Below are 283,448 nucleotides of genomic sequence, written 5' to 3'. Positions count from 1 at the left end.
ATCCAGTTGTCCATCAAAAAATCATATAAGAAGCAATGGGTTTCGCAAAAAAAAATTAGGAGGTCCTGGCTGTACCAACATTGTAGCACAACTGCTTAGTAAAGGGCACCATGAGCCACGGGAGAGGTTATAACCAGTAATTCAAGATAGCTGCTGTCTCTCTAGAACATGTGTGCGTTTATTGCCTTCTGAAAACTGTCATCCATTGCCAGCATGCTGTTGCACAGTGTGTCCTCTGCATGTATGTACAGCCTCAGTTTGCATTCAGTGTAGACTCCATTCTTTCCCTCACCAAAAGGAACCTAGTGCGGTCCTTTGAAGTGCCACCTCCAGAAGCACAAGACATGCATTCATTGGGAAATAATGTTTTTTGTTTGTCATAAAAATCTATTCTAAATATTTATATATTTTTTAACAGATTTAATTATTCACTATTATTTATTCTTAGGTGGCCATGGCTATATCCTATAGCCATGGTTAATGACATCTCGAGTAAATCCACATTTGACTGAAAAAAGATTCAGTTCAGTACAAAAAATGAAGTGTAGTAAAACAAACATTTGGAATTTGAAAGCCAAGATTTATTTATTTGATTCAATCAGGGGGATTACGGCTATACTTCTCTGAAATTGATGCAAACCCTCTAAGGCCAACTCCATACTATGAAAGCCCTGACTCCCTTTTGGCTAACAGAGATCTCCATCTTCTCACTCTTAAGCAATAGTAGTCACCATCTTTCCCGATTTATGCAGAATCAGTGTCATGTCTACCATTAGATGCAGATGTTTTATTACCTTATATTTCTAAGAACGAGGACTTCTCTGTTGATAAAGAGAGCCTTTGCTGCCAACAAGGTATGCAGTGCATTTCTTCTCCCTAAAAAAAACTTGCTGTGCCTTCCAAACTCTCTTAGTGTATGGCATAGAAGTAGGCATTAGGGTGTTAGATTTTAGATGACATCTTAAAACATGCTGGAAATGTTTATTTTGTTCTTGTAGTTTATAACGTGCCTTCTTGCTGTTTTTATAATACTATGTGTAGTTGTTTTAGATGCACGGAGAAATAGATTGTTCCTGTAGTAATAAATACTTTTTACTTTAAGTATTCATTCTTCTTAGCACAGTGTGTGTGATACTGTGGCTAACATAATACAGTTTGTTGCTGTCTATTATGAGCACTGATCGTATTGTGATTTGTCAGCAAATGCTGTGTCATGGTATGTGCAGCATGACCTCATTGACATTTAGAGCACAACCTGTTATTCTAAATATAGTATGCTATGGTTGTCTGAAATGTTCCTAGACAATTCGATTCCTTTGGAGAATTTAGAGGTTGGTGAGTCTGCTCCAATAAAAAGGATGGATAATATTTATTCTCAAAAGAGATTAACAAGACGGTTTTTCTCAACCTACTGCCTATTGAATTCGGAAAACACAGATTATGCATACCTCATGAGATTGTGTAGGGAGAAGGGCTACAGTATAAAACATGCAAGTTACACGTCCACCTCAGTAATGGTTAAGGAGATTGTATTGAATCATAATCACTCACTCTTTAATAAAGATTATCTTTATGTTGAGAGTTTCTATGCAAGAGTTCAGCTGTTTAGCCATGTGTGCAGCATTGGCAATGTTGCTTGTGGTCCTATTCTAAAACACTACGCTAAATAACAAACATATCATGAAGTTCCTGATATTACACAAAATTAAGCCAGTGAAACAGAAATTTCACCCAGGCCTAATTCTCTCTACAATTCATGATGAAAGGACTTCTCCTGACATGGTTTGGTATCATATTGCAAAAATGCCCAAGCCCATATATATACTTGATTATGACCATTATATGTGGACTTATTAAACTGTAGCAGCTATTTCAACCATATGATGCAATTCGGTGTACTTGAAAATGCTACAGGATGTGTTATGTTGACCTGATGCAATTGCCAATTTAAAATGCACATACTTTCTGTTGACAAAGTAACGCAGGAAGACTGTATTTCCTTGACTTTAAAGCTGGCCATTAATAATAGCATTATTGCTGCAGAAGTAGAAGCCTCAACAACCTCTGTTGTGAAGGACATTACCAGGCTGCTGATTGACATTTTAAGTCCATATTCCTACAACATAGTTGAAATGTTAGCCATACTACATATGCAGAGAGAATATTCTCCATGAAATGATATGAAATTGAAGTGGAGCAGTCAGTTTAAGAATTAGTATGTGACTGGAAAGGCCCTTCGCTTGATTTTTATTCAAAGTCTTTCAAATTTCCTAATTGAAGTTAAACATTGATTTTAATTCTTTATTCACAAATAGGTAGCTTAATCTACTATGTCTTCAATGACTCCAGCACATATGTATACATTTGTTATATTTGTGGCGTGCTTGCCACCTTCAGCTATGTGTATGTAATATACATATATATAGATATATGTTCGATGGCATGTGTAGATGCAGATACACATGCTGTGCACTGTTCCTGCCATCTAGTGTTGGGCTTGGAGTGTTACAAGTTGTTTTTCCTCGAAGAAGTCTTTTCGAGTCACAGGACAGAGTGACTCCTCCCTTTCGGCTCTATTGCGCATGGGCATCAACTCCATCTTAGATTGTTTTATTTCCACCATCGGGTTCCGACGTGTTCCTCTTCGCTCCGTGATTCGAATCGGGAACGTTTAAGAAATCATCAAAAATACATCGGTATTGTTGCGTTCGGGACCTGTTTTCTAAAGATACATCAGCACTGACGAGACAACCGCTTCGGCTGCCCTTCGGGGCTTCCGCACCCAACCGAGGCCTGGTCGGCCCGACCACACCCGTCGTCGAAGACTCATGGACCGGACCCCCTTCCGTTTCTGTCCGACGTGCCACGCCAAGTATCCTTCTACAGACCAGCATCGGGCCTGTAATCTGTATTTGTCACCGGAACACAGGGAGGATACCTGTGAGGCCTGCAAGGCTTTTCGGTTGAAGAAGACCTTGAGAGATCGACGAGCAAGGCGCTTGCCAATGGCGTTGAAATCGACACAACACTTCGACGTCAAGGAGGAAGAGATGGCCATCTCGATCCAGGGTTCGGAATCGGACGACTCCGACGGAGACCGACCACCGACGGCAGGACAAAAAGTGAGTACGCCTGCCCCGACCCAGCCCCAAAGTCAGTCAAAAAAACACAAGGCCTCGGGGATGCCACTGCCAGAGGGCCATGGCTCGACGCATAAGAAAAGCGGTGACCAAATAACATCTTCGGCACCGAAAAAGGCCAAGATCGTGCTGAAGTCTTCCGACTCGGGTCGAGAAACCGGCATCGAAAAGAGTCGACATCGATTGGTCGAATCGAGTAAGCCTCGAAAGAGCCTCTCGGAGCCGAGACCAACTGTAACCATGGGTGTTTCGGTACCGAAAAAAACGGCTTCGGAGCCGAAAAAGACTTCTTATACAGAAGAACATGAGCTCTCCCAACAACCTAAAGAGAGGCACAGGTTTGAGCAGGAGCTGAATATGGAGAAGCTTGACCAAACTCAACCAAGGTTACAAATCCAGAAAGACACTGGAAAAATTCAAACCATCCCTCCGCTCAAGTTTAAAAGGAAATTGGCTTTTCACGCAGAGAATGAAACTGAGCAGCCAAGAGCAAAGGTGGTTAGAGAAAGGTCACCAATTCCACATTTCACACCAGAGATGTCACCACCACACTCGCCACAAGGGACAAGGTCACCAGTCGGCACACCAACTGCACAGTCACCCACACATACTGTGCAGACGCAGGACGATGCAGATCCCTGGGACCTCTACGACCCACCAGTTTCAGACAACAGTCCTGAGTGTTATCCTTCAAAGCCATCTCCTCCAGAGGATAGCAAATCCTACACGCATGTACTAGCCAGGGCTGCGACATTCCATAATGTCACTATGCACTCAGAACCAATGGAGGATGACTTTCTTTTCAATGCACTGGCGTCCACGCATGCGTCATATAAAAGCCTGCCAATGTTACCAGGCATGCTTAAGCAAGCACAACAGGTCTTCCAAGAACCGGTCAAGGGAAGGGCCATTACACTGCGGGTGGAGAAAAATATAAACCTCCCCCATCTGACCCTGTGTTCATTACACAGCAGCTACCTCTGGACTCTGTTGTAGTAGGAGCTGCAAGAAAGTGGGCAAATTCACAATCATCAGGAGATGTGCCACCCCCTGATAAAGAAAGCCGTAAATTTGAATAGGCGGGGAAAAGAGTGGCGTCACAAGCGGCCAACCAGTGGCGTATCGCCAATTCACAGGCCCTCCTCGCCCGTTACGACCGAGCCCATTGGGACGAAATGCATGATATTATTCAGCATTTACCAAAAGAACATCAAAAACTGGCTCAAGAGATGGTGGAGGAGGGACAGGCCATCTCCAACAACCAAATCCGTTCTGCACTGGACTCTTCTGATACAGCAGCAAGAACTGTAAACACAGCAGTTACCATCAGGAGGCATGCATGGCTACGCAGTTCTGGTTTTTAAACCAGAAATACAGCAAGAGGTGTTCAACATGCCGTTCAATCAGCAGCAACTATTTGGGCTGGAGGTGGACACTGCAATAGAAAAAATGAAGAAGGACACAGACACGGCCAAAGCCATGGGCGCGCTCTATTCTTCCCAATATAGGGGAACATTTAGGAAGCCACAGTTTAGGGGAGGGTTTAGACAGCAACCCTCAGAGCCATCTACCTCCCAAATAAAAACCACCTACCAGTCACAATACCAGAGAGGGGGGTTTTGTGGGTCATTCAGGGGACAATACCCAAGAGCAAGGGGAAAATTTCAGTCTGCCAAGCAGACCCCCAGTAACAAGCAGTGACTCCAATGTCACACTTCCCCAACACACATCACCAGTGGGGGGAAGATTAACAAAATACCACAAACATTGGTCAGACCTAACCACGGACACATGGGTTCTATCAATTATCCAACATGGTTACTGCATAGAGTTCACACATTTCCCTCCAGATGTTCCCCCAAGGACGCACAAACTGTCAGCACAGCATCTAGACCTACTACAAATAGAGGTGCAAGCACTATTGAAAAAACAAGCCATAGAACTAGTATCACACCATCAAAAAGGAACAGGGATTTACTCCCTATATTTCCTTATTCCCAAAAAAAGACAAAACACTAAGACCAATTTTAGATCTCAGGACGTTAAACCTCTTCATCAAATCAGATCATTTCCACATGGTCACACTACAAGACGTAGTTCCCTTGCTAAAACAGGAAGAATACATGGCAACACTGGATTTAAAGGATGCGTATTTCCACATACCCATCCATCCATCTCACAGGAAATACCTCAGATTCGTCATACAGGGCAAACATTACCAATTCAAAGTATTGCCCTTCGGGATAACAACAGTGCCCAGAGTATTTACAAAATGCCTCGCTGTAGTAGCAGCTCATATAAGGAGACATCACATGCACGTATTCCCATATCTCGACGATTGGCTAATAAAAGCCAACACTCAACACCGGTGTCAAAGTCACACGCAATATGTAATAGATACTCTACACAAACTAGTGTTTTCTATAAATTACCAAAATCTCACTTGCAACCATCCCAAATGCAACAATACTTGGGAGCCACACTCAACACGCAAAGAGCAATTGCCACTCCAAGCCCACAATTGTTTCAAAATATAGTGTCAAACATACAACCAAACCAACAGTACACCGTCAGGTTTGTAATGAAACTACTAGGCATGATGTCCTCATGCATCGCTATTGTCCCAAACGCACGGCTACACATGCGTCCCTTACAACAGTGCCTAGCAAAACAATGGACGCAGGCACAGGGTCAACTTCAAGATCTAGGGGGTCATTTTAACCCTGGCGGTCCAAGACCGCCAGGGCTAAAATGATGGGGGCACCGCCAACAGGCTGGCGGTGCCCCGCTGGGCATTCTGACCGCAGCGGTTTGACCGCGGTCAGAAGTGGAAAACCGGCGGTCTCCCACCGGTTTTCCGCTGCCCATTTGAATCCTCCAGCCGCCATGGGGATTCTGACAGCCCATACCGCCATCCTGTTCCTGGCGGTTCGCCCGCCAGGAACAGGATGGCGGTATGGGTTGTCGTGGGGCCCCTGGGGGCCCCTGCAGTGCCCATGCCAATGGCATGGGCACTGCAGGGCCCCCCGTAAGAGGGCCCCACAAAGAATTTCACTGTCTGCATTGCAGACAGTGAAATTCGCGACGGGTGCCACTGCGTCCTCGTGGGAAGGTAGTTTTGCACTGGGCTGGCGGGCGGCCTTTTGGCGGTCGCCCGCCAGCCCAGTGCAAAACCCAAAATACCCTCAGCGGTCTTTCGACCGTGGAGCGGTATTTTGGAGGGGGAAGTCTGGCGGGCGGCCTCTGCCGCCCGCCAGACTTAGAATCACCCCCTTAGTGTTGATAGACCGCCAAAACCACTCTTTGCTTCAATGGTGGAACCCTGTAAATTTAAACAAAGGGCGGCCATTTCAAGACCCAGTGCCTCACGCCATTATTACAACAGTCGCTTCCATGATTGGGTGGGGAGCACACCTCAACAATCACAACATACAAGGTCAATGGGACAATCAACAAAAACAACTTCACATAAATCACTTAGAACTACTAGCGGTCTCCCTAGCACTAAAAGCTTTTCAACTCCTTCTAGTCCACAAGCACATTCTTGTCAAAACAGACAATATGACAACAATGTACTATCTAAACAAACAGGGGGGACACACTCGTCACAACTATGCCTCCTAGCACAAAAAATGTGGAATTGGGCAATTCACAACAACATTCACCTCATAGCGCAATATATACCAGGCATTCACAATCAGTTAGCCGACAATCTCAGTCGAGATTACCAACAAACTCACGAGTGGGAAATACATCCCCAGATTCTACAAGATTACTTCTACCGCTGGGGGACACCAGACATAGATCTGTTTGCATCAAAACAAAACGCAAAATGCCAAAACTTCGCATCCAGGTACCCACAAGCTCAGTCCAAGGGCAATGCTCTATGGATCAGTTGGTCAGGGAAATTTGCTTACGCTTTTCCCCCTCTCCCACTCATTCCTTTCCTAGTCAACAAACTGAGTTAAAACAAACTCAAACTAATACTCATAGCACCAACGTGGGCTCGCCAACCGTGGTACACCACACTGTTGGACTTCTCAGTAGTACCTCACATCAAACTCCCAAACAGACCAGATCTGTTAACACAACACAAACAACAGATCAGACCCCCCCACTCCAGCATCGCTCAACCTAGCAATCTGGCTCCTGAAGTCTTAGAATTTGGCTATCTAAACCTTTCAAATGAGCGTATGGAAGTCATTAAACAGGCAAGAAAACCGACAACAAGGCATTGTTATGCTAATAAATGGAAAAGGTTTGTTTTCTACTGCCATGCAAACCAAATCCACCGTTAGATGCCTCCATACAAAACATTGTGCGTTACTTACTACACCTACAAAAAGCAAATCTCGCTTTTTCTTCCATCAAAATTCATCTCATTGCGATCTCTGCTTACCTGCAGATTAAACATACAAAGTCACTTTTTAGAATCCAAGTTATTAAAGTCTTTATGGAAGAACTAAAAAGGATCATACCTCCAAGAACCCCACCAGTACCCTCGTGGAATCTTAATATTGTACTTACACGACTCATGGGCCCACCTTTTGAACCCATGCATTCTTGCCAAATCCAATTCTTAACTTGGATGGTAGCTTTTCTAATAGCCATCACTTCACTATGAAGAGTTAGCGAAATACACGCGTTTACTATCGAAGAACCCTTTATACAAATACAAAGTGGTTTTCCGTACAAATCCAAATTTTTTACCAAAAGTCATTTCACTGTTTCATCTAAACCAAACAGTAGAGCTCCCGGTCTTCTTCCCACAACCAGACTCGGTAGCAGAAAGAGCACTGCACACATACATATATAAAAAGAGCGCTAATGTATTACATAGACAGAACAAAATCATTTTGTAAAACTAAGCAAATGTTTGTTGCTTTCCGAAAACCCCATGCTGGAAACCCTATATCCAAACAGGACATAGCCAGATGGATAGTCAAATGCATTCAGACCTGTTACCTCAAAGCTAAAAGAGACTTACCCATTACACCAAAGGCACACTCCACTAGAAAAAAAAGGAGCAACAATGGCCTTTCTAGGTAATATACCAATGACAGAGATTTGTAAGGCAGCCACTTGGTCTACACCTCATACCTTTACCAAACATTACTGTGTAGATGTGTCAGCAACACAACAAGCCACAGTAGGACAGGCTGCAATAAGAACATTATTTCAAACAACTTCAACTCCTACAGGCTGACCACCACTTTCAGGAGGATTACTGCTTTGTAGTCTATGCACAGCAGGTGCATCTGCAGCTACACATGCCATCGAACGGAAAATGTCACTTAACCAGTGTACATGTGTTTGTGGCACGTTGCGCTGCAGATTCACATGCGCCCTCCCACCTCCCCGGGAGCCTGTAGCCGTTTAAGTTGCATTTAAATTGTATATATGTAAATAAATATTCCTTTACCACAAACTATGTACATACATATCTATTCCATTGCATGGACATCTTTAGTATCCTCATTCTACCACTCCTACCTCACCTTATGCGGGGAAAACAATCTAAGATGGATTCTATGCCCATGCGCAATGGAGCCGAAAGGGAGGAGTCACTCGGTCCCGTGACTCGAAAAGACTTCTTTGAAGAAAAACAACTTGTAACACTCCGAGCCCAACACTAGATGGCAGGAACAGTGCACAGCATGTGAATCTGCAGCGCAACATGTCACGAACATATGTACACTGGGTAAGTGACATTTTCCATATATATATATATGTGTGTGTATATATATATATATATATATATATATATATATATATATATATATATATATATATATATATATATATATACACACATATGTACACTGGTGGTCGCAAGTAGGTAGCTATATTTAGGACTTGGGGCCCGATTACGACCCTGGTGGAGGTGTTTACTCCATCACAAACGTGGCCAATATCCCGTCCACCGTATTATGATCTCCAATAAATAGAATGGGATCATAATACAGCGGATGGGATATCCGTCACATTTGTGATGGAGTAAACACCTCTGCCAGGGTCACAATCAGGCCCTCAGTTTCCATAGACTGAGCATTTTTTTGTTTTGCTAATAACTTTGGACTTGTTTGATGACTCTTCATGGAATTTTCAAAACTAGTACGCCAATCAGTTCAGCTCTCTGGAAGGTTTCAGGGTGATTTGTCAAGCGGGGGCTGAGAAAAAGGGGGTCCCAGAATGCTTAGCTCCCATGAAATTTCCTGTAGGGATGTTGGACACCACTTCAGCCTCAACCACTGAATGGAATTACAGCAAATTTGGCAGAACGTTAGCTCTTGGTCCAGAAATAGCTTTTTGGTTAATTTGTTGTAAATCTGTTAAACCATCTTGGGACTTAGGCTCACTTGAGTCCCAAGGAAAAAGGAAAAAACCCCGAAATTGGGCTTCTTTCCAAAAGTAGAAGGAAGGGTTAACAGACGCTAACCATTCAGATGTAGGATAAGAAAAAAAATATGAAACACAGTTTGTGATTTGCTAACTAAGACCGCATCACTGAGAGCAAAGTTGAATAGGTTGCCATTAATGGTTTCTTGGTTTAAGAGTGGTGTGCCATTCTTATTCTGAGATTTCATGCTTCTACAAAGAAAAGAATTAAAGTGATATTGTGACAGTATTTGACCTATCAACGAAAGACCTTTAACAGGTATGGCATTTATAGTGTATGTTTACAAAAAAATATGTATTCACAGGTGTCTCTGTAGATAAGAAGGGTGAAAGTGCATACAACATAGAGAAAAGTATAGTGTCTCAGATACATCCAAAGAGGTATTGATGAATGTGTAGTAAGGTATTTATTATTCGAGAAAATAGTTAACACTAGTAGATTGTAAACCATGACTTTTATTACAGCAGACTGTATATACAGATTTTCAGTTTCAAGTTGATCTGGCATTTATAACCACTTTACAAAAATAAGAGTTACGTTTGACTAGATATAAAATATGTCTAACATAGGCTATATGTAGGTTATAGGGACGTGGTATGTGCTTTTAAGGTAAGAGAAATACTTTGAAGTTGTAGTTTATCAGTTCTGTACTTTCAATTCCATATGGTGTATTACAAGTCACGTGTCTCACTCATACTGTGTCACAAGCCAGTTCTCAAAAGCATAATTGTAGTCAAAAAGATATTTAGAAAATCATATATTTGAAAACATAAAGAGAACACCTAGGCACACAGTTGTGAATACACTAAGAGAGCAAGGCATGCATACACTCGCATGCCCAGGCACACGCTGAAACACCCAGAGACATACTGATTCATACATGTATACAATTAGACACACTCAAACCTACACTAACACACTGAGGTACACACTGATACATACAGTGACACAGCCAGTCACATAATTATGAATACAGTAGCACATAATGGCAATGTGTCTTACATATGCTGACATACCCAAACACACACTGATACATACACTGAGAGACACAGATATGCTCTCATACATACACTGAAACACACAGGCACACACTGACACATACACTCACATCCCTAGGCACACTCTGGTGCATGTCCTGGCACACCTTTCCAGATACTTATACATGCACTGTCATACCCAGGAAGACACTGACACACATCCTAACACATCCAGGCACACATTGTTCTGTACACTGAGACACTCATTAACTCAATGATACATACTTTAAGATACTTAGACATACACTCATATATACCCTGAGACACCCAGTCACATAATCATTTATACACTAACACATCCATGTAGACACTTATGCATACACTGACACACAGGAATTGACTCATGCATATGCTGACACACCCAGGTTCACATTCATGTATAAAGTAGCCTATCCAGAAACATAGTGATGCATGTGATAAGATACCTAGGTAACACTGAGCCATACAGTGACACAGCCAAGTACACACTGATGCATACACTGAAACACTTAGTCAGTGCCACACCCAGACACATACTGATGCATACACTGACAAAGCTGGGCACACAGTGATGAACACATACTTCACAACACAGAAGTACACACTGATATGTTCCATAATACACACAAGTAGACACTCATTAGATAAACTGCCCCCCCAAGGACACACTCATGTATGCCCTAGCAAACATAATGACACACTTATGCACACACTGATACACCCAGTCATACACTAATCCATACAGTAACTCACCCAGACATACACTTATGCCTACACTTACACACTCAGGCCTTATGAATCAAGCCTTATACAATCTGTACATCTATTTCAAGAAATTATACGATTGGAACCAAAAACAGGTAAATTACATGCAACAGAGTTGCAGAAAGGCCTTAAAATAAGGGTAGTGTATTGGCCATTAGACTTTAAACAAAAAGATAGACGAACCACTTAATATTGTAGTGAATAGTGTGCCAACTAAGAATGAAAGGAATGGGCAAGAGTTAGTTTATGTTAATAAAGTAAAACCAGCAACATAATATAGCAAATGTTAAAGATGACATTTGTCAGCAACTGGAAAATAGAAAAAGTGGATCGATCCAGATCAGAAGAAATTTCTGAGTACTTCAGCATCCATCTGTTACATTCTAAAGAAGTCACTGGTGATGCTACTGAGCTCTTTCAAATGAAACAAACACCCATGAGTGTGGGGGGAAAAAAGTTTAGAAGATCACTGTTTTCCCCAGTTGCTTCCCACTGGAGTAGGCGGTCGCTAGGAACACCAGCACATACAAATACCAGCAGCTGAATACCAATCCACACAATTATATTCAGAGATTCCATGATTCCTTCAGTGTATTCCATATATATTTCAGCTTCTATTTGAGAGTGGCTTGTCTGGACTTTCATATGCATGCAGTAAATCACATTCTAAATATAGGAGTTAATATTCACAATCTGTCTGCAAGAAATTTGATTTACAAAGTTCATGGAGAAGACAAAAATATAGAATACAACTTGATTAATTGAATGGCGTGCCAATATGGCACTAATGACTATTGGTACCATCATCATGGAGAACTGACATGTATGCTAAGAAGCCTGGGTGCACTAGCCTAGTTTGTGACACTGAGTTGCACTGAGTATGCCTGGGATTACCTGCTTCAATTTTTGAGAGAGGCAAATTCAAACCTAAAGGGCATCAATGCAAAGACAGCGGGAGAACTTTGCTCATTAGATCCTGCTAATGTTTGTAGATATTTTAACCACAGGTTCCAAGCTATGCTGGCTTTCATCTGTAATAAAAGTAATCCTCCTTTTGGAGAAGTAACTGGTTTCTTTTGGCAGAAAAAGTACCAGGTGTTCCTCATATCCACATGCTGCTATGGATAAAAGATGCACCCAAATTTGGAGCAAACACCGAAGAGTCTGTACTGTCTTTTATAAAACAGTATTTGACATGCACCATTCCAAAATACACCGGTGAACGAGGTCGCAGTCAACAAGGTTTGCATTTCCAAACACATAGATGTGGGAAATACTGCTGTCATAAATACAGATCCAAAGGAAGATTTTACACAAGATGTTGATTTGGATTTCCATGACCTTTCATTTCAAAAGTAAGAGTGAATAGCTTTTTGTCTTCATTCAGACATACACTGACACGAAAATCGCCAAAGAACACTTATAACCTACGAAGAACAGTGGGTTCCAAGTATATTAATGGCTATAAAACTGTAATTTTAAAAATGTGAAATGCTAATATGTACTTAAAATGTGTTGCAGACAACTCCATTGCTGTGGCTTAGTATGTCACATCATATATTAAAAAATCTGAAAAGACCAAGATGAAGGCGATATGGAGGGAGGTTTCTACTGAGAAGACACTTAGCAAGGATTTTTTCTCCTTTAGCTTGAAAATGCCTTCCCACAGGGAAATGGGATCCTGTGAAGCCTGTGACAGTTTGAGCTCAGCACGTCTGTTCTCAAAATCAAAGGGAATTGTTTGGATAAGTGTTGTTCTAGCTAGTTACTTAAACAGATTGTTAAAGTCTTTCCCAGAAATTTAGTACCTAGCAGAGTTTGAACCACAAAGTACACACACTGTGAAATGAAATATGTTGGATAGGTACTATCCTAGAAGAAGTCCACATCTAGAAGAAAAATGCCTTTATGAAATTCTTCAACACTACAGCTATAGAAGCAATGTAAGTGAAAACATAGAAGAAGGGAAATATGCAGTAGTTGGATGTGACGATTATTGAGTCAGACATGCAAAAGAAAAAATCTAATTAACAACTGAAAACCTAGTTGCCAAACTCTTGACAAAAGAAAGTTTTTCTATTTAGCTTTTCTTCAACTGTTCAAGCCCCAGCGTAATGAATTGGAATTACTTGGAGACTGGGCCTCATTATGACCCTGGTGTGTCACGGTGTGGTCGGACCACCGCCAATGTGGGCGTCCGACAGCCATATTACGACCGTGGCGGTAGCGACACTGTTGGACCACCAGCGCTGCAAGTTTTACTGCACAGGAGGGTCTGGCGGTTCTAATCCGCCAGGGCAGAGCTGCATGCAATGCTGCCCTGGTGATTACAAGTCCCTTCTCTGCCAGCAGTTACATGGCAGTAGCACCGCCATGTAACTGCTGGGGGAGAAGGGGTGCAGGGTGCCTCAGGAGGCTCCCGCACTGCCCATGCACTTGGTATGGGCAGTGCAGGGGCCGCACTGACCAGCCCAATTACAAAGTTCATTGTCTGCTTTTCAGACAGTGAACTTTGCAACAGGTGCTGGTGTACGCTACGCAGTAGATCATTGCCGCCGGCTTGTAATTGAACCGGCATCAATGTTTTAGGCCGTTTCCCGCTGGGCCAGTGGGAAACTCTTAATGAGGCCCACGGGAAGGCGCCCGCATGTGCGTCAACCTGAGTGCGTGACTTCAGCGGATGGGCTTTTCTGTCCGTCTAAGTCATAATACCCCCTATGACTTCTATGAAGAGTCTTTTAATGCTGTGTAAGTTACTATTCAGTGTTCTGTTTTCACAAACTATTTATAAATGTTAAATGATAAGATACAACAAGAAGAAATGATTGCTGCTGAGGTAGCTAAGGATAGTTCTCACAGCAGCCTAAGTTCAGTACAACTGAGTCAGGATCCTCTTGGACAGCTGTTATTGAAAACAAAGCTGCAATAGATATGAATAAAGTGAAAACTGTAATGGAGCAAGCAAGACAGGAATCTATAGGTCTCGAACAGTTAGTTACGCAGCTCAACAATGAACAGAAAGGCATTTATATTGAAGTAAAAGACAAAACAGAACATGGATTTCTTCATGAGAAGAAAGAATGCAATTGCTCATCATTCAAGCCAATACTATTAGATATTAGTGGTCAGGCTGGTACTGGAAAACGCTTTTTAATTAAAGTTCTCTTTACTAGTGTAATAACAGCAGCTACTGGATTAGCTGTGCAGTAACATCACCTATTGCATTAGTTGCACACACAGTCAAAGGAATAACTTTACATAGACTGCTTATGCTACCATTTGAACATGACAATAAACTGTCATGGGGTGGCAAGAATTTTGAAGAAATTGAAGCCTTTAATTATAATTAGGTAAGCATGGTTTCAAATGTATTGCTTGCATTTGTTCACTTCTAGAATGCAACAGATTTTAAAAACAGAATACGACCTCTTATTTGAAGGAAAGCATTTCATTGTTTTTTTTGATCTACTACAATTTACCCCTGTGAAATGACAGCCTGTTTTCAAGGCCCTTTTACATGAAGAAACTGAGAACTCATTGGGAAGTATTGGCAATGTAAACATATGGCAATATTTCAAATATAAGGAACTTGTGAAGAGTGTCAAGCCTCTGACATGGGATATGGAAACATTCTAAAAAACATTAGAGTCCAAGTTCTGACAAGTGAGGGAAAACATACCTTGGAATGCAACTTATTAACAAACTGTTTTTCTCTAACAACAAAGCAGCAGAGCTAATGTTTAATTTTTGTAAAGAAGTTAAATCCATAGTTTCTTTAGTGTCTACACTTCAAGAGTGTGCTGAGTTTCATGAACAATTACTAAAACTAGAGAATTAAGACATTTTGGAGATTACTGCTATTGACAAAATGAAACACCAAGGAGTAACTGTGATACTGACTGGCAAACTACAATAACAATTGAACTATTTCGAGAAATCTGTATCCAGGACTGCTGGACTAGAGAAGTGCATATGTGTTTGCAAAAGACTTAATTTAAATTTTGGGGAAGCATTAGTAAATGTAGCACTGGGTAAAGGTATTGATTTCATGAAATTCCCCAACGGTTATGAGGTAGGATTATTAGCTCTAAAGTTTGTTCAGATTGATGGTGTGAAGCCATTTGGGTGTTGTGTTGTATGTATTTTGTTGTAAATGACTTATTTGTTCGGCAGAAGCAGTTCCCAGTCTGTCTTGTGTATGCTGTAACTATCCACAAGTCTCAAGGTATAAGTGTCAATTCTGCATTTATTATTATCAGAAGTACAGTATTTGAAGAAGGAAGGTCAAATGTAGAATTGTCACTAGTTCAAACATTGTCAGGTTTGTTTCTGGTTGATTTTGATGAGAAGAAGCTTAGTGCAGATGCAAACTGTGCGAGAGAGTACAACAGATTAAGAAGTAAATATGCTGCTCATTTAGGACAGTATCTTATTTCTAAAAACTGGTATTATGTCCTAAGCGCAAACTGACAAAAGAAGAAATGAATGTCACAGAAAATACAGAAGGCAAAGATAAAGAAAAAGGTGTTTAGAAAAGAAAATTGGAAAGTGATCGATATATTGTAGGTTACCAGTTGGATAGCACTAATTGTCCATACTGCTATGTTAATGTTGTTCTCAGTGTTCTCTACCATTTACAGCATGTTGTAAATGAAATTCATGAAAAGCCATGGAACACATTGTTGCCTTCAATGTTTATCTTGTGATAGATGTGCAATACATTCTGCTTCAGGCATTCAAGAGTTAGTAGACAAATATAGTGGATCTGTAGTATTTACTCTAAATGCTCAACAGGATGCACAGGCATTTATTATGGTGATCCTTGGAGTTTTAGAATAAGAAGATGTAAATATTGATGACTTATTTGGACTGAGTTATACATGGAACCATGAGCGTGAAGACTACTTTTTCTCATCTACCACTGAAATCCTATCTAAGTGATGTCTCTCCTAGCTCTGCTGGATTCCAAAAGTGTGTCTTTTGATGAACTAATAAAGAGTGACCAAAATATGACCTGTCCAAGTTGTAAATCAAATGCATTGTTTACTGTGCTTATACAGAGAAGTAGTAAATACATTATAGCAATGTTTCAATGATGTAGAGTAGATGGATCAAACTTGGACACCCAAATTACAATCTCTAAAGCCATACAAATATCAGTTTCAGGGAGAACATACTTTGGCTATCACCTTCCATAAAGGCCTTAATATTACATCTGGACATCATACTGTATATTTAAAGACCCAAACTGGATAAACAGAATGCAAAGACAGCAGTCTGCAACTGTAACAAAAACTACATTTTATACTTCCTAATACTTTCTTATTGATTCTTCAGCCAAGGTTCTAAGGAGGATATACGCAAACATATTGAATTCAGTCTTCTCCCTATGTGGGTTGTTACTGCTTACAACATCATTTGAAGGGTGATGTTTTGAAAAAGATGTAAAAAAATAATGTGTTTGAATGGATGTCGAAAAACTAAATGGGTATACAGTCTTGTCTCTACGTTGATCATCACTATTTAAGACACCATTCGGCCTATCAGGGGTGATGGCAATATAAGGATATCCAAAGATTAAGTGTGGATAAATATGCTTAAGATTTCTAGAAGAAAATGACTACATAGTCTTCTGTCTACATGATTCATCACTGTTTAAGACATCATTTGGCCTATCGGGTGATGTCTACAACAGCATGTGCAAAATTCAAAAGTAGATTGTATCTGTTTGTAATTTTGTACCAGATATAATACTGACCAGAATGTTTTTAACATAGGATCTTTTGATTAGTGTAGTAACTGTGGCTTGGTTAAATAATTTTCAAATTGTAGTGAGTACAATTCTCAGTATTACTTATTTGTAGTGAAATACTGTGGAGTTATAGGTTTTGCTCTACAATCAATATGATTGTTGTTCCCACTGTTCAATGATGATTATACAGTTCTCTGCATGTGCTAGTATAAAGACTGAGAACAGGAAAGAGGGAAAATAAAATGGTTTACTTAAATGGCATATTCTATTACAGCATACGTAATGTAAACTGGTTTGTTTCAGAGCTCTTCTAAACTTAATACTTACTTTTATTTATATTCTTTTCATTCAACAGTGTTTGGAGACATATACTATCAAATTTGTCAAGATACTGCCAGTGGTACATAAATATTTCTTTCAGATACTTATGGAGATAGTCTTTTTCAAATGACCATATTTCATATGCATGGCAACAGGTTTGTTTTCTTTCTACTTACCTATGGAGCTACTCACCGACCCAGACAGCCACTCATACAGCATAATACTTACCCACACATTCAGTCCCTTACAGCCACTAATGCACCCACTTACTCACTCATAAATCCACCCATACATGCTCTCACTCACTTATACAGGCAGTCATGCACCCACTCACTCATGCACACAATCACTCAAGCATGCTATCACTTACACATAGAGCCACTGATACACCAGGTCACTCACCCATATAGCTAGTCACACACTCTCTCATTCACTCATGCACACACTCTCCCCAATATACCCACTCACTCACCCACACAGCTACTCACACAACCAGTCACTCACCTATACAGCTACTCATGCACTTAACCATATACCCACTCATTTACTGACTCACTCACCCATTGAAACACTCACCACTCATACACCCATTCACTCTGCTATACAGCTACGCATGTACTCTGACTCACTCACACAACCACTCACTGATAATAACACGCAGGTGCTCATTTTGACTTCGGCGGCATTTTGCCAAGATCGCCTTTGAAGTGGGTGACAAAATGCCGTCAGTGTTGGCGGTCCGACACTGCATTAAGCGTCACCAACAGATTTCTCCCCATAAACAGGCAGAAATTTGTGGGAGAGAGGTGGTTCCACCCCCACGCCGCAAGGACTCTACCCACCATATTATGAGAAGTAATTTAGCAAGACGGTCCTATCACAGTGGTGCAGCATTGGAGGTGGAACTGCCAACATCCACCCCCTCCCGGATAACCACCTCAACGCAGGCTGCAGTACGGCCCACACAGGTAGGTGGACCGACCGAAAGGGGGAGGGGTGTGTGGTAGGTGTGTGTGTGTGGAGTGTGAACGTATGTGTGCGAGCGTGTGTGTGTGTCAGAATCGGTGTGCACGTGGGTGTGTCTGTATGCAGGAGGCATGTGCATGTATGTGAAGGGAGGTGGGTGTGTGTATCTATGCCAAGGGGTTTGTGTGTGCATGTATGTGAAGGTGGGTGTGTGTGTCTGAATGCGGAGGGAGTGTTTGTATGTATGCTTGCAGTCAGATGATGGTGTTTGTACATATGAGTGCAGTCAGGTGGGGGTGTTTGTACATATGAGTGCCGTCAGGTGGGGGTGTTTCCACACATGTGTGCGGTCAGGGGGTGTGTGGGGGTGTTTGTATCTATGCGTGCGGTCAGGTGGGGATGTCTGTATGTATGCTTGCGGTCAGGTGGGGGTGTTTGTATGTATGCATGCGGTCAGGTGGGGGTGCTTGTATGCATGCAGTCGGTGGGGGTGTTTGTATGTATGCGTGCAATTGAGAGTGGGATGCTTGTATGTATGCGTGCAGTCATGTGGGGGTGTGTGTCAGGAAGTGTGTGGGCAAGTGGGGAATGTGTTGGGAAGTGTGTGGGCAAGTGGGGAATGTGTTGGGAAGTGCGTGGGCGAGTGGGGGTGTGTGTCTGCAAGTGTGTGGATATGGGGGGTGTCTGTGCCAGTGACAGAAATGGGGATTCCTGTCACCAGGTGGGTCACCGCAAGGGTTTTAATGGCAGGGTAACTACCGTGAAAAGCCTGGTGGTTTGCTGCCTCATAATACAGCCGACTGTCTTCAGTATGCCGCCAGCCCGGAGATGCTCACTGCCGGCTGCGGCAGTCCGACCGCACCAGTGGGACTGGCGGCATTGTGGTGGTTCAGCTTTGGCCAAACTCATAATGCAGCAGCCTTTACAGACGGGTCCACGGCGGTAAGACCACCACCACGAGTGTGGCGGTAAGACCGCCACTGCGAGTGTGGCGGTCTGAAGACTGTCCCACTTGAAATAAGGGCCTCAGTAATTCATCTACTCGTGTACTGACTCACTCACCCATACAATCACTCATATATCCTCTCACTCACCTATAGACCTACTCACCCACCCACTCACTCTCTTATACAACCACTCATGCACTCTTTCACTCGCCCATATGCCCACTAATATACCCAGTCACTCAAACATATAGCCAGTCCATCACCCATACAGAAACTCATGCACCCACTCAATAACCTATTCAACAACACATGCAACCCCTCACTCACACATACAGTCACTCATGCACCTACTCAATGACTTATATGCCCACTCATCCACACAATCACTCACCTGTACAGAAACGCATTCACCCACTCATTAACCCATTCAACAACTCATGCAACCCCTCACTCAAACAGCCACCGATGCACCCACTCATTCATGCTTAAAACCACTTATCCACCCTCTCATTCACAAACCCGCTCATGCAGCCATTCATCCACCAGTACACCAAATGACACACTCCCTCACACAGTCACTTATGTGCTTACACACCCAAACACCCACTCACTCACACATATAACCACTCATGCACCCTCTCATTCACCCATACAGCCACTGATGGGCCTACTCACTCACCCACATACCAATTCATCCTCTCACTCACTAATGCAGCCACTCATCTACCAACCCAATCATAAAACAATTGATGCACCCTTTTACTCACACATACAACTGCTTATGCACAATCTCACTCATCCATAAAGCCACTGATGTACCCTCTTACCCCCTCATAAAACCACCCAGGCATGCTCTCACTCATTTGTACAGCCACTCATGCACACAATCACTCAAGCATCCCATCCCTTACACATAGAACGACTAACACACCTAGTCACTCAACCAAATAGCCAGTTTATGCACCCTCTCACTCATACAACCACTCATGCACCCTCTCACTCACACATATAGCCACTAATGCACCCAGTTACACATTCATAAACCCACCCATGCATTCTCTCACTCACTTATGCAGCCACTCATCCACCCACTCACTGTCTCATACAATCACTCATGCAGCCGTTTATACACCCAGTCACTCAAACATATAGCTCATCACAACCCTTCTCACTCAATCATATGGCCACTCATGCAGCCACTCACTCACATAATCACTCAGGTGACTCATCACTGACTTATACATTCACTCATCCACCCATACACAAACTCATGCACACATTCAGTAACCCATTCACCAACTCATGCAACCCCTCACTCATGCAAACAGCCACTCATGCAACCATTCACACACTCACTCATAGAGTCAGTCATGCACTAACTCATCCATACACCCACTCATACACCCTCTCACTCACTCACATGGCCACCCATGCAGTCAGTCACTCAACCATACAACCACTGACACAGCATCTCGCTCACTCCTACAACCACTTATACAACGCCTCATCCACACACTCACTGATGCACTCAAACACCTATACACCACTTATACATTTATTCAGTCACCTATATATTACTCATGCACTCATTCAGTCACCTACACACCACTGATACGCTCAATCACTGAGTCACTCACACAGTACTGATGTAATTACTCACCCATACTGTTGGAAAATGGGTTATTGGTAGGGCAGGTAGGTACCTACACCTAGCAACAAGCCACAAACCTCCACAAAAGTACAGTTAGGTCTCAGTAAATTAATCCCAGCTCTACCCTTGGTAGCTTGGCATCGAGCGTCAAGGCTTAACTTAGGAGACAAAGCGTAAAGCATTCAAATATCACAAAACAGTAATTAAATAAAACACAGGAAACAGTTTAAAAATCCAAAACCAATTTATAAAAATAGCTTATATTTTTATCTTTAAAATGACACAAAAACGATTAAAATCGGTTCAGGGGAACCGGAGATATGAATTTTTAAAGTATTATTATTTTCTAGCGCTTAGAAACAAAAAGCGCCAATCGGGTCATCTGGTTGCACCAGGACCGGGACAAAGTCAAACTTTCAGGCCGACCGCGATGGAGCCCTGCTCGGCTACAGGTCGCGGGAGGCCTCGGTTAAAAAGTTACCTTCTGACTTAGTCTTTATTTTGAAGTTTTTCTTCACCGGGACGAACCTGCCAGTTGGATCCGACCTCCTGGAGCCCTTGTCCGGATACGCGAAGTCGGTTTCCTCGGTGGTGATTTCTACCTTCGGACTTAGTCGTTTTTTCGAGATGAAAATCCTTCGACCGGGGTAAACCTGGATCTTGATCCGACGTCCGTGGAGCCCTTCTCGGATACGATGGCTGGAAGGTCCCGGTCAACTTTTTACGTTCGGACTTAGTCTCTTTTTCGGATGTTTTTCTTGACCGGGACGAACCACGAAGTCAGGCCGGGTCGCGGTTGAGGCAAGCCGGCTAGAATTTCCGCGTCGAGTCGGTCACTTTATGGAGCTTTTTTCTAAAATTTCTCCAATCTTTTCCAAACTTCTGGGGCTTCACCCAGATGTTCTTTTAAGGTTCTTTTGGGGTCCACAGCTCACCCCAAGGGTCCAGAAGTTCTGTGATGGTCCTTGGGAAGTGCGGACTTCAACTCCCAGAGTGCACCTGGCGCAAACTCCTTTTTGGCCACTGGGCAGTGGTCAGCTGGTCACTTTTTCAGGAGTTGGTGCAGGGGACTCTGGTTAGCAATTTTTCACCTGTAGCAAACAGGGAGTCCCTCCTTGAACCAGTGGAAGCCAGGCAAAGTCCTTCTTGTGGTGAAGCCCAAGTGTGCAGCTGGTGCAGTCTTTCTGAGTGCAGGGTCCAGGTGCAGGCCAGGGGTCCAGCAGGGCAGTCCTTCTTCTCCTTGTAGTTCTTTCTTCTTGAAATTTGGTGGGGATCTGAGGCGTGGGTGCAGGTCTGCCAGTTTTATCCTTGCTCCTGGGTGAAAAGCAGGGGGGCCCTGGTCCTCCAATCAGGGACAGGGTCGTCCCCCTGTGATGACCACTTCCTGGGAAGTGTGGCAAAAATCCATCCCAGAAGGCAACAGTCTCTAAAAATCCAAAATGGATGAATCTGATTTTTGGAGGAGAGATCTGGCTGAGCCCACCCACTGGTGTGGCTAAAAATCATAAACACACCCCTCTCCTGCCCTCTCCTAATCTAATCAAGGGGGCACCTAGCTGTCTGGGGTTGCAGGATGTGGGGGTGTTGCTGGGTGCTCCAGATGTCCTTCTCTGCCTTTGAAGACCAGTTTGGCAGCCCTCCCCCTTCCTGCCTCACCATCTGCTGAGGGGAGATTCTCTCCCCCAAGCACATTCCTTTGTGTGAAGTCAGGCCACTTCACACCTCATTAAAGTAGCCTGGCAGAAGCTGCTGCAGGCTGGCCAATCAGAGCACAGGAGCAAAAACAATGCAGAGCTGAAATTGGCAACTTTTTAGGTAAAGTCTAAACTTTTTACCTGCACTAGTTATATTAAATCCAACAACTGGAAGTTGTGGGATTTATTATAACAATCAATTTGATACCAAATTCTTGGTATGTAACATTTAAGGAGACTTTAAAATTTAAAATAAAGTCTGCCCATTCTAGCCTATGAAGGCCATTTACTTCAATGAGGGAAAAACGAATTTGGCTGTTTTTACCTCACCAGGGCTTATAAATCTATTTTTATAAAGTCCCTGCTTATAGTTACATGGCACCCAGCCCTAGGGGCACATAGGGCACACCTTAGGGGTGACTTATATGTAAAAATAAGGTAGTTTAAGACTTTGGAAGTACCTTTAATTCCAAAGTCGAATTTGCATATAACTTTAATTTAAAAGCAGCCAGCAAGGCAGGCTTGCTTTTAAAATGACACTGGGCACCTCAGCAATGCACCTAGGTGTGCACCACCTATGCTGTGGTCCCTAAACCTACATGCCCTACCATATACTAGGGACTTATAGGTAGGCTAACTTAGCCAATTATAATTAGCCTAATTTGCATATCCATTTTACACAGAGCACAGGCCCTGGGACTGGTTAGCAGTACCCAGGGCACCATCAGAGTTAGGAAAACACCAGCATAAAGTGGAAAATGGGGGCAAAAAGTTATGGGGCCTCTGCAATCAGCCCCAGTTTCTCACACAACCCCCCCCCAGCCCACACGCCCAGGAGACTCAGCCCAACCCTGGGAGAGTCTTCCTGGCTTGTTAGGCGAGGAAGACAGTGAAGAAAACTGGCTGTCCCTTTGCAGGGCCTACTCTGCCTTATATCCTCCTGTCAGGGTCACTCCCTCTGGGTAGTGAAGCCATCCCAACAGTAAAAGGACCCAACTCAAACTGAAACTTCCCTCTAGGGGGGTCTTCCTCCTCTCTCTCTGCCAACTTGGGTAGTGAGGTGCCCACCTCCCCTACTCCTAACTTTGCTAGGGCAACACCTAGCTTACCCAAAGAGGTCACCCAACACTTGAGCAACCCCACCATGACCAACAGGGTCAGGGGGCCTACTTTGCTATTAGCCCTGGGGTCTGCCTCCCAGGCCAAGTACAGTGCTGCCTGGAAGGCTAGCACCCAGCAGAGGCTACTGACAGCTGTCAGTACCCAGAACCACACCCTAAGCTCTCCACTGACAGGTGGCTGAGCTGCTTTAGGGGCATCTTTGGGGTCCTGGCACCCCTCTTGCTGTCTAGAGTGGGGGGCTACCACCTCCTGTGGCAGACACCCTCCTTCCACTCTCCCTTCTGTCAGTGCAGGGGCAACACCTTGCATCTGGACAGCTGCCTGACTACTCAGGACTTCCTTGGGGTCAGGTGAGGCCTCACCAGTGCCAACTCTGGGCTTCCCCCCTACTGGGGCAGAAGGCCTTTGGCTCCCTGGAACTCTCTTTAAGAGTGGCCTACCCTTCCTTTTCTTCTTTCCTTTTTTTTGGGGACCCCTGTCTCCTAACTGTAGGGACTGACTCCCCAGGACTTTGGGTTGGGGGGGCGCCCTGGGCGACCACCCCATCTGTGACCAGACTCACCTCTGGGAGGTCATTGCCCAGGATACAATCTAGGGGAAGGTCAGCACTGACTACCACCCTAATCCAGTCAAGGATACCCTCCCTCTCTAGGGGCACTATAGCTACAGGTTTGGAGGTGACCTCCCCTGTGGCTATCCTGACTTTCTTTGTCTTTCCTGGGACATACATGTCTGGGGTCACTAACCGGTCACTCACTACAGTGTGACTGGCACAGGTGTCTCTCAGGCCAGTGGTAGGGATCCCATTCACTTGAATGTGGTGGAAGTGCCTACTCCCACCCTCAGGGATCACCAGCTTACCATCTGGTCCTGTCTCCCAGCACAATGCTAGGAGGACTTCATCGTCTGAGGAATCCTCCTCTATGGCTACACTGGACAGCCCAGTGCTAACCACCTTCTTTGGACAGGCTGCATCTCCTCTGAAGTGACCTGTCTGCTGACAGTCAAAGCAAGCCCTACTGTCCAAGAGCTTTTTTAACCCTGGGTCTCCCTGTCTCTGCATGTCAGAGTGGGAGTGGGATTTACTCTCCTCCTTCTTAGGGTTCTGGGGTACAGAGGGAGTCTCTGTGGTGGGCTTACCACCTCCCTCCTTAGGTTTTTGGGGACCTGACCCCCCCTTCTTGGAGTCTCCCCCCTGGGACTTGACAACCACCCTGGTTCTCAACCACTCATCAGCTGCCTCCCCTAGCTCTCTAGGGTTGGTCTGCTTAGAGTCCACTAGATGCTGGCGTAACCTTTCTTGGATACAATTGGTCAAGATGTGCTCTCTCATGATCAGATTGTATAACCCCTCATAAGTATTTACTTTGTTGCCAATAATCCAGCCCTCTAGTGCCTTTAGTGAGGTGTCCACAAAGTCAACCCAAGACTGGGTACTGACCTTCTGGGTGTCCCTGAACTTCATTCTATATTGCTCTGGGGTCAGACCAAACTTCTTGACTAAGCACCTCTTCATACTAGGGTATGAATCTGCCTCCTCCCCCCTTAAGGTCAGAAGCCTATCCCTCCCTGAGTTGGGGACCAACTCCCACAAAAGGGAACCCCAGTATTGAGGCCTAACCCTTCTCATTTGGAGTGCCCTCTCAAAGGCCCCTAGCCACTTATCTATGTCATCCCCCTCTACATAAGCAGGAACCACCCCCTTGGGTAATCTGGGGCAAACTCCCCCACCCATGGACACCTCAGCTTCTTTATCGCTGCTTCCATCTCTTTTTTCTTTGTATGCCCACTTTTGCTTTTCTAGGGCCAGCTTATCTGCTTCCAAAGCTATGTAGGCTAGCTGGGCTTCCAGCTCTCTTTCCCTGATGGATGGGTTCTCTCCTCCTGAAAGGACCCTCTTCCTACCACTAGCTTTGGGTCTGCCCCTAGTGACTGTATCCAGTGAGGACCGTTCCTCCTCTTCCTCACTTGGGGTCTGATGCCTTCCCTCCCCTGAGTGGTTAGAGTTAGCATCTTCCTCTTTTTCTTCCCCCTCTGGAGCTTCCTCTGTCTCTACCTCTTGGGCCTCAGCCCATGCTGTCAGGGATTTAATCAGGATTTCCTTCCTGAGATTAGTGGTTGCAGGCAACCCCCTCTCAATACACAACCCCCTAAGCTGGACTACTGTCAGTGTGGGTAGGCTAGCCAGATCAAGCTCCATGGTTCCCTAGTTTTGTGTCAACAAAAACTTTTTGCAAAAATTGGAAACAAGAATTTAGAAAAATTACAAAAATTCAATAATTGAAATTAATCCAAATTAATTTTTAAAAAAAATTTTTAAATTAAAAATTAAAAACAATTTTTGCACTAGGACAATTTAAAGGATTTTTAATTTGTTTTATCTAAAACTGTAACGTGATATTGAACACAAGTACAGGATCCCGTCGCTGCTTCCAATTATGTTGGAAAATGGGTTATTGGTAGGGCAGGTAGGTACCTACACCTAGCAACAAGCCACAAACCTCCACAAAAGTACAGTTAGGTCTCAGTAAATTAATCCCAGCTCTACCCTTGGTAGCTTGGCATCGAGCGTCAAGGCTTAACTTAGGAGACAAAGCGTAAAGCATTCAAATATCACAAAACAGTAATTAAATAAAACACAGGAAACAGTTTAAAAATCCAAAACCAATTTATAAAAATAGCTTATATTTTTATCTTTAAAATGACACAAAAACGATTAAAATCGGTTCAGGGGAACCGGAGATATGAATTTTTAAAGTATTATTATTTTCTAGCGCTTAGAAACAAAAAGCGCCAATCGGATCATCTGGTTGCACCAGGACCGGGACAAAGTCAAACTTTCAGGCCGACCGCGATGGAGCCCTGCTCGGCTACAGGTCGCGGGAGGCCTCGGTTAAAAAGTTACCTTCTGACTTAGTCTTTATTTTGAAGTTTTTCTTCACCGGGACGAACCTGCCAGTTGGATCCGACCTCCTGGAGCCCTTGTCCGGATACGCGAAGTCGGTTTCCTCGGTGGTGATTTCTACCTTCGGACTTAGTCGTTTTTTCGAGATGAAAATCCTTCGACCGGGGTAAACCTGGATCTTGATCCGACGTCCGTGGAGCCCTTCTCGGATACGATGGCTGGAAGGTCCCGGTCAACTTTTTACGTTCGGACTTAGTCTCTTTTTCGGATGTTTTTCTTGACCGGGACGAACCACGAAGTCAGGCCGGGTCGCGGTTGAGGCAAGCCGGCTAGAATTTCCGCGTCGGGTCGGTCACTTTATGGAGCTTTTTTCTAAAATTTCTCCAATCTTTTCCAAACTTCTGGGGCTTCACCCAGATGTTCTTTTAAGGTTCTTTTGGGGGTCCACAGCTCACCCCAAGGGTCCAGAAGTTCTGTGATGGTCCTTGGGAAGTGCGGACTTCAACTCCCAGAGTGCACCTGGCGCAATCTCCTTTTTGCCCACTGGGCAGTTGTCAGCTGGTCACTTTTTCAGGAGTTGGTGCAGGGGACTCTGGTTAGCAATTTTTCACCTGTAGCAAACAGGGAGTCCCTCCTTGAACCAGTGGAAGCCAGGCAAAGTCCTTCTTGTGGTGAAGCCCAAGTGTGCAGCTGGTGCAGTCTTTCTGAGTGCAGGGTCCAGGTGCAGGCCAGGGGTCCAGCAGGGCAGTCCTTCTTCTCCTTGTAGTTCTTTCTTCTTGAAATTTGGTGGGGATCTGAGGCGTGGGTGCAGGTCTGCCAGTTTTATCCTTGCTCCTGGGTGAAAAGCAGGGGGGCCCTGGTCCTCCAATCAGGGACAGGGTCGTCCCCCTGTGATGACCACTTCCTGGGAAGTGTGGCAAAAATCCATCCCAGAAGGCAACAGTCTCTAAAAATCCAAAATGGATGAATCTGATTTTTGGAGGAGAGATCTGGCTGAGCCCACCCACTGGTGTGGCTAAAAATCATAAACACACCCCTCTCCTGCCCTCTCCTAATCTAATCAAGGGGGCACCTAGCTGTCTGGGGTTGCAGGATGTGGGGGTGTTGCTGGGTGCTCCAGATGTCCTTCTCTGCCTTTGAAGACCAGTTTGGCAGCCCTCCCCCTTCCTGCCTCACCATCTGCTGAGGGGAGATTCTCTCCCCCAAGCACATTCCTTTGTGTGAAGTCAGGCCACTTCACACCTCATTAAAGTAGCCTGGCAGAAGCTGCTGCAGGCTGGCCAATCAGAGCACAGGAGCAAAAACAATGCAGAGCTGAAATTGGCAACTTTTTAGGTAAAGTCTAAACTTTTTACCTGCACTAGTTATATTAAATCCAACAACTGGAAGTTGTGGGATTTATTATAACAATCAATTTGATACCAAATTCTTGGTATGTAACATTTAAGGAGACTTTAAAATTTAAAATAAAGTCTGCCCATTCTAGCCTATGAAGGCCATTTACTTCAATGAGGGAAAAACGAATTTGGCTGTTTTTACCTCACCAGGGCTTATAAATCTATTTTTATAAAGTCCCTGCTTATAGTTACATGGCACCCAGCCCTAGGGGCACATAGGGCACACCTTAGGGGTGACTTATATGTAAAAATAAGGTAGTTTAAGACTTTGGAAGTACCTTTAATTCCAAAGTCGAATTTGCATATAACTTTAATTTAAAAGCAGCCAGCAAGGCAGGCTTGCTTTTAAAATGACACTGGGCACCTCAGCAATGCACCTAGGTGTGCACCACCTATGCTGTGGTCCCTAAACCTACATGCCCTACCATATACTAGGGACTTATAGGTAGGCTAACTTAGCCAATTATAATTAGCCTAATTTGCATATCCATTTTACACAGAGCACAGGCCCTGGGACTGGTTAGCAGTACCCATGGCACCATCAGAGTTAGGAAAACACCAGCATAAAGTGGAAAATGGGGGCAAAAAGTTATGGGGCCTCTGCAATCAGCCCCAGTTTCTCACACATACACCACACATACACTTAATTAATCACCCATTCCCTAAATTGACACTGTTACAAACATACATTAAACATGTAACATTTCTTTCTTAAACTAGAGTAAGTGTTTTTTAACAGTTTATGATTTTATGGTTTTCTTTTATTTTTCTATTTTGAATTTTAAACAAGCTGCAAAAAGCAGAAACTGTGCTTCAACGCAAAAAAAAAAGACATTCAATGCATTAATAATTTGCACCAGTGTAAAGACAGCATGCTCCCCTACACTGAGAATAGCAGTGCGCTTAGAACAAAAAATCCCAACTTTTAAAAACTCTGGAATTACAGTAGGGTCATGTGAAACTCATGCAGTAGCAGAAGATGTTCCTTGTTAATTATCTTCAGATGACTTTCTTTGTTGCACCTTTTCAAGCCTCTTCATTACAGCTTGTCTCAAATGTGTGGCATGGATGGTGCTTAAGTGCTTGTACAAGCTAGATGTACTGCATGAGTACTTTTTGTCACTCCCACATGAGAGGAATTTTTGGCTCAAAGTGCATGTAACCTTTCGAGCATTTACCTTTTTTTTCAACCTCCGGAATGCTGAAGAACTCTCAGACAATGCTCTCTTTTTTATCTTTGAGGGATCTTTATATTCCTCCAGAATGTTGAATGTTATCCTGTTCTTCCTCTACATGCTCTGGTGCAGATGCCATATTGAAAAAGAAGAAAGCACCATAAAAACACCAAAAACAAATTTAAGATGGGGCTCCCTAAAACAAGATGTGAAAATTCACAGCCACACCCAAAATGATAGGGAAAAGAGGTGGGACCTTCCTCTATTTATGATAGAAAGGTGTTCCACCTATCAGATCCATTTGTTTGTGTGTCACATGGGATGCGCGAACCCAGCGCGGTTACATCACACATGGGTCGCGACTTGGTAAATATTATTAAAACAGCCTAAAAATATTTGTTCTCTCTATGTATAGTATTTTATTTTTACTGTTAGTCACTTTTAAAGGAACGAGGTTTACTATCAATGTATTTTTTAATATTGTAAAAAAAAAAAAAAAAAGCCGGAGTCAACTACCCAGCTCAATTCCTTCATGACTCTCCAAAATCTACTAAAACGATCATAAAAATACTTTTAATTTGTTATTACACCATTTTCTTTACCTTATTACTAAACCTCTTACAAAAAAGTAAACCTTTGAACTCTCTGTATATGTATTTTCCTACTACAGAAAATGTGCCGGACGTGTACCCTGCATAAAGGGTTGCGACGGGTTTGTGACTCCTAAAAACATACATTTAACTACAATATCAGTATATAATGCTCAGAATCGGAGCTGTAAGTGGCCTCGGTCCTGCCAGTGCTCACTACCAGCAATTCGTAAAAGGAGATGCTCAAATAACTCATTCTCAGGCTCTCCATTTTTGCCCTCACACTGAGGGAGAAAATAAAATCTTAAATCAGCAGTAGTACCACCCTCTGCTGCCTTAAATATAATTTCAAAGACGCTCATTATAGTGACTTCAGTCTCATTTCATTACTGAAGCATTTTCAATATTTTATAGAACAAAACCACCTTACTTATTTATTACACACTACTAACAAGCACTGATAAAGCCAATAGCCCTGGCTTGTTCTGTGTCTAATTATGCTTGATGTTTTATATATATATATGGATAAAATCATAGAAAAATAACAGAAAATAAAACAGTCAGTTGGCACACTATGCTAGAAAACAATTTCAGTGAAAAAAACAAGGTTACAGAGACGTTATAGTTAGGAAAATAGAGTAAAAAAAAAACTTAGAAATTGAGCCAAATGAAAGCGTCCCTGTAACCTTTGCTTTTTATCAGTGAATATATATATATATATATATATATATATATAAATTTAAATACACGCAGCATATATATTAATAGTGTTGTGTAGTCATTTTAGTTATAGCTCCATGCACGTTATTCTAACACACTAGGCCGCTGTGCACCTTAACCTAGATACATTTTATTCAGCTTCATCTTATTGTTGTTACAATAACCATTTTTACGGTCTTGTTTTATTTTCCATTTATCTAACTGTTTTTGCCTTTGCCTAGGCCAGTGCTCAAACAAGACATTCTTGATCACTCTGTGCTTCTTCCAAGGCTACAGCTGGGTACATTGCCGGTGAACGTGGTAGAAGTTTAGTTTCTAACATTCGTAGAAAACACACATCCCTACGTAGGGACATTTTCTCAGAACATCAGCTGTGTTATTATAAAAGCACTTCCTTGTCCCTTACACGTTAGAGGGAGATTCCAGCCAGTGAACTACGACTGTATGCAGATTGCTGAATGCTTTGCTACAGATGCTAACACAGACCGAAGGCCTTTGCTCAGGTATGGGGGTTGATGTCTTCCCAGGGGAACCTGAAGGGCAGAATTAGAGCTTAATATGCTGTGCTCTATCATAGCCTAGGTAGGAATTAGTCCATTGATTATAGTGACAATATGATAGTGTTGTTTTTATGCTTCACTCTTCTCGTCACCATTTTAATACTGTCATGCTCTGTCGTCCTGGTTATTGCAGTTCACACTGTGCTATCTAAGATGCAGTTGTTTTAATAAGTTCATTATTGAAACATATACTGCCTCGCTTTGTCATTTATATATGAGACCGCATTGTTATTGAGAGAAACAGATGAGACCTGAGTGACCACGACTTCCCTGAGAAGCCAAGTATGTTATGCGCTCGGCTGCCCAGTCATCCCTATCCTTGGGTAGAGATTAGGCACTGCTAGTTAGCCAGAGCAAAACCCGGTTTGGAGCGACAGGTGTCACCTGCAGTGGATTAGACTTAGGTGGTCATTCTGACCCTGGCGGTCTTTGACCGCCAGGGCGGAGGACCGCGGGAGCACCGCCGACAGGCCGGCGGTGCTCCAATGGGGATTCCGACCGCGGCGGTAAAGCCGCGGTCGGACCGGCACCACTGGCGGGGTCCCGCCAGTGTACCGCCGCCCCATTGAATCCTCCGCGGCGGCGCAGCTTGCTGCACCGCCGCGGGGATTCCGACCCCCCCTACCGCCATCCAGATCCCGGCGGTCGGACCGCCGGGATCCGGATGGCGGTAGGGGGGGTCGCGGGGCCCCTGGGGGCCCCTGCAGTGCCCATGCCACTGGCATGGGCATTGCAGGGGCCCCCGTAAGAGGGCCCCTACATGTATTTCACTGTCTGCTGCGCAGACAGTGAAATACGCGACGGGTGCAACTGCACCCGTCGCACAGCTTCCACTCCGCCGGCTCGATTCCGAGCCGGCTTCATCGTGGAAGCCTCTTTCCCGCTGGGCTGGCTGGCGGTCTGAAGGCGACCGCCCGCCAGCCCAGCGGGAAAGTCAGAATTACCGCCGCGGTCTTTCGACCGCGGAACGGTAACCTGACGGCGGGACTTTGGCGGGCGGCCTCCGCCGCCCGCCAAGGTCAGAATGAGGGCCATAGTCTCCCACACCGCTGGCAAATCTGCCGCTCAAAATCCAGTAGTCTCATTAGAATAATGAGAGCCTATGCGACAGTGCAATACAGTCAATATGCTTCATGTAACAGGGGATTTGGTGCCTACTACATTTTGAGTAATTACTCTCCCCTCCTAGAATGTGTATAAAAGCATCTTACGGAAAATACGAAAGTCTGGCTAAAATCTTTACACTACTCCACTAATGTACATATGATCACAGTGTCTCATGAGTAGTTCAATAAGTCACCCCATTTGCACAGTCTCCAAATTAATGTCAGGCAGTTGTAAGAGGTACATTTATTATAGCGACATTGTTAAATGTGCCAGAAAAATTAGTCCTTTTGAGCCTAAGAAAGCTACTAGGGGGATGTGTTAAGGTTGATCTTGAACCCTCACTGTGTTATTCAGTATTCTGAGGCAGAGAAATGAAGAGAAGTTATATGGTTAGCTTAATGTGGTTTAAATAGGGATGTGTTAGGAGGAAGACGCGGTTAAAGTAGGAGCAACATACAGATCACTACACTGAACACTGCTCGCATAGGTCATAGTAGAGTGACACTCCTCTGTAACCACACATACAGTTCTGCCTGTAAAATAATTAATAAATATATACAAATGCCAAACACAAAAGGAAATTCACAGGGGGTGATGGGAGGTTTTGGTGATGAAGCATGCAACACTGTTTTTAATGAGGATCTATCTTGCTTCACAAGTTTTTGATGTATGGTAATTTGAATTAAGCAACCACCAACAGTGAAGTCTATGGCTTAAATTATTAAAACACTAGTTGCATTTGTAAATGTGTGATGTCCATTTTGGAATGATGATTGTTAAACTATTTATACAACAAACATTGTTTTTCAAAATACAATTATTCTGTAAACATTCTTAACATTTGCAAAAAAGAAAAGGTTTTAAATGCACACAAAAACAGTAACATGCTGATCTCATATATAGTCTTACTGGATTACTTATATGAAGACAGGTAGGTAATTACAAGAGGTGCAGCATTCTGTGTGGGTCCAAATATTCTTTCTTACCCACTTTACCCTGCAAATGTCATATGTAGAAAAAATCTATAGATTTTACTTTCACTTATGTGAAGTAAAATTCTGAAAACTGTATTGGTTCAATATATTCCTATCACCTAGCATTTGTAAACCTCTCATTTTAAAAACGGTAAGCCACTGACGTGTTGGTGCCTATTATGTCCAATAGAAGCAAATTAAAACTTTGACTATTTGAAATCAAAGTACTATCAATTTTTACATTAAATTTTGACTTTAAAAGGTTGCTGGTTTTGTTTGTTAGACCTGTCTGCCTTAGGGTGGTCTTAACCCTAACTTTTTGCCTACTCCACTCTGGTGCTATAAATGCTTGTTATCAGCTTGTTATCACTTCCTAAAGCATTGTACAATTGGGGTATTCCTGATTGGCATAATTATTAACTTCTAAGTCCCTAGTAAAGTGGAATACTATTTTCCTGAGTCATGTAAATTAAATGTTACCAGTGGCCTGCAGCACTTATTGTGCCACCCACTTAAGTAGCCCCCTAAAATGTATCCCAGGCCTGGCATTGTCACCAGTGGGCAGTGCAAAACATGCTGATTCAACTTTGCAAACTAACCCGTTTGTCAAATTTTAATGCCTATAGGTAACCCTTAGGGTGGGCTCTAAACAGCCCATAGGGCAGGGTGCATTGTATTTGAAAAGTTGGACATGTACTTTACATGTTCTGGTAGTGAAAAACTCACAAATTTGTTTTTCACTACTGCAAGGCCTACCTCTGCCATAAGATAACATCGGGTTACCTTATTAGATTTAAAGAATGTGGTAAATATTGCTTAGTAACAGTTAGAAATATCATGTTTGGTGTCTAAAGAATTTTAATATAAAATCCTCTTGAATGATAAAGTCAGATTTTAAGTCACAATTCAGAAAATGCCACTTTTAGAAAGTTGCCATTTTCTTGTTCTAACCATTTGGTACCTTCGGCCTTTTTCCTGGGTCACATGACTAGGTGTGAGTGGCAGTTGGTCCTTGTGTTTTCGTCCCAGCAACCATACAATAGGGGTCTTGGTGTTGACAGGGTGGGCCATCTTAGCAGGACGGGGGGAGTGAAGCTGTGCACAGCCCCACTTACACTTTAAAGACACTGCTCTGCACACACACAAAGAATTTCACAATAGCCTTTTGTGACTTCAGGCAGCCTGGGACCAGGGCAGGAAGGCAGGACATTCCAGACACCTCTTTGGAGAGAGAGGCTCAAGAAGTTTTCTTCACTTCAAAGATGGGACAAGGTATACAAAAATAGGATCCTTAGACTCATTCTTCACTACACTGCTGTACCTATAGATACTAGAGAAGAAAAAATACCCTAAAGCCAGAGAACTGCCTGCTGTCTGAGAAGGAAGACAGGACATCCTCAGTTAATTCCAGACTCCCTGAAGTAACTCCAAGGGTAAGCTGACTGATTTCCTGTTCAGAGCTACAGGAACAGAACAAGCTCCGGAGGCCTCCCTTTAACTTGCCAGTTGCTTGCTGCACTGGACCTGCAACTGGATCTGCCTGAGCCCTGTTGGCCTCTGCAAGAGTGAAGGCCTTATACCCAAGAGGTGCTTCCCCAAGCCCTGTGCCCTTGGTTTGCATCAAAGCACACTCCTCTGACTACTTAGGAGAAATCCTAAAGTTATGGTTGCTTCGCAAAAAGGCCAGTTTGTGCCAAGCTCTTGCTGCCCACACCAGCCACCATCGCAAAGTTCTGGTGAACCTTACTTTGCGCTAGTGCAACCACCTGTGACGATCAGCAGAGCGAGCTCTGCATTTTGTGCTACAGCATCAACAGCATGTGATGACCACCAATGTGACGCTCCAGCATTGACCGTCCATGACGGCTGACTGAATTTGTGCAGTACAGCAACAATTGTCTGTGATGCCTGGCCTGCTCTTCACACTACAGCAAGGACATCCGCACTGCTTGCCTCGTCCTCTACCGCAAACTTGGCTCTTCAGACCGGACTTTGAGAAGGTAACTTTTTCTGCAGGAATAGCTTGGACCCTGCATCTAGTTTGCACTTCATCGCACTTGTGACTTTTGGTTGGCCTAGCGCAACAAGATGACTTAGAGTGCTTTTAGGCACTATACTTACTTAAATCTTTAACATTGTATAGCTCTAGTTCTACTGGTTGGATTTTTGTCACTTTGATTTCAAATTAATTATTAAATTCTACTCTATTGTTCTAAATTGGTGTGGGTTTCTTTGTGTTGTAGTTTTACTTTATTTGAGTTTGTGTGCTGCATACATACTTAACTGAGTGCCTCGAAATTAAGCCTGACTGCTTTTGTGCACAGGCTACCAGGGGGTTGAGCACAGGGTAGTTTAGTACTTTTTGTGCTTGACCCTGGCAAGTATTGTGGTTGTGGCTTGAGAAGGGCTCACACCCCCTTCAGCCAACAACCGAATTCCTCACATGTCCATTTGTCTATCAGATAAAGGACCCAGTTACACAATAGGGGTACCATTATTATTTTGAGAAAACTGGCAACACATAATGACTAATGAAGTAGGTTTAAGACTGTATGTGTCAGTAAATATGTTTCTTTCTGCTGTCACTATACTTGTGAGACAAGTTGCAGACTTTTTGACAACATCTGTTTATTCATAAGACATTCATTGTTTTAGGTCTGAATTTGTATGAGTTTTGGAATGCATGCTGTAAGGTACTGGTACCCTCTTTTAACATACAATCTAACAAAGTAAGCAAAGAGAGAAACTGGATAACATTTGTAATAAAAAACTATATTTGAGTTTTTTCAATTTAACAAAAAATAAAAGATTAGAAGTGTACTTATTTTCAGAAAGTACATGAAAGCTTAAGTTTACAAATTTTATGTGATGTATAATATAAATAACATTGTAAACATCAAGCAAAATATAAAAATATTGAACTTCCAATAGTTATGAATTTTTAAAGAGAAAAATAGAGCCAAAAAGAACAAAGCAGCAACCACAGAAATCTTGTTGCATGGGACTGGGTCAAAGTTGAAAGTTAGGGCCAACCGCATTGGAACTCTGTCCGGTCACTGTCAGTGCTTACCGTCTGACTTGGAAGAGTTTTAAGGAAAAATATTATGAGAAGGTGAAGTTCAGAGGGTCAGGCTGAAAGTGGTATCCAAGGAAGAATCGTTTACAGGGAGTCGCTGGACAAAGTTATGGTGAAGTTTTCTATGTTCAGACATTGTAACTTTTTGGGAAGTTGAAAATGTCCAGCTGGATGAAGCTGCAGTCTATAGCCAATGAAGGTTCCATGAGGCAGGATACCCCTTTGATAAAGGACTGCTGAACAGGATTTGCTGCTGTTAAATGTAGTGGGAGTTACAACAAAGTAAGGCTGACAGATGATGTGCCTTTTGGTGGGTTGGTCCCGGTCTTACCTTCGGCTACAAAATGCTCTGAGAACAAACTTTCAACTCCCCAAGATTTGGATTTCAGCTATCTGGTCACCTTTAACACCACCACTAAAAAGATCCTGGACTGGAGGGGCACCACTTTGCGTGGGTTGGAGGATTCACTCAGGCTGGGTTTAGGAGTGGGAGTAGGATCAAGATGGTCATATTTCTCTGTGGCTTTGAACAAGAGACCAGCAAAATAGTCTTGGAGTCACTATGGTAATCCTGGATTCAGGTGGAGATGCAGGGCTCTGAGAGTTCAAGGCATGCAGACAGCAAAGCAGTCCTTCCAGGAGCACCAAACCAATCATGTGGAGTATACAGCAGACTACAGCAGCAGTCCTCTGAGAGCTCTTCCTGCAGGTCTAGAATGTGAACAGAAGAGTGGGTCTGCAGGCCCTATTGTCATACCAGGTGTATTTTTGATGTGGGAGAAACTTCTAGATGTTTCACTTTGAATAGCTTAGAATTTCGAGACTGCCCCTGCCCTGGGTCAAACTGACTGCATAGACATGCAGTGGTAACAAGCCCTATGTGCAAAGGAAGAACAGCCTTTTCAGTTGCAGTTGAGACTGTGCCCAGCTCTGCTCCCTCCCCACACTGCCAGCAGCAGGCCCATTCAGGCACACCTAATCCCTTTATTGTGTGACTGCTGGGAGGAATTTACAAAGTCCTAACTACAAACTACACTCAGTCAGTCATGTGACCTAGGGACCGCTACAGGCACCAAATAGCAGAGGACAAAATAATTCTAAACTTCTAAAAGTGGAATTTTCTAAATTCCAATTTTAATTCTGGCTTAATTACAATTTCATTGATACCAAACATAAAATGCCTATCTGTCCCCACCAAAAGTTAGCACCAATTAACCGTAAAACTCAACTCAGTATTATCCTATGGGACAGGCGGGCCCCACAGCAGTGAAAAATGAACTTTGGGGTTTTTTACTAAGAGGACATTTAAAACCTAAAATACATGTCCGGCCTTTTGTTCCAACCCTATGGGCTATCTAGGGCCTACCTTAAGGGTGACTTATATGTAATAAAGGAGCGTTTAAAGCAAGGGGGTTATATTGCCAAGCCAAATTGGCAGTTTCAAACTACATTCAGGCTGCTATGGCAGGATTAGGACATGCTTTAAGGGGCTACTTAAGTGGGTAGCACAATTAGTGCTGTGGGTCACTAGTAGCATTTAATTCAAAGGTAAAGGGTTTATGGTATACCATTTTACAAGGGACTGATAAGTAAATTTAGTATGTGAAAAAATGTGCAAACCAATTTTACCATGTTTATCGGAGTGCTTTAGCAGTGGTTAGTAGTTCTAAGGGAAACAAAAACAAATTTCAGAAAACAGGCAAAAGGTTTGGGGGAAGACCACCCTTAAGCTGATGGGTGTAACACATTCCATTTTTAAAGTCTCAGTGTGAGTGTGCTCTAACACCTAAAACATGTCAAAATTGGCTACACTCCTTAATGGCATATTTGGCTTACCTATAATTCCCTTTCATATGGTACAAAAGTGAACCCTGGGCCTGTAAGTTAAATGTCAGTAGAGGATTGCAACATATACTGTGCCACCACTAATTGTCAAAGAAAAGCATATCGTCTGGCCTTCCTCTGCAGTCTAGGTGTGCAGTTTTGAAACTGATGTTTCACCGTGTCAAAATGCCCCTTTTGCCAGGCTTAAACCTTCTTCTTAATATTTATAAGTCACCCCTAAATTAGACTCTACATTGCCATAGGGCAGGGTGCATCGGATTTAAAGGTAGTATTTGGGTACTGATATTTTATATGTCCTGGCAGTACCAAAATCTCCAAAGTCGTTGTTCACTGTATGGAAGCTGGCCGTCCCTTAGGAAGACAGTGGCTTACATTATAACACCTTATAATGCTTAACTTTGGGAGTAGCTTGAAAAATGATTCAATGACTCATTTTCACAGTAATTTAAAATCCAGCTTAATGATTAAGTCAGACTTTATGTCACTGTTTTCAAATTTACACTTTGGAACTTTTTATTTTTCCTGTGTCAGCCAAAAGTGACTTTTGTACCAGTTTTCAGTGTTACCTGACTGTTGGTTCCTCTCCTGTCGTGAATATGTATTGCTCTGACAGTGGACAAAGGGCTTGGGTACGAGGAGATGGCTTTCCCCCTAACAGGATATCCATAACTTACTTAAAAGGAGACCTACACTCACAGATCACACCTGGGCCTGCCCTTGCACTGTTCTGTAAGCCACTCTGGCACCAATGCCATTGAAAGAAGGGCTACCCCCAGAACAGGTTTGGATTCCAGAAGGGCAAGCCTAAACTTGTATCCAACAAAGTTCAATCAAAATCACTCACCTTTGAGTGGTCCTACTGAAGTTCCAGAGGTCTTGGAAGTTCAAAACATTTTCAAAATGTTCTGGAGCAGTTCCCCTTAGTTACTTTTGATGCTCCAAGGATCTCAGGAGCAGTGCTTAGGTTCCAGAACATACTCTAGCTGAGGCCACCTCAAGGTCCAGTCTAGGCCCAGTTGTTTAATTTACTTGCCAGTGGACACTCCCTAGCTAATGGACAGAAGGTTCACAAGGGAAAACCTTTCCACCTTTGCAGCACATCCTATTTGCCTCACTGCAAATTATTCTACAGTGCACCATTCTTAATAAAATTCAGCAAGGCTGAATCCTTCTGCACCCATTCCTTATCTCAAAGAGTGCTGAGAACATTTGAACTATGCAGACTCATCGGCAGTACCACTGATACAGTTTTTAACTATGTAGGAAGGCGTCCACAATACCTTAGTGCAATGCTTGCCGATTGATAATACAGTAATTCGTTTTTAATAACCGATTTGTCAGTCTTTTTTATCAGACTACTCTGATGAGTGAAACTTGTCTTTGGCTATGTCTTTAGATACCAAAGAATGCACTGAGACAACTCACACATCTGATCTGCCTGTCTCACTAAAGTGAAATCATGTTTCAGTATCACATGTTCATAGCCAGAGACAGATTTGATATAATCCTCATAAATACACAAGTATGCCTTTTTACATAATCTGATTTTTATCACCCTAACAATTTAATAGGGAAGATACTTATTCATTATGTTATAGTAACATATTTGTAGCGCTCTCTGCTTCACAACAAAAGGTGTATTGGCGCTGTAGGTGAAAGAAACATACTTTGCCAGAGGGTTAGGGCTGCTGAAAGAGCTAAGTTTTAAATGTAAGTTTCTTTCCAAATAAAGCAGGGGTGAAAATAGGCATCATCTCTACGGGTTACTAACATTTGACTTATTGGAACGAAAATGAACGGCCATCTAATCTACTTCTTTGGAGGAAGCAAGGAAACGATGAAGCGAGCACAGGTGCACAGGAGCGGGTGTGCAGAGGGTGCGCAGGCAGGTGTACGGCTCCATTTGGAGTTGCTTTTTGGAGTTGCCCAGAGGGCCATTGAGTCTGTGCTGTGTGCCTCGCAGAGACTGAGGTGCGGAGACTGAGGTCGAGATCGCTGAGTCTCTATCCCGATTGTGCCATATATACTGCCCCCATGATCCAGCCCCTTCTATCCCATTGTCCTGCTGGCCGCTGACTTCTGCCACTAGAGGAGGTGGGCCAGAGCTCATCTCAGCCGGCCTGTCCGCACCCGAAAGCTGCCGGAGCCGGTGGGGCTGCAACAGCTGCAGCGCGCTGAGAGCAGGAGAAGGGCAGAGAAAGCGCGAGAGGGGAGTCAGTGTCAGCTTCTTGTTACATTCATCCGGCGATATGCTGTTGTCTGCTCTCCAATGCCTTTTTGATGAGCCGAGGCCGCCAGTTGCTGCGGATGTGGCCCAGTTTAGGTCCTGTGGCTTGCCTCACTTCCTGATTACCTAATGGTGCACTATTGCCAGTTTTTTCATCTCGACTTTGAAGTGAGTGTTGAACATTGAAGTATTTAAGTAGTTGGCATGAATGTGATTATTGGCATTTCAGCAGATCCACTGAATGTGAACATTGCACTTCACGAATACTGCGAGAACTGGCTACTAAAGACAAAACCTTGAGTGGGATATTGAATACTGTGACCTGAATATTGAATACTGATTGCTGAGTATTGAACGTTGGACTCTGAGCTTTGAGCATAGAACAATGAACACCTCGTCTCATTAAATGCCTCAATATTTGCCCTTTTTAGTTGCCTAAAGCATCATTAATGGATGACCCTGGTTATGACTTGGATTATGCGCTACATGGGGGTAAAAGTATTGTAGACTACCTAAAACCAGAAAGTGTCTAAGACACTTTGTGACCACTAGAAACATCACTGATAAAAGCGCATCTGAATATTGCTGATTTTTTTAAATTTTCTGAAAATACAGAGGGCCATATTTATACTTTTTGGCGCAAAACTGCGATAACGCAGTTTTGCGTCAAAAAAGTTAACGCCGGCTAACGCCATTCTGAAGCACCATGCGGGCGCCGTATTTATTCAATGACGTTAGCCGGCGTTAGCCGGCGCTGCGGAGTGGTGTGCGCCAAAAAAAATGGCACACACCAGGCAGCGCCAGCGTAGGGGAAAATGGAGTTTGGTCGTCAAAAAATGGGGCAAGTCAGGCTGAGGCAAAATTATCGCCTCAACCCGATTTGCGCCATTTTTTTTTGCCGCCCAGACGCCATAAACATGACTCCTGTCTTAGCAAAGACAGGAGTCATGCCCCCTTGCCCAATGGCCATGCCCAGGGGACTTATGTCCTCTGGGCATGGTCATTGGGCATAGTGGCATATAGGGGGGCACAAATCAGGCCCCCCTATGCCACAAAAAAAAAAATAAATACTTACCTGAACTTACCTTAATGTCCCTGGGGTGGGTCCCTCCATCCTTGGGCGTCCTCCTGGGGTGGGCAAGGGTGGCAGGGGGGGTGTCCCTGGGGGCAGGGGAGGGCACCTCTGGGCTCCTTTCGAGCCCACAGGTCCCTTAACGCCTGCCCTGAGCAGGCGTTAAAAAATGACGCTAAATCGGCTTAACGTCATTTTTTAAGGCCCGCCCACTCCCGCGCGTCATTTTTGCACGGGAGTGTAAATAAGGCGCACTTGCCTTAGAGTCATTTTTTAGACGGGAACGCCTACCTTGCATATAATTAACGCAAGGTAGGTGTCCACGCTAAAAAATGACGCTAACTCCAAGATCTTTGGCGCTAGACGGGTCTAACGCCAAAGTATAAATATGGAGTTAGCTTTGCGTCGGATTTGCGTAAAAAAACCAACGCAAATCCGGCGCAAACCGAGTATAAATATGCCCCAGAGTACTTTTGAACATTTTTCTAGTACAGCACAGCGCAGCATTTAGAGATGTTACCCTGCAAGTTTGTGAGGTGAGGTGACCCTTTCGCCAACTGTATTGCCAACCCTATTGGCAAGCCTGTATGTTTGCGCCTACTATTGCCCACCATCATCAAGTTATGCCAATAATCTAAATATCCCACAAGCGTCTGAGAATGAGATCGGGCAGAACAAGAGGCAAGGCCCCAATCTGCAATAAGAGGAAAAGGGATCGGGCATTAAATGAAGTGGCATCAAAAAGAAGGGCAAACAGTGCAGCCCGGACTCCAGGTTACTTAGCGCAACCAGTAGAAATAGCATTACCAGCAGGAGCTCACCATTACATAATAACAGTTTAGATACAGAGAATGTAATAGGTGTGGGTCAGGATGAAGCTGATAATTCTCAGAACAAACCTAAGAATAAGGAGGAGGTGGAAAAGATATCACATCAACAATCTGAGTGTCATAAGAAAACAGACTCCTCTCTCTCCAACAAATGTGGCCACAAAAAAATCAACTTTTGTATAGTAAGTCCACTGTAGCTGGCCCCTTGGAGGTGAATCAAGAGGCAGAATCAACATAGGGCGGGGGGCATATTAACATCAGTACCAGGAGGACAGGAAGCCATTGAGCCATGGACTGCCATGACAGAAAATCGCACACAGCAGCACAATCTATATAATCCGTACAACCGATATAAATTAGACGTCGACTTGGATGTCAGTGGTGAAAACAATAATTTGTTAAAGAGTCTGAGGACTAAGCTTTATACCTTTCTTGCTTTTAAAGCGAGCAATAATGTGCCAGATCTGGTCCACGCAAGACTGCCAGACAAGGTAGGGGGCCTGGTGCAGGGGATGTAGCCCAGTCAGAAAAAGGCGACTGGGAAACTCCAGCAGGAGATCAAATAACTTATTCTACAAAAAAGCTAGATTACCCACATACGGACCAGCAAATAGCTTGACCAACATGTGGGTTGCAATCTTGAAAACAATGCAAGAGATGGTAACAGCTACAAGGCACCACTCAAATAAAATGGATATTAAGGTGGATTCGCTAAATACTCTGGCTGTGTTCATCTCCAGAATCAATAGCAAACTTGAAAACTTAAACTCCTTGATAACAAGGGTCTAAACAAATCAGCTCAATGACTTCACTATCTGTTCATGTAAGGAGGTAGTGGACAGATTGATTTAACTGCCAGCAAATCCTGGAAGGAATTCTGAGGGAGGTTCAAATCACCCCCGCAAGGGAGGGCACACAGGCCAATTTTCCATCAGTAATTCCATCAGCAGCGCCATCCTTGGGGCAAACAGAGTGTAGTCATCACACTGGACAAAGAGGTTTGGGTAGAACAATAAATTCCACAGAGGAAATGGATACAAGGATAGTTTTAAAAGAAAAGCAAGAGAGGGCCACTGGTGTACATGAGGCTCCAGCTGTCCTACCAAGTTTGACAGAAATAGAAATGCACTCTCCTCTGCTCGAGAATAGAGAGCAGAAGTGTTAGAAATGGGGTTTCTGGTTGGCTAGGGTATGCACCTAAGCTAAGCGGAACCCACCCACTCTAGTCAGGGCAAGGGAGTTACACGTCCAAGATAACCCCTGCTAACCCCCTTGGTAGCTTGTCACAAGCAGTCAGGCTTATCCCAGAGGCAATGTGTAAAGCATTTGCACAACACACACAAGACATGTGACCCACTTTCCCCACCACAAAGGAAACACAACACCAAGTTATATAAAAATAAAGGGCCGTATTTATACTTTTTTTAGCGCCACATTTGCGCCGCTTTTTGATGCAAAACGGCGCAAACCTACAAAATACAATGGTATTTTGCAAGTTTGCGCCGTTTTTGCGTCAAAAAATTACGCAAATGCGGCGCTAAAAAAAGTATAAATACGGGCCAAAACGTATTTTTCACATCATGAGACCAAACACAACATGATAGTAAGACTCAGCTACCCAAGCAGTTGTCAGAACTCTACACAATAATGTTACTCTGCAGAAATCAGCAGTAGTTACACATAACACACAGGTTACTTATTATTCTGCAACATAAGCAGTAGTCAGGAAAACATTACTATAGAAATGCACTTGTCATGAAAGTATCATAAATGCCCATACCAGGGACATTAGAGAACATTAGGCAAGTCATGAAAACATATCAGCATAGTATGCCCATAAAAAGAACATTAGCAAATATATAGCACATCATAAAAGAACCAGGGTAACATACAATGCAGATAATGCCCATAAAAGAAACATCAGGAAAATACAGGCAAGGCCTGGGCAGCAAACATCCCCGTTTAACTGTCACCAAAAGAACCTGTTTTGAATGATGAAAGGCACCTCAAGTGCCATGATTTGAAGGATGAAAGGCACCTCGAGTGCCATGAAGTAGAAAACGGGGCCCTCAGTGGTCCTCCGTGCCAAACGGGGGCTGCTTTGGTGATTCAGGGGGCGGCATGCACCCCCTCCATCTCTTATATTGCGGCACCTCCATGGGCCCAAGCCCTAACTGGGTGCCCGCAATCTCTGTGGCCCCTCTGTGGGGCAGTAAAGCCAAAACCCCGATAAGGGGCAAAAGGAAGGGTCCCAGCAGTACGGGAGGCCTCTGATGAGGCTTCCACCCACCTGCGGCTCCTAGACCCATGCGGGGGCCTTGGTGGAGCAAGGTGGCCTCCGGTGAGGCCTCCTCCTCGCTCTGACGGCACCTGACGGGGTGCGAGAGCTACAGAGCAGCCCGCCCAGGCCACAGCGGTGAGCCAGCTAAAGTGGATGCTGGCTGGTCCCCCGGGGGCGCTCCTCGGAGCGTTCTTCACCCTGGGGGTACCATTAGGAGCGCAATCACTCCATTCTTCACTTTAAGGTGCCCTGGGGGCACTTCAAGAAGCGCCCTTTCGAAAAGCTTAGATTTCTAAAAACGCTCGGGACTTCTTTCACTTGGCAATGCCGAAAAATGCACTTCCCAAAGCACGAAGTTTCTGAAAATAAGGCAGCCCTCTCCTAGCGCCACGGGGAGGAGTGATCTCAAGCGCTTTAGTAATCAAGAAACAGGGCGCTTTTAAGGCACTTTAGCAATAAAAATGAAGCACTCCTCACACTTACCACTGAAGTCCAAAGGTTGCAGAGGGCAGGCGCCACAGCACCCAGCCTCTGGGGAAACAAGGATGGAGCACAGGGCGGTAGGGACCAGCAGCAGGCCAGCACAAAGGGGTGCAGGAAGTGTCAGTTCCTCTCAGTCACCTAGCAGGTCACAGGTCAGCACAGCAGCAGCAGGCCAAGGTGGTTTCTGGGGAGTCTCTCCAGCAGCATTCTGTGTACAGTTCCAAGTATGTTTCTTGTCCAAAGTGTCTACATGTTGTGTGTAAAAATCCCCGGTACTTATACTCGGTTTTGCAAAGGTTTAACAAAGAGGGGGAGAGGAGTTTCCAACTAGTTACAACTGGTTCTGAGAGTGCCCCCTCTCTCCTCCAGCACAGGCTCAAAACATCAGTTGGGGGTAAATGAGCCCTTTGTGTGAGGCCAGGGCACAGCCTCTAAAGATGCAAGTGTGCCCCACCCCCCTTCTCTCAGCCCATGATGGCCATTCAAAATGTAGACGCACCTCTGTGACACATCCACCCTCTATTTGTATAGGCTGTCTGAAAAGTATGCACAAAGCCCAACTGTCACTCTGCCAAGACCTGGATTGGAGTCAATCTGCAAAACACCAAAGTCATAAGCACAGAGAAATGCTCACTTTCTAGGAGTGGCATTTTGGATAATAAAAAATCCACCTACACCAGTAAACAGCATTTCTCACTACCATTAAAACCATACCACACATGCCTACGCTACCCCTCATAAATCAGACAATACCCCGTAGACATAATGCAGGGCATTTCCAATGCAATCCTATGAGAAGTCAGCACTTACATCAGTGAGAAACCAAATAAGCTGTTTGTCACTACCAGGAAAGGCCTCGCTACTAGGCACATGTCCTGCCTTCTACATACATAGCACCCTGCCCATAAGGTTATATAGAGCTTACCTTAGGGATGACTTACATGTAGTAAAAGGGGAGTTCTGGGCCTAGCAAGTAGATTTAGATGCCAGGTCCCTGTGGCAGCAAACTGTGCATGCAGGCTCTGTGCTAGCAGGCCTGAGACAGGTTTGAAAGGCTACTTCTGTGGGTGGTGCAAGTAGCACTGCAGGCCCACTAGTAGCATATAATTTACAGGCCCTGGGTATAGGGATACCACTGTACTAGGGACTTACAGGTAAATTAAATGTGCCAATTAGGTATAAGCCAAACATACCAACTTTAGAAGGGAGAGCACCTGCACTTTAGCACTGATCAGCAGTGATAAATTGCTCAGAGTCCTAGATCCAACAGCAAGAGGTCAGAAAAAATAGGAGGAAGGAGGCAAAAGGATGAACCTGCAAAAAGGGCCAGGTTCAATAAGGTGCATGCAAGAAAGGGCAGGAAGAATGCCCACCTTAGCCATGTAGGTGCTGCGAAAGCAACTGCGGCAGCAACAGAGGAAGGAAATGAGGAAGACAAGGCGCCAAAGTTACTGCAAAAGTCAGATGGCATTTTTAGGCAACCCATCCCAGCACCTGTGATCAATGTGCTTGTGTCTGAATTTGTGCCCATGACAGCTCAGACCCCACAAGCACCCAGGCCACGGTCACCTGCAAAAGTGTCCCCAGAGACAAGCAGAGGCCCTGTTAGGGGGCAATCGGGCCTCACACCTGGGACTCTAATTGTAGGAAGGGACTGCCCTACAACTCAGGGTAGCCACACAGAATTAAGAGGAGTCCATACCCGAGATCATGGAACAGAAAAACCTTCTGAAGGCATTGAGGTAACAGCTTACTAAGGAGACCGATATCCATACATACTATTACAGGATCACAACCCCAAAAAGAAAACAGATGTACCATGATCTGTTCTGTGAGGGACAAATGGGAGACCTAACTCCGGAGAAGCCAATTAAGGAGTTGTATGTCAGTCTAATGTGAGAGTCCAAATCTTGAGAGAAGAGGAGCCTAGGAAAATATTAAAAGTATATTTGGAGCTGTTTGCCTACAGTTCTATCACATGGAATGACCTATAAGAATTGAATAACAACACAGCAGACCACTTTCACACGGTGGGGACTGAGTATTTGCTCGTGGAACATACGGAGCCTACAGGCAAAAATGGAAGACCTAGCAATTACTCAATTTCTAGGCCCATTTGATATAATAATGATCCAAGAGTTATGGGCGCAAGCGAGTATACCCCTCATTGGTATGAAGAATTTAACAAGCCGGAAGAGAAAAACTGTATTTTTAGAAGAGAAAAGATGGTCTGGATATTTATATTAATATTAATCTCCCCGTTAAGACCTCAGAACTTCACATGGATGAACAGCCCCTCCTGTGGGTCCACCTGGATGACGGGGCAAAGAACATACATGAACCACTCATTCTCATAAATGTATACATCAATCCAAAAATAAAGGCCGTAGCAGCAGATAATCTTGCTGCACACTTGCTTCATTTAAATAATTCAATCTGCCCAGCATATTGGCTAGTCTCAGGTGATTTCAATCTTAACATATTCCATTGCCTGAGTGAGGAGCACAAGAAATAGCTAGATCTGTGCCAAGTCAAAGCATGCCACCTTATGTTAGGAAAGATAAGATCGGACAGAAGTTAATGAAGACGTGAGCTATCTGGCCTGTTCTTCCTGAACGGTCGGAATCCAGCTGATATTCCACCAGCATGGACAAGAGCCTCAGGCAAATCGGTCTTGTATCTGAACTATACGCTGGTTATCTTTCCATTGTAATATATAAATGTCTATCTTGTACTTCTTTGGATCTCATGGACTTGCATCCATTTATCACTGGCTGATCTGAGGGATCTAATGGGTTGATTCAGAAGAGCTTTATGCTTTAAAAAGACAGGTCCTGTATTATAAAATTCTCTGTACATGATTCACATACCTTTGAACATGGGCCGCTTTGGAATGGGATGCCAATGTAGGTCCTTGAGGCAGGAAGTGACATATAGACCATTTGTGAAATGATGAGAGTCTGCATAGTGGATTTGCAAGCATGGTTGGATGAAACTGGAACCATTTTCCCAAGCATTTTAAGAATCACAAAGCAGGATTCGGCAATGTGATTAAACACAATATTAGAGGAGATGTTTCACTTGAAAACAGTTCAAAGGTTTTTGCCCGAGGTCGTGGGAGAAGGGGTAGTACCATGTTCTGAGGGTCACCAAGCACTAGACCAGGCAGAAAGATGGCAGGCAAAGAAGAGCACTTCCGTTTTGTTAGACAGATGGTTAAGTTTGAGACAGATGGTCTTCATCTCGGAAGCAACTGCAGACAACCAAGAACATTACTACAAATTTCAGTAAAATAAGTAAAAAGTACAAAGCAAATATTAACACAAAGTAAAACACACACACACATTTTCCACAAGGGAAGTATACTTTTCCAAGATATAAATACCTTGTTTGAATAAATATTGATTTTCATTCTGACACCCAGAGGGGGCATGACTCTGCTGTGCAGGTTCACCCTTAGCTCCAGCATTCCCTTAAACAAGTCTTTAAACCGGAAATTTGAAATCACCGTTTGCCTACACAATACTCCTTCCTTTGCATGACAGCAACACATTCCTCAGGTATTTTTTAAGCAGCAAAGCCAAGCAACAGCAATAACCTGGACATGGGTGAGTTTAAAGTAAAATGGCAGACCATCTACAGGAGCAGAGTGAAACAAAGTACGGGTGAGAGTAACTCCCATAATGAGCCATATCGTGATTATGCAGAATTACTGCAAACCAATGCTAAAAACTGCGTAATCACGAAAGTTGAGTAATCTGGCAATGATACTGTAGGCGGCTGACCTGGCTTATAGTGGGTACCTTGGGGTACTTACACCTTGTGCCAGGTCCATTTATCCCTTATTAGTAGATTAGAGGTGTTCTAGCAGCTTAGGCTGATAGAGGTAGCTATAGCAGAGCAGCTTAGGCTGAACTAGGAGACATGTAAAGCCCCTACTATACCACTTATATCACTTAGCACTATATCATAAGAAACACAATACTCAGAGTTACTAAAAATAAAGGTACTTTATTTTAGTGACAATATGCCAAAAGTATCTCAGAGGATATACTCCCTTAGGAGGTAAGTAATATACACAAAATATACACACAAACCAAAATCAGGTAAGTAAACAGTTATAAAAGTAGTGCAAACACTGTAGAACACAATAGAATGCAAAAGGAGACAATACGTCTAGGGGCAACACAAACCATATACTTCAAAAGTGGAATGCGAACCACAAATGGACCCCAGGCCTAGTGTAGTGTGTAGACGGTCGCTGGAAATGTAATAAAGCACTAAGGGTGTCCAAGATACCCCGTCCCAAGACCCTGAAAAGTAGGAGTAAATTTACCCTACTACCCCAGAAAGACAGTAAAGTCGAGATAGGGGATTCTGCAAAGACAACAACTGGCTGCAAGGCACTGAAGACGGATTCCTGGACCTGAGGACCTGTAAAGGAAGGGGACCAAGTCCAAGAGTCACACAAGTGTCCGGGGGGGCAGGAGCGCACTAAACCCCGGATGAAGGTGCAAAAGGGCTGCCTCCGGGTGGAAGAAGCCAAAGATTCTGCAACAACGGAAGGTACCAGGAACTTCTCCTTTGGTCAGAAGATGTCCCACGGTGTGCTATAGGATGCAGAGTTATTTCCACGCAGAAAGACCACAAACAAGCCTTGCTGGCTGCAAGAGTCGCATTTGAAGGTTTTGGGTGCTGCCAGGGCCCAGGAAGGACCAGAAGGCTCCCCTTTGGAGGAGGAGACAGAGGGTGCGCTTGGCAACACAGGGAGCCCACGCAGAAGCAGGCAGCAACTGCAGAAGCACCTGAGCAGGCGTTAAGAAGATCTGAGCACGGCGGTCGTCTCAGCACAACAAAAGTGAGTCCCACGAAGTCGGAGTCCAACTCAGCGAGTTGGGCAATGCAGAGCGGAGTGCTGGGGACCTGGGCTAGGCTGTGCAGAAAGGAAGTCTTGCAAAAGTGCACAAAAGCCCTAGCAGCTGCAGTTCATGCAGTACACATGATTACTGTCTGGCGTGGGGAGGCAAGGACTTACCTCCACCAAATTTGAACAGCAGGGCCACTGGACTGTCGGGGACGCTTGGATCCAGCTCCTGTGTTCCAGGGACCACGCTCGTCAAGATGAGAGGGGACCCAGAGGACGGGTGATGCAGACGTTTGGTGCCTGCATTGGCAGGGGGAAGATTCCGTCGACCCACGGAGATTTCTTCTTGGCTTCCAGTGCAGGGTGAAAGCAGACAGCCCTCAGAGCATGCACCACCAGGAAACAGTGTTGCTGGTAGTCTTCTTGCTACTTTGTTGTGGTTTTGCGGGCATCCTGGAGCAGTCAGTGGTCGATCCTTGGCAGAAGTCGAAGAGGGAAGTGCAGAGGAACTCTGGTGGGCTCTTGCAACCGTTATCTGGTGAGATACCCACAGGAGAGACCCTAAATAGCCCTCAGAGGAGGATTGGCTACAGAGAAAGGTAAGCACCTATCAGGAGGGGTCTCTGACGTCACACTGGAGGAGATCTGGGCACCTCCCCTTGGGAGGTGCTGGTCAGGGGAGTGGTCACTCCCCTTTCCTTTGTCCAGTTTCATGCCAGAGCAGGGTGGGGGATCCCTGAACCGGTGTAGACTGGCTTATGCATGGAGGGCACCATCTGTGCCCTTCAAAGCATTTCCAGAGGCCAGGAGAGGCCACTCCTCTCAGGCCCTTCACACCTATTTCCAAAGGGAGAGGGTGTAAAACCCTCTCTCAGAGGAAATCCTTTGTTCTGCCTTCCTGGGACTGGGCTGCCCAGGCCCCAGGGGGACAAAAACCTGTCTGAGGGTTGGCAGCAGCGGTAGCTGCAGAGAAAACCCCGGAAGTTAGTTTGGCAGTACCCGGGCTCTATGCTGGAGCCCCGGGGATGCATGGAATTATCCCCCCAATACCAGAATGGTATTGGGGTGACAATTCCATGATCCTAGACATGTTACATGGCCATGTTTGGAGTTCCCATTGTGACGCCACATATAGGTATTGACCTATATGTAGTGCACGCGTGTAATGGTGTCCCCGCACTCACAAAGTACGGGGAAATTGCCCTGAACAATGTGGGAGCACCTTGGCTAGTGCCAGGGTTCCCTCACACTAAGTAACTTTGCACCTAACCTTCACTAAGTGAGGGTTAGACATATAGGTGACTTATAAGTTACTTAAGTGCAGTGTAAAATGGCTGTGAAATGCCTTTCTGGGAGAGGAGGTGTGACACCTCCGCCCAGGATAGGATTTGTCTTCTGGTCCCACAGAGCAGAAGCTCTCTCTCCAGGGATGCAGAATCGTGTCTGGTGGTGGCAGATTGGTTAGGACAGCCAACAACCATGCCAGGGCTGTTTAGATTTGTAGGGAGCACCTCTAATGTGCACTTTGGGTACATTTTAGAATCCAACAGTGGTACCAGTGAGGATTTATTATTCTGAGTTGTTTGATACCAAACAACCCAGAGTTCAGAGAAGCTATCATGTAGCTGGGGAAGTCATACTGATCAGCACATGTACTTAAAATGGCTCCTCTGCACACTTACCATGTTCATGAATTGAAAAAACACAGTAGGGACATATTGCTCATGCACCCATGCTGACACATGCATTATGGAGGACCCTGCCTTAGGGCTGTAAGGCCTGCTAGAGGGGTCACCTACCTATATTGTCTGCAGTGTTAGGGGACTGGGCACACAGGCTGTGTGCCATGTCATGTTTTCATTTTGGTTCTGCACCAAGACACACAGCTTGCAATGGCAGTCGCAATGTGCACTTGGTAACAGGGTCCCTTAGGGTGGCACAATCTTCCTTCAGTACCTCATGCCTTAGGTACCAGGGTACCATTTACTAGGAACGTCTAATGGTAGCCAAATGTGTTGTCAACTGTACCAACATCTTAGCAGTTTCAGGGGAAGAGGTATGGCCTTGTGAACCTATTTAGCAGGGGACCAAGGCACTACAATTTCGAAACCGTATAATTTTCCAGGCAAAAAGTAGGGGGCTAACCATGTCAAAAGAGGCACTTTCTCACACAGTGCTTGCTAATTCATTCTCCCACTCCCAATGTTGCCCAACCTTCACCTCCTAGCCGTCCTTCAGTCAGTCTGAGCCCCAGTCCCTCAGATTTCTGGATTTCCAGGATACCACCTACTCCCCATGCAACACAGTCCATCCTTCTGCGTGCACATTCTAACTTAAATGAAAGCATATTTGCCTGACTCCTCTGCATGTGTTCTTTCTCTCTGCCTTGCAGCAGAAGTCCAGCCCCAGAGACATTGCACTTGCTGTACTCTAGTCAATCTCCATGACTGCCTTACTGTACCGCTTGACTTTGTACACTGCCAGATTGTGCCCATATAGGGCTCTTCACACAGTACCAGTGCTTTAAATGGCCAGGTACTATCCGGTACTGAGTACCTGCACTTCTTTAATTTGGAAGAGAGAGTACCTGCACTTCTCAACACTGCTGCAATACATTGAATGGGAGAGTACCAGCACTTCTCAGGAGCAAACAGATACTTTAAGCAGTGAGTACCTTCACTTCTATACTTCCATTTAAAGCACTGCACACTACCGAGCAATAAACACAATAAATTGCACATCATGTATCTCAAAATGCATCCAATTAATTTGCAACATTGAACTTACAAGCATTCAGACTGGATGCACTTTTGCAAAGAAATTACTTGCATTTTAACTTTAAATAGATGCAATTTAGTTTTGCTAGAACAGTCACCTACTCACCATCCCAGGAATGAGGTGTGCCTCGGGACCCCTAAAACAAAATCAAAGCTAGTTGCTATTTCTCATGCTTTTGTTGCCTTTGTCTTGGTTCACAGAGGGTCCCCAGCCAAGGAGAGCCTTGCAACACTGATTGAGGGTTGCTGCTGGGCCACAGTTCCTGTTTACTTACCCAAGTCTTCAAGTGAGTTGCTGTCTTCCGTGTTCTAGACAGTCTGCCTCACCGGTCTCCAGGCTCCATCCCTTCTTTTTGGTGGACTATTTTCGAGGGGAAGGCGTGCAAAAGCTTAGCGGGCTCCTTGGAGGCATGCTTAAGGCAAGCACGTCTGATCCCAGATGCGCCCAGCGCCAGGAGCCCTGATTCAACATAGACCCAGTTATTCTATTTTGCCAACTCTCTTATGCACTTGCTCCCTTTTCACCAGAAAACGCTTGTTCAGCAAGCCTTCCCAGCCTGCCACAAGACTACTGTACTTGTTCTAAGTGTAGCTTTTCCTGCTCTTCTGACCTCGTAGACAGGGGCGGCTGGTGTTCAAGGGCTAAGGGGCTGCGCCCATAGCCTTTTCTGGCCTCTCTAGTGAAGCATATATTTAATTACATGATGAAAGTAAAACATTTTCTGCACAACATTTTCAGAGTGAAAGTTGTGCACTTTGAAAAGCCCCACTGTGCCTGCGTGTGTATGTGGCTGAAAGCTGCACAGTAGGGCTGACAGGGCTTGCCCACGCAAAGCCCTTACGTTTTCTCAGAACGCAGTGACGTCCCTGGCTTATCTCCTCCTCCACCAGAAGCCCTGATAGTAAACAGCCTGGAGCGTTTTTTGTTCAGCCCGGGTTTCTGAAAACTTCACGTCACTCCAATATTATTATCCACCCTTTCCTATTTACTCAAATGGTGGGGTGTGATCAGAAGGGTCTACTATCAGAGGTCACATTTTATTAATAGAATGCGGCATTGCACAAAGAAAATCCCCTTTTCCTGCATTACAAGCAGTCTGTGGCAGAGAAATTGAATACATACAATAAATAACTCCATCCAGGGCTCTCTGGGAGACAGGAGTGTGACCTGAAGACCTCAAGTCATAAATATGCCAAAGACAACCCTGCACACAAGTAAGTTGGAGCTCTATCTTTTTTACAGACAATAAGAAATAAATCTGTTCTCTCAGCTTTCCTCTCCCTTCACTGCCTCTGTAGGTGATTTCATCTCTCAAAGGCAGTAATGGTTTCAGTAATTTATCATGGCTAGTTATGCTAATTTTATTTCTTCTGCAGCCTAATGACGTGATATGTCATATTAAACATGTAATCTGCAGCTCAAATAAACATGTACCTTTTATCACTGAAACTGCTGGATACTGGATGGGTGAGGCAATGTGTTTTTGTTTGAATAAGTGTTTGCAGGGCTTGACTGAGTGGCTGAGAAAATGTGGGTGTCTGTGTATAAGAGTTGTGTGAATGGCAGTGGATGACAATGTGGATGAGTAAATGGGTAGGTGACCAAAGGCAGTAGGTGAGTAGGTGAATGGAAATACGTGGGTAGTGAGGCTCACCCACAAGGTGCAATTACGTCGTGTATTTGTGCCCCACCACTGCTTTCAGTCACCAGCCACCACTGCTCGTAGGCCAGGCTTTGACTGCTGACCCACCAACTCCTTCCAATTCCTCTGGTCGCATCTAACTCGATAATTAATTATCTGACCTTGAACGCTTCCTCTCTTCTTCGAGATGTTTAGACAGTGGACTACAAGCTTGATGACCTCTTCCTCTCTGTAACGTGGTTGAAAGACTTCTGAGGGCCTGACATGTCCTTTGCCATCCCACCCTAAAACACCATTTCAAAATGCCATCATCCCCTGAGGGTGCAACTGTAATTATCCACCACCAGGCCTGGAAAGTCTCCAAGTTAGCTGCATCAAACTCATGGAAATGATGCTGTTCAGATTCATTTATCCCTCCACAGCAATTTTTGGGACCCTTATTTATTTGCTCCGCCCCAGGGCCTGCCTCCCAATTAGGCTCTGTTTGTTCTTCGGCCCTCTAGTTTCTGGGCTACCTTAATACTCACCTGCACGATCCCACTTTTCCTAAGATGACAGCTCTTATTTAGGTCCTTCTCACTAATTCACTCAAACAAAAACCTACACACCCATGCAGGTGGTCATATTCTTGCCTTGACCCTATATTTAGCAAGGGCCCAGTGTTGGGAGTAGATCTTGCTTTTCCTCTTAACAAGTCCAATCATTAAGTCATACCTTTCACTTCCAGGTCACCCGTGCCCCCTCGGAATTCAAGAGGAAGCCCCCGCCTTTTACAGGTCTTGGTTCAAATGTAGTCACACTAATTAGGTGAAGCCCTGGTCCATTTGTATCTACAGAGTCATGCTTCTGATGCCTGCGTCTCCTAGGCAGTGGCTGACATTGCCCCCATTATGCTATCACACACACTGTGGACCACTTTAACCCCATCGTTCTCTGGCGGTCTTATGTCTAAAAACACTATAAAACGGTTGAAGGAGCCTGGAGGAACGAATTATCGTAATACCAAATCCAGACTAGACAGTGTCACTGCATTGCAGAAGTATAAACAGAAAATTAAAGCTGCAAATTAAAACTTTCTTTGCTTATATGATCCTTAGTACCAACAACTCGTCTCGTGAAGCCTTTACTATCCTTAAATGGCTATCCAAACCTGCAGCCAATGAAAACTCCCTTCCTGCAGGGTCGGAACTCTGCTCTGCTCTGGCCACTTTCTTTCAGTACAAAATTGGCATCTTTTATGAATCTTTTGGTTCTTCAGCTGCTAACTCACATTTGTTTCATGACTTCTTGTCTTCCACTCCATCTAAACTCTGTGGTTCTATGCCCTACTTTATCACTCTCTGGGGCTTATTTACAACCCCTTTGGCACAGGGCGGTGCGTCAAGTGTCTTGCTGCACCGCCCTGCGCAGCCTGGAATAGGCAGAAATGGACCGCATCTTCAAGATACAGTGCATTTCTGTCCTCTCCCCCTGTGCTGGTGCACAATGGGCTGCCATGCACCAACGCAGGCACCTTTGCAAGGGACACCTTCCTGCACAAAAACAAACAAGAGAGGTGTTTCCTCTTTTAAAGTGTGCTGCACATAAAAAGAAGGAAAATGGAGCGAAATAAAGATATTTCACTTTCCACTTTCTACTCCACATCTGATGTGGTGTAGGAATCTGACGCTTTCCCAGACTTGTAAATCTGGGAATGTGTCAGATTGCTTAGCGTTCCATGGGTGATGTGTGGGAACACCCCAAGCAACACCCATGGAACACCCCTTTCATGCAGTTTTATGCGTGAAAAGTGCTCATATTTACAAGCCCATGAAAAGCCATATGTGGCCTTGTAAATATGGGCAGGCACACTGTGCCACCAAAGCGTGAAAAAAAATAACACTTCGATGGCACAGTGTGCCGCAAGGGCCTCGTAAATGAGGCCCTGACTATGAATGCAGCCCTTCACTTTACAGTCCAAGATGCTCCACTATCGGCCATGGACCTCCACGCATCCTCTCCCTCCTACCTGACATTGTGACCTTCACTATTTAACTCTTCTCTCACCATCAGTTTTGTTCCATGTGGGTGTGAACACACGAGTAATTTCTTTCCTAAAAAACACACTGCCTACTCACCATTTTCAGCAACTAGAGTTCCATATGTATTTTGCCTTTTCTATCCAAAATTAGTGAAAAAGAATCGTCAAATATCTTTCATGATAGAGAATTGCTTCTTGCTTGACACTTCCCAAACTGGCTTCATGTTCTTTCAGGGTCCAGAAGCTGCTGCCCCTGGTGACTTACTCATGATTCTGCAGCAGGGAGATTCAGCAGCCTTTATCCACTTAGACCTAGGGAACTTATCTGAGTCCCACCATATTTGCCACATTCATTTTTCCTATTACTCTTCTCATTGAATCATAAGGCTTCCTTACTCCTTATGCTGACGATACTCAGACATTATCAGAATTGACAATATCTCTCATGTTGCTTGATAAATGCAATGCATGCAATGCAATGCAAAGAACAATTTTTCTTGATAAATGGATGCAAGAAAATTGACTCAAGCTAAACGAGACAAAACTTAAGACCTTATTTTAGGAGCTCAGCTTTCCATCTGGTCATTTGCATGGTGGTTTTCTGAGTTCAATTCCACCTCTTTCCTAGTCACTTTTTCTAAGAATTTAGGCCCGTATTTATACTCCGTTTGCGCCGAATTAGCGTCGTTTTTTTCGACGCAAATTCGGCGCAAAACTAACGCCATATTTATACTTTGGCGTTAGACGCGTCTAGCGCCAAAGTATGGGCAAATAGCGTCATTTTTTTGCGTGAACACCTTCCTTGCGTTAATGAGATGCAAGGAAGGCGTTCCCGTCTAAAAAAATGACGGCGACGCAAATGCGTCGTATTTATACTCCCGGGCAAAAGTCACGCCCGGGAGGTGGCGGGTCAAAAAACCCCGCATTTGCGCCACTATTTAACGCCTGGGTCAGGGTAGGCGTTAAGGGGCCTGTGGGCTCAAAATGAGCCCACAGGTGCCCTCCCCTGCCCCCAGGGACCCCCCCTGCCACCCCTGCCCACCCCAGGAGGACACCCAAGGATGGAGGGACCCACCCCAGGGACATTCAGGTAAGTTCAGGTAAGTATAATTTTTTATATTTTTTAATTTTTTTTGGGTGGCATAGGGGGGCCTTATTTGTGCCCCCCTACATGCCACTATGCCCAATGACCATGCCCAGGGGACATAAGTCCCCTGGGCATGGCCATTGGGCAAGGGGGCATGACTCCTGTCTTTACTAAGACAGGAGTCATTTAAATGGCGTCTGGGCGGCGAAAATAATGGCGCAAATCGGGTTGAGGCGATTTTTTTGCCTCAACCTGACTTGCCCCATTTTAAGACGCCCTAACGCCATTTTCCCCCTACGCCGGCGCTGCCTGGTCTACGTGGTTTACGTGGTTTTTTTCCACGCACACCAGGCAGCGCCGGTCTGCTAGCGCCGGCTAACGCCATTCCATAAATACGGCGCCCGCATGGCGCTTCAGAATGGCGTTAGACGGCGCTAAATTTTTTGACGCTAAACTGCGTTAGCGCAGTTTAGCGTCAAAAAGTATAAATATGGGCCTTAGGCTTTAACGTCAACACTTCTCTCTCCTTTGCCAAATCAAGTGGTCGAGTGGTCTCTTCTTCGGTCTTCTTTCTATGCATTCTTCATAAAACTATTCTACTACCGTCCTCTGCTCGAAAATATGTAGTTGTTGGTGCTATTTTATCTTTGCTTCATTATGCACTTCTCTGTGTCTTGGTCCATTCAGCTACTTCATTTGCCATCTTCAGTTGGTACTGCCCAGATGGTACTTTACTTTCCTACACATGACTACATCTTTGGGCACCATAAAACATTTCATTAGCTTCAAAAGCTATTTTCAAAGCTTCTCTCTGTTTTAAGGTCATTCACAATGTGGACCCTCTTGGCAATAGGAATACATTTCAACCATACCATCAGCACTGCTATGTTCTTCCTCAACCATCCTTTCCTAGACCCTCACTTTCATCATAGCTTGCTTGGGGGAGGTGCTCAATCTCTTATTGCAGCTAAATACTGGAACTCTCTTGCCTGATGTCCACCACCTGAATTCTCTTATTTGTTTCAGGAAACATCTTAAGTTCTAGCTTTCACTGATCCCTTACCCTCCTTTTGTCTCTCTGCAGTTCAGATTCCCTTTCAGCACAAGGTTTCCTCTAAGGGTAACAGTTCATGCTTGTCATCAAGTGATATACTCAGGGCAAGGACAGTAGTCCTATGTCCAGCATGAGGGGATGCTTGGTGCACCACACAGGCTTTGGACCTGGTATTACCAGGGACAGGCCTAGGCTTCTGCTTATACAGTAGAGTAGTGTGACACAAGGGCTATAATAAAAGTCAGGATACTTGTTGCACACGCAGTCCGGTACTCCTCCAACTACACTGCACTTGAGGGTTCACCACACTGCACAACAAACAAATGTGTGATAATCAGGATCATTACAGAAAAGCACAGAAAAACACTGGCATGGTGTGACATTCCATCTAACAATATTTGTGAAAAAAGATTGAAACTAGGGACAGGTAAGAGCGATACATAGCAAATCTATCCTGAAAGGACACGTGAGGTGAATATCAAAGCCAAACAAATAAGAGGAACCTAAGATGTGTGGGTCAGGAGAGAAGGTAGGGCAACAATCAACACTGGACTGAAGGATAGTTCACAGAAGACATAGGGTAGGACCAAGTGAATTTTGATGATCATTGGTGACTTGGAAATTCTGATCTTCACTGGAAAGGAGCTCCTGAAGGTAGCTTGAGAAATAGATTGAATGTTTTTTCTCCCCAACGTATAGTTCTAGATGCGCCTGAGATTCCTAATAGTCTCTGATAAGCTGTTGCAGAAAGAAATGTATTCCGGAGTCTGCAGATAACGTTATTCCGGTTTTTAAGGAGAGCCAATGTCCTACACAGGGGATGTATGGCAACGTTTTTTTTTTGCTGGAGGTAAGTCTAACAGCAGATCAGCTATCACCTTGATGGCGGAGGATGACGATGGAGGGATCCCCCACAAGGATGGACTTTCCATAGTCAGTCTTCAAGATGACCAGGGTCTGTACAATGCATTATAAGTCATTTGGCTGCCCTACCACAGCTTGATCTATACGTTCTGAATATTTCCTAACACACCGATTTAGACCCATTCACCACAATATGGACACTCCAGGAAGGAAGGGATAAGGGAAGAACAGGTGGGGGTATAAAGTTGTGTTGACCTCTGGGTTGGGGTCTCATGTACAAAGATTTTGGGTAGGGCAGAACCAAGAGTCGTTTTGCTGCACTGCCTTACATCAAATCGAAAGGGCAAGAATGAACTATATCTGTCAGATAGGGTGCATTCCTGTTCTTTCAGCCAGTGTCGCCACACACTTGGATGCCTATCGCCAGTGCAGGCACCCTTGCATCATGGTGCAAGGTTGTCTGTGTTGTTAGCACCAATGTTTTTCTACAGTAAAGGACACCTTCCTGCACAAAACCAATCCATGGAGTCATTGTCCTTGTTCTATGCGCGCTGCAGAAGTGAAAACGTTTCTCTTTATTACGCCTGCTCTGGGAAGATGTAAGGTTTTGGCACTGACCCAGTTTCACGTGGTTTTGTAAATCTTAGGAAATAAAGTTATTTCTCCTCATTATGCCTCAACGGGGAGGTGTAGGCTTTCGATGCACTAGCAGGTTTAAAAAACTTATTAAATTAGGGAATGTGTCAAAATGCATCAGTGATGCCTGGGAACACTCAACGCAACACCCAAGGAACGCCTCTTTGATGCAGAGCAAGACAACACAGTGACTTGCGCTGCGTTGCCTTACTCCATGTCTACAAGGCCATGCAGGCAGCACCGCTGGTGCATCAAAAAAGTGATGCACCAACGGCGCAAGCCGTTTATAAATGTGCCTCTTGGTTTTTAAGATTTACCCTTGTGATGATCTCCACCCACCATGACCTTATGGGCTTGGGGTGGAGATACCTACTGTAAACGTAATGGATGTGTCAATAAAATGATGGCAACCACAAACCCAATAAAACCTGTTGACAAAAAAAAAGGAATTTGGTTGGAGGAAAGTATTTAGGGCCAGATGTAGGTAGGAAAAAATTAGCGAGTCGGAAATTGCGAGTCGTTGCGACTCGCAATTTCCGACTCGCTAAATGATATCCAAGAAGAAAAAGCAACTTCAATTTGCGACTCGCAAATGAAGTCGCACCACAGATTGCGAGTCCGCTGTTTGCGAGGTCGCTTTTTGCGACCGCGTTAAAAATTAACACACAAATTGCGAGTGGGTGTCGCAAATTGTGACTGTGCTGCAAATTGAATGCAGGTGCAGCTGAACACTCTGGAAAACACTTCCTGGCTCCTGATGATGACATCACAGCCAGGAAGTTTACAAATACACCTGGGAGGAGGGAGGACCACACCCATTTTAAACTGCTGAACTGCAAACAGGAGGAACAGCAGCTACCATGGCAGAGACACCTAGAAAGCGCAAATTGAAATTTGCAGAAAAAGAGCTGGAGGTGCTGACTGAGGAATGCTGCCAGCACCATGAACAACGTTTTGGGAGGGCAGCCCTCAGTGTGCCAGAGGTGGAGAAGAAAAGAATCTGGACCGAAATACAGGACAAGGTGAACTCCATGGGTGTCAGCCACCGGAGTATAGAAGAGTTGAAGAAACGGTGGTATGACCTGCGCTCCCGGACCAAGGAGAGGGTGGCAGAGAGGCTCCGGGAGATGAGGGGCACTGGAGGGGGACCATCCACTATACCACCACCCACACCCCTGGAGGAAAGAGTGGAGGAGACCTTGGAGCCAGAGGCAGTGTGCGGGATGGGAGAGCTGGACACTTCAGAGCCAGGACCATCAACCGGTGAGTACCATGAGACATGCATGTACACCCATATATGCCATACCCCCACCCACCTTGTACACAGCAGCATGCACAACCAAAATAGCTCCATTTCAGAGTAGCAACCACCTGCATGGTCCATTATGGGCAATGTAGTCAAGTAGGCAGTTGATAGGCAACAGTTTATTAGGAAGCAGATAACAGATGGTAGATACTGACAGTGTGTTCCCTATGTCCCACAGGTCTCCCACACAACACCAGCTCCAGCCAATGCATCCAGGGGCCACAGGTCAGCCACCAGCCTGCAGAGGACTCAGGACCAGCCACCACAGGGACCTGCACTACCCAAACACAGTCCCCTCATGATGCACCAGTTGCCATACTGGTGAGTGAGCCAGCCCCCAGTCCCAGCCACAGTGCCGGTGTAGAGGACACGGAGCCTCCACTGCATCGCAGGCGACGTCTAAATGTCCATCCAGTGCCGCAGGCTGAGTCAGGGGACGCCTCCATGTTGGCCACCGAGGCTGCACTCCTACGTGGTCAGCGCCTGCAGACACGGGAGATAAGGAAAATATCTGGGGCCATGCGGCGCATGGAACAAAAACAGAACAGTGGGCTGCAACTGGTACACACAGAGCTGCAACAACTTAATACCCATGTAGGCAACCTTGCACTCTCAATGAGAGAACTGGTGGCAGAACTCATCACTGAGAGAGAGGGTGCAAGGCGCCGTGACAGGCAGCTAATGCACCGGCTGGACCGCATGTCTGCCTCCATCGTCAGGCTGGCAGTGAACACCACTGGCCTGTCACAGCGCACGGTCAGCCTCCAGGTAGACATGGGCCACTTTGCCAGTGATGTGGCACGTGGACTGGGCCGTCTCAGCCACGCCGTAGATCTCATGGAGGCACAACAGGTGGCTAGGGGCGCGGCAGACACGCCGCAGGACAGCGAGGAGGGCTCCACGGTTAGCAGTGTCTCTGCCAGTGACACCAGGGTGTTGCGCAGTGGTAGCGCAAGGCAGGGCACTGCTGACACACCAGGGACCAGCCATGCTGGGCGACGCCGGCGTAGAGTGTGAGCTCCCCACTGTCCTGGAGCAGAGGCACATGAGGTTAATGTGTCCTCATGCCAGGTGGACTATTACATCCCCTGAACTGTAGTTTATGTATATATTTTTTTGGGTGCACATTATTAAATTCCTTGTTTGTTACACTTCATACCTGGACTCTTTGTGTGTGACATTAGTGAGTGTGGTGACAGTTAGCACGTACCTTCCAAAGTATTGGTTTGCAATGTGGTCCCGTCTCAGTCTGCCTTGATTTGCAATGCTTCTATCCCCATGATGACGATGTGGTAGCTCTTGCTCGTCATCCTCCGAATCTGGGTCTTCTGGGGTGAGAGGTAGCCCACGTCCGGTGGCAATGTTGTGCAGGATAGCGCATGCGCCAACGATCTTGAAAGCTGTTATTGGGGTATACTGGAGGGCACCTCCACTTCTGTGGAGGCATCTGAATCTTGCCTTCAGCAGTCCAAAGGTCCTCTCTATGATATTTCAGGTCCTCCTATGGGCATTGTTGTATCGCCTCTCTGTCTCATTGCTGGGTGTTAAGTACGGGGTAAGTATCCATGGTCGTAGCGCATATGCACTGTCACCTGTTTGGCACAAAATGTACAATGTTAGCTGGGCATACGTGGGTTCCACATTGACCTGTGTGAATGTCTTCAAGGTGTATTCAGCTATACCTAGGAGGTATCTGTCTCCAAACTCCCCACGTTCTAGGCGTTGGTGTATCCCACTGTGCCTGAAAATGTAGGAGTCATGTGTGCTCCCTGGAAATTTGGCAACCATATCAGTGATGACATATAGTGCGTCACATACCACCTGGATGTTCAGTGAGTGGGTACACTTCCTGTTTCAGAACAGATATTCCAGATTTGCAGGAGGGCATATTTGTATATGTGTACCGTCTACACACCCTATGACATGGGGGAAGTTGGCAATCCTGTAGAATTCCAACTTGGTGCTGTTGATTTCTGCCTCATTCCTGGGTAGGTATATGTATCTGGACATGTGTGTGAGTAAGGCATCTAGGAATGCTCTGAAGAAACGTGAGAGTGCACTTTGGGATACCCCACCCGCCACGGCAATGACCCCCTGATAGCTACCCAAGGCCAAGAGGTGCAGTGAGAATAGCACTTGCACATGTGTAGGGATGGCGCAGCCGCGCACAGTCTGGCGTTGAAGCTGAGGATTGAGTAACTCTATTAAATCTTGTATTGCTGCACTTCTAAGTCTGTATGTATCATAAATCTCCTCCTCAGTTTGTTGGAAAAGTGTCTGTCTGGTTCTGTATATCTTCTCCTGTCTCTGGCTCCTCCTCCGCCTCTGCTGTGCGGCGTGGGCTTCCCTCCTCATTGCTATCACATATATCTCCGCCATCTTGAGTAACCCAGGTGCCTTCTGGGTCTCCTTTTATACTTTGGTTCTGGTTACCACCTGCTCCGAGTTAGTGGTAAATTGGAAGTTTAAAATTGGCTTTTTGCGACTAGTCGCAATTTGCGAGTGGCTATTGCATTTGGTTTGCGACTCGCAAATTGCGACTTCCTATTTGCGGGTCGCAAAATGGGGTCACTATTTCTGCGAGTCGGTAATGGCTTGCGTTGCATTTTGCGAGTCGGAAATGGGATTTTTGCATCCCGTTTCCGATTTTGCGGGGTCGCAAATTGCGATTCGGGCCATTTGCGACTCGCAAAATTTTGCTACATCTGGCCCTTAGTCCTTGGGCTGCATGAAGAGTGGCTCTGGTTGTTTTATTCTAGCTTGATAGGTTTTAATTAAAGTAGTAAACACTTTTTTTAGAGGAGCATCTCAGGAACATCATATAATAATGCACACACTCGTTGTAAAGAATTTGTAAATACAGATTATTTTTCAGTGTGAAGTGTGAAAGAGAAAAAAAGAAAAGGGGGAACCAATAGATTTGGAGTGTAACTTGCACAATGTGGGACTCATAAATAGGATACATTGCTATTCGACACTGACAACATTGACTTGCTGATCGAATGAGGTTTGTAAGTTTCAGAAAACAAATATCAGAGCAATAGGCGTATGATATTCTATCCTATTTAAAACTAATACCTTGATGTTTCATGAGGAATCTTCAATACCTCCCGTTCCTACCTGCCCCAGTGCTGACGGGGGCATTGCCTGTAGCTCATGTTATTGTTGGAAGAGGCTCACAGAAATTCCCTTACAAGTCAGCAGATAGCCATCTGGCATGCTACTAATTTCAGTAATCTTCCAGAAAAAATGCTCACAATACAAGACATTTATGACTTATCTTGTTCTTTGGCACCAGCCGTTCTCCCACTACAAAAGTCATAAATCCAAAGTTTTTTTTCTCTTAAAGTTTTGTTTCTCTTAAGAACTAAGACTTCCACATCAGAGGCAGGCTAGAGCACTGTGCATTAGGTAATGTCTCACAGAATGAACCTATGTTAGTGACCTAGTATGAATGTTGAGTTTATTTCTAAATATTTATCTGGAAATACTGTCATCTTAAAATTATCCCAGGTGCTATATTGAAACACCTGTATTCTTCCAAATATCAAGAATGTGCCTGATTGAGATATTGTTGTACTTAAGAGCAACTGTTGGTGTGGTTAATTACTGGTGTCTAGTTTGGGCCGGTGCAAGGCGGGGTGGCACATCTTGTTCTCACCCCCACATTTCCTGTATCCCCTCCCCATTCTGTCCATAATGCTGTTCAACTTGAGTCATACCTCTCACGGTTAGGTCAGGAGTCACTGGGGCGTGGACAAGCAACAGCAACATTGTTAGCCATAAGGCTGGAGGGAGAGGCAGCGCTTCTAACAAAGGCAGGGCCGGCTTGAACCAAGACCATCTTCTTTTGGTGTGATACAAGCTTTTTGCTTCCAAGACGACAACCATCGCTGCTACAACAGTGCCAGGACAGGCTGTGGGTAAGTGAGCTTGAAAGAGTAGAATGCCACAGCAGACTGGCACGGTAGATGCTTAAGCAGAGGAACCCAGTGCCCACCCTGATTCCTGGAGATCTAGCAGCTGCCATCATTGTATGCGATGCAAGGTGGGGAGGATGCACACTATTTTATCTACAGAAGTCGTCGATTAGGACCCAGTAGCCATGGCCCGGGTCCAAGTGCCAGGGCTACGAGGCCAACTCTCCAGGAACCCAACACTGGTGCACTCACACTGAATACCCAAGCACTACGTTTTACCTCCACAGTGAGGTGGAGCAGTCAAGGCTTATTCTAGGATGTGGGATGGAGTCAGAAACTGAGAAATGATGTGAAAAAGCAATAATAGGAAGTAATTTTATTGTACAGACAGTTCCTAACTTTCTAAAAAATGACTTTATTTGCAAGTAAGTACAATTTCTGTACTCCAAATACAGATAGGTATCGAAAACTAGAAGAGCTGTACAACAGCTTAACATTAGGATACATGGCCAAGGTTATACTATGTGGAACTGCTGTGCTGAGCTTAGCACCCGGCATGATCTGAAGGGGGAAAGTAGCTGTGCTCATCTGAACTGCGATCTTCTTAAGGAAGAGTGTTTTTGGTTGACTTTTAACTCAATGGTGGTCATTACAACCTCAGCGGTCTTTTAACAAGACCGCCGAGGGACCGCCGTGCGGAAGACCGCCAGTAGTGGCGGTTTGCCGCTCGGCGTATTATGACCGTTGGCTGCCCTCCGTCGTTTTTCCGACGGAGAGCGGCCAACAGCCATACTTGTGGGCGGCGGGGAAGTGGAGGTTGCTCCACCGCCACACCAACAGAACACCGCCCAGCTAATCACGTCCTGTGATTCTGTGCGGCGGTGTTCTGTTGGCGGTGTGGTGTCGGCGGAGCTGCCCCCATGGCTCCCGTCCCCTCCCGGCGGATCGACGGAACAGGTAAGTCGATCGTCCGTTAGGGGAGGGGGGGGTTGTGTGTTGTGTGGGTGCATGGGGGTGTGTGTCTGTGTATGTGGGGGGTGTGAGTGCGTGTATGCTTGCGGGGGTGTTGCGTGTTTTGGGAATGAGTTTGTGTATGTCTGTAGGTATGTCTGTGTGGATGTGTGCGTGAATGTGTGAATGTGGGTGTACGTGTCTGACTGTGTGTGTGGATGTTGGCATGTATGTCGGCGTATGTGCGTGTGAGTGTGTAGGTGGTGTCTGCATGCATGTCGTGTGGGTATGGGTGATGTGATGGTGGGGGTCGGGGTGGGGAAAGGGGCCCTGCCACCTTTGGTGGGTTGCAGGGGGGGTGTAGGGGAGGAAGTCAGGGTGGGGGTTGGGGGTGGGGGAGACCCCTATCAGTGCCAGGAAAGGAATTCCCTGACACTGATAGTTCTTACCGCCATGGATTTCATGGCGGTTCCTACCGCTGGAAATCCACGGCGGTAAGCCGAGTCAAAATACCGGCGGCGGTATTGTGATGGCCGCCGGGCTGGAGACCCAGGTCTCCAGCCCAGCGGTCATCTCCGCGCTGGCGGACGGAACAGAGAAGTGGCGGATGACCATGGCGGTAACCGCCATGGTCATAATCCTCAAAAAAAGACCGCCAGCCTGTTGGCGGTCTTACCGACGCTTTAACACCGTCCGCCAGGGTTGTAATGACCCCCAATTTGTCCAAATGCAGAGCAGACAGGCAAACGTAGTCTTTCTTGGTATTTATATGCATTGTGCAATGTGTTGTTAACCGGCACAACCCTCTGCCACATACAATAGCTCGGCTAAATGTAAAACATAAAGCTAAAGTGTAAATATTCTAAAATGAATAAAAAAGCTCAATGTGTGGTTATTCAAATACATAACTGGTCTCAAAGTGAGTGTATACTGACCTTAATGCATCTTACGTCCTTTGGGATAGAACATTGCACCTGCCAGAGGATACATAGCATCTCTGGGACTTTGATTTCGTGTGGTTTGCTTTAAGTGTTTTTACAACCGGACAAAGAAAACGTTGCAATGCATTTCTTCTTGTGGTTGAACACACGGAGTTGTATTTATTTATTTTAGTATATCTAATCAGTGACCTTAGAAATACACAGGCAAACCTAAATGACACGGGCAGAAGTCAAAGAAACCAATGGAGCTTAAATAACAGCTATATTTCATTGATCTGATACAAATATGCCTTCAACTCATTCACATGACAGAGAATGGTGGGTGTTAGACCTGACAGCCTTAGGGTGGTCACCCCTAACTTTTTGCCTGCCTCCCTTCACTTTTTGGACACTGCTTTTGCTGGTTTTAAGACTGTGTACTTTACCACTGCTAACCAGAGCTAAAGTGCAAATGCTCGCTCCCTTTAAACATGGTAACATTGGATCATACCCAAATGGACTATTTAATTTACTTATAAGTCCCTAGTAGTGTGCACTATATGTGCCCAGGGCGTGTAGATTACATGCTACTAGTGGGCCTGCAGCACTGATTGTTCCACCCACTTAAGTAGCCCCTTAGTCTTGTCTCAGGCCTGCCATTGCAAGGCCTCTATGTTCAGTTTCATTGCCAATTCAACTTGGCATTTAAAAGTACTTGCCAAGCCTAAACCTCCCCATTTTCTACATATAAGACACCCCTAAAGTATGCCCTAGGTAACCCATAGGGCAAGGTGCTGTGCAGGCAAAAGGCAGGACATGTACCTATGTAGTTTACATGTCCTGGTAGTGTAAAACTCCCAAATTCGTTTTTACACTGCTGTGAGGCCTGCTGCCTTCATAGGCTAACATTGGGGCTGCCCTCATACATTGTTTGAGTGGTAGCGGCTGAGTAGGGAGGTCATATTTAGCAAGACCATAATGGTGATATAAAATCCTGCTGTCTGGTGAAGTTGGATTTAATATTACTATTTTAGAAATGGCACTTTTAGAAAGTGAGCATTTCTCTGCACTTAAATCTTTCTGTGCCTTACAATCCACATCTGGCTGGGTTTAGTTGACAGTTCCGGGTGCATTCACTCAGACACACCCCAAACACAGGATACTCAACCTCACTTGAATACATCTGCATTTTGAATGAGTCTTCCTGAACTGGGAGGGCGGCGGGCCTGCTCTCACACAAAGGACTGCCACACCCCCTATTGGGACCCTGGCAGACAGGATTGAACTGAAAGGGAACCTGGAGCACTTCAAAGCCACTCTTTGAAGTCTCCCCCACTTCAAAGGCACATTTGGGTATATAAACAGGGCCTCTGCCCCTTCCAACTCAGACACTTCCTGGAGAAGAAAACTGGAACCAGAACCTGCCACCTGCCAAGAAGAACTGCCTGGCTGCCCAAAGGACTCACCTGACTGCTTTCTGTGAAGGACTGCTGCCTTACTGTTGCCCTGCTGCCTTGTTGCTCTCTGGCTGTGGTGAAGAAGTGCTCTCCAAGGGCTTGGATAGAGCTTGCCTCCTGTTCCCTGAAGTCTCAGGAGCAAAAAGACTTCTCTCTTGCAACTGGACTCCTTGTGCGGTGAGTATTTGATGCACAGCTTGCTAAGACCGACGCACAGCCTGAGCCGCAGTGGGAAATTCACCGCATGGCGAACCGGAACGACGCAGCGTGACTTCGCAAGGAGAAGTTTGGAGTGGCGCCTGCATTGCGAAGGGAACTTCGACGCACGGCCCACCGGATCGACGCACAGCCGACCTGGGACAACACAGCCCGACTTCCAGAGGGGAATGGACACAGCACCTGCTGTGCGGGAGAAAAGTCCATGCAACGCCTGCTGGATCGACGCAGCGCATATGACTTCGCTCTGCAAGCCCAGGATTCCACGCACAGACCCGGGGGCGTTTGAAAACTCCGCAACCCGAAGAGGATCCACGACCGAGCGCCGGAAATCGATGCACAGCTGTCCCTGTGTGGAAACTAAATGACGCATCACTGTGTGCAGCCCGAGAAATCAACACACACCCCTTTGCTTCCACGCTTCTCCTCCTCTGCGGCCCTTTGCGGAAACTATTCACGCGAACCAGGTACTTTGTGCTTGAAAGAGTCTTTGTTTGCTTTAAAAAGACTTAAGACACTTTATATCACTTTTCAGTGATATCTCTACATTTACTTATTGCATCTTTGATCGTTTTGACCTGCAAATATCCAGATAAATATTATATATTTTTCTAAACACTGTGTGGTGTATTTTTGTGGTGCTATATGGTGTTACTGTATGATTTATTGCACAGATACTTTACACATTGCCTTCAAGTTTAAGCCTGACTGCTCAGTGCCAAGCTACCAGAGGGTTGGCACAGGATAATTTGGATCGCGTGTGACTTACCCTGACTTGAGTGAGGGTCCTTGCTTGGACAGGGGGTAACCTGACTGCCAACCAAAGACCCATTTCTAACAGTGGGAAAATGGCAACAACGTTTTTTTTCACAGAATATTGGAATGGCAAAGCAATGTGCATACATTAAAAACACAGATCACACATACAAGAGCTGCAAGCTACGCAAACCCGGATTGAATATGATGAGTTTGTAATGTATCTGTAAATGCAAAAACATATTACAGGTTCCTCAGTATATTATTCTATGAACTATTTCTGCACTAAATCATACAGTAACACAGTGGAAACACCACAAAAAATACGCCACACAGGTTTAGTAAAATATAAGATATTTATCTGGTTAAATTAAGGTAAAAATGATAAAGATTCAATTAGCACAAGTTGAGATATCACTTTTGCAAGATTAAATAGAGCCTTAAATCTTAGAAATCAACAGTTGTCTCTTGTTTGCACGAAATACCTAGTTTACGTCGAAATAACACGCATGGAGACCGCAGAGGAGGAGATAAGTGTAAAAGTAGGGTGTGCGTCTGAATTTGCGGCGTGGCACAGACGATGTGCTGTTTCTTTCCATGCTGCAAGGGGCTTTTCGATGATTTACGGTGTGCAGTCTTGGATCCTCACTGGGATGCAGGGATCTGTTTGACGCTCAGGAACGATGTGTGGAAATCCTAGGTGTTTGGGACAAAGTCACAGGTGTTGTGTCGATCCGGTAGTCGATGCAGCAAATTTTCTGTTGCACGGCAGGCACTGCATCGATTCTTCACTCGGAAAGTCGGGCTGTGTCATTCCAGTTCAGCTGTGCGTCAATCTGATAGGGCTGTGCATCGAATTTCTACCTGCAAGACAGGCACTGCGTTGATTCTTCACTTGGGAAGTCGGGCTGCGTCGTTCCGGTGTGTGTGGCGATTTCTCGGTCGCACCACAACTGTGAGTTGTTTCTGGCGAGCTGTTCGTGGATTTTCGGCGCACAAGGAGTTCCTTAAAGAGATGCATTATTTTTGGCCCTGAGACTTCAGAAAACAGGAGGCAAGATCAATCTAAGCCCTTGGAGAGCACTTCTCAGCAACGCCAGAGGGCAGCAGAGCAACAGCAGGGCAGCAGTCCTTCTCAGCAAAGCAGCCCAGATGAGTCATTTAGGCAGCCAAGCAGTTCCTCTTGACAGGTTGCAGGTTCAGGTCCAGAAGTGTCTGAGTTGGTGGGGTTCAAGACCCAGTTTATATACCCAAAAATGCCTTTGAAGTGGGGGAGTCTCAAAGAGTAGTTTTGAAGTGCACAAGTCTGTGCAGTGTAGTGTACAGTGCAGGTCTGTCTGCCTGGGTCCCAGTAGGGGGTTTGGCAATCCATTGTGTGAGGGCAGGCCACAAGACTTTGAAATGTAAGCGTCAGACCTCCACCCTCCCAGGAAGACCCATTCAGTATGCAGATGAGTGCAGGTGTGATCGAGTATCCTGTGTTTGCAGTTGTCTGGGTGAAATGCACAAGGAAGCTGTCAACCAGCCCAGGCGTGAATTGGAGACAGGCTGTAAGGCACAGATGGACTTTAAGTGCAGAGAAATGCTCACTTTCTAAAAGTGGCGTTTCTAAAATAGTAATATAAAATCCAACCTCACCAATAAGCAGGATTTCTATTACCATTCTGGCCATACAAAAAATGACCTGGTTACCCCTTTCTGATCAGAATCTACCACTCAAATAGTATGTGAGGGTAGCCCTAATGTTAGCCTATGAAAAGAGCAGGCCTCACAGCAGTGGAAAACAAATTTAGGAGTTTTCCATTACCAGGACAGATAAAACACACATGTACCTGTCCTGCCTTTTACCTACATAGCACCCTGCCCTATGGGTTACCTAGGGCCTACCTTAGGGGTAACATATATGCAGAAAAAAGGAAGTTTAAAGCTTGGCAAGTACTTTTAAATGCCAAGTCCAAGTGTCAGTGAAACTGCACACACAGGCCTTGCAAGGGCAGGCCTGAGAAGTGTTTAAGGGGCTACTTCTTTGGGTGTCACAACCAGTGCTGCAGGCCACTAGCAACATTCAAAGTATAGCACCTGGTCACATGTAGTGCACTTTACTAGGGACGTACAAGTAAATCAAATATGCCAATTGGGAATGAACCAATGTTACCATGTTTTTACGGAGAGAGCACATGCACTTTAGCACTGGTTAGCAGCTGTAAAGTGTCCAGAATCCTAAAGCCAGTAAAAATGAGGTCAGAAAAAGGAGAGGAGGAAGGCAAAAGGTTTGGGGGTGACCCTGCAGAGAGGCCGTTGCCAACATATCCCCCTTCTAGCCTAAAGCCAGGGTAGGCTAATCAATACTACAGATGCACTTGCCAGTTCTAAGCCTTTCTGAACTCAGGTTACTCTGGGGCCACTCAACTGACCCATAGGGAACCCTTCTCCTCATCTGTGGACCCCATCTATGAAGCTCCTATTTTTTATTTGCTCACAGATGCATCCCAGTAGGCAGACAGTACCACCATGGCCAACAAAGTGATGTGGCCCATTCCACTCGTTGGGTCTGACTTCTGTCCCCAACCCAGGAAAAACTCTGTCCATAAGGACAGTAACCAACAGAGGCCACTGACAGCTGTCAGTGTCAAGAGCCAGGCCATCCACTTCTAAGTGAATTTCCTTAGTGGGGCCATTGGGTAAGTGTAAGGAAATGCCTCCTTGGCATGGTACCCCCTGACCTTTTGTTGATGCCAGTTATGATTGAAAGTGTGCTGGGACCGTGTTAACCAGGCCCCAGCACCAGTGTTCTTTCCCTAAACTGTACCTTTGTTCCCACAATTGGCACAGGCCTGGCACACAGATAAGTCCCTTGTAAATGGTACGTCTGGTACCAAGGGCCCTGATGCCAGGCAAGGTCTCTAAGGGCTGCAGTATGTCTTATGCCACCCTGGGGACCCCTCACGCAGCACATGCACATTGCCTCACAGCTTGTGAGTGCTGGTGGGGAGAAAAATGACTACGTCGACATGGCACTCACCTCAGAGTGCCATGCCCACCTCACACTGCCTGTGGCATAGGTAAGTCATCCCTCTAGCAGGCCTTACAGCCTTAAGGCCAGGGGCACTATACCACAGGTGAGGGCATATGTGCATGAGCACTTTGCCCCTACAGTGTCTAAGCAAAACCTTAGACATTGTAAGTGCAGGGTAGCCAGAAAGAGTATATGGTCTGGGAGTTTGTCAAACACGAACTCCACAGTTCCATAATGGGTACACTGAAATTTGTACAGTGTGGGATTTATTGTAAAATACACCCAGAGGGCATCTTAGAAATGCCCCCTGAATACCAGTCCGACTCATAGTGCTAGGCTGACCAGTTTCTGCCAGCCTGCCACAAGCAGATGATTTTCTGGCCACATGGGAAGAGTGCCTTTGTCACTCTGTGGTGAGGAACAAAGCCTGTACTGGTTGGAGGTGCTTCTCACCTCTCCCTGCAGAAACTGTAACACCTGGCGGTGAGCCTCAAAGGCTCATACCTTTTGTTACAGCACCCCAGGGCATCCCAGCTAGTGGAGATGCCCGCCCCTCTGGCCACTGCTCCCACTTTTGGTGGCAAGGCTGGAGAAGATAATGAGTAAAACAAGGAGGAGTCACCCACCAGTCATGACAGCCCCTAAGGTGTCCTGAGCTGAGGTGACCCCTGCCTTTAGAAATCCTCCATCTTGAGATTGAAGGATTCCCCCAATAGGATTAGGGATGTGCCCCCCTCCCCTCAGGGAGGAGGCACAAAGAGGTTGTAGCCACCCTCCAGGACAGTAGCCATTGGCTACTGCCCTCCTGACCTAAACACACCCCTAAATTCAGTATTTAGGGGCGACCCAGAACCCAGGAAATCAGATTCCTGCAACCTACACAAAGAAGGACTGCTGACCTGAAAGCCCTGCAGAGACGGCGAAGACGACAACTGACTTGGCCCCAGCCCTCCCGGCCTGTCTCCAGACTCAAAGAACCTGCACAGTGACGCATTCGACAGGGACCAGCGACCTCTGAGGACTCATAGGACTGCCCTGAACCCGAAGGACCAAGAAACTCCAGAGAACAGTGTTCCCTCCAGTGCTCTACAAAACCCCCCAGTCTGCCCTCCGAACACGCAGGTACTTACCTGTTGGCAGACTGGAACCGGAGCACCCCTGTTCTCCTTAGGCGCCTATGTGTTTTGGGCACTCCTTTGACCTCTGCACCTGACCGGCCCTGTGTTGCTGGTGCGGTGACTTTGGGGTTGCCTTGAACCCCCAACGATGGGCTGCCTATGCCCAGGAAACTGAACTTGTAAGTGCTTTACTTACCTCAGAAACTTAACGTTACTTACCTCCTCCAAGAACTGTTGATTTATTTAAGTGTCCACTTTTAAAATAGCTTATTGCCATTTTAACTAAAACTGTGTATGTTACTGCTGTAATTCAAAGTTCCTTACTTACCTGTGTGGAGTGCCTTGCATTTTATGAATTTACTTCAAATCTTGAATCTTGTGGTTCTAAAATAAATTAAGAAAATATATTTTTCTATATAAAAACAATTGGCCTGGAGTGTGTGTACAACAAATGCTTAACACTGCCCTCTTATAAGCCTACTGCTCGCCCACACTACCACAAATTGGAGCATTAGTATTATCTAATTTTGCCACTATCAACCTCTAAGGGGAACCCTTGGACTCTCTGCACACTATCTCTCACTTTGAGATAGTATATACAGAGCCATCTTCCTACAGTAAGGTTCTCCCCCAGCCTTGGAACTGGCAGGGAGTTCACTATGGGCTCCTGAGGGTTCCCTGACCTCTAAGGCATTTCAGTATGGGGAGCAATAGCCCCAGGGGTCTTGTACCCCTTCTCCAATCTACCTCCCACCAGTTCAGGGGTGGTATCCTGACACTGATCAATTAACCTAGGGTCTGTACCCTGAGGCTGAACAGGGGACAGGGGTGAGTCCTCTCTCACCTTGCCCCTACATTTGGGGACTGGTACGGCCAGACAACTGAAACTGTCAGGGCGCCCTTAGGGGTCACCCCTATCAGTTATCCTTCCACTAGGGGTAACTCATTCCCCAGAATGCAGTCAATGGGCACCTGAGGACTAACTATGACTCTTCTCTGGGTCACCTCCCCACTCCATTCTAGGGCTACCAGGGCCATGGGGGGAATACATTCTCCCCATGGGCTGGGGTCACCCTACACACCTGGCCAGTGTACTGCTCTGGGGAAACTAGTCTCTCCACCATCATGGTATGTCTAGCCCCTGTGTCCCTCAGAGCAGTGATTGGGACCCCATTCACTCTCACCTGGTGGAAGTGATGACTCCCACCCGCAGGGATCACCAGCTCACACTCTGAGTTTATCTCCCAACTGAGGGAGATTAGGGCATGGTCAATGACCTGCCTCTGGGGTCTACTTTCCCCTAAGGCCACATTGGCCACCTCTGTAGAGGTCCCACCAGTGGGTAGTTTCTTTGGGCAGACAGAGTCCCCCTGCTTGTGTCCTAGCTGGGAGCAATCAACGCAGCGGGGTTGGAAATGGGGTTCCGTCACCACCGCCCACCAGAACCACCACCCTGTTTCTCAGATGGGGCATGGGAACCCTTTCATCCCCCCCTTACTCTGGGGCTTGTCTGGGTCATCTTTAATCTCCCCCTCACTCTATTGGTGTGAACGGGAACCACCCATCTTGGGGTCACTCCAAGGTACCTTTTTGGACACTCTGGTGCTAGCCCAGAGGTCTGCCTCCTCAGCAAGCTTCCTGGGACCAATGAGCTTACTGTCAATCAGGTGCTGGGGCAACTCGGTAAAGCAAATACTGAGCATAAGCTCTCCCAGGATCAAATCATATAACCCCATATAACCATCTACTTTACTGCCCCACACCCATCCATTCTGTGTCTTGCTAGAAACATCAAAAAGGTCTACTAAAGTTTTTGTAGAGAGTTTGGTACTGGCCCTGAATTTCTGGCAATACTTTTCAGGGGTCAGTCATAAGCCAGAAGTAGTTTCTTTTCAGCCAAGGCCCTTTCAGCCTCAGCTTGCTTGGCTTCTCTCTCAGCTTGTTTGGCTGCTCTCTCAGCATCTCTTTCTAGTCTTCTCTCCTCTGCCTCCATGTTTAACCTTGCCAATTGCAGTTGAAACTCTCTCTCTTCCCCCCTTTCCTATGTGGTCAGGCCATGACTTGAGACACTGCTCCCTGGTTTAGCGGGGGCACAAATCCAGGGATGTTACCCTCCCCACTGCTATTGGCAAATCCTCTGAGAAGCCATCCTCTAGCTGCTCCACCTCAACATTCTCTTGTGAACAGGCTTCTGCCCAGGCCCTCAGCGCCTTTTGGTACTCCCCCTTCCTGGAGGCACCCTCGGCAGGCACTCCCATCCCCTTGCAGAACCCTTTGAGCTAGCTGACAGTGTACGTATCCAGCTTAGCTAGGTCAAACTCTCCAGCTCCTCCTTGAGACCCAGCCAGAGACATGTTGTATAGGATTAGGTAAAAAGATCAAGCAGGAAAAATGTTGCAGCAAAAAGAGAACAATCAAATTGACCTTTAACTGTGGATAGGTAGTGTACACGTAGCTATTGTATGTCACTGCACAAATATAAGTCCTATCCTCACCACTGATCACCAATGTTAGAAAGGGGTCTCTAGTCTAGTTGGCAGAGATATTCACCTTTGTCCAAATAGGGGCTGTTAGAAATGGGGTCGTTGGTTGGCAGTCAGGTTACCCCATGTCCAAGCAATGATCCTCACTCTAGTCAGGGTAAAAGAGAATCACCCTCAGCTAACCCCTGCTTACCCCCTTGGTAGCTTGGTACGAGCAGTAGGCTTAACTTCAGAGTGTTAGGTGTAAACACACACAGTAACTTAATGAAAACACTACAACTTAACACAAAACAGGTTTAGAAAAATAGAGAATATTTATCTAAACAAAACAAGACCAAAACGACAAAAATCCACAATACACAAGTCAAGTTATCAATTAAAAAGCAAAAAGAGTCTTTATGTAGTTGTAAACACACACTAATGCTGTTAGCATGAAAATGTACCTTGGGCGTGTCAAAAATAACCCCGCATGGGTAAGTGTGTGTCAAAAAGGGCTTGAGATTCGTCAATATCACTCACGAGTGAGACCTTGTGTTGCTTCTCCTTTAGTCAGGTTGGTGTGCATCGTTTCTTCTCTCCGCAGGAGACCGATGCATCGATCCGGTTAGCACTCTCGGTTCTGGGCAGGCCTTGCGTTGTTTTTACACACCCAGCAATGTTTGTGTCGGAAATCCAGCCGCACGATGATCCGAAAACCACGCAGCGTGGGTTGCGAACTCACCAGCCTCTGTCTGCAATGCTGTGTGTCATTTCTCCAGCCACGTGCCTCGATCTTCGAGTCGCGCTGTAGGCGAGCATCAATTTTTAGCAGCGAAGCTGGCAGCACATAGATTTTCAGCTGCGGATCGGAGTTGCGTCTATCTTTTCCCCGCACTGCGATCTGTGCATGGATTTCTTCCTCATAGGCTGCCAGCTTCTCTTTTCAGGGTCCCTGGATGGGCACCACAAGGCAGAGTAGGAGTCTTTCCAGAGACTCCAGGTGCTGGCAGAGAGAAGTCTTTGCTGTCCCTGAGACTTCAAACAACAGGAGGCAAGCTCTAAATCAAGCACTTGGCGATCTTCACAAGATGGAAGGCACACAAAATCCTGTCTTTGCCCTCTTACTCTGGCAGAAGCAGCAACTGCAGGATAGCTCCACAAAGCACAGTCACAGGCAGGGCAGCTGTTCTTCCTCAGCTCTTCAGCTCTTCTCCAGGCAGAGATTCTTATTGGTTTCCAGAAGTGTTCTAAAGTCTGTGGTTTTGGGTTCCCTTGTTATACCCATTTTCTCCTTCTCCTAGGCCTACTTCAAAGTAAAGTCTCTCTTGATTGTGAAATCCTGCCTTGCCCAGGCCAGGCCCCAGACACTCACCAGAAGGGTTGGAGACTGCATTGTGTGAGGGCAGGCACAACCCTTTTAGGTGTGAGTGACCACTCCTCCACTCCCTCCTAGCACAGATGGCTTATCAGGAAATGCAGACTACACCCCAGCTCCCTTTGTGTCACTGTCTAGTGAGAGGTGCAACCAGCCCAACTGTCAAACTCACCCAGACAGGGAATCCACAAACAGGCAGAGTCACAGAATTGGTATAGGCAAGAAAATGCTCACTTTCTAAAAGTGGCATTTTCAAACACACAATCTTAAAATCAACTTTACTAAAAGATGTATTTTTAAATTGTGAGCTCAGAGACCCCAAACTCCACATGTCCATCCGCTCCCAAAGGGAATCTACACTTTAATCATATTTAAAGGTAGCCCCCATGTTAACCTATGAGAGGGACAGGCCTTGCAACAGTGAAAAACGAATTTAGCAGTATTTCACTGTCAGGACATATAAAACACATTACTATGGCCGGCATTGCAACCCTGGTGGTAAATCTTGCTTACCGGCGTGCAGAAGACCGCCAACATACCGCTGCATCCGCGGAATTCCGCTACAGGTATTACGACCCACAGCTCGGAATCCGCCACAATACAGACACCCACACAAGTCCGCCACAGCAAAGGTCAATGATAAACTGGCGATAACAAAACCAACACCGTCACGCCAACAAGAATATGCCCACACTATCACGACCCACGAATCAATGCAGCGGTCTTTCAACCGCAGTAAACCATTGGCAGTACACACCGCCGCGCTCAAAATACACACACATCTACAAAACACAACCACATTGGACAGTTCGGAATGCACACACCCTTACTACACGATTTTTTAAAGCAGGCCAGAAAGAGACTACCGAAAACAACACAAGCATCCACAGACACACAACAAAATCACTTACACAACATCCACGCACCTCAACAACACACACCAACACATCCCCTCACACATCACAACAGACACCACCTCATACATCACCCATACCACATCATGGCACCTCAAAGAAACCCCAGGTTCTCTGAGGAGGAGCTCAGGGTCATGGTGGAGGAAATTGTTCGGGTAGAGCTACAGCTATTCGGATCACAGGTGCAGCAGACATCCATTGCTAGGAAGATGGAGCTATGGTGCAGAATTGTCGACAGGGTAAACGCAGTGGGACAGCATCCAAGAACACAGGATGACATCAGGAAGAGGTGGAACGACCTACGGGGGAAGGTGCATTCCGTGGTATCCAGACACCAGATTGCTGTACAGAGGACTGGCAGTGGACCCTCACCTCCTCCCCCACAACTAACAACATGGGAGGAGCAGGTCTTGGCAATACTGCATCTTGATGGCCTCGCAGGAGAAGCAGGAGGACTGGACTCTGGTAAGTCAACCCTTTACTACCTTATCCACCCCACCTGCATGCCATCACATACTCCCACCCTTACCCTCACACCCATCACCCCAACACCTCACATATACTCCACCATCACAACCCACACATAGCAATACCAAGCCCTGCATGTGACAACAATGCATGGACACCCATCACAGACCTGCCTGGACACCCATCACCAAAGCATGTCTAGTACAGAGACTCACCCATGCCCCAAAATCACCAATCACACATGGACCAAGCCAAGAACGCAAGCACAGGAGTAGAGGGTCACTCATGCATTGCAGAAGACGGCACACACAGATACAATAACTATGCATTTACACCCCAAAAGGACCCCTACCCAATGTCACCGGGCAGGAGGTGCCAGACATATCCAGTCACCCCACAGAAGAGACCCACAGTTATGACAGCAGCTCTGCACACCTGGATCAAGATGACCAGCCCAGCCCATCAGGGACCTCGGGACAGTCGGTTCCCCTGACACAGTCACAAACCACCACAGAGCCTCCCCCCTCAGAAAACACCAGCACAGCACCCACCCAGTGGGCCCATCCCTCTGTCCCCAGGACACGTCAATCAGCAGTGTGTTCATCACTACAGGGAACCCAGGCAAACCCACCAACCCAAGAAAATCAGGGGCCTGGGGCAGTGGCAGTGGGCACATGGTTCAGGGGACACAGGCACAGGATAACAGGGAAACTGGGAGGACTGCTGGGCGACAGGGGGAGGACAGGCCCAGGGAACCGACACTCCACGAGGCCCTCCCCAACATCATGGGAGCTTACCATCATTCCCAGGAGACCATGGGAAGTAACGTCCTGCTAATGAAGGCTACGGGTTGATCTAGGCCCTCTTCATTAAGCTGGGAGAGTACTGCTCCAATACCATGCTCTGAGGCGTCTGTTTGCACAACAAACTCCTTGGAGTAGTCAGGTGCCTTCAGCAAGTCCAGGGGGTAACAATGGTACCATATCCCTTGACAAACCTCCTGTAGTATCCTGTGAGACCTAAGAAGGCTCTCACTTCAGTCTGGGTCTTGGAAGGCTCCCAAGCCAGAATGGTGTCACTTTTTGGTTGTAGGGGTGCCATCTGGCCACTCCCTACCTGGTATCCTAAGTACACCACCAAACCCTGCCCTATTTGGCACTTGCTTGCCTTAATAGTGAGTGCTGCCTTCTGCAGGGCCTCTAACACTCTCCAGAGGTGTTGCAGGTGTTCCTCCCATGTGGAACTAAACACAGCCATGTCATCCATGTAGGCGGCACTGAACTCATCCAGCCCAGACAACACCTGGTTGACCAACCTCTGAAAGGTGGCAGGGGCATTCTTCATCACAAATGGCATGACTTTAAATTGATCGTGTCCAACTGGGGTAGAAAATGCTGGCCCCCTCAATTAAGGCAATCTGCCAGTACCCAGATGTTAAGTCAATCGTACTGAGGTACATGGCAGCTCCCAACCGGTCAATGAGCTCATCAGCTCGGGGGATGGGGTGTGCGTCAGTCTTGCTGACCACATTGAGTCCCTGGGCCTCCACACAGAACCTGAGTTCTGGAGTGGCAACAGGTGCAGCAGGCTTTGGGACCAATAACACTGGGCTGGCCCAAGGACTGCTGGAGTGCTCTAGGGTTAGCTTTTTGGATACTTCATCCTTAATGCACGCCCTGAACCTGTCAGTCAGCCTGTAAACTTTTTGTTTAATGGGTGTATTGTCCCCAGTGTCCACATCATGTGTGCACAAGTGTGTGACTTCAGCAACACAAAAGGATGATGGATGGAGTGCTGAGCAATGCAAACACTCACCCCCAGTCACAGATCTGGGTTTAATCCATTGTTCTTTTGCTCACCATGCCACCCCAGTTTGGACCCAGCCATATGCAAATCAGTCTTGACCCTTTCCTCATGGGAACAATCCAGTCTGAACTGCCGAGTCAGGTACTCACTGGACCGGAAACAAGCATCCGGGGACCGGTTTCAGGGTTTCACCCTTCATCAGCCAGGCTAGTTTGAATCCAGTGACACATTGAGCAAGGGACCCACGTCTGGGCATACCCTTCCCATTTAGGGCAACTTCAGCAACACAAAAGGATAATGGACAGAGTGCTGAGCAATACAAACACTCACCCCCAGTCACATTTCTGGGTTTAATCCATCATTCTTTTGCTCACCATTGTTCTTTTGCTTATTTTGTTTTGTGATGTTGCTTTGTGCACCCTAAGTGGCAGGGGTATGCCCAGACGTGGGTCCCTTGCTCTCTGCACCACTGGATTCAAGCCAGCCTGGCAAATGAAGGGTGACACTCTGAAACGGGTCCTAGGATGCTTGTTTCCTGTCCAGGGAGGACTTGGTCTAGCAGTTCGGGCTGGACTGTTCCCATGGGGAACAGGGTCAAGACTGATTTGCATATGGCTGGGTCCAAACTGGGGTGATGTAGCGAGCAAAATAACTATGGATTAAACCCAGGTCTGTGACTGGGGGTGAGTGTTTGAAAAGTTTCAACACTCTGTCCATCATTTTATTTTGTTTTGTGATGTTGCTTTGTGTGCCCTAAGTGGCAGGGGTATGCCCAGACGTGGGTCCCTTGCTCGCTGTGCCGCTGGATTCAAGCTAGCCTGGCTGATGAAGGGTGATACCCTGAAACTGGTCCTAGGATGCTTGTTTCCTGTCCAGGGAGATCTTGGCCTAGCAGTTCGGGTTTGACTGTTCCCATGGGGAACAGGGTCAACACTGATTTGCATATGGCTGGGTCCAAACTGGGGTGACGTAGCGAGCAAAATAGCGATGGATTAAACCCCGATCTGTGACTGGGGGTGAGTGTTTGCAACACTCCGTCCATAATTTTGTTTTGTTATGTTGCTTTGTGCGCCCAAAGTGGCAGGGGTATGCCCAGACGTGGGTCCCTTGTTCGCGGCGCCACTGGATTCAAGCTAGCCTGGCTGATGAAGGGAGATACCCTGAAACGGGTCCTAGGATGCTTGTTTCCTGTCCAGGGAGGACTTGGCCTAGCAGTTTGGGCTGGACTGTTCCCCTGGGGAACAGGGTCAAGACTGATTTGCATATGGCTGGGTCCAAACTGAGGTGACATATTGAGCAAAATAACGATGGATTAAACCCAGATCTGTGACTGGGGGTGAGTGTTTGAAAAAGTTTCAACACTCCATCCATCATTTTATTTTGTTTTGTGATGTTGCTTTGTTCGCCCTAAGTGGTAGGGGTATGCCCAGACATCGGTCTCTTGCTCGCTGCACCACTGGATTCAAGCTAGCCTGGCTGATAAAGGGTGATACCCTGAAACCGGTCCTAGGATGCTTGTTTCCTGTCCAGGGAGGACTTGGCCTAGCAGTTCGGGCTGGACTGTTCCCATGGGGAACAGGGTCAAGACTGATTTGCATATAGCTGGGTCCGAACTAGGGTGACATACCGAGCAAAATAACAATGGATTAAGCCCAGATCTGTGACTGGGGGTGAGTGTTTGAAAAGTTTCAACACTCCGTCCATCATTTTATTTTGTTTTGTGATGTTGCTTTGTGCGCCCTAAGTGGCAGGGGTATGCCCAGATGTGGGTCCCTTGCTCGCTGCGCCACTGGATTCAAGCTAGCCTGCCTGATGAAGGGTGATACTCTGAAACCAGTCCTAGGATGCTTGTTTCCTATCCAGGGAGGACTTGGCCTAGCAGTTAGGGCTGGTCTGTTCCCATGGGGAACGGGGTCAAGACTGATTTGCATATGGTTGGGTCCAAACTAGGGTGATGTAGCGAGCAAAATAACGATGGATGAAACCCAGATCTGTGACTAGGGGTGAGTGTTTGCAACACTCCGTCCATCATTTTATTTTGTTTTGTGATGTTGCACAAGTGTCTGACTCCTGGGATCAGGGAAAACAGTGAGGAAGCTGTCCCAACACGTGGCGACATGCTCCCTGCTGCTCCTCAGTCAGGGAGGGGGAGAGGATCACTCCCTCCACAGACCCATCTTTTTCTCCTGCAGACAGGAGGTCAGGAAGAGGCTCACTCTCCTCCTGTATCCCATCATCTGTCGCAAGGAGCATGGACAGTTCAGTCCGCTCAAAGTGAGGTTTGATGCGGTTGACATGTAAGACCCTTAAAGGGTTCCCTGGAGACAGCAAGTCCATCAGGTAGGTGACTTCGCTCTTGCACTCCACCACTTCAAATGGCCCAGTCCACTTGTCCTGGAGCACCCTAGGCTCCACTGGTGCCATCAGCCACACTTTTTGTCCAGGTTGAAACTCGACCAGAGTGGCATTCTGGTCATACCAGCGTTTCATATCCTCCTGGCTTGCTTCCAGGTTCTCTGTGTGAGACTCCTGAAGCGTGCAGTCTGGTTTCTCAAAGCCATCATGAAGCTAAATACATCCTGGGGGGTTTATTAGGAGCTTTCTCCAAAGACTCCTTCACCAGACTTAAGGGTCCCCTAACAGGATGGCCACATATCAGCTCAAAGGGATTAAACCCAAGTCCTTTTGAGGCACCTCCCTCTAGGCGAACTGAAGGCATGGCAAGAGAACATCCCACTTCTGCCTCAAGGGCTCTGACAGGCCCATGATCATGCCTTTTAAGGTGTGGTTGAATCTCTCAACCAGACCATTACTTTGGGGGTGGTAAGGGGTGGTGAACTTGTAGTTACCCCCACACTCCATCCACAGAGACTTCATATACGTGGATATGAAGTTGGTACCCCTATCAGATACCACTTCCTTGGGGAACCCCATGCGGATGAAAACCCCCATCAGTGCACGACCCACCACAGGGGAAGTGACTGACCTCAGAGGAATGGCTTGTGGATACCGGTGGCATGGTCCACCAGGACTAGGATGAACCTGTTGCCCATGGCTGTCTTGGGATCCAGAGGCCCCACAATGTCAATACCTTCCCTTTCAAAGGGAATACTAACAACAGGTAAAGGATGGAGGGGAGCCTTACATTTCCCCCCACTCTTGCCATTTGCCTGACAAGATGGGCAAGACCTACAGTGTGTACAGCAGAATGCTTGTTCATCTGGGGCCAATAGAAGTGGGAGACAAGCCTCTTATAGGGCTTGTCCTGCCCCAGATGTCCTGCCAAAGGCACATCATGAGTCAACCCCAGTAGGAAGGCCCTGAAGCACTGGGGTACCACCAGCATACAATCTGACCCAGGCTCAGGAGCCTTAGCCTCACTATACAGGAGGCCATCCTCCCAATAGATCAGGTGAGTACTGAGCTCCTCGCCAGCCGCCTGGGCTGCAGCCTGCTGCCGCAGTCTCTCTAGAGTAGAGCAAGTTTTCTGTGCTTCACAGAATGCCTCTCAAGTGGGTCCCCCTTCCTGCTGCCACTGCGACAGCTCAGGGACCTCCCCAATTTCAGCCACCTGCTCCCCTATAGGCTCCGGGGCGTCACCTTCAGGCTCTGCCTCCTCTCGGGCCGTGGGAACTTCTGGGGTCGGTTTCCCACACCCCCTGCCCTTCCTCTTTTTGGCGGTCCCCTGGGCCACTGTTTCAGGTTCCAGGGGCTCTTGACAACCCTGATGGGCTTCCATTGACCAAGTGGATACTCATACCCACCCAGGCATACCCAACATCTCTAAGTGAGACCTGTGTTCCACCTCCTTCCAAGGGGAATCCTCCAGGTCATTGCCTAGCAAACAACAGGCATGGTTGGACTCACAGCTACCTTCAAGGAACCTGACACCCTCCCCCCCATTCAAAGGGAACCTCTGCCACTCTGCAGAGGCACTCTGAGTTGTCCACTGAAACTATTTGGTGAAGTACCCGGGGATCAATCTGCTCTTCAGACACCAGCTGACTACTCACTGTAGTCACACTGGCTCCTGTGTCTTTCAGAGCCTCCACCCTCTGACCATTGATGGTCACCCAGTGCCTGTACTTCACAGTGTTCTCAGGCACAAGGGTTCTCTGGACCATCTCACTGTCCCCTAGTGAGACAAGGGTCATCTCAGCTGGCTCTCACCCACCTGGAACCAACTCCTCCCCAAGCGCTACACTGGCCAAACCCTGGGACGGCGCACCAGTGGGTGCCGGTGTACTATTGGGGCATTTGTGGTCCCCCTCACATGACCCACCTGGTCACATGCATAGCACTTACGTGGGGGACCACCTGCCACTGACTTCCCTTTGGAGAAACATGGCTTCCTCTCACTGGGGGGGTTGGGAATACTTACCCTGGGAATCAGTTAAGGGCCCTTTAGAGAACTACCCCTGTTTACCCTTACCCCTCGTTTCTTCCGAGAGGGACTCTGCCCACCCTTGGCGTGGTCTCCCCCAAACCTCTTTTGGACCCTGGGGCTCTCCCAGCGGTCCACTTCATACTCATGCTTCCTGGGGTCAGTCAGCTTGCTGTCAATCAGGTGCTCGCGCAGCTCTGGAAAACATAAACTGTACCTGTGCTCCCAAGCAATCAGATTGTAAAGCCCCTCATACGTAGTTACCGTACTGCCCTTCACCCAACCATCCAGTGACCTGCAATAAGAATCAATACATTCCTACCATGTTTGGGATTCCTTCTTCTTGTAGGACCTAAACTTATCCTTATACTGCTCAGGGGTGACACCATACCTTCTGAGTAGGGCATCCTTCATGATAGTGTAGGTGAGATTCTGAGCATCCCATAAGGCTGTCAGTGTATCCCTCCCCTCACCTCAAAGTGCTTACACAGACCCGTCCCCCGATGAGCTTCAGGGACCAGATTCATGAGGAGAGCAGACTCATACCCCTTAAACCACAAGTATATGTTGTCCTCCTTTTTATAATCCTTTACAAGATCTTTAGGAATGTGCACCCTCCTTTCAGGCTGCACTGCGATGTGGCTGCCACCATCCTTACTAGACTGGCTCCTCTGATCCAGCTCCCTCAAACTGAGCTCATGATTCAACAACAACATTTTCTCTTCAATGGTCATCCTCATTTTCTTCAACTCCCTCTGGTGCTCCCTATCTGCCTGTCTGTCCTGCAATTCTTCAGGGGTCAGACCCTTAGATGAGACACTGCTGCTTGCCCTGGAGACCCTCTTCCTGGGTATAACTGGCTCACCCACAATACCATTGTATATGGAATGCCCTTCCTTCTCTTCATCCTCCTCCTCCTCTGTGTGCCCTTCAGTGCCCTTGGCCGTCACCCCGGCCCTCAGCGCCTTTTGCAGCTCCTCCTTCTTGGATGAGCTCTTAATGGGACAGTCAAAACTTTTACAGAACTGCTTTAACTGAGCCTTGGTATAGCTATCCAATTTCTCCAGGTCAAAAGCAGCTCCAACTAATGCATCTCCAGATTGGGACATGATGAAAAGTCAACAAAAGTGCAAAGTTCCGAAAGCAGAAAACAAGTTCCCAAATGAAGTTCAGAAAAATGGATGTAGAGAAAAATTCAGGCAAATGGGAAAAATAAAAAATCACAAGACAAGCAGTATGTGGTCACGTAGTGGTCTGCACTCAAAATAGTAGTGTACACTTAATTACTGTATGTCAAGTACAAATACAAGTCCAATCCCAACCGCTGATCACCAGTGTTAGAGATGAGGTCTTTGGTTGGCAGTCAGGTTACCCCCTGTCCAAGCAAGGACCCTCACTCTGGTTAGGGTAAAAGAGAATCACCCTCAGCTAACCCCTGCTTACCCCCTTGTAGCTTGGCATGAGCAGTAGGCTTAACTTCTGAGTGCTAGGGGTAAAGTATTTGTACCAACACACACAGTAATTTAGTGAAAACACTACAAAATGACACAACACAGGTTTAGTAAAATAGTGAATATTTATCTAAACAAACCAAGACCAAAATGACACAAATCCACAGTACACAAGTCATGTTATCTATTAAAAAGCAAAAAGAGTCTTAATGTAGTTTTAAACACACACTAATGTGTTAGCGTGAAAATGTACCTTAGGCGCATCAAAAATAACCCCACACAGGTGAGCACAGATGGCTCATCAGGAAATGCAGACTACACCCCAGCTCCCTTTGTGTCACTGTCTAGTGAGAGGTGCAACTAGCCCAACTGTCAAACTCACCCAGACAGGGAATCCACAACCAGGCAATGTCACAGTAATGGTATAAGCAAGAAAATGCTCACTTTCTAAAAGTGGCATTTTCAAACACAAAATCTTAAAATCAACTTTACTAAAAGATGTATTTTTAAATTGTGAGCTCAGCGACCCCAAACTCCACATGTCCATCTGCTCCCAAAGGGAATCTACACTTTAATAATATTTAAAGGTAGCCCCCATGTTAACCTATGAGAGGGACAGACCTTACAACAGTGAAAAACAAATTTAGCAGTATTTCACTGTCAGGACATATAAAACACATTACTATATGTCCTACCTTAACCATACACTGCACCCTGCCCTTGGGGCTACCTAGGGTCTACCTTAGGGGTGCCTTACATGTAAGAAAAGGGAAGGTTTAGGCCTGGCAAGTGGGTACACTTGACAAGTCGAATTAACAGTTAAAACTACACACACAGACACTGCAATGGCAGGTCTGAGACATGATTACAGAGCAGCTTATGTGGGTGGAACAACCAGTGCTGCAGGCCCACTAGTAGCATTTGGTTTACAGGCCCTGGGCACCTCTAGTGCCCTCTACTAGGGACTTACTAGTAAATCAAATAGGCCAATTATGGAAAACAGAGTCCAGCACATATCGACAAACTGGAAAACAGAGGCAAAAAGTTAAGGGAAACCACGCCGAGGATGAAAAGTCTAACAGTGGCCACAATCCTAGTCAGGGTAAGTCACACACAATCCAAATTATCCTGTGCCCACCCTCTGGTAGCTTGGCAATGAGCAGTCAGTCTTAACTTAGAAGGCAATGTGTAAAGTATATGTGCAATATATCATACAGTAACACAGTGGAAACACCACACAAATACAGCACACAGGCTTAGAAAAATATTAGATATTTATCTGGTAAAATTAAGGTCAAAACAATAAATATTCAATAAGCATAAGTTGAGATATCATTTTGCAAGATTAAAAAGTCTTAAATCTTAGAAATCAACAGTTGTCTCTTGTTTGCACGAAGTACCTGGTTTGCGTCAAAAATAGCATGCATGGAGCCCGCAGAGGAGGATATGCATGGAAAAACAGGGTGTGCATCGGAATTTCCAGTGCGGCACAGACGATGCGTTGTTTCTTTCCACACTACTGGGGCTTTGCGACGATTTCCGGTGCACAGTCTTGGTTCCTCACTGCGATGCGGGGATCATTTTGACACCCAGGGATGATGTGTGGAAATCCTGGGTGTGCTGAACGAAGTCACAGGTGTTGCATCAATCCAGTAGGTGATGCATCTAATTTTCTGTCGCACAGCAGGTGCTGGGTCAATTCTTCACTTGGGAAGTCTGGCTGTGTCATTCTGGTTCAGCTGTGCGTCGATCCAGTAGGGCTGTGTGGCGAATTTCCGGCTGCAAGGCAGGCACTGCGTCAATTCTTCACTTGGGAAGTCGGCCTGCGTCATTCCGGTTCAGCTGTGCAGCAATTTCTTGGTTGCACCACGGCTGTCGGCTGTTTCCCGCAAGCTGTTCCATTCAATTTACAGGCCCTGGGGACATGTATGCACTTTACTAGGGACTTACAAGTAACTCAAATATGCCAACTGGGAATGAACCAATGTTACCATGCTTTTAGGGAGAGAGCACATGAACTTTACCACTGGTTAGCAGTGGTAAGGTGTCCAGAGTTCTAAAGCCAGCAAAAGTTAGGTCAGAAAAAGAAGAGAAGGAAGGCAAAAAGTTTGGGGTTGGCCCTGCAGAGTGGCCATTTCCAATAATACTCAACTAGGAATTTCTGAGAAAGTGGATTATTAGTATACATTTCTATCTTTCAATAGACTCCAAAACAACAAAAATCAGATGTGGGAAACTAGAGGTATGGTTTGTCATATTTTTAGGTTTTTCTAGCCCTGAAAAATGCAAATTGACAAAGGTCGTTATCTGGTCGTATTCATCCAAGCAAAGTCACAAGTTCAGACCAACTGAGAGTTAATACAGGCCAGGCACAGGACCAAACGTCCCACTGGAACAGCAGGTCCCAAACTGTGTGCCGCAGTCCCCCAGTGTGCCACCAAACTCACTCAGGGGCGACTCGGTCACTACAAAACCATCAATGCTGCACACATTCTTCAGCAGTGTTGCTTTGCAGATTGTTTCAACAAACTGCAGTTCCTCTAATAGCCACTAGATGCCAGTATGAACACACACTTCTTGATTTGTGAACAACGGCTTTAGTTGCATCATTGTGATTGCTGAAGGACACCTTTAATTCTAATTATCCATGCTTTTAGGTCGAGTGTTAGCGTTCGGCCCGCTGTATACTAAAGTATACAATAGAGTGAGTTCCAGCATTTTGATTTGTTACTTGCAGTGTCCTTCAAAAATCCTTGCTTGCTAGTGGTCAGTTCTGCCTCTTTGTCCTGCCTTTTTTCACTTTGGGAGCCGCACAAAGTACTGTGTAATTGCGCTATGTCCTGTTTATCTCTTCTGTAAGGGACTTTTTTTGGGCATATGCCTGTTTCACCTGAACAGTGTGGGTGCTTGTTCAGTCCCTCCTCCCCACCAGCTCCCTCTATAAACATAAACCAACAGCAGAGGGGGGCTTTTCCAGGGCCAGCTCGCCCTCGCTCTCTTTATTTTCAGTCTGTGTGGCAAGAAAAGTCCACCCAGTAATTTACAACGCTAGGAGCTCTAACTCGAGCAAACACAAGAGCATTGCATTCCAAATGCTTGTAATTTTTGTATTGTTTCCTGCTCATTCGGCGCCCGATGCTGATCTCAGCTGCCTGTGTTCAGTTTCGGCTTCACCTTTTGTGCACAGCGCATCTTCCAGTTCAATGAATCTGCGTGAACCCCTGCGTTTTTTTTTCTTTTCATTTGTGTGGCAAGAACAGTCCAGTTAGGAGTTTACAACGGTAATAGCTCTAACTCGAGCAAATGCGTGATCCGTTGCATTGAAAATGCTCGTTAACTCCTCTTTTAAAAATGCTCTGGGTTACGTCCGATTCTCTCATCTTCACACGCTGCAGCAGCCCCTTCCCAACTTAGCACGACTATTAGACGGCCGCTCTCACACACTCAGTTACAATGGACAACCCTGACCTGACATAGCATGTGCTGCGCCTCCTTGGACCCCTCTTTAGGGCATGACAAGGAGGAGTCACCAGGGGAGACGCTGCTTCTGAACAGCAGCGTTCATTCTCCCCTCCCAAGGAGGATTAGATGCTGTTATCTCACTGAGTGGCGACACCTCCATTCACTCTGGGTGGGAGAAATATCTCTTCTACACTACCTTAACAAATTCAGAAATAAACGGGAAGGCAAGCCAATGACTTACCTCTTCTTGCACTTTTTTCGCTTAAAGGAGAGGATCTGTCACTCTGTAAGTGCCATCTGCAACATATTCGCCATGCCTTACAGGCAGAGGGTGGCCAGTGTTTTCTTTACTTTTGTCAAACCAGGGTCCCACAGAAAATACTTAGGAGTTGTTGGAAAAATCAGAACTTTCATCATGGAATCCTTTCTCAAACAACATGAAAAATAATGCCCCTTCTTACAATACAAGTGAAACTGAAAGAGACAGAGGTCTGTAGTTTAATTCTTAGGACGCAACAGTGAGTAATGTGCTCTCTGCTGGGATGTTTTCCTATGTTGAACAGGTTTTATTCTGCACACGCCCTGCTCACCAGTTCTTTCTGTGGTCGATAAATGGATCGTTGAGTTAATGACACCTGTTACAGTGCCATGAAATGCCGGAAAATGCTTTGGAATGCTTTTACAACAACTCAAATTGTATGCACTTTTCCTCTTTTATTTCCTGTTTCTGGAATGCTCTGCTTTTGGACTCTGTTACACTAGTGTCTACAACTCATTTAATTCTTCCACACCGAATACATCATCATCCTTTTATCACATTTTCGAAACGCTGTGCTGATTTTTTCCATTTGGTTGCCAATAGTGGGCTCAAGCACTATTTCTTGGGGGCTAAGGCTTATTCATGGCACAAGTCTTAAAGAAAATAAGTGGGGGGACTGACCAAGTTAGACACTATGCAAGTGACATCACAGCACATGACACCACGGCGCGTGAAATCGCACCTGGAATCACAGGTAGTGGCATCACAACTAGTGACAGGAAATGACATCACAAGAAGTGAGATCTGGTCTTAAGACCTCACACATATGCTTACCGCAAGAAAGCAAAGCCTTAGCTAGGTATCCCTTTGCCCATCGTGGAGCAAATATTTTCTTCAGTTTGGGCAGAGTGTAAAGTGCAGAATAATTGTAAGATTTCCTTTGGAAAGTATGTATTTTAGTGTTATTGCTGTTCTTTTTTATTCCTTTTTTTTAGACAGGAAAAAAAAGAGTGCAGGAAATAGAAAGTGGAAAATGAAATTAGCAAGGAAGCTGTGTAATTGAGCTAAGACGTGCAGTGAGAGGCATAATGCCTACAGCACCTGGTATTCCCAGGTGATCTCCCATCCAAGTGCTAACCAGGCCCGACCCTGCTTAGTTTCCGAGATCAGGCGCATTCAGGGTGGTATGACCGTAGGCAGGAAAAGCTGCAGTTTCAGTTCTCTTCTGCTCACCACGCCCACCACCTGGACCCTGCTGCTCTTAATCGCACCTGCACAGGCTCCCCTTTGGGAAGTCGGACATGCGCTCACTGCCGGAGGCCCAAATGCGTCAACCCACATAGAACACCATTTTTAGGGTCGAGCCTGCGTCGCATGCGCTTGCGCATGAGTTTCGCTTGCGAGAAGCATTAGTAGTTAGAAAAGGACTCGGAGCCCCACCCATGTCACGTCAGTGTCTTTCATTGGTTCGTGGGCTTGCCTTTCAAAAACTGCTTGCTTTCATTAGTGGAAGGCATGCATACACCATACCTTTTCCAGTGGTTAGCCCTCCTCGAGCACAGCGACCAAGTACTGAAAACCTGCGAGGCTCACTGTTTCCGTCCGGTTTGTTTTCACTGTTGCACTCTCTCAACTTTACCGAAGTAGTGTTATTTTACATCAGGACGCTCTTTTGACGTAGTGAAGCATGCTTGTGGTAACAGTTTTTTCTACATTTGGTCCTGTGTTCCTAACAGTCAGTCTGGCCTTTAAACTTCCTAACAAATCATGTAGTATAAGTTTGATTCTAGATTGTGTGCAGCATGGATTTACATGAATCCTGTTTCAGTATCTGGTGGTGTACAGAAACAACAAGCTGCCTGGATTGCATTTGGCATTTTAATGTATTGTCATTCTCTTCACTGTGAACTGATGCTGCATTAGCCATCATTATGTAAGGTCTCTGCTAGAAGGCTGATAAATGAGCATTAAAGTGCACAATGTGCAAGAGCAAAGTTTCATTACCTACAGTCAGATAAGTCAGTGGTTGAAGTGGGCCTACATTGTGCCCCATGTGTTGTGAAGGGCACAATCACCACAGTAGACTATACATGGATGAACAGGGCTGACAGAAAGCCCCCGAAAGTGTGTATATTATATATTTTTGTGTTTATTAAAAACAAAATGTTGTGGGTAATGCCCGACCTAAAACGTTCCTGGTTGTGGCAAATGTATCAATGCAGTTTCTCCTTATCCAGGAGAGTTGTCCGGTGCCCTGTCATATCCAGATTTAAAGACATCTCTTGATCGAGAATTTGATCTCAAAGCACAAACTCAACTAGCCAAATAACAGTTCTTTTTTTGTTGCATTTTTATTGGCCTAAATTCGACCCCTCCCCCACCACCTGTGTAGCTTTGCATTGGGCTCTGCGACTCTACACAGCTTGCTGTTATACTCCTTTGTGGGTTCTGCATCATGCTGTGTGACTCTGCCTTGCTTGCTGTTGGTAAGCTCTGTTGGCTAGAGGTTGCATTACACTGTGGAGCCCTGTGTCACTTTCTGTTGAAGCTTTCAGTAGATGAGGAGGAGTACATTCTGACCCCAGTTAAGAGTCAAGAACTTTTTGGGCAGCACTTGAGGGTGAGGACACACACTCCCAGAAACCAGCAGCCAGGTCCAGGGCAAATCCAGTTGGAGATGGTCTGCTTGATACAGCACAGTCTTGGGGCTTCTTGTAGCTTTTGTGTCCCAGGGTCTTAACAGGAGGCTAAACAACTAGGCCTTGAAGTTTACTCTCTGGTCTTCGTCACATGTGGAGGTGAAGCAAGCCTTTCGAGTCTATTTTCCACAAAGTCAACAGTAGAAGCAGTTCTCTCACTGAACTCCTGTCTTTGGCTCTCCATGTGCAGTCGATCTTGGTGCAGCCTCCCTTTCTGAGGTCCACAGGTTCAACAAGTACAGTCTTCCTTTTGTCCTTTCCGAGTCCATATGTGTTCTGTGGTGTCCAGGGGTGCCACTTTTATGCCACTCTCAAGCTTGTGGATGGGTAAGACTCTCTAACCAATTTGGCAGAGGTTCCCATGGGCAACCCTCTTCACCTTTTCATCACATCCTGTGAGGTTGGCACTAAACAATCCCACAGTGCATCACTCCAAATTAAGACTGCAAAACCTTTACTTCCTGGGTCAGTGCTCTGGCCACATCTCTGAGGTGTATCCAGTATAAGGAGTAATCAACCCCCTCTGAAAAGTTTACCTCACTGGGATCGATGCCAGATTGTGACAGATGACTAGGCCATTGAAGCTTCATATTTGCGGCCACCAGCCTTCTGGTCATCCTGTCAAGAGGAGGTCACACCTCCTCCCCCCAACAGGCCCTTTTGTTCCTGTAAACAATCAAGCAGTCCTGACAGAAGGGCAGAAAGCTGTCTTGAGGGACAGCAGTTGGGTTTCTTCAGAAAAGGCTACTGCAATGTTGGTCAAAAAAATGTAACTTTTTAAGAGTACCATTTTTCCAATAGTTATCTCAAATCCAACTTTACAGTTACGTCAGGTTTGAGCTAACTTTTATTTTGATACTTTGAAGCACTTTAATGGCTAGTGCAAATTTGAAGATAACATTATTAGATGTAGTAGTGTAACCCAGCGTTTCTCTATGGCACATACAGTTCTACTACAGTGAAAACGATATTGGAGGTTTTTCACTCTCAGGGCATGTGAAACTCAAAATAAACATGTCCAACTTTTTAATATCTGGCGCGCTGACTTTCAGCCCTGTAAGACGTATCTTAGTAGACTTTTATCAATAGTAAAAAATATTTGGGCTTGGCAACAGGGTTATTTTGTCAAGTCAATGTCAGTTTTTAAGCTGCACACAGGCTGCTGTGGCAGGCCTGGAGATGTTTACCTTTGTGCTTTAATGGCAGCACAATAAATTCTGCAGTGTACTAGTGGCATTTAACTTACAGGCCCTGGGTACCCAAAGTAACATTTACTAGGGACATACAGGTAAATTAAATATGCCAAGCTGTGCTATCCAATTGCAGATGCATTTGAGGATTTAGAGCACTTTCAGTGGAACCTCATCAGTAGGATCCAGGGCTCTTTCAGAGTTGAGAACCAGCAAAATCAGTTGAAAATGTGGAGGTGATCATGCAAAAGGACACATTTCCTTACAGAATTGTATAGATTTAAAGAGCTGTCACAACTCCTACATAACCATTGCATTACTTGTGCATTTTTCATATGTTTTCTCTTTCTGAACCTTGCATTGTTACTTTGCTTATTCACACCTAGTAGCAACTACCAGGCAATAATTTTGATAGCAAATATAGCTGAAACAAAATGTACAAAGTGGTATAAAAATAAAATCCGGCCAACCACTGTTAAATCATTCACTTCAGTATGACCACTTCATGCCCCACTGTAATGAGGAACATAATACTGTTTGTAATGAGGGTATCTGTAAGTAGTATATGCCTAAACCCAGAGTTTCTTTTTATCCTCACATCTTAATTATGGGAAAGCACCAAGGTGTGATCGTGTTGCATAAGTTACGACTTTGGCATAACTCTACAAGGGGTGCCTTGCCACCCAGGGTTGATCTGAGATAACTTGGTTCAATGCCCCAGCGATGAATGTGAAGACAAGTTATTGTAGCCTCGCAAGACACTATTCAATGTGTAATTGATATAGAAGTATGGCTTTTGGGGTACTAACAATCTGATGAAGGGATTAGGGGCACAGTGGAAACAGCCACAAACCTGATTTTGTTATTCACAGTACCACCACATTGTACTAAGAAGAATGAACACTTTTATGTTTAAAGTAGTTATTATTACAGGAATAATCTGTTTCTTGGTACAGCTAAAATCCCTACACAGAGTATCATAGGAACACCAATAAGACACGTTATAAGTAACAAGACTAAAATGAATACTTCCAACATTACTAAAACATAATTTTAAATGTCATCTAGAGCCTAGCACCCTATTGCCTATTTCTATGCACTATAATCTGAGAGCATGAAAAGCAGAGGAACTTGCAATCTAGAGTTCTTAAAGGAGAAAGGATGCACTGTATACCTTGTTGATAGCATAGGTTGCCTTTATCAGTGGCGGCGTGAAGATAGTGTTCCCTGTGAAGGGCAAACAGCCACTGCAGTAGCAGTCGATCGGTCTTCCTCCAGGTCTGGGGTCTATCAGCTTCAGACTTCAGGTGAGATATGTCAGCTGTGCAGTGTAAAGTGCGCTGACAGTAGGTGAAATCATCTCTGTCAGAATCTTAGGTGACAATCTTGGAGAAGGACCTCTCTCCCAGTTGGGCGACTGACAATCTTTACATTCTAAATCTTATTAGAGATTGGATTGTCGAACCTAGATTATGAACATCAAAGTGTACACTTCTGATGTCTTATGGACACATAGGGAAGAGAGACATCCATTCAGACTAAACTCTTATGATTAAATATTTATATCAGTTGTTTAACCTTGGCATAATGGCGAATCAACATCTTATCCAGACAAGTGTTTAGACAGGGCAAAGAAGGAACACATCTAGTGAATCCCCCGCTTAATGCCTTGGTAGCTTGGCACGAGCAGAAAGGCTTAACCAGAGACAATGTGTAAAGTATTTGTACCAACACACTAATACAGTGAAAACACTACAGAATTATTCGACACCAGGTTAGAACAATAGCCAATATTTATCTGAACAAAACAAAACCAAAATGACAAAAATGCAACATACACAGGCAAAGTTATGAATTTTGCAAGATTAAACATAAAAACAGCGCTGAGAAATACAAATGCTTCTCTTAGGTGATATCACGGCGTAGTGATGGAGTCATTCCTAACAATCTGACGCTAATGGCACCGGTTACGGATTCACATGGACCCTCAGGTTCCTTACCTTGTGAAAGTGAGGAAACAAGCTGGTGCATAGAGTCAGGGATTGCGGCATCCCTAGATCCGAGGCGGAGACGGTTCCAGTGCTGTGGAGCGAAGGGGCAGAGGTGTCACAAAGAGTCATCGGGTTCTTGCTGCGGATCGGTGGAGGTGAGACGGCATCAGTGCGAACCGTTGGATCCGTGCACTTCTGGCAGAATCGGCATCCGGCGGTCACGACGTGGCACGGTGACTTCCAAGGCTGCAGCGGTGTTGGGCCTGTGGGGTCGTCGCACTCCAGCGAGGACCACAGCTTTGGTTGCAGGCGGCATCACGGAATTCAGCAGCAGCGTCAGTCCGAAGTCGGTTCACTTGGTTTTTTCTTGGTATTTCCAATAGCTTCTCCTTTCAAGGGCCCAGTGACTAGAAGGCACCACTAGCAGCAACTGCAGGATAGCCCAACAAAGCACAGTCACAGGCAGGAGCAGTGGTTCTCCTCAGCTCTTCTCCTTGGCAGAGGTTCCTCTTGGTTCCAGAAGCAAATCTTGAAGAAATCTAGAGACTGGGGTTTTGGGTCCACTACGTATATCCCTTTCTGCCTTTGAAGTTGCGCAACTTCACAGAAAAGTCTCTGTTGTTTACAGGACCCTGCCTTGCCCAGTCCAGGCCCCACCCACACACCAGGTGTTGGAGACTGTATTGTGTGAGGGCAGGCACAGCCCATTAAGCTGTAAGAGACCACTCCTCCCTCCACTCTAACCCAAATGGCTCATCAGGATATGCAGGCTACACCCCAGCTCCCTTTGTGTCACTGTCTAGAGGAGATTTGCAAACAGCCTAACTGTCAGTCTGACCCAGACAGGGAATCTACAAACAGGCTGAGTCACAGAATGGTTTAAGCAAGAACATGCCTACTTTCTAAAAGTGCCATTTTCAAACAGTCTAAAAACTAACTTCAATAAAAGATGTATTTTTAAATTTTGAGTTCAGAGACCCCAAACTCCAGGTCTCTGTCTGCTCTCAAAGGGAAACCATACTTTAAGAATGTTTAAAGGCAGCTTCCATTTTAACCTATGAGAGAGATATTTGCCTTGCAAAAGTGAAGACAGAATTTGGCAGTATTTCACTGTTAGGACATGTACAACACATCAGTACATGTCCCACCTTTAACATAGACCGCACCCTGCCCATGGGGCGGCCTAGGGCCAACCTTAGGGGCACCTTACATGTATAAAAAGGGAGGGTTTAGGCCTGGCAAGTGGGTACACTTGCCAAGTCGAATTGGCAGTTTAAAAGCTACACACACAGACACTGGTCTCTGGGATTGCAGGTCTAATCCATGTTTACAAGGCTACTCAGGTGGGTGGCACAATCAGCAATTGATTTACAGGGCCTAGGCACCTCTAGTGCACATTACTAGGGACTTACTAGGATATCAAATATGACAATTATGGAAAAGCCAATTACACATACAATTTCACATAGGGAGCACTTTCACTTTTGCACTGGTCAGCAGTGGTAAAGTGCCCATAGTAACAAAACAGCAAAAACAGAGTCCAGCACACAGCAACAACCTGGGAAGCAGAGGCAAAAGGTTTGGGGAGACCACGCCAAGGATGCCAGGTCTAACAATAAGGGATGGAGACAATGGTGTTAAGACACAGACATGACATTGATTCTACAAAAACAGGGAAAATGGTGATATCCAGTGTCCTGGACGAAGAAGATGGTGGCACAAATATCTGTAATGGAGTCGGGCCTAGCTAAGATTGAGACAGACCTTAGGGACTTTACGTCAATCGAAGCTCATTGTTTTTCTGTACGTAACATGCATATTTTTTGCAAGCGTTATAGATTATCCATTCAGGGCCAGATTTTCTAACCTTTCAGGCTAGCAACACAGCATGGGAACCTGGCCTCTCTTTGTTTCATGAAATGGAGACGGTAGAAATGTGCTATATCTAATAAGATATGGCACGCGTCTGCTCCATCCTTGCACTGGTGCATTGTGTGTTGCCTAGCACCAACCCAGGCACCATGGTGCAAGGGTGCCTGAGCTACAGGTAGGATTTTACAGAATGCAGCACACATAGTAAGAGGAAAAAATTAGGATAAATAAAGATATTTCTCCACCGTTTTGGCACAATGCCAGTTTTACTGTCTTTACTAAATCTAAGATTGTGTCATATTCCAGGGGTGAATGCACAGGAACACCCATGAACCACCCATGGAACGCCTACTACAATAAAATGTAGTGCAGCTCAGCACGAGTCAATGCCTTGTGGTACCTTTCTTTACAAAGTCTTTACAAAGTCATGCAAGGTAGGGCAACTTACCCATTGTGTGGCTTTGTAAGTCCCATTTAGGGACTTGCATTGACTTACAATGACAATGCATGTACCTAGAAAACCTGCACCATGGTGCAAGGGTGCCTGCATTGATGATAGGCTGACAATTGTGCGCCAGAGCTGAGGAACGTACAGGGATGCATTGTATTGCCATAAATATGATGCATCCCTTCACTTTCCAAATGGTACACCTCCGTGCTCGTTGAAGTACCAAGAGCTGTTTTTAAGCCATTATTTGTAATCTGAATGGTATGTCAAAATGAGTTTTTTGCCTAGAAGACTCTACCTGCCTACATGTAAAAGTGTTGTTATTTAACAGCATGTTACCTAGGTAATGAGAGGTCTGAACACTCTCCTTATAGACAGCATTACTGGCCTGCCATATTGCTGAACATTTTTGAGCAGAGAGGGGCATATTTACAAAGCTTTGACGCAGGGCAGCAAGTAAAGTTGCTGCTCTGCATTGTGTGAAAGGGACAGGGCAGAAATGCTCTATATTTACAAAGATATGGAGCATTTCTCCTTGCGCCGGGGCACTTCAGGCAGCCTAACCCCAATGCAAGAACCCTTGTACGGGTGCCTGCACTGCAAGGAGAATTGTTTGTGTGCAGGAAGGGATGCCTTCCTGCAAAAACAATTCCCTTGAGGCAATTTACTCTTTCTATGTATTCTATGTGTACTGCTGCACACAAAGAAAGAGGAAATAACAAGGGAATTTTTTTTTTTTAGGCCTGATGCCATCCTCTGGGAGACTTTATGCAATCGCAGGTTTGCAAACCTTTGTAAATCTGGGCTTGTGTGAAATTCATGGGCGGATGCATGGGAACGCCCATGTTCCACCCATGGAATGCCTCCCAGAATGAAATGTAACAGAATGCTGCCCAAGCCGCTGCATTGCATTACGTTTTTCTTTCTTACAAAGCCACACGAGGTGGAGCAAATCGGCCCTAGCATGGTTCTGTAAATATCTACCATCATTTTGCATCATGGATGCGCCAAAAAAGTAGTGCAACAATGATGCAAAATGTTAGTAAATATAGCCTATGTGTTCCATGCAGTGTGCGTTAACATTTGCGCTGTGGCATCAGACATGTACATACTCGTGGAGGTGGTCAGGTTTGTTTTGATCAGCCACACCATACTGTGGAGGAGCAAGATGGTGCTAAACCTTCAACTACTGTTGCAGCTCCCTGAGGTCCAACAGCACAATTTGTTGACTTGGGTGGGCAGTCTTCTTTTCCACCACAACAGCTATGCCGATGGCTTCCCTTTAACTGCATCCATAGCTTGCAACCTCTCTTGAGCTATGCTTTGCTCCGATACTAAAGATATTTTCAGACTTCATCTCTTACATTTTACAAATAGTAACAGGCCTAGCATCTACCTGATCTTCTAGCATCAAAGATCCTTCTGGACCAGTAAATTGGGTTAAAACTAGATTATACTTTTTATTTATTTTCAGTGTAATGTTTTATGTTTGTGCTATGTTTTTGTTGTTAGTATTAAAGAGCCTCAGGAAATGTGATATTTGTCTGTTATGAGTTTTAATCCATTCTCCGCAAACTTGTAAAAATCATAGCGACTTTGAATATGTGCATGGTGCAAACTTGTTATGGGCGTTTGAATTTGCTATGTTCAATCTAGGGAGTTCAGAGTGCGAGGGGATTTGTATTTATTGTTGGGGTGTATCTTGTACTATGTATGTGCGTATTTGTAAGTGTGCGTATTCTTTGCCTATTGTTTACAGACTGTTCCTCAAGTTAAACTGTGCTTGAATGCTCCAATGTTAGGTGCTGTAGCTCAATTTAGCAGATTGCCAGTCTCTAGTGTCTAGGGTCATTGGCCTCGTTAGGACACTCAACACTGATGACTGTCTGCCTCTCATAGCCTTTGCACACATGAAAGTAACTTTCTGCCCTGCTTAAAATATTGGCCTTCACAGACTAATCTTCCCCTGGGAGATTTCGTGAGGGGAAAGTGGAGGGCAGTATCAGAGCGTGGTGAGGTTAGAGGGCGAGTGACAGTTACAAGGGGATTTACGGAGTCAGAAGAGGGAGTTACGGCCTCTTCCAACTCCACTGCTCGGACGGAGAAGAATTTTGACCGGCTGGGGCGAGTGCTCCTGGGTGTCTCCGTGGCACGATTTTTCTTCAGGCAGTACAACGCGGTATTATGGCACATGAGTGCAATGTCGGCAAGGGAGACCACAGAGGCTGTGTGTGCGACCCTGCACATGTTGGGTTGGGTGCGGCCGGATGTGCTGACCTGCTCAGGCCTGGTGTATTAGACCAGGCCTGGGTGGGGATGGTGCAGCCTACAAGGGCTGCTGCTAAGGGTGCTGCGGCTGCATTAGCAGCTTGTGCTTCATTCAAACAAAAGGCACAAAGTGGCGGAGCAAGAAGGGGAAGGAGTGCCTCCCCGTGGGGCATTAAAAAAGCCAGCAGGGAGATGTATGAGCCTCCTGGGAACAGGGCTGCCAGAGAGAGATGCTGGCAGGGAACAGGCAGATTCAGCAGGGGCAGGGTCCAAAGGGCAATAGCTGGAGTAGTGGATGGGGCTAGTACATGGCCCCATCTCTTTGAGGCCCCTTTACGTTTATCCATGAGATCGGGGGGAAACAGACCAGTGGACCAGGAATACAGCTTGGCAGGCAAGAGGAAACATGTGGCAGGAGCATTGGGGACACAGGGCGTTGGTAAATAAATGACTGATTGAGGGGCAAGTATTAACAGAGGGCTATTGCGCTGGGAACATATGAGACAAGAGACTCAAATGGAGGATAGAGCGCGCTCTGATCTCAGGTTGGGGGCCAGGGGTCAGCAAGCCTGATTGGGGGATGGTCACTTTACCAGTTGCCCAGAATGTGATCTGGAAGCCAGGATTAGGGAGCAGCGTAGGGCAGTGGAGGAGTCTGAGGCTCTGTGGGAGTATCTGCAGAGAGTTAGGGAACTGGAAAATCAGGAATGCCAGCTGAAAAAATGAGGGGGAGTCAGCGAGTAGTAGGCCCAAGGCGGCCTTTAGTCATCAGGGCACAGACGGATGCTGGCTGTGGGTGCCCAAGGATAGTGGAGACTGGGGACAGGTGAATGGAGCTGGTGCAGGTGGAGGTTCGCCAGGTTGGAGCGGCCCTGCAGCTAGTGAGTTGAGGCCAACAGTTGAGGTTAGCAGGCAGGTGGTGATACCAACGGGGGAGTATGACGGCCCCTGGACACTGGTCTGAAGAGATAGGGTGCGTCATCGGCGGCCGTCCCTACAGTGCGGAATCGTTCATGCACGCCTGGATCTCTGACTATTTTAGCCCCCAATGGGTTGAGGTTGAACGATCAATAGGATGGTATGACATACATATTGATGCCAGAAATGAGTGCAGGTGGAGATGAGTTGGAGTTGGACTATGATGAAGGGAGTAATGGTGAGGTGCAAGGACAAGGAGGTGGGCAAGCCTGGGGAAGGTTCTGGGAACGGTCAAGCACGGACATGGGAGGCACTTCAGAGGAGCAGAAAGAAGCTTCCATGGGTAGAAGCAGGCAAAGGAGGACAGCAGCGGGACCGTCGTCAGGTAAGAAAGACTGGTGGGCTGTATGGGACACAGAAGGATAATAATGGGGGAAAGGCCTGTAAGTCCATTAGAGTGGGGGATGGGGTGTCTGATGGGGCAGGGGAGCAACAGAAGGATGGTGTTGACAAAAAAAAGTGGAGAACAGTTTAAGGTTCCCGACAGCATCCAAAACAGGTGACAGGGAGGTTGAGGAGAGTATGCAAGAGGGTGGGCATAGGAAACAATTATCTTACATGGGCCTGGCAATGCCTCTAGGGTCTCACCTATCAGACAAAACAAAAAAACAAGATATTGAAACATGAATATGTGGCGTTTTCAAATGCTTACACAGAGATATTTAGGCTAAGGAAGGGTCATAGGAAGAAGAATGGGAGTTAGCGAGGCAGTCCAAGTTTCCCATTACAACGCAGAATTGGATGTCAGCATCAGCATTTTTCATATATGCTAGCATGTACTGTGAGAAATATCTGGACAGGGCCATAGCATTATTTAATACATGGACATTTTCAGGAAGGCCCTGCCGTAAGGTTATTTTAGCTTTATTTTATGGCACATTATTTTAGCCCTAGGCCTGCAGCTTGTGCCCTTTAGCCTAGAGAATAATTCATTTGATTATGTTATGTTATTATGTTTATCATGTTAGCAGAAGCCTTATTCTGTGGTGATGTTATTATTTTATCTGTTGTTTGCCCTGCCTAAAAAAAATTTTTTCATTTCTTAGCACGACTTCTTCACTCTGTGCTTGCTCAAGGCTGTACATGATAATGATGTTGGTTCAAAGCAGAACATCACATTCCCTATTGTTTCATAGAAACATACGTATACGTACGTTAGGGCAGTATTCTCAGACAATCAGAATTTTTCTTATAAAAACACCTCTCTGCCCCATATACATTAGAGAGAAATTCAAGCTACAAGTTGCCATTGCATGCTGTCACTTCATTTCAACTGACTGCTGGGACTAAACATTTTTTCCCCCTACATGGGAGAAGACTCTCGTAGACCAACAGCTCTCTTTACTACTACCATATTCAGGTATGGGGAATGGTGTCTTTCCAAGGGTTCCTGGGGCTAACACTTCTGTGCTCTAATATAGAACCTTAGCGGTATAGGTAAGAACTCTGACACGTAGCATTGTGACACTATGGTGGGACTTTTCTTATGTTTCACTTTTTTCATCACCTCTCTGATATTATCATGTTTCATTATCTTAATCATTGCAGTACATTTCTTTTTAGCTAAGATGCAGTTGATTCAATAAAATATATTGAACCAAGTAATGATTCTGTTTGTATTTACATGTGTGAGATGAAGGTAATTGAGAGAAAAGGAGTAATATCTGCTCCACCATGATTTCCCTGAGAAGTCAGAATGTCATGTACATGGCTGCCATAAATCACCTCTGCTCTTGGGTACTGGTGAAATACTGCTAGCTGGCCGGAAGGGTTAGGCCCACAGTTGTCATACAGTGTGAAATTGGACCCCACAATCCTGTGGTGCTGCCGCAATCCAACAGTCTCATTGCTATAATGTGAGCCAATACAACAGCCCAAATGCAATTTGGGGGGTTTGCATGGCTCAGTTATGATGAGGAATTTAGGCCCAGAGTCAGTGTAAACCCTGACAAACCCTGGGAGGATGTGGATTCTGATCTGTGGATGTCTTCTACACAAGGAAATGCCTCGACCCATATGGCAAGTGGCTTGCCTAGTACTTATAAAGCCTTTCAGTCATGTCCCACTCGACTGGGAGCTGGTAATGTTTCAAACAAATTCCACCACTGGGAACATTTCGGGTGTCCGTAGGAGCTCAAATAGGGTATTCTGTTCCAGAAACCCTTGCGAGTTCAAGCAAGAATGTTCTAAATGTGGGGGCCGGCAGGGCTTTACCCAATCCTTCACATTGCCTATCCCCTCCAAACAGTGGAAGGCAGATAAGAGTAGGGGGCAACCAGGTTCTTTTGCGCCTAAGGGCTCCTATGCCAGTAAGGTTGGAGGCTATGTTGCCTGGTTGTCACTATACCCAGAAAAAGGCACAGCACTGAGATTTGAGTGGGGTTTTCAAGAGGGTTTTTGGGTTGGGTATCAAGGTCCAAGAAGCCGCAGGTGGGCTGACAACTTGCAGTCAGCCAGAGAACTCCCTGACTTTGTAGTAGCAAAATTGCAAAAGGAGGTGAAGGAGGGTAGGATTGTTGGCCCTTTCTATGAGTGTTTGTTGGTGGACCTGATCATATCCCCATTGGGCATGGTACCTAAAAAGCAAGAAGGGGAATATAGGTTTATTCATCATCTGTCTTGGCCTGAAGGTGTGTCTGTCAATGACATGTCATTGCTATGGAGGACACGAGGGTGGTTTATGTCTCAGTAGATGATGGCATTCGTCTGACCAGGCTCTGTGGTCAAAAGGCGCAGCTGGAGAAATATGGCATCAAATCAGCTTTGTGCTTGTTGCTGATAAGCCCTGACAAATTATCTTTACTGGGCATGCATCTTGATAGAGCAACTTATGTGGACAGAGTTTTGTTGATGGGGTGTGCTATTTCTTGTGTCCTCTTTAAAGCCTTGAGTTCCTTTCTGCAGTGGGTCTTTACCAAATCGAGTGGACATAAGGAGGTATTACACTCTTTGGATGATTTTCTGTTTGTGGGCAGGGCGGGGTCAGACAAGTGCACCAGAGCACTAAGACTCTTTGAGGAGATGGTGAATACACTTTTGGGGTGCACCTAGCACCTTAAAAAACTGAAGGGCCCAGCAAGGTTTTGACCTTTCTGGGTATTTTGTTGGACACAGCTGATATGACTGCAAGATTGCCGCAAGCAAAAGTTGCAGAGATGCAGAATTTTTTTGTTTGGAAAAGGTGATGGCAGAAAGACAGTTGGAGCATCAGAGAGTTAAAAAATTGTTGGGACTCCTGAATTTTGCTTGTTGAGTGGTGTGGGTGGGTCAAACTTTTTGCAGACATCTGGGCATGACTAGGGCCCTCATTACGAGTGTGGCGGTCTTAAGACCACCAAACTCGCAATGCCGGTCAGACCGCACTATTATGACCGTGGCAGATGGGCCACGGACCCACCACCGGCACCACCAGGTTGCCGCCTGTCAACAGCCTGGCGGTCTCGGTGGTCCGCCAGGGCAGTGCTGCTTCCTGGGGATTACGAGTCCCCTTTCTGCCAGCCTTTGCCAGGCAAAGGCTGGCGGAATTGGGGCGTCGGAGGCTCCATGGGGGCCCCTTCACTGCCCATGCACTTGGCATGGGCGGTGCAGGGGCCCCCATAGGCAGCCCCATCGCATATTTCACTGCCTGACTTACGGACAGTGAAATGCGCAACGGGTGCTGTCACACTGACACACCACAACATTGTTGTAGTGAGTTTTCCGCTGGGCCAGTGGGCAGAAATGCTGTTTTCACCCGCTGACCCAGCAGAAAACTCCTAATAGGGCCAGGTATACTGGCTGTAGCAGCTTCAGCAGTCTTTTAAGAAGAACACTGAAGTCGTAATGAGTGTCACGATTTGCACAATGCTTCTCACCTTTGACTGAAGAATTTGAAAGAGCACCCGGTCTTCTGCTGGTTCTGGACAGACCAAGCTAAGGGCGACCCTTTCTAGTAGCCATGGTGCTGTTTGACCGAAAAATGCCTAAGCAGACCATACCCTCCAGCAGGAGTCCCAGAGGGAAAAAACCCCAAAATATGGGGAAAAAACCTCAAAACAGGAACTCCTGAAAAAGAGGAAACAAGAGTGAAAAAAGGAAAAAACTTGAAAAATTTCAATCAGAGCAACAGGAACTGGAGAAAAACACGACAGACAGGAGCGAAGATCACCACCAAGAGGAATTGTTTGCAACGCAAAGCAGATCAGCACTGAGTGACTTATACACTGGAAGACAGGAAGTGACAATACAGGAAAGAGGAAAACACCATCTTGGATTGGGAAAGGCCCATAGAAAAAAATGGGACAAAGTAGCTGTATAGGAGAAAAAGGCATACTGCGAAAAAAGAACAGCAGAAGACAACATTGAACCCAGCAATAGGACAGTATGGAAAAAATACAAGTGCAGAGAAAACAGAAGAAGGAAAAGAAAAGAAAGAGTCCACAACTGACAAGCAAGAAGAAATGTTATTGAAACAGGTAAGGATAACGCGACCAGGAGCACGAAAAATGCTTCTTGGAACGCGTCGTAAATGTTGTGCAAAAACGCGGAGGACGGTTATCCGATAATCAGAGTCGAGGTCCGACCGCAGCCGGAAAAAGAGACGCTGCGGTTAAGCACGGCGTCACAATGAGGGCCTAAGTATACCCCATGATAGGTTAAGGACTTCTATGGCAGTGAGGGCAGACTTTGGGGTGTGGCACTCTTTTGTGGCAGATTTCAATGGTGTGTCGATGTGGTTTCAACTGCACATTTTTTCAGATGCAGTGGGAGCTCATGGCTTTGGCTATTCCGGGATGGGCTATGGTGCATGGAGAGTTGGCCCCTTCCTTGGCTGCAGCAGGGATGGAGCATAGCTTTCTTGGAATGTTTTCCTTTGCTGGTGGGCTTAGCTGTGTGGTGGATGAATTGGCGAACAGGACAGTAATGTTTCAGGTGGACAACATGACGGTAGTTGGCCTGGTGTACAGGCAGAGGGTACGGGACTCAAGAGTGTTGAGGCTGCTTTGCCGTTTCATGCTGTTATATTAATATATATCAAGGGTTCGCATGTACTGGGAGTGAACAATGCCATAGCTGATTTGTTGTCTTGTTCACAGTGGCACCATTTGTGCTGTCTGACACCTGAAGCCTCAGAAGTCTAGGAGTGGGAAGTATGAGAGTGCTTAGGCTGGTGGAGTTGTCATTAGCTGAATTTACCAGAAGGACTTAGCTCGAGTGGTGCTTTCAGAGTGCCTGAATTGCTGGGGGGGACGGGAGGACAGTGTTCGTTATGGTGAGGTGTGTTTGGAACTGGGACAGGTGGGAATATGGCTGCGTAAATCAAAAACAGATCAAGCAGGGAGGTGAACATGGATATGGTTGAATGAAGGTGGTTGCAAACTGGCGTGTCCAGTGAGAGAGTGGTGCCAGTTTATGGCATGGCCAGGTCGCCGACAAGAAGTGGTTTTCAGCCAATCAGGATGGAGCCAAGGGTATGGCTTTTCAGCTCCTGATGGTGATGCACAAGGCTTTGGTGAGCCTGGGGTATGACCCTGCTAAGTTTGGAACTCACTCTTTTCAGATTGGGGCGGCAACAGTAGATGCACATTTGGGGTGGAGTGCGTCTCAGATTCACAAGTCTGGACGGTGGAGATCTAAGTGTTGTGAGCAGTATGCGAGGAAGTGACGATTGAGTGTTGAATGGAGACGAGGGGTGATGACTTTGGCACGGACAAGTTCTAATCTATTCTTTTTCCCGTAGGGTGTGTGAACAGCCCTGGGAGTCATAAGGTAATGACATGGATAGGGGGGAATTTGTTCATCCATTGGGCTGCAAAATATGCGGAAAGATAAGTGTATGGATGGAATCTTGAATTGCCTAGTAGCAGGCATGAGGTCAGATGGTGGGGGAAAAGTGGAATGAGAAGGGGCGATTTTCTACCATTTCTAGCAACCATGGTGCCTAAATAGGGCTGCCCTAATATGCTGGTGTTGCACCTGGGAGAACATTTTGTGATTCAATCATCGGGACTCACACTACTTTAACACACGCAGGGATAATGGAAGTGCTGAAACAAACAATGGCAGGGATTTGTTTGGTATGGACACAATTTGTGTCTCACAGGAAATGGAGAGGAGCAGTGAAACATGCAGCAATTGACAAGGCACGCAGGAAGCTCAATAGAGCGATGAGGGTTTTCTGTTCAGAGAGAGGCATCACAGTGGTTACACATCGGGCAATCAAGGAGGGAGAAGAGGGCTTTTCCAGATGGATGTTAGAAGCGGGCAGATCCAGCCCAGGGGGAGCAATAAGGGAGTGCAAGTGAAAGAAGAGGTTTGGGTAGGATGCATGGGGCAGGAGAAGGAGGCTGTCTTTAGAGGGTGTCTTGGAAAAGAAGTGATGAAGATGGTGGAGATGAAAGTAGGTGATTGGGTGCAAGGTATAAGGAATTGGTGAAGCATTGTGGTGGCAGAGGGGTGAGGTGGAAAAAAGGGAGGATATTTAAAATTGGTAATACGTTTAAGGTTATCAAAATGTTGTTGTGGTTACATATTGCAATGTTGATACAATCCTGTACTGATAAATGGCCTTTTTCACATGAGAATCTGAGTCTGTAGTGTGATTGCCTCACAACAGGGGTTGGTGAAATCTGGGCCTTTTAAAGATTCTGTTATTTCTGCTCAAGTTGTCAACCTTATTTGCTTCTTTACTACCTTTCTCACTCGTGAGGTGTATTTCTAGAGTGGTAAACTGTAACTGCCTTGAAAAAATGCGTGGCTGCTGCTCATGTGACCAACTCCCAATTTTGGCCATTTGGCATCATTTTTATCTATTTGACAGTAGCTCTGCATTGCACATATTGCAATCTGGAATACTGGGCCTTTTCTTACTAACCCCTTTTTTGGTATCCACACACAAAGCACACCACTTCTCTCTGACTAGACTTTTGCTTGCATACCTCTCACACCTATTCCTTCAGTACGTTACTATGCGCTGGACCCTAGGGCAAGATAAGAGCACCTCTATGGTCACTCATGCAAGACATCAAAGGGCACATTTACTATTATTTCATGTAACGCAAGTGGTTGCCACCTTGTGTTGCATGTAATGGAGAGAGCAGACATGCTTCATATTTACAAAGATAAGAAGCATTTCTGCTCTCTCCTTGAGTAGGCGCAAAGGAGGATTGTTTTTGTGCAGAAAGGTACATCCTTCCTGCACAAAAACAATCCTCAGAGGCAGATTCATCTTTCAATGTGTGCCGCAGAATGCAGCACACATTGGAAGAGGAAGTAAGGAGGTAAAGAGGAGAAATAATGATATTTCTCCGTGTTATTCCTCTGTCGGGTTGCACAACATTTTGGCACAAACCATTTGTTAGATTTCAAATACATGGGTGAATGCGTGAGAACACCCATGCTCCACCCATGTAAGGCCTGCCTATTACAATATATTAATCCACGCATGGAGGTTTTGCATGGCTTAATGAATACAAAAAATTATTTCGCGTCAGGGTTGCGCCACAAAAGTTACGCAACCCCAATGCAAAATCATAATAAATTTGAGCCCAAAGCTCTCCTCACTTAGGATCATATCAAATACAAAAACACTCTGCCAAGCATGCATTCCACAATGGTGTAACATGCTAGCCATCCAAAAATACACTTCAGCATCCCACTACGAGGTATGGAGTGCTATGAAGTGTTATATAAAGGTTAAAATACAATACATAGCGTTCATGGCAGTCAGAGACACTTTTCTCACCGGCAAGATGTAAGTAAGGGCACTGCTTTATTTTCCTACTCAAATTGATCTTGATTAGGCAGGTTAGGATAATTGTCTCCTCGTGATATATAATATGTTTGTTTGAAAATATCACATTCTGTTAAGACATGTTTTTTGCCAGTTACTTATCTGAGCAGAGCACAAACAACATACCCTTGAGGCACTAAGAAGTCTAAGAATAACCACCACAATTCAAAACTTGATGAGCAATTGCGTAAACAAAAACAAAGCACAAATGAAAGCATGATGGGATCTTCTAACTATAAATTGACAGAGCCCTGCAAAGAGTCATGATAGTCATCAATTGACACATTTGTGGCTTAATTTCACAGGTTTAGTGGGCCTCATTTACCAAAATTCAATGCATCAGACCGATGCGACAGATTCCTTGTGCAGCCCCATGATCCTCTAACGATGACATGGATGCACTATGTTTACTATACAGAGCTCCATTACACACATTTTCACCTATGCATTAGAAATTCTGATGCATCTGTTGGTATTAAACTCAAGCATTGCTGGACTAGCGTCAAGAACATTATGCTACTCCAGCAATGCGAGGAGGCCCCCATAGAGAAACGCCCTGCATCAATTGTATGCCTGCTCTATGCAGGCAGTAAAACTCAGACGCAGTGAAGTCGCAAAATGACACAGTGAAATTTCACTGCGTCAGTTCTGTGTGGCTTTTCCCGTGGGAATGCCTAACTTGCATGCATTATATAAGGCACAGGTATAATGTGCCAAAGGTCTTTACAAACTGATGCATTTGGCTCATTTTGTCACTTTGTAAATTTTGAGTAGAGCACTGCTAGCGCCTCTGGTGCATAAACAAAAAAATATGTAACAGTGGCACAAAGCCTTGTAAATGAGGCCTAAAGTTTGAAATTGGGTGTACCTGTCAGTCGACCATCGTGTCCTAAAAAATCAATCAGGTACAATCTGTTTCGACTCAAATCCCAAAAGGGCATTTCAACGATCTTATCTAGTCCTAGTACTACTAACCTGGAGAGCACTGTAATGTCCTAAAGCAATTATCAAGGTCTCAGATGATCAATGGTGCACTCCAAGCCAAAGACAGGATTTAGACATCTTTCCACAGGCATGAAATACCATTACAATACATTCAGTAGCGTGGAACAGCCCTTGCACAATTACCTTGTGACATCTTGTTACCCATGTTATCATCCTGTTCAATCTGGCGTATCCCTTGAGTGGTGACCTACATGATTAGGGATGGTGTTTACAAACAGAGTGCTAAGCTCTGTTAAATGAGAAAGATACACCCAAAGCAGTAGTGCCTTTACCGTTGGTGACTACCTTCCACATGGCCAAGAAATGTCTTGAATATGGGTTGGTGGCAGCTTATCTATTATTTGAGGAGTACTGCCTTTGCGCCTGCATCCCTCGAGGGAGGCTGGATACTGGTTCCCTCTGTATAATTCTGAGCACAGAAGACTGGACCCACAGTAAGAGGCATGTGTGAAGTAGTGCTTAGATACACGAAGGTGTTGATGATATTTTGTATGCATGCATCCCCTAAAGTTGCCAGGTGTTTATATTGTTAGGTCCTCTTAACAGTTGTCGTCTCCCATTTCATGCACGCTGAATGTGATCCTTTCTTTCACCTTCCATCTCCACAGCAACCACTGTAAAGCAATGTGTGTCAAACATGTCTGGCCACTCCTGAGACTTTTTGGCCATGGTTGAGATGGTGAGTGAGATTGTGTTATTCTTCGTGAAGTGCCTCCTCCTCAGCTGCTTGCCTCCTGAGAAGCAGAAGAAGGAGGCTTCAAGTGTCCGGGAGCATGACCAAGCATACTTTGTACTGGCATATCAATAAAATCTTCCTGAGCCTTATCCTTCACTGCACAGCAGTGCCTGATTGAGTGAAGTCCATTTTGGTTTTGCAAGATGGATAGCTGCACTGCAAGCCCTGTGGGAAGTGGACTACCAGATAATGTGGTGGGAGTAAGTACTGTCTTGGGTGTTCGTGAGAAATCTGGGTCAGAGGGTACCAGGGAAATCAACTCTGACCCCAACTGTGACAACTAGGGTCTTTCCCTTCTGGTGTCTAGGGGCCCCTCTAATGCACACTGTCAACCTGGAGACAAAGTACCTATTTTAGCATGTCATTCTTAGGGTCGCAGGGCAGAGCACAAATGCTGGACCATGGAGCTCAAAACTCAACAACACAACAAATAACACTATAAATCAATGTACAGTCCGTGCTTTTATATAAAAACTGAGACTGCTTTAATGCAAACACAACTAAATACTAAGCACAAAAGTAACTTTAATGATTCCTGAGTCATCATGTTCTAACTCCTAAAATCACAATATACCTGCATATGCCTGCAACAAGTCACAGAAGGAGTATATATGTAAAGCGCTGCTTTTTTCCTAAGTAGATTTTAGACTTTGATTTTATTTTAGTTAACTCCTGGGGCTTTCAGCATTTTTTGGGAATCATTGGGCTCAATATGTTGGTATCTGCTTTCAGTTTCCTTATTCCTGCGACACAGGCAGAAGATTCTGTGCACAAGCCGAGCCCTGGGATTCTGCAATGCAAATCATCCAAAAAACATCATGTAAAATAGGATAAAGTCTCTTCAAAATTTAAAAAAAGCATATTTTTGACATGTGGTAGATTTGACATTAATAAATCACATTATGAACATTTATTGAAATGTAATGAAAAAAAGGGGGATTGGTAAAACAAAATATTTCCCTAAGATCACAGAGTTTGTTTAAACCGCAATTAATCCCAGGCTTTCTTGTTTCACTTCGTACAATTCAGACACTAAGGCCCTCATTCTGAGTCTGACGGGCGGCGGAGGCCGCCCGCCAGACTTCCCCCCTCCGAAATACCGCTCCGCGGTCGAAAGACCGCGGAGGGTATTCCGAGTTTTCCCCTGGGCTGGCGGGCGGTCTTCGCAAGACCGCCCGCCAGCCCAGGGGAAAACTCCCTTCCCACGATGACGCCGGCTCGTAATAGAGCCGGCGGAGTGGGAAGGTGCGACGGGTGCAGTTGCACCCGTCGCGTATTTCAGTGTCTGCTTTGCAGACACTGAAATACTTTTAGGGGCCCTCTTACGGGGGCCCCGCGACTCCCCCTCCCGCCATCCGGTTCCCGGCGGGAGAACCGCCAGGAACTGGATGGCGGGAGGGGGAAGTCGGAATCCTCCATGGCTGCGGAGCACGCTCCGCAGCCATGGAGGATTCCTACGAGCGGCGGAAAGTCAGCGGGAGACCGCTGGCTTTCCGCGTCTGACCGCGGCTAAACCGCCGCGGTCAGAATGCTCGTAGGAGCACCGCCAGCCTGTTGGCGGTGCTCCCGTGGTCGGTGGCCCTGGCGGCCACCGACCGCCAGGGTCGGAATGACCCGCTAAATGGGTATCTATTTGTCTTTCCTTTTTATGCCAAATGTAAACGCTTTGGCCCAGATTTATACTTTTTGCTGCAAAACTGCACTAAAACAGTTTTGCAGCAAAAAGTTTAGCGCTGCCTTGCCTCATTTTAAAACACCAGCCGGGCCCCATATTTTTAGAATGGCGCAACCGGCGCTAAGCTCGGGCTAGACTCTAAAAAAAGATGCTAGCAGGGTGTGGGTGGCAGTATTGGAAAAGGAGGTTGTGCGTCAGAAAATGACGCTAGGCTGGTTACAGGCAAAAAAAATGCAGCTAAACAGCCTTGCATCATTTTCTGACGACACCCATCCAAAAAATGACTCCTGTCTAAGTAAAGACAGAAGTCATGCCCACCACCCCAATGGACAGCACAGGGGACCAAAGTCGCCTGGGCATGGCCATTACACCCAATCCCATGCCGGGGGCCCCTTGTTGGGGTCCCCAATGGCACTTTAAAAAAATTTATAATACTTACCCATGCTTATCCTACTTACCTAGGATGGGGTCATCCTCTGGTGTCCCTCTGGGCTGGGTGGGGGTGTGCCTGGGGCTTGGGGAGGGCACCTGGGGGCCCATTCCATGGTGTTTGGTCATGGAAATGAGTCCACAGGTCCCCTAATGTCTGGTTTGACCCAGGCTTAGCGCCATTATTTGGGTCCACCTCCCACCCATGCGTCATTTTAGCACAGGGGATAAATATGCGCTAAGGAGATAGTGTCATTTTTTGGATGAGAACCCCTACCTTGCATCTCACTGATGCAAGGTGGCTTGGAGAATAAAAAAAAATGTGGCTACCTCCAATATTTTGACGCTAGATGTGTCTAGCGTCAAAATATAAATATGGAGTTAAGTTTGCCCGCATTTGCTTTCAAAAAATGATACAAATGTGGCGTAAACAAAGTATAAATATGCCCCTAAATTATTTTGTGTGGAGGCAACACAGGTTCTCAAAGTCTCTGCAAGAGAACAGAGATTTCCGATGCAATGGTAGCTGTCCAGGAGGAGGAGGAGTAGCTCTGACCTTCTAAATAAGTGTTGAGCCTCCCTACCTTCGTCAGGGACGTCTTCATTAACACGGAGTTAGTGATAAAGAGCCAGATGGAAGACAGTGAGTGTCTGATAATGTACATAGTTAAACTAGCATGAGGTAGGAAGAAAACTTTGTAGCATTAACTTGCATCTTTAGGATTAAGGTAATGATTAAGGTCAAGGGTAGGTTGGGGTACAGGTAAGGGCTAGGATCCGTGTAAGTGTTGGTTATAGGGTTAGAAAATGTGAAAAACAGTATGGGTTAGGATTAGGTTAGGGGATCATGCTTAGTTTAAGGTTTACCTGTGGTTGAGATTAATGGAGTCAATGGCATATTTTGTGCATTATGGCATTCTATAGTATGAGCTCTTCATCAAGATTAGTCTAACGGTAAATCTAAAAAAAATAGTGCAATTATGTTTTCTTGATTACAGAGTAGTGATTATTACGCTGTTTATAACTGTAATCTTATTTTTCACATAGGTGCAGTTTACCTACAGAATGATTCTTATTGTTCTATTTCCCTAATTCCATTCTAATAGCAGTGATCATTTTCCTCCACAAGGAGGTCCAAAATATCTTTTGACTAGAAATAAGCAAATTGGCTTGCTGAACTAATTTGATCCTTCCACATTTGCATAGGTCTTTGGTTGTTTGATAAATGCGTGTTCAAGTATCACATTTCTACAAACCAATAACTCCTTCAAGCTTTGTACAGACCATGTAGCTCTCATTCAAGCCAATTTCCACAAGCATGGTCGGCTCTGAAAACGTTAACTATCTTTCTGTAATTTTAACAGAGGACTTGTATCACTGCTAAAATGAATTATTTACAGTCTGTCCATCTCGTGGTAGAGGTCATTAATACCAGTTTGTTGCCTCCAATGTTGTCTCACTTTTTTGAGCTTCTTTGAATTAAAAAAAAGTTCACAATACGCCTGGCTTGCCACCTTCATAGCTGCAAGCTTCAGGGCCCAATTTACAACAAACTGGCGCAGCGCTGTGCTGCGCCAAAAGAAGGCAGGGCCATGCTGGGCCAGTTTTGAAATACAGAGATGCGCCATATTTACAAGAATACAGTGCACCCCCGGGTTTCCCCCTGCATTGGTGCTAAATGAAGCAGCCTGCGCCAACACAAGCATGCTTGCACCATAGTGTAAGGGTGCCTGCATTGAGGGGGTGTGATTGTCAGATTTATGATAACCTGGTGCAGTGCAGGGCTGTGCCAAAATCATCAGCGCCGCGCTGTGCCTGTTTTGAAATGCAGGGATGTTCCATATTAACATTAATATGGTGCACCCCTACGTTTCCCTCTGTGCGGCACTAAATTAAGCAACCTGCGCCAAAGCAGGCATCCTTGCAGAATGCAGCACACATGGAAAAAGCAAAAAATGAGGAACAATAAAAGTCTTCCTCTAGTTGTGCCACTCTAATGCAACTCCTGTGGTGGTGTTAGTTTTTTATGCTGCCACTTATTTACACCTTGTAAATCTGGGGAGGCGTGAAAAGAAATGGGTGTTGCGGTGGAACCCCATGGTGACACCCACTGCATGCCCCTCTAATGCAGAAAACTGCAACGGAGGGGCCCATATTAACAAGGAAGTGTAAAGAAATGGTGTTCATTGTAAATATGGAGAAATGGTTAGCGCCAGTGATGCTCCAGTGCTGCTAGTCTCCTTACACCCATCTTGTCACCGGCTGGATCCGCAGCGCCCCCGCATTCCTCCCTCCCTCGTTAGTTTCTGGACTGAAAAAAGGCCGCAGGGTGGGGGGGAAGGAGGCCCCAGAGAAGGAGAAGAGCAGAGCACAGTCATTCACATTGTACACCAAGAGCCTGCCCTCCTCATAGTCCAGGAAGAGACCCACAGCCCTGGGGGGCACATGGATGGTTAGGAGGGTGGAGGGGTCAGTGACAGCTCTGTATTCACCATTTCTGAGCTGCACTATCCAGTATCCAACCTCAGGTGATGCTGTGATCTCCCCTGTCCTGCTCACAGCCTCGTCACACACCCCCAGAGTCCAGCCCGTCTTGTTCCCCACCTCCACCTCCCAGTAATGCCTCCCTGAGCTCAGCTTCTCTCTCCCCAGGACAGCGATGACAGGATGGAATCTCTGGGGGGTGTTGGGCACATCCTGTGCTCTGTCTCCCATCCTCACACTCCTTCTGTCCTCGGACAGGATGAGCCAGCGGTGAGCAGTGTCAGGATCCAAGGTCACCTCAGCTGCAAAATGCAGGCAGGTATTAACAACATCAAACCCAACAACAGTCAATCAAAACAGCAGCAGCAAACATTCATGACAATAAGTTAAACACAATAAGTTCTGTAACATATTACCCACACAAAGGCCAGCCAAACACAGCAGGATCATCGTCACCTGGAAGAACTGTTAAGCACTGATAACTAAAGCTGTGAAACACAATGGCCCAGATTCATGGCAAAGTGGCGCAGCGCGGTGGTGAGCCAAAAATAGCAGTGCCGCGCTGCAACACTTTTGAAACGCGGGGATTGCGCCGTATTTACAGGAAAACTGCACCCTGTGCGGACGGTGAATTAAGCTGCCTGCACCAACGCAGGCATCCTTGCACCATATGCAAGGTTGTCTGTGTTGTGGGGTGTGATTGTTTATGTGCATGACGGTGTCCCTTCCTGCACATAAACAATCTATAATGGTGATTTGACACTTCCATATGTGCTGCAAAATGCAGCACACATAGAAGTACCAAAGCGTCATTTTGGAATGTGGTGAGCTTGTTAGTCAGACAAGAAGGGTTGCAAGTCAGGATGGTTTAGTAGATGATGCAGCTGGCTTCGTAAATGGTGGGGGCCAGCAGGTGAAGCCAGTGGAGTTTTATCAGGGTGTGGATGATGCAATTATATTTCTTCAGGCCCTTGATAAAGAGTGTTGCACAATGTATGATGCCCGTAAGAGGGCCAGTTTGGGGTCTGAGAGGCCATGGAGCAGGCCTCGACCAGACACAAAATTACTAAGGCTGGAGCAGCACGTTTGAGTTCACTTTCATTGAGGAATGGTTTCACTTTCTTAAGTGATTTGGCCCTGGGTAAAAGTTGGGGCTCAAATTTGTATTCATGCTGCAGAGCCAGGTTTAGAATTGTCGTTGCTGGCTGTTATTGGGCAATAGTGTAAAATCTCGTTTGTGGGCTTAAGCTTCAACTATTTTCTGGACATCTAGGTCTGAATATGCTGCAACCAGTGTTTGAGGAGTTAAATGTCTGTATCAGACTAGGATTCACAATACAGTTGTGTGTTGTCAGCATACAGGCAAATGTTGATGTTGTTGTCTGTAAGTAGAGCCTCTATGTTGATGTATAGAATGAGGGGAAGATAATGGGGTTAGTAAGATAGTTAAAAGAATTCTGAATCTTATTGAAGATGGCAGAGTGAATGATTGTTGGACAGCTTTTTGTGTGGTAGGGGAACAACATCCATACTCTGTAAAACTGTTGTCTACGTGCTGCAGCACGATGAATTGGCAAATTTGCAGTAGGTGCACATGCATTCTTGATGTCTGTGCAAAATGCTTTTTCAATAATCTTGCTTATGAAAGGGGAATAACTGGCGACATTGACTGGGCCTAGTGTGGATTTTACAAGGAGTGAGAGGAGATCTCACTTGTATTGCGAACTCCAGGGAAGATGTCTTGAGTGAGAGAAGCATTGACAGGGTTGACAAGGGATATGAGAGGGCTTTATTATAAGACAAAGGTAATACCTCATCTTCATAGATGGTCACTCTCAAGGAATTGAATATGTAGGTGAGGACCTCAAGATACTTGTGTTTGAAGGATGAGCATTGATAAATGCAGCCTTACGACAGAGAATGACTTAACAGATTCTCAGCAATTTGCTCCACCATTGGCGACATTCCTGAACAGACGAAGTGATGAACAACAAACAAGAACAGAAGAATGTGTGTGTGTGTGTGTGTGTTTGTGTGTGCGTGTTTTGTGTGTGTGTGTGCGCATTTGTTTCTGTGTATGTGCATGCATGTATGTGTATATCTCTATAACCTATAGGGCATTTTACCCATTTAACACAAACAAATCTTCCCTGGGCCCTCATCTAGAGAGGATGTCATGTTTAGACCATTTTAAATAACCAGGTTGGTTGTTTAAAATGTTTTTTAATCATGAGTGTGGGCAGTGAAAAATTAAAGATGGATGGTATATGCTAACACACTCGTTTTTAAAGTTTTTTCTGGTGAGGAAGAATTTTCCCTCTCTTGATTAGGGCCCAAGGAAGATTTTTGCTTATGTGAGCCACTTCCTATACTTCTTCTATCACGAGATAGAAAAAGAGTGGTGTGAGATATACTAAGGGCTTGCCAATCATATGGTCCACTATCACCCTCAGGTAAAGTGTATTGAAGTTTGTCCCAGCCTTCTAGGAATAGTGGGACAAAATCTGCACCCACTGCATGCAAAAATTAACACAGAATTGCATCAATGAATACAACCTAATCTCTCTCTCTGGGGGGAAAGCACAGATCATCAACATAGACGTTATGCCCAAACTGAATTATATGTTCACCATGTTCACATTTCGCATCCCCAAACCACTGATAGAGACCCCCAAGGAAACTTTGAAAACATTTTTGTGCAGAGGGCAGAAGCCCTGGCTGAGACATGGAAAACTACATGCACGATGAGAGGTTTTAGATTGCCCAACATATGCAGCTACTGGCTAGCGTCACAACCTGCACCCCTCACATCCTACATGACTCACTGGATATGTTCAGATGAATGCAATTAAAGACAGTCCTACTAGGGAGCAACGGCAGCTTTAAAATTCTTCACACAAGGGAAACTAGACAGCCTGATAAAATCACATGCAGGTCTGGCCACCTCCAACTATGACTGACATACAATACAAGGTACTACAATCCAGCACAACCGTATATGCCCAGGTCCCCCATGGTGCAATCCCTCACTGCTGATAAGAGACAGGGAACCCTGGGCCTGAGGGTATCTGCCAGCTCTCATCCATTATCACTGACAGAGAAGTACACATCCTTTGCCAAAGCCCAAGACCATTACGGTCTCCACATGCGACATTTATGCGACAACCAATGACTATTGTGATGCCTGGGAACGATCCTTAGCACCACTGTTGGACCTGCAATCATTTCAGTTAATGTACTATCTCTTTAAATGGGGTACTCACAATGGAGTGATGTATGGTTTGCTGATCTTTTGCTACACTCCACTGCATTAGGAGAACCTAAGCTCTGCACTTTATGCGTGTTTTGAACTTTACTCTCCTCAATTTGATTTTGGCTGCTTTGGGACAGTTTTTAAACATTCCTTTTTGGATGTGCCATATATTTTGTTAGGGGAAGTGTAGAACTTTTGACAGTGGTGTCGTACTGACCACTGGTGGGTTAAACCACAATGGTCTCTTTTTAGTTCCTGGCATAGAGTGCTTGACACTGGCATAAAGTGATTGACACCCACCATTTTGGTGGTGGGACAGAGTAAGGGAGAGTTTAGCATTCTAGTCACCAGGCTAGCACCATTTACTTAAATGCTGACACTGCGCAGTGGCGGGGCCGCTCCGCGAGTGCACCAAAGGTAAACCCATCGTTGCCCATCCGCGTCCTACCAATGCCAGGCGCCAGGACCACTGCCCATTTCAATACAGGTGAGCACATAGTGGGACCTTTGTCTTGTGCCAATTGTAAATGGATAGGTTGGCCGGACAATGAGCTATATAAACTAATGAGGGACCCTAAGGGAAAGGGAGACTTAACAACTGAAACGCACACATACCATAAGAAATTTAGGGCTAGTTACTGCAACCACCCCTGTTGTCTCGAATTTTAAATATATGCATTTTAATGAAAGATCCCTCCCCAGACACTGTATGGACATATAGGATACAATCAATAGCACCAAACCAGACCTAGGGGGTTATTACAACTTTGGAGGAGGTGTTAATCCGTCCCAAAAGTGACGACAAAGTGACGGATATACCACCAGCCGTATTACGAGTCCACTATATCCTATGGAACTCGTAATATAGCTGGTGGTATATCCGTCACTTTACAGTCACTTTTGGGACGGATTAACACCTCATCCAAAGTTGTAATAACCCCCCTAGTTTTTATCACAGAAATCTCAATATTTATGCGATACCCGTAACATCAGCAGTGCCAGCTGGATATAGGATTTTAAAATGAGCTAGAAAAGGCAGACAAGGTAGGGCATTGCAATGATTTTTAAGCACTCTTATCTTTACACAGTAGAGTGCAGAACCCCGATGGGGAACTGTGAGATCTTATCTTTTCAGCTTTCTTGAAACACCTTGGTGCCAATAGGTGGAGCCATTCTTCATAGGCTATAATTGTCTTCTGGCAACTAATTTATTTTCTTGGGTGCACTCCTTGATTTTGAAATATGATCATTTCTTAAACAATCAATGAGTTTAACCTTCATTTTGAAGACAATGGGGACTCTCTATGCAGACTGTTAGAGAATGAGATGCTGATTCTACAATTAAAGCAATGGATAGAGGATCTAACTCATAAGGCAGGGCATACCTGAGATCTGTTATTCTCTAAAAGTGATACAACTGGGATTCATGATACTGACCCAAATTCATTTTTCATTTATGCTGCTAGTGTCGGGGTCAATAACCCCTGGCCCCACTCCAGTCCAAAAGAGAGCCTGGAGGAAAGTTATTTCTGAGTAGTGAACAAGTCATTTCTTCCCCTCAGAGCAGGGAGATGGTACTCCTTTTGAAACATACTTAGAGGATTTTAACTCAGCCATGATTAAGGCTTGTGATGGGTGTACCTCTTGGAAGTCAGGTAACTCATGTAGATCATCCCCATTGGACAAATGGTATTCTAACAAGCTTAGGTTAGAAAGAAGGAAATGCAAAGCATTAGAGCACCTATGGTGGTACTCAAAGTGCTCTGCAGATCAATTAGCTTTTAGTTTTGCACTGAAAGCTCTTCATAAACTGTTCAGGAAAGCAAACAAAAGATTACTTTGTAAAGAGACTAGACGAAAATAGTGATTCCTTGAAAGAACTATTTAAAAGAGTGATGTGAAGTAGTAGCTACATTTTAAAATTGGGAAGATCTATTCACATTTTTGGTCCAACCGCCTTTAAATGAGATCTCTTATGAGCACTTTGGCCCTCATAAAAGAGGTGTGGCCCATTTAGGCATCTTTGCAACTTTTAATTCAGAACAGGTTGAAAAGGTCATTCTAGAAGGTGAAATGTGGATCCCTCTTTGATCCATGTCCCAATTTCATCTTTTTGCATTTGGCATCAATATTAAATCCTTTCGTTATCCAGATTTTTAATCTGTCCTTGAACAATGCTGAATAACCTGCTAGGTGGATGGTTCCATCCTGTCTAACTATCGTCCAACCACTGTAATAACATATATGTCAAAGGTATTTGAAAGGCTAGTTAATGCTCAGCTGACACGTTTCTTGGAAAGTAATAACTACTGGATGTGACCCAAACTTTAGAGCCAGAAATAGTCCATGTTGCTGGCATTTCTAGACAGTATCAGATCAGACGTTGATCAGGTGAATGGGTTCGGTTTTGATCCATTTGGATCTGTCCGCAGCTTTCAACACAGTCTCTCATAGCCTGCTAATAAAGAGATTACATGAAACTGGTGTGCATTCAAAAGCTTTGCAGTGGTTTAGATCTTTTCTGAATAAAGATCTCAGTCTATTAAAATGGCCACTTTTAGGTCTATCCCTGAAATGTCCACATTTGTGGTTCCACAAAGCTCTTCTCTTTGCCCTACATTGTTCAGTATCTAAGGCTTCTCCTTGGCAGGTAACGCCAAAGCTTGGAGCTTCGAGATCTGCACCAGTGCTGATGATACTCAGCTAATTATTTCTATAAGGATGAGACATAAAGAGACCTGAGATAATATCACTGGTTGTCTATCGGAAATAGCTACCTGGATACAATCATATTGATTGAAACATAATGCAGAGAAGATGTTGATTTTACTCTTTGGTGGAGCTTGCAGTATTTGGGATGCTTCATGGCAGCTGACATCCATAGGTACTGCTCGAGAACCAAGGAGAGTAACTGGAATCTTGGATTCTGAATAGCTGACTCCCTCTCCATGCAGGACCAGGTAAAGGCCACTTGTGGCAAATTATGTGGTCTGTTCCGACTAATGCACAAGCTCTTCCAATGGATCCAGTGGAATGGCGAAGGACTGTCATCCAGGCATTAATTATGAACAGGCAAGATTTTAGCAATGTTCTATAACTGGGGATGATTGATTTTATGTTTACTCACTTGCAATCCATTTAGAATGCAGCAGCCAGACTCATTTGTAACAGCGCCAGAAATAGTTCAGCAATTCTCTGTTTACCTGCACTTCATTGGTTGTCTGTACACAAGAGAGCTAAATTTAAGATGCTATGCTAATTTCAAAAAGCATTATATGATCCTGGGCCTGCTATTCTGCACGGCTGAGTGGCTTTTTATAAGACCACACAAGCACCCCGCTCTCCAAATTTAGTGCTGTCTAGCACATCAAAAAAGCCAGAATGGCTTCAACTGACTTCGGACCTCCTTAGGTTTCAGATGAGGTTGAAGACCTGGCTATTTCCCTCATAATTGATTGTGAGACAGGATGCAATGTAGCTGCTGATCTAGTGCTCTGACATTATTCTGGGGATGAGTGTTGCTTCTATAAATATAGTAGATAAAATAAATAAATATGGCCTACGCCAGCTACAGATAGCCATCAATACCCCACTCCACAGTCATTCATACACCCTACAGTAACATGCTGGAGATGCAGAGCACTAGAGGGAGACATTGTCCGTCTGCTATGGGAATGCCCCGTATTGACTGCTTACTGTACTTCTGTCACAACCACACTGTGAAGGACAGTGTCCTTCATGGGCACCTTATAAGCACAAACAGCTCTTCTCCAGGTCTTTGGCCAAGGCCAGCCATCACTAACCAACAATCCTGATTGTTAGCTGTAGCCTTGGCGATGGCTAAAACCTGTATCCAATGACTATGGTGCACAAACACGTGTCCAAAACTGGCTTCAGGATATGTACAAAAAGGCTGCTTATGTGCAAATATTGTACAACCACCTCGATAAATTCAGGGACATATGGCAAGACTTTATAAAGCACACAGTGCTCAGCAGCCAGGTCTCCATGATTATGTTGTATGTCCTGGGTGGGAGGTGAACAGACACATGATACACCTGCAGCACTGCACCTGACCACACCCCCTTCTCAGCACAAACACAGATGTAAGATGCCCCTGGAGAACAAAATAGGACACACCCCAGGTGAACCGCCCTGGTCATAACCGAGAGACAGGATGGACAAAGGAGCTACACATCCGGGAGCATACTACCCCCACATCTCTCCCCCACTCCAATAACTGTATCTACTGCAATGGTGCATGTATCATTGATCACATTGGTGACAAATTTCAACCCCCCGGCAGCAGTTTACACAGACCTCAGGACTGGTAAAGATCACCGCTGGTACTGATCACCGTTCCTCGATTTCCCATTATGTACTGTATGGCATCATGCATGCAAAATCTGTATCCTGACACTATGGCACCTGAACACATGTCCAAAATTTGAAACATGACTCTAAATGTACAAACTGGCTGCCTATGAGCAAATATTGAACTAAAAAAACACCTTGATAAATTCAGGGGCACAGGGAGAGACTTTCTTAAGGTCTCACTCCCTCTTTATTCTGCATATATAGCATACTAAAGTAATGCACAATAGATGCCAGTTTTATTGAATACTTGCATTATGGAACCCAAAGCCAATGAAAGCAACTACGTTTTTTTCCACTGTGTCCAAGATTGAAATGGGAAGCCTACAGAAGTTATACAGAGACTTTGTTGGAGTTTTAGTGGTGACTTCCAGGCTGCAACTGGTCCATGTACAGCATCTCCCTGAGGCAGACTGGTGGAATCGGAACAGTATTGGATTGGATGCAGGAGTGTCGTTTTGGGGCGAGGGTGTTTGGGATGTTCCACCGCCTTAATGAATGTATTTTCTATTAAATCGTAGGGTACAGGTGCTTTCAGTCAGGTACGGTGAGGTAGCTGTCAGATTTCCCCAGTACATTGTACATACACAAAGACACAAATACACACACACACTCTCCATCTTTCCGTTTTTGTCTCACTTACTATCCCTATCAATCTGCATTTTAACATTATATGCCAGTGTGATTGCTGCAAAATCCAAAGCTTACACCACCACCCCGACCCCCAATTTTACTGGCTAAGCTATGCCACTGATTAGATGTTGTGAAAAGGCAGTAGTGAGAAATGTATTGAGGAAAATTACAAACATTCCATCCTTGCGTTTGGTCTGTGGTGTGAGGGAGATGATGGTTGCAAACTGTGTGTTGTGTTCACATTACAGTGTTTCTCATGCTGGTTATGAATGGCAATTCAACTATGATAGCCAAGTTTCTAAGTGACATGGGTTATGTTTGTTAGACAATGCATGGAACCCATGCAGCATGTTACCAGCCACTCGAGTAATGTAGAAATAGACTCATCCTTAGCATAGCCAGCTCCAGTGGTGTTGAGGTAGAGAATATTTTGTCATTGCCCTTGTTGCCAGTCATGGTAGTTTGGAAATATATATCCCTGACTAGATGCTGTTAGAGCTTTTAAGATAAGTTAGGAGATGGCCAAACACAGCCATTGTGTGGAAGCATATTGTACTTTACTTAGGTGTGGATGATATCTCATATCTCTTGCAGTTATTATACCAATGAAACAACAGCTGAGTCCCCACATAATGGATGATTTAAAAAATAATGTTTTTAGTTACCTGCAAAGCGGATGTGCGATTTCAAATCTAGCAAAAATACAGAACAAAACATGTCAGTAGGTCTTATAAAGGTCGTAAAAAATCAAATGAACAGATTACAAGAGATTATATATGAGTGTTTTAAAGACAGGCCTAGATAGTGTAAGCAAATATTCCATGCATCAGAATAAGTGGAAATGTTCATGTTCTATAATCCAAAAGGTTTTGATTGGAAGTGTCTAGATTAAATACATTGGAAGGGGGGGTATTCCATCACATGAATTACTGGTTGGTTGATGAACCTGACCCAGGGAAACTGTGCCAACAGTATTTATTTGTTCTGCTACCAGACGTTTTTCCCATCTGCTGGGTAGGACTTACTCCTCAAAGTTACCATATAAGTCAGCACAGGAAAAGTATGTTAGACAAACTCTACATGTCTACATTTCCATAGACAGAGAAAACCAATTGGGCTTCACAGGAAACAAACCATAGATTTATTAAACAAATGTAGTCACATTAAATTCATTAACCTTTAAGTATTCAGCATTTGAGCATTACCGTTCCAGTTAATTTTTCCAAATGGTGATTGATTGATAATTACTAAGTAAAGAATGCAAATTATCTACAAAGTGTGTTCCATAAAAGGACATTCCCTGGTCTAAATTAAACAGGTACAGGTCAGGTAAGGGCGTATAGCTAGGCAAATAAAATAAGGTGTGAGCTTCAGAAACTAGATGAAGGCCTCTGATGGGAGAATGTGAAGAGAGAATATGACTGCTCACCCATGAAGCTTTTGTAGTTGGTCAGTGGAGATTAACAGAGACAAGAAGGATTTTCTCAGCTCCAAGTTAACAGCATTTGTGTCCATTCCCCCACTGTAGACCAATACAATTTCATCTTCTCCTGGGAGTATGTGAACTACTCTATCTCAGGGCAACACAAAGCCTATACACTGCAATGTCCTTGGGATGTTGATATGGGCAATCTGTTGGGTACAAACAGATTTTCCCATGAGTCGCTCTCCTGTCCTGGCAATTCCTCTTCTTCTTTTGGTAAGAATCTCACTATCCATCGTCTAATACATAACAATAAACGTTTCACTACCTAGCAAAGGCATCTTAAGACTGCATCTGCAGTGGAGAAATATATGAACATGTAAAACAAGCAAAAATAAAAAAACTGGCTTTTTGCCATACGAGATGCAACATTTTAAAACAGCAATTAAAAATATAGCTAACCTAAGTTGCACAGCATGATAACTCAGGTGCTGCTTATATATGCTCAGTGTGGTCACCTTTAAATAACTAATATGCGCATGTTATTTTAGTAAGGTAAGTTCCATTTTACCACTAATTGCATTATTTATGCATATATACAAGTTCGCTCTTCGGATCCCCTCTCTGATGGCTAACAGCTATCAAAAAATACACAAATGAAACTTCAGAATCAACTTTGCTACTCAGCTGAGTCCAGAATTTATGTCTAGAGTTTTCGAACTCCATCTTTCTTAACCTTTCTCTACTCCATTTCTATTTCTTCCTTCCTTTGCTTTCTTCTGTTTAGACACTGGAATCTCTTATACATCACCAATGAGCAAACTAAGCAAATGCCAATAACAGGCCTTAAAACTGCACCTAAAAATCCACTATCAATGCTCCCAAATTAACTACATATAGCCAAGCCCCCTTTTCTCAAGGTTCCTAGAACACTTTCTGTTCCTAAATCTTCCAATTCAGGTTTGAAATCAGAATTTTCTTTGTGAATCCTTCTATCTCTTTGCTCTTACCTGGATATAAGTACAACAATGTTGCACTTTCAGCATTTTGCGAACAACCACTTTTCTCAGCCAAAAAAATATCTAAAGTAAGTCTGTCTTGCAAGACCATAGACCTAATAGTCACTAATTCAGTATCCACTCTTAGCAATGTACCTGCAGTACTAGAAGCAATGTTGTCTACTACTGTGGAAAGCTTTCTAATTTTCTCATCATTCAAGGCTACTCCTACAGCAGGAATAATAGCTCCAAAAGTATCACACACTAAGGCCCAGATTACGAGTCTGAGGCTGAGGCGGTCTGACCGTTACATTACAAAGTTGGCAGGTGGACCTGCCAACTGACTGCCGTCTTCACCAGGATCTCTGATCCCGACAGGCTGATGGTGGTCTTGGTTGTGATCAGCCAGGGCACCCTGCTGATTACAACCTTGTTGTTCACCTGCCTTTTCATGGCAGAGAACAAGTGCAGGGGGCCCCACAGGGACCCTTGCACTGCCCACGACATTGCAGTAGAGGTACCCCCCTCCCCAGCACCATCGGAATGTGCACTATCTACAGTGTGCATTAGGAGGATGCTAGAGAGGCCCCCGGTGCGATGGCATTGGAGAGCGTCTAATGCTGCTGCTTGTTTTCCACTGAGCTGACCGGCGGAAACCCCAGGTCAGATCAGTGGGGTCACTGGGGAGCACGCCAGCTCCACAGCAGTCTCCTCACCACAGGTCTGGCGGATGGGTTTTCCGACCACCAACCTCATAATCAGACCCTAAACAGTGAATGCTAAAAAACAATAAGTTTCAAGTTTCAAGTTTATTTATTTATTATGTTACGGAACTCCGCTGGAGGTCCACATAAAATGATACATATTTATAAAAAAAACACAGAAAAAATAAAAAGGATTAAACTTTCGTGGACAGGTTGATTAGACTAGTACAATGATATGAAACACTTACAATAGTTAAAAACTCTAGCACAAAACATTTCATTCGGCTGAATGAGGGCTTGTAATAAATTGGAAGCAGTACTAAAGGAAAAAGTAAAACAGAGCGCAGCCACCTGTGGCGATGAAGCAATAAGGCTGGGAAGATGCTGTACTTAAATCTTTTATTCCCATGAAAGCACAACATTTTGCTTTTAGAGCAATTTACCTTTAAAAAGTGTGCTTCAGTGTATTGTTTGAGGGCTTGAAGACGATTATTGAGCCCCTTTGAGGTGCGATCTAAAATAAATTGTCATCTGCGTAAAGTAGACAACATAACAGTCTACCTCCTAATTTAGGGGCAAAACCCTCACATTGAGTTAAATGAGCAGGTTAGTCCGAAAGATACAGGGAAAATAGCAATGGGGCCAACATACACCCTTGTTTTAGGACGTTTTTGGTTGGAATGGCATGGTATACACCTCGTTCACCCCCTAGCAAAATTCTGCACCAGGTGGAGTAGTGAAGGGCTACCACAAGGTCAAAGAGAATACCGGGCATGCCTAGTCTTAGGAGCTTCTTCCATATCAAGACACGATCTACCTTATCAAATGTTGTGGAGAAGTCTACAAAGGCTGCGTAGATCACTTCCCCCCTCAGAGAGACATATTTTCCGTTAATTACTTGCAAAACTGAGATATTGTCAATTGTGCCATGATTTCTCCTGAAGCCTGACTGCTCTAAGGGAATAATTGTATACCCTACTCCCCAATCATTAATCTGTGACAGCAAAAATTTGGCAAACATTTTTTCCGACTGCATCCAAAAGTGCAATCTGGCGGTAATTCCCAGGGCAACTGTGATCCCCTTTTTTATACAAAGGGACAATGATGCTACTCTTCCAAGATTGAGGGACATTCCTGGCTTTGTAACAATGTTGATACACCGGGAATAAAATCCTACACCGAGAGGACATGTCATGTTTTATTAACTGTATTGGGATTTCATCTGGGCCACTGCAGCAGAACTACGCATTCCTCTTATGGCAGCCTCAATTTCTTTTAGAGTGGGATATGAATATGAGGAATCAAATCTGGTTTGGGGGAATTCAACTGTAGTCCCATTAGAAGCATAAAGGTCAGATAAAAAAGCCGACCAGCTTAATTTGTTGATGGACGTTGGGAGGGGCTTGGTCATTTTACCACACCCTTCTGTGATCAGAGACCAAAACCGCCTAGTGTGGCCAGAAGAGGCTGCTTCTCTTACTGCAACCCAAAATCTATCTGTATCATCCTTTTTTAGGCGCCCTCTTAACCTCCTCCTCCTTCTTTTTAAGATGCCTAGATGGGATTGCCTCACAGACGTTTGATCCCTATTCCTTTTACGAATAAGAGCATTAATTTCTCTATTCAATAATACTAGGGAGTGGGGTTTTGCTATACGATTACTCTGTGGCTTCTTGGGGGGAATCAAAACAACAATTTGCATATAAACAGTAAAACTCTCCATTACTTTTCCTACCCAGCTGCGGAGATGATTCAGGGTACTTTCTAGGATATCTTTGAGCCCCTTGAAACTACCCGGGGACCAATATGTTCTTCCCGTTTTGAAATTAAGCTTGGGGTGCTGCCCTGCCTAACTCCATGAATCGGCAGATTGAGCCTTCAAGTCGAGAGAGACAACCAAAATATTATGATCACTAAGGGTAGTCTGTAATATTATTATATCCTTTATCAAGGAAAAAGACTGATAGCTCAATACCACGTAGTCCAGGATTGCAGCACCCCTAGGCGATTTATGTGTGAAATGGGCTGGGGAGTCAGATAGGAGTCTACCGTTAGCAACTATACAATCATTCTCCCTAAGATACTCAAGAAAGAGCTTCCCACGCTTATCAGGCCTTATTTTGTTTGGGAAAATACAAGGAGGTAGTCCAAATGCTTCCTCCTTTTCTCATCCCAAAAGGATGCAAGCCCCAAGTTAGAAATCTTACAATTTAGATTTCCTACCATAATGACTTGGGTTTCTGGATTCCTGCCGCAGAGCTCCTTACTGTAATAAAAAAAACCTTGACTAGAAGATTGTTAAAAGGAACGCAAGGGGGGACATAAGAATTAATCAAAATGAGGGAGGTTACCTTGTCTCCAACTCATATACCGTGTAAGGTTAGGGCTAAAAACAGGTTACTGGGGTCTCTAAAACATTCATACTGCCAATGCAGCCTATTTGACAACAAACATGCAACCCCTCCCTTGGCGCGTCCCCTCGTTGAGGGGGTGGCCTTGCATTAAAGAGAGTAATAATTTTTAAACTGCAACTCCCCAATAGACCAGGTTTCTTGGAGGCAAATTCTATCAGGATTTAAGGAGTCCACAAAGTCAATTTTTTCCCTTTTAGACTTTACACCTGCTGCATTCCAAGATATAAAGGTAAGTTCATTGCTACATTGATGGAGCTGTTAGCCGTGAAGTTGTAGCAGAACTACTTAACACTGCCAGTAGCCAATTCAAAGAATGGGGATTAGTTCTTAAATCAGAAGGCGGACAAACTGGGGAGTCCCTAAGTAATACTTCTCGGCCGTGAACCTCCAGGTAAATTTTGAAGTCCTGATAGGTATGGAAATTAGTGTCAGGGTTAGCAAAAGGGATGACTGGGGAGGTAGGTTTCCACGCCCCATCTGGAAGCTGGGGGTCCCACTCAGTTAACTTTAAACCCGTCCCGCTCAAGACAGGAACTACATCGATACCTTTACACTGTAGAGACTCTAAGGGCCAGATGTAGGAAGCCTTTTGCGCCTCGCAAACGGTGAAAAAACGCAGTTTGTGAGGCGCAAAAGGCCTTACACGATGCAGAGTCACATTTTGCAAGTCGGTACCGACTCGCAAATAGGAAAGGGTGTTCCCTTCCTATTTGCGACCGCATCGCAATGTAGAGTTGCTTTGTGACCGCAAAAGCGGTCGCAAACCAACTCGCAGTTACCATCCACTTCTCATTTGCAAAAGGGAAGTGATCCCCATGGGACCCCTTCCCCTTTGTGAATGCCACAAAAAATATTTTTCAGAGCAGGCAGTGGTCCTATGGACCACTGCCTACTCTGAAAAAAACAAAACTAAATGGTTTCAGTATTTTTTCTTTTTGCAGCTCGTTTTCCTTTAAGGAAAACGGGCTGCAAAAAGAAAAAAAAAAAACTGCTTTATTTAAAAGCAGTCACAGACATGGTGGTCTGCTGTCTCCAGCAGGCCACCATCCCTGTGAGTGCCTAGACTCGCTATGGGGTCGCAAACTGCGACCCACCTCATAAATATTCATGAGGTGGGTCTTTGTGACCCCATAGCGAGTCGCAGAAGGTGTCTGAGACACCTTTCTGCATCTCGTATTGCGAGTTGCAATTTGCGAGTCGCTATGACTCGCAAATTGCAAGTTGCAATTTTCTACTTACCTACATCTGGCCCGAAGTTACTTAAGATTTTGTTGACAAGCAATTTGGAGAAAAAGGATACTCAAGACAAGGGACCAAAATCGGAGGCCTTCAGATAGACCAAGAGTATATCCCTACTTTCAATCAGTCTAAGAGGTTCAATGTCAGAAAAGCATTTTAACAATTGGGATCTGTTAAAAAAGAGATCATTATCAAATAAGAGCTTGAAGTCTAAAGTCAAAGTGTCCTCAGGGAAACAACCCTGTCCCCTTTTGATGGGTTGGGGCCAAATCCGGGCAGGCTTGAGTCCTGAAGTTGCTCCAAAGGATTGTGCAGAGGGATTCAAGGATGAGCTAATTGGTTGAGAAACAGTCAGATCAAGGGCCAAAATTGCGTTGACCATTTCAGGGTTGCCGATGGGACGATGAGGTAAGGGCACTGCCTGGGAAAATGTAGGTGTAAAGTGAGAATTTAGAACTGGCACGTCCTGGGTTAAAGGATCTTGCGGGCCAGATTGATCTTTGGAGAATCGTATCTTTGTCTGTCCTTTTTTAGGATGTTTCCAGATTGATTTTTTTGAACTTTTCACTTTTTTTCTTTTACGTAGCTTTGAAGATTGGAAACATGACTGACTCAGAGTTTTGAGAGACTGGAGCCGGGTCTTTCTCTGATGAAAAATGTCACTTAATACAAATCTAATGGAGTTGACTGGGCTCTCAATAGGAGTGGGAATCATAGGTGATAGTCCCACATACAGTGCACTAGCCTGAGAGCAAAAATCAGTACGAAGGGGTGTTTCGTTGTTTCCTGGAGTATGATGCGTGCTAAAAGGTTATTATGTTGCGTGAAGAATCCAGGATTTACTCCATTGCCAGCTGTCATTTCCTTTAGAATGGCCGCTACGGAATCAAAAATACAGTCAGATCTTCCAACCAATTTTTCTAGAAGGTTCAAAATAGAAGATAAAAGACACTCAAAGCTTAAGAGTGAAGAGGAGACCAAAACATTTTGATCAGGGATACTGTTTAAAGGGTTAACATTTAGACTCAGGTTGGGTGTCGTCGAAAGGTGAGAACATAGTGAGGAATGGTTGGAGGGTGTGCTGCTAAAGAGCTGCAAACCCGTGGATGGAGGTAGAGGAGATGGCGGGGGAGATTTGGCTTCCTGGTGGGACCCATGTCTTTGAAGGAGTTCCAAATCGAGGTCAGGGAGGGTGAAGTTCACAGGAAGAGTTTCCGGGCCAGCGCATGGAAAAGGATCGTCAGTACCAAGTTCAAGCTATTAAATTTCCTTTACAAAGGCCAGGCTAGTTAGATCACAATTTAATGGAGGGATTGTACTTGGAGAAGGTGAAGAAACTTTACAGAAAGCCAAAGGCTCAAGGAAGATGTGTGAGATGTGACCCGGCTCCTGTTTGGATCTGCTGGAATGTGAGGGAGGACTGAATCCTTGGGATAAGGACAAGAAGGGAGCAGCTCTTCTGATGAGAGAAAGACCTTGCAGTCTGGAGGACCAGGCATTGACAGATTAAAGGGGCCCTTCTATTTGTCCCATAAGGAAAAGATTTCATTTCAGTATTTTAGGCCCAAAGTGTCTGTAGCTTTATTGCACAAAGTATTGGATGTTGTTTTGGAACAGGATCTCTGACGAAGCAATCAGCCAGATCTCAGTTTTTTTGCAGTAATTGTGGCCGACGGTAGGGTGTTTCACTTGTTTTAAAATGGGAAATGTTCTGTTAGATGATGAGGACTTCCAAAGATGATTAGAGCGGGGGTGGCCAGGTGAGAGTAGAAAATAATTGGAGTGGTGTTAGAAATGGGCTTTTTGGTTGCCAGTCAGGTTACCCTCTGTCCAAGCAAGAACCCTCACTCTAGTCAGGGTAAGTCACACACAATCCAAAATAATCCTGTTTCCACCCCCTGGTAGCTTGGCACGAGCAATCAGGATTAACTTAGAATGCAATATGTAAAGTATTTGTGCAATAAATCATACAATAACACCATATAACACCACAAAAATACACCACACAGTGTTTAGAAAAATATATAATATTTATCAGGATAATTGTAGGTCAAAACGAATAAAGATGCAATGTGAAATTGTAGAGATATCACTGAAAAGTGATATAAAGTGTCTTAAGTCTTTAAAAAGCAAACAAAGGGGCTGATTCTAACCCTGGCGGTCCTTGCCTGCCAGGGCCGGGGTCGGCGGGAGCACCGCCAGCAGGCTGGCGGTGCTCCTAAGGGCATTCTGACCGCAGTGGTATGGGCGCGGTCAGAAACGGAAAACCGGCGGTCTCCCGCCGGTTTTCCGCTGCCCTGAGGAATCCCCCATGGGGGATTCCGACCCCCTCACCGCCATCCTATTCCTGGCGGTTTCGACCGCCAGGAACAGGATGGCGGTGAGGGGTGTCGTGGGGCCCCTGGGGGCCCCTGCAGTGCCCATGCCAATGGCATGGGCACTGCAGGGGCACCCGTAAGAGGGCCCCACAAAGATTTTCAGTGTCTGCTTTGCAGACACTGAAAATCCCGACGGGTGCAACTGCACCTGTCGCACCCTTCCCACTCCGCCGGCTCCATTCGGAGCCGGCTTCCTTGTGGGAAGGGGTTTCCCGCTGGGCTGGCGGGCGGCCTTCTGGTGGTCGCCCACCAGCCCAGCGGGAAACACAGAATCACCGCGGCGGTCTTCTGACCGCGGAGCGGTGTTCTGGCGGGGGAACTTTGTCGGGCGCCCTCCGCCGCCCGCCAGAGTTAGAATCACCCCCAAAGTCTCTTTCAAGCACAAAGTACCTGGTTTAAAGTGGAAAATCTCTGCAAAGGGCCGCAGAAGAAGAGATACGTGGAAAAATGGTGTGTGTGTCGATTTCTCCCCTGCACACACGGACTTGCGTCGTTATTTTTCACGTGGGGAAGTCGTGCGTTGTTTTCCGGCGTGCGGACAGTCTCTTTCTGTGGATCGCAGGATTACCAGATGTCCTGGGGTCTGTGCGTGGATTCTTCGGCTTGTTTTCCGGCTATGCGTCGTTCCGCGAGGCTGTGCGTCGAAGTTTTGTTCCCACGGCAGGTGTAGCGTCGATTTCTCCTCTGGAAGTCGGGCGGCGTTGTCCTTGCGAGGCCGTGCGTCGAAGTTCCGGTTGCCCTGAAGGCGTTGCATCGATCGGCGTCGGTGTGCGGCATTTTTCTCGCCGCAGAGCAAGCTGTGCATCGAAATCTTCAGCGCTCGAAGAGTCCAAATGAAAAAGAGAAGTCTTTTTGGTCCTGAGACTTCAGGGAACAGGAGGGCAAGCTCTATCCAGCCCTTGGAGAGCACTTTTACAGCCAGACAAGAGTTCAGCAAGACAGCAGGGCAACAGCAAGGCAGCAGTCCTTTCTAGAAAAGAGTCAGGTGAGTCCTTTAGGCAGCCAGGCAGTTCTTCTTGGCAGGATGCAGGTTCTGGTTCAGGTTTCTTCTCCAGCAAGTGTCTGATGAGGTAGGGCAGAGGCCCTGTTTTATACCCAAATGTGCCTTTGAAGTGGGGGAGACTTCAAAGAGTGGCTAAGAAGTGCACCAGGTCCCCTTTCAGTTCAATCCTGTCTGCCAGGGTCCCAGTAGGGGGTGTGGCAGTCCTTTGTGTGAGAGCAGGCCCTTCACCCTCCCAGCCCAGGAAGACCCATTCAAAATGCAGATGTATGCAAGTGAGGCTGAGTACCCTGTGTTTGGGGTGTGTCTGAGTGAATGCACAAGGAGCTGTCAACGAAGCCCAGCCAGACGTGCATTGTGAGGCACAGAAAGATTTAAGTGCAAAGAAATGCTCACTTTCTAAAAGTGGCATTTCTAGAATAGTAATATTAAATCCAACTTCACCAGTCAGCAGGACTTGGTATTACCATTCTGGCCATACTAAATATGACCTTCCTACTCCTTTCAGATCAGCAGCAGCTACCACTTCAATACTGTAAGAGGGCAGCCCCAATGTTAACCTATGAAGGGAGCAGCCCTCACAGTAGTGCAAAACTAATTTAGGAGTTTTACACCACCAGGACATGTAAACTACACAGGTATATGTCCTGCCTTTCACCCACACAGCACCCTGCTCTAGGGGTTACCTAGGGCACACATTAGATGCGACTTATATGTGGAGAAAGGGGAGGTTTAGGCTTGGCAAGTACTTTTAAATGCTAAGTCGAGGTGACAGTGAAACTGCACACCCAGGCCTTGCAATGGCAGGCCTGAGACAAGGTAAAGGGGCTACTTGAGTGGGTGGCACAACCAGTGCTGCAGGCCCACTAGTAGCATTTAATCTACAGGCCCTAGGCACATATAGTGCACATCACTAGGGACTTATAAGTAAAATAAATAGTCCAATCAGGTATGATCCAACGTTACCATGTTTAAAGGGAGAGAGCATATGCACTTTAGCACTGGCTAGCAGTGATAAAGTGCGCAGAGTCTAAAAGCCAGCAAAAACAGTGTCCAAAAAGTGGAGGGAGGCAGTCAAAAAGTTAGAGGTGACCACCCTAAGGCTGTCAGGTCTAACAAGTGGTGTTTAAGAAGACCAACAGTACCTTGTGGCTTCCGGTGCATCCCTGCAACCTCTCTAGGCGCCCTGTACTGTTAGATAATGAATGCTTCCAAAGATGATTAGAGCAGAGAGGGTGATCAGATGAGAGGAAAGAATTGCATCCCTGCAACTTCTCTGGGCACCTGGTGGCTCCACTCTCACAAAACAGGCCAGGAGGGACAGTCAGGGGTGGAAAAGCATCCGGGGCCCTCAGGAGCACAACACTCAACCCAGCTCGGGGTAAAGGGAGCCTCCACCAACTCCCTGATAATGAAATATCAGTGAACGCAGGCGGAAATCAAGGGGCCAGCAGAGGGCAGGTGAATCCTATGTCAGGGCAACGAACCAGCCCACAGTGGGGGAGAAAGTACCAGGGGTCACGGCCTGTACCACTCTCAGCTCACTGCACCTGCAGCCTGCGGCCGCGCGCTGTACCATGCTGTCACCGGCAGTGTCCCGCCGGTGTCACCAATTCTTCTCTGCGGCCACCGACCTGATAGGTGGGTCTAGCTGCAAAAAGAGGTCGGGATCCGCAATTTGCAACCGCCGCACGTTGCACCCCACCCCCTCGACACCACGCCATCAGCGCCTCTCCTGTGGTCTCCACTGCTTCTGGGCTGGTAGGTCCAAGGAGCTCCAATTCACTGTGCTCGTGGTCACGGCTGCTGCTTGGCGCGCGTCACTAGCGCTCCCCCCGCAGCATCTGCGGTTTCCTGGCTGGTGGAACCCTAGGAGACGGCCCCCGGCTGGGAGCTGCAATTTGCCGTGTTCATGGTCGCAGCCGCCGTCCACCGCCGTATGCCGTCCTCGCCCCTCAGAGTAGTGTAGCGTGCCTTCCACTGACCAGTGTGACAGCAAGGGCAGCAGGTATAAGAGGAGAAGTGATTAAAGCACAGGAATGGGTCCTTCATGCAACACTATGTCCACATGATGGGAGATGCGATAAAGTTGTGATGGAATCTGAAGGTACCATATCCTGCTGGTCAAGAGCAACTGCTGGAGGTCCCAGATCTAGTCTAGCTTGGGGAGACTTAACACCACCTCAACCTTTCCCAGTACTCCTAGATATACACCTTGTGAACTATAAAGACACTGTGGGCAAATGTTGCGAATTAGAGTTCAAATCACTTCCCTCATAGGAACACTGGGGCAGTAAGCGTCTGAAGGTCTGCTTCAGACCCCAGAACTCTGATCTCTGATTTTGTTCTTCAAGTGTTTTATTTTCGGATATCTAGTCTGAAACCCATCTGCAGGTCCTCGCTGCTGTATCAGGGGGGAGAAAAATAAGAGTGCAACAGTATATCCAAAATGACCATAGGACACATTTGTAGAAAAAATCCTGGAAAATTCAACAGAAAACCCACCTGCAAAAAACATTACATTCCCAAAAAATACATAAATGTAGGAGGCTGGCCTGGTGTGTAGTGGGTACTTACACCTTAAACCAGGTCCAGTTATTCCTTACTAGTGTAGTCAGTGTCCAGAAGCCAGGCTCTATAGAGGTAGCTGTGGATGAGCAGCCAAGACTCCCTTATAAGGTAAGTAATACACAAATTATATACACTAGTATGCAGAAATAGACATAAAACAGTGCAATTAGTGAATATCACAATAGTTAGAAATGGGCCTAGCGGAACACAAACCATATACTAAGAAGGTGGAATGCGAAAGTCAGTCTCCCACCTAGGCAAGTGTAGTGTGTAGAGGGGAGCTGGTAGTACTTAGAAAGCCCATAGGTGAGTACCAGAACCCACCCCAGCGACCAGGAAAGCAGGAGTAAATCACAGTAAGTTTCCTAGATCACACACAAAGAAGCACAAAAGAATATTGCAAAACCCAGAAGAGACTGCAAGACACCAACAGTGGTTTCCTGGACCAGAGGACCTGTGGAAAGAGGGGACCAAGTCCAAGAAGCACAGAAGAGTCCAGGAAGGTCAGGAGCCCCAACCCACCAAAAGGAAGGTGCAAGAAGTGAACCACCGGTGAGGAAGAAGAGTCAGCACTGCACCCAAGAAGACAGAGTTGGGTTCCTGGAGGGTGCAGGTGATGTCCCATACCGGAGGAGGATTGCAGTCGGGTCTGCATTGTTGGAGTCCGACAACAAGCCTTGGTCCATGCAAAGCTTCTGGTTAGTGGAAAATGGCGCTGTCGGGGACCAGGAAGGACCAGGCTGGCTCTATCCAGGAGAGGGAGTCAGAGGGGGCCCTCAGCAGTACAGGGAGCCACAGAAGACCAGGCAGCTCACACAGGAGTCCCACAGGACGGGGACAAGGAAGTTGCAGAAGAGGCCCATGCAGCAAAACGACAAAGGCTCCCACGCTGCCAGTGATTCACTCAAGGAGCTGTGCATCACAGGATGGAGTGCTGGGGGCCAGAGCTTCAGGATGCATAAAGAACTTGAAGGAAGGATGCCAACAAGCCTTGACAGCTGCAAATTACTTAGTGCACAGGGGTACTGTCTTGCCTGGGGAGGCCACCAAAGTTGGACAGCTGGAAGAGAGGGCAGTCAGGACTACTTCAGTCCACCACCCATGATGCAGGATCCATGCAGCTCAGCAGGAGAGGGGATCCACGCAGCCAGTCACCGTCGCAGTTGGTGCCTGCAGAAGCAGGGGAGCACACATAGGTACTTTGCACCCTGCTCTCTAGGCTAGAAGGCCTACCCGGGGGATGACTTCTAAGTGACCTGGAATAGGGAAAAATGGAAGTGAAAGGGTACTTGCACCTTTTGTAATGCAGGCTACAATGGCAGTCCTGCAGAAGCTTTTGAATGCGCTCCATATGGGTAGCAAAATATATGCTGCAGCCCATAGGTATCCTCTGGAACCCCAATGCCCTGGGTACGTAGGTACCATATACCAGGGACTTTTAAGGGGGCACGAGTGTGCCAATTGTGGGTGAAATACAGAGTTTTTGGAGAGAAAGCATAATCACTGGGGTCCTGGTTTGCAGGATCCCAATGAACACAGTCAAGCACACTGACAAACAGGCCAAAAGTGGCGGTAACCAAGCTAGAAAGAGGCTATTTTCCTACAATATACATTTAATTTAATCATAACAAAACAATAACATACACAATATAACATAACATATGAATACATTACTAGAAAAGGGAACAAAACCCAGGACTACATACTAATGAAAAAAACTACCATGAGTACAACTAAACCTACAAAAAAAACACATATAACACTGTAACTAACCTCTAGACACACCCTCCTCAAACCCTAAAAAAACCTTTTAAAAGGCCTTACCTGTTCCAACAAACAGCAGAACCTTATTGAGACCTCTATTCGGAAAATACACTAAAAGTGACAACTAAATTACAAAATGGAAGGTAGTGGTACAAAAAATTGGCTACTAAATTAAACTAAAAAAAATGCAAAAGCATTTCTCTTTCAATCACTGGGAGAGGCCCGGAGGGGCTTCAAAGGGAAGGAAAAGTATTTACTTCCCTTTGAAGTCTCTCCGAGGGTTTCAAAAGCCGGATTGCTTGCAATCCGGCTTTTCAAACCCCACTAGACACCAGGGATTTTTTTTTTTTTTTTTACTATAATTCACATATTTGGGCAAGGGTCGCTCCCATGGGGGGCATTTTTTCATAAAGGCCTTTTCTGCCCCCCCTGGGGTCAGATCGGCCTAATATTAGGCCGATCTGCCCCCAGGGGGGGCAGAAACCTCTAGGCACCAGGGACCATTTTTTTTTTTCATGTTTCATTTTATTTTTTTAGGTGGGGAGCGACCCCTTAGGCAAGGGTCGCTCCCCTTGAGGGAAAAATATATTTAGGCCATTTCTGCCCCCCTTGGGGGCAGATTGGCCTATTTTGATGAGGTCAATCTGCCCCCAAGGGGGGACAGAAACCACTAGACACCAGGGAGTTTTTTCTTTGCGTGAATTTCACGCAAGGGGAGCGACCCTTTAGGCAAGGGTCACTCCCTAGGGGTTCAAATTTATTTTAGGCCATTTCTGCCCCCCCTGGGGGCAGATAGGCCTAATATTAGGCCGATCTGCCCCCGGGGGGGGGATCAACCTCTAGGCGCAAGGGTGAATCTTTTTTTTTGTTTTTTTTTTGTTTGTTTGTTTTTTTAGAGATGGGGAGCGACCCATCAGGCAAGGGTTGCTCCCCTGGGGGGCAAATTGTATTTAGGCCATTTCTGCCCCCCTTGGGGGCAGATTGGCCGATTTTAGGTCAATCTGCCCCCAAGGGGGCAGAAACCACTAGGCACCAGGGATTTGTTTTTTGGCGCCAATGTCACGCAGGGGGAGCGACCCCGTAGGCAAGGGTCGCTCCCGGGGGGAGGGGGTGGAGGTTGGGGGCAAATTTATTTTAGCCCATTTCTGCCCCCCCTGGGGACAGATCGGCCTATTATTAGGCCGATCTGCCCCCGGGGATGGCAGAAACCGCTAGGCACGGGGGATTTGTTTTTTGGCACCAATGTCACGCAGGGGGAGCGACCCCGCAGGCAAGGGTCGCTCCCGGGGGGGGAGGTTGGGGGGGGGAGAAATGTATTTAAGGCCATTTCTGCCCCCGGGGGGGCGCAGAAACCTCTAGGCGCCAGGGCAAATTTTTTTTTTGTGTTTTTTTTTTTGTTTGTTTGTTTTTTTAGAGATGGGGAGCGACCCATCAGGCAAGGGTCGCTCCCCAGGGGGGCAAATTATATTTAGACCATTTCTGCCCCTCTTGGGGGCAGATTGGCCGATTTTGGGTCAATCTGCCCCTAAGGGGGCAGAAACGACTAAGCACCTGGGATTTGTTTTTTGGCGCCAATGTCACGCAGGGGGATCGACCCCGTAGGCAAGGGTCGCTCCCGGGGAGGGGGGTGGGTGTTAGGGGGGCACATTTATTTCAGGCCATTTCTGCCCCCGGGGGGGGGCAGAAACCTCTAGGCGCCAGGGGAAATTTTTTTTTTGGTTTGTTTGTTTTTTTAGAGATGGGGAGCGACCCATCAGGCAAAGGTCGCTCCCCTGGGGGGCAAATTGTATTTAGGCCATTTCTGCCCCCTCTGGGGCGATTTTAGGTCAATCTGCCCCCAAGGGGGCAGAAACCGCTAGGCACCGGGGATTTGTTTTTTGGCGCCAATGTCACGCAGGGGGAGCGACCCCGTAGGCAAGGGTCGCTCCCGGGGGGGGGGGGGGGGGGTGGGGGTTGAGGGGGCAAATTTATTTTAGGGCATTTCTGCCCCCCCCCCTGGGGCCGGCTGAGCTACAGGCCAAACTCCACAGGTAGGCACCTTGCAAAAAACACCTCTGTTTTCTGTGAAAAATATGTTGTGTCCACGTTGTGTTTTGGGCCATTTCCTTTTGTGGGCGCTAGGCCTACCCACAGAAGTGAGGTACCATTTTTATCGAGAGACTTAGGGGAACGCTGGGTGGAAGGAAATTTGTGGCTCCTCTCAGATTCCAGAACTTTCTGTCACCAAAATGAGAGGAAAAAGTGTTTTTTGGGCCAAATTTTGATGTTTGCAAAGGATTCTGGGTAACATAACCTGGTCAGAGCCCCGCAAGTCACCCCATCTTGGATTCCCCTGGGTTTCTAGTTTTCAAAAATGCACTGGTTTGCTAGGTTTCCCCAGGTGCCGGCTGAGCTACAGGCCAAAATCCACAGGTAGGCACTGCTTTTTATAAAAAAATGTGATGTGTCCACGTTGTGTTTTGGGCCCTTTCCTTTTGTGGGCGCCAGTCCTACCCACACAAGTGAGGTATCATTTTTATCGGGAGACTTGGGGGAACGCTGGGTGGAAGGAAATTTGTGGCTCCTCTCAGATTCCAGAACTTTCTGCCACAGAAATGTGAGGAACATGTGTTTTTTTAGCCAAATGTTGAGGTTTGCAAAGGATTCTGGGTAACAGAACCTGGTCCGAGCCCCGCAAGTCACCCCATCTTGGATTCCCCTAGGTCTCTAGTTTTCAGAAATGCACAGGTTTGGTAGGTTTCCCTAGATGCCGGCTGAGCTAGAGGCCAAAATCTACAGGAAGGCACTTCGCAAAAAACACCTCTGTTTTCTTCCCAAAATTTGGATATGTCCACGTTGCGCTTTGGGGCGTTTCCTGTCGCGGGCGCTAGGCCTACCCACACAAGTGAGGTATCATTTTTATCGGGAGACTTGGGGGAACGCTGGGTGGAAGGAAATTTGTGGCTCCTCTCAGATTCCAGAACTTTCTGCCACAGAAATGTGAGGAACATGTGTTTTTTTAGCCAAATTTTGAGGTTTGCAAAGGATTCTGGGTAACAGAACCTGGTCCGAGCCCCGCAAGTCACCCCATCTTGGATTCCCCTAGGTGTCTAGTTTTCAGAAATGCACAGGTTTGGTAGGTTTCCCTAGGTGCCGGCTGAGCTAGAGGCCAAAATCTACAGGTAGGCACTTCGCAAAAAACACCTCTGTTTTCTTCCAAAAATTTGGATGTGTCCACGTTGCGCTTTGGGGCGTTTCCTGTCACGGGCGCTAGGCCTACCCACACAAGTGAGGTATCATTTTTATCGGGAGACTTGGGGGAACGCTGGGTGGAAGGAAATTTGTGGCTCCTCTCAGATTCCAGAACTTTCTGCCACAGAAATGTGAGGAACATGTGTTTTTTTAGCCAAATTCTGAGGTTTGCAAAGGGTTCTGGGTAACAGAACCTGGTCCAAGCCCCACAAGTCACCCCTCCTTGGATTCCCCTAGGTCTCTAGTTTTCAGAAATGCACATGTTTCGTAGGTTTCCCTAGGTGCCGGCTGAGCTAGAGGCCAAAATCTACAGGTAGGCACTTCGCAAAAAACACCTCTGTTTTCTTTCAAAAATTTGGATGTGTCCACGTTGCGCTTTGGGGCGTTTCCTGTCACGGGCGCTAGGCCTACCCACACAAGTGAGGTATCATTTTTATCGGGAGACTTGGGGGAACATAGATTAGCAAAACAAGTGTTATTGCCCCTTGTCTTTCTCTACATTTTTTCCTTCCAAATATAGGAGAGTGTGTAAAAAAGACATCTATTTGAGAAATGCCCTGTAATTCACATGCTAGTATGGTCACCCCGGAATTCAGAGATGTGCAAATAACCACTGCTCCTCAACACCTTATCTTGTGCCCTTTTTGGAAATACAAAGGTTTTCTTGATAGCAATTTTTTACTCTTTATATTTAAGCAAATGAATTGCTGTATACCGGGTATAGAATGAAAACGCACTGCAGGGTGCAGCTCATTTATTGGCTCTGGGTACCTAGGGTTCTTGATGAACCTACAAGCCCTATATATCCCCGCAACCAGAGGAGTCCAGCAGACATAACGGTATATTGCTTTCGATAATCTGATATTGCAGGGAAAAGTTACAGAGTAAAACGTAGAGAAACATTTATGTTTTTTTCACCTCAATTTCAATATTTTTCTTTTTCAGTTGTTATTTTCTGTAGGATCTACACAAATGACCCCTTGCTGAATTCAGAATTATGTCTACTTTTCAGAAATGGTTAGGTTTCTGGGATCCAGCATTGGTTTCATGCCCATTTCTGTCACTGACTGGAAGGAGGCTGAAAGCACAAAAAATTGCAAAAATGGGGTATGTCCCAGTAAAATGCCAAAATTGTGTTGAAAAATTGGGTTTTCTGATTCAAGTCTGCCTGTTCCTGAAAGGTGGGAAGCTGCTGAGTTTAGCACCGCAAACCCTTTGTTGATGCCATTTTCAGGGGAAACACCACAAGCCTTCTTCTGCAGCCACTTTTTCCAATTTGTTTGAAAAAAACGAAAATTTTCCCTGTATTTTGGCCAATTTCTTGGCCTCCTTCAGGGGAACCCACAAAGTCTGGGTACCTCTAGAATCCCTAGGATGTTGGAAAAAAAGGACGCAAATTTGGCTTGGTTAGCGTATGTGGACAAAAAGTTATGAGGGCCTAAGCGCGAACTGCCCCAAATAGGCAAAAAAAGGCCTGGCACAGGAGGGGGAAAAGGCCTGGCAGCGAAGGGGTTAAGGTAAACCAGAAATAAAGTGGAAAATATACAAAAAGCAATACTATTGAAATATAATTTACATTTTTTATTTATTAATAAAAATGTATTACAATAGTTTTATGTATCTATATATAAAAGTTTATTTCCAAGTAAAAATATATATGGTTAAGCATATAAAAATATACATTAAATAAACTCTAAAAACATAAAAAATGAAAAATGTGTCTTTCTTCTAAACGTTTTTTAACAACATTATCTATTACAAACATACAGCTTCAACTTTTTCTTATATGTTTAAAAAACAACTCTATTAATTAAATTTAAAAAAACGATTTCTGCAGCATACCTATACAATGTAAACAAAGGAATTTCACATTTGAATTATTATGATATTAAATAATTACACTCCTATGTAAACCACTTTCAACAACGTGTTGGACACTAAAGTGGTGACATTTACTATTCTCATTCCAATTTAAATCAATTTGGAAAAGGTGAGGGATCCTAAATGGGTGACATTTACTATTCCCACTCCAGTTTATACCAATTTTAGATAGGTGTTGGACACGAAAGGGCTGACATTTATTATTACCACTCCCATTTAAAACAATTTGGGGAAGGTGTTAGACGCTAAAGAGACAATATTTACTATTGCCACTCCAATCTATTCCAATTCGGGGAAGGTGTTGGACACAAAAGGGGTGGCATTTACTATTCCCACTTCAACCTAAGTCAATTTGAGAAAGGTATTGGACTCTGAAGGGGCAAAATGTACTATTTTCACTACAATCTAAAACATTAAGCAAGATGCTTAACACTAAAAAATGTATACACATTAGCAATACTCCACACTCACATACACCTTTTGATCTATAAAATAAACTACTATTCACTTAAATAAACACACTAACCAAAACTACAAGCATAATGAAACAATTTACACATATATGTGCATTTTCTTTTTTTTACAAAGAAGAGGTGTGGCAACTAGTTAAGCTATGCTATTTTAACCAGCAACTAGATTACAGGTAACTGAGGGGCCTTTCTCCTTCTTGAATTTACATTGTGCCTTTTTGTTTTCTGAGTTTATTTTCTTGTATAATGAACTGTGAATTCAGGAACTTTGATTAAGCTTGTGGTGTGGCCAAGCTTTATGTTTTAATGTTACTTTCGAGTTTTCAATGCTCACTTTTAAGCATAAATCAAATTCTTCATTGCACTTCAATGTTAGTCGCTTTATGCCTGTTTGGCTGCATTCTGCATCTTAATAGGCACCTGCATGATGAGAGCCATGCAAATATCTGCTATTATCCCACATCTCTTTGCATCACAATTTACCTGGCTCACTCTTGAAGTAATTGTGCGATCTTGAGCGAAGCACATCTCATTGTGCCACTTTTCCGCAGTATCTCAATCCCCGGTTCATATTTCACCAGTACCTTCCCCCCTCTTGGTTCTCCCTTGACCACACTGTGTGATCTTCCACACATTGCACCTTCACTCTGTACATATAGCTAGCCCTAGATTATATTGTGTAATCTTACATGTGTCTCTAGTTTTCTGTAATTTTGTGCTTGTGGCTATACAGTTTAATCCCACTATGTACATAGTTTCTCATAAATCACATATTTATGGTATTACTTTGAGTATGTTGTGATACATTTTGTTTACTGTATTCTTGTAAACCACTGTAAGCACTTCTAATATGCACCTCAGGATGCATATTTTTATATTTCATGTGGATGACCTTATCTCTTATTTCTGACTTAAATAATGGCTTTTCAATTTCCTTTGCTGACTTTGAAATTGCACCTTCTTTTGTTTTTATTTTTAAGCGGACTTTATTTGCTTATTTGATGACAGTGACAGACAGACACACTTCCATCACTAGTACGTGTGTGGCATGGCCAGACTACACCCTTCGATTTTAACTAAGGGCCTCATTACGAGTCTGGTGGTCGGACAAGGCGACCGCCAGACTTGCAGTGAGTAGACCACTACAAAGCTGGAGGTCTCCCCACCAGACCCATTACAAGGTTTCCACTGGGCTTACCAGCGGGAAATCAAGGTATTCGCCAGCCAGCCCAGTGAAAACTGTGCAGCAGTGTTGGTCTCGGCTCCACATGGAGCCAAAGCCAATTACGTCACACGGGGCCCCCCCAGCACCATCAGAATGCACACTGTCAAAGCAGACAGTGCGCATTCCCGTGGTGCTGGCTGGGGGGCCCCTGCACTGCCTATGCCATGGGCCCCCAGGACTGGCCTTCCGCCATAGAAAAGCTGGTGTAAAGCTGAGTTGTAATCAGCGCCACCCTGGCTTAGTACAACTCCGACCGCTGTCACCCTGTTGGGAACCATAGCCCTGGTGGGGACGGCAGTCTCCTTGCAGGACCACCTGCCAGGGTTGTAATGTGGCTGTGGTGGTCTAACTATCACTGTGAGGCTGGCGGTCCTTGGACCACCATCCTCGTAATGAGGCACTTAGGGCCTTATTAAGATTCTGATGGATGGAAAAGGCTGTTCGCCGAAATCCTGATGGGGAGGTTGCCACCATTGCGGCTTCCTCCTTGCCGGGCCCATTAGGAGTTTCCCGTTAGGTCAGAGGGTGGAAAAACTCAGCCCAGCGGGAAATGGTCTATACATTGTCTTCGGCTCATAATAGAGCCGGCGGCAATGCTGTAGTACGAGGATGCACCAGTACCCTGCAAAGCAGACAGTGAACATTGCCAGCGGTGCTGGACACTGGGGCACCTGCACTGCCCATGCCAGTGCTTTGTCAGTGCAGAGGCCTGCCTGGGGCCCCCTGAACCCGTTCTCCACCAGCCTTTACATGGCAGTGAAACTGCCAAGAAATCGCTGGTGTAGAACAAGGTCATAATCCCCAGGACAGCACTGTATGCAGCACTGCTCTGGCAGATTAGGACTGCCTGGACTGCCAGACCATCGGGACGACTAATCCTGATGGGCTTAGAATTGACTAACATTTTGATACTACTAATAACATTCCAACAACCATATGGGGAGAATTCACCCATATTGTCAATAGTGAGTGTGAGAAAGTGTCCTTTAGCAGGGTCACCTTCATTTTGTGTGGATTGTTGCTAATGGTTTTTAAACTCTGTCTACTGGGGAAATGCTGTCCAGAAACCAGTGTATGTGCTCCGGCCCATATAGCATGATAAGATTGGCTAATCCCCCATTGGCACATGTAACTTTCCAGTAAGGCCACAGCATATGGTTCATAAAAATACAATAATGGCATAGAAAAGTTGAATGTCACCTGTAAATTGCTGCACATGCTGCAAGTAACCTAACAAAGAAAACTTGGCTTCAACCCTTCCTGAAGAACCTGAGCCCCACATCTTTTAAACCTGCAGGCACACCTGTCAAAATAACCTTTTTTTTTTTTTTTAACAGGGGGATCACTACTTTTGCATAGCAAATAAGTCACCCCTAGGTAAGAACTTAATTTTGAAATGCACCAGGAGTGATTATCCCCCTCAAAAAAGCAATTTTTATTGTAAAAAGGCAGTAGTTGCCTTAAGTGGAAAACTAAAATTCTGAATAAAATCCTATCTCTGCAATCTTTGGTTTGGGACAAGCTGATTCAAACACTAGTTTAATATGTATTGAAAATGCAATTCAGCAGTGACATTGTGTTGTTAATATATATTTTGGAAAACTGACTTTTAAAACGCAACACAACTACACTTTTATCACGCGAACACAAAACATTACATTTAATAATTTACTCTTGCATCATGAAATATTGAGCTATGCAGAGTTTCCCCATCTGGTTCCTTAATTACGATGCCTGCTGCTCTTGCAGTTGTGTTGGGGCACATCGCCTGCACATCTCGGAGATGTAAACTCTGGTGCAGTGCCTCCCTTTTCAGCACAAGTGTACCGAATTTCAAAGGCAAATGGCAAGGAAGCTGGGAGCAAATGTTTCTCAGGAACCGGTGACGGATTAGATCCCTTGCCCAGCTGGAGAAGATGTTCAAAATGCTAGCAAAGGGGGAATGCTTAATGCTTCCAATTGTCGGCCGCCCCTAGACCTCATGACCCCTGCTAACATGATAATGGCAGGAGAGAGGTTAGAACACAAAAAACACACAGCAGGATGGCAAGACGTGCACTCGCAAGGGCAGATAAAAAACAAGCATTTGCAATGCAATGGGTGTCGAGTTTACTCGAGTTAGAGCTACTAGCAGTGTAAACTAGAGGACCCGTGGCAATGCATATGTGCAGCGACAGCCTCAGCAAATCTGAAGGGGATGGTGGGCGGTATGTGGGGATGGGGGAAATTTCCAATAATTTTTTATTTTTTTTTAAACGAGCATGATCATGCTGTGTAGGAAACAAAAGGAACGAGTTAGAACTATTAGCGTTGTAAACTCCTAACCGGACTTTCCTTGCCACATAAACTGATAATGAAAAGTAAAACAGTTTCACATAAGTGAGCCGACGGTCACCATGAGCATGAAGGAGACACAGAAAAGGAAACAGAAATTTGCTCGCAGTATAACGTATGAACAAAAGTGCAATTATCTATGTAACCGGCAAAGGTAGAATTACCCATGTAACCAGTAACAGTAGAATTATCCATGTAACAGGGTCGATGTAATGCAAAGCACTCAACTACTGCCCAGCGAGATCATGCTGCATAGGAAATAAAAAGAAAGTGCAGAAGCCATTCAGAAAACATGGAGCCTCTTATGTTTTCAGTAGTTTACCAGTGCGCTAGAGGAGGGCTAAACACGGAAAAGGCATGACATATGCATGCCTTTCACTAATGAAATCAAGTGAATTTTAAAAGGCAAGCCCACGAAGCCCAAAGAGAGAATACAACAGGGGCCAGAGCCATTGCGCGGGCTCCACCCTAAAAAGGGAGTTGCCCACATTTTATTAACTCACAATAGTATATCATTTAGCTTTGTGCTGCATATTTCTAGACAACACATTTGAGATGTGATCAGTAATGTCATATACATGTCATGAGTGATGTAATGTGTGAGGTCTTAAGCAGTGCATAGCGGAGCACAAGTTATAGCACTGATAATCTTATGTGTTGAATTTCCGTCTTTTTAAAGTTTAAAAGGTTAAATTATGACTAACTAAAATATTGTTATTATTTCTAACTATAACTTTACTTTAACCTTTGGATGAATGTGTAGGGTATTTTTAAAATAATGTCATAGTTTATTATCATACATAAAGCCAACGCCTGTGACCTGCGTCCAACGGCTCACGACCAACCAACCCCACACTCTACACAGCCTTCTGTCATGCGCTACAAGCATTTATTTTGTATGTCCTAGGGCATCACAAGCATCACAATATATCACCCGCAAACTATAAAACATCAAGATCGCCGCCGCCAGACTGATCCTCGACCTACATCAACACTGCCACATCTCGCAACGCCTGCGTACCTGCACTGGCTTCCCATAGAAAAAAGAATCACCTTCAAGATCCTCACCCACGCACACAAAGCCCTTCACAACATCGGACCAGCACGAACCAGCGACTCATCCTCCACGTACCCTACAGGCCTTACGCTCAGCCCAGCTCTCTCTTGCAGAAGTACCCTGCATCAGGAAAACCAGAACAGGAGGACGCTCCTTTTACTACCTCGGGGACACCACCTGGAACACCCTTCCACTCCACATCAGACAAACCACCTCCCACCTCAGCTTCACAAAGGAACTGAAGACATGGCTTTTCTAATAACCACCTCACCGGTATAAGCTACTCCTCCCCCCCCATCGCCTTGAGACCCTAAAGAGTGAGTAGTTGCGCTTTACAAGCACTGATTGATTGATTATATTATATTAAAATGCCTTAGGACATTATGGGGCACTCCTTGCTAGGAGCAGAGATTAATAAATAAGTGGTTCCTGACACTAATTTCTTCTTTTATATTTTTAATATTGGAAAGTGGAGCATGCTGCCCCTCTCCCTATACCATTACTAGCCCCAGGGACCCCATACTTTTTTATGAGGAGAGTGGCACTCAGCCTTCCCTCCACTAGCCTCAGAAGGCCCGGGGCCCTTAGCCATCAGGACCAACATCTATTAAAAGGAGAGGACAGAGAAACACTGTCCTATGAGTCATAGGAGTGGACTCCCAGACACAGTGATAGAGCTGGGGAATGGGGTCCCCGGGGATGAACTGGCTCAAGTAGGGGAGTGCACACTCCCATCCCCTTTCATAATTATCCTGGGCCCTGGAGGATGGAGTCTTCAGGCCATAATTGGCTTGTGGAGGGGGCCCACACCCTGTCCCCCTCAAGAAATTCACCTGACTCCAGGGGATGGAGTTCCCTAGGGCCAAAACTGAGCCAGGAAAAGGGCCCCCATGCACACCTCACCCCAATATACATATAGATCGATCCCCAGGCAATGGTCTACCCCAGGTTTAAATTTTTTAAGAAATAACTGCTTTAGTTTTTTTTTTGCCACAATCCCTCTGGAGTACCACAGAAACGTGACTATGAAAAACAAAAGTGCTAAGGTGGCAGTGTATCATTACCTTGCTCCATTAGTGTTGTTTTTTTTTAACATTTTGAGGACGGGGCCCGATTATGAGTCTGGCGGTCCAAGGACTACCTGATTTGCAGTGACAGTCTGAACGCCGCACTCCATGTGGTCGGACCTCCACATTACAACCCTAGCTGTCTGACCACCAGGGGACCACCGTCACCACCGGGAACATGGTGCCCGACAAGCTGACAGCAGGCAGACTCGTGGTCAGCCACAGCGGCGCTGAACTCAGCACCACTGTGCTGATCGCAACTCCTGTTTCCGCCAACATATCCATGGAGGGGACCCTGTCATGGAAAGGCTGGCAGAAACACAGTGCAGGGGACCATAGGGGGGCCCCACACTGCCCATACCAATGGCATAAGCAGTGCAGGAGCTGCCCTGCCCGAACCCTCGGAGGCAGACAGTGCGCATTCTGAGGGTGCTCTGGTACTACGGTATTGGTTGGCTTTGGCTCCATTATGGACCAATGTCGTAGCACTGTTTCTACAGGTCTGACTGACAGGAACAACGTTGTAATACGATGTTCCTGCTACTCAGCCTGCTGGGAACATCGTAATATGACTGGGGGGGGGCAGCAGGTATGAGGGCTGCCTCCTCCCTGAAGCTTTGAAGATCAGAGTTTTCTGACTGCCAAAGTCGCACTGAGCCCCTGAGTCCTGTAATGGCCACCTAGGCCAATCAGAAGGTTCTATAAGTTCTACTCAAAAAAACAGATATGCAAATATTTTTTAACCTTTATTTTCAAAATCTATTGAATGGATTTATACCACATCACAAAAATCACGCTTTCTGGACCAAGAACTAGCTTCCTGCAAAATGTAGTGTAATTCAGTTTAGCCTTTTTTGCACCATTGCATTCCAAAAAAGTAAATGAAAAATGAATGGAGATTGTGTATATATATATATATATATATATATATATATATATATATATATATATATATATATATATATATATGGAAAATGTCACTTACCCAGTGTACATCTGTTCGTGGCATTAGTCGCTGCAGATTCACATGCTGTGCACATCCCGCCATCTGGTGTTGGGCTCGGAGTGTTACAAGTTGTTTTTCTTCGAAGAAGTCTTTTCGAGTCACGAGACCGAGGGACTCCTCCCATTTCGACTCCATTGCGCATGGCCGTCGACTCCATCTTAGATTGTTTTCCCCGCAGAGGGTGAGGTAGGAGTTGTGTATGCTAGTAATAGCGCCCATGCAATGGAGTGAATACGTATGTATATAATGAATTTTAAAGTAATATATTTACAAATGTACAAATGTTCAAGATCTACTTCTAAACGGCTACAGGCTCCCGGGGAGGCGGGTGGGCGCATGTGAATCTGCAGCGACTAATGCCACGAACAGATGTACACTGGGTAAGTGACATTTTCCGTTCGCTGGCATGTGTAGCTGCAGATACACATGCTGTGCATAGACTAGTAAGCAGTTATCTCCCCAAAAGCGGTGGTTCAGCCTGTAGGAGTTGAAGTAGTTTGAAATAATGTTCTTAGTACAGCTTGACCTACTGTTGCCTGTTGTGCAGTTAACACATCTACACAGTAGTGCTTGGTAAATGTATGAGGCGTAGACCATGTTGCTGCCTTACATATTTCGTTCATAGGAATATTTGCTAGAAAGGCCATGGTAGCACCTTTCTTTCTGGTTGAGTGTGCCTTTGGTGTAATAGGCAGCTCTCTTTTAGCTTTAAGATAGCAGGTTTGAATGCACTTAACTATCCATCTAGCAATGCCTTGTTTTGAAATTGGATTTCCTGTATGAGGTTTTTGAAAGGCAATAAATAATTGTTTTGTTTTTCTAATTAGTTTTGTTCTGTCAATGTAGTACATTAGTGCTCTTTTGATGTCTAATGTATGTAGTGCTCTTTCAGCGACAGAATCTGGCAGTGGGAAGAACACTGGTAATTCTACCGTTTGATTCAAGTGGAACGGTGAGATTACTTTTGGTAAAAATTTAGGATTTGTCCGTAGAACTACTTTATTTTTGTGTATTTGAATAAATGGTTCTTGTATGGTAAATGCTTGAATTTCACTCACTCTTCTTAGAGATGTGATGGCAATTAAAAATGCAACTTTCCACGTTAAGTATTGCATTTCACAAGAGTGCATAGGCTCAAAAGGTGGACCCATGAGTCGTGTTAAGACAATGTTGAGGTTCCATGAAGGAACTGGTGGTGTTCTTGGTGGTATAATTCTCTTTAGGCCTTCCATGAACGCTTTTATGACTGGTATCCTAAATAATGAAGTTGAATGCGTAATTTGCAGGTAAGCTGAAATTGCGGTAAGATGTATCTTTATGGAAGAAAAAGCTAGCTTTGACTTTTGCAAATGTAGTAAGTATCCTACTATATCTTTGGTAGAAGCGTGTAAGGGTTGAATTTGATTATTATGGCAGTAATAAACAAATCTTTTCCACTTATTTGCATAGCAGTGTCTAGTGGTAGGTTTTCTAGCTTGCCTTATGACCTCCATACATTCTTGTGTGAGGGCTAAGTGTCCGAATTCTAGGATTTCAGGAGCCAAATTGCTAGATTCAGCGATGCTGGATTTGGATGTCTGATCTGTTGTTTGTGTTGTGTTAACAGATCTGGTTTGTTTGGTAGTTTGACATGAGGCACTACTGAGAGGTCTAGTAGTGTTGTGTACCAAAGTTGTCTTGCCCATGTTGGTGCTATTAGTATGAGTCTGAGTTTGTTTTGACTCAATTTGTTTACTAGATATGGAAGGAGTGGGAGAGGGGGAAAAGCGTAAGCAAATATCCCTGACCAGCTCATCCATAACGCATTGCCCTGAGACTGATCTTGTGGGTACCTGGATGCGAAGTATCGGCATTTTGCGTTTTCCTTTGTTGCAAATAGATCTATTTGTGGTGTTCCCCAAATCTGGAAGTAAGAGTTTAATATTTGGGGGTGAATCTCCCATTCGTGGATCTGTTGGTGATCCCGAGAGAGATTGACTGCTAACTGGTTCTGAATTCCTGGAATGAATTGTGCTATTAGGCGAATGTGGTTGTGAATCGCCCAATGCTATATTTTTTGTGTGAGGAGGCACAACTGTGTCGAGTGTCTCCCTTGTTTAGGTAATACATTGTTGTCATGTTGTCTGTTTTGACAAGAATGTATTTGTGTGTTATTATGGGTTGAAATGCTCTTAGCGCTAGAAATACTGCTAATAGTTCTAAGTGGTTTATGTGAAACCGTCTTTGCTGTATGTCCCATTGTCCTTGGATGCTGTGTTGATTGAGGTGTGCCCCCCACCCTGTCATGGAAGCATCTGTCGTTATCACGTATTGTGGCACTGGGTCTTGAAAAGGCCGCCCTTGGTTTAAATTTATACTGTTCCACCATTGAAGCGAGATGTATGTTTGGCGGTCTATCAACACCAGATCTTGAAGTTGACCCTGTGCTTGTGACCATTGTGATGCTAGGCACTGTTGTAAGGGCCGCATGTGCAGCCTTGCATTTGGGACAATGGCTATGCATGAAGACATCATGCCTAGCAGTTTCATTACCATTTTGACCTGTATCTTTTGTTTTGGATACATGGCTTGTATTACATTGTGAAATGTTTTAATTCTTTGTGGACTTGGAGTGGCAATCCCTTTTGCTGTTTTGATTGTCGCCCCTAGGTATTGCTGTGTTTGACACGGCAGGAGGTGTGACTTTGGGTAGTTGATCGAGAAACCTAGTTTGTGTAGGGTTTCTATGACATATTTTGCGTGTTGTGAACACTGTATTTGCGTGTTGGTTTTGATTAACCAATCGTCTAGGTACGGGGATACATGTATTTGCTGCCTTCTGATATGTGCAGCTACTACTGCCAGGCATTTTGTAAAAACTCTTGGCGCAGTTGTTATTCCGAATGGCAACACTTTGAATTGGTAATGTATCCCTTGGAATACAAACCTTAGGTACTTTCTGTGTGAAGGATGTATTGGTATATGGAAATATGCATCCTTTAGATCTAGTGTTGTCATGTAGTCTTGTTGTTTGAGCAGTGGGATTACGTCTTGTAATGTAACCATGTGAAAGTGGTCTGATTTGATGTATGTATTTAATGTTCTGAGATCTAGTATAGGTCTTAGACTTTTGTCTTTTTTGGGTATTAGAAAGTACAGTGAGTAAACTCCTGTGTTTAATTGTTGTATTGGTACTAATTCTATTGCTTCTTTTTGTAGCAATGCTTGAACTTCTAATCCTAGAAGATCTATATGTTGTTTTGACATATTGTGTGTTTTCGGTGGGATTTTTGGAGGGAATTTGAGAAATTCTATGCAATAACCATGCTGGATAATTGCCAGTACCAAAGTATCTGTTGTTATCTCCTCCCAATGTTTGTAAAATTGGCTTAGTCTCCCCCCCACAGGTGTTATGTGATGGGGATGCGTGACTTGTAAGTCACTGCTTATTTTGGGGAGTTTTGGGGCTTTGGAACTTTCCTCTATTTTTTGGGAATTGTCCCCCTCTATATTGCCCCCGAAAACCTCCCCGCTGATATTGGCTTTGGTAAGTGGGCCTTGTTTGTGATGTTGTGGTTTCTGAAGGTTGCCCTCGAAACCCTCCCCTAAAAGGTGTTTTGCGAAATGTGCCTCTGCTCTGCGGGGAGTAGAGTGCGCCCATGGCTTTTGCTGTATCAGTGTCTTTCTTGAGTTTATCAATAGCAGTGTCGACTTCCGGCCCAAACAACTGCTGTTCATTAAATGGCATATTTAGCACGGCTTGTCGAATTTCCGGCTTGAATCCTGACGTACGCAGCCATGCGTGCCTTCTTATTGTTATTGCAGTATTTACTGTCCTTGCAGCTGTATCTGCTGCATCCATTGAAGACCGTATCTGATTATTAGAGATACTCTGTCCTTCTTCCACCACTTGTTGTGCTCTTTTCTGGAACTCTTTGGGTAAGTGTTCTATGAAATGTTGCATCTCATCCCAGTGAGCTCTATCGTATCTTGCCAAAAGTGCTTGTGAATTGGCAATGCGCCATTGGTTTGCTGCTTGTGCTGCAACCCTTTTGCCCGCAGCATCAAATTTGCGACTCTCCTTGTCTAGGGGGTGGTGCGTCCCCCGAGGTATGAGAGTTCGCTCTCTTACGAGCTGCCCTGACAACTACTGAGTCTGGTGTTAACTGTGTTGTAATATAAACTGGATCTGTTGGCGGTGGCTTGTACTTTTTCTCCACCCTTGGAGTTATGGCTCGGCCTTTAACAGGATCCTGAAAGATTTGTTTTGAATGTTTTAGCATTCCTGGGAGCATAGGTAGGCTTTGGTATTGGCTATGAGTGGAGGATAGCGTGTTAAACAAAAAATCATCCTCAATTGGTTCGGAATGCAAGGTGACGTTATGGAAAGCAGCTGCTCTTGCGACCACCTGTGTGTAAGATGTACTGTCCTCAGGTGGTGATGGCCTCGCAGGGTACGAGTCTGGGCTGTTGTCCGATACTGGAGCATCGTAAAGGTCCCATGCATCGGTATCATCTTGACTCATTGTAGTATGAGTCGGGGAGTGCATCAGTGGAGGAGTTGTTACCGGTGATGTGTGCATTGATGGTGGTGGAGACGGTGGTGGAGTTGTTTTTCTTGCTACCTTTGCCTGTGGCTGCTTGTCCTTTTCTTGAAAGGCAAGTCTTCTTTTTATTTTAATTGGGGGAAGAGTAGTTATCTTCCCTGTGTCTTCTTGAATGTGGAGCCTTCTTTGAGTATAGTCTGGCTCTACTGCTTCAAGTTCCTCTCCAAATTTATGCTTTTGCATTTGGGAGGACAATCCTTGTTCCTCTGTATAGGAACCTGTTTTCGGCTCCGAGGCTGGATGTTTCGGAACCGAAACTTTTTCGGATGTCTTTTTAGGCTCCGAAGAAACCTTTTTTATTTTCGGCGTGGTGGTGTCTCGGTGCCGAACTTGTTCGGTGCCGCTGTCCCGGTGCCGAAATTTCTCAGAGGCGATGTCTCGGGTCCGAGATTGCTGTGTGGCGGTATCTCGACCGGAGTCGGATGACTTCGACACAAGCGTGCCCTTTTTCGGTGCCTTGGATCGGTCACCTATTTTTTGGGTTAAGCCATGGCCTGGTGGCGGTGGCGTCCCCTGGGCTTTTGTTGTTTTCTCGTGAGTCTTATGTTTCGACGTCTTACTCACGGTTTTCAGCATTTCTTCGGCCTCGAACTCTTCCGAGTCCGACTCGTGGATGGAGAAGGCTTCTTCTTCCTCCTCGAAACGCTCTTGTCCTGTCGGCGTCTACGCCATCTGCAGTCTTCTGGCTCTTCGGTCTCTTAATGTCTTCCTCGACCGAAACGCTCGACAGGCTTCACAAGTATCTTCCTTGTGCTCTGGAGACAAGCACAAGTTACAGACCAGATGCTGATCCGTATACGGATACTTGTTATGGCATTTTGGACAGAAGCGGAATGGGGTCCGTTCCATCAGCCTTGAAGTCACACGTGGCCGGGCCGACCAGGCCCCGACGGAGGATCGAAAAAACCCCGAAGGGCCACCGGAGCTCTTCAAAATTCGGTGTCGATCTGTTATAACTAAAAGTTAACGCAAACAATACCGATGTTTTTTCCGAGATTCTAACTAACTTTCCGACCTGAAACACGGAGCGAAAAGGAACACGTCCGAACCCGATGGCGGAAAAAAAAACAATCTAAGATGGAGTCGACGCCCATGCGCAATGGAGTCGAAATGGGAGGAGTCCCTCGGTCTTGTGACTCGAAAAGACTTCTTCGAAGAAAAACAACTTGTAACACTCCGAGCCCAACACCAGATGGCGGAATGTGCACAGCATGTGTATCTGCAGCTACACATGCCATCAAACATATATATACACATCACCTACTGCGGTCACCAGCAGGTAGTTATAGTTGCGACCATATTTCCTTTTTTTTTTTTTTATTATTTTTTAACTTGGAAAGGTATCATACACCAAATACAAATGAGAAAAAGAAGAGAAAAAAAAAAAAACGAAACAAATTTTGCCCAGCAGGGGATAAACCTTTGGGAGACAAATGTCCATCTCTTAAATGGTGACATATCATTTTAATTTAAACATTTAATCATTATGGGCCAAAATCCAATCCTGAAATGCCCCCCATATTGCCTTCCCTTTCCTCCTCGCCTGTTTCCCTTTACGTTCATACAATGCTATCTCCAGATAATATACAGACAATAATCTGGCCAGCCATTGCTGCCAGGACGGAGGTCGGACATTAAGCCAAGCGGATGATATACACAATCGAAATACTGCCATGGCCACAAAAATAAATGCTTCATATAGATTATCCGTTTCACCAGTAACCCCTAGGACCATTGCCTCGGGGGTAAGGATTAAATCATATCCCAGAACTTCTTTCAATACAAATTGAATGCCCTCCTTTAAATCCTTCAATTCCCCGCATGTAGCCATCATGTGTACAATATCTATTCCATACATCCCACATCTTGGACAGCTTGTTCCCAATAAGCTGCCCCATTTGACAAGATGAGCTGGAGTATGATACAGATCAAACACGGTTTTATAATGTTGCACTTGGAGGGAGGAGGAAAGTAGAATAGTGTGTCCCAATTCTAATGACCTTAAAAAGATTTTACTCCCGTCTTCCAGTTTCTTACTCCACTTTTCACAATTCTTCTCTAGGTCATCGGGCTGTTCTGACATTAATGATCGGTAGATTGACCTAATTGATATATTAGGATTAGCCAAGATATCGTCCAGCAATTGAACACTTCTAAATCCCTGCACCCCTCCTGTTTTCCTTAGAAGGAAATCTCGTATCTGTAGGTATTTAAAAAAATCCCTGCGCTCTAAACCATAGCACTTCTGTAGATCAACAAATGCCTTAACCCCGAAATTATCAAAGAGATTCCCCAGCCTCTCTATACCTACAGAGGCCCAGCTTGCCATACATTTATCCTTAAATATGTCGGGGAGCAATGGATTCTTTTCAATCATGGTATAACAATTATATCTGCCAAATCCTTTTTTTTTATACCATGACCGCCAGCACTTATAGGCCGCCTCCAATACCTTATATTGAGTTTTCTTGTAGTACCCGGGCTCATGAAATGTTACCAGACACCCATTAGCTGCTGCTCCTATCTGCAGCTCGTATATGTTAGGACAATCCTCTTCCGGAATCCCTTCTTTCTTAGAACCCCATAAAGGGCGCATATACTGAAAGGCTGCTGCCATTTGGTATAATTTTATATTCGGTAGAGACCAACCCCCTCTTTCTCGGGAAAGAAACATGAATTTACTTGCTCTTCTACATTTACCATATGCCCAGATGAATCTCATAACCACTCTATCTATCTCTTTAAGTCTGGGATTAGTGAAGCTCAGCTGTACAGCCCGAAACAAATACAGCAGCTTGGAGAGGAAAATCATTTTTACCATATTACACCTCCCCATAATAGTTAAATGTAGATTGTTCCATCTGCACATGTCTTGTCTTGCTTTAGCAATTATGGGATCCAGATTTAACTTAACAATTTCTCCTACTTGTGGCGTAATATCTATGCCCAGATATACTGCGTGATCCACCCTTCGAGTATCCTGAGTGCTTGTGTATTGATTAATCAGTATCTGCGTTTTATCTCTGTTTAGAAGATATCCAGAAAATCTTCCGAACTTCATTGACACCTTTTCAACCTCTCTCAATGCCGGGTCAGGGGTGGGAGTTAATATAGCTATATCATCTGCATAAGCTAAAACTTTTATATCCCATCCCTGCCTATGAATCGGCGGAATCTTGTTGTTTTCTTCGATCTGTCTGAGCAAGGGATCTATATATACAGCAAACAGGAGCGGAGAACATGGACATCCCTGTCTAGTACCTCTCTTAACCTGGACACTCTCCGATTGTCCCCCCATTAGTTGTATTTTCACTGCCGGTGATCTATATAGGGCCCTTATTGCTGCAATAAATTTCTTCCCTAGCCCATAATGTTCCATTACATGCCATAAATACTTCCAGCTCACCCGATCAAATGCCTTTTCCGCATCTAATAATGCGACTGCCATCGGCTCCTCGGCCACTTCTGTAGCGTCCAAGAGTGCAATAACTTTTCGAATATGATCGGTGGTATCCCTTCCTGGCACTAACCCAGGCTGTCTAGGGAAAACTATCTTCCTGATCACAAGAGATAGTCGAGCGGCTAATATATTTGAATATATTTTAGTGTCGCTATTGATTAGTGTAATTGGCCGGTATGACGCCGGGTTTGATGCGGGCTTCCATTTCTTCAAAAACATTACTATATTAGCCATATCCCACGATGGCGGGATTGCCTCTCCATTCTGTACCTGAATAAACAGCTCTATCATTACCGGAAGCAATATGGCTTTAAATGTTTTATAAAACTCTAAAGGAATTGAATCGGGGCCTGTGGCTTTACCAATGGCTAGATCACCCAATGCTTTGTCAATTTCCGAGATATCTATCTGTTCCCCTAGATATAAAATATCACTCTCCGATAGTTTATTGCCTTTAATGGGGCTTAAAAATTTTAACATTTCTTCCTCTGAGTATATAGATGTGTCATCATATAATTCCGTATAATATCTGTGGAAAACCTTCCTAATTTCATCCACTTCTACAACCATTTGTCCTTGCCAATCTTTAATCTCTCTAATAATCCCGGATGCTGTTTTCTGGCTTGCCCGTATTGCTAATAAACGCCCAGATTTTTCTCCGTACTCGTATCCTAATGAACGTTGCGCTAGATATTTCTCCGCTATTCTTTGGGTCATAGTCTCGTTAATTGCTGCTTTAGCTATAACAACTTCCTCCTGAGCCTTTTTTACATTACCCCAGTTTCTATCGCAATAACCAGCTGTCTTTCTAACAGCCTTAATTTCATTTGAAGATCTTTTACTCTGCTTTGGGTGTTTTTTTGCTTTTTCATGCTAAAACTCAATGTTTCACCACGTATTCCGGCTTTTAAAGTATCCCAAACTATCTCTACCGGAGCTGTCCCTTGGTTAAACCCCAAAAATTCGGCTATCCACTTGCTCATACGGTGCAATATTCCGGGTCCTTAAGAAGCCCTCTTTCAAATGTCCATCTCCTATCCTTTAATTCTAACCCATCCAATTCCAATTCTAGTACTAAGGGATTATGATCTGATACAACCCGCGGATATAGCTCCATCTTACCCTGGTTCAATAAAACCGGAGAGATCAAAAAGTAGTCAAGTCGTGCTACTTTCACATGCGGGGCCGAATAATAGGTATATCCAGGATCTGGCTTGCATAATCTCACCCATGCGTCCACTAATCCTAGTTCTTTCTGAATAGCGACCATTGCATTATATACTCGAGGTTTCCGCCCTTGGTACTTCTTTGTAGGGGCTAAAACATCCTGTAATCCCTCCCAGGAACCATTAAAATTGCAGTCACCACATAGAATATACGGGGGAGCCCATCCTATTAATTCTATAGCCAGGATATCTAAAACTATTGGGTCATCCGTAACCGTGCCATATACAGAACAAGGTGTAAAGCTACCATGCCCATAACTACATTCTACAATTACCCATCTCCCTCCCCTATAAGCCTTCTGCCTAGTAAAATTTAATTTATTAGTTCGATCTAATATCGCCACCCCTTTAGTTCTAACCTCTTGTTCTGATCGAGCAATTACTTTCATACCGAGTGTACCCAGAATTCCAGCATTTTTATATTCCACATGTGTCTCCTGTAGACAGTAGATGTCTGCCTTAAAAGTTTTAAGTTCCTCCGCTACTCTACTTCTTTTACGAGGGTCATTTAACCCACATATATTAATTGAAGCGATTTGAAGTCTAGCCATTTGCTATTTTAGGTTCCCTTTCTTTCTCTTTTTGTTCTCCCAAGTTTTTATATCTAACTGCGCTTTCTCTTGAATTTTTCTCTCGATTTGTTCCCCTCCTTCTGTTTCTCCCTGCCCCTGCTTCTGTTGCTTCTCTTGTTGCATTCCTACTCCCATTTGCTTTCCATTTTACTCCCTCGTTTTCTATCCTTTCCCCCCATTTCCAATCCTCCTTCTCCTCATCCCCAGCCCCTCCCGCCTTCCCCCCTCCCCATCCTCCGCCCCTCCTCCCTCCCCTCCCTCCCCTCCCCTCCCCAGACCAGTCCCTTCCGCCCCCCTCCCGTGTTACCTTCCTCCCCAAGACTGGCCCACCATCCAGTAGAGCAATCAGACCACTCATGGCCTGAGTGTTGGCGTTGTGTATGTTGGAGCCCACCCACCAGTTACCGGAGCACTTTTGCTTTCCCAGTAACTCTATTTCGCTACCTGACCCCCATCACGTATTCTTTTGCTTTAATTTCCGACGTGAATACTTCTGTTTTCCCATTCAATATTATTTTAAGGCGAGCCGGGGCCAGCAAATACGCTTCCCCGCCTTTCTCTAAGACCGGTTTAATAAGTTGTCGGCGCCGCCATCTCCGTTCAACAGTGGCATGACAGAAATCAGGGCGGGTGAAAAAAGTCACCCCATCCACAGTGCGAGGGGTATTTGGGCGGGTTTTATCCAAGATCTCCTGTCGCAGTAAATAATTCCCAAAATAAGCTAAAACTGCTCTCGGATATTTAGAGTCCGTGCGTTGGCCCCCCTCCCGCCGATTTAGCGGAAACCTGTGTACACGCTGCAGTTCATTCTCCCAATTCCAGTTCCCCAATTCCGGGAAAGCACCACGCAAAAAGTTGATCATATATGTCCGTATATTGCTTCCTTCTAGCCCTTCCGGTATGCCCAAAATTCGGAGATTATTCCTTATTTGTCTATTCTCAAAATCCTCCAATTTCCACATTACATCCGTCAATTGTTCGTCTCTCATAGTGTTCTGTTCTTTAAGATTAACAACATCCTCCTCAACCGCCACAATCCTTTCTTCCATTAAGGACAGCTTAGTCTCAATTTCTGTGCATGATTTTGCAACTTTGCGAACTGTTCCCTGTAGTCTCTTTGTGGCAACCCTTGCACGTCGACTTTCGATCCTAGTTTCTGTTTGTAACTCTTTGATTGAGCTATAAATTGACTGCAGCATTCCTGCCTCAGCCCCCATTGCAGATGGGCTATAAGTGGGGGGACCTGTATCTGATTCCTTACTGCCATTAGCTGAGCCTTGGTTAGTTATAGATGAAGAATCCGCGAGTCCAATACCAGAATAGTCCCATTTTAAAGTCCTACTACCCGTGGATGGCAGGTTTTCGGGAGACCCCTGGGAACAAGGTCGTGTTTTGACGGATTTACGCTGTCGGCGCAGCTGTCGCACTGTAGGTTCATTGCTTGAAGTTTTGTCTTCAGTCTCCGATGTTTCACTATCCTCAGACCCGCCGAGACTGTGATCGCCACTGCTGAGATCAGACTCTTCTGTCAGGGAATAAAATTTATCACTATTGTCCTTCCCCCATTCCACAGATTGAGGGTCTTTTCCTGCTATTTTGCCCAAATTTGTAGTATTTACGACAATCTTATGTAAGTTCTCCCCTTCTGTTGCAGGTCTTAATATAGATGCACCTCCTTCCCCATCCTGATGTCCCAATCGCTCAGACCAGTCATATTGTTGTGCTTGAGGCTGCTTAATCTCGGTAGAAGGGCCGGACTTCTTTTCTCTTGCCTCCCTGTGATTGTCTTCCAACTCTGGCATACTCTCCATGCCTTGTCTAAAGTTCACAGGAGGATCGTTGTTCGTAGTACACCCGCTTATACTGCTGCTGCTCGGAAAAGATTCTATCCCTACACCTTACTTTCAGAGGGGGGGGTTAAATGTGCAGCCCGCATATCCTGTGCCCCCCCTGCAAGAAAAGTTATGATAGTAGATTGGCTTTTGCCCTTGACCTTGATTTCCGTCGGGGGAGTAGTAGTAGTATTATCGCTTGTCTTAACACCTCTCCCCAAACTCGACATATTTTCCACGGCTGGTTTAGCTACAATTGCCGTCAGGTGTTTGTTTGCTCCTGTTAGGTCTCCTTTGCCTCGACCAACCCGTGTCACTTTCACACCTTCAATCTTTTCTCCAAGATTCCGGGAGGGTTTGGGAGGCATCTTGATCTTTAATGCATGTGCCAACAGCCTAAATAGTCCTTTTACCCCAGACGACACTAAGGCTGTATCCGCGATTATTTGTTTTGTCAGGTTTTTCCAGAGCCATAAGGGGGTATATAAATGCAGACCTGAATTATTTTGTGCGCCTAATGCCAACATCAGAGGTCTCAGATATTCGTTCTCCTTTTTTTTTTTTTTTTACCCTTTCCCCTCTGTCCACTGTTCTTATTTATTTATTTATTTTTTCCTTCCCCCCTTCTTTTCCTTTTTTTTCCCTTACTGCAGAGATGGGGTACACCTGGGCTCTCCACCTGTCTGTTTTCTCCTGCTTTCCGCCAGAGCTCCCGTCCTGTCTACTTTTCTCTTGGTTTTCTCCTAATGATTTTCACAGTCTCTCAGCAGTCTCACAACATTATTCACCCCTTTGCTCCTCTGGGTGAAAGCAGAGTTTTGATCCTGATAGTCTTTACTCCTTAATCCTTACAGCTACTACTATAGGTCTCCAAAAAAAAAAAAAAAGACTTTTCAACCCCATATGCCCGAGGAGTCGCGAGCTTTCTTTGGCTCTAAGTAGCCTTGAACTTCTCACTTCCTCCGTGCGGGGAGAAAAACAAAAGAAACGACAAGCCAAACTCAGCCCGGTTCGGCCGCTCCGCCGCGGCCGCTGTGCCCTCTGCTCCCCCCGGTGGCTGAACTGCGGGGGAGAGAGAGAGAAGAAAGCGGGCCGGGTTCGGCTCCAATCTGCCGTCTGTTTGGTCGTCTGTTTGGCCGCTCCGCCACGGCCGCCGCAGGCGTTATACCTTTAACTCCCCCGATGGGCACCACTACGGGAGAGGAAAAACGGGCCGATTTCGAAGTAAATTCGCCGCTTATTCGGCTGCTCCGCCGCGGCCGCCGTACCTTCGGCTCCCCTGGTGGGCGGGACTGCGAGAACGCAGTTACGCTGACGCCGACGCCATGTTGCTCTCGGAGACCGCGACCATATTTCCATAGAAAAATAGATTTTGACCCACCTGTATCTGTGGTACCGTTTGACAAATCTTCATAATTTTTTTTTTTTTAAAAGTGTCCCAGATTCTTGTTGCACATGGGAGATTTCAGAGTCATCCGTCAAGCGGGGGCCAAGAAAAAGGGGGCTCAAAAAATGTTGTGTTTCCCATGTTAATTCCCATTGGATCTGTCAACACGTCTACAGCCCGAACCACTGGACGGAATTACACCAAATTTGGCAGGAAGCTAGCTGCTGGTATATAGATTGTGCTTTTTGTCATTTGGTGTAAATCTGTTCCGTAGTTTAGGAGATATTTAAGGGATAAATACATTTGTATGTCTCTGGCCATGAATAATTGTAAAATTCACAAATTTTCAAGAATACACATGTGAAAAGAAATGTTGCAATTGGAGGCAGACCTGACTAGAAAGTTGCGACCACCATTTTATTTCACAGGACACGGTCCCCAGGGGGTGAAAATTAAAAATTGAAAGTGGCATAAGGGATCATGGTGAAGGTACCCTGACCCCAGGGGTGTGGTATAGGTGTGTTTTAGGGGCAAAATATAGGTCTAATATAATTTTGCATCACAGCGAGTGATATTTGTGAAAATTCACAAATTTATTTGCGATTATTGAAAAATTTGAAAGAAATGCCACATACTCATTCATACACTAATTCATTCACTCATAAATGCCCTCAGAGTCTCAAGCACTCACTCACACACCCACTCAGACACTGATGCGCCCCCTCAGACCCACTCATAGATACACACACCCACTTTCAGACCCACTCCGACTTTCATCCTCCCACTCACACATCCACTGACGGAGACAGGCTTTGTGGCCCAACTGCACTGCGCACGGCCAAAGGCCATGTGTGATGCGGGGTTGGGTGATTATATGGCCTTGGCTGCATGGCCAGGCCTTGTGACAAACCCCCACCGTGCACTGGCAAATTTTACATTAAAAAAATCATAGAAATTCACTGAAAAAAAACAAAGGTTACAGGGACATTACAGTTAGGTTCTGAATTTACTCATAAAAAGCCGCAAAACCGCCCTGGTTACTAGCAGACTATACTATGGCACAACCGTCTACATCGGTACCACCCAGAAGAACCTCAAGAAATTACAGCACATCCAAAATGCCTCCACCAGACTCACCCTGGACATTTCCTTCCACAAACATATCTCCAATCATATATCCAATCACCTAAGAGACCTCCACTGGCGCCCTATCAAGAAGAGAACTAACTTTAAGCTCCTTGTCCACGCTTACAAGGCCCTCCATGACCTACGACCTGCCTACCTCAACCAACGCATCACCTTCTACTCCCCCATGAGACCTCTCTGCTCCGCTCAACAAGTACTAGCCACCATACCCCACATACAAAAGACCTTGTAGGAGATACTTTGCCTACCTCGCAGCAAAGACCTGGAACACTCTGCTCCAGCACCTTAGGCCGTCACCATTGCTACCCAAATCCAGGAAGGACCTTAAAACCTGGCTCTTCTACTGAAGCTCAGAGGACAAACCCCCTTGGCGCCTTGAGACCCCTACGGGTGAGTAGTTGCTCTTTATAAACCCAGATTTGATTTGATTTTGAAAACCACAGAAATTCAGCAGTTATAGTTAGAGTTCTTTCAAGTAACTTTAACTCGCACTGTAAGGTAACTATAATTTGTGTCTTCGCCATGCACAGCTAATTACTCCACATATTATGTAATTGATTATATCTTGTATGACATCTTTGGTATCACTGCAACGTTTGCAATAACATTATTTATAAGAAATCTGTGCATGGCAAGGGCACGAGTTATAGTTACCTTAGGGTGCGAGTTATAGTTACTTGAAAGAACTTAACCTATAACTGCTTAATTTCTATGGTTTTGTTGAGTTAATTCAGAACCTAACTATAACGTCCCTGTAACCTTTGTTTTTTCAGTGAATATATATACATACTACGTACCTCTCTCTACCTATACTCACCGCCAAACCCTAAATTTATCCTTACCTCTCATTAAATCTACCTACCCCAAAACCATATAATTACCCTCATCTCCCTTTACCTCTAGCCACCGATGAACCCTAAGATTACCCACACCTCCTTTTACTTTTAGCCACCCTTAAACCCTCAAGCCTCACTTAACTCAATTTACGCTAAGCCCTAAAATTCTCATTACCTCCCCTTACCTCTATACACCCTTGCACCCTAAAATTACCCTTACCTGTGTGAAAGCTGAACTAATCGATAATAATATTTGCATTGATAAATGAATTAAGAATTTACATGTTTTAGGTTAACATAGAGAAAAAAAAGTGTTTGTAAAAAATGTGCCTACCAGGGTAGCCATCATATCGTATGCGGCATTAATAAATATATATCATTAACTGTTAGAATAATGTGCATGAATGATTAAAATGTATTAGTAGACCATATTGACGTATAATTAATATGTATTTGCTTAAACTTATATGCATAGACTAATTGTGAAATCCTAGGCCTGCTCGATTAAGACTCATGCTAAGTTTCATGATAATAAATAAACGTTCAACATTATTTTCTGATGCAAGGAGAGAAGTTTCACTGTTCATTGTTCCTTGTTCACATGAAGTTGACCAAACCAATTGTAATGTTACAATGTAAGCTAGCTGATGTCCTGACTTTTTCATGAGAACTTCTTGCTGGAATATCCTGTAATAGAAATTGATACTTTGTAGATTTGATGCGTGAGAACAAGAAGTTCCCAGGAGCTGACAATAACCATACTGACGAGAGATGTAAAGTGCAACAAAAGTTACTTGGAGAAAACTGGTGACAGGAACAGGAGAAGAGGAGTCAATCAATGTGTGAACGACTTTCTAACCATGTCACTGATTTAGTAATTAGTATTGATTGGTCCTAAGGTGAACATTTAATATTCTGATCAATGGCAACAAGGGAAATGATTGCGTAGTTTTGGTTCATCCCTGACTTCACTGGACAGAAGCAGTCAGAAGAAGTTTTAGGTAGTCACAGCGTGTGTGAGAGTTCGGATGTCCAGCTAATGAAGAAGTCTCTGCTTGCTGATCCATAAAAGGAGAGGTAGAAATGAAATGAAATGTGTTTGCTCTAGATTATTGTCTTTTTCTTTCTAGGTACCAACTGCTATATTTTAGCTTACAGCCATTGCTAAATATTTTCCAAATTAACTTTTGTCTGTATTTTCTTTTGCATGAAAGCCCAATCATTCCATTCAAATTAGAGGGCTAGTTAGAAAGTTCATGTCCAATAAATGTTATTAACAAAGGTTTGATTTTGTTCATCTGTGAATGTCTAAATGTATGCTATTGGTTTGATTCAGTTACTGTTGATATTAATCTGCTTGATTGTTCCTTAATGTTTGCGGTTATTCACGGTCACATGGGCCATGGTGTGTGAAGGTTACTGACTCTAGTTTGACAAACGTTTCGTTCTAATTATTTGTGTTATTGGTATGCAGGTTATGTGCAGGTATTGTGTGTCTGATAGATCACTCTTAACTGAGTCCAAAGGTCCATCGAACCTCTAATGCGTCCCCTTATAAATAGAACTAATACAGGACAAATAAGGTCAAACGCGCTCACACCTGCCATTACCTCTACCCACCCCTAAACCTTAAAATCACTCTTACCTCCCTTTACTTCTACCCGCCCCTGAAACATAAAACCACTAAAACCACCCTCAACACTTTACCTCTATCCACACCTAAACCACGTTTTTAAAAAATAACATGGTTTTCTTAATATATATATATATATATATATATATATATATATATATATATACCTGTTTGAGCCATTTGAGTCGGGTACAGCTTGGTTCCAGTGACACAGTGAGCATGAGAGACACACTGTGGGAATACATTTGGCCTCTTAGGGCTGATCCAAAACACTAACATCAAGTTCAATGAGCCACCTCTTGTACAAACAAGGCGATGGCTGAAGAAGGCTGACTCAAACATACTTTTTGTGTTTGTGTATTTCTTTTACCTTAAATTGATTTATAAATTAAGTTGTCCTCTCTCTCCATTGATTCATCCGGGCAGGGCCTCGATAATTAGAGGTTTGTACTTTGAATACTTACAAAAATATCCACAAATTGCTAGTAGAAGAAGAAGAATATGACCATAATTTCTCCGTAGCTGACACGCCCGGGAGGCTGGAAAGAAAGTTTAGTGTTATTCTCGGCTATCATTTGAAGACAATTACATTAATGTTAATTGACCAGAGTGCAAAACAAGATGACAAAAAAAATGCCTCCCCCATGGGGTAAGAAACACTGATGAAGCTTACCAAAGATCCTTTTATATCAGTAAAAGTACTTTGTAAAAGTAGAACGAAAGAAGGATTAGAACCAACTTGCCTGCCAGAGTGTTTTAAAGGTATTTAAAGTGGCAAAATTGCCAGCTTAAAGCTACAATCGTGTGTTTTATTCGCCACAACTGTTGAAAATTAATCAATAATCTATGGTATTTATGGGGGACCACACACGTGAACTGCGGTAACTAAATATTCTGCCAACCCATGCATCATATTTTGTGTAACAGTGGTGTGAGAGATACTTCGGTCTGCAACAGATGCTGAATGTGACAATTTGACATGCAAAGGAAGATGAAATCTGACAGCCAGTGCAAAAGATGATAGTTTATTTTGTGTTGTATTATGCTATATGGTTGTGTTAAATTGAGCATGAACACTCGCCACTGATGTGACTTCTGCCTCATTAACATTAAAGAGGTAGGATTCTGCTTGTTAATCCGACCGAACAGGCTACAAACACAGAGATCGAAGCATGAGAGAGACAGCTGATCTCCATCCCTGCACATGTAGATGTCTACTTTGATTACAACCTCTATCCCTTGTAGACTTTTCCGGCTGCAGAACTGCTGAAAACATATGTCCTACAGTCTTCTGGTCATGGACAGGGGTCGTAGTTAAGCAGATAAAAATATACTATTCTAAGAGACCTAAACCACAATCTTTCAGGCACTAATAACCAGTGCGCGGCAAGGATAGCTGGGACACCGAGGCCCATGGCTTGGCTGCAGATTTTATAGGATGCATCTAGCCACAAAACGGGTAAACGGAGAGAATTTGGTATTATAGAACGTACAATATAACATTGTAAACACTGTAGTTTTTTTATCAGGAACAAAGGTGGACTTAAATATGCATTGTTTACAACCTCCATTGTGAACATAACTAATGCATTCACATTTCGTTTTTTGTGATGGAATCCTAGGTGTGGAGAAATCCTTTTCACCAGCTGTCAAGAGCAAACCTGCAATGTATCATGTCAACTACATAGAGTGACAACATGGAATGGGCGTCCATAATGAAGATATAGGGCCAGATGTAACAAAAAAGGCATTTGCGATTCGGAAATAGCGATTTTTAAGAAATCGCTATTTCTGATTCGCAAAATGCAATGTATCATATTTGCGATTCGGTAATATCGATTTCTTAAAAATCGCAAATGCTATTATCGAATCGCAAATTGCGATACAGACCCCGTTCCCACCTATGGGCCTGTAGGCCCATATTTGCAAAATGTTTGCATTTCCCAAATTGCGAATTCGTAACTGGAATTTGCAATTTAGGAAATGCAAAACCCCAGGGTGCTGGGGGCCTAAGGCCCCCTCTGCTGCACCCCCAAAAAATATTTCAGGACATGTAAGGCGAACACATGCCAAAGGGGCATGTGTGCGTTACATGTCAATTTAAAAAATGCATTTTTAAAATTTGCACATTGTTACCACCAAGTTCAACTTGGTGGTAATAGCGATTTGTTAATGCCCAATTCGCATTAAGGCATTGCTTGTTACATGTGGTTTAGAAATTGCAAATAAGGATTACTTATTTGTGATTTCTTATTGAGAGAATTGCAATTTGCTATTCTCTAAACAGGCTCGCAAATTTAAGGAATAGGTATTTTAGCGATTTCTTAAATTTGCATTGCAAATGCCTTTCATAAATACTGAAAGGGATTTTTGCATTCGCAAACGGGCATTCGCACCGTTTGCGAATGCAAAAAGGCTTGATACATCTGGCCCATAGTTTATTCCTTTTATAACTAGAACTCGGGCATGGCCCAGCTATGAAAACCAGCCAGTTGAGGGCAATAAGGAAGGTGAACATCTTACGGCCATAACGTCTGTCTTTTGCATATCCTTGGGCTACAAGGTTTAGATTCCTAACACATGGGTGCAGAGCCTTAGTTCCGTGCACATTCACTAAACAAGGAACACCAGGCTACCTTTGCCCCTTACAACCCACTGAGCTCTTCTGCAGGTGCTGTGTCAGTGTTTTCTGGGTTAAGTATTCCCCTAAGAGCTTGAGGGACACACTGGTAATTCAGACTCAATTTCGTTCTTAGAATAGCACACTTAGGCATTGCATTCAGAAAGACGCTATATATATAAAAGTGTTTATTCATCTTGCACTTATCCATGTTGCTAACAGCGAGAATATAACTGTAAGGAAATGCCTCCTTGGCATGGTTACCTCCTGACTTTTTGCCTTTGCTGATGCCAAGTTATGATTTGAAAGTGTTCTGAGGCCTGCTAACCAGGCCCCAGCACCAGTGTTCTTTCCCTAGCCTGTACTTTTGTTTCCACAATTGGCACACCCTGGCATCCAGGTAAGTCCCTTGTAACTGGTACCCCTGGTACCAAGGGCCCTGATGCCATTGAAGATCTCTAAGGGCTGAAGCATGTCTTATGCCACCCTGGAGACCCCTCACCCATCACAGACACACTGCTTGCCAGATTGTGTGTGCTGGTGGGGATAAAATGACTAAGTCAACATGGCACTCCCCTCATGGTGCCATGCCAATCTCACACTGCCTATGGCATAGATAAGTCACCCCTCTAATAGGCCCTACAGCCCTAAGGCAGGGTGCACTATACCATAGGTGAGGGCATAGGTGCATGAGCACTATGCCCCTACAGTGTCTAAGCAAAACCCTAGACATTGTAAGTGCAGGGTAGCCATAAGAGTATTACGGTCTGGGAGTCTGTCATGCACGAACTCCCCAGCACCATAATGGCTACACTGAAAACTGTGAAGTTTGGTATCAAACTTCTCAGCACAATAAATGCACACTGATGCCAGTGTACAGTTTATTGTGAAATACACCCCAGAGGGCATCTTAGAGATGCCTACTGAAACCATACCCGACTTCCAGTGTGGGCTGACTAGTTTTAGCAGCCTGCCACACACCAGACATGTTGCTGGCCACATGGGGAGAGTGCCTTTGTCACTCTGTGGCTAGTAGGACCTGTAACACCTGGCGGTGAGCCTCAAAGGCTCACCCCCTTTGTTACAGCACCCCATGGCACTCCAGCTAGTGGAGTTGCCCGCCCCCTCCGGCAACGGCCCCACTTTTGGCGGAAAGGTCTGAGGAGATAATGAGATAGATCACTCTTAACTGAGTCCAAAGGTCCATCGAACCTCTAACGCATCCCCTTATAAATAGAACTAATACAGGACAAATAAGGTCAAACGCGCTCACACCTGCCATTACCTCTACCCACCCCTAAACCTTAAAATCACTCTTACCTCCCTTTACTTCTACCCGCCCCTGAAACATAAAACCACTAAAACCACCCTCAACACTTTACCTCTAGCCACACCTAAACCACGTTTTTTAAAAATAACATGGTTTTCTTATTATATATATATATATATATATATATATATATATATATACCTGTTTGAGCCAGTTGAGTCGGGTACAGCTTGGTTCCAGTGACACAGTGAGCATGAGAGACACACTGTGGGCATACATTTGGCCTCTTAGGGCTGATCCAAAACACGAATATCAAGTTCAATAAGCCACCTCTTGTACAGGACCCTTCCAAACAAGGCAATGGCTGAAGAAGGCTGACTCATACATACTTTTTGTGTTTGTGTATTTCTTTTACCTTAAATTTATTTATAAATTAAGTTGTCCTCTCTCTCCATTGATTCATCCGGGCAGGGCCTCGCTAATCAGAGGTTTGTACTTTGAATACTTACAAAAATATCCATAAATTGCTGGTAGAATAGCCAGAAGAATAAGACCATAATTTGTCCATAGGTGACACGCCCGGGAGGCTGGAAAGAAAGTTTAGTGTTATTCTCGGCTATCATTTGAAGACAATTACATTAATGTTAATTGACCAGAGTGCAAAACAAGATGACAAATAAAATGCCTCCCCAAGGGGTAAGAAACACTGATGAAGCTTACCGAAGATCCTTTTATATCAGTAAAAGTACTTTGTAAAAGTAGAACGGAAGAAGGAGTAGAACCAACTTGCCTGCCAGAGTGTTTTAATGGTATTTAAAGTGGCAAAATTGCCAGCTTAAAGCTACAATCGTGTGTTTTATTCACCACAACTGTTGAAAATTAATCAATGAACTATGGTATTCATGGGGGACCACACACATGAACTGCAGTAACCCAATATTCTGCCAACCCATGCATCATATTTTGTGTAACAGTGGTGTGAGAGATACTTCAGTCTGCAACAGATGCTGTATGTGACAATTTGACATGCAAAGGAAGATGAAATCTGACAACCAGTGCAAAAGATGATAGTTTATTTTGTGTTCTATTATGCTATATGGTTGTGTTAAATTGAGCATGAACACTCGCCACTCATGTGACTTCTGCCTCATTAACATTAAAGAGGTAGGATTCTGCTTGTTAATCCGACCGAACAGGCTACAAACACAGAGACCGAAGCATGAGAGAGACAGCTGATCTCCATCCCTGCACCTGTAAATGTCTACTTTGATTACAGCCTCTATCCCTTGTAGACTTTTCCGGCTGCAGAACTGCTGAAAACATATGTCCTACAGTCTTCTGGTCATGGACAGGGGTCGTAGTTAAGCAGATAAAAATATACTATTCTAAGAGACCTAAACCACAATCTTTCAGGCACTAATAACCAGTGCGCGGCAAGGATAGCTGGGACACCGAGGCCCATGGCTTGGCTGCAGATTTTATAGGATGCATCCAGCCACAAAATGGGTAAACGGAGAGAATTTGGTATTATAGAACGTACAATATAACATTGTAAACACTGTAGTTTTTTTATCAGGAACAAAGGTGGACTTAAATATGCATTGTTTACAACCTCCTTTGTGAACATAACTAATGCCTTCACATTTCGTTTTTTGTGATGGAATCCTAGGTGTGGAGAAATCCTTTTCACCAGCTATCAAGAGCAAACCTGCAATGTATCATGTCAACTACATAGAGTGACAACATGGAATGGGCGTCCATAATGAAGATATAGGGCCAGATTTAACAGAGAAGGCATTTGCGATTCGGAAATAGCGATTTTTAAGAAATCGCTATTTCTGATTTGCAAAATGCAATGTATCATATTTACGATTCAGTAATATTGATTTCTTAAAAATCGCAAATGCTATTACCGAATCTCAAATTGCAAAAGGGGCATGTGTGCGTTACATGTCAATTTAAAAAATGCATTTTTGAAATTTGCACATTGTTACCACTAAGTTCAACTTGGTGGTAATAGCGATTTGTTAATGCCCAATTCGCATTAAGGCATTGCTTGTTACATGTGGTTTAGAAATTGCAAATAAGGATTACTTATTTGTGATTTCTTATTGAGAGAATTGCAATTTGCTATTCTCTAAACAGGCTCGCAAATTTAAGGAATAGGTATTTTAGCGATTTCTTAAATTTGCATTGCAAATGCCTTTCATAAATACTGAAAGGGATTTTTGCATTCGCAAACGGGCATTCGCACCGTTTGCGAATGCTGAAAGGCTTGATACATCTGGCCCATAGTTTATTCCTTTTATAACTAGAACTCGGGCAGGGCCCAGCTATGAAAACCAGCCAGTTGAGGGCAATAAGGAAGGTGAACATCTTACGGCCATAACGTCTGTCTTTTGCATATCCTTGGGCTACAAGGTTTAGATTCCTAACACATGGGTGCAGAGCCTTAGTTCCGTGCACATTCACTAAACAAGGAACACCAGGCTACCTTTGCCCCTTACAACCCACTGAGCTCTTCTGCAGGTGCTGTGTCAGTGTTTTCTGGGTTAAGTATTCCCCTAAGAGCTTGAGGGACACACTGGTAATTCAGACTCAATTTCGTTCTTAGAATAGCACACTTAGGCATTGCATTCAGAAAGACGCTATATATATAAAAGTGTTTATTCATCTTGCACTTATCCATGTTGCTAACATCGAGAATATAACTGTAAGGAAATGCCTCCTTGGCATGGTTACCCCCTGACTTTTTGCCTTTGCTGATGCCAAGTTATGATTTGAAAGTGTTCTGAGGCCTGCTAACCAGGCCCCAGCACCAGTGTTCTTTCCCTAACCTGTACTTTTGTTTCCACAATTGGCACACCCTGGCATCCAGGTAAGTCCCTTGTAACTGGTACCCCTGGTACCAAGGGCCCTGATGCCATTGAAGGTCTCTAAGGGCTGAAGCATGTCTTATGCCACCCTGGAGACTCCTCACCCATCACAGACACACTGCTTGCCAGATTGTGTGTGCTGGTGGGGATAAAATGACTAAGTCGACATGGCACTCCCCTCAGGGTGCCATGCCAATCTCACACTGCCTATGGCATAGATAAGTCACCCCTCTAGTAGGCCCTACAGCCCTAAGGCAGGGTGCACTATACCATAGGTGAGGGCATAAGTGCATGAGCACTATGCCCATACAGTGTCTAAGCAAAACCCTAGACATTGTAAGTGCAGGGTAGCCATAAGAGTATTACGGTCTGGGAGTCTGTCATGCACGAACTCCCCAGCACCATAATGGCTACACTGAAAACTGTGAAGTTTGGTATCAAACTTCTCAGCACAATAAATGCACACTGATGCCAGTGTACAGTTTATTGTGAAATACACCCCAGAGGGCATCTTAGAGATGCCTACTGAAACCATACCCGACTTCCAGTGTGGGCTGACTAGTTTTAGCAGCCTGCCACACACCAGACATGTTGCTGGCCACATGGGGAGAGTGCCTTTGTCACTCTGTGGCTAGTAGGACCTGTAACACCTGGCGGTGAGCCTCAAAGGCTCACCCCCTTTGTTACAGCACCCCATGGCACTCCAGCTAGTGGAGTTGCCCGCCCCCTCCGGCAACGGCCCCACTTTTGGCGGAAAGGTCAGAGGAGATAATGAGATAGATCACTCTTAACTGAGTCCAAAGGTCCATCGAACCTCTAACGCATCCCCTTATAAATAGAACTAATACAGGAGAAATAAGGTCAAACGCACTCACACCTGCCATTACCTCTACCCAACCCTAAACCTTAAAATCACTCTTACCTCCCTTTACTTCTACCTGCCCCTAAAACATAAAAACACTAAAACCACCCTCAACACTTTACCTCTAGCCACACCTAAACCACATTTTTTAACAATAACATGGTTTTCTTATTATATATATATATATATATATATATATATATATATATATATATATATATATATATATATATGGAAAATGTCACTTACCCAGTGTACATCTGTTCGTGGCATTAGTCGCTGCAGATTCACATGCTGTGCACATCCCGCCATCTGGTGTTGGGCTCGGAGTGTTACAAGTTGTTTTTCTTCGAAGAAGTCTTTTCGAGTCACGAGACAGAGGGACTCCTCCCATTTCAACTCCATTGCGCATGGGCCTCGACTCCATCTTAGATTGTTTTCCCCGCAGAGGGTGAGGTAGGAGTTGTGTATGCTAGTAATAGTGCCCATGCAATGGAGTGAATACGTATGTACATAATTAAGTTTAAAGTAATATATTAACAAATTTACAAATGTTCAAGATCAACTTCTAAACGGCTACAGGCTCCCGGGGAGGCGGGTGGGCGCATGTGAATCTGCAGCGACTAATACCACAAACAGATGTACACTGGGTAAGTGACATTTTCCGTTCGATGGCATGTGTAGCTGCAGATACACATGCTGTGCATAGACTAGTAAGCAGTTATCTCCCCAAAAGCGGTGGTTCAGCCTGTAGGAGCTGAAGTTGTTTGAAACAATGTTCGTAGTACAGCTTGACCTACTGTGGCTTGTTGTGAAGTTAACACATCTACACAGTAGTGTTTGGTAAATGTATGAGGCGTAGACCATGTTGCTGCCTTACATATTTCGTTCATTGGAATATTTCCTAGAAAGGCCATGGTAGCACCTTTCTTTCTGGTTGAGTGTGCCTTTGGTGTAATAGGCAGCTCTCTCGTTGCTTTAAGATAGCAGGTTTGAATACACTTAACTATCCATCTAGCAATGCCTTGTTTTGAAATTGGATTTCCTGTATGAGGCTATTGAAAGGCAATAAATAGTTGTTTTGTTTTTCAAATTAGTTTTGTTCTGTCAATGTAGTACATTAGCGCTCTTTTGATGTCTAATGTATGTAGTGCTCTTTCAGCTACAGAATCTGGCTGTGGGAAGAACACTGGTAATTCTACCGTTTGATTCAAGTGGAAAGGTGAGATAACTTTTGGTAACAATTTTGGATTTGTCCGTAGAACTACTTTATTCTTGTGTATTTGAATAAATGGTTCTTGTATGGTAAATGCTTGAATTTCACTCACCCTTCTTAGAGATGTGATGGCAATCAAAAATGCAACTTTCCACGTTAAGTATTGCATTTCACAAGAGTGCATGGGCTCAAAAGGCGGACCCATGAATCGTGTTAAGACAATGTTGAGGTTCCATGAAGGAACTGGTGGTGTTCTTGGTGGTATAATTCTCTTTAGGCCTTCCATAAATGCTTTTATGACTGGTATCCTAAATAATGAAGTTGAGTGCGTAATTTGCAGGTAAGCTGAAATTGCAGTAAGATGTATCTTTATGGAAGAGAAAGCTAGTTTTGATTTTTGCAAATGTAGTAAGTATCCTACTATATCTTTTGCAGATGCGTGTAAGGGTTGAATTTGATTATTATGGCAGTAATAAACAAATCTTTTCAACTTATTTGCATAGCAGTGTCTAGTGGTAGGCTTCCTAGCTTGTCTTATGACCTCCATACATTCTTGTGTGAGGTCTAAGTGTCCGAATTCTAGGATTTCAGGAGCCAAATTGCTAGATTCAGCGATGCTGGATTTGGATGTCTGATCTGTTGTTTGTGTTGTTTTAACAGATCTGGTCTGTTTGGTAGTTTGACATGAGGTACTACTGAAAGGTCTAGTAGTGTTGTGTACCAAGGTTGTCTTGCCCATGTTGGTGCTATTAGTATAAGTTTGAGTTTGTTTTGACTCAACTTGTTTACTAGATATGGTAAGTGGGAGAGGGGGAAAAGCGTATGCAAATATCCCTGACCAATTCATCCATAGCGCATTGCCCTGAGACTGATGTTGTGGGTACCTGGATGCGAGGTTTTGGCATTTGGAGTTTTCCTTTGTTGCAAATAGAACTATTTGTGGTGTTCCCCAAATTTGGAAGTAAGTGTTCAGCATTTGGGGGTGAATCTCCCATTCGTGGATCTGTTGGTGATCCCGAGAGAGATTGTCTGCTAACTGATTCTGAATTCCTGGAGTAAATTGTGCTATTAGGCGAATGTGGTTGTGAATCGCCCAATGCCATATTTTCTGTGTCAGGAGACACAACTGTGTCGAGTGTGTCCCTCCCTGTTTGTTTAGGTAATACATTGTTGTCATGTTGTCTGTTTTGACAAGAATGTATTTGTGGGTTATTATGGGTTGAAATGCTTTCAGCGCTAGAAATACTGCTAACAGTTCTAAGTGATTTATGTGAAGCTGTCTTTGCTGTATGTCCTATTGTCCTTGGATGCTGTGTTGATTGAGGTGTGCTCCCCACCCTGTCATGGAAGCATCTGTCGTTATCACATATTGTGGCACTGGGTCTTGGAAAGGCCGCCCTTGGTTTAAATTTATACTGTTCCACCATTGAAGCGAGATGTATGTTTGGCGGTCTATCAACACCAGATCTAGAAGCTGACCCTGTGCTTGTGACCATTGTGATGCTAGGCACTGTTGTAAGGGCCGCATGTGCAACCTTGCATTTGGGACAATGGCTATGCATGAAGACATCATGCCTAGTAGTTTCATTACTATTTTGACTTGTATCCGTTGAATTGGATACATGGCCTGAATTATATTGTGAAATGTTTGAACTCTTTGTGGACTTGGAGTGGCAATCCCTTTTGCTGTGTTGATTGTTGCTCCTAAGTATTGCCGTGTTTGACACGGCAGAAGGTGTGACTTCGCGTAGTTGACAGAGAAACCTAGTTTGTGTAGGATTTCGATGACATATTTTGTGTGTTGTTTCACCGTCTTAGCGTGTTGGTTTTGATTAACCAATCGTCTAGGTACGGGAAAACATGTATTTGCTGCCTTCTGATATGTGCAGCTACTACTGCCAGGCATTTTGTAAAAACTCTTGGTGCAGTTGTTATTCCGAATGGCAACACTTTGAATTGGTAGTGTATCCCTTGGAATACAAACCTTAGGTACTTTCTGTGTGAAGGATGTATTGGTATATGGAAATACGCATCCTTTAGGTCTAGTGTTGTCATGTAGTCTTGGTGTTTGAGCAGTGGGATTACGTCTTGTAAAGTAACCATGTGAAAGTGGTCTGATTTGATGTAGGTAAGAACTCACAAGAAGACCGCTAAAGCCCAGGGGACGCCACCGCCAACAGGCCATGGCTTAACCCGAAAAATAGGTGACTGTCCATCGGCACCGAAAAAGGGCGAGCTGGTGTCGAAGTCATCCGACCCCGGTCGAGATACCGGCACACAGCAATCTCGGGCCCGAGATAGTGGCTCCGAGAAGATTCGGCATCGAGACAGCGGCACCGAAATGGGTCGGCACCGAGAGGGCACGACGCCGAAAGTAAAGAAGGTTTCGTCCGAGCCGAAAAAAGCAGCCGAAAAGGTTTCGGTACCGAAACATCCGGCCTCGGAACCGAAAATAAGTTCTTATTCAGAGGAACAAGGACTGTCCTCACAAATGAAGACACACAGATTTGAACAAGAATTAGAGACAATAGAGCCAGATCACACACAAAGGCGGCTCTTTATTCAAAAAGATACGGGGAAGATCAGCACTCTTCCTCCAATCAAAATGAAACGGAAACTTGCCTTCCAAGACAAGGACAAACAGCCACACGCAAAGGTGGCTAAACAAGTAACACCACCACCATCCCCACATCACTCTCCGCAACCATCACCTGTAGCCACTCCACCAATGATGCAATCCCCAACCCATACGGGAATGAGTCAAGATGACCCTGACGCATGGGACCTTTATGACGCACCAGTGTCAGATAATAGCCCTGAAGGCTATCCAGCAAGAGCATCGCCACCAGAGGATAGTACAGGCTACGCTCAAGTGGTATCAAGAGCTGCAGCATTTCACAATGTCAGCCTTCATTCAGAACCCATTGAAGACGACTTTCTTTTTAATACACTGTCGTCTACACACAGTCAATATCAGAGTCTTCCGATGTTACCCGAAATGCTCAAACACTCCAAACAAGTGTTTGAGGAGCCTGTCAAAGGGAGAGCCATTACTCCAAGAGTAGACAAAAAATATAAACCGCCACCAACAGATCCAGTGTACATCACACAACAGCTAACACCAGACTCTGTTGTAGTGGGAGCAGCGTGCAAATGAGCCAACTCACATACGTCAGGAGATGCACCACCTCCAGATAAGAAAGTAGAAAATTCGATGCTGCAGGCAAAAGGGTGGCGGAACAGGCAGCAAACCAGTGGCGCATTGCAAATTCGCAAGCTTTGTTAGCCAGATATGATAGGGCCCACTGGGATGAGATGCAACACTTTATTGAACATTTACCACAAGAGTTCCAAAAAAGAGCGCAGCAAGTGGTAGAAGAGGAACAGAGTATCTCTAATAATCAGATACGGTCAGCAATGGATGCTGCAGACACAGCTACTAGAACTGTCAACACAGCAGTAACAATAAGGAGACATGCATGGCTGTGTACATCAGGATTTAAACCAGAGATACAGCAAGCTGTTCTGAATATGCCATTCAACGGACAGCAGTTGTTTGGGCCGGAGGTGGACACTGCAATAGAAAAACTTAAGAAAGACACTGAAACGGCCAAAGCCATGGGCGCACTCTACTCCCCGCAGAGCAGAGGCACATTTCGAAAGACACAATTTCGAGGGGGGTTTCAAGGGCAGACCACAGAAACCACAACCTCACAAACAAAGCCCACTTACCAGAGCCAGTATCAGCGGGGAGGTTTTCGGGGACAATATAGAGGAGGACAATTTCAAAGAAATAGAGGAAAGTTCCAAAGTCCCAAAACTCATCCGAACAAACAGTGACTTCAAGGTCACAAATCCCCAACACATAACACCTGTGGGGGGGAGACTAACCAAGATTTACACACATTGGGAGGAAATAACAACAGACACTTGGGTCTTAGCAATTATCCAGCATGGTTATTGCATAGAATTTCTCAAATTCCCTCCAAACGTCCCACCGAAAACACACAGTATGTCAAAACAATATATAGATCTTCTAAGAATAGAAGTTCAGGCATTGCTACAGAAAGAAGCAATAGAATTAGTACCAAAACAACAATTAAATACAGGAGTTTACTCACTGTACTTTCTGATACCCAAAAAAGACAAGAGTCTGAGACCTATACTAGATCGCAGAACATTAAATACCTACAAGTTCAACTTGGTGGTAATAGCGATTAGTTAATGCCCAATTCGCATTAAGGCATTGCTTGTTACATGTGGTTTAGAAATTGCAAATAAGGATTACTTATTTGCGATTTCTTATTTAGAGAATCGCAATTTGCTATTCTCTAAACAGTATCGCAAATTTAAGGAATCGGTATTTTAGCGATTCCTTAAATTTGCATTGCGAATGCCTTTCATAAATACTGAAAGGTATTTTTGCATTCACAAACGGTCATTCGCACCGTTTGCGAATGCAAAAAGGCTAGATACATCTGGCCCACTAGTTTCTTCCTTTTATAACTAGACCTCGGGCATGGCCCAGCTATGAAAGCCAGCCAGTTGAGGGCAATAAGGAAGGTGAACATCTTACGGCCATAACGTCTGTCTTTTGCATATCCTTGGGCTACAAGGTTTAGATTCCTAACACATGGGTGCAGGACCTTAATTCCATCACTAAACAAGGCAGACCAGGCTACTGTTTCCCCTTACAACCCACTGAGCTCTTCTGCAGGTGCTGTGTCAGTGTTTTCTGGGTTAAGTAGTCCCCTAAGAGCTTGAGGGACACACTGGTAATTCAGACTCAATTTCGTTCCTAGAATAGCACACTTAGGCATTGCATTCAGAAAGACGCTACATATATAAAAGTGTTTATTCATCTTGCACTTATCCATGTTGCTAACAGCGAGAATATAACAAACAGTACTAACATGTTTAGAATGCTTCTAATAGCCTGCCTGCCAAAAGCTACTTTTATGACCTTCACCATGTGGGCATGTAATAGTTAATTTTCAGATGGAAAACGCATGATCAGCTAAGCATAGTTCCTCTCTCCACAGGATCGACTCGTAACATGAGCATGGATGCTCTGGCGTTCTGTCAGGACTCTAAGCGATAACCTGGTGTGAAGGACTCCCTAATTCAGTGGTCAATTCAAGGGGCTTATATTGGATTGACTAATAACTTTTAGCCTACATTACAAACTCCAATGGGAACCTTCCAAAACCCAAGATATAACTGGTCTAAACCAGCAAGATGAAAATCTGTCAACTCAGACTACGGGGGTCATTCTGACCCTGGCCGGCGGCGGAAGCCGCAGGCCTGCCAGGAACCGCCAGAATACCGCTGCGCAGTCAAAAGACCGCCGCGGTTATTCTGAGTTTCGCGCTGGGCGGGCGGGCGACCGCCAGAAGGCCGCCCGCCCGCCCAGCGGGAAACCCCTTCCCACGAGGAAGCCGGCTCCGAATGGAGCCGGCGGAGTGGGAAGGGTGCGACGGGTGCAGTTGCACCCGTCGGGATTTTCAGTGTCTGCATGGCAGACACTGAAAATCTTAGTGGGGCCCTGTTACGGGGGCCCCACGACACCCCTTACCGCCATCCTGTTCCTGGCGGTGACAACCGCCAGGAACAGGATGGCGGTAATGGGGGTCGGAATCCCCATGGCGGCGCAGCAAGCTGCGCCGCCATGGAGGATTCCCCAGGGCAGCGGAAAACCGGCGGTACACCGCCGGTTTTCCGTTTCTGACCGCGGCTGTACCGCCGCGGTCAGAATGCCCATGGGAGCACCGCCAGCCTGTTGGCGGTGCTCCCGCGGTCGTTGGCCCTGGCGGTTTTTACCGCCAGGGTCAGAATGACCCCCTACATGTTTATCTTACACATCTACTGTCAAACCTAGAAAAGGAGATATCACATAGTGTGTGACAAACGTTTGTTACCTGATATAACAAATCACTGTTTAGATGAGATGACACTTTTACAAGGGCTGAGAAAAACAATGAAATGCTAAATGCGGAACTAAGGCAGACAGGTTATGTGGGGTTCATTTTAAAGCAGATATGGTTCCTCCTCTTGTCAAGTGCTAAAATAAAGGCTGACATTTTCACACTCAAGTGCGTCATCAGTCTAGCTTTATGTAAATATCAGTTTAATTTGTAGAACTTCAGAGATGACGAAGAAGAGGGGTTAATAATGAGCCTTGTGGAAATCAGCAAGAGATATTATGAGGTGAGGATACCATGGAAGAGGGCCACCATTTGTTTTGTTTTATCAGAATGACACAATCACAAATATCAACAGCAAATCCAGCGGTTTTAGTGACCAAGACAACTGCTATACACTTCCATTCTTGAAACATTCAGGGGGTCATTATGACTTTGTCCGGCGAAGTTTCAATGGTTTGGTTCCCATTAGTGCAGCTACCTTCCCGCTGGCCCCATTACGAGTTACCACCTGGGTCAGCTGGCCCAGTGGGTAACGGCATACAGCATTGTCTGCTGTAGTGTGTAGGGTGCACCAGCACCCGTCTCAAAGTTACTTTGCGACAGGGCTGGCCAGGGGGGACTCTGTACTGCCCATGCAAAGTTCATGGGCAGTGCAGGGGCCCCCGGGACACCCTGCATCCCGTCTCCACCAGCCTTTACATGGCGGTGCTACCGCCATGTAAAAAATGGCAGAGAGGAGGGGTCGCATCCCCAGTGCTGTGCTGCTTGCAGCACTGACCTAGAAGATTAGAACTGCCAAGACCGCAAGTCCCTCCTGTGGAGGAAAACTGGCAGTGCTGGCAGTCCACAGCGTGACCGCCATGGTCATAATATAGCAGTCAAACTGCCGCCAAAGCGGTCGGACCACAGCTTTAACGGCGGTCAGACCGCCACTGTGACCATGACAGGCTATAGACCGCCAGGGTCGTAATGAGGCCCTCAGTATGGAGTCTGTGGGGGGAGGCTTGGGAGCCCAAGATGGTGGACGCAGGCTAGCAAGGCCTATGCTTGACAGAGAGAATCTGCTTTGTATAATGTCATGAGTGCATTTTTAAGTCCAGCAGAAATGCAATCGTGCAGGAACATATGTGGAAATAATTAATCTGCAAGATGACAGGCGCTTTCTGGACGTGACGTGCTCCTTTCAACTATCAGGTTGTTCTGCCATTACATCATTTTAGTGGGACACACTGAAGAGAATGAATATGTTCTCCCTGCTTGGAAGTGTAGTTTCATGAAGTATGAAATAAATGGTTTTTCAGATAACAGTTCTCGAGTTGCAAAAGCTGTTATTTATGATGGGAACATATTGGCTGACTCAAGCGCCCACTGGGTCCAAAGGAGCACTTCCTGTTACAGACATAATGGTTTGTTAAACAACAGCTTTGTTCAAGTGAAGGCGCTAAACAGAGCACATTTTAAATTGTTAAAGAAAAATAAACTTTAAATATGCAGCACATTTTGAAATGCAATTTTTGGCTTATAAAGGCTTCTATATTAAGAGTTGCGCAGTCTTTATGAAGAGTAATGAGTGTGTGGTGAATGGAGCACTATACGTCACTAATACGAAGCTCTAATGATACTAAACAACTGCCATATTACACTGAAAACAATGGTTGGAGCATGTTTAAAAACAAGCATTGGCAAAGCCAATAGATCTGGCCTATGCAGGAGCTATTGGCATTGGCAATATTTTTTGCCATGGTGTATACCAGGCTGGCTTCTGTTCAGTGTGGCTAAAGATTAGTGGTGTGAAATGTCAGAGTGGAGTGGGGGTGTACAGTGTCATAGAGTGGATTTTCTGGAGTGTTGTGGAGTGAAGTAGGGGGAGTAGAGCATCATAGAATTCAGTAGAGAGGAGTGGAGTTCAGTGGCAGAGAGTGTATACCTGTTTGAGCCAGTTGAGTCGGGTACAGCTTGGTTCCAGTGACACAGTGAGCATGAGAGACACACTGTGGGCATACATTTGGCCTCTTAGGGCTGATCCAAAACACGAATATCAAGTTCAATGAGCCACCTCTTGTACAGGACCCTTCCAAACAAGGCAATGGCTGAAGAAGGCTGACTCAAACATACTTTTTGTGTTTGTGTATTTCTTTTACCTTAAATTTATTTATAAATTAAGTTGTCCTCTCTCTCCATTGATTCATCCGGGCAGGGCCTCGCTAATCAGAGGTTTGTACTTTGAATACTTACAAAAATATCCACAAATTGCTGGTAGAATAGCCAGAAGAATAAGACCATAATTTGTCCATAGGTGACACGCCCGGGAGGCTGGAAAGAAAGTTTAGTGTTATTCTCGGCTATCATTTGAAGACAATTACATTAATGTTAATTGACTAGAGTGCAAAACAAGATGACAAATAAAATGCCTCCCCAAGGGGTAAGAAACACTGATGAAGCTTACCGAAGATCCTTTTATATCAGTAAAAGTACTTTGTAAAAGTAGAACGGAAGAAGGAGTAGAACCAACTTGCCTGCCAGAGTGTTTTAATGGTATTTAAAGTGGCAAAATTGCCAGCTTAAATCTACAATCGTGTTTTTTATTCGCCACAACTGTTGAAAATTAATCAATAAACTATGGTATTCATGGGGGACCACACACATGAACTGCAGTAACCCAATATTCTGCCAACCCATGCATCATATTTTGTGTAACAGTGGTGTGAGAGATACTTCAGTCTGCAACAGATGCTGTATGTGACAATTTGACATGCAAAGGAAGATGAAATCTGACAATCAGTGCAAAAGATGACAGTTTATTTTGTGTTGTATAATGCTATATGGTTGTGTTAAATTGAGCATGAACACTCGCCACTCATGTGACTTTTGCCTCATTAACATTAAAGAGGTAGGATTCTGTTTGTGAATCCTACAGAACAGGCTACAAACACAGAGATCGAAGCCTGAGAGAGACAGCTGATCTCCAACCCTGCACCTGTAAATGTCTACTTTGATTACAGCCTCTATCCCTTGTAGACTTTTCCGGCTGCAGAACTGCTGAAAACATATGTCCTACAGTCTTCTGGTCATGGACGGGGGTCGTAGTTAAGCAGATAAAAATATACTAGTCTAAGAGATCTAAACCACAATCTTTCAGGCACTAATAACCAGTGCGCGGCAAGGATAGCTGGGACAACGAGGCCCATGGCTTGGCTGCAGATTTTATAGGATGCATCCAGCCACAAAATGGGTAAACGGAGAGAATTTGGTATTATAGATCGCACAATATAACAATGTAAACACTGTAGTTTTTCTATCAGGAACAAAGGTGGACTTAAATATGCATTGTTTACAACCTCCATTGTGAACATAACTAATGCCTTCACTTTTCGTTTTTTGTGATGGAATCCTAGGTGTAGAGAAATCCTTTTCACCAGCTGTCAAGAGCAAACCTGCAATGTATCATGTCAACTACATAGAGTGACAGCATGGAATGGGCATCCACAATGAAGATATAGTTTCTTACTTTTATAACTAGACCGCGGGCATGGCCCAGCTATGAAAGCCAGCCAGTTGAGGGCAATAAGGAAGGTGAACATCTTACAGCCATAACGTCTGTCTTTTGCATATCCTTGGGCTACAAGGTTTAGATTCCCAACACATGGATGCAGGACCTTAGTTCCATCACTAAACAAGGCAGACCAGGCTACTGTTGCCCCTTACAACCCACTGAGCTCTTCTGCAGGTGCTGTGTCAGTGTTTTCTGGGTTAAGTAGTCCCCTAAGAGCTTGAGGGACACACTGGTAATTCAGACTTAATTTCGTTCTTAGAATAGCACACTTAGGCATTGCATTCAGAAAGACGCTACATATATAAAAGTGTTTATTCATCTTGCATCTTGCACTTATCCATGTTGCTAACAGCGAGAATATAACAAACAGTACTAACATGTTTAGAATGCTTCTAATAGCCTACCTGCCTAAAGCTACTTTTATGTTACTTTTAATAGTTAATTTTCAGATGGAAAACGCATGATCAGCTGAGCATAGTTCCTCTCTCCACAGGATCGACTCTTAACATAAGCATGGATGCTCTGGCGTTCTGTCAGGACTCTAAGCGATAACCTGGTGTGAAGGCCTCCCTAATTCAGTGATTAATTCAAGGGGCTTATATTGGATTGACTAATAACTTTTAGCCTACATTACAAACTCCAATGGGAACCTTACAAAACCCAAGATATAACTGGTCTAAACCAGCAAGATGAAAATCTGTCAACTCAGACTACATGTTTATCTTACACATCTACTGTCAAACCTAGAAAAGGAGATATCACATAGTGTGTGACAGACGTTTGTTACCTGATATAACAAATCACTGTTTAGATGAAATGACACTTTTACAAGGGCTGAGAAAAACAATGAAATGCTAAATGCGGAACTAGGGCAGACAGGTTATGTGGGGTTCATTTTAAAGCAGATATGGTTCCTCCTCTTGTCAAATGCTAAAATAAAGGCTGACATTTTCACACTCAAGTGCGTCATCAGTCTAGCTTTATGTATATATCAGTTTAATTTGTGGAACTTCAGAGATGACGAAGAAGAGGGGTTAATAATGAGCCTTGTGGAAATCAGCAAGAGATATTATGAGGTGAGGATACAATGGAAGAGGGCCACCCTTTGTTTTGTTTTATCAGAATGACACAATCACAAATATCAACAGCAAATCCAGCGGTTTTAGTGACCAAGACAACTGCTATACACTTCCAGTCTTAAAACATTGAGGGGGTCATTATGACTTTGTCCAGCGAAGTTTCAATGGTTTGGTGGCCACCAGTGCAGCTACCTTCCAGCGGGCCCCATTACGAGTTACCACCTGGGTCAGCTGGCCCAGTGGGTAACGGCATACAGCATTGTCGCCGGCTCATAATGGAGCCGGCAGCAATGCTGTAGTGTGTAGGGTGCAGCAGCACCCGTCGCAAAGTTACTTTGCGACAGGGCTGGCCAGGGGGGACTCTGTACTGCCCATGCAAGGTGCATGGGCAGTGCACGGGCCCCCGGGGCACCCTGCATTCCGTCTCCACCAGCCTTTACATGCCGGTGCTACCGCCATGTAAAAGCTGGCGGAGAGGGGGGGGTCGCAACCCCCAGTGCTGCGCTGCTTGAAGCACTGCCCTGGAAGATTAGGACTGCCAGGACCGCAAGTCCCTCCTGTGGAGGAAAACTGGCGGTGCTGGCGGTCTGCAGCATGACTGCCATGGTCATAATATGGCAGTCAAACCGCCGCAAAAGCGGTCAGACCACCTCTTTGACGGCGGTCAGACCGCCACTGTGACCATGGCAGTCTATAGACCGCCAGGGTCGTAATGAGGCCCTCAGTATGGAGTCTGTGGGGGGGAGGCTTGGGAGCCCAAGATGGTGGACGCAGGCTAGCAAGGCCTATGCTTGGCAGAGAGAACCTGTTTTGTTTAATGTTATCAGTGCGTTTTTAAGTCCAGCAGAAATGCGATTGTGGAGGAACATAAGAGGAAATAATTAATCTGCAAGATGACAGGCGCTTTCTGGACGTGACGTGCTCCTTTCAACTATCAGGTCGTTCTGCCATTACATCATTTTAGTCAGACACAGTGAAGAGAATGAATATGTTCTCGCTGCTTGGAAGTGTAGTTTCATGAAGTATGAAATAAATGGTTTTTCAGATAACAGTTCTCGAGTTGCAAAAGCTGTTATTTATGATGGGAACATATTGGCTGACTCAAGCGCCCACTGGGTCGAAAGCAGCACTTCCTGTTACAGACATAGGGGGTCATTCCAACCTCGGCGGTAAAAGGCGCTTACTGTCAGACAGAAGACCGCCATAACACCGCTGCGGTCGCGGTAAACCGCCGCGGTCATTCTGACCCACAACAGGCAAACCGCCAAAATACTGACATCCACAAAAGTCCGCCACACCAAAGGGCAGCGATAAAATGGCGATGACCAAACCTCCACCGTCACGCCAACAGAAATACGCCCATGTCATTACGACCCACGAATCCACGCGGCGGTCTTTCAACCGCGGTATTCTATTGGCGGTACACACCGCTGCGGTCGAAATACACATACTCGTACAAAACACTACCACATTGGACAATTCGAAATACACACACCTGATACACATACACACACCACTCCCACACACCCAATATAAAACACACACCCACATCACCCACAAACTTCCACTCCTAGAGATTCGTGAACACGCACCGAAAAGAGATCCGAGCACCCAGACGGCCAATTCACTGTCACCCTGCAATATTAGCACGCACTTCACACAACACAACAATACACATCACCACACTTAGCACCACACAATCCATCCCACACATCACCCACACCACCCCATGGCACCTCAAAGACACCCCAGGTTCTCAGATGATGAACTCAGGGTCATGGTGGAGGAAATTGTACGAGTAGAGCCCCAGCTGTTCGGGACACAGGTGCAGCACACCACCATTGCTAGGAAGATGGAGCTATGGAGCAGAATAGTCGACAGGGTCAACGCTGTGGGACAGCACCCAAGAAATAGGGACGACATCAGGAAGGAGTGGATCGACCTATGGGGGAAAGTGCGTTCCATGGTATCAAGGCACAACATCGCGGTGCAGCGGACTGGCGGCGGACCCCCACCTACTCCCCCACAATTTACAACATGGGAGAAGCAGGTCTTGAACATCCTGCATCCTGAGGGCTCCGCAGGAGTAGCTGGAGGAATGGACTCTGGTAAGTCTCATCTTCACTACTTCATCCCCCCCACCCCACCTGCATGCCAACTCATACCCCCACCCTCACCCCCACCCCCATCACAACTACCCCTTGCAAATGTCTCACCATCACAACCCACCCATCCCAAAACTTAGCCCTGCCTGCGACCCCAAAGCATGGACACCCATCACCAAAGCATGCCCAATGCACATACCCATCACCCCCCCCCCCAAAACACCGTCACAACAGCCCCCACAAAGGAATGCCAGCACTGGGGTACACGGGCACCCACCCATTGCACGCCATTGGCACACACAGAAGCAATAACCATACTTTTATACCCCTGAAGGACCCGAACGCCAGGTCACCGCGCAGGAGGGTCCACAAATGTCCACTCCACCCCAGAAGAGGCCCACAGTGATGACAGCAGCTCTGTCTCCCTGGATCTAGATGACCAGCCCGGTCCATCGGGGACCTCGGAACAGTCGGTTCCCCTTAGACAGTCACAGGCCACAGCAGACCTTCCCCCCTCTGGGAACACCAGCACAGCACCCACCCAGCGGGCCCATACCTCTGTCCCCAGGACACGTCAATCAGCGGTGTGTCCACCACTACAGGGAACCCAGGTTAACCCACCACCCCAACAACAACAGGGACCTGGGGGCAGTGGTAGTGGGCACACGGTCCAGGGGACGGAGGCCCAGGGAAACAGGGGAACTGGGAGGGCTGCTGTGCGACAGGGGGGGACAGGCCAAGGGAACCCACTCTCCACGAGGCCCTCTCCTCCATCATGGGAGCATACCACCACTCCCAGGAGACGATGGCGACGGTCCTGGCCAGGTTTCAGGAGATCCAGCTTCTGCAGGAGCAACAGTATATGGGGTTCAGGGAGGAACTAAGAAACATCAGTTCCGCCATGGGTACCATTGTAGTGGGCCTGAATGAGTTAATCACCACATTGCGGAACACTGTGGCACCTCAAAGGGCCCCTGTCACTAGCATGGACCAAGAAATGGCTACCACCTCCGCCGGCGCTAGTGGACAGGAGGCCCCGACACAAGACCAACAGGCCACCAGAACCCCACCCCCTGCAGAAGGAGAACCACCCCGCAAGCGGGCCCTGAGATCCAGGAAGAAGACAGAGTAAGATGTCAAGACCCCCGCCAGCAAAGGATACCGCCCTGATTGTCATCCCACTGTCCCACATTGTCACCCTGTCCAACTTTAAACTGCCCCTGCTCCACTTTCCACAGGCATTTGGACAATGCACCTGTGATACTGATAGTCTGGACTCTGCCATGGACAATCCTCCACCATCACCCCTCACCGATTAGCAACCACCCATCCAAATTAGAGCACTTGAATAAACACACTTATTGCACATAAACAATCTGGAGTCTGTCTGTGATTTTAACAAATGTATTAGACATGACAGTGCCAAAATGTTTATTCACATTGTGATGCCAACAAACCACTGTCACACAGCTGTAGTCCATGGGGAAACAAAGCAGATGTCACGCAGTGGGGCCCACATCTCTGAAAACTGAAGGGAAAGTCACAACACAGTTACCATACACTGGGGGAAAAAGTCAGACAGTAGAGAGGTAGGAGGCTTTAAGTAAATGTAATATGCCGGTGTGTACTCTTACCTGTGTGTCATTGAAAATACTGCTCTATTACTGTGTTTCTGTTCTCTATGTCGTCCTCTTCGGCTTCCTCCTCTTCACTCTCCACAGGCACTAATAACCAGTGCACGGCAAGGATAGCTGGGACAACGAGGCCCATGGCTTGGCTGCAGATTTTATAGGATGCATCCAGCCACAAAATGGGTAAACGGAGAGAATTTGGTATTATAGATCGCACAATATAACAATGTAAACACTGTAGTTTTTCTATCAGGAACAAAGGTGGACTTAAATATGCATTGTTTACAACCTCCATTGTGAACATAACTAATGCCTTCACTTTTCGTTTTTTGTGATGGAATCCTAGGTGTAGAGAAATCCTTTTCACCAGCTGTCAAGAGCAAACCTGCAATGTATCATGTCAACTACATAGAGTGACAGCATGGAATGGGCATCCACAATGAAGATATAGGGCCTGATTCTAACTTTGGAGGACGGTGTTAAACCGTCCCAAAAGTGGCGGATATACCACCTACCGTATTACGAGTTCCATAGGATATAATGGACTCGTAATACGGTAGGTGGTATATCCGCCACTTTTGGGACGGTTTAACACCGTCCTCCAAAGTTAGAATCAGGCCCATAGTTTCTTACTTTTATAACTAGACCGCGGGCATGGCCCAGCTATGAAAGCCAGCCAGTTGAGGGCAATAAGGAAGGTGAACATCTTACAGCCATAACGTCTGTCTTTTGCATATCCTTGGGCTACAAGGTTTAGATTCCCAACACATGGGTGCAGGACCTTAGTTCCATCACTAAACAAGGCAGACCAGGCTACTGTTGCCCCTTACAACCCACTGAGCTCTTCTGCAGGTGCTGTGTCAGTGTTTTCTGGGTTAAGTAGTCCCCTAAGAGCTTGAGGGACACACTGGTAATTCAGACTTAATTTCGTTCTTAGAATAGCACACTTAGGCATTGCATTCAGAAAGACGCTACATATATAAAAGTGTTTATTCATCTTGCATCTTGCACTTATCCATGTTGCTAACAGCGAGAATATAACAAACAGTACTAACATGTTTAGAATGCTTCTAATAGCCTACCTGCCTAAAGCTACTTTTATGTTACTTTTAATAGTTAATTTTCAGATGGAAAACGCATGATCAGCTGAGCATAGTTCCTCTCTCCACAGGATCGACTCTTAACATAAGCATGGATGCTCTGGCGTTCTGTCAGGACTCTAAGCGATAACCTGCTGTGAAGGCCTCCCTAATTCAGTGATTAATTCAAGGGGCTTATATTGGATTGACTAATAACTTTTAGCCTACATTACAAACTCCAATGGGAACCTTACAAAACCCAAGATATAACTGGTCTAAACCAGGAAGATGAAAATCTGTCAACTCAGACTACATATTTATCTTACACATCTACTGTCAAACCTAGAAAAGGAGATATCACATAGTGTGTGACAGACGTTTGTTACCTGATATAACAAATCACTGTTTAGATGAAATGACACTTTTAGAAGGGCTGAGAAAAACAATGAAATGCTAAATGCGGAACTAGGGCAGACAGGTTATGTGGGGTTCATTTTAAAGCAGATATGGTTCCTCCTCTTGTCAAATGCTAAAATAAAGGCTGACATTTTCACATTCAAGTGCGTCATCAGTCTAGCTTTATGTATATATCAGTTTAATTTGTGGAACTTCAGAGATGACGAAGAAGAGGGGTTAATAATGAGCCTTGTGGAAATCAGCAAGAGATATTATGAGGTGAGGATACAATGGAAGAGGGCCACCCTTTGTTTTGTTTTATCAGAATGACACAATCACAAATATCAACAGCAAATCCAGCGGTTTTAGTGACCAAGACAACTGCTATACACTTCCAGTCTTAAAACATTGAGGGGGTCATTATGACTTTGTCCAGCGAAGTTTCAATGGTTTGGTGGCCACCAGTGCAGCTACCTTCCAGCGGGCCCCATTACGAGTTACCACCTGGGTCAGCTGGCCCAGTGGGTAACGGCATACAGCATTGTCGCCAGCTCATTGTCCAAACCACACAAACGCAGGCAGCCACCCACCCAACAGCCATCCACCTCACGACAGCCTCCAGCCCAAGCACTTGCACCCAAAGACACCAGACTTCACACTCCTACAACTACATCCTCTTCCTCCACTCCCATACCCACTACACCTACCCGTCCCTCTCTTTCCAAATTGATTTTCCTTTCCAAACTTGACCTCTTTCCAACAACTCCCCCACCCCGTCCATCTCATAAGACTGCAATCAGCACCTCAGCCACCACAAAACCAGGACCTATCAAGACTGTTGTCCAAGGACTGTGGAGTCCACCACCCTCAAGGGCAACTAGTTCTGCTAGGAGCCAAGGCACGGCCAGCTTACCCCCGGAAAAGCAACCAAAGATTACCAGTGCCCGGCGCGAGAGGCCAAGGACACCAGGGACCAAAATCCCTACCCTGGCTCCGGCTGGAAGTGGGGTGCCACCTGGCACACCGCCAAAGGTGGGAAAGGGCCACAGACGACCAGGGAAGGGTGGGAAGGGCAGCACGCCCGACAAGTCCGGCAGCAGGCCAGCTGCCCAGGAGGGCCCCACCAGCCCCATCCCAGGTGTGCAGGAGGACACCCAGAGGCCCGGTATGCAGCCCAGGAGGGCCCCGCAAGCCAACAGACAGATGGGCAGGAAGGCCCCGCCAGCCACATGTCAGGTGGCGAGTGACATCCATGCCTGGGCGGGAACCGCTGCACTGGACACTCATCTCAAGCACCGCTGAACAGGGCACCGCCGTCTCAAGCACCGCTGAACTGGGCCCTTCATCTCAAGCACTGCTGAACTGGGCCCTTCATCTCAAGCACCGCTGAACAGGGCACCGCCGTCTCAAGCACCGCTGAACAGGGCACCGCCGTCTCAAGCACCGCTGAACAGGGCACCGCCGTCTCAAGCACCGCTGAACTGGGCCCTTCATCTCAAGCACCGCTGAATAGGGCACCGCCGTCTCAAGCACCGCTGAACAGGGCACCGCCGTCTCAAGCACCGCTGAACAGGGCACCGCCGTCTCAAGCACCGCTGAACAGGGCCCTTCATCTCAAGCACCGCTGCACTGGGCCCTTCATCTCAAGCACCGCTGAACTGGGCCCTTCATCTCAAGCACCGATGAACAGGGCACCGCCGTCTCAAGCACCGCTGAACAGGGCACCGCCGTCTAAAGCACCGCTGAACTGGGCCCTTCATCTCAAGCACCGCTGAACAGGGCCCTTCATCTCCAGCACCGCTGAACAGGGCACCGCCGTCTCAAGCACCGCTGAACAGGGCACCGCCGTCTCAAGCACCGCTGAACAGGGCACCGCCGTCTCAAGCACCGCTGAACAGGGCACCGCCGTCTCAAGCACCGCTGAACTGGGCCCTTCATCTCAAGCACCGCTGCACTGGGCCCTTCATCTCAAGCACCGCTGAACTGGGCCCGCCGTCTCAAGCACCGCTGAACAGGGCACCACCGTCTCAAGCACCGCTGAACAGGGCACCGCCGTCTCAAGCACCGCTGAACTGGGCCCTTCATCTCAAGCACCGCTGAACTGGGCCCTTCATCTCAAGCACCGCTGAACAGGGCACTGCCGTCTCAAGCACCGCTGAACAGGGCACCGCCGTCTCAAGCACTGCTGAACAGGGCACCGCCGTCTCAAGCACCGCTGAACTGGGCCCTTCATCTCAAGCACCGCTGAACTGGGTCCTTCATCTTAAGCACCGCTGAACAGGGCACTGCCGTCTCAAGCACCGCTGAACAGGGCACCGCCGTCTCAAGCACCGCTGAACAGGGCACCGCCGTCTCAAGCACCGCTGAACAGGGCACCGCCGTCTCAAGCACCGCTGAACTGGGCCCTTCATCTCAAGCACCGCTGAACAGGGCACCGCCGTCTCAAGCACCGCTGAACTGGGCCCTTCATCTCAAGCACCGCTGAACAGGGCACCGCCGTCTCAAGCACCACTGAACTGGGCCCTTCATCTCAAGCACTGCTGAACAGGGCACCGCCGTCTCAAGCACCGCTGAACAGGGCACCGCTGTCTCAAGCACCACTGAACTGGGCACTTCATCTCAAGCACCGCTGAACAGGGCACTGCCGTCTCAAGCACCGCTGCACTGGGCCCTTCATCTCAAGAACCGCTGGCCCATTGGCGGAAGGGGCAGTGCCGCATCTGTGTCGCGCAGGGCTGCACGAAGCACTCTGGTCACCAGTCCCCCTCCAGAACCAGTGGACACTGTCATCCACTTGAGAGACTGTGGCTTTGCACTCCCCAGGATGCAGCAGTGGGCAACCCACCCACTGTATGGACTTGAGAGACTGTGGCTTTGCACTCCCCCGGATGGTACAGTGGGCAACCCACCCACTGTATGGACTTGAGAGACTGTGGCTTTGCACTCCCCATGATGGAAAAGTGGGCAACCTACCCACTGTATGGACTTGAGAGACTTTGGCTTTGCACTCCCCAGGATGGTACAGTGGGCAAACCACCCACTGTAGAGACTTGAGAGACTGTGGCTTTGCACTCCCCAGGATGGTAAAGTGGGCAAACCACCCACTGTATGGACTTGAGAGACTGTGGCTTTCCACTCCCCAGGATGGGACAGTAGCCATGGAGCCCCCTCGTGGATCTGGCGTCGTGTACTCATGTGGCTGAGGTGCCCCCCCTTCCGTTCCCCCTGAGGTGCCTGTAGTTTTTCTATCTGATGCCCCTGCAGTGTTCTCTCCGTTGGTGTCAGGTATCCTGTGTGGGCCTTGCCCATGTGATTTGGGCCCAGTGATCCACGGACAATGACTGCTAAAATTATCGGACTTTTAATATTTATGTATATATTAGTTTTAAATGTGTGATATTTTTATAAGCCAATAATACAATATATTCGACTGTTTATGATCATATCATTTTGTCTTTGCATTCTTCCGGGGGGTTTGGGGGTTGTAACAGTGATGTATTGCTATGCATTGATGTGTGTGTTGTAGTGGGTGAGGGTGGTGGTGGGTGTGTCGCGTATGTGTGCCCGTAATATTTTCTCCTCCCCCCTCCCCTGTGTCGTAGGTGCAGTACTCACCGTTGTCTTCTGCGCCAGCGTTCGTGCTCCTGGTAGAGGAGCAGGAATACAATAGCTGGGAGGATGTGTAGTTCGGGTTCCATGCTGTCCAGATTCCTCGTGGGGTGTATGGAGGTGAGCGTTTTCCGTTTGAAATGGCTGTTTCCGCCGTGTTTTATCGGAGGGGCTACCGCCCCGGAAAAGGTGGCGGATTGGTGGGTTGTGATAGGGTGGGAGGTACATTGACTCCCGCCTGTGCGTTGGCGGTGACTGCCGCGCTGTTTGTTTGTCCCGCCGTGGCAGTTGGAGTGTTAAAGTGGCGGTCTCTGTTGGCGGTTTCCGCCAGGGTCAGAATTCTATTTTTTTAACCGCCAGCCTGTTGGCGGGTTAGCCGCCGCTTTAACACCGACCGCCAGGGTTGGAATGACCCCCATAATGGTTTGTTTAACGACAGCTTTGTTCAAGTGAAGGCGCTAAACAGAGCACATTTTAAATTGTTAAAGAAAAATAAACTTTAAATATGCAACACATTTTGAAATGCCATTTTTGGCTTATAAAGGCTTCTATATTAAGAGTTGTGCAGTCTTTAAGAAGAGTAATGAGTGTGTGGTGAATGGAGCACTATACATCACTAATACGAAGCTCTAATGATACTAAACAACTGCCTTATTACACTGAAAACAATGGTTGGAGCATGTTTAAAAACAAGCATTGGCAAAGCCAATAGATCTGGCCTATGCAAGAGCTATTGGTATTGGCAATATTTTTTGCCATGGTGTACACCAGTCTGGCTGCTGTTCAGTATGACTAAAGATTAGTGGTGTGAAATGTCAGAGTAGTGTGGAATGTCAGAGTGGAGTGGGGGTGTACAGTGTCATAGAGTGGATTTTTTGGAGTGTTGTGGAGTGAAGTAGGGGGAGTAGAGCGTCATAGAATTCAGTAGAGAGGAGTGGAGTTCAGTGGCTCAGTGGCAGAGAGTGTCACAGTGTGGAGAGGAGTTAAGTGGGGTAGGATATGGTGAAGTGGATTGGAGTGGATTGAGGTAGTGGTGTGGATTAGAGTGGAGTGGGGTGGATTAGAGTGGAGTGGGGTAAAGTTGAGCGGACTGGATTGGGGTGGGGTGGATTAAAATGGGGTGGGTGGATTGGGGTGGTTTTGAGTGGGATGGATTAGCAGGTGGTTTGGATTGGAGTGATAGAGCTGGCGTGGGGTGGACTGGACTTGGGTGGGGTGGATTAGATGGGACTGGAGTGGGGTGGATTGGAGTGGGGTAGACTGGATTCACTGGATTGTAGTGGGTGGATTGGACTGGAGTGGGGTGAATTGGATTGGGGTGGATTTAACTGGTATGGGGTGGAGTCAATGAGGATATAGTGGGGTGGGATGGATTAGATTGTAGTGGGGTGGACTAAAATAGGGGGGGTGGATTGGATTGGGGTGTGGTGGGCTGCAGTGGGGTGGACTGGAGCAGAGTGGGGTGTGTTGGATTACACTGGGGTGGACTGGATTGGAATGGACTGGAGTGGGTGGATTGGAAGGGGGCCGTATTGAGATGGGGTGGATGGGATGGATTGGAGTTGGGCAGATAGGATTGGAGTAGGGTGAGGTGGACTGGAGTGGGGTTGGAGGGATGCATTGGATTGGAGTGGGGTGGACTGAACTGGGATGGGTGAATTGGATTGCGGTGGGGTGGATTGTAGCGAGGTAGACTGGAGTGAAGTGCATTGGTGTGGGGTGTATTGGACTGGATTTGGGTAGACTGGAGTGAGGCAGGCTGGATGGATTGGATTGGGGTGTGGTTGACTGAATTGGGATGGGGTCTCAGTGATTGGAGTGGGATGGATTGGGGTAAATTGGAGTGAGCTGGAGTTTATTGAAATGGGGTGGGTTGGGAAGGATTGGAGGGATGGAGTGGATTGGGGTGGGTTGGATTGGGTAGCGTGGAATGCACTGAGGTGAGGTGGAATGGATTGGCATGGGTGAATTAGGGTGGTGTGGATTGGATTGAGTGTGGGGGATTGGATTGGGATGGATTGGTTTGGGGTAGGGTTTACTGGAGTGAGGTAGGGTGGATTGGAGTGGATTAGGGTGGAGTGGATTGTGGTGGATTGGACTGGAGTAGATTAAAGTGGATTTTATCGGAGTAGGATGGATTGGGGTAATGTGGGTAGATTTGATTGGATTGGCGTAAAGTGGATTGGGCAGCGGTGGCTTGATTGGAGGGGGTGGAATTGAGTAGAGTGGGGTGGGTTAGATTGGATTGAAGTGGGGCGGGATGGACTAAAGTGGGGTGGTTTGTATTGGAGTAGGGCAGATTGGAGTGGAGTGGGTTGGAGTGGAGTGGATTGGGGTGAGGTGCGGTGGGGTGAACTGAATTGGATTGGATTGAGGTCAGGTGTAATGGATTAGAGTGGAGTGGAGGAGAATGGAATGGGCTGAATTGGGTGGATTTGTATTGTACTGGGTTGGACTGTGGTGTATTGGGGTGGGGTGAATTAGGACAGAGTGGGCTGTACTGAAGTGGAGTGGGGCTAGTTAGAGTGAGCCATATTATTTTGGATTTCAGTGGGTTGTTTGGGATTGGAGTAGGGCAAAGTGGACTGGGGCAGGTTGGAATGGGGCGGATTGTTTTTGGATTAAAGTGGAGCAGATTAGAGTGGGGCAGATTGAAATGGACTGGAGTGGGGCTGGTTGTTTTAGATTGAAGTGGGGAAGATTGTCTTGGAATGTAGATGCACAGATTGTTTTGGACTGGAGTGGGGAAGATTTGAGTTGGGAAGATTGTTTTGGGTTGGAGTGTAGCAGATTGTTTTGAATTAGAGTGGGGAAGATTGGAGTGGGGCGGAATGATGTGGGACAGATTGTTTTGGATTAGAGTGGGGTAGACCAGCGTGGGGAAGACTGGAGTGAGGCAGATTGTACTGGGGTGGGTTGGACTGCAGTGTGAAAAATTGGACTGGGTGGGGTGGAGTGGGTTGGGTGGATTGAATGGGAGTGGGGTGGGGTGAATTGGGATGAAGTGAGGAGATTGTATTGGGGTTAGTTGAGGCAGATTGAATTGGTGGGTGTAGTGTTTTGGATTGGAGTGGGGCAGATTGGAGTGGGGCGGACTGGAGTGGGACAGATTGTTTTGGTTTGTAGTTGGGCAGAGTGGAGTGGAGCGGACTGGAGCAGATTGTTTTGGATTGTGTGGGGCTGATTTGAGTGGGACAGATTGATTTGGATTGGTGTGCGGCAGATTGGAGTGGGGTGGCTAGGAGTGGGGCAGATTGTTTTGGATTACAGTGGGGCAGATTGGAGTAAGGGGGATTGGAGAGGGGCAGATTGTTTTGGATTGAGTGGGGCAGGTTGTTTTGGATTGCAGTGAGGCAGATTGGAGTGGGGCAGATTGTTCTGGATTGGAGTGCGACAGATTGCAGTGGGGCAAATTGGAGTGCGACAGACTGTTCTGGATTGGAGGGGGGGCAGATTGTTTTGGATTAGAGTGGGGTAGATGGGAATGTTGCAGTTTGTTTGGGGCAGATTGGACTTCGGTGGGTTGGGAGGATTGGAGTGGGGTGGGTCAGAGTGGGTTGGATTGGGGTGGGTGGATTGGGGTATTCTGCATTATTATGTGCTTAAGCATAATTTCAGAAATTATACATAATGAAGAAACAATGTTGCTTTGCAATATTCAGAACAAGATAATCTTTTGAGAACAGCCCCTGCAAGCAAAAAAAAAGAAAATATGACTGCAAAGTGAGAATAAACGACTTGGCAAAATAAAAGAAAGTTAGCTATAAACTATATCAAAAAGAAACATTTTGTTTGTCCTGCTGGGCACATTTTTGACAGTCATAAACCTGTTTGCAAGGCACTAGAAGTTAAAAAGAACAAAATAGTACCTCAATCACACTGGGAGCAGTGGGCGGGTACTGATTAAGTTGAATCTATCAGTGTTTGGTCCCTGCCACACAGAGGAACAGATGCTTGCCCCGCAGTGCTGAATTACGAGGCTATAAAGAAGAGTGCCATGCTGACTGACCAATTAGCAATTAGGTGGATGGACTGGGAGACCCTAATAAAAAGTCATGTCAAGGGGCTAAAATCAGAGTTGCAGGGAGAGAATTGATGACGTCAGGAGACGCTGTCCGAGGTGCTCATACTCCGTGAGCCTGATTCGAAGACTGACTAATTGATGACCTGAAGACGAAGACTGACTTGTTGCTGATCCATCCTGGATAGGTAGCTATGAAAATGTGACTGATAAATGTTATGCCTTTTCTTCTAGGTACCAACTGTGCTGATTATAGATATTCTTACTTAGACAGATTTTCTCCAAATTAATGTTTTCTCTGAAAGGTTTTTGCATGAAGTCCCACATGCTGATGCTAATCCTGGTTAGGTAGGCTGTTAAGGGTGACATTGACAGTGACTATTGACTGACGAACTTAATTGCTGAACTTCACTATTAATGCTGATATTCATAGCTTATGGAATTGCATTTTCGCATGTGTTTTCTTCAAGTAATGATGTTTTCTATTAATGAATGAATAAATTGAATAAGATTGAACTACAGACAATTTAGAATTGTAAGCAATAGGGAAATAAAAATTGTTCACCCTTACCGAGTTGTGGTTATTCATGAGTAGATATTTTAAAGCTGTTTTCGTCTAAAATGTTACTTGATTATTGATATTGATTATCGGTTCAGTAGTCACTACATGACCAGGATAATCCATGCGATTCAAAAGGTCCATCGACCTATATGCGTCCGCTTGTAAGTTTACTTACTAAGGACCAGGCACACTAGCAATCCCTATTTAGACAGGACTTCACATAGCAACTTTATTCTCTCTAAAATGCACAGAATATTTAGCAAGCTTATTACGCGGAGGGCACTTTCGGACTCATAGAGGATTTGTAATCCTGACAAATTAGAAATTACATTTTATTCTCCTATCATTCGCAATTTGAATTGGAATATACTTTTCTAATACATATCTCACTGCTAATTTGTTGCATTCTGAAATTGTTGACATTTTAGTTTTGAATCATAGCCCAGCTTTTTTTCAGATGAACATTTAATTCTGCCTTATTAAAAGACAAACAAAGGAATAAAGAATTTAGACAAGTAACAAATTACTTAAAAAAAAAAAAAATAAACATTCCTATACATCTGTTCATAATACTTGGGACACATTTAAGGCTGTTTCAAGAAACATTATTATTAGATTGGCATCCAAAAAGAATGAGGGAACTGAAAAGAAGATTTTTGAAATATTTAGAGATATCAAGAAGTGAGAACAGTCATATCTTTCTTCCAAATCAGGAGATGTTTTAGCGAACCTTATTAAAGTTAAGATGATATTTAACAATTTAACAAATTCACTACCAATCAGGCATGTGATAAGCTCTTTACTTAAAGCAAAATACTACAGAGGTTAAAATAGGGTGAGAGATCATCATTGACTCATTTTTTGATGATAGTACGGGGGTGTTAAGGCAGCTCATAAGGACATTGTTGAAACTTTTCTTAGTTATTATATTAACTTATATTCTTTTGATTCCATTCCTTCCCTTCATGGCATTAAAAAACATTTCTCAGATATATCAAGGGATGATTATTCTCTTATAGACTCCTCTCCTGTAGAATATGATTTAACAACAGATGATTACATATGAATGAATAAGCCTTTTCTACAGCACAGAGCTGTCAAAGACATACTGGTGCCACTATGGAATCACAAGAAGATAGGATACAACACAATTGGAAGAGCCATGTTTTCAGCTTTTTCCTGAAGAGGATTCATCAGAGGAGGCCCGGGTAAGGAGTGGAAGAGCAGTCAACATTTTTGGGGCCAAATAATGAAACGATCAGATGAGATACTTGAGCAGCAACTAGTCGCCAGGTCTTACGTTTCATTGAAGGAACATAGGGGGTTATTCTAACTTTGGAGGAGGTGTTAATCCGTCCCAAAAGTGACGGAAAAGTGACGGATTTACCACCAGCCGTATTACGAGTCCATTATATCCTATGGAACTCGTAATACGGCTGGTGGTATATCCGTCACTTTACCGTCACTTTTGGGACAGATTAACACTCCTCCAAAGTTAGAATAACCCCCATAATGTTGAGTTCACCTTCTAAGATAAACCGCACATTTGCTGTCAAAGGCACAAAATTAAAACAACAAACATTTAAACAAGATACACTTGCAAACCAGGATCAAATGAAGCGTCTTGAGGTCCAAAGAGACTGAGTCCCATTTGGGAATGTTCAGAAGCAAGCAAGCCACAATGTTCTGAAAAAACTGGAGACGTTGTTAAAGGTACTCAGGAAGGCCAAGGTAAGAATAATTACATAATCAAGGCGAGAAGTGATCAGAGTGTGTGTAGTCATTTGCATTTACTGTCTATATTCAGGAACAAACTCAAAATGTTTTTTAAGCTCTTAAGGATTACAAAGCTAGTGCCAGTGACAGCCTTCACCTGCGTGCTTGCAGGGTATCAAATCTAACTTCAAGATTTCTAGTATGCATCACTGGTGAAGGGCAGTAACTAGTTCCCAGGGCCACTAGGCACTGGACTACAGGGACAGAGGACAACCAAAAAGCATGACCTCAGTTTTAGCATGTTAAGCTTCAGAAAACTTAACTTCATCCAGTCAGCCACTTGCATTAGACATGATTAAAAATATTGTTGAAGATAACAGTTAGTCTCAGACAAAGACAACTAAAGCTGTGTATCAACAATGTGAAAAACCACCTTGAAAACAAGAGGTTGGATACTGTCAGCCAAAGGAGCCATATAAACATTAAAAAGAGTAAGGCTAACAGGAGACCCATAAGGAATGCAAAAAGGAAGAGGCTTGGATGAAGATAAGAAAGGAGAGCAAAAGATTGATTGGGATCAACCAGATATACAGACCAAATCCGTTGTAATGTCAGGCACCCCAATACCACAGAGAGTTGCTGAAGCAGAATATGATGAGATACTGCATCAAAGGCAGCAGATAGATCAACTAAATAAAATACTTAGGCATATGGTTTTCTAGACCAGTTAATCATACTTTAAAATATAATATACACTATTTTTTGGAAGAAATTATTCTTTAATTGTGGTCCCTACATCATTTATCTTGGTGGAGTAGATGGGTTCCTCTTAAAATTATGATTTCATCAATAGTTTAATACTCTCTTTAAATGTTAACTGTTAAAGTACCTAAGTCATTTTGTTTGAGAAATTGGACACTTTATTATGGAGATTTTTGTGGCACATTAATATTCCTCAAATCCTTCTATCTAAATTAAAATTACCTAAAATGATAGAAGGTGTTAAATTTCCTACATTTTCCTATTATCATGATGCTTTTAGACAACTTTGGTTTTGGTTAAAGGGCTCACCTTGTCATACGTTTGTGATTTGGATTTAGATGGAGAAATCCTTCACTGCCCCTTACTTTTCTCTGACTGATTTTGTTTCAGATTCACATGTTTTTAAAAACATGCAGATTGTATCAAACCAGCTAATGGTAATACAGGTGATAATTCATATTTTGTATAAAAAACATATTAAACTTAATAGTAAAACCTTTTTTAGGTTTATTTTTGGTTAGATCAATTAGGACATATAGGTAAATGGCTCGCTTTTGCACACTTACAAGATAAGCATACAATTATAAATTCTTGTCTGAAACAATTCCATAGGTTAAAAGAAGTTATTTCTGAGCTTTTGCAAGATGCACCTATATCAATGACTTCTCACTAAATAAACTACATTGATGTAGGTCATTTTAATTTACCACCTAAAGCCTTAGCAATATATTTGTTGTTGAACAATATTAATGTTGTTTCTGGTAATAGCAAAATAGAGATACAATGGGAGAGAGACTTCAAAAAATGTTTTTAACCCTTAATAGGGAGCACAATTTGAACAATGAGTATTTTTAGTTCTTGTGCTACCAATATTACCCAAACTTTATATTGTCTCTATAATCAAGCATTCTATACCCCTATCTCTATTAATAAATTTAATTCCCTAGTCCCCACTTCACATTGGTCACGGTTTCTTGTACTGGTAATTTTATACATGTAATCATTGAATGTAGTTAAATTTAGACCTTTTCGGAAGCTGTGTGGGAAATGATTACCATTATATTTCCAATTTATGTATTTTCAAAATATTTTGTAGGAAGTATTGCTGATGATTTTCAACTTCTTCAAAATCTCTATTAATACATTTAATTCCCTAGTGACCACTTCCCATTGGTCACGGTTTCTTGTACTGGTAATCTTATACATGTAATCATTGAATGTAGTTAAATTTAGACCTTTTCGGAAGCTGTGTGGGAAATGATTACCATTATATTTCCAATTTATGTATTTTCAAAATATTTTGTAGGAAGTATTGCTGATGATTTTCAACTTCTTCCAATGAAAGGTAAATTACTGAAAAAAATTGCTGCAATTGCTTTACAGAAAATTTCACTAAACAGGAAAGACAGTTCCAAAGTATCCTTGAATTCATTGTAGAATGGGATATGTTTTGTGCATAGAATTAATACTATCAGTTGCCACGTGCACCAATTACTATGAAACATTATAAACTGTGGTTGCCTTTGATGGACTATCTGACAGGAACCACTGAGTATTCTACCAACCACAAAATTGCAAGTGTTGATAAACTTTCTTGAAGACACTGATAATCTTGGTGAATTTTAGACGTCAAAAAGCTGTTACTGTTCTGATTCATTACATTGCTAATTTGATGCAGGTATTGCATATTAGAACTGTATGTTTTACTGACGCCTTCTCTACTTCTTTTCCCCTTTTTCCTGATTTACTTTTTATTGCTGTTACAGATATCTATTTCATAGTATTTTAAAGACATTTTCCAATCACATCATTTAGTTTCAGGCCTGTGTTGGTTGGCCATTAACACGCCCTAATAAAAGTAAAAGTTAATAAACAAAAAAGTATGGAGACTGTACCTAGCTTGCTGGCTGGGAAAGTCAGGCACTAACTTTAGAAGGATTCAGTGAGCCAACAGATTTGGTTAATTGTTGGAACTGAGAAATTAGTAGTTGGTATAGGATCTTACTTAGCAGAATCACAGATTCTTGTTTGTTTTGTGTGCATTATCTTCAAAGAGGTCCGTGTTAGCAACATTGGCCAGTGGAAAGTACTGGACAATACGTTTGCTTAGGGCAATGCTCCCTAATTAATTTCCTATGGGTAAAGGATATATCTTAGTGTACAGTTCTATGTTGGACGAGATCTTTGAAAAAGGATTCAAGATGGAAAAAGAGCCATCTTTAATCTGTGTGTCTGGCAGTAGAAGTTAGAGCCAGATGTAGCAAAGTTTTGCGAGTCGCAAATGGCCCGATTCGCTATTTGCGACAATGCAAAATCGGAAATGGGATTCAAAAACCCCATTTCCGACTTGCAAAAAGCGATGCGAGCCGTTTGCGACTCGCAAAATTTGCGACCCCATTTTGCGACCCTCAAATAGCAAGTCGCAATTTGCGAGTCGCAAAGCTTATGCAATTGCAACTCGCAAATTGCGACTAGTCGCAAAAAGCCCAGTTTGCATGTCCCATTTACCACTAACTCAGAGCAGGTGGTAACCATAACCAAAGCATAAAAGGAGACCCAGAAAGCATCTGGGTTACTCAAGATGGTGGAGATATACCTGATAGCAGTGAGGAGGAGAGTCCACGCCGCACAGCAGAGGAGGAGGAGGGGCCACAGACAGGAGAAGATATATAGAACAAGGCAGACTCTTTTTCAGCAAACTGAGGATGAGATATACGATAAATATCGCCTTAGCAGCGCAGCCATACTAGAATTAATTGATTTACTGAAACCACAGCTAGAACACCAGACTCTGCGTGGCTGCGCCATCCCTACGCATGTGCAAGTGCTATGCTCACTGCACCTCTTGGCCTCAGGGAGCTATCAGGGGGTCATTGCTGTGGCAGGTGGGGTATCCCAAAGTGCAGTGTCAAGGTTCCTCAGGGCCTTCCTAGATGCCTTAGTCACACACATGGCACGCTTCATATACCTACCAAGGAATGAGGCAGAAATAAACAGCACCAAGCTGGACTTTTACAGGATTGCAAACTTTCCCCATGTCATAGGATGTGTAGATGAGACACATATTCAAATATGCCCCCCTGCAAACCTGGAACATATTTTCCGCAACAGAAAGTGTCAGTGGCAGATACACTGCTCACTGTAGAGCCCTCCTCACTGTCCTGGGGTGTTTCCCCTGTGCCCCTAGACAGATGCCGTGCCTCCATCAAGTAAATGACGTGGGTGAGACGTCCCAGGCCCCTAGCCACATCCCCAGCGAAATGGCCCATTTCCACCTGCAGCCCAACTGTCCTCCTCGACAGGCCTGTGGTGTTCATAGCCAGCCTGCCGATGGATGTGGCCATCCTGTCTAGTCTGTGCAGGAGCTAACGGTCCCTGCGCCGCCCACCCTCGGCCTGGGCCAGTAGTCCTCCCGCCAGTTCCCTCATGGCTAGGGCAAGGTCCCCAGTGTTCGTGCATATCATGTCCATCCTGGAGTTCAGTTGCTGCATGCTGGCCTCGTTATTGCGCACGAAGCGGTGCAGCACACCACTAATCCTCCCTAAAATTCTATTTTGTAGGCGCTGACCATGCAGCAGCTGTGCCTCACTGGTGCTGGGAGGTTGTTGGCTGGACTGCAGCCCTGATGTCCTGGACCTGCGTCGCCTGCGCAGCGGTGGCTGCCCTGTGTGTTCCACTTTCTCACTCCTGCCTGTTGCTGGCGAAGCCTCTTGGGATACAGTTGCAGCAGGTGTGGATACTGCAGGGATGATGTTGGCCGTGCAGGTGGGAATGCTGGCGGGTCCTGAGGTGTCCTCATGGACCTGGCTGATTTGAGTAGTGGTGGTGTCTTGTGGGAGACCTGTGGGACATGGGGAACAGACTGTCAGTGTCTACTATCTGTTGCACACTTCGTAATAAACATTTGCCTATGAACTGCCTACTTGACTACATTTCCCATAATGCATCATTCTGGTGTTTGCTACCCTGAAATGGAGCTATCTTGGTTGAGCATGCCCCTGTGTACATGGTGGGTGGGGGTATGGCATTGATAGGGGTACAGGCATGTCACATGGTACTCACCGGTTGATGTGCTGGGCTCTGAGGTGTCCAGGTCCCCAAATACGGATACTGCCTCCTGCTCCAGGGTTTCCTCCACCCTTTCTTCCAGGGGTGTGGGTGGTGGCACTGACGATGGTCCCCCTCCTGTGCCTCTCATCTCCCGGAGCCTTTCAGCCACCCTCTCCTTGGTCCGGGAGCGGAGGTCATACCACCTTTTTTTGATGTCATCAATGCTCCTGTGGCTCACCCCCAGGGAATTTATTTTGTCCTGGATGTCCTGCCACAGCTGTTTCTTGGTGGCTTCAGGCACATTTAGGGCTGCCTTCCCAAATAATTCGTCATAGTGCTGACAGCATTCGTCTGTCAGCACCTCCAGCTCCCTCTCTGAGAACTTCAGCTTTCTCTTCCTTGGAGTTCCTTCCATGGCAGCTGCTGTTTCTCCTGTGTGCAGTTCAGCAGTTATAAAAGGGTGTGGTCCTCCCTCCTCCCAGGTGTATTAGTAAACTTCCTGGCTGTGATGTCATCATCATGTGCCAGGAAGTGTTTCCAGAGTGTTCTGGAGTGGTTTCTGGAGTGTTCAGCAGCACCTGTAATCAATTTACATGCAACTCGCAATTTGCGACACCCACTCGCAAATTGCGAGTTCGTTTTTTGCATGGTCGCAAAAAGCGACCTCGCAATCGGCGGACTCGCACACTGCGTTGCGACTCCGGGTGCGAGTCGCTATTTCGGTACTGTTGTTTTGCCTGCATGCAAATTGCGAGTCGCAAATTTTTTGTTTCCTACATCTGCCCCTTAGTTCAATTGGGTGCTGCTACTGAAGCCAAGGAGAGTAGGCTTGCTCTCATATAGAGCAAATGGAATTAACAGTTCTTCAAGTCTCAGACAATGAGAATTATGGGCCTGATTTAAAGTTTGGCAGACGGGTTACTCGGTCACAAATGTGATGGATGTTCCGCCACCAAACTTTATGGAATTCTTCCTTCCATGTAGTCCAATTTATTCTAAGAACATTTTCTTTAATCTTGTTACCGCAGCATAATCCCATAGATAAAAATAGCCTTCCTTGAAGTCTAAACACCTAGGCCCTCATTACAACTTCAGTGGTCTTCACAAAAGACCGCTGAAGCTGCGGGCGCCAGTGCTGGCAGTATTTTTGGCTCCCTATTTGGACTTTTCTGCTGGGCCAGCGGAAAAGTCACATCAACATTGATGCGTGCTCGTAATAGAGCCGGCGGCAATGCTGATGTGCAGTGGGTGCAGTAGCACCCGTCGCCCATTTCACTGCCCGAAATTCGGGCATTGAAATGCGCGATGGGGCTGTGCCTGAGGGCCCCTGCTCTGCCCATGACAAGAGCATGCGCAGTGCAGGGTCCCCCAGGGGCACCCCAAGTCCCCCTTACCACCAGCCTTTCCATGGCAGTGTTTACCGTTGTGGCCAGGCTGGCGGTCGGGGACTCATAATCCCCAGGGCAGCGGTGCTTACTCCGCTGCCCTGGGGATTATAGTGGAGGGGCCGGCGGTATGGCCGTGGCTATTGCGCCACGGTCATAATAGCTGGTGGAACACCACCTGTTGGCGGTGTTAGCGCCAGCTTACCGCCAGCCGCCAGGGTCGTAATGACGCCCTAAAAAGTCTATATTCCCAAACATTCAATGCACATTCAGTACCTATGCTGGAGCTGATCTCAGCCGCCAAACCAGTAAGTCACAGCTATATGGTCTTTCTTTCCCTTGAGATGTTCAAATATTCTACTGGCCTGCTTTATGACCTCACAGCCAGATCCCTAGAACCCTGCACTCTCATTTTCACCAGCAAATAGTGAAGTGCACACTGTTTTCTTCATTTAACACAGTCCACATTCTCTTTCAAAACATAACCTACACAATATTTCCTATTTCTCCCCTCCCATTGGCTTTACTTTTATTACCCAGATCACTGGCACCGCCATGTCTAAAACAATCTTAAGTGCTCATACCTTGATTGTGAGATATTATTAAGACCAACCTCTTCTAACTTGTAATTACAATAATGAGCAGCAACTGTACTTCATTTTTCACAGCAGCAGTCAAATGTTCTTGGGCACATACTAATTCCAAAAATCAATTTATGCTGCAATGTGTAAAATGGCTGCTGGAGCCGAGGAAGTAATGTAGGTGGAAGTAGATAAACAGCAGATAAACGACTACAAAACTAGGTTAGGCGCTAACTAAACACTAACTTTTTAAACCAGGTTCTGCCCTCCCACAGATATCTTAACGTCTGGCATGTACTCACTTTTCACTTGCTTTATCTTGTCCAGCAGACAGGTTAGCAGTTGGATAAATTTCTGTATACTCAGCTTTGTTCCAGCAGAATTAGCCTTGGATTTCCATATATTATCAAACCTAGGAAAAAAGCAACATGATACACTGATCCGATTCCAGAATTAATGGACAGTTACCTTCTCCAAGAGATCAATTAGAGACATAACTGTTACCTCTAGCAGAAAGTGAAATTGTGAGACTTTATAGTGAGCTGAGAAAAAACAGAGACATTCCAGATGTAAGGATGGCCTACTGTTAGACAGCCCAGAAGAACAACATGTAATAAAGGAGCTAGTCCTATACATATTTCTTTTTAAATAACACTAAAAAGGGGTCAGGGTATGGTTGGGTATATGTAGAGAGTGGTCAGTGTAACTGCTCTGAATTCTCTTAAGACTGCCAGGCTCACCCAGCATGTGTTTTGGCCTATGTGATCAGTAGATCAAGGGCTTTTGCAAGGCTTAAGATTCAGTTTGGGTCAGTTGGTGAATTTGGAAATTGTTTAGCGAGTCTCCTGTCTCATTAGGTTTGCTAGTTTGTCAAATTATTCCAAATAGGAACTGCCTCTGTCTTAAACTGAATCATATGTAATGCAATAATATTAGAACCTCAGAGTAAAGGTTTTTAAACAATGTAATGAGTACTGAAGCAAGCCATGATCCTTGATTTGTTGGCATGATCTTGTATTTCTTTTCCTAAAGCATATTTCTCTCATGTCTCCATATCTGTGCTTTTTATTACCAAGTTTCTTTCATGAATCAAGAGTGGAAAGCCCCTATAGTTTTCTTTGGTGTATTGCCCTAGAATTATAGTTACTGACCTTGATTTTTACAAACTGACTTCTAACCTCCAGACATATCATTTGTGCAGTAGACTGTAAGCTGTCTCAGCGTTTCTCTTCAGTGTCCCCATTTTCTATTTAGAAGGCCTGCGGTATCAATTGCTATACAGAGGGCAAGGTGGTATTTCCATAATGGCTCTTATGGTCATGAATCATTCTAAATTGACCATGCAGCACTGAGCTTGAACAAACCAAGAGAATGGATATGTCAAAAGACTCTGACAATAGCGAGATGCTGAATGCTGGGCACATCTCTCCCAGAAACCTCATCAAATCCTACACTGAGTATTCCTATGTATCCAAACATCATTTGGAAAACAGCTGTCCTATATCGGTTCCTTACAATGTTGAATATAACTCTTTATAATAAATTCGATTTTAACACTATCACAAATGTAATGCATCTGAACTGAAAATTTCCATCCATTGTTATACATGGCATGGTCAACTTGTTTTACTATTCGAATGTAGTAATGTTTTATGTAAGTTCTTGAAATAAGCGCATCCACTAGTATCCATATTGGCACTCCTGAACAGGGCAATTGTGGCAGGCCAGTCACAAATTAGGACTGACTAATCTGTTTTTTAAAAATTTTACATACTTTCTCAAGCATGTCTATCAAAATTTCCTTTACGCTAACAAAACATTTCTTAATTTGCAAGGAACTAGCAGACAACACAGTCTCAGCAAAATGCAGAGTGTAAATCTCTACAACTCATGCAATTTTGAAAACATCATCTTTAAACACTGCTCCGTTTCGCACCCATACCTGATTGCTTTCAATTGCCATGTCAATCAAATATGATTTTGAATAACCCCTAATGGGCCTTCCAAAAATAGGCGACCGTCAGACACAAAGGGCCTGATTACGAGTGTGGCGGTCCTATGACCGCCACACTTGTGGTGGCAGTCTGGACCGCCACCTATGCAGCGGTCTGACTACCACAAAGCAACCCTGGCGGTCCAACCATCAGCTCCGGCGGTCTGGCAGTAGCAGAGATTCTAATCCGCCAGGGCAGCGCTGCATGCAACGTTGCCCTGCGGATTACAACCTCATTCTCCGCCAACCTTTTCATGGCAGTAACACCGCCATGAAAATGCTGGTGGAGAACAGGTGCAGGGGGCCACGCACTGCCCCTGCACTTGGCATGGGCACTGCATGGGCCCCCCTGCCTAGCACCATCACAATGTTCACTCTCTGCTTTGCAGAGAGTGAACATTGCAAGGATGCTGGTGCACCCTGCTGGCTACAGCATTGTCGCCAGCTTGATTACGAGCCGGAGACAATGCTGTAGCCTGATTCCTACTAGACTGGCAGGCAGAAACCTAGGTTTCCGCCTGCCAGCCTAGCAGGAAACTCTTAATGGGTCTGACGGGGAGGTAGCCAATGTGGCGGCAACCTCCCCGTCAGAAGTTCAGTGGATGGTGAAAACCATTGCCAAACTCCTAATCAGGCCCAAACTGTTTTCCATTTCCTCTACTTGAATGTAATTTTCTAATACATATAATCTATCCACTATACTATATCCTCTAATATGCGTATCTTCTTTGTGCTAATTTAATCATGCTTCACTTGGACCAGTGCTGATTTGTATTTGGCTACTTCCATTCTGAGATGGGCATAAAAATAGGATTGACTGGGATGAGGCCCGGGTAGTTACCAGTGGCTGAAATTAATTCAAGCATCCTACCCATTACTTTTTTGTATTCCAAACTGTGACAGGTATATCGAAAGATGGATCCTGTGCTCACCGTGCCACTGGAACTGTACCTAATCCTGCTCACCACAAATACTACTTAAGAGCTGTGGAATATCCACCTGGATGCACACTTAGCACTGCAAGTGGAACACTGAACCAAGAGACCAAGGGCCAGATGTATCAAGCGATTTCGCATTTGCAAACGGTGCGAATTGCAAAATTTGGCCATTTGCGAATGCAAAAATAACTTTCAGACTGTATGGAAGGCATTCGCAGTGCAATTTTAAGGAATCGCTAAAATAGCGAATCCTTAAAATTGCAACCCTATTTAGAGAATCGCGAATTGCGATTCTCTAAATAGGAAATCGCAAATAAGGAATCCTTATTTGCGATTTCTTAAGCACATGTATCAAGCATTTCCTAAATGCGAATTGGGCATTTAGGAAATGCAATTACCACAAAATTCAATTTGGTGGTAAGCATGTGCAATTTTTAAAAATGCATTTTTAAAAATGACATGTAACGCACACATGCCCCTACGGCATGTGTGTGCCTTACATGTCCAAATATTTTTTGGGGGTGCATCAGAGGGGGCCTTAGGCCCCCGGGGTTTGCATTTCCTAATTTTCACATTCCTAACTGGAATTCGCAATTTGAGTAATGCAAAACCATTCACACCTACAGGCCCATAGGGGTGAATGTAGTCGCAATCGCTATTTGCGATTCGGTAATAGCGTTTGCGAATTTAAAGAAATCGCTATTACCGAAACGCAAATTTGATACATTCCATTTTGCATTTCTTAAATAGCACTTTCTCAAAATTTGCTACTTAAGAAATGCAAACTGGAATCTTGATACATCTGGCCCCAGGTTACCAATGAAACTGCTCTTGTTAGCCAAAGGAATCTTGGACCTGCTGTGCACACTTCCCATCACTGAGCCACTGATCCAACACCCAAAAGAGCAACTGGTTTTTGTAGCCCAGATGCACAATCCTCATCGGTGTGGCCTGTGACCCCCATTAGTGAGAAGCCTCCCAGCTATCTGATCCCTCGATGGGTAAGGCCAGTCCTCTTTTCTGCAAACAATATTAGTCGGTCATTGAGTGACTTCGTTTGGAAGGGCGGGCCGGTAGGGATGAACAAATCAACAGCCATGAGCTGTTGGCAACTCTCAGAACTGACCCTTACATCAAGACACATTTCTGCATTTCCTGGAGCAGTGCAGGCAGAACCTAACCTTCTTGCTGGATCTGTGTCCTGTGCAGCTTCTGCATCAATGGAGGAATATCCATGGTCTGGGTACAGTTTGACAAAGATGAACAATGTCTTGAGTTGTACCTTTAGGGACAGTACCTCTCTGAATGTTTATCTCAACCTTCCCTTTTTGACAGGAGGTGTTCGTTTTCCAGGCCAGCATATCATACCCTGTGCTGTTTATCTTGCTGACACTGCCTATAGAATGACCTGCAAGAGTAGAAGTACGACTTTTTCTTTAATAGTTGATCTGATTCTACACTACACCCATAGTATTTCAATCTCCCATCCGTGGTACTGTAAACCCTAGCTTTACCGGTCATCAGCTGAGAACTTTTTATGTTTGTGACATCTGGGCTTATTCCTGGTTGGCAAAGGACTCACCCAGGTCTTGTTACCCTGCTCATGTTGTACCTGCAATAAGGCATACTCATCCCACACATTTTCACCATAAAGGACTGTCCATAAGAATTTCTAAGACAGCTCATTTCTTTACTTTTTTTCCTGAAGTACAGAGTTAGACTGTCAAAGAATCGTAATTATGCAAAACTAAATGGTTTGTCCTGGTTAGAGAAGGTGGAGATTCCACAACTGTTCAGCCAGAACTGATTATATACATTAGAATGTTAAGGACTCATATAAGATCAAGTCATTGGTGATGGGCGTTAGTTGAAAAGCATTTTGTGACATTTAGAGTTTAGCTTTCACATGAGTTTACATTCTTGTTACAACTTGAAGGTTGTCTTTTTTCTCTCTAGTGAGCTCAGACTAAGGCACCTTGTGTAATCTCTTTGTTCGGCATAGTCATGTGACCCACCATAGCTGGCAGATTCTGTTGTAGTGTAGCCATTTTTATGTAGCCTTTGTGCGTTTGCTTCAGGCGTTAGGCCTTTGTGCACTTTACCCTGGATGCATTTTTTTCCTTTGCTCGTAGCATCGGGCCTCTGTGCACTTTGCTCTAGATGCATTTTTATTCAGCTTCGTACTGTTATTTTTCAATAGCCAGTTCTACGGTCTTGTTTTATTTTTTATATCACACTGTTTAGCCTACTTCAGCACCGGAGTTCTCAATAACACATTCTTGCCCACTCTGTGCTTCAGTCAAGGATACAGTCTGGTACATTGCCGATAGACGTGGTAGTTTAGTCTTTGGGTTGTAGACGATATACATTCTTGCGTAGAAACGTTTTGTTACCACATAGACATGTTAGTTATAAAAACACTTCCTTGTCCTAATACACGCAAGAGGGAGATTCCGACCAGGGAACCACAACTAGACACTGACTGCCCTGTTGCAGATGCTGATCCAGATCACAGGCCTTTACTCAAGTGTGAGGGTTGATGTCTTCCCAGGGAATCTGAAAGGCAAGCTTAGAGCTTAACATGCTGTGCTCGAAATAGAACTTAATTAGAGAGAACGTAATCTGTTAACACTATGATAGCGTTATTCTTATGTTTCACTCTCCTCGTTACTATTTCAATGCTACTGTGTTGTATGGTTCTGGTTATTGCGGCTCACACCTTATTATCTAAAATGCAGTCATTTTATTAAATCAATCTATAAAACTTAAACTGCCTTTGTCATTTGTATATGAGATCATACCGTAAATGAGAGAGCTGGTTAGGATCTGAGTGACCACGACTTCCCTGAGAAGTTCTAAAGATGTCATGCGCTCGGCTGCCCAATCATCCCTTCCCCTTGGGAGAGATGAGGCACTTGTAGTTAGCCGGAGCAAAACCGGATTGAAGGTGACAGGGGTCCTTCCTAGTGGGTCAGACTTAGTCCCCCACACCATGAACGACCCTGCTACCTAGAAATCCAGTAGTCTCATTTAGGATATTGAGAGCAAACGCGACACGTGATTCGGAAACATTGATTTTTCTTTTGTTAATGAACCCTTCCAGTCTTCGACACACATGTGCACGTATGTTATTCACACCACCACTATTGTATTCCATTTATAAAATATTTACATTGACAGTTGTGAAGAGAATCATACCTGTGAAATATGCTCTTGACAACCTAGAGAAAGAAAGACATGGAGAGAAATGTGAGGTCAACCAATGGTTATCAAATCAATAGCATACAAATGTGTATTTCAGATCTTTAATGTGCATTATATAATTTTCTTGCTTAAGAAGAGAGCAATATATACCACAACAATATATTACCAATGTGGCGTATGGCATGGAAAAGCCTGCACCTTTGAGAGCTTCCTTATTCAAAGAATTTAGGTTTACATTTAGGGTTAGTTTGGCAGTTTGTCCCAGCAACCTGCCAGTGTAGAGGATTCACCACACAAGTAATAGACAAATCTCCAGACCTTGAGATATTACTGAAGAGTCTTATGTCTCTCCTGAGTTCCCCTCATAACTCCTCTTCTTGGTACACCACATTTGTCTTCCATTTTCAAACCCTAGAACTCCCACCCCTTGCGCCTTCCCCTCAACTGATTTAGGGCCTGATTGTGATATTGGAAGATGGGTTTCTTCGTCACAACGGTGACAGATATCCCATCTGCTGAAATGTAAATCCCATTATTTTCAATAGTGTTTAGATTTCAGTGAACAGGATATCCGTCACTGTCATGACGGAGTAACCCATCCTTCAATATCTAAGACAGGCCCTTAGTTCCTGAAAAGGTACAACCAAAGACCTACATTGAGACACCAATGTGCTCGGTGGCAGCGCTAATCATGTCTTGGGGCTCTGCCAGAAGCGTGCTTTCCTAATGGCAGCAGCTCAAGCAGAAGGAGCCAAGGACAGGCAATATCGGAGAGGTACTTGAGAAGCTGTGGTACCTTCTCTGACTATCTTGGAGGATACAGCGCCATGCTGGAGCTGGAGGAGCTTGTTGCTGGATATCAAAGAAGACGCAGTTTGTGAGCACAGGAAAACCCCTGGCTTGCTCCTTGCAACCCCTGTCACTGCATTTGCAAGCCCTGGCCGGAGAGCTAGCAAAATCAGTGCAGACAACACAGAGGAACCTCATTTGTTGAACTTGACTGTCTTAAGGTAGTATTCCCTGAAACACTTTGCCTGCTCGCCTCATATTTTTGCAGAAGCCTTTTTGCTGGCTTAGGGACTCTGAGCACTTTACCACTGCTAACCGTGCTGTTGTGTGCTCTCCCCTAAACATGATTTCATTGATGTATCCACAATTGGCACATTTAATATACTTATAAGTCCCTAGTAAAGTGCACTAAGTGTGACCAGGGCCTGTAAGATAAATGCTGCTAGTAGGATTTGAGCACTGCTTGTGCCACCCACTCTAGTAGCTCTTACAATTGTCTCAAGTCTGACACTACAGAGCCTGTGTATGTAGTTTACATGGCTATATCAACTTAGCAAACCTTAAACTCCCCTTTTATTGTATATAAATCACCCTCAAAGTAGGCCCTAGTTACCCCATCGGGCAGGGTGCTATGTAACCAAAAGGTAGGACATGTACCTTTAAGTCTTAGATGTTCTGGTAGTGAAAAACTCACAAATTCATTTTTTATTTCTGTGAGGCCTAACCATTTTGTAGGATAACATTAGGGATTCCTTATTACACCTAATAACCTGTAAATCCCAATTGAGAGGGAGCAGATCTCTTATGTTTTATAACTATAGATTCAGGGGTGTGGAATTTATTAAAATATCTACTTGTCCAGGGGACAGGTTGCTTCTCAAATCTACTTGTCCTGTAAAAAGATCTATTTGTCCCTTTGGTGCCATGTAGTGTGGCGCCAAATTATGGCAGCAATCTCATTATGTAAGAGCTCTGATAATAGCCTCTCTGATTATGCCAGGGCTACTACCACAGTAGGGCTTGAATACTTGCAGTTTCAATCCCTACTGTAGCAATTTTCTTATTTTGCCACTTTTCTGCAGCTCTGCGTACTGGGGCTGGAGGAAGCAGTAAGCAGTAGTTCCAGGGCTGGAATGCCTTTGAGTCTGCAAACCTACTAACCTGCATGTTTTAAAGATTTTCACAGGCTTCTCTCTAATATTTTCCCATGATAAGAAAGGTTGGACATTTACTCCTGACAATGGCAGAATTAGAACTTCTTCCAGGGTTGGGAAGAAAGTGGCTGGAGGGAAAATGAACTTGCAAATGCTCAATACATTTTCACATGAGCAAATCTACACATGCGTATTTACCCATGCTAAAATACAGTTCACAAATATTTTATAGGGGTACGACATATACCATGGGTGCACTTTTGTGACTTTCATTAAGAATTTGGGGCCACATGTAGGTAGGTTCAGATTTGCGACCCGCAAATTGCGAGTCAGAGCGACTCGAGTCGCAAATCCGAACGTAGGATGGTGTCCCTGACACGATCTGTGATTCGCAAGGACTTTGCAAATGCCCACCTCATGAATAATCATGAGGTGGGTCGCAATTTGCGACCCCCTCGCGAATGGCGGCCCTCACAGGGATGGTGGCCTGCTGGAGACAGCAGGCCACCATGTCTGTGACTGCTTTTCAATAAAGCAGTTTTTTTTTTTTTTTTTGTAATGCAGCCCGTTTTCCTTAAAGGAAAACGAGATGCATTACAAAAACGAAAAATGAAACGTTTTCATTTCATTTTTTCAGAGCAGGCAGTGGTCCTCAAGTCAGTGACATTCACAATGGGGAAGGGGTCCCATGGGGACCCTTTCCCTTTTGCGAAAGTGTTAGCACCCATTTGAAATGGGTGCAAACTGTAATTGGTTTGCGCCTGCGTTCGCAAATCAATCCTACATTGCACTGCGAGTCGCAATTAGGAAGGGAACACCCCTCCCTAATAGCGAGTCGCAAACCCGTTTTGCGATACGGTAACCAGGTTACCGAATCGCAAAACTGGGTTTGTACATCGCAATGTGCTTTTTGCACGTCGTAAACAGCGAAAGTCGCTGTTTGCAACATGCAAAAAGCTACCTACATGTGGGTCTTGGTCCCTAATTAGGTCTGGTGTTAACAAAGACATTTTGTTTTTATTAAACTTCTATTTCTCTCTCTGTCGGCTGGCTTTACTGAGAGTGATCGCATTCTGCTCTTCCACAAGGAGCATATTGGCACACAAAGTAGTTTTGTTCAGTGTCAGGTACTACAGTGGCAATCAGTGACGTAACGAAACTGGAGGGTGCCCCTTTGCAAAGAACATGGAGGAGCCCCCTCTCCAGACTCACTCAGGGCAGGTGCTGTGCTGAAGGGGCCCCCTGGAGGGCGGCTGCGGGGCCTTTGTTATGCCACTGGTGGCAACGTGTGCTTTTAGAGTTCAAAAACATGTTTTTTTTTTTTTTACAGTGTTTGTTACAATGTTGAGGGCCTGGTAGCTCCCACAACAATAAAGTGTTACAAAAGCCATGTCAAAACAAGACAAGCATTGATGAAACTAAAAGACTTATAAAAATATGTCAGATCAGTTGGCTTTGTCAGTGTTTGTTTATTTTCATGCTTCCCATAATCGTGTTGAAAATAGTTACACTGATTTTCCATTAGAAATATTTTTGGGAAATACTAGCATGCATCAAAACATTTTACTAAATTACACTTCATTTGCATCTAATCAGAGAGCATTCTTGGAGCATTATACTTAGCCTCATAGCCTAAACTTTTCAAACATGTGTATACACATTTTTTTTTTTTTGTACTGGAACCAACGTCAGTAGTGAAGTGTGACCTTAAAACATTTATTTACAGCACTCACCCTAATAATGAAGACTTTCAAATAATGAACCATAAATACAAGTTCAAACAGCATTAGCTTTTGGAAACACATTACCTCAACTGCAGAGAGTTCCACTCTCTGTAAACAGGCAGCCAAAGGAGTTTGTGCTGCAGAGGGTTGGGCCTACTTGTCCCAAGGACAAAGTAAACATTAAAAACTTGTTGCCCTTGACCCCAAACAAGATGTCCCGGGCGTCGGGCGATAGGAATTCCACATCCCTGAGATTTATAATGTTATTTCCTCTTGGATGGTAAAGTCGAATGCATCATTACAACTTTGAAAATGCCAATTTTGAAAAGTCTGAAACAAATAAATGCCAGTACTGACCTTACTTCAACAAAGCAATGATTTATATTCATGCACACAAAACTCAGTTACTGTGATCACCATTTATTAACCTCTTTACTTTTGCTAAACTTTTTTTTTTTTTAAAGTGTTTCATAAAACTGTTATAGACAAGGAACAACATCATGAATTACATCAGTTCACATTTTGTTGTGTGACCCACATCACATAAAAAACAACATCACATAATCATGACAATGAATTGTTACACAAAACATGACAACAAACATTAAAAGAATACGCACAACTCAATCACCCACATTGATATTGGGTTCGAAATGAGTCATCAGTTTAAAGAATCGAGGAGTTTGATGACAAAGGAAGCACAGGCACGCAGGGAGTCTACTTCATGAACATTTTAGAGTCTGGATCCCTGATTTAGGCCACAAATTATAGAACAAGTTTGCACTCCCTGTGTGTCACCAAATAACTAGGGGCTTTTTTGAGGCTCTTTTGGCTTTTGAGTTTCAGAACTAGGAGATTGAGTTGTCATTTAATGTTCATTGCTTTGTTAAAGTAAGGTCAGTACTGGCATTTGTTTTTTTCAAATAGTTCAGTGGCCTAGCCTTGCTGACGGTTAATAGGCCTACCCACTTAGTTGTTTTGTTACTTTTAGAAAGTTGGCATTTCCTTCCTCCTAGTCCTTTTGTTCCTGCAGCCTGACTCGGATCAGTCTCAGGTAGTTGACAGCTGGACTTTCTGTATTCCCTCGAGACAGCCCCACAGAAACGGAACTTAGGTGTGACTTGATAGATCTTCTGGGGAGGATGGTAGAGACGAGTTGGACACAGCCTCACACTTACACCCAAATAGACTGTCCACACACACAGGAGGGTTCATACTCCCCTGTACTGAATCATGAGCCAGAGCACAAAGGGAGAACCTTCGTGCACTTCAAGGACACTTCTTTGATGTCAACCGAAGTTCAAAGGCACAACTGGGTATAAGTACTGGACCTATGGCACAGTACACTTTGGACATAAAACCACTCTGCTATGAAGAACTACTGCTGTGCTAAAGGACGGCCATTCTACTGGACTGCTGCTCTGGAAGAACTCTGCCATGCTGTTCTGCCACGCTGCTCTCTCTAACAGGGTAAAGACTGGACCTATATCACTAGAACCCACAGTGAGTCCAAGGGCTACCTGACTAGTCTCCAGATCCCAGTCTCACGGACAAACAGACTTCAACTCTCCCTGTTCGTGCAACTAGGACCATTGGAAGCGGTCATCAGGTATTCTGCTAAAACACCGGAGCATCCTCTGCTGAGAGAGCAGAATCAACGCATTGTTGCTGTTGCTGGAGCATGACCAGTAATAACTTGGCTGAACACTTTTATCAGTTTCCGTAGGTCAAGATGCGAGCAAAACTAGAACAAAGACTTTGGCAGGTTCACTACCAAATGACACAGACTTCATGGAAAAGACTAGGCAAATGCAGCACCCTCACATCCTGTGCTCTGAACTGGGGACAGAAACTGTCTATTGTAATACACCAATGACAAGGTGGCAGGTGAACCCATTAATTGATGCCAAGAAGAAATGGTGACCTAAAAGATAAATGCAAAGATTGGTTCCCGCTAACATTTGGAGTGAACATGGAATTTGATTCCTAAAGCGAGTTGCTCTCCCTTATCCAGTGTACAAGTTTTGACTTGCTGGCACTATGCATATCCCTGTTCAAAAAGGACTACACCAGAGACAAAATCCATGGCTGTCGTTCACTAAGGGGCCAGAATCCAATTCATAGGACTGCAGAGAAGATCTATACTGTTAAATTGTTAAATATGCTGAAGGGGAACTCAACCACCTTGCATGCTTAGTACCTCTTTGCACCAACAGAGCTTGAGTAGCTGTGTGACACAGTGTGTTTTGCCCAAACGATCCTCCACTTTCAACTACCCTATGGGCACTGAACTTCCTAGAGGCCCTGAACTCTCACATTAGGCTACAAACAGTATTTCCAAACACAACAATATTACTTGTTATTTAATTTCCTACAACAATACAATGTTCAAATAAAAGCAATTTCACCTTTTCAATGGCACTACTGGTATTTATTATTTTTCTGTGGGTACAAGGTGTTACATCTATAGGTAACAATATTCGTTACAACATATTGAGATTATCAGTAGAAAAAATACTGTTTTGAAGTATACATTTAATGGACACAATGTAATGCAGCCAAATATCGGGGAGGTCACAGAAGTGAGTGAAGCACTTCTCTGTAGGCTCGCAGGTGTAGGAGGCTGGCCAGGTTTGTAGTGGGTACTTAGACCTTATACCGGGGAAAAGTTATCCCATGTTAGTAAAATGTATTAGTGTTTTAGCAGTTTAGGCTGATAGATGTAGCTATAGCAGAGCAGCTTAGGCTGAACTAGGAGACATGCAAAGCTCATGCAATACCACTTATAGTTACACAGTACTTATACACAAGTAAAGACAATACTCAGTGTTACCAAACATTAAGGTAGTTTATTTGGGTGACACAAGGCCAAAAAATATCTTAGAGGTAATACTCCTTCTGGAGGTAAGTATTATACACAATATATACACTAGACACTAAAATAAGGTAAGTAATTAAACATAGGATAGTGCAAACAATAGGAAATGCTATATAATGCAATGGGAGAAAATAGGTCTAGGGGCAACACAAACCATATACTAAGAAAGTGCGAATCACAAATTCCTCCCTAGACAAGTGTAGTGTGTAGAGAATCGCTGGGAGAGTAAGAAAACCACAAACGTGAGTAAAATACCCCACCCCGGAGCCCAGGAAAGTAGGAGCAAGATACTGCAAGTTTCCTTAGAACACACTACAAGTCGTGATTAGAGTTATAGCAGGAACCAAGCAAGACCTGGTGGATTCTTGGACCTGAAGACCTGCGAAGAGAGGAGACCAAGTCCAGAAGTGGAAGATGTTCCAGGAAGAACAGGAGCCCCTGCCAACCTAGAATAGGGTGCAAAAGAAGAGTCCCCGATTGGACATAGACTGCAGGAATGCACCAAAGGAGGATGGCTGCGGGTTCCTGCCTGATGCAATGGATATCCCATGAAGAGTTGTTGGATGCAGGCGAGTTTCGGTGCTGGATTCGTCCAACAAGCCTTGGTTCAAGCACTGTTGGCGCTGCCTGGACCCAGGAGGGACCTGGGGGCCTCAACCCAGACTGAGTAGGCAGAGAGGGTTCCCAACACTGGAGGGAACCCACAGATGACCAGGCAGCACCAATGGAGGTCCCAGGACATGGGGATAAAGAAGGTGCAAATTGTGGTTAGTGCAGCACTACAAAAGAAGGTCCCACGCTGCCGGAGGTCAAGTTAGCGAGTTGAGCGTCACAGGATAGAGTGCTGGTGACCTGGGCCAGGCTGTGCACGAAGGATTCTTGCAATTAGTGCACAGAGGCCCCAGGAGGTGAAGATGACGCAGTGCACAGGGGTACTATCGTTAACGGGGAAGGCAAGCTCTTATCTCCTCCAAATTTGGACAGCAGGACCTTAGGCCAGTCTGTGTCGTAGGGGTCCACCACCTGTGTTCCAAGGAGCATGCTCGTCACCAGGAGAGGAGTCCAAGAGAACCGGTCATCGACATAGAAGGTGCCTGCAAGAGCAGGAAAGTGACTCTGTCACTCCACTGAAGATTTCTTAGGTCCTTCTGGTGCAGGGTGAAGACAGGGAATCCCCAGATTGTGCACAACGTGGAAATGGTTGCAGTTGTTGGCTGAAGCTGGAGCTGAAGTTGCAGAGGAAAAGTAGCCCTTCTGCATACTTTGTTGCTGTTACAGCGGTTCCTGGAGCAATCTGCGGTCGATCCGGGGTCAGAGGATGAAGTAGTAGTTGCCGAGGATTCCTGCTGGAAACTTGCAAGTAGAATCTGAAGAGAAACCCACAGGAGAGACCCTAAATAGCCCCGAGAGGGGGGTTGGCTACCTTATGAGGTATGGACCTATCAGGAGGGGTCTCTGACGTCACCTGCTGGGACTGGCGGCCACTCAGAGGCCTCCAGAGTTTCCCCACACCTTGGTAAACAAGATGGCTGAAGTCTGGGAAACACTGGAGGAGCTCTGGGCACCACCCCTGGGGTGGTGAAGGACAGGAGAGTGGTCACTCCCCTTTTCTCTGTCCAGCTTTGCACCAGAGCAGGGACTAGGGATCCCTGAACCAGTGTAGACTGGCTTATGCAAGGAGGGCACCATCTGTGCCCTTCAAAGCATTTCCAGAGGCTACCCCTCCCCAGCCTATAACACCTATTTCCAAAGGGAGAGGGTGTAACACCCAGCTCCCAAAGGAAATGCTTTGTTCTGCCTTCCTGGGAATGAGCTGCTCATACTCCAGGAGGGCAGAACCCTGTCTGTGAGGTGTCAGCAGCTGTAGCTGCAGTGCAAGCCTCAAAGAGCTGGTTTGGCAGTACTGGGGGTCCAAGGTGGAGCCCCCAGGATGCATGGAATTGGCTCCCTAATACCAGATTTGGAATGGGGGGACAATTCCATGATCTTAGGCACCTTACATGGCCATATTCGGGGTTACCATTCTGAAGCTACATATATGTAGTGCACGCGTGCAATGGCGTCCCCGCACTCACAAAGTCTGGGGAATTGGCCCTGGACTGCGTGGGGGCACCTTTGCTAGTGCAGGGGTGCCCTCACACTTAGTAACTTTGCACCTAGTCTTCAGTAAATGAAGGTTAGACATATAGGTGTCACTGAAAATGCAATAATGTGTGCACTATTTCACACAGGCTGTAGTGCCAGTCCTGTGGAAGGGTTTGTCTGAGCTCCTTATGGGTGACAAAAAGAAATGCTGCAGCCAATAAGGATCTCCTGGAACCCCAATGCCCTGGGTGCCTAGGTACCATATACTAGGGACTTATAAGGGTGGGTCCAGTGTGCCAACTGGAATAGGTAAATGAAGTCACTAGCCTATAGTGACATATTTAGAAGCAGAGAGAGCATAAGGACTGAGGTTCTGGTTAGTAGAGCCTCAGAGACACAGCTAAGCACTACTGACAACACACACATTAGGCCACAGCCTATCAGCACTGGGGTCCTGGCTAGCAGGATCCCAGTGGCACAGTAAAAACACACTGACACACACTCACAAACAGGCCAACATTGGGGTAACCATGCTAGAAAGAGGCTACTTTCTCACAGCAGGCCATTAGACATTTTTTGTGATCCTATCCATTTCTCTGTGTAGGATTGTAGGATTTAGCCTTAGGGTTAAGGTTAGTTGAGTGTGAATTTCTATGCCTTCTTCTTTGCCTTGCTCAGAAAGCATGATCTGACACTCTCATGGCAGATGTGTGGAACTGTAAACGTAAAAAGTCAATACCACTTAACAACCAAAGTCTTTTGGAGCTGAAGACAAGCAGTTTTATTGGGCATTGCCGGGACCCACCTGAGATGGGGATTGATCTCAGCAGGCCCCACCACATTGACAAAAAGCTTGCCCTGCTGCTTGGCTGCCCATTGGAGTTGCCATTTAATATTTGGAGAAAAGTGCTACTCAAGGCACAGTATGCTCTACTAGCATGTTCAAAAGGGTTTGATCATGTGTGCTCATCTGCAGTGAGAGCGATCCTGCAAGTATCCCATTTTTTGCAAATGGATCATTATTTTGGTCGAGAATTTTTGTCCTAAAATAAGCATAATGAAAATGTCACTTACCCAGTGTACATCTGTTCGTGGCATCAGTCGCTGAAGATTCACATGTTGTGCATAGCCCGCCATCTGGTGTTGGGTCGGAGTGTTACAAGTTGTTTTTCTTCGAAGAAGTCTTTCGAGTCACGGGACCGAGGGACTCCTCCTCTTTGTCTCCATTGCGCATGGGCGTCGAATCCATCTTCGATTGTTTTCCCCGCAGAGGGAGAGGTAGGAGTTGTGTTTGTTAGTAATAATGCCCATGCAATGGAGTGAATAAGTATGTACCTATTTTAAGGTTTCAATAATATATATTTACAAATGTACAAAGTTGAAGATAACTTCTAAACGGCTACAGGCTCCCGGGGAGGTGGGTGGGCACATGTGAATCTTCAGCGACTGATGCCACAAACAGATGTACACTGGGTAAGTGACATTTTCAGTTCGATGGCATCTGTCGCTGTAGATACACATGTTGTGCATAGACTAGTAAGCAGTTATCTCCCCAAAAGCGGTGGTTCAGCCTGTAGGAGTAGAAGTAGTCTGAAATAAGGTTCTTAGTACGGCTTGACCTACTGTGGCTTGTTGTGCGGATAGCACGTCTACACAGTAGTGCTTGGTAAATGTGTGAGGCGTAGACCATGTGGCTGCCTTACATATTTCGTGCATTGGAATATTCCCTAGGAAGGCCATGGTAGCGCCTTTCTTTCTGGTTGAGTGTGCCCTTGGTGTAATGGGCAGCTGTCTTTTTGCTTTAAGGTAGCAGATTTGGATGCACTTAACTATCCATCTGGCTATACCCTGTTTTGATATTGGGTTTCCTGTATGAGGTTTTTGGAATGCAATAAACAGTTGTTTAGTTTTTCTGATGTTTTTGGTTCTGTCGATGTAGTACATTAGTGCTCTTTTGACGTCTAATGTATGTAGTGCCCTCTCCGCTACGGAGTCTGGCTGTGGGAAGAACACTGGTAGTTCTACCGTCTGATTTAGGTGGAACGGTGAAATAACCTTTGGTAAAAAATTTGGATTGGTCCGTAAGACTACTTTATTTTTGTGTAGTTGTATAAAAGGTTCCTGTATTGTAAACGCCTGAATTTCACTTACTCTTCTTAGAGACGTGATGGCGACGAGAAATGCAACTTTCCAGGTTAGGAATTGTATTTCGCAAGAATGCATGGGTTCAAAAGGTGGACCCATGAGTCTTGTTAAGACAACGTTGAGGTTCCATGAAGGAACGGGTGGTGTCCTTGGTGGTATAATTCTTCTAAGGCCTTCCATAAATGCTTTAATGACAGGTATCCTAAATAGTGAAGTTGAATGGGTAATCTGCAGGTATGCAGATATTGCTGCAAGGTGTATTTTAATTGAAGAGAAGGCGAGGTTTGATTTTTGTAAGTGTAGTAAGTAACCCACTACATCCGTTGGAGATGCGTGTAATGGTTGAATTTGATTATGATGGCAGTAGCAAACAAACCTTTTCCATTTGCTTGCATAGCAGTTTCTAGTGGATGGTCTTCTAGCTTGCTTTATGACTTCCATACATTCTTGGGTAAGGTTTAAGTGGCCGAATTCTAGGATTTCAGGAGCCAGATTGCTAGATTCAGCGATGCTGGATTTGGATGCCTGATCTGTTGTTTGTGTTGAGTTAACAGATCTGGCCTGTTGGGCAATTTGACGGGGGTACTACTGATAGGTCTAGCAGTGTTGTATACCAGGGTTGCCTTGCCCATGTTGGTGCTATTAGTATGAGTTTGAGTTTGTTTTGACTCAATTTGTTTACTAGATATGGAAGGAGAGGGAGAGGGGGAAAAGCGTATGCAAATATCCCTGACCAGTTCATCCATAGGGCATTGCCTTGAGACTGCCTGTGGAGGTATCTGGATGCGAAGTTTTGGCATTTCGCGTTCTCTTTTGTGGCAAATAGGTCTATTTGCGGTGTTCCCCAAAGTTTGAAGTAAGTGTTTAGAACTTGGGGATGAATTTCCCATTCGTGGACTTGTTGGTGATCTCGAGAGAGATTGTCTGCAAGTTGATTCTGGATTCCTGGAATAAACTGTGCTATTAGGCGAATGTGGTTGAGAATTGCCCATTGCCATATCTTTTGTGCTAGAAGGCACAGCTGTGTCGAGTGTGTTCCCCCCGTTTGTTTAGATAATACATTGTTGTCATGTTGTCTGTTTTGACAAGAATGTATTTGTGAGTTATGATTGGTTGGAATGCTTTTAATGCCTGGAAAACTGCTAGCAGTTCGAGGTGATTTATATGCAGGTTTGTTTGATGAACGTTCCATTGTCCTTGTATGCTGTGTTGATTGAGGTGTGCTCCCCACCCTGTCATGGAAGCATCTGTTGTTATTATGTATTGTGGCACTGGGTCTTGGAAAGGCCGCCCTTTGTTTAAATTTAAACTGTTCCACCATAGAAGCGAGAGGTATGTTTGGCGGTCTATCAACACCAGATCTAGAAGGTGACCCTGTGCTTGTGACCATTGTGATTCTAGGCACTGTTGTAAGGGCCTCGTGTGCAGTCTTGCGTTCGGGACAATGGCTATGCATGAGGACATCATGCCTAGGAGTTGTAATATCATTTTTGCTTGTATTCTTTGTTTTGGATACATGCGTTGTATGATTTTGTTGAAATTTTGAACTCTTTGTGGACTTGGAGTGGCCATACCTTTTGTTGTGTCTATTGTGGCTCCTAGGTATTGCTGTAGCTTGCACAGCAGAATGTGTGATTTGGCATAGTTGATAGTGAACCCGAGTTGGTAGAGGGTTTGTATGACCTGATTTGTGTGGTGTGAGCACTTTGTTAGTGAGCTGGTTTTGATTAGCCAGTCGTCTAGATACGGGAATACGTGTATCTGATGCCTTCTGATGTGTGCAGCCACTACTGCTAGACATTTGGTAAAGACTCTTGGTGCGGTTGTTAGACCAAACGGCAATACTTTGAATTGGTAGTGTATTCCTTTGAATACAAACCTTAGGTATTTCCTGTGCGACGGATGTATTGGTATGTGGAAATACGCGTCTTTGAGATCTAAGGTTGTCATGTAGTCCTGTTGCTTTAGCAATGGTAACACTTCTTGTAGCGTGACCATGTGAAAGTGTTCTGATTTGATGTAGGTGTTTAGTGTTCTGAGGTCTAGGATTGGTCTCAGTGTTTTGTCCTTTTTTGGTATTAGAAAGTACAGTGAGTAAACCCCTGTATTTATTTGTGTATTTGGTACTAGTTCTATTGCGTTTTTTTGCAACAATGCTTGAACTTCTATTTCTAGAAGGTCTGAATGTTGTTTTGATATATTCTGTGTTCTTGGTGGTATGTTTGGAGGGATTTGTAGAAATTCTATGCAATAACCATGTTGGATAATTGCTAAGACCCAAGTGTCTGTTGTTATTTTCTCCCACGCTTGGTAATACTGACCGATTCTTCCCCCCACTGGTGTTGTGTGGAGTGGATGAGTGACGTGTGAGTCACTGTTTGGTTGTAGGGGTTTTGGGGCTTTGAAATTTTCCCCTATTCCTAGGGAATTGTCCTCCCCTGTATTGGCCCCGAAAGCCTCCCCTTTGGTACTGTCCCTGGTAGGTGGACGGTGTTGAATGTGAGGTGCTGGCTTGTGTGGCCTGACCCCGAAACCCCCCTCTAAAGGTTGTCTTGCGGAAGGTGCTGAAAGTGCCTCTGCTCTGCGGGGAGTAGAGTGCGCCCATGGCTTTTGCTATGTCAGTGTCCTTTTTTAGCTTTTCAATTGCCGTGTCCACTTCTGGTCCGAACAATTGTTTCTCATTGAATGGCATGTTGAGCACTGCCTGCTGTATCTCTGGTTTAAAACCAGACATTCGTAGCCATGCGTGCCTTCTTATAGTTACAGATGTGTTAATTGTTCTCGCAGCTGTGTCTGCTGCATCCATAGAGGAGCGTATCTGATTATTAGATATGTTCTGTCCTTCCTCAACCACCTGTTTTGCCCTCTTTTGTAGCTCTTTGGGTAGATGCTCAATGAGGTGTTGCATCTCGTCCCAGTGGGCTCTGTCATAGCGCGCAAGTAGCGCCTGTGAGTTAGCGATGCGCCATTGGTTTGCAGCTTGTACTGCAACTCTTTTCCCGGCTGCATCGAACTTGCGGCTCTCTTTATCTGGGGGTGGTGCATCACCTGATGTGTGAGAGTTGGCTCTCTTACGAGCTGCTCCTACTACGACAGAATCTGGTGGCAGTTGTGAGGTGATGAAAGCAGGGTCTGTGGGAGGTGCTTTATATTTCTTTTCCACCCTTGGTGTTATTGCTCTACTCTTGACCGGCTCCTTGAAGATTTCCTTTGCGTGCCTAAGCATTCCTGGGAGCATAGGCAGGCTTTGGTAGGAGCTATGGGTGGAGGAGAGGGTGTTGAATAAGAAGTCATCTTCGACTGGTTCCGAGTGCATGGACACGTTGTGGAACTCTGCTGCCCTAGCCACCACTTGTGAATATGCTGTGCTGTCCTCTGGTGGTGAGGGCTTTGTAGGATACGCCTCTGGACTGTTGTCTGACACTGGGGCGTCGTATAAGTCCCAAGCGTCCTGGTCCTGGTCACCTTGGCTCATAGTGGTGTGAGCCGGGAAATGTGACGGAGTCTGTGCCGGTGAAATGTTAGTTACAGGTGGAGGAGAGGGTGGCGGAGTTACCTTTTTCACCAGTTTTGCTTGTGGTGCTTGGTCTTGTTGAAACTCAAGTCTCCTTTTTCTCCTAATAGGGGGTAGGGTGCTGATTTTCCCTGTTCCACTCTGTATAAAAATACGTTTCTGAGTGTGATCCACTTCGGTGGATTGTAACTCTTCCTCAAATCTATGCTTTCGCATTTGTGAGGAAAGTGATTGCTCCTCTGAATAGGAACCGGTTGTTGGCTCAGTTGCAGGTCGTTTTGGCACCGAAACCATGTCTGTACTCTTTTTCGGCTCCGAGGCGACCTTCCTCTTTTTCGGAGTCGAACCCTCTCGGCGTCGATCCTCCTCGGTGCCACTGTCTCTGCGTCGAGCAGTTTTGGCTCCGCCATCTCGGCGTCGATCTTTATCGGCAGCACCTTCTCGGTCCCGAGATGGCTGCGTGCCTGTGTCTCGACCGGAGTCGGACGATCTCAGCACTATTTCGGCCTTTTTCGGTGCCGATGGTCGGTCACCGAATTTATGGGTCGAGCCATGGCCTGGTGGCAGTGGCGTCCCCTGGGCCTTGTCACTTTTCTTGTGTGCTGGCTTCGACGTCTTACTCACAGTTTTTTGGTCGTCGAATTCCTCCGAGTCCGATTCATGGATCGAGAAGGTTTCCTCTTCCTCTTGTTCCTCGAACTCTCGGTGTCCTGTCGGCGTGGACGCCATCTGCAGTCTTCTGGCTCGACGGTCACGGAGTGTTTTTTGGGACCGGAACGCATGACAGGCCTCGCAAGTTTCTTCACTGTGCTCAGGCGACAGGCACAGGTTACAGACCAAATGTTGGTCTGTATACGGGTATTTGTTGTGGCATTTAGGACAGAATCGGAACGGGGTCCGTTCCATCAGCGTTGTTTTACACGCGGTCGGGCCGACCAGGCCCCGATGGGGGATCGAAAACTACCCCGAAGGGCACCGGAGCTCTTCACGCTTCGATTCGGTGTCGATTCTATCTAACCCAATCCCGAACGCAATAATACCGACGTAATTTTCCGATTATTTAGCTAACTTTCCGTTCCGAAACCCGGAGCGAAAGGAACACGTCCGAACCCGATGGCGGAAAGAAAACAATCGAAGATGGAGTCGACGCCCATGCGCAATGGAGACAAAGAGGAGGAGTCCCTCGGTCCCGTGACTCGAAAGACTTCTTCGAAGAAAAACAACTTGTAACACTCCGACCCAACACCAGATGGCGGGCTATGCACAACATGTGTATCTACAGCGACAGATGCCATCAAACTTTATGTTTCTATGGTTTGCCATATTGGCCTTTATTAGTTTAGTTCCTTGGTGGTATTAGTGGTATGCTTGGTCTGTCCTGTTTGTCAGTCTGTAATCTTACTTGGAACATTCTCTGGCATTGACCTAGCTTAATGAGGGTTTTTTGTGTATTTCTCCCATGACATGCTCTAATCGGGTAACTTCTCTTTGTGTTGCTCTATGGATATGTCTATGAGAAAGACTAAGGCCCTCATTACGACCCTGGCGGTCGGTGATAAAGTGGCGGTAATACCACCAACAGGCTGGCGGTAACTACTGTCAAATTATGACCATGGCGGAAAGATGTCCGAACGACAGCCAATGTACCACACTGACCACCACAGCAGAAACAACAGGCACCACGGCGGTAGCCGCCTACAGCCAGACAGAAATCAATGTTCTACCCACCTTTTCTGGGACAGCACCAACAACATCAAAATCCTATTGGAAACTGAGCTCAGAAGGAAAAGGACTCAGCATTGGAGTCACAAGGAAGAACCACGCCGCCATGGAACCTAAACTGCATGTTTTTCCTATGACATTGTACGTTCTGCTCCACCACGAACACCAACGCCAGCCAAGACAGTACAGCCATCTAGCACACAAGGGGGGGGGGGGAAGAGAGTGACACACACACACACATGCACAACACACACCCCACATACACACACCATACACTAAACCAGATGCATTGCAAAAACAAGTTGACCCCGAAGCTCGGCTGAATAATGCAAGGACAAAATGATTTCGCGAAAGTGTTTGTAATAAGGTCAACACAGTAGAAATAATACGTTAGGCAAGATAATAGATATATACATATTTACAGAAGAAGGGACACAGCCCACTCCTCAATTTTCGTGAGCCACATGGCCACAGGCCAAAATCCAAGACCACACATGTCATCTGCTTCAACACGGACAGAACACTGCAGGGGCATCAGTTGGTAAATAGGCAGGCACCTCACGGGGACGGGGGACGGGGGACGGGGGACGGCAGGGCACCTCAGCCGGGAGATGAAACAAGACCACTGGTTCTTGAGGGGGCAACATGCCCTGTGCTTGATCTTGGGGAGTGATGGGCCACAGTCTCACAGGTGGATGTCATTCCCACTGGTTCTGGAGGGGGCAACGTGCCCTGTGCTTGATCCTGGGGAGTGATGGGCCACAGTCTCTCAGGTGGGTGTCATACCCACAGGTTCTGGAGGGGGCAACATGCCCTGTGCTTGATCCTGGGGAGTGCAAGGTCAGTCTTTCAGGTGGGTGTCATACACACTGGTTCTGGAGTGGACAGGCCACACAGCAGCCCATGGAGGCAGGATTACATACTGTCCACCGGCAGTGATGGCTGCACAGTGGTGGTGCTGCTGGTGGGGGGGGGGGAAGAGCCTCCTGCCCATCCCTTGCAACCACAAACAGCTGCACAACCATGGTTGGTGGTGGGGGCTCCATCACAGTTACTGGTGCAGACTCCTTGCCCTTCCTGCTGGCTGGTGCTGGCTCCTTGCCCTTCCTGCCTGCTGGTGCAGGCTCCTTGCTTTTCCTGCCTGGTGGGGCAGACTCCTTGGCCTTTCGTGTGGCAGGTGCAGGCTCCTTGCCCTTCTTGCCAGCTGGGGCAGCCTCCCTCCCTTTTAGGCTGGCTCGTGCAGGCTCCTTTACCTTCAGTCCATGTGGCCTGAATCCCTTTCCAACACGAGGGGTTGCGGTTAGGACTGGGCCCTTCGACTGTGTGGCTGAGGTGCTTGGCTGGGTTCGTGATACCCTGCCCATACGTGCAGGATGGGAGAGGAGAGAGGGGTAGGGAAGGGGTCAATGATGGATATGAACAGTTTTTTAGGGACATTGGGGCGGGAAGAGGGAGAAGGAATGGGAGTGGAGGATGAGGGAGTGGTTGTTGGAGGTGTCTGCTGCTTTTGGGTACAGGTGCATGGGTTGTATGCTGTTGTGAGGTGGATGGCTATTGGCTGTCTGAGTGCTTGCATTTGTGTACTTTAGGAGGGGGGACAGACACAGTGGGAGAGGACACAGGGGACGTGTGCATGGCTGTTGTGTAGGTGTCTGCCAGTGAGGTGTGTGTTCTGCTTGGTGTGGTGATGATGCTGGTAGTGGATGATGATGTAGTGCATGCAGGTGTGGGTGTAGATGTGGCTGGGAGGGAGGTGGAGGAGGAGGGGGGAGACAGTGGAAATAGTGGATGTTGTTGTGTCTGCAACTGGATGGTGTTTGTGTGAGTGCCTGTGGTATAAAGTGTGGTGCTTCTGTTTGCCTGTGACACTCTTGGGTGTTGTCTTGTGTGCATGCTCGCCTGTATGTGTGCTTGGGATAGGTTGGTGTTGAGGGGAATGGGACTGGGCAGTGGAAGTTGGAGGGGGGACGATATAAACAGAGGCAATGGCTGCCATCAGAGAGGAGGCCAGAGCCTGAATCAATCTCTGTTGGGCCGCCAATCCAGTGTGAATGCCCTCCAGGAATGCATTAGATTGTTGCATCTGGGCTTCCAGCTCCTGGATGGCATTCACAATGGTTGACTGCCCTACAGAGATGGATCTCAGGAGGTCAAAAGCCTCCTCACTCAGGGCAGCATGGCTAACTGGGGCAGGGCCTGAGGTGCCTGGGGCAAAGGAGATGCCCACCCTCCAGGGTGAGCAGGCACGGGCAATTCGATGAGGGGCTGCTGGGAGGGCGGAACTGGTACGGGGGGGCGGCTGTAGCTGGGGTGGTCACAGAAGTGTCCGCCACCACCAGGGTGCTTCCATCGGAGGAGGTATCTGTGTCAGAACTGTCCCCTCCAGTCTCCGCTGTGGAGCTCCCCTCTGTCCCACTGGTGCCCTCAGCGTCGTTGAACTCTGCCTCCTGAGTCCTGTGGGATGCAGCTCCCTCTGTCACCGTGCCTCTGCTCATCTGCCAGATGATGCCAATGCACATAAGGACAGGATGACAAAACAAGAAAGGGGGGAAGAGACAAAGGATACACACGGTCAGTGGCTGCACCAAGAAACACCATTGGCATACACAGCACACTCAAAGACAGTGAACAGGCCTCCACAATATGCATTGCACTACCAGTCAAACAGTTAGCCATCAAGGCATGGGGACGGGCACACACCGTCAAATGCAGCACACCTGGGACCCATGCAGCCCTGACCAGTAGTGGATGCCTCTGAGGTAGGTAGCAAAGTTTTCCCTTCTGAACCCTAGCCACCAGGGGACCTACGCTGCAATTTCAGGCCTGGCCTAAGGACACCCACTGACACACATCCCCCACCGGATACCACCCTACCATGCGTAAGTTGTAATAAGGGGCACTGTACTCACCCCCTTGTGGCTGCTGTGATGCCCTTAAGCACCTATCCAGCTCTGGATAGGCCACCGCCAGTACGCGGGCCATTAGGGGGGTCAGGGTTTGACGGGCACCCCTTCCTCATTGGGAGGCCATCTGTCAGGAATAAGGCCATGTGCGGTCCAGGTCCTGCCCGAAACTCCGCTGCGCGACTCTGCGGCGCTTTATGCGCACCACTTGCCATCCCTTCTTGTTCCAAAGGTGGCCATCATCGTTGTCTGCCCTGTGGCAAAGCTCATAGAGCTGCAGGTTCAGGACATTGGTGGACAGGATGCACTTATCAGTGCTATTCCCTGAAGGGACTACAATTCCCATTTTTTTAGAGGCAGCTGCCATCTTGGGGTGTGGCAGGCCTATAAAGCCCAGCCACACCCAAGCATGTTGCTCACTATTTTGAAGACTTCGATGCAGTCAGACCTCATGAGGGTTCCTCTGAAGAAGAGCAGATTTTGTACATGGCAGATAGGTGGCAAATCGAAGTACCTTTTATTTCCATGGTGATTTCAGATACGAGTAGTTCGTACTCGTAGTGGTAAGGTCTAGATGAGCCAAAACTTGAAGAGAGTTGTATTTCCTGCAGAAGCAATACACACAGGAAAATACCATTAGACAAACAGATCTGCCTGTTACACATATGGCCCACCATACCCGTTCCCATCACCATTTACACACACATGGACCAGGACACAACCTGTATGCCGCCAGGAGGACATCCACCAACCCCCCTTCCACGAGGCCTTCACTCACACAACTCCATGCATTTATGCTGCATCCATCGTGCTCACAGTGTACTTACCTGTTGGTCTGGAGGCCCATACAGCAGTCCGTACTAGGGTAGGACCCCATCCACCAGTCTTTCCAACTCCTCCGAAGTGAAGGCTGGGGCCCTTTCCCCGGTCACACGGGCCATGGTAGGTTCCAGACACAGGTGACAGCAGCACATGCTGTGTAGGTCCTCTCCTATGGAAGGCCAGGTCACAAGTGAGGAATCAGATAGAAAATGGCAGTCACACCCACAGCGGTGCATACTGACACCGCCAGTGCAGATCATCATTGGCCACTGTAACCCATAGGGCCCAATGTTAACCAATGAGGAGTTGCAGGGCGGTTCCCGACCGCCTCCCACAACGGCGCACAACGTCAGTGGAATTACCTCACTTCCACCTGTCCCTCCACACGGACAGGTGGATGCCATTTCAGGGTGGGAGGTAGGCCCTGGAATAATGCTGCATCACAGGAAATATTAGCGCATACTGGACAAATCACAATGACCCATTTAATGCTTACAGGATGCAAAGTTCTGTTCTAAGTTCCATTGTTCAGTTTGTGATCGGCTCCTCACTCTTTTGTCCTTTAGATTCCTACTGCTGCGGATGAATAGGAGATGGAGACATAGCCCTGTGTACAGACCCCTGGTGGACTTGGCTACACTGGCAGACAGGCACATTATTCTCACCTATAGACTTGACAGGACCACAATCACAGAGCTGAGTGCCCAATTGGAGCCTGGACTGATATCTGCTATCCGTCACCCCACTGGGATCCCCCCTCTTGTGCAAGTGCTATCAGTGCTCCATTTCCTGGCAACTGGTTCTTTCCAAGTGACAGTGGGCTTGACAGTAGGAATGTCACAACCAATGTTCTCAATAGTGCTGACAAGAGTGTTGTCTGCCCTGATAAAACACATGTGCAGCTACATTGTTTTCCCCCAGGTTGAGGATTTGGCTACTGTGAAGGCCGAGTTTTATGCAATGGGACATATCCCCAACATAACTGGGGCGATTGATGGAACACATATTGCATTTGTCCCCCCTCCCCGCCAGAATGAACAGGTGTTCAGGAATCGTAAGAGTTTCCACTCTATGAACGTTCAGATGGTGTGCTTGGCGGACCAGTATATCTCCCACGTCAATGATAAGTATCCTGGGTCGGTGCATGATGCCTTTGTCTTGAGGAATAGCAGCATCCCAAATATGATGGGCCAACTACAGAGGCACAGGGTGTGGCTAATAGGTGAGCCCTGGTTCCCACCCAGTATATGTTGGTGTATGGGTAGGGTGTGGCTAAATGTTGTCCCCCAATATTTGCAGATGACTCAGGTTACCCAAACCTATCATGGGTGTTGACCCCTGTGAGGAATGCCAGGACAAGGGCAGAAGAACGTTATAATAAGGCACATGGGCGAACCAGAAGGATCATAGAAAGGACCTTTGGCCTCCTGAAGACCAGGTTCCGGTGTCTCCATCTAACAGGTGGATCCCTGTGCTACTGACCAAAGAAGGTCTGCTAGATAGTGGCGGCATGCTGCATGTTGCATAACCTGGCCCTCAGACACCATGTCCCATTCCTGCAGGAGGAGGAGGCTGGAGATGCCCATGTGGCAGCAGTAGACCCTGTGGACAGTGAGGATGAGGAAGCAGAGGATGAGGGTGAGGACAACATAACAAATGTGATCCAACAATACTTCCAATGACACACAGGTAGGACAGTGTTACTTCACATTTCAATGACATTTGTTTTAAATTGTGTGGCAATGGCATGCTGATATTTTCAACTTCTAGGCCCACTGGCTGTTCCCTCTGGCAATTCATTTTGCAGAATTTGGGGACCTGACACATACTCCTGGTGTGATCACTACAGCCAGCTACAGGTCATTAATTTATGCTCATTCTCTGTAAAGTTGATTTGCAATGTTTGTACCTATTACAATCAATACATATTTGATATACATGAAATACTCCAAAACGGTCTTCTTTTAAAAGGGTGTTTATTGAAGTTCTTATATATGGAGGGGCAAGTGCAATGGGATGGGGTGATGATGGAGGAAAGTCCAGGGTATTGTTCCAGTCTGTTTGTAGTACAGGTGCATTGTGCAAGGGGACATAGGAAGGGGAGCAATGGCAGTTCAAGGTGGAAAGGGTGACAGAGTTGGACACAAGGGTGACAATCAGGAGAGTCTAATTTCCTGGTGGGGGTCCTGGCAAGTGTCTCTGGCTTCTGTCTGGATCGCAGGGAACATTTGCGGGGTGGTTCACCTTCTGCAGGGGGAGGGGTGCTGATGCCCTGTGAGTCCTGTGGCGGGGCCTCCTGGCCACTAGCGGCAGCAGAAGTGGAAGGCTGTTCAGATATCTGGCTAGTGACAGGGGCCCGCTGGTGTGAGACTACCTCCCTCATAATGTTGGCCATGTCAGCCAGCACCCTGCAATGGAGTTCAGGGTGTTGTTAATGGCCTGCAAGTCCTCCTTGATCCCCTGGTACTGTCCCTCCTGCAGCCGCCTGTATTCCTGCACATTGTCCAGAATCTGGCCCATCTTGTCCTGGAAATGTTGATAAGGTCCCAGGATCTCTGTGAGAGCCTCCTGGAGTGTCAGTTCCCTGCTCCTGTCCTTCCCCTGGCTCACAGCAGTCCTCCTAGTGTTCCTGGTGGACTGTGCCTCTGTCCCCTGAACCGCGTGCCCACTGCCACTGACCCAAGGTGCCGGATTGTCTTGTGTGTGAGGTGTGGCCTGGGGTCCCTGTAGAGGTGGACAAACTGCTGATTGACGTGTCCTGGGGACAGAGGTATGGGTACGCTGGGTGGGTGCTGTGGTGGTGTTTCCTGATGGGGGAGGCTCTGTGGTGGTGTGTGACTGTGCCAGGGTAACTGGCTGTCCAGTGGTCCCTGATGGCCCAGGTAGGTCATCCAGATCCTGGAGACAAGAGTTGTTGTCATCAATGTAGGCCTCTTCAGTTGTGGGACTGGATATTGCTGGCACCTCCTCTCCGCTGACATTGGCTGGGGTACCTGTGGGGTTGTAAATGATGTGTTATGGTTTCTGTGTCTGACATATTGTACATCTGTGGTTTCCCCTCTTTGGCTGGATTTGGCCTGCCAGCTTTCACTTGTGTATATTAGTGTATGGTGGGATTGTTAGTTCTCTATGGTGTGCATGCTTTAGTGATGAGTGCCCATGCAGGGCTGTGAGTGGTGTCCAAACATTGATGCAGCATGCAGGGCTTGGCATTGGGATGAGTGAGATGTGATGGTGAGGTGTGTGGGAAGTGGTGGAGTGATGGGAGTGAGGGTGAGGGTCAGGATATGTGATGGCATGCAGGTAGGGGGTTAGTAGTAGTAGAGAATTGACTTACCAGAGTCCAGGCCCTCAGGATGCAGGATTGCCAAGACTTGCTCCTCCCATGTTGTGAGCTGTGGGGGAGGAGGTGGATTGCGAGCTGGTTTCTTGCTGCAATGGAACATACCTTCCCCTGTAGGTCGTTCCACCTCTTTCTGATGTCATCCCTAGTTCTTGGGTGCTGTCCCACGGCGTTGACCCAGTCCACGATTCTCCGCATAGCTCCATCTTCCTAGCTAGAGATATCCGCTGCACCTGTGCTCCAAATAGCTGTGGCTCTACCCTGACAACTTCCTCCACCATGACCCTTAACTCCTCCTCTGTGAAACGCGGGTGTCTTTGTGGTACCATGGGTGTTCTGTGAGGTACGCTGGTGAGGGTGTGATGGGTAATGTGTTGAGGTGTGTGATGTGTAGTGCGTGAGTGGTGTATAGTTGTGAATAGTGTGTGGCTCGAGTTGTGTCAGTGGTCTTGGTGTCAATCTCCTAGCAGTTGTAGTTGGCAAAGGGTTGTGGGTAAAGTGGGTGTGTGTTTTGTAGTGGTGTGGGTGTGTGGATATGGTATGGGGGTCAGGAGTGTGCTGTTTGAATTGTCCAATGTGGTACTGTTTTGTATGTGGGTGTCCATTGTGAGTGCGGCGGTATGTACTGCCAATGGTGTATCGCCGCTTAATGTCTGCCGTGGTGATTCGTGGGTCATAATGTGCTGGGCGTAGTACTGTTGGTGTAATGGTGTGGGTTTTGATACCACCAGTTTATCACTGACCTTTGGTGTGGCGGATTTGTGTATGTGGCTGAATACTGACAGATTGGTGTGTGTGTGTGTCATAATATGGTGAACGGATATCCGCCACAGAGGCGGTAAGTTGGCGGCCGTCAACGTGGCGGTAAGTGGGATTTACCGCCAATGTCATAATGAGGGCCTAATTTCTTTACAACACTGTATGGTAACGTATTAAATTGGCAAGAATACTTTGCCTGATTTTAATGTGCTAACACATGCAAAAAGCATTTCTGCATGCTTGTGCTTGCATGCTTTCACACATTATAGCCAGATATACCGGATTGGCTATTGTTTAACAAATTACGCCTGCTTCTTCCATTGTGAACTCCTTCTGAGCCTTCTCTTGCACATAATATGGTATGCAAAAGTGTCTAAAAGCAAATGACTGACTGTCTAGGGGCTGTGAACTGTTTGGGTGGCCTGGGTTTCTATTATACATGAACAACATTATAGTTCATTAAATCAAACACAGAAGGGTTTGTACAGCATTCATACTGAAATCATGTATGTGATACTAACAAAAAAGGAGGTAAACTGAAATGAAATATTTGCCTAGGGTCACAGAATTTGGTTAAAAGGAGAATCCCGGATTAGTCCCCAGATTTTAGTCACTATGTAATTCAGACACTAGGGGCCTGATTCACCAAGGTGAACTTACACTTTTGTGTAAATTCACGATTGTTGGATATTCATTAAGGGGGTAACAAGTAGTAACTTTTTGAGTGCTGAGTTTCCGCCCATAAAAATACAGGACTGTCCTATCTATTTATGTGCGGAGATTCCTCACTCAAAGAGACTACTCGTAAATTGCTTGCTGAATAGCCAACAATCGTAAACTTTTACCTGAATCAGGCCCTAGAAGGATATGCTTTGCTTCCCCTACACCAAGCTAACCACAATGAAGAAACCCCCTCCTACTCATGAGCTTTAACCCTCTACTTCCCCTCTGCCCGACCACCACCCTGCTGGCATCAGTGGGCCATGGGAAAATGTTTGCGAGTAACCATGGTCTAGGCGAACTGCAGGTTTACCATGAAGCCTCTTTTACATTTGACATTTCTATAAAGTTCTGAATATTCTTTTGAGATCTCATATACATTACATTTTCAAGCAAGAAAAGCCCAGGGATAGAAACATTTTACATTTCACTTAATTAGTTTAGTTTGGCAGTGGGATCTCTCTGTTGTTCAATGCCCATATCTCCTACCTGCATGTGATGTAGTGCAGGGAAAACATCACCACACAGGTCAAAGCCCATTTTAAGGTCGAGTGTATGGCCTTTTGTATACTTTAGTATAATTACTGTGGGCTTAAAGCCATTTCAGTTGCTCATTTCAGCGTCATTTAAAAATCCTTCCTTGCTAGTGGTCAGTCATGCCTTTTGCTTTTCAGACGTGTCGGTATCTATGTGGACTTGTCCGTGGGCGTGCCTTTCAAAAATAACTTATCATTGGCAAATGCTTTACATTAGTCCCTCCTTGGGGCACTCGCAAATAGGAAGGGGTGTTCCCCTTCCTATTTGCGATTCGCATCGCTATGCAGAATTGCTTTGTGACCGCGTACATCGTCGAAAAGCAATTCGCAGTTAGCACCCATGTGAAGTGGGTGCTAACCCATTCGCAAAAGGGAAGGGGTCCCCATGGTACCTCTACCCCTTTGTGAATGGCTCTAAAAATATTTTTTCAGAGCAGGCAGTGGTCCTATGGGCCATTGCCTACTCTGAAAAAATGAAACCAAATGGTTTCATTTTCACGAGTGTATTGCAACTCGTTTTCCTTTAAGGAAAACGGGCTGCAATACCAAAAAAAACCTGCTTTATTGAAAAAGCAGTCACAGACATGGTGGTCTGCTGTCTCCAGCAGGCCAACATCCCTGTGACTGCAGGGAATCGCAAGGTGGTCACAAATTGCAATCCACCTAATTAATATTAATAAGGTGGATCTTTGCGACCCCCTTGCGATTCGCAGATGGTGTCAGGGACACCATCCTGCATATGGGATTGCGACTTGCAAATTGCGAGTCACTCCAACTCGCAATTTGCGAGTCGCAATCCCATTTCTACCTACATCTGGCCCTAAATGACCTCCTATCTCCCAATGCCCCCCAACCCTTCAAGGCTCAACACCCTCTTTCTCCGAGCCCCCAGATGAGAATCAATCCTTCCCAAAAGGGAATAGCCCTTTGGAAGACAAACACAGAAATAAAGTGACAATACAATATAAGTCGATGCAGAGATGTGTGAGCAAATAAACAGAATGACAACATTATCAAAACGGCTTCTCCCAGTAAAGTGTAAAACGTTTTTAAATCTATTTTGCTTCATTTGCTGAAGGTTAAGGTTAATTATCTGCACGCGCTGCAGCAATTTGTTTTCAAGAATGAGCTGTGTAATAACTATACGGTAAGGAAAGTCGAACTTTGACCAAAATCAACCTCTCTTGATGATTAAAGACGGGTGGGGGCTGGGAACCACGTGGTTAGCAACATTCAATTGCTCCAGTTCAGGATCTTACAAAACAAGGACTTTTGTTCCGGGCAGCAGAATCGTTGACATTTCCTTACTCTGCTCTGGGCTCCCTGCCCATTTCTGAACCGGACAGAGGAAGACAGGGCCCAGGAAAATGTTGATGCTCCTTGACAAAGACCATGAGCTCTACCGGCTGAGAAAGAACCCTGCCCCCGCCTTATCTTCATAGCAGTGTTCGGTGCTGCAGGACTACTCAGTTTCGGCTTGGTTCTGGGTTTATTTTAATGCACATGTTTACATAGACAAATGATAGTTTTATGGTTGGCTTTAATTGTCCTCTGATGTCTTTACGCAGTACCAGATTTTTAATCAAGCATGTGTCGTATTCTGGACTTTGTAGTTTTACTTTTAAGATCATAAGTACGTGCTCAAATATTCCAAAGTGCTGCTGATTAAAAATGCAAAAGCTTTTCGAAAGCTTTAAACATGGCACGGGTCAGCTATGCTTGTACTCCACTCTGTGGTATATTTTTGACAAATACAAGTGATAGAGGCATGAGAAAATATTGCATGCCCTTCAACGATCGCAAGGTGTTACTTTTAGGAGTTTCAATCCCTGGTCATTTTTCTAATTTTCTTTACATTTTGGTATGTGCTCCACATATGACTGCAACTATTAGAATGCATACCATGAAGCAGGGAACAAATGTTTATCCCTGTTGCTACAGCACACTGTGGAGTGAATTTGTATGTGCGTTTCAAAAGTCAAGGGCCCAAACACCTTTTTTTTACAACCCAGCAGGCCTTTACAGCCGTTGTGTATAAACGATTCAAGGGCAGAAATGGTGGGTGCTGACAGGGACAGTAGATAAACACTTTATTAGGATTCAGTGATGAACATGAAAAACATACTTTGGGTGTCAACAAACCGGGGATGAGAAAAGTGGCAGAATGAGGGTAGAGCCAGCATGTATAATGGTTCCAAATACAATTCATAGGAAGAAGTTATTTTATCATTCACAAGAGACATTTTAACATAAGAGTGTTATCTACTTAACTGCGGTGAACGATCCATTGAGGTTATGGCGGACAACAGGTGGTCGAGAGCAGTGCTTGAGAAAATCCATCTGGTGCTCATACCAGAAGGATTTTCTTAATTCAAAAACTATTCAGGACACAAGGGGAATGCTTCTCTTGCATCCCAACTTTGTTTTTTTATGTTTTGGGGACATCACGCTAAATAATGTGAAAACAGGCCCTGCCATTAGACTTTGATCAGGATAGGGGTATAACTGTGGACCCACCACCCAATCAAACACTGATCTGTGCGGGATAGGTACCAAGAGGTAACACTCCTGGGTAGATATCTCTGCTGGGGGATTGCCCCAGGATCACAATCCCACAAGCAAACATCCATCCACTTAACCCAGAGACATTTCTTTTCAGGTCAAGCATAGCAGAGACGTTTTTTAGGTTGAGCATAGAAGGGTGCAATCGCTGCTTTTCTACCTGTTATAATCTGTGGGCTTTAGCCACGCCCATCATTTTCATTCGTTCCTGGGCCTGACTTACAGAAATCCCTTGATATTGTTGGTAAATGCTTTATGTTTGTCCCGCCTGGAGGCTGTTTCGTTAAGCCTTGCAGACTGACCCAGTTGCATGTATTATTGCATGATCGGCCATAAACTTTAGTGGGTGTGCGCTCCTTTTTTATCTCTCACTCCCCTTCACGCTGCATGGCAGCCATGGCGCTTTGAAGTTTCATATAGGGCAAACTCGATCGGCGGTATTGGAGCAATTTGCATCACTACCAGTTACATCACATTGTTCACACTGTTACCGAATCTGAGTTATTTTTACATTTTTGCTTTTGTCTCTCCCCTTCAAGCTCCATGGCAGCCATGGCAATCTGAAGGGCAAACTCAACAGGTGTTTTCCACTTAGTAGCTGCATGTGCGCATTTGTTTTACTGCTGGCCTCAAGTGTGTTTTTTCTGGGATTTTCCAACTTTAGCTCATGCACTGATGGTGCATTGATGATACATTTGGATGATGCTTGCAAAACACATGAAAACAAATGGGAAGACGCTTCATTTGTGAGCTGCATGGCACAATTGCGATTGAACACCTAATGTCAGCAGCTGAGGCTTACATGTGTTTAAGTTTAAGATTATTTGTTTGTCACCTACATCGTTGTTGTTGTATACATTTAAGTTTATTACAGAGAATACAGGCAGGCTGGTTGGCCCAGTGAGTTAAACGCTTGCTGCTGGACTATGTGATAATGTTAATGGTCATGGTTTACTCTCTGCAGGACAGCTTCTACCTTTCATTCTTCCAAAGTCAATAACTTTGTAATTGTTTACAGCATTCTGAAATGGTAGAAATGCAGCATAAGGCACTGCATAAAGAATGTATAATAATATGTGTATAATAGCTTGCTGCTTTCTAGTCAACAAAGAGAAATGTATTCCCTTGAAGCCTATCTTGCTGCCATTATTTGTAAAACTAGTGAGGGTGGGGTAAGAGGGAGTTCTTATTCACAGAATATTGTGCACTGAATTAAGGATACCAGACATGAGCTATTTTAATCTCTACTATTCTGGCACGTCAGGGATCGTTATTATCTTGCTGTCTTTTGACAAAGGCACTAGGGGATGAGGAATGCATGGATTGGAGGTGGCACTGGGCTGGGGTTGAGTACAGAACATTCTATTTAGCCCCAAATTACATACTTTATAGTACTGGCCAGTCTTGATTCAAAGTTGTAAAATGATTTGAAGCAAAGTATCCAAGTTACGTTTTACACATTGCTGAAGATGATCCAGCCCATGTTTTAGTAAGTTCAGACCATAGCTTCTCTTTAGGTCGGGCTAGAAACTTAACATATGTCTTGTTATGTAAACTGAGACGGAATAGTGGTTGGCCGATTTTAACGATTGGCTGTACGTATCATTCATCGGCCTTTGCCATTCAGCTCCTACTGGCACGTCTCACTAGCCCAGGGGCAGGAAATCCTCACTCTCCAAGCCTATGTGTACATGATTACTGATACGTAGGAACCCGCAGCATAGTTATTGTTCTCCCACTGACAGAAGTTAATGGGCACCGTCTGTTAAATTGCATTACCAATGAAAAATTTCAAGATAATGTAGTAATATACTTTTTTTTCCCAAGGGACATTTCTGTTGACAAGGCGATGTTTGCATTTTTTCGTTTTTATAGCTATAGCCTAAGGATTACAAAAGGCTAACTCTTTAAGGGAAGGAACTAAATTATCAGCCAGATCTTTTGCACTACAAATGCTTGTCCTCTTGGGAGCAGGGACCAACTATTGTATAATTATGCTCTGTCCTGTTTATTGGGTCTTTAGGGTACTTTTTATCTTCATTTCCTGCTTGTGTTCAGTGAAGCTTCCCTTTCCATTTGCAGAGCATTCTTACTCTCAGTTTAGCTGAGCTGTAAACAAGGCTATAAATCAGAGTGTTACTTGAGGTATTGGAGGCCTTACATACATCATACCAGCCACCTTACACAAGGACATATTAATTTTTTGGATGCACGGGGAGATTAAGTGATGTTGAGCAGACTCCGTGATTCGAACCCGAGACCTCAGTTCCAAATTCAACAGCTCTAGTCATTGTGCCACACCTTCTCCCTTTTCTACCAGGTTTCAAAGGAGCACATGAGCCATTCCAGTTCTATTAATTGTTGCAGTGTGGCACAGCCCGTTTTATGTTTACGTATGGTGGGAGCACCTTTCTTTCATTCTGCACGGCTCGTTCACCTCCATTTTTAATTTAATAACTTGCTCTCTCTGTCTGTTCCTTCCCATTCTAGGATCCGCAGGACTGTTGTCTGTGAAAAACTTTAATAGCTCAGACCCTGACTAGGTGCATATGAGTCTGGCACCCCCTGACAGTGGGAGATGTGCTCCTAAAGATGTGATACAGAATAGCTACTCAGATTTGTAACTGGAGAGGTGTGTGCAGCGGCCAGCTACCTGCAACTGTCTGCCAATGTGTGTCCTATCTCAGCCTCCGTAGTATCTCAGTTCCCCCGTAGTAATCTGTGTAGTGTTTCTGTGATCACTGTTTACCTGTGCCACTCCACTTTTGCAGGGATGTGGTCATGTCAGAGAGTTGATGAGGATCCAAGGCTTTCCCAATGATTAGCATATGTGTTGTGTGCGTTTGTGTGTAAGCACATGTGTATGCAGTGCGTGCATTTAATTTATGTTCACAAATTCCTGCGGTAAATCTGCCTCAACATGAAGCTTCCTATAAATGCCTGTGTACAGATAGTTTTCTCTACGATTTTCTCAAGCGTACCTGTGCCATGTGGTGTGTGTCCACTGCTAGCTAGGAAAGGTGCTGGGATTTTCTGTTATAAAGGTGAAAATAAAATTGGCATTAGGAGCCTAACACATGCAAACAATCATTTTTTGCCTTTTTTCAGTAACATCTTGACGCCACTAGGTGGCACCCTAAAGCTGCTCGTTTAATTCACTCATAGATTTATTGACCTTGCTGCTGGTCTGTGAGGATGGAAGCCATAACTATTTCCCAAAGACACATTTACAGGCAAAGACATTATATAACTGAGAATCATAGTCTGTATATTACTCTGGAAATATGACACAAATCTGGGCCGCATGGACCAGTGTTGAACACCCATGAATTGGCAGCTGTTCCATGCACCTCCCTGCAGTTATAAGCATTCTCTGTATATCTGGTCAACAGTGTCTAACAGTTTTACGGCTAGTATAGTGGCTGTGGTGAGCTGTGCGTCTTCCATTTGACAATGGCAGACTTGTGTGTGTGTGTGTGTGTGTGTGCCATGGCACCTTTGTGGGGAACCCTAGCCTGCTGTTGATTTTTGAGAATGTGTATGATTGACTTAAGTCTTTTGGTGGGAAAGATAGAATCGAAACCTCAGGCTTTGTCTGTGCAGTGGTACATAAGGCATGCATTTAGTGTCTGGCTTGTGAATCTTTGTGTTAGTGCAGCCAGCGTAATTTGTTTCCATATACTGAAACTGAATCTGTACATTATTGTACTACAAGAGGGTTATCTTGTCATAGACTGACTGTGAGACTCTTCACACCAATGTGCAGGAAACAGGTTAGTTGAGTCGTACACCAGCATCGTGAACCAGTATATAAGTGCACCGGCATAGTTCCTTGTACTAGGATGACAATAGTGTTAAAATATTGAACACAGAATATTGTTCTGCCTGCTTAGACTGTCCCTTTGCTAGGGAATTTGAACAAAATATTTTTAGCCTTTTGACATTATATTTCTCAGCCTTTTTGTTAGCTTGTTTGGTTGGCTGTGCAGAACCATCAGTGTAGATGACAGTTTGATATCTGTCAAGTGACAAGCTGTTAAGAGGTGTGGGGTACTTCTGTTAGCATTGGAGAACTTTTTGTGTTTAAAGTTTTGGGTCAAAGATGTAATCAATATCAGTGGCAGTCAAAAAGGTTGCACATTGAATACAACGTGGATGTAACGCTTTACTGTTAGGAAAGCTTGCTCTGCTTACAGCCTCTAAGGCCGGCATTGGAGTAACGACAATAATGCATTTCCCTTAGGCAAGTGGCCTTCCCTTAATGACAGCCATCTGCACAGCAGTTCGAAGTTTGGCTGTGGGTGCAAAGCATTGTTCTGCGTTGGAATATAAATGTGATTTATATGTCGCCCTCATTAAAGGTGACATCGGTGAACCCGATGGCACCAGCAATTATTATGATGACCAAATTTGTTTTGTTGCCACATGTGACAAGTGTTTTGCTTCTAGCATTTCTTGCTGAAATCATCTAAGGATGCGTTTGTGTTCAAATGTCCAGTGTCTGCTTGAGAAATCTGGGCGAATCAAATCATAGAGTGGTTTGATGGGTTGTGCATAATCTGGAATGTAAGTTCTGCTAAAGTTACAGAAACTAATTAAATACTGTAGTTTCTTAATTGTGTTTGGTGGTTGAAGTTGAGCATATTTTTATAAAAAGCGCAGGGCCAGGCTTCTGCCCTCATTTGATAGCTCGTATCCAATGAATATTTCACTGAGAAAGGCAATTTTAGTTTTCCTTAAATTGAATTTGTATCCAAGGGCTGCGAATTCTAGAACAATCCGTTCGATCCTGGCAAGATCAATGGTGAGGTCATCATCTGTGAGATAGATGTGATCCACATAGAACAATGCCTTGGGATCAATATCATGCAATATTGATGTCACACCGGCCGAAAACAACCCTAGGCTGTTCTTATAGCCCTGAAGCAAACAGCAGAAACATTTTTGTCAGCCAAATAAGAATGCACTCAGGTCACTACTTTCATGCGCTAAGTTTTGGCAGAAAAAAAAATTGGAAATATCCAAGGTCGTTTTGTATTTTTTACACACTATGTTGTTTACTAGTGCAGTGCTGTGCGCATTCTGTAATCGAAGACTATTCTATATGAATGCTCTGGTTTTGCAATGGGGAATAATGGGTTATTCATTGCAGAGACACAGGGTTCAATTACTCCCTGGTACTTGAGCTGACTGAAGATCTCTTTCACTGGAGCTTTAGCCTCATGTTTAACAGGATATTGTGGCTGAGGCTCGGTTGTGGACCTAATAGGTATTAAATGGTAGGGGGAATTTCTATACCACCTGACGTGGTTGGCTTCTTTTACCGCTTTAGCAACAAGAGCTGAGAAAGAAGGCAAAAATGACATCTTCTGTATGAAGAGCTTACGGACGTGTTTGGGTTGCCAGTGTCTTTCTCTCAATAGGATATCACAATTAAGTTCTTCCCAAAATTTACACTAATGGTGCACTCTATGTCTCCCTCAATCTGGATATTTAGATCATAGACCCTGTCAGATGGGAGAACACGCCCGTCTGCAGTCTTGATTGCAAGAAAGTCATTAGTTGCTATAACATCCAGATGCTCTTTCAGACTCTGGTAACATATCTTGAATTCTGCCACGCTCTCCAGCAGGGTCACTGCCCACGTCTTGTTCTTCCGCAATGTATTCAATTTTGCTGGCATGTTTTATTGAAATTGCTGCTACCTTTTTCTTTTTGAATTGTGGCTTTTGTTGTGGGGATTTATCTTCTTTCTTGTCTGAAGACCGCTGTAAGTCTTACTTCTGTTTCACATAGTCAGGGCATTGTTCTGATCATCCCACTCTCTCACTGCAACAATTCGGTGTGTCCTGAAGGTAATGAGAGGGACGTGAATCAGTATATCTGTCAGGAGCCTTTAAAGTTTCTCTATTTCTGAGATTATATCTCCTTTCGGAGCTCTCCGGATGTAGAGAGTCTTCTCTCTGACTTAGTCTCTCTTAATTTTGTTTTTGTTTATTCCAGCATTTTTTAGAACCCTCTTGTGCTGGTTTAGTACCGTTCTTATGGGTGGCAGTATGAATTTCAGGCTTGTTCGGCTTGACTCCCAAACTCTTCCGTCCTATACAAGTATAGGTATCGGAAATAATTTTCGGTAGTTGATGCTCCTGTTCTAACTGTGGAATCTCCCGGAGCCACCACTGGTGCATAGCCAATGCTACCTCTTCCCCTTTAATGTTACTTAGCATTATTGAGGAGACTGTATCAAAGTTACACATAAATTGAATTCCCAAATCTAGGGCTGGAGCAGCCCTGTGCTGATTTTGAATTTGTTTTAAAACTTCTGGCAACTTGGCAAATGTCAGGGTATCATGCATGTAGTGTAAATCGCAGTGAAGACTGTACCTCATGTGGTACAGTCATCCACCGATGGAATCATTTCGAATGGCAAGCACATTGTGAGAATTCTATGTTTATCTTGGGTCCCGTATCGGGAAACATTGCTTCAAGCTGGTTAGTTTTTTGTGCTATCCAGAACAGAATCGTCTCACATTCTGTGGGTCCTTTGCCCATGATAGAATGTTCTGTTTCCCAATATCGGCCAATTAGTGACCAGCTGGTGCAGCCCATGATGGGGTGGTTTTTAAGGTCTGCATAGTGAATTGTACTAATTGTCTGTATAGTTGTACTAGCTCATTATAAAGTGTGAGTATGCCAGCTATTTGCATTGCCTGTATGCCAGTATGTGGTGTGTATATGGCAAACATGGGCCACATTGGTCCGTCATTATTTAAAAGACCGAGGGGCATATTTATAGGCCCCTAGCGCCACCTTGCTCCACATTAATTTTGATGTTAATGTGGCCCAACGAGGCCATAATCCCCGCGCCTTATCTACAGCATTGCGCCACCCTGTAACCCTTTGCGCTACATTATGCCTGCGCTAGGCATAATGTATGCAAAGGGGGCGTTCCCATGTTAGGGGAGCCGGAAAAATGGCATAAGGAAATCAATGAGATTCCCTTGCGCCATTCTCTATGGCACTTTTAATGCCTGCTCAAGAGCAGGCCTTAAAAGGGGGCGGCTGCCATTCTTTAGAATGGGGCCCTATGTACTCTGCAGGAGTAGCGCCGATATTTTGGCGCTACTCCTGCATAGTACATTAATAGCATCATAAAAAATGACACTATTGCTCCCTACCCTGCACCATGGTGCACCGTATTTTAAATACGGCGTGCATATGGTGGCGGTAGGGGGTGCTAAGGGGCGCAGGGAAAATAGTGCTGCACTCAGTGCAGCGTCACTTTCCATAAATCTGCCCCCTAATCTCATGGGTCATATTACATGTGGTAGGGTGCCACTGAACCAATTTTGACATTCCTGATAGGAAAGAGGCATCTCTAAATCATGGTAGGCTTGGTACGTTTGCTTTTTTGTATGTGTGAAATGTATGTGTTCTGTTACCTTCCTCTGGAAAGGTGACCCAGGAATAAAAAGTTTCTGACTGGTAAGCATCCTGAGCTTCCACCATAAATGTGACATCCCTGCCTTCATTTGTTAGGCCATGGGCTTTTAGGTGTTGTTTTAATGCATGTCTGACATTTTTTTTAATGTCTATGGCGTTAGCCATGTTGAATAAAGGGAACAGAGAAGGAACACCAAACGTGGTCTTATGAGTTCAAGCTTGAACAACCTACAGCCTAGTTGTTCCCTATTCAGCTGAGAAAGATTAACCTTAAGACCACGGATGTCACCGTATGATGGTACTTAGGGAATCTGTAAATTAGTGCAAAAACACCATTGTTGGTGCGCCATGTCGTAGTTGGACTCTTGCTCCTAGGCAAAACTGCTGGTTTAGGGATGACAACACTTTTGTTTGTAGGTGACTAAGCAAATACCACAGCAAGTCGCAACTATCGACACAACCCTCCCGGCTCACAAGCTGTACCGCACTAAAAAGCCAAACAGTAAAAGGTGATTTCTGGCACCCTTACACATAGACTCTGGAAAAGACCTCTCAGGGAAGTTGTGGTGGAACTAAAGCTACCCTATCTCCCATTAGCAATCAGTCTAAGTCACACACAGGCAATGAAGGAGATGCAGGAACGTTTTCAATATATTTATTGAAAAGACTGCAGTCTATGGTAAAATGAGCTGCAATGATCAAGATAACGATCAATAAAATATCATCATTGTGAAGAGGAGAATTGTGAATACATCTTGCAATAAACATGAAATATAAAATCCCTAGCATCAGGAACCTAGTCCCTAACCTAATGAGAGATAGGTATGATAAACCTAATCTGCCAGTACCATGTCCATGAGAAGTGCCCCGCAACCCTCGTTACCTTGGAAGGAGGTCTCTAGGTCAGACTCTGTGGTGACACAAAGTCTGATTTCTGCCTCAAGGTCACATGCAGTGTAGATGGCATCTGGAAGGAATCCTTTGAATGACCTTGTCCGTGTGATATGTATTTATACAGATCATGTAGGACCTCTGACGCAGGTATGTTCCCAAACAATTGATAAGTAGGCAGACTTGTGGTAGGAATTATATAAACAATCCCCAACAAGTGTACAATATGTTCCTGTCACACGTGAGTGAGAAAGGGGCATGATGTGAATACATAGATACATCACTTGATGACGCTGATAGCGATGCCTTCACAGGGTGGTACTGATTATGTAAATCAAAATATCTTTATAAAATATAAACAACAGCAGCTATCTTAAAATAAATAATGAAATAAATGGACTAAAACTGAGCAAGCTAAGTAGGCAAAAAGTAACTAGGTGATAGGGGCACATGCTTGCAAGACAAAGGGCTAAGCTAATCTCCTGAGTCCCAATAAAAACTAATATGGATTCACCACAACTCTAGGCTTCTCTGCCAACAATCCAGTATTGGTGCACCCCCTCAGGCAGGAGCATCACTGTTGCTGTTATTGGGCTCCTGTGCAGCAGCAGCCCCAAACACTTCCTCCTGCTCACAGCTTCACAGCAGGGAGCAAAGCAGGCCTGCTTACCTCCTCCTACTCCAGCCATCGGGGTCCCACGGATGGGGCTCAAGTGACAAGGCAAAAGCATGATTCTCAGCCTGCCACAGCTGGGTGGCAAACAGTTTAAACTGCTAACTCAACTTCGCCATTTCAAGACACCCCTAAAGCAGGACTACTGAGCTCTAAAGGCATGGTGCATTATATTACAAGGGTGAACCTGTAGTTTCATGTTTTTACAGTACTAACTGTAAAAACCAATATTGTTGTTTAGACCTAAATTCTAACTTAGACCAAAAGTCTAAATGTATTAGCAGTACTTACCTTTGTGAATACCAAAAAGTAGTAAGGTCATACTTTTTGTCTAAGTTAGACTTCAGGTCTAAACTTAGGCCTAGGTGTAAAGTTAGACTTTAGGTGTAAAGTTAGACTTCAGATGTAAAGTTTGGGGCATAATTACGAGAGACTTGCACAGCCAGAGCATCACTTTGTTTGACATTCCAGAAGTGCAAGCCTCTCAGCCATATCTATGAGGCCATGCTAAGCCACTTTGCATGGTTTTTGCTGGCTTCATAGATATTGAGTAAAGCAAAGCAGCGCGACTCACCACATTGCCTCACTCTGCACCAGGGCAGTGTTCCATGGGCGTTGCAGTGGGTTTTCCCACGCAACAGCCATGGATTTTGATGCTATCCCAGATTTACTTAATGACGTAAACCTGGAGCAGTGCCACAACCTTATCCCTCCCCAAGGGTGGCATAACAAGAAGAAATATTTTTATTTCCCCTTGTTGTTTTCCTCTTTCCATGTGTGCTGCATTCTGTAGCACACATAGGAGAGGAAAATGTCTCTCAGGATTGTTTATGTGCAGGAAGGTGCCCCTTACTTCAGCAAAAGCAATCCTGCATGCAGCGCAGACACTCTTGCACCATGGTGTAAGGGTGCCTGCTTTGGCGCTAGGTAGCAAATTGTGCACCAGAGCAGGAAGAAAGGAAAGGAATGCAATGTATAACACATAGGCAGGGCATTCCTGCCCTTTCACATTGCTGTAGGGCAGAGGAGCAAGAAGAATTGCAGTGCTGCCCTACGCCAGTTGCCCATAAATATGGGCCTTAGACTTTAGGTCTAAACTTAGCCTTAGGGTCTAAAGTTAGACTTTTGGTCTAACTTTACCTTTGTGTACCAGGCCCTTAGACTTCAGGTCTAAACTTAGGGGCCCGATTCACAAAGGTAAAGTTAGACCAAAAGTCTAGATTAGACCAAAAGTATTGGTATTCACAAAGAACACATTGGAGATCAGTTTTGTTTAACAGAGTAAAAGGGGTGTTAGAAGAGATGATGGTTAATGGTGAGTCTGGGGAGACCGACTCCCTATATGCATACACTCAGTCTATGAGACTAATTGTAAGTTAGGTTGATGAAAAAGAACTCAGGACCTGACCCAAATCACTATAGCAGCCATGCATAACTATAACTAAATAAATAAATAGATTAGTTAGAATCCAATTCTCCTCGATCTCTGTGCAAAGAGAAAATTAATTTCCCTCCTAAACAGGAAAACAAAACATCACAAAGAAAAGATGAAAAAAGCTGAGTATGACCATAAATGAAGTGGCTTAGAGAGGCAGCCTGCTACAAAGATATGAGAAATTGCAGTGGGTCGAGAGTAAGGTCTCAGCCCATCTCTATTTCATAAGACCAATGAACCAGATATATTTCATGGTTGTATGAGACTACTGATAGGATAGTCCTAGGCACTCATGAGGATAATTATAGCCTAGAAATAGATTTGATAGCCCGCAGCCCCCCCTCTGGTGAGCAGAGTGCGGTTCTCATTCGGTCTATGAGAAATTTGGATGCAACGGGCCCAGGTGATGCTCATTCTTACTCTCAGGCATTAGTTCCTCCATTATGGTTTGGAATTGTTTAACTCCACGATATAAAAAGGGGAGCCACAATTCACCAAATACTTACAGATAAATTACCCTCCTAGATGCAGTAGGCAAGATTTTTGCAAAAAGCATCCTGGAACATGTGCTCAACTGGGTCGAAATTGAAAAGATTATTCCATTAGAGCTATCTGGCTACAGGAAAAATCACTCAACAATAGACAATAACACAGCCCTTCAACTCTTAACCGATAAATATGTGAAAATTAGAGGTTCTTGATGATTCCCTGCCTTTATTGATTTTTCAACAGCATTAGATAAAGTTGGTCAGCCTATGTTATGGAAAACGTTATATGGTCTTGTTAGAGCGCAAACATTATTAATAAAATTGTGACACTAGAATATAATGAAATAACGTGTTTAAACATAAAAACGAAAATGTGTGGTTTGGAAAACATGACCACTTTGGTGGCAGCCATAATCTAGTTCAAAATGATAATAAAAAACTGTCTAATGAAATGTATTTTGTGTGTTCATAATTAAATGTACTAAAAAACAAATATTAATATGTACCAAGAGGATTAATAGTTTAAATATTATGAAACTTTTATTCATTGGTTTAAAAAAAGTTCATGTTAGAATGCAGCAGCAATGTTTAAAATGCTAACACTGTGGAAAATGTTTCTCTAAGCATCCTGTGTGACTTGCTCACTGTGGAAAGGTTATGTACTTATGTTGTAACATTTGTTTGTCATCCTGCCAGATAGTGTGTACCCAAGAACAATATTGTAATAGTTTTCATGTACAGTCTGCAACAAATGTATTCTACTGAGGTAACTGGTGGCTGCAGTGGGAGAAGATGAGCCAGTTGTGAATGCAGAAAATGAAAACAAATATACTTCTGAAACGTGGAGTAAGTGTAATTGGCTCTGACCTAAACCACCCTATAGACTGACCAATAGAAGCTTACCTTGTTTTCTAGGACTGTAATTTAACACAATTAGGTGATGTAGTTCAGGTTTTCCATCGCAGTTCTGCTCAGATCCTTGCTGTTCTCAGTTATGCTCTTTTATTTTGCTCGTGTAATGATGTGTTGTGTCTTTAGCTTTCTGCCATTGTCAGTTCAGATGCATTAAGGCCAAACATTACTGAACTGTTCTCTTTTATGTCACTGCCCAATGAAGAAGACCAGAAGATGTTCCACTGATGAAGACATTGCTTTTTCCTGATCCATTTAGAAGAGGTATAACCAAAATGTGCATTTGTTTTTCTTGAAGATTTTTATGTTTTCTCTTTTAGAAACCCAACAGCTATTTTTGGTTAGCACCATAGTCAAATGTTCTTCAAATTATTTTTGTCTTCCTTTCTTTTTGCATGAAGTCCTAACATGCTTATCAAATTAGAGTATCAGTTACAGATGTCACAATCCAAATTTGACTGTTTTATATAAATTGATTGTAAACAAATTAATCTGCAATAACTGAATGTATTCTGTGTCTATCATTCATTTGCTATTGTTGTTATTCTGCATTGTGGTTCTTGAATGCTTAATGATAATTATTCTGTCTAGGGTAAATTTCTTTAGAAGGTTTGGTCAGCCTGTGTTATTCCTGTACTTTTATCATTTGGTCTTGTGTTTGGTCTACATGATCTTAGCATTGTTAATCTAAAGGGCAATAAATGTTTGAACTTTACTAAACTGGTGTGGTGATTCATGGCCACATGGGTCATGGTGCGAATAAATTACTGACTCCAAAATGAAAAGCAATGTTTATTAATTTGATCTCATTGTTGTTGACCATCTCACTCCTATCTGAGTCCAAAGATTTGAGTCGACCTCTAAGGGTAATTGATTGTTACCCTATGAGTGTCACCTTATAAATAAATTATCAAAAGAAATATAAGGCTGGACACACCCACAGTCTTGGTATCTCCAGGTTTTATCACTGCATTCTGCCACATAGTACCAAGTGCTGAAGGGGTTGAGCAAGGGGTTATCATCTGTAATTGATACAAATAATGGCCTGAAACAGTGCTGTCATTTGGTGCTATTGTTGTTTTCCCTTTACATCACTGATTTACCTGTCTTTTTGGATAATAGTATGGCCGATTCACTAAAAATTGGGGGCAGGTTGGTGTCCTGTCTGCTAGATGCTAACAATAGTATGATTCTGTCCGCTATCATTAAAGAAATGTGTGTGTAATCATTTTCTGAAATGTGGCTCTAAGGAAGAGAATAGGGCCACTTCCAGTTATTATATTGACAGTCACATGTGCCCAAAGGCAGAGTGCTGCTGGCATTGAAGCCAGGATTGGTCAACGTGGAGCTTGTAAAATGATGGCACTTGGCAGCTCTACAGATACAGTGTCTGGCTGCTGCTGCTCGTTCATTGGTTTCTGGCTCCTGTTTGTGAGAATGAGCAGGGGCAGGGAGGCAGCAGAATGCCTCAATTTCAAGTGTAGGTGGTCGCTCCTCACTTTTGTAGGTGTCTGTCGCAAGCTGAGACACCACTACCTCCAAGATGATGAATCAGCAGACGTCCTAAGGGTCACTGGAAGCAGGTCATGCAAAGTGGTGGTCATGAAACCTGAGGAGAGGATAGACTGAATGAAAAACAGGGCCACATGTTCATGAATGCAGATGCACTGGACAGCCATGGTGGTGGTGATAAAGCAATACCTGAGTATAACAAGAGGTCTGGCACAAAAGATCTTTAGTGGAGGATAAGCGATGTAAAAGATGGAGGTCATTCAACGGCTTTCTTCATCTTTGGGCTGTGTCCTGACTACCTGGTTGGAAGAGGCTGTTCCACAGCATTGTTTTGTAGTTGCATTTGTATGACAATCCATACCCCCGTAGAGGTGCTGAAGCCCAGTTTTGGGTAGGTAGCATGCTGCTACTTGGGACTGCTTGGGTGGGAGAGTGGGCATCTTTAGTATGATCTATATCAGTGGTGTTTTCACGTCGCGCTTGAAGATCAAATTCTCTTATCATGTTTTGTCACTGTGTTCAGTCATGTAGCAGTGTGAAAGGGGTGAAAGACAGGATGCTTACAATTACAAATAGATAGTGTATGTGTGGATAGGAATGCATAACTGGAGACAGGCCTATCTAGGAAGTGGTTTGGTGTCACGGGTGAATACCTGTTATACAGATGGTGTCCGTGTAAACATGTGCTTGTGATTGTAGTGAAGTGAAGAAGAGTGAAATACAGCCAAACATTTGGTTGTGATGTGTTCCAAAACTCTGGTACCCTCATGTAGTTGCTATCAGTAAGCATGAAATGTCAGTTTTTCATGCCAATGTATATATGGCCAGCCCTACTAATGCATGTGAAACATATTTCTTTTTAACCAAATAACACTTTTTTTTTGTATAGCGTGCAATCTGTACAAACTTACTTCATGGCCCTTTCAAATTAGTTGGCCAAGCAAAATGAGAGTGTGAAATAAAGTGATTTGCTTGAAATGTCTCTGTCCAGTTAATAGCAGGTGCTGGAGATCCAAGAGAGGTGGTGCTCAGATGACAGCTCTTGAACAGAACAAATTGAGTGTTCAATACACATTCCTGTCCTGTATTCAGTGCTTTTTGTCTTTTAAGAACTACATTAAAGAGGAATAGAGGCACTGTCTGGGATGCTGGGTATAGCTCCATTTCCAATTACTAGTTCTGTGGGACAATGGCAGGGCCAGGGTAGATATTCAACTGGAGCCAACTTCCAGTCCTGTCTGGCTTGTCCATCTCTGGTTGGGAAAAAGCTCACAAAAGCTTTTTTCCTACAGCACCATCAGGTCACTAATGGAAGGAAGATAACACTGCTGGGGTCCTAAAGCACTGGGGGCAGGGCACTCAGTGCTTTGGTGACATCACCAACAGGGCACTGCTAGTGGAAAGTTCACACTGCTGTGTCCTATATCAAAGGCATGGTGCTCAAGGAAGATAACATTCCTGTGGTCTTATGGGGCACACCGCAGGGAGAGGTCACTGCTACAGTCTTAGCGCTCACAGGGCACTGCTGGGTAAAGGCTATATTACTTGAAAGGGTCCTCTGCTCGCTCCAGACACTCTACACCACAAGCAATGCCTGCCCCTCATTCACAACTGGATGTTCAACACCAATCGGAAGCTCAGCCCCACAAGGGGCTGTTATTTGCCAAGAAAAACAAGCAATATCTCGTCCAAACCTGAGTCAGCGGCATAAATCGGACCAATTCAGATGCCAACTTTCATGCAATACCAAGTTACTTGGATTCACCCTGCAACCAACCTCAGTCTCAAGGACTACGCTGCCAAGAAAACAAGCTCAGCCTAATACCATCAGACTGGAGGCAATAATGTGCAAAAATGAAAAATCTATTTGGCAGACGCAGACCTTCTCTATCAATTTACCCATGATCTGAAACAATATTTCTCTATCTCCTAGGGTTTCACAAACCCTGCTCAGGAAGGAGCGACAAAAACACCTCTTTAAAGAGCACTACATCACAATGCAGTAACAGTTCACTTCTCCGAGAACCAGGTATCCCTCCAGTCCAGCGTTGACACTTCCTGGGGTTCCGCAGTAATAGGCTAGGATTACATCTATGATTATAATACCTTCATTGGCTTCATCCCAATTATTTTCAGGGAGAAAAATTGAATTACTCCAGAGACCAGACCTACATCACCCTACCCACCAAAAAATATTAACATAAGGGTCGATAGGTGAAGGGAGCAGCGTGTCAAAAAAGTTTGGGAACCACTGTTTTATTGTGTTGTTTCTGTGAATCTCATTTGAGTGCCAAATCTTGAATTAAAACTTGAACTTGAGTATTAATGTGAATTGGTGAGGCAGTTATACTACTCAATATATCACAACTCAGTTCAAACACAAATATCCTACTTTGCAGTTAAAGACTACAGCAAGTATTAAATAGGACATAAATTGATATTGTATATTTGATATGCGAGTTATAGCTTTCACTTCACCCCTGTTTGGATCTTCCCTGATTCTCACTGAACTGTCACCTTCAGTAAGTCCACTGCCTGCTGCCAAAATGTTCTCTCTCTCTGACCAGATCCTTGAGGTTAGACAGCTGGTTTTACAGATCAAAGCTTTCCATACCCCTATAGAACTTCAGAAACTCCAACATTTGCTGCAGAACTTTCTCCTTTACATATGTGAACAGATCCCTGAATCCTGTGCCTAGATTCTATAGATTGCTAGGCCCCTCTCACCTTCAGTAGCTTCATATCCTGCTGTTGACACATATCCTTTATGTTGCTGACCAGGTCCATCAATGCAGCTTTCTGATGTTCCAGCTCACTGATGTTTCTAAGGACTGTATTTAGACTTTCGTTGTGTTTTGTTTTCATCCTGCTAAGCTCCTGTTGTTTTTTCTGCTCCAGACACATTTTCTGTTCCTCAAATGTACTCAGGATCTTCAACTCTTGCTTCCTGGCTGCTTCCTTGAAGAAAAGGAATTGAACTATCAGATATAAATACATGTATACAGCGTTCTACCAATTTACAAAAATAGATCGTTCGTGAAGCAGAAAGTAAACTATTCTCTTACCTCCAGCTCTATCACCCTTTGTTGTTCTTTGCACTGAAGCACATCAATGTTCTTCAGACTGTTCTGCAAAGTTGCCAGACAATTGTGAAGCTTGCCCTGAAACAAAAAAAAACTTCTGTTTTCAAAGCAAATAACACTATTAGCTACTGTAACATTCTACAGTGCAGCAAGCCTTCAATGGTTGCGTGTGCGTCAAACTCAACATTTAGTGTGGGAGAGTAAATCCATTAGCACAGCATGTCTGTTGGTGGGCCCTCTCTACAGCGGTGTACTGCGGAAGACGTATCCCTACTGGGACAATTACTAAGATTGTAAGCACAATCTTTGACAGTTCTGATGTGGATCATGATATATGTATGTATATGATATTTCTATAGCACAAACCTAGCCAAAGGGAAGCAGAGCGGCATTCACAGTCATAGCAACTCATTGATCAACGTCATAATGACCACGCAACAAGACACAAAGAGGGATATTTATAGTCCCCTAGCGCCACCTTGCGCCACGTTAATGTCATTTTTTATGACATTAATGTGGCTTGAGGACAGAATCTCCACTCCCTATTTACAGGGTGGCGCAATGCATGCATACACCCATCCTGCCACATCCCCCCAAATCTTTACTCATGAAAATAATTTAAACAATTCCAAATGTTGCAGAGAAATTCATCTGCTTCTAAGATTTCTTGTATAGTGAGCCCAGTTAAGAGCTTAGAACAGCACTGTGACTCAGCTTTTGAATTTCTAGCAATAAGAAGTGCCTCACGTTTATCTTAGAAAACCATGTGAATTCAAGTTTGGCATCCCAGGCTTGCTGATCTTAGGCCATGCCACTCTTCATTGGTTAGCTGCCCAACAAATGAAATGAAAGAAAAAGATAGTAACTTTTTCAATATTCCCATATGAGAAGATAAAGATTTTGGAATTTTAAAAATAATTTCTGTACAACTTGTGGTTAAATTTACACATTTTTAAAACTATGCATTAAAGATACAGATTTGCAATTTTAATTATGGCCCATCTTTTGTTTATTATCTAACAAATGATGTGGTAAAAAAGAATAGCTATTAAAATATATAAAATGATCAAGCAGCAAATTAATATTGTATTTTCAATTGCTTTATACTTAATTTGATAACTTTGTTCTTTCGCCCAATATTCCAGTTCATTTGTGGTGCACTGTGCTTAATGTAGTGCCATACATCTTTTATTTCTGCCCCAGAGAAGATAATTGATAGAGTGATGCAAAGCATCCCCCACTCTGAGAGAGCTTTTGCATTCCTTTTGCTTATCCTTTAATCAATATAAATAGGCAATTCCCAGCACCCCTTCTTGCTATAAATTTCATGTGCTCTGTTTTCATGCTTATAACTGGCTGGATGCTGTTATCTATTTTATGTGTGTTTTCTGTGTCTCATGAGTTATTAATGCCACAATAAAACCCTTTTCTAACTGAAAGACACCACGTATGGCTGCACTGTTTTTTCATTCATTTTGCCCCCACAGTGTCCAATATCAATGTATTTGTATTGCTTAACCATTAGTATCTGATGCTGCATCTTTGTATGATAAACTCTTGTTATGTTAAAACCAAACAACCTTCATATTTCCATTTCACTTACTTAGTATGTCTCAGAAGACCACAAAAAAGAAAACAATTCTACATACTAATATTTTGAACCAATCATAAATGTACATGTCATTCTTCATCGAAGTTTAATCCCCGGGGCATCAAGGTCTGTAACTCTATTATGTATTTTGATTCTTTCTGTCGAAGGAGTTTTTCAGGATCCCCACTACTTTTTTATTTTTGGGATATGATTAATTGCAAAATATTTTAATGCTTGCCAATCACTCCGATGTTCTAGTTCCATGTGTTTTGCTACTGTGTAGCTCCTGTCCAAATTGACTGCTGCCTGTATGTTTTCCAGAATCCTTTTTCTTGTCTCACAAATCATGCTCCCTACATATTTGAGTCCACATGGGCACTCCATAATATATACAGTTAATCTGCTTCAACGTGTAATATGTTGTTTGATCTGTTTGACCTTTCCCATTCCTATTACATATTCATTTTTGTTGATTCCAATCACACAGGCTTTGCATTTATTCCATTTCCAAAAGCCAGGTTGTGTAAGCCATGATTTGCCCAGATCGCCAAAGTGGCTTCTCACCAAACGATCCTTCAAACTTGGTGCTTTTCGATAGGTCACATGTGGATGATTTCCTATTGCCTTTCCTATTACTGGATCTCTTTTTAAAACAGACCAATGTTGGTGAGAACCCTTTGTACTTTTTTGCCTCAGATGAATATGACATTATGAATCTTATCACTTCTTCCTTTTTTGTTTTTTGTTTTCTCATGTGGTGTATTAACATTGATCTTGTAATATCATTTAATCTTTCTTTTTACTTTTTGATGCATTTCCTAGGATATTTTCTCCTCATGAACCTCTCTGCTGAAGCTTCCAAATGCTGCTCATTTTATTTAGTTTCTGAGAAAATTATTTTCATTCTCATGAATTCCCCATAAGGAATACTCAATTGTGTACTGGGTGGGTAAAAGCTATCTGTGTGAAGTATTGAACTTGTTGCTGAGTTTTTTCTATGTAGTGTGGTATGTATTTGATTATTATTTATATACATTTCTGTGTCTAAAAATGTAACCCTGGTTTTATCAATTTGTTGGGTAAACATTAGTTTTGCTGAATTCTTTCAAAGTTGTTCATAATAATGTTGGGATTCTCCTTCTGTTCCGTCCCACACAATGAAGAGACTGTGTATGAAGCAAAGCTAGATAACCATTTTTTGTACAAACATTTCTTATTTCTGACCAGGCAAATTGTTGCTCAAACCAACCCACTGTCAAATTAGCAACATTTGGAGAAAGTGAAAAACCAATGGCTGTTCCTTTGTTCTGGAGGTATAGCTGTTTGTCAAAAAGGAAAACATTATTTGTTAAACACATTATTATCATCTTCAGGAGCATGGTGTTATGTTGATATAATTGTATATTGTGTTGCTGTGAAAAATATTCACAGGCTTTTACCCCCGCTCCATGTTCACTATTGGTATATAGTGCAACCACGTCCATTGTAACTAATTTATAACTTTATTCCCATGGGACACCCCCCCCAGATGTCTTAGGAGATCTCCAGTGTCCGTTAAATAGGAATTCAGATGTTGTACCAATGGAGCTACGAAATGGTCTATGTTATTTGACATTGGTTCTAACAGAGAACCCATGGCTGACACGATTGGTCTCCCTGGTGGATTACTTGTATTTTTATGAATGTTGGGTAAAAAGTATAATATGGGTGACACTGGATGTTCAACCAACATGTATTTAGGCTCATCAGCATCAACCAAACACTGGTTCTCCGGTTCTTCTAAATTTCGTTGTATTTCCATTTGTAATTGCTTTGGGGGGTCCATCATTATTTTCTTATAGCAGGTTGTGTCTGACAATTGGCGGACTGCGTCCCTCACATAACTTTCTTTGGTCATTATTACTATGTTCCCACGTTTATCCACTGATTTAATCACAATTAAGTCATCCATTTTCAAGTTTTTTGATGCTTCTTTCTCCTTCTTTGTCAAATTATTTTTGAGTTTGCTAGTCTGTATTTTATATAAATCATGAATCACCATTTCTGCATATTGATCAATCTTGTTGCCTGGTGGAAGTATTGAATAATGAACAGATTTAAGTTTAATTTTCAACAAGCCTGCTCCTGAGGGGGTGAGGATATCTATATCTGTTTGTTCCAAATCATTACCAATAGGCACCTCCAAGTTAGTCAACACATCCTTGTCACCTGCTGTTAAATCTATTGTGAGTTTCCATTATATTTCTGGCATTTTTGCTTGATGTTTTGGCTTCCTTGAATATCTTCTTCAATTTGAATTTCCTTATGTATTTGTACAAGTCTATTCTTGTTTGAACAATGTTTATGTGGGTTACGGGGCAGAAATGTAAGCCTTTTTTCAGAAGGGAAGTTTCCGATGTTGTTAATTGTCGTGTGGTAAAATTAGTTACATTTAATTCTTGAATGTCCTTGTACTTTGGGCCCTGGTAGCTCCTGCCTTCACCTTGTTGTCCTGTTCTTGTTTGCTTCTTTTTCTGCCCCGCCCTCTGCCCCTTACGGACATACCACTTTTGTCTTTGTTTTGTTGTTCTAAGGGGAGGCGCATCTCATGCAAAAGAGTCATCATTCTAGATGGTTGCCAGGTGCTGCCCTCTGCATCACTTCAATCCGTATCTGTAGTTAAAGAATCTGTCTCCAAGTATGCTGCCCTTGCTGCATCACATTGCTCCTTTTGTCTGATTGTATTATATCTTTTGGCAAAAGTGAAAATATGACCCACCTCATAATACACTTTGTCCCTTTGAAATTTGAACTGTTTGCATGTTTTAACTGTTTCCTCATGTATGACCCAAGGGTAGGTCGCTCCCCCTGCCGCTGCAGCTCCTCCAGGTTCCTGAGTTCCTGAGACCCACCTCACAGTAAGTACCCCCCACCTCCCAGCCCCTCGTTCTGCCCCGCGCTACTCACCCTCTCTCCTGCTCCTGCTTCTTTTCCTCTTTTCTTCTTCTCTGTTCTTCCTCCTCTCTCCTCGTCTGTATTCTTCTTCTGTACTTCTCTTCTCCCCGTCTTCTCTCCTCTTCTTCCTCATCTTCTGCTGTGGTCTTCTGCACTCTGTCTCTTCGTTTTTTGTATCTTCCTCCGTGTTCTTCTGTGTTCTTCTGTGTTCCTCTGTCTTCTTCTGTCTTCCTCAGTGTTCTTCTGTCTTCCTCGGTGTTCTTCTGTCTTCCTCAGTGTTCTTCTGTCTTCCTCGGTGTTCTTCTGTCTTCCTCGGTGTTCTTCTGTCTTCCTCGGTGTTCTCCTTTCTTCCTCTGTGTTCTTCTGTCTTCCTCTGTGTTCTTCTGTCTTCCTCTGTGTTCTTCTGTATTCTTCTCTGTTCTTCTGTCTTCCTCGGTGTTCTTCTGTATTCCTCTCTGTTCTTCTGTGTTCTTCTGTGTTTCTTCTGTCCTTCCGGTCTTCAGTCCTTCCGGTCTTCAGTCCTTCCGGTCTTCTGTTCTTCTTTTCTTCTTTTCTTCTTTTCTTCTTGTCTTCTGCCTTCAGCTCTTCTGCCTCCTCCGTCCTCTTCTCCCCGCGCCTGCCCTCCTGCTCCTGCCTCATCCCCCTCCCCCACTCGCATCCCCCATCTATCTCCCCTATCTAACCCGTTCACTTTCTACCTCCCTCACTCCTCCTATCTACCTATCTCTCCATCTCTCTATCCCACTATCCAACTCCCTCACTCTCCACCTCCTCCTATCTTCCTATCTCTCTATCTTTTTCCCTATCTATCGACTTCTCTATCTACCTTTTCTCTCTACCTATTTCTCTATCTCTCCCCCCTCCCGCCACCCCCTCTATTACCTATCTTCCTATCCCCTCACTCTACCTCTCACCCTCACCCACCTCTACAACCCCCCCTCCCCTATCTTCACAACCCTACACCTATCTTTCTCCCTAATCTCCTAAACCTCCTAACACTCTCCCCCCTCCACCCTTAAACCCCCCTCCACCAGCTCTTCTCACTCTACCTGTCCCCCCCCTCCCTCGCGCTTTCCCGCCGCGACCTCCTGCACGCCCCCGCCCCCCAGCTCCCATTCGCCCCCAGCTGACCCCTCCCCGCCCCCTCCTACCTCATATGGCGGCCGCTGCGTGACAGTGGTAGCGACCCTTGACCCAAGGGTAGGTCGCTCCCCCTGCCACTGCAGCTCCTCCAGGTTCCTGAGTTCCTGAGACCCACCTCACAGTAAGTACCCCCCACCTCCCAGCCCCTCGTTCTGCCCCGCGCTACTCACCCTCTCTCCTGCTCCTGCTTCTTTTCCTCTTTTCTTCTTCTCTGTTCTTCCTCCTCTCTCCTCGTCTGTATTCTTCTTCTGTACTTCTCTTCTCCCCGTCTTCTCTCCTCTTCTCTTCTTCCTCATCTTCTGCTGTGGTCTTCTGCACTCTGTCTCTTCGTCTTTTGTATCTTCCTCCGTGTTCTTCTGTGTTCTTCTGTGTTCCTCTGTCTTCTTCTGTCTTCCTCGGTCTTCTTCTGTCTTCCTCGGTCTTCTTCTGTCTTCCTCGGTCTTCTTCTGTCTTCCTCGGTGTTCTTCTGTCTTCCTCGGTGTTCTTCTGTCTTCCTCGGTGTTCTTCTGTCTTCCTCGGTGTTCTTCTGTCTTCCTCGGTGTTCTTCTGTCTTCCTCGGTGTTCTTCTGTCTTCCTCAGTGTTCTTCTGTCTTCCTCAGTGTTCTTCTGTCTTCCTCAGTGTTCTTCTGTCTTCCTCGGTGTTCTTCTGTCTTCCTCGGTGTTCTTCTGTCTTCCTCGGTGTTCTTCTGTCTTCCTCGGTGTTCTTCTGTCTTCCTCGGTGTTCTTCTGTCTTCCTCGGTGTTCTTCTGTCTTCCTCGGTGTTCTTCTGTCTTCCTCGGTGTTCTTCTGTCTTCCTCGGTGTTCTCCTTTCTTCCTCTGTGTTCTTCTGTATTCCTCTGTGTTCTTCTGTATTCCTCTGTGTTCTTCTGTCTTCCTCAGTGTTCTTCTGTCTTCCTCAGTGTTCTTCTGTCTTCCTCAGTGTTCTTCTGTCTTCCTCAGTGTTCTTCTGTCTTCCTCAGTGTTCTTCTGTCTTCCTCGGTGTTCTTCTGTCTTCCTCGGTGTTCTTCTGTCTTCCTCGGTGTTCTTCTGTCTTCCTCGGTGTTCTTCTGTCTTCCTCGGTGTTCTTCTGTCTTCCTCGGTGTTCTTCTGTCTTCCTCGGTGTTCTCCTTTCTTCCTCGGTGTTCTCCTTTCTTCCTCGGTGTTTTTCTGTCTTCCTCTGTGTTTTTCTGTCTTCCTCTGTGTTCTTCTGTATTCCTCTGTGTTCTTCTGTCTTCCTCTGTGTTCTTCTGTCTTCCTCTGTGTTCTTCTGTCTTCCTCTGTGTTCTTCTGTGTTCTTCTGTGTTTCTTCTGTTCTTCCGGTCTTCAGTCCTTCCGGTCTTCAGTCCTTCCGGTCTTCAGTCCTTCCGGTCTTCAGTCCTTCCGGTCTTCAGTCCTTCCGGTCTTCAGTCCTTCCGGTCTTCTGTTCTTCTTTTCTTCTGTTCTTCTTTTCTTCTGTTCTTCTTTTCTTCTGTTCTTCTTTTCTTCTGTTCTTCTGTTCTTCTTGTCTTCTTGTCTTCTTGTCTTCTTGTCTTCTTGTCTTCTGCCTTCGGCTCTTCTGCCTCCTCCGTCCTCTTCTCCCCGCGCCTGCCCTCCTGCTCCTGCCTCATCCCCCTCCCCCACTCGCATCCCCCATCTATCTCCCCTATCTAACCCGTTCACTTTCTACCTCCCTCACTCCTCCTATCTACCTATCTCTCCATCTCTCTATCCCACTATCCAACTCCCTCACTCTCCACCTCCTCCTATCTTCCTATCTCTCTATCTTTTTCCCTATCTATCGATTTCTCTATCTACCTTTTCTCTCTACCTATTTCTCTATCTCTCCCCCCTCCCGCCACCCCCTCTATTACCTATCTTCCTATCCCCTCACTCTACCTCTCACCCTCACCCACCTCTACAACCCCCCTCCCCTATCTTCACAACCCTACACCTATCTTTCTCCCTAATCTCCTAAACCTCCTAACACTCTCCCCCCTCCACCCTTAAACCCCCCTCCCCCAGCTCTTCTCACTCTACCTGTCCACCCCCTCCCTCGCGCTTTCCCGCCGCGACCTCCTGCACGCCCCCGCCCCCCAGCTCCCATTCGCCCCCAGCTGACCCCTCCCCGCCCCCTCCTACCTCATATGGCGGCCGCTGCGCGTCCACGCAGCGGGCGCGTGTAGCGGGTGCGCCGCTGGTGCGCCGGAGGCGCGCCAGAGGCAAGCCCATCTGCGCCCGTCCGCGCCTGGCCCGCGCCCAGCGCCAATACCCCTGGTCCCCAGCTCTCCCAAGCCCCGCTGATCCGCTACGACCCCACCACCCTCCATGCCCTCAACCCAGGACGCTCCAACACCTGCTTCCAAGCTCACCCCAAACGCACCCATGGACCCTTCGCCTGCAACTCCTGCAAACGCATCTTCCACCACGCAACAACTACGACCACAAGCCCACGCGCCATCAACCACCTCAAGTGCATCCTAGTCAACGCTCGCTCCGTTCACAAACACGCCGTTGAACTCTGGGACCTCCTAGACTCCACAGCACCGGACGTCGCCTTCATCACGGAGACCTGGATGAACGCCTCCTCTGCTCCAGACATCGCCACCGCCATCCCCGAAGCCTACAAGATCTCCAGGAAAGACCACACCAACCAAGTAGGAGGAGGTATCGCCATCGTCTTCAAAGACTCCATCAGCGTCACCACCTCCACTGAAGACTCCCCTCTCGCCGCTGAACACCTGCATTTTCAGATTTGCACCGACCCGAGGACCACCCTCAGAGGATCCCTCGTCTACCGTCCTCCCGGACCTCGCGCCCCATTCAGCGACGCCATCGCCGACTTCATCTCCCCGCACGCCCTCGCCTCACCGGACTACATCCTCCTAGGCGACCTCAACTTCCATCTGGAACAAAACAACGACCCCAACACCACCATCCTGCTCGACAACCTCGCCAACCTCGGCCTCAAACAACTGGTGAACACTGCCACCCACATCGCCGGACACACACTCGACCCTATCTTCTCCGCCAGCAAACACGTCTTCTTCAGCCACGCCTCTGCCCTACATTGGACCGACCACAGCTGCGTCCACTTCACATTCCGACGCGAGACCCGCCACCTCCGCACTCAACCCATCCCTCGCCGACAGTGGAACAAGATCCCTGAAGAGCCACTCTTCTCCGCACTCGCCGCCAACCAACCCACCCTCACTACCGACCCCAACGACGCAGCCCTCAACCTCACAAACTGGATCTCCAACTGCGCAGACAACCTTGCTCCCCTCAAACGCTTGCAGCGACAGAACAACACCAAGAAACCCCTCTGGTTCTCTGACACCCTCAAAGAATCAAAGAAAACTTGTCGCGCACTTGAGAAAGCCTGGCGCAAGGACCGCACCGCTGACCACATGACCGCCCTCAAGAACGCTACCCGCGAACACCACCACCTGATCCGCGCTGCCAAAAGGAATTTTTTCACCGACAGACTGGACAAAAACAGCCACAACAGCAGAGAACTCTTCAGCATCATCAAGGAGTTCTCCAATCCCAGCGCCAACGCCAACGCCGTCACGCCCTCACAGGATCTATACGAATCCCTTGCCACTTTCTTCCATCGCAAGATCAGCGACCTCCACGACAGCTTCGGACACCAGACCCAACCAAACACCACAGAACCCACATCCCCGACCATCACCCTGAACAACTGGACCCACATCTGCACGGAAGAAACCAAATCCATCATGAACTCTATCCACTCCGGCGCCCCTTCGGACCCCTGCCCGCACTTCATCTTTAACAAAGCCGACGACATCATCGCCCCGCACCTCCAGACCATCATCAACTCTTCTTTTTCTTCTGCTACCTTCCCCGAATGCTGGAAACACGCCGAAGTCAACGCCCTACTAAAGAAACCTACGGCTGACCCGAGCGACCTGAAAAACTTCCGCCCCATCTCCCTTCTGCCTTTCCCAGCCAAAGTAATAGAGAAGACCGTCAACAAACAGCTGACCACCTTCCTGGAAGACAACAACCTGCTCGACCCCTCACAGACCGGATTCCGAACCAACCACAGCACTGAAACCGCTCTCATCTCAGTCACAAACGACATCAGAACCCTGATGGACAGCGGTGAAACAGTCGCCCTCATTCTTCTCGACCTCTCGGCTGCCTTTGACACCGTCTGTCACCGCACCCTAATCACCCGCCTCTGCTCCACCGGGATCCAAGACCAGGCCCTGGACTGGATCGCCTCCTTCCTCGCAAACCGCTCCCAAAGAGTCTACCTCCCTCCGTTTCGCTCAGAACCCACTGAGATCATCTGCGGCGTACCTCAAGGCTCATCACTCAGCCCGACACTCTTCAATGTCTACATGAGCCCCCTCGCCAACATCGTACGCAAGCACGACATCATCATCACCTCCTACGCCGACGACACCCAACTTATACTCTCCCTCACCAAGGACCCCGCCAGCGCCAAGACCAACCTACAAGAGGGTATGAAGGACGTCGCAGATTGGATGAGGCTCAGCCGCCTAAAGCTGAACTCTGAAAAAACTGAAGTCCTCATCCTCGGCAACACCCCGTCCGCCTGGGACGACTCCTGGTGGCCCACGGCCCTCGGCACCGCACAGACCCCCGCAGACAACGCCCGCAACCTCGGCTTCATCTTGGACCCTCTTCTCACCATGACCAAGCAAGTTAACGCCGTGTCCTCCGCCTGCTTCCTCACCCTCCGCATGCTCCGCAAGATCTTCCGCTGGATCCCCGCCGACACCAGAAAAACCGTGACCCACGCCCTCGTCACGAGCCGCCTGGACTACGGCAACACCCTCTACGCCGGGACCACAGCCAAACTCCAAAATCGCCTACAACGCATTCAAAACGCCTCGGCCCGCCTCATCCTCGACGTACCCCGCAGCAGCCACATCTCCGCACACCTGAGACACCTGCATTGGCTCCCAGTCAGCAAAAGGATCACCTTCCGACTTCTCACCCACGCACACAAAGCCCTCCACAACAAGGGACCGGAATACCTCAACAGACGCCTCAACTTCTACGTCCCCACCCGCCCCCTCCGCTCCTCTGGCCTCGCACTCGCCGCCGTCCCTCGCATCTGACGCTCCACGGCGGGTGGGGGATCTTTCTCCTTCCTGGCGGCCAAGACCTGGAACTCCCTCCCCACCAGCCTCAGGACCACCCAGGACCACTCCGCTTTCCGGAGACTCCTAAAGACCTGGCTGTTCGAGCAGCAATAACCACCCCCTTTGTCCCTAGCGCCTTGAGACCCGCACGGGTGAGTAGCGCGCTTTATAAATGCTAATGATTTGATTTGATTTGATTTGATTATGTCTAATCTTGCAGCAATATCCTGTTTTAATTTTCGTTCCTCTTCTGAAAATGTTAGACCTTCTAATTCAGTTTTGATTGTTTTCAGCTGTGTTTGAATGTTTGCTAAAGCAATCTCTGCATGTTTAATCAAAATTAGTACTAATCCCATCGATGACTGTAGGATATGTTCGCCCCATTCTTGTAATAATCCCCCACTTGCATCAAAATGATTTGGCATGATTGAAATTCGCAGCCCCCGGGGGACTCGTTTAACCTCCACGTATTTTTTTAAAGAGAAAACTTCCCACCATTTGTTTATTTCCTTCTGAGAAAGTCTCTTCCATTCTCTTAATTTACCCTTGGTATTTAATTTGTTCATAGTCTTAGAAATGCCTATATGTGTCTGTGTTTCTTGGTTTCCTTCTGTTTCATCTAAGAATATATTTGCTGCTGTACTATTTTGTTTGGCTTCACATTTGGATTTAAGTGATACAGAGGGCAGCACCTGGCAACCATCTAGAAAGATGACTCTTTTAAATGAGCTGCGCCTCGCCTTAGAACAACAAAACAAAGACAGAAGTGGTATGTCTGTAAGGGGCAGAGGGAAAGGCAGAGGGTGGGGCAGAAAAAGAAGCAAACAAGAAGAGGTCAACAAGGTGAAGGCGAGATCTACCAGGGCCCAAAGCACAAGGACATTAAATGTAATTAATCTTAGCACAAGACAATTTACAACATCGGAAACTTCCCTTCTGCAAAAAGGTTACATTTCTGCCCCATAGCCCACATAGACATTGTTCAAACAAGAATAGACTTGTACAAATACATAAGGAAATTCAAATTGAAGAAGATATCCATGGTAGCCAAAACATCAAACAAAAAGTCAGAAATACAATGGAAACCCACAACAGAATTAACAGCAGGTGACAAGGATGTGTTGATAATGTTGACAAACTTGGAGATGCCTATTGGTAATGATTCAGAGCTAACAAACACAGATATCATCACCAGCTCAGTAGCAGGCTTGTCAAAAATAACACCTAAATCAGTTTATTATCAAATACTTCCATTAGGCAATAAGAATGATCAATATCCAGAAATGGTGATTCATGATTTATATAAAATACAGACCAGCAAACACAAAGATAATTTGACAAAGGAGTTAGTCTTCTTTGGCCATCCTTAGAGTCAGTACCTCTCTTGTACTGAGAGTTATGCTTGTTTCTCATCTTTTAAATGCCTTTGGGATAACCTAGTCGCCTTCTTGTATTTGCCCCATTGCTTATGCCGTTCATCACTAATATGCCCAGCATATTCTGAACTGATACTCTGCCCTATGTGCAGCTCGTGTTCTGCACTGCCCCAAATGCTGCTCTCAACTAATGCTGTGCAGCTGTTAGCACTCTGGATCGACAAATCCTTTGTGGTTGCTGTCCCATAAGGAGAGGTATACAGATCACCTGCAATGCTATGTTCTTGTTTTCTTTTTTAGCTTAGCAAACCTGTGTTTTTTTTATACTTACATTTCCTAGTTAGATGATTTTCCAAATTATTTTTGTCTTTTGATTTTACCACCTGTGCCAGCCCCTCCCCACACATTGCAATCCAATTTTGTGATAGAAATAGGGATGACTCAAACCCAAAATTGATTATCACTGTCTGATTTAAATTTGTATTAACGTCACCATCAATCAACCTGAAATCAGATGCAGTTGCTCAGATTATTGTGTTATTAATTTCTGTTATTTTGTTGGAGTATTTGATAGTTCTAATGCTTAGTAGATTGAATTTATTCAGACATTTTGAACAGCCTATGTTTTTCATGTATGTTTATAACAGATTTGAGTACCATTTACATTACCTTGGCATTGTGGTTGTAATAAAATCTTGAAACATAAATCAGCTTGGCATTCTTTCTGTGGCCAAATTGGTCATGGTGTCTCAATTTGTTTAAATTGGCTAATATGAATTAAATTGTTCATGTTGATAAATTGGTGTTTATTGAATTTGATTACCATACCCCTTTCTGAGTCCAAAGATCCCATCAAACTCTCAGTTAGGTGGTGTAAGGTGTTGCATCCCACCATCCACATGGTTTCGTTTCTGAATCCCAAATTGGGAGAAGAGAATCACGCTTCAAATATTCAATTAACTCTTTTGTAGGAGTCATGGGATGCTGCCAATCCCATCTAGTCATGTTGTAACTATAATTAAGAACCCCCCATGCTACACATGTCATATCCAAAGACAAATGGTGCACCGCAGCACTGTGGTCAACGTAATTGGTCAGCTAGAAGGTGGTAGTGGTTTTGCTGGCACTCTCTTTTTGGCTCCACTCCAGTCCAAGATGGCCACCAAATTCAGACTGACTCCTTCCCAAACCATGAAGACTCCTGTTTTGCCAATCCCAGGAGAATTCTGAACTCTCATGAAAAATTCAACACTTGGCGGCCATCTTGGTGCTAAAGAGCAGATGCGCCCGTTCCTGTTAAGACGTCCTGGAGAGTGGTACAACGTTGAACTCCATTACAAAAGGGGGAACTTTCTTGAAAGTGAAGAATGCAACCTTCAAGTGGTTAATCTTTTAGGATTTACTTGAAAGAAGTGTGAAGTAAAACAAGGTGGTGCTCAATGGCTAATTAGTTCTCAAAGGATAAAAGACTCCAGAAATAAGGACAATCAAGATCTTAGAAACTCAGTCACAAAGTTGCCATTTACAAAGACTTGTGAAGACGTTTGTTTGAAATAGGACAACTTAAGCATTAGAAGCCCTGAGTGTGTTTATTCCTCAGGTTATCACAGGTTACATTCTTGTCTTAAAACATACATTCAAGCATACTATCTCTTGTTTGAAATTCATCTGTGAATTAATTTAGTCCAGCTTTATTTCAGGTCTCCTTCCCCACTCTTCTTTATTTCCTTCCCCCTTGTAAAGCCACTCTAATACTCTGTGGATTCTCCAATCAGAGTGAGTAGCACTGGAAGGTAGGCTTCTGAGAGAAGTATCAGAGGATCCCAGTGCTGACAGTAGACCATTTCCTTTAGAAGAATGGTGCATTGACAGCATAACATTTGCACTTCACACACATAATATTTTGTTTAAAACTGAGAACAGCAACTGAAAGTGAATCTTCCACCCCATCAGTCAGTACAAATATGCTCTAAGAGTGGATGCCAGCCTAACTATGCACTAGAAAACAGCCAACACATTGCCTGTGCCCATCAGGTAATGTGTGTTTTACCCTCTATAAAATAGATTCAACACGAGAACAGAGATTTCACGCTGGGATAGTACAAGCCACAGACATTTGTAGGAACAGCAACTTCACACATCCAGATGTTGCATGGAAGCACGTCATGTGATCAGGCTTTAATGCTCGAATTAATGGAAGGAGGCAGTTAGATAGTTGCTTATCCTACCTTTGGTCCAATGGTCCAGATCGTCACTAAACGTGCTCATGAAGAAACAGAGGCGCGTGATGGTTAGAGTATTACTACCGGTACAAAATTGGGCCTGGGACAAGGATCTCTCAGACCACTGACTTCATAATGAGAATCATTCAGGCAGTCATGTTTTCAGACCTCTCTCTTCTACCCTATCTAAACCAAGTCACTACAACCTTCATTTTCACCATGTGGACCTTGTGTGTAATCTCCCCACACCTTGCATTCCTACACTGAGAAAAGGCTACCATTACCTCAGTGATTCACATTTCCACCTCCAGATAGCTACTATACATTTGCACCTTACACAGGAATAACACTATAAATACTATCAGCCAGGCACAGTAGAGTCTTTATGCATTCATATGCAGGGTGAATTGAGCAAACCTAGCAGGGAGTAGAGGAGCACTTAGCTGTCTAAGTGCAGCACAAGAATCGGAGCTGCACCAAGGATGGTAACTTTAATGGACTGCTGCCCTGGAAGAATTGCTTATCTACTGTGCTGTCGTGCTGCTCTGTGACTTTGCTGAGGAAGAGCTGGACTGTTCCTTTGCAAAGGATTGCTTATCTTCTATGCTGTCCTGCTGCTCTTTGAACTTGCTGAGGGAGAGCTGGACTCTGCCTTTGCACCCCAAAGTGATCTCCAAGGGCTAGTTGGCTTGCCTCTTGTTTGCAGAGACTCAGGGATATCAAATTCTCTACCCCTGCTCCCGTGCCTGGTTCACTGGAAGTGGACCCAGGTACTTGTACCAGCGAAATTGAAACGTCACATGCTTGCTGGAAGTGACATCTTATAAATTGACCCCTTTTGCACGAGTAAAACCAGCACAACACACTTGGGGCCCGAGCAGCACCTCCAGAACTGCTGCATCCCCTGCCTGCTGGAAGCGACATCCAGCACATTGGCATTGACAAAGCACTGAAACCACTGCATAACCACCATCCCTGAAGGAAACTGACGCATCCCTTTGACGACGTGGAGAAGTCCAGAGCATCAGCTTCAGAATCAAAGCATTGCAGCTTTGATGCTCATCTTTGGAAACCAACGCATCGCCATTAATATTTGGAAAAAATCAACACATCCCTCAACTGCAAAAGTGACATTGACGCATCTTCTATGCATCTCGTGCTTGCAACCAAGATTCTCGTTCTTACTCTGTTCTCCAGGACTGCATGGCTCCTGTACCCATCCATCACAGTCCGCTTGAACTTTTGACTTTGCTCCCGTCCAGCACGACCTCAAGTAACCCCTAAACCGCTATTTGCTTTTAATCGGTAGAACTTTTTTATTGTTCTAAAATCCATATCTTGACTTCTACTCATTGGTTTTCTGTTATTTTGATCTTGTTTTATTTATAAAATTATTGTCTATTTTCCTAAGCCTGTGTGGAGTCCTTTTCTGGTGTTTTCATTGTGCTAATGTGTCGGTGTGTTGCACAAATACTTTACATATTACCTCTTTGGATAAGCCTGGCTGCTCTGTGCCAAGCTACCACAGGGTGAGCACATGTTAACTTATAGTGTGCATTTTACTTACCCTAACTAGAGTGGTGGTGGTCCCTATTTAGACTGGGCGCATACTTTTGCCAACTAGAGGCCCATATTTCTAACAGCTATTTACTATTGTTTTGTCCCTCCAGCTTCAATTTGTTGGCTGAAAACAAACTGGGCACATGCCACTCCATCATTTTATGTCCATTTTGCTAATCCAGACAGGCACTGTTCATCTGCAAATCAAGCTTTGTCCTGCCCCAGTGGAACAGTCAAGCTTGAACATCGTCCTTTGTGAACAGGAGCACAAGCAACCCCTCATTCAGAGGATCTCATGATTATAATATCTCTCCCTCAACCTCCACACAATCATGTAGGTTTCAAAATGGGGGTGAAGGTCCTTCAATGGTGGGTTGATTCCAGTATTTCTACAATCACTCTGGCATTGACAGCCTTCAATGGGGCACAAGCAAGACACCAGGTGGACAACATAGTTTCCAGTGTGCTATTGTAACACTGGAATAAGTAGTCCACAAAGTTTCTTTTCATTATGCAACGCTGCTGTTGGTTGGTAACCTTATATTAAGAATATCAGAGTTACACTACTTTTGAGAAGCCCAGGCTTAGTTTGACAGAAGAATTAGGTTATACAAGAATTTTGCGGCTGCCCCCAAGTGTGTGCGCACTGTCTTTGCACAGGCACTACGTTAGTGAAAAACCACACAAAGCATATGTTAAACCACATTCTACATTTGTCTTACAATGCACTCTGAGAAACTAATAATAGAGGTGTTTGATTTAGGTGGCAGAGCTATACCTCTAGTCAGTGATATACATAGGCTTCACTTAGCTTGGCTATCTTTCAGTCTACCCTTAGGCTAGGCATCACATAACTGAGCTATTACTCAGGTGACAATGCTCCATCACCTTGGGACAAAAGCCACAACCCATGATTTCAGCTCAATTTCCTCCATAATTGCTACCAGACCTTCATTTAGAGCCTGGAGGCACCAACTGAATAAACTGAAAACCTGTACATCAAAGATATGAGCTGAGTTGTTACTTATTTAGTGCAACAAATGCCCTAAGGCATCTTGGCGCTGAATCAACTAACAATAGCAGGAAATATTAAAGCTAATTATTCATAAAATAGATATAAATACCCTTCCTAAATCTAAAGAGAAAGCAGCAAAAGCAAAAGAGGAGGGGTATGCCCCTACCTCCCTCCTCACCAAGCCATCCTAAAACAGATTAGACTAGGAAGCAAACACAACATGGGGCCTGCTTCATAATAGGCGCTGTATGCAAAGCAAAGCACTTTATCAAAACTGGCAACCTGTGCAGCTTACAGCCAGCCTCGGAGAGCCTCCTGAATTCCCTGGAATTCATGACACGTCACGCTGCCATATTCTGAAGATTTTGAAACTTGTAATTAGCCAACGCAGAAAGGGAAGTTTAGCAAGCATTGGCATATGTCAGTCTCATATTACAAAACACGGGCTTTGAAGTGGTGAAGAATAAAAAAGGTTATTTTTGTGTTCCTCATATGGAGGTAACAGGACAACACAACTGCAACATCCGGGATAAAGCGGGTGGAAATGCCTTAATTGTAATCTTATCTGCTCTCATTCAGTATAGCCACAGAGGTAGTCTCGATGCCTAAACCAGGCCTTAGACTCATCCATCTAGCATCAAGTAGCTGGTGTTTTCAAGACTTTGTGAAGCCTGAGTTTATGGATTGCTGGAAAACTAAAAATGAGCCTGTAATTAGCTTTTCCCCTGTATTCCAAGCCTAACGTCTTCAAAAGGAACTTGCAAAAAAAAATTTTTCCTTCCACTGATGACAGTGCCAGATGAAAACAACTGTTAAAAATGAAGGTAACAGCAGGTGTAACAACCACAGATACAGATCTTAGATTCATCATCTGGGCAATTAAAAGTGCTAAAGGTACAGCAGGTAGGAAAAATGCGCAAACTATGTGGGCTTGGTGACCCCAAACTGAGACTAATATATGATAAGCTATATATATACCTGTATGGATATCATCACAATAGAATTGCAAAGAGCAATTTGGAGACTAAGGCCATGATTCCCAGTTAAGTAGAATTCAGGTGCTAATTACTGCACGCGCTAATTGCTGCTACCCTGGTGTGAGGTATTGATGCACATTTTAGAATTCCGATCTAAGAGCAGACATCCATTTGCACATGGAACAGAATTTAAAACACAACTTTGAATCAGGGTCTAAGTAGAGACTGTACATTTATAGAAAGCAGAGATAGGTTCTGTCAATAGAGATTTGTCTAGTACTGTATTTCCTTATTATCGACTCATAGGGTAGGGTACAATAATGTTGAATTGTATTTTGGTTGCACTTATACAGTTCTTTATACTCTTTAACGAGGTGCCAGCACATGCTTGCAGAGGGGTAGCAAGCTACTCCATGTAGTGCCTTAGATCAGTGGTTCCCAACCTTTTGATTTCTGTGGACCCCCACTTTAACATTAATGGAACCCGGGGACCTCCACTAGATCATCATGGAAATCCGGGGACCCCCGCCTGAATCATTACTGGAAGCTGGGGACCTATTTTGTCAATATTTGTTAATATTTTTGAATTTTCTAGCCTCTCGCGGGGGGGGGGGGAAGATGTTATGTGTTTACATCAGAGTTATGCACTTTATAAGTTTTGTTGCTGTGCCTCTGCATGAAATTGAAGAGAAAATTAGTGACAGAGGCGTTTCTTTATTCAATTCCAATTGATGGACAGAAGGTTTTGAGTGCAGTCTGTCCTATCTGTAGTGTTTTGGTGTGTGGATATGGCTGAAACTGTTAAAGTATGTCATAAGTAAGCGTGTAGCTATGCTTGCTCATGGGTGTAGGAGACAAGTGTGAGGACAGACGTGGCTGAACTAGCAAAACCCTGCCGTCTATGGAGTGGTCTTTGTATATACAGTGCAAACTACATAGCAACTGCACATAGGTGGCAGGAACAGCCTTGAGTGGTGCAAACTCATAGATTCACACAGTTGTGTGTCCTAAAAGTGCATCAAATCAATCCCACAATAGTCTCGGTGGAAGGAAAAAAACATCACACTACACAGGGCCAAGAGCACCCACAAAATACGTTGCTTAAGGCAACAATTACCTGGATTTAGGAAAGTGGACTAGCTTTGGAGGGCTATTGGCATTATTTCGAATTAATGCTAAAATCTGGGGACTCAATATGGACAAAATGAATGTATAATTTTTCCTCCATTTTCTGTTTAAATAGTTCCTGAATTTATGAAGGGGTTCAAAGCACTATAATAAAACAAAGCAATGCCTCTGCCAGATATGCGCTTTGTCACTCTCAAGAGTTAGGGAAGTGCCGAACAAACAAATGTTGATGAAATCTTGCAGTACTGTGCGGAAACAACTCACAAGTACTTTGCACGTACAATGTAAACACCTCAGAACAGGAAATTACTGTGCAGACCCCTTTTTGACCAGGTGGTATGCTGCAGAATATCCCCTTTTCCAGAGGGATTTAGCATACACATTTGCCACCTGATCTGAGTAGGTAGTAAATGAGTTTAGAGAGCTATGGTGAAAGCATGCAAGGGGCTTTTGTAAGCAGTGGCGGCCAGCAGCTTTAGGAGGGAGGGTGGCGGGTGGGGCACACACACACACAAACTCATTCTTTCACAAACAGATAATCACGCACGCACATCCATTAACAACACTCATACCATTCAAACATGCACGCACGCACCAAACATTCATTTTAAAACATCAGACACACTCATTCTTTCACACACGCACACACATCCATTAAAAACATTCATACCATTCAAACATGCACCAAACATTCATTTTAAAATATCGCACACACTCATTCTTTCACACACACACGCACTCAAGCACGCACATCCATTCACAACACTCATTACACTCAAACATGCACACACGCACCAAACATTCAATTTAAAACATCACACACATACACACACACACTTACCTTCAGCCTACAGGTCCCAGCCTCGTCAGCCAAAGAGGGAAGGCAGCAGTCCCAGCCTCGTCACAGAGTGGGATGGGGTCAGTGAGACAGCTGACCCCACCCCACTCTGTGACGAAGTGTCACTGATTGACACTCGCCCTGTGCGCTTCAGGGCTTAAACCTGAAGCGCCCAGGGCGAGTGTCAATGGGTGACGCTTTCCTCGTCACCCAGGAGGGGGCCTCGAGGCACCTTTGCTGAGCCGAGGAGGTCACGCCCAGAGGAGCTGTGACCTCCTCAGCCCAGCAAAGTTCAGCTCAGGCAGCCAGGAGTCTGCACAAATCGGGCATGGCTCACTCCTGGTTGTCTGAGCTGAAAATGAAGAGTGTCTGTCAGGCTGACCTTTGTAAATAAATATGTGCCGGTGCCCAAAGCCCTCACGCGGCTGCTGCATTTAATTGTGAGAGCACAGAGTACTGAGGCAGCGTAATCCTGAAGCCATCTAGGGTCTCCCTAATCCATTTACAGCCACTCCCTGCCCCTTAAACTCACTCTGGCAGCTTTATGCTTTCTACCTTTGTGACGTGTTTTTCTCTTCCTCAGTCTTTCCCATGTCTGTCTTTTGCTCGCAGTAAATGCTTGAGGCAGAACAATAAGTGCCAGCCCTCAAAAATAAGTGCCGGTGCTCAGCACCGGAAACAATAAGCACAAATTAAGCACTGACTAAGGCACGAGAAGCAATGAAAAGATAAACAAAGCCTCCCCTACTTGTAAATGGCTTTTGGAAAACCTCAGTGGTTGAAGTGTGTGGGATCTATTGGGAACAACAAATTGTTTAAAATTTCACAATAGCAGATCCCATAATTTCTGTTAAAAAAAAAAACATTCAAGAAGGATAATGTGGCTCTTCAGGTGGTTTTGATTGAAGGGGTAGGAGGGACGTACTGTTCTGTGAAGCCAAGGAGGAGGAAGAGAGCGAAAGAAGAAGCAAGGCTTTTCACCATGGTGCCTCCTACCAGAAGAAAATGCAAATGTGTACAATTGGACCAGGAAAAAGCTGCTTGGGATGCAGCATAGATAGCTTTACTTGATGGCCTTCAAGGTGACCAAGGATTATTGTTTTTCAGAGGTAATGTAAGAGTTTTAGATGCTGAGTTCTGGAGTGAGGTATTTTATGGAAAGATAAAAATATGTTAATATTTGTTAGAGTATTTTTGCTCACACTTGTTTTATCTTAACCACTTAGGCCCTAATACAGAATGAGTCGTAATCCAGGTGCACCAGATAAAAACCTTGAGAATGTTATTTATCAGGTGTGATAAAATCAATAATTACAAGTTTTTAGGGAATAACATGAATTTTAGAGCTTAACACACTGAAGTTTGCATGGTACGAAAAATACCATACTCTTTCCCCCGTTGGAATTTGAAAAAGAGTGAGATATTCAACACACCCGATAATTGCCAGGTGTGGTAAATGCCACCAAACTCATAACCCCCTGCGGAAACTCTTAATCAGGGTCTTTATCATTTAATGCACTTTGCTACATCCTATCTTACACTGTATGTAATACAACTTTAATATAATAGCGTGCACAATCACAGGGCTTTCAGTTGCACGCCAGGACCTTGTAGCACTATAAATAAACTTCACTATTCCCCAGTGCACTAACCATGAGTTCATTCTGTGACTGACTGGTTACACACCCAGACATCTGCAGTGATAGCAATAAACAATTAAGCTTTCATGACACAAAATGCGACATTTCCCTCTCATTGCTTAAACTTGCCTTTATTTTTCAATTAAGGTGTGCCCATTATTATTATATTTTATATGTATTTGTCTGAAAGGGAAAGAGCAGCAAAACAGTCGTAGAATATTTTCTTATCTTTTTTAGCCAGGTCTGTGGCCATGTCTCCATCCCCCTAAGAATCTAGTGGCCAGATGCACTAAGAATGTACTAAGAATAGATTTGGTAACAGAGGACGCAACTGCACACCTGTTTTTACCAATTCCATTCTGTTTTGCGAAGCAGCCTCTCTATTAATAGGCTGGTTTGCAAAAAACAGCTTTGTAGTGGCTCTTTCTCATGAGCATTAATGATTTTTTTTTTAGTATTCTCAAAGGGGACCCCTTTCCGTTTGTTAATGGCTTACCACTGCATTTGTGTAGTCAATAAAACATTATTGTTTTGCATCCAGATTTTGGTTGCAAAATATTAATACTTCTCACACCGAATTGGCATTTGTTAGGGAGATCCTAAATACAACTCTTCCAAACTACTGATTTGGTATGAAGTCAAAAACCCAAATTGCGATTTGGTAAGGTTACGAAATTGCAATTTGTGTCTATTACTTACTAAAGAGCCTTTACAAATGTCCTGATTCTGCGAAACACCCAGAAAAGGTGAGAATAAAACATAAAATGAAAAAAACTAAATAAAATAAAATGAAAAATGAGAATGTCATACATAAGATGCTAGCTGCAATCACCCTATGGGAAACATCGGTCAGTGTACTAAAAAATCCTTGAATCTCCATTAATGTTTTATTCTCGTTTATTTAATTATATTCTTATTATTTTTTCTTTGGTTATGCTTTTAGATTCATGTTCCTATCGCCCTTATAAAGTTCAATATATACATGTAATAGTTTGAACTGTTGTACATCTATGTCTGCTTGATAGATGCATGTTGTGTACAGTAGAGCATCTAACACCCAGGTATTTTTATACTGCAGGGGCACCAGTTCCAGTATCCATTTTCAGATACCTCTCTCTAGTGTATCATATTTTAGTTAACTCATAAAGTGCGGAGGGACTACCGAAAACAAATTATAGTATTATGTATTTGGCAATGTTATTATTTCACCTTTTTCTTACACTTTTTCCTTTTCTTTCATTCCTCAATTTTGCACTTTATTAAGTGTTACAAATGCACGATGTCTAATGCTTGACATATGTATTTCACTGCATTTGCTCACTTGAGCTATATGCTATTGGTGTACTTATTTTTCAGGAATGATTATTTGGAGGTAGTAATATGTGATATATATATATATATATATATATAATGGCCCAAATAATTCTGTGGTAAGGGTGGCTTTCATTTTTTAAGGAATGTATAGGTTTTGATATGATTTTGCTATGTTCAATCATGCAATATGCATCTAGAGAGAATAGTGTGTGTGTGTGTGTGTATATATATATATTTATGTATACTTAGGAGATATATTTACCATTGTTGTAAAAGCATTCGTGGTAAAGGCATTGCCTGGTAAAGGATGTGTGGTAAAAGGGAGTGTGTGGTAACTGCTGTATTATAAGGCTATTTCCCCTTGGAAGCCGCAGCAGCCCCCGCCCAAACACACGAAGGGCTGGGGCTGTGGGTATGGGGAGCCTTTGTAGTCCAATGAGTGTTATGCGCCTGCCACACGTTTTACTCCTTGACAGTCTTGAATGGGGAGCAAGGGGTGAGACTCACCTTGTGCTCCTGGGCAGCCTCGCGAATGTGGCGCGCTGAGTGAGCTTCGTGGTCGTTAGACTCGCGACAGATCGCACAGGTGGGCTCGTGCTCATCTTCACAGAACAAGAACAGTTTCAGCTTCTCCTCGTGATCTTTGCACAGGTTCGCCCCATGGAGCGAGGTGGTCTGCGTCTGAAGCTGTTTTAACTTTTCGGCCACGTTAGCCAGCTGCTTGTTAGGCAGGAGGGTTTTATTCGGAAATGTTCCTCTGCACTGCGGACAGTCGTTTTGCCAACCCATCCAGTACTCAGAAATACAGGACAGACAGAAGACATGTCCGCACTCCACAGACACGGGGTCTGTGAAATATTCCAGGCATATAGAGCAGGTGGCCTCCTCGTTCAGGCCCCGGAGCAGGTCCGCTGAAGCCATGATCCTGCAGAGGTGGAAGACGTGAGGTTCATTTCAGTTTCGTTTCCGAGCAGAGTTTGCGAAGTGGGCGGGGTCTGTCTGTCTTTCTTGTATCAGGTGACCATTACTGGTTTTCACCTACAGTCGGTGCCGGTCGCATCACTACAGGTGCGCAGAGGTAGGGTGCAGGGTGGAATTAGTATATTTACATAGCTTCTGGATTTGCATGCAGGATACAGCGTGTGGGTACCCAAGTGTCAATAATTACCCGTTGCTACTTGGCAGGTGTGATTGCAGGCCGCACCAGGGTTCTCAGATTGTCCTCTGTCAGGTAGAGTTGGCTGGCTAAAACCTGGGTCACGGCACTAGAAAACGTGTATGTGGGATTATAAAAAGTGCAAGTACCAGAAATCACAGAAAAAAACAGGCTGGATTAAACTGCTAACACTGGGCACGAGACAGGGTAAGACGGGCGACTGCGGATCCATTTTGTAGCCTAGCCTTCTTGGCATTGGAGTTTAGCGATAGCTTTAAGAAGCCACCACTGTAGTTCTACACAAGACCATCAATACCCTAGAGAGCAGGAAATGGTGATGCTGTGAAGTGGGCTTATGCAGTGCGTGACACTTTGGTGAATCCAGGTAAAATCCATCTGAAACTTGTCAGCTGGAGTTGTCCTTGTTGTTTAGGTTGCAGGAAGCCCTTCCAGCACTTTTCTACCTGTTGCTGATCAGAGAG

At 45.1% G+C, this 283,448-nt stretch overlaps 1 protein-coding gene and 1 pseudogene across 2 annotated transcripts; both read right to left on the bottom strand.

Moving 5' to 3' along the window:
* Positions 1-91,291: 91,291 nt before the first annotated feature.
* Positions 91,292-91,400, bottom strand: LOC138302292 (5S ribosomal RNA; annotated as a pseudogene).
* Positions 91,401-112,460: 21,060 nt separating this feature from the next.
* Positions 112,461-282,767, bottom strand: LOC138299191 (E3 ubiquitin-protein ligase TRIM39-like). 2 transcript variants are annotated; one of them, XM_069237289.1, is made up of 10 exons: positions 282,318-282,767; positions 258,956-259,051; positions 258,618-258,848; positions 214,875-214,897; positions 209,048-209,157; positions 184,452-184,529; positions 171,848-171,925; positions 167,913-167,987; positions 124,674-124,700; positions 112,461-116,050 (listed from the first exon to the last, which is right to left on the bottom strand). In XM_069237289.1, the coding sequence occupies exons 1-10, from the start codon at positions 282,729-282,731 to the stop codon at positions 115,506-115,508; spliced, it is 1,677 nt and encodes a 558-aa protein (XP_069093390.1). In that variant the 5' UTR covers positions 282,732-282,767; the 3' UTR covers positions 112,461-115,505. The 2 variants fall into 2 exon arrangements, with proteins under 2 accessions (XP_069093390.1, XP_069093391.1); XM_069237290.1 differs by lacking the exon at positions 184,452-184,529.
* Positions 282,768-283,448: the final 681 nt, after the last annotated feature.

Source organism: Pleurodeles waltl, chromosome 6, assembly GCF_031143425.1.
Source record: "Pleurodeles waltl isolate 20211129_DDA chromosome 6, aPleWal1.hap1.20221129, whole genome shotgun sequence".
Taxonomy (NCBI): Eukaryota; Metazoa; Chordata; class Amphibia; order Caudata; family Salamandridae; genus Pleurodeles; species Pleurodeles waltl.
This window is presented reverse-complemented; position numbering and strand designations above follow the sequence as displayed.

Coding starts and splice junctions, on each gene's coding strand:
- LOC138299191 (XM_069237289.1), bottom strand. CDS start 282,731: ATGGCTTCAGCGGACCTGCTCCGGGGCCTGAACGAGGAGGCCACCTGC. Junction 259,052..282,317: donor AGGCTGCCCAGGAGCACAAG/GTGAGTCTCACC, acceptor TTTTTGTTTCAG/GGCAAGCTTCACAATTGTCT. Junction 167,988..171,847: donor AGCAATTTATGGATATTTTT/GTAAGTATTCAA, acceptor CTTTCTTTCCAG/CCTCCCGGGCGTGTCAGCTA.